The sequence below is a fragment of the Hyaena hyaena genome, unplaced genomic scaffold, assembly GCF_003009895.1.
Source record: "Hyaena hyaena isolate Hyena2069 unplaced genomic scaffold, ASM300989v1 scaffold_38, whole genome shotgun sequence".
Classification (NCBI taxonomy): Eukaryota; Metazoa; Chordata; class Mammalia; order Carnivora; family Hyaenidae; genus Hyaena; species Hyaena hyaena.
In genome coordinates, this window is record NW_024080670.1 from 429001 (window position 1) to 711940 (window position 282940).

At 50.4% G+C, this 282940-nt stretch overlaps 5 protein-coding genes across 13 annotated transcripts in view; 3 read left to right on the top strand and 2 right to left on the bottom strand.

Moving 5' to 3' along the window:
* The window catches only part of DDX31 (DEAD-box helicase 31), a 68811-nt gene extending 63164 nt beyond the window's left edge, over positions 1 to 5647 (top strand). The window contains 1 exon segment of the mRNA XM_039229522.1: positions 4101 to 5647. Coding sequence (XP_039085453.1) covers positions 4101 to 4302 — 202 coding nt within the window. The 3' untranslated portion in view covers positions 4303 to 5647.
* A 3908-nt stretch (positions 5648 to 9555) lies between these two features.
* On the bottom strand, positions 9556 to 16167 carry BARHL1 (BarH like homeobox 1). The gene is made up of 3 exons (XM_039229456.1): positions 15702 to 16167; positions 11496 to 11718; positions 9556 to 9850 (listed from the first exon to the last, which is right to left on the bottom strand). Exons 1-3 carry the CDS (start codon positions 16165 to 16167, stop codon positions 9556 to 9558), a joined length of 984 nt encoding a protein of 327 aa, XP_039085387.1.
* A 10388-nt stretch (positions 16168 to 26555) lies between these two features.
* On the bottom strand, positions 26556 to 159143 carry CFAP77 (cilia and flagella associated protein 77). The gene is made up of 6 exons (XM_039229654.1): positions 158923 to 159143; positions 85220 to 85319; positions 84468 to 84696; positions 56224 to 56329; positions 51919 to 52020; positions 26556 to 27461 (listed from the first exon to the last, which is right to left on the bottom strand). Exons 1-6 carry the CDS (start codon positions 159112 to 159114, stop codon positions 27339 to 27341), a joined length of 852 nt encoding a protein of 283 aa, XP_039085585.1. The 5' UTR covers positions 159115 to 159143; the 3' UTR covers positions 26556 to 27338.
* A 2340-nt stretch (positions 159144 to 161483) lies between these two features.
* TTF1 (transcription termination factor 1) lies at positions 161484 to 185789 on the top strand. Of its 2 annotated transcripts, XM_039229598.1 has the most exons (11): positions 161484 to 161604; positions 164322 to 165355; positions 166828 to 167054; positions 168630 to 168815; positions 170000 to 170078; positions 171798 to 171928; positions 174565 to 174799; positions 176956 to 177045; positions 178336 to 178401; positions 181840 to 181925; positions 183067 to 185789. In XM_039229598.1, exons 2-11 carry the CDS (start codon positions 164340 to 164342, stop codon positions 183246 to 183248), a joined length of 2298 nt encoding a protein of 765 aa, XP_039085529.1. In that variant the 5' UTR covers positions 161484 to 161604; positions 164322 to 164339; the 3' UTR covers positions 183249 to 185789. The 2 variants fall into 2 exon arrangements, with proteins under 2 accessions (XP_039085529.1, XP_039085530.1); XM_039229599.1 differs by lacking the exons at positions 178336 to 178401; positions 181840 to 181925; positions 183067 to 185789 and having other exon boundaries at positions 174565 to 174792; positions 176956 to 177039.
* Positions 185790 to 205753: 19964 nt separating this feature from the next.
* Positions 205754 to 281517, top strand: SETX (senataxin). Of its 8 annotated transcripts, none has more exons than XM_039229702.1 (27): positions 205754 to 205843; positions 206723 to 206838; positions 212395 to 212578; positions 213724 to 213934; positions 216329 to 216438; positions 223411 to 223630; positions 224375 to 224494; positions 226552 to 226723; positions 227088 to 227175; positions 227641 to 231789; positions 242045 to 242144; positions 251962 to 252123; positions 254531 to 254763; positions 256043 to 256210; positions 256751 to 256907; positions 261055 to 261156; positions 261360 to 261475; positions 263006 to 263077; positions 264812 to 264961; positions 266007 to 266114; positions 269320 to 269391; positions 269475 to 269662; positions 271377 to 271469; positions 273150 to 273314; positions 276862 to 276960; positions 278229 to 278316; positions 280432 to 281517. In XM_039229702.1, exons 3-27 carry the CDS (start codon positions 212402 to 212404, stop codon positions 281176 to 281178), a joined length of 8067 nt encoding a protein of 2688 aa, XP_039085633.1. In that variant the 5' UTR covers positions 205754 to 205843; positions 206723 to 206838; positions 212395 to 212401; the 3' UTR covers positions 281179 to 281517. The 8 variants fall into 8 exon arrangements, with proteins under 8 accessions (XP_039085633.1, XP_039085636.1, XP_039085639.1 ...); XM_039229705.1 differs by having other exon boundaries at positions 269478 to 269662; XM_039229703.1 differs by having other exon boundaries at positions 205756 to 205811.
* The last annotated feature ends 1423 nt before the right edge of the window (positions 281518 to 282940 follow it).

Here is a 282940-nt window from a genome sequence, read left to right on the forward strand (position 1 = left end):
CTGGCCCGCAGCAAATGCCCAGTGAGTGTCAGTGGTAGAATTATTATTCCAGGTGGCCAGTGTGAAAGACTGACTTGTTTTATCTTTAAATCCCTTTGCCACCCACGTGAGTGGTATTTGCTCACGTGTTTTGATACATCTGGTAGACCTCTGTAGTGTTGGCCATCGTCATCCTCATCATCTCTTCAAGTATCGCCTACAGAAAGTGTTCTGAGTGTCTGGAAGAGTCACAGGGGTGCATTTCAAGTCCTGGGGAGCAGACTTAGTGTCCAGTGACTATGTTGGACAGCTGTTGGGAAGGAATAGTTAAACCAGAATAAAATCTAGATGGAGTTAAGGTAGTAGCAGGCTACAGGAAAATATGATTGAGGTTTTTTTTTTTTAATGTTTGTTTATTTTGAGAGAAAGAAGAGCACGCATTAGCAGGGGAGAGGCGGGCAGAGGGGGACAGAGAGAATCCTAAGCAACCTCCCCGCTGTCAGCGCAGAGCCCCATCCAAGACTCCATCCCACGAACCGGGAGATCATGACCTGACCTGAAACAAGAGTCGGATGCTTAGCCGACTGAGCCGCCCCGTCACCCCTGCTTGAACATTCTTAAATGCTGGGATGAGGAGGACTCTTCTGAGCGTGATCCTAAAGCTGTAAAACGTAAAAGGAAATATCGATTGGCCTGACAGTACATAAATTAAAGAAGATCAGGTGAACAACTATGTCCTGTAGAAGGATGCCGTGAACACAAGCCTGAGCCGAGGCAGCTTCCTACCTGGGGCAGCCTTCCGTGAATCTGTCAGTAAAGGCAGGAGAAGGTCCTGAGGCCCCTCTTCTGCAGTGGTCACCCAACGGGCATATTGATTTACTAATTAGGCTGTGATTTCACCTTATTGGCAGTGAAAGTGGCATCTGCCCGTCCTGCCAGGTAATCCAGCCTGGTAACCAAGGGGGGTTATTCAGCCTTCACTACAAGGGAGCTCCCTGTGGTTAGATAAACTGATCTGTTGCTTGGTAACTGCGGGATTACTCCAGTGGACTGGGAAGTCCATTCGAGAGGGGTTTGAGTATTTGGAGGGCAAGGAGGGCGAGGAAGTTGGCAAGTCCCTGGGAGAAGCGCAGCTTGGCAGAAGAAGGCACCGAGAGGCCACATGCGCCCGGCGCGGGCCTGGGTTCAGGACGTTCCACCTTCCCATCTGTACTCTGCCGTCTCGGCACCGGGCCCCCGGACAAAGCAACGGCAGACCGCGAGCTGGGTCCCGCTGCTCCCCCAGCGGCAGGGAGACCCCTGCAGGGCCCACCCTGAGGTCCGCGTCCTGGGGAGCGGGTCTGGGTCTGGGAGGTGAAGCCCTGCTTGCCCTCTGGACCACCCGGAGCCTCGGGGCTCGGGTTAGGGTCCTGGGTCGGAAGTACGTTGCCCAGAAGGAGACGGCAAGATAGCCAGGGCGTTTTGAGATCAAAAGCTGAAGGCAGGCAGGACCGCCTCCCAGACGCGCTTCCTACGCGTCCCCCGCCAGGGTGTGGACTCGGAGGTCCTCAGTAAGCCTGCCTCCTCAGTGCCACCCTGTACCCACCAGACGGGACCTGGTGCTGCTCGGGCCCCAGCTGTGTGTGTCTGGGAAGGGGCGGGAGGGAGCCGTGTGGTGCCCCCGCCGGGGCGGTCCCCCGAGCCGTCCCTCCGGCCCCGTCTGCAGGACCGCCCGTCGGTGCACCCGCGGCTGGGGGTGTGCTGCCTCGGCTGTCTGTGCCCGCTCTGTCGCCGAGTAGGGTATCAGTCGCCCCAGCCAGGTTCTGGGTATTTATTGTGCTTTAGCAGTGGCAGGAGCCGTCACGGAAGTGGTGGAGCCGGTGCTGAGGAGGAGGGTATTCTGACTGAAATTTTGCATATTTTGAAACTCGGGTTGTTAGATTTAAAATTATACACATTGTGAGTACCTGGCTTCAAACGGGGAAGAAGCGGCACCTCTTCCTGTCAGAACCTTCTCACTCCGTCTGTCATGTAGCCCGACTAAAAATAAACTACACGCACAAGAATGGCAGCCTTCAGTTTGGAACAAGTTCAGTGCCCACAGCTGCAGGCCTGGCTCCTGCCGCCTGCCAGCCACGCGCCAGCCCCCCAGCCCCCCCCAGGTGGGGCCCACGGGCCACCCCAGGCAGGGCTCGGGGGGTTAGATGATGACCCTGCAGGAGAGGGGCATGCAGCCACAGGTGCCCGGACCTGGGCATCGAGGGCCCCCGGCGGCGGGCCTGCCTCCTGTGTGGCCTTGGCGGAGGCGCTTGGTTGGCGTCTCCAGACCTCAGTTTCCTCATTTTTAACTGATTGACTGAAAGCCACATGCCAGCCATCACTGCGCGTCGTCTTTGATCCCCCCGCACCTATGAGCTTTGTTCAAAGTGTCGTCCCCATTGTTCAGATGAGGAAACTGAGGCTCCAGGCCCGGCACCTCCTTCACCGCCAGCTCTCCTCTTTGTCCCCACTTGCTCCTCCCTCCTCCGCCGTCCAGACTCTGCTCGCTCTGCCCCCTGCGGCATCCCCATGTGACCGCAGAACCCCCCTCCCGTCAGACTGTGGTTCTCTGCCACCCCCGCTCCTGCCAGACCTTCCGAGTTGTGCGGCCCTGGGCCAGCGGCCTGGCGGGAGGAGCGCAGGCGCGAGTGACCTGTGTGCGCATCTCAGCGCCTGCACCTACGAGCTAGACGGTCTTGGGCGAGGTCCTTCACGCTCCTCCAGAACAGTTTCCTTGTCTGTGAGGCGAGGGTGCTGGCCTGCCCCCCTCGTCCCGCGGAGAGCGCCTGAGGTGCCGTGCCGCCCGGCAGGCACCCCCCCGTTCGCCCCGAATCTCGCGAAGTCCTCACCCGCCCCTCCGTGCACGCTTACGATAAACTCTAAGCCTTAAAAGATTTTCAGATCTTGTTTCCCAACAGAGGGTGACCGTGTTTCCCCTTGTGTGTCCTGGTCGAAAGCCACGCTGGGCCTGTCACACGGTTGTCTGAGCCCCGCCACAGCTGTGGGGTAATGCGGGGTAATTGCCTTACACTAGTGACGACGCTGCCACCGGCCTCTGCCACCGACCCTCAGCAGCTCACGAGCACAGCAGCGGTCCTGTTGCTAATTCTTGAGCTTTAAGGGCGTTCCGTTCCATTTTGACCCCAACTTTAGCCCAGCCGATCTCCCGAGTCTTACAAAGAAGATGCAACTCTGCAGAGGGTGATGTGTGCCTTTCCTAAGAACCTAAGGGCCCACTGCTGGCAGTTGGGGGACTTGCCGGCACAGCGGAGTGGGCGTGGCGGCCAGGGCCCTCTTGTTGTTGGGGTTAAAATCCTCTCTTGGGAAACATTTACTCCCGGATATTCATAGTGTGTACTTGAACTTCTACCAGTTTCTCCCTCTGAGCTTCGGATCAAATGGTGAGGCTGCAGTCTCTTGTAAACAGTTGCTGGTATTCAGCGTCGGAGGTTGATTTTGAGCCTTTGACACTTTCCTCGTGGCTTGGGGCAGGGAGCCCCCGCCTCGCTCCGCACCCTGCCTGTGGTCCGCGGAGAGCTGCCCGTCCCGCCTGCCCCCGCAGACCCTGGGTTTGGGGTTTTCAAGGTCAGGAATGTTTACAGGAGGCTCTTCAGTCAGTGAAGAGGAGTCTGGGACCGATACCCCAGCCCAGGCACTGTGTGGCCCCTGTCCGGAGGAGGCTTTGAACTACACGGGGCTTCCTTGCCCGTGGTCGCTGGCCGGCTCTCACCGCTAGAGGCCGTTGAATTTCAAGGCGGGTTTCCCCCCATCCGTTGGCAAACTGCTGCATCACACACTTCATTTGCCATCAGAGTGTGAGTGTGTATCGTTCTTTTTTTTTTCCATGAAAACAACATAGAACAAAGCCTCACTTTTAAAAATGCCATGATATTTTGCCACCGTTATGAAAATCTGTCAGCACCGTATCTAATCTTCTGGTGCATAGAATATCAAAACAAGCACTATTGAAGGGATTGTACTTCTGTTAATACAAAAATGTCAGTTCCACAGTCTCGGAACCAGCTGCCATCAGCCTCTTTCCAAATGGGAAAGAAAAAAAATAATAAAGTTTCTTTTCCCCCTCTGCTGTTACTGTTCTTCAGGCCTGACCTTCATAAGAAGACCCGGAGTAAACACCGCCTTGCTGAAATCTTGCGTTCAGAATACTCAAGTGGGATGGAGGCCGGCGTCGCCAAGGTCAAAAAGCAAAACAAACACGCGGCGCCCGGCAGCCCGCCACGCAGCGCCGTCTGCAGCAGGCGCCCAGCCTCGGCCGTGGGAGAAAAGAAGAAATGCTCTCCGTGAAATGGAAAAACCCAGAAAGACCTACTGGGGGACAGCAAGACTCCCCAAAAGAGTTTTCTGCTTTTTGTTTTTATCTTTGCCTCCACAAGCCTGGGGCTCGGCGCGGATCCCGGAGGCCCGCTTCTTGTCAGGAGAGCATCGTGGGAAAGCCTGGTGCCGCCTTTCCCTGCAGACCAGGCCCAGACCCGGCGAAGCCATGGTGCTTATCCCAGAGGGCGCTTATCCCGGAGGGAGCGGGGGTCAGCGTGGTGTAGACCACCAGCCGTGACTGCACCAGCGCCGCCCACTGCCCCTCCCCTGCGTGGCCTCCAGTAAGAGCCTCAGTAAGAGGCTGGTGGTGTGAGCGGCGGCGGGAGGGCCGCGCTGCTGACCGGGTCCTGCAGGCGTCTCAGAGTTTTACTCCTGTTGCCCTGTCGCCACATTGCTTATCGTGAATCTTATAAAATAGGGTTTTTTAAACTGGGATGCAATTTGTTAAAGAGAAAAAAATCACATTTTCTCGATGTACAAGTGCTTTGTTCAGAGGACTGACAGGTTTTGGTTGTGGGTCGGAAGACCCCGGGTCCCGTCCGCAGGCAGCTCCAAACCCCGCGTCGCACTCCCGCGCCTGGCCGCCTCTTTTATGTCCACGGAAACCTTCCTGTCTCATGGCTGATGGGTTTACTGGCGCCTTTTTTATTTATGCCTTTTTATGCTTTGCCTTTGAAGTCAAAAGGCACCAGTCTCCCGAGCTTTTTCTCCCATCGAATCCCATCTTGCCTTCAAGTCTGGGGTTCCGGGGGCCCTTGTAGCGTGGCCTAGGCCGCAGCCGCCCCTCTCCCACTGTGTTCCCCACCCCCGCCCCCGCCCCAGATTTGAAAGCGGCCCCCGGGGGGGGGCGTACTGATGGCCCACTGTCAGATTGGGACACGGGGATTCCAGAGGCGTCCGAAGGGGAAGGGCTCCAGCTCAGCACGTCTCTGCCGGGACTCTGTTCTCTCCACCTTCTGTTCTTGCCTTCGGAAGTCCTCTTCCAATTCCTGCGATGAGGCCCCGCTTCAAAAACCCCCAGATCCACAGGAGCGGGTCGAGAGTGGTGCAAGATGGGCCGTCTGCGGGGTCCACAGAGGGCTCAGGGTCCTTGCCTCCGACGCCCCCTGGTAGCGGGGCATAGCTCACACCCACACCAGCGCCCCGGGGAGAGGGCGAGTGTGAGCCAGTGAGCGCTAATCCTCTGCGGGAGGGAAGATGTGGCCTTCTCCCCACGGCCCGTCATGTATGAATTCAGAGGGACAGTTGGTGAAATTTCTAACAACAACAATAATAATAAAGCCCTATAGCACTTGTCAAGCTGGCCTCAGGGAAATCTGCCACCTTTCTTTTATTTCCGAGTGTAATGGTTCACATGATTTGGATGAGAAAAGGAGGGATCAAACTTTACAGACAAAACCCAGCTGTGTGAGAAACAGGATTAATGGCCATGATTGGGGAGGATCAAAGAGAAACCCTGCTTCCCTAACCCCCACCCCGCATGCACTCATTCCTCCAGAGGTCGAATCCTGGCCCTGCATTCCTGGGGGAGGTGGGCGGGAACCTTCCTGGCAAAGTGTGTGAGGGACTCAAATTCAGAGATGGAACTTCAGCCTAATTTGCAAACATTTAGGTGAGGGTTTCTTGCCATAGATGCTTCATAGGCCTGTTTCTAAGTGGAATCAATACATTACCCCCAGTTAATAAAGAAACACGGATTTAACAGATTTAGGGTTAATATTATCTAAATTTAAATAACCTTAAAATAAATCTCTTTCTCCTATTATGGCTCTTGCCAGATTATGCGTTTCAAGCATCAATTAGGCAAAGCTTTAGCCTAATTCCACTGTACATATTCTAATTTTGTGTGTATTCTTAACTGTCCCTCATTTTTCTGATTTCCCAAACTTCCCTGTGTTCTCTGTCCCAGCCTGATCCCCGCCTTTAAAGGCCCTGAGAATTTGGACATTTCGTGGAGTGTTGCAGCCTAAAGCTTTGTTTCCCCCACGGGCTTGTCGGGTGCTTGTTTTGCATCCAAAACATCTTCTTGTTTGCAGCTCTCCGTGGCTGCAGTTCTTCAGAGGGGCCTCCGTTCTCACCCACCGAAGGGCACAGAGCCCTTGGCGAGTGATTAAGTCAGCGCTGATGCAGTGCGCACGGCCTCTTCCACTCTTGGAGAAGCTAGGAGCCAACCAGAGCTCAGCAAAGGACATTTTGACAAAGCCCGGTGGATTCCTTTGATCTTTTTTTTTCCCCCCTTTAGTGAAGGGAGGTGAGATTTAGGGAAGAGGGGAGTAAAGGAGAGCCCCTTAATGCAGGTGCATCTCAAGCTGCTAGTGACCTTGCTGGTCAGCACTGCGGCCCTCTACACGAAGTCAGGGAAAGCCATTAGACTCCAAGCATTGCTTCCATGAGACAGGAATTTAACGCTTTTCCACTGGACAAGGGGCCCTGCCCAAAAAGGGCACCTAACGGGTCTTGTTAAATTGTCTGCGTGACCACCTCACCTTATCTCTTAATCTGCTCTGCCCGTGAGAACAATTCAGAGCAAGACCTGCCTGCGTGGGGCACCCTTAGAATCAGCTAGACTCTTCAGAAATGTCCAGAATCCTCGTAACAAGGCTCACAGGGGACTCTCAACTTCTTTTAAACTTTGCCTCCCCCCCCCCCCCCCCGCAACTCTTGGAGCCCGGGTTTACGAGGGACTGGGGCGGGTCGCTGCCTGAGCAGAGAAGACGCCTCCTGGGACCCTGTCTATTGTTCTGCCCGCTGGGGGTCTCACAGTCACTCCCTCTTTGTGTTTGAAAAAAAGAGTTCACCCAGCCCCAGGGTTGGGAACAGAGAAGCCAATTTAGCCTTCTAAACGGATGAAAGCAGAAACCCACCTCACCGCAAAGGTTGTAGTTATTATTACAGATGGGAAGTGCGGGACAATTTAAAATATTGTAATTATAAACTTGTAGGGAAGCCTTGTTCTTCATTAATGTAAGATATGAAGTCGCCTCTGTACAAGGACAATTACATAGCTGAGAATGTGTCTGCGGTTTACACTGCCGCTGTGTAAACGTAAGGGTAGTTGCTCTGCTCTACCTCCTTCACTTTCACAAAATGAAAAGCACACCAGTGCAAGTTGTCCTTTGATAGATTTTTAATATGATTTTAAAGAGTTTTGTTTGGTCTCATTCTTATTCAATGAGATTAATTTAAAGCACTTATCCCCTGGGCTTAAGTCAATCCATGTAGGATTTGGGCTGGGTTTGTTGCATGGGGGGTTTTGTTTGCAGGAGACTATGAGAGAGTCCTTTCCCACTTCATTAACCCTGAGTTGGGGACAGTCTCCCCTCGCCCCCCAGCATAGCCAGAGCTGGGGATTTACCAACCCCCATTCACATGCAAAAGAACTCGAAAGCCAAGAGGCTCCTTGACTTAATTAGCTGCTGTGCATTTTGCAAAATTAGAATAATACCCTCACCATCCCAGGGAAGAAAAGCAGTGGTGTGAGGGTGTTGGGAGGGGTGGGGAGTGGGGAGGGGAGGGGGCAGGAAACAGTAGCAGGGTCCCATGGGGTGGGGGAAGTAGTTTAAACATGCCCCCACCCCTCCCCCAGGAGGCCGCCCTCCTCCCGGAGCAATCCTGCCGCAGAACTGTAGGGGGCTCGGCTTGCCGGGCCCCAAAACTTCCCAGCCCTGGGCCTGTCTTCTCTCCCGAGCCTGAGCTGCAGGTGGTGTGTGGGAGGGGAGCACCTGCGCCCACCTCCCCAGGGAGGGAACGGCCCCAGGAGGTGACCTTGGCCCTTTGAACATGAACTGGAGGCCTCGAGTCTGGCTGCAGCCTTAAACCCCCTCCCCTGAGATCCTGGAGCCGCTGGCTGGGGCTTGGGGCAGACGCTGGGATTTGGCTCCCCTCGGGGTCTCATCTGCGCACTCCCAGGGTAAAGGGGGAAAGACGCAGGGTTACCGCTGTGGCGTCAGGCTCCCAGCGAAGGCTCGTCGGGTCCTGCCGGCTCGCGGCCGGGGCTGCCTGGGCGCCCGCGAGCGTCCGGAGCCCGAGCGCGACCGGGGCGCGGGGCGGAGGGGGCCGATGGGGGAAGCAGCCTCGGAGCCCATCTGTCGGCCCCGCGCCCAGCGGGCCGGTCACCAGCTGCCGGCGCCCTTGTTGCGGCCAGATGAGCCGGCTCAGCGAGGGCACCGCAGCCCGGTCCGCAGCCGAGCGAGCCCAGGCTCCGACCCCCGCTCCGGCCCCCGGGACCGGCTGGGAGCGAGCATAGGAACCAGATGGAGAGGAAGGGGGTGGGGAGGGGGGCACAGGGAGCAGCGGGCTCGCCTCACTGTAGAGACAGGAAGACTGAGGCTGGGGTGGAGTAGGGAGGAGGCCCCTGCCTGTTGGCTCCAACGAGTCCAATCCGGGCCCCTGCCCACCCCCACCACAGCGCCAAGGAAGAGAGGTGGACAAAAAAAAAAAAAAAATGTCCTTGTTGAGGGAGGAAGGAGGCCGGGTCCCAGGAGGGGAGAGTTCATCTTAAGGAGGGGTGGGAAAGAAGGGCTGAGCGCGGACAGGCGCGTGGTCATTTGTAAGAAGTTTATTTCGACATTTAAAAAAGAGAGAGAACCCGAGGGCCTGCCTGCCCCCCGGACGGAGACTGGAGGTGGGGGCTGGGCGTCGGGGTGGTGGGCAAGCCCCCTTGACCCCTTCCTGCCTCGCCTGGGAGGGAAGAGGGCACAGGCCACAGACTCACTGATTCACGGACACGGTCACGGGCTCATGGGTCACGAATAAATAACTTCATATATACTTTGCACACCGTATGTACAGGTCTGCCGCGGGCCTGGGCGCTGGGAGGAGGGCTCCACACTCCCCTCTGCCTGTAGGGGTGCGGGGAGAGGGCTGGGTGTGCAGCTGGAGCATGGGGGGCGGCGGGAGAGAGTGCAGCGTCGGGGTCGCCCCCACCTGCACCCAAGGAGGTGCGGGGGGGCGCCTTGGGGAGCCGGCCAGGGGTGGGGGCCTGTATGTACATCCTGCGAGTGGAAGTGGCTCCCTGATGGCATGGCCAGGACAGAGCACGCCGAGGAGGGTTAGGGAGACTCAGTCCGGGTCCGGGCCCCAGGAGACTTGGCATCTGGCCCTTTGGGGGACTCCAGGGAGGGCCGGCCAGGGGGCCCCGGGGAAGGGGCGTTGAAATCCCGCTCCCTCGGAGCGGCAGGCGGAAGAGGCCCACGCAGAGCCCCAGGGAGGCTGGCGAGCGCTTCACCGAGGCTGCGCGGCGCGGGGCAGGACGCCGGCCAGCGGGGGCAGCGGCGGGGGCGGCTCGCTGGCGCCCTGGAGTCCGTGGATGAGGATGCGGGGCACCAGAGGTCTCTGCAGGGCGGGGGGTGGCGCGCTGGGCCCGCGGTACAGATACAGGGCGGCGCCGGGATCCAGGTTGGAAACTAGACTCTGCGGGTAGAAATAAGGCGACGGGAACATCCGCTGGAGCGCTGAGTAATTGCCTGCCTCCGCCAGTAGCTCCAACCCGACTGCCGTCTGTCGCTTCCATTTAGTCCTAGGGACCAAAATAAACGCGTTCGGCGGGGTTAGGGCTGTGGCGCCCCAAGTCCCCTGCCCCTCACGAGTGCCGGGCCCAGAGCGCCTGCAGGGAAGCCAAGAGGGATCGCACGAATTTGTTTGTTCATCAGTAGCGGAGTGCCAGGCACCATTAAGTGCATGGGCTCCTTCGTCTCGCACCGGCCTTCCATGGCTATTATTCCTATTTTACAGATAAGAAAACTGAGGCGTGGGCCGTTTAAGAGTTGGTCTCCAAAGAGGTAGAGGCCTGGCTGTCTGACCCCAAAGACCAGGTTCTCACCTCACCTCACTCTGCTCCAGGGATGCAGGGGCCCCTTGGAGTTGGGTGTTGGGGCTCCCCCCCCCGCGTTTCTGCCCCAGGGGATGGACTTAGGAAGGTGACCACCGGGAGAGGGTGGGGGGGCAGGAGGCTGGACAGCAGAAGCAGGTCCCCTAGCCTCAGAAAGGGGCGCGTGGCCGCAGAGAGTCGGTGGTGATTCTGTGCAAGCACGCGGCTGGAGTAGGGTGCACACACCTTCTCAGCCACACCCGCTGCCCTCGGCACCCAGCTTCCGAGGCCTGGGAGGAGCCCCGCGCCCACGGTGTGGCCCCGAACTCAGAGACCACCAGCCGAGTGTCCACGGGGGTTTGGGGGAGGCAAGGAAGTCGAGGCCCTGCTGGTTCATTGCCTGAGCTTCAGCCGGGACCCCTGGGTGCACCTGGCTAGTGAGGCTGGGCCAGCCGGCCACGGCCACGGTCGGTCCCACCGAGGCAGGCTTAGCCACACCAACCGCGTTTCCCTCCCTGAATTATTCATCGTCATCATAATTGTGTAATTACTGTAACGGGCCTTAATTATTGATGCCCGGAGCAGTAATCGGTATTTATTATTAATGGGAAGATGTGTTCTGAGGCTTGTTTATGGAAAGCACCACTCCAGCCTCCACTGAGTGTGTGTGAGTGTGTGACTGTGTAAGCTGTGTCAGGGTATGTGCGTCTGTGCGTGTGAGTGTTTTCGTCCTGTGAGTGTACTGTGGAGGGAGGCTAGGAGACACCGGGTTCTAGACCAGTGCCCAACACCGATCTGCCAGTCACCCTGTCCCCAAGGAGCCCGGGCTGGGTCTGTTCCTTCCTTGGGTTTCAGGACTGGAAAGGCTGAGGAGGCCCCAAGAGCGCAGACAGCGCCAGACACACACACGTCAGGGCTGCGCGCTGGTTCCTCCCCTCCCCCAACCCCGTTCTGGACACTGAGGCCACCACCCCTCCCCTGACCTGGCACTCTCACTAGGGGAGCTCCGCAGCCCCAGTACGGGCTCAGGCTGGTCCGGCTGCGGGCATCAAGACGCCGACTGGCGTGGGGACAGGACCTGGAACTCTCTTTTGGCCCATGTGTCTGTCTGTCCTTCCGTCCTGGAGGGGATGACTGGGCGCTGGAGACCAGTCCTGTTCTGGTGCTTTCCCTCACTGTGGACTTGGGGCAAGGCCTTCTCTCCTCCAGGCCTTGGGTTCCTTACTTTCGCACAATAGGGAGAGCTCGGAGGCCCTCCCTCAGCGTCAGGCCCCAGGCTGGTGGGTCCCATGGAGGGGTGGTTAGGAAGGAAGGGAGGGCCCTGTGCGCCCCCCACCCCACAGCCAGGCCTCACCTGCGGTTCTGGTACCAGGTCTTGACCTGCGTGTCGGTGAGGTTGAGCGAAGCGGCCAGCTCCATGCGGTCCTGCACGCTCAGGTATTTCTGCCGCTCGAAGCTCCGCTCCAGCTGCGCCAGCTGATGGTCCGTGAAGGCCGTGCGGGCCTTGCGCGGCTTCTTCAGGCGCACCGGGGGGCTGTCCCGGGAGCTGGAGATCTCGCGGTCGCCCTCCTCCTTCACTGCGGAGACACAGCGGCGCGTCAGCGCCCGGGCCTCGGCCCCCGCCCGCGGGCGCCCTCCCGCCCCAGCCGCGGGCCCGGCCGGTTCGCGTAAACGCGGCTCCCGGCCGCCGCCGTGGCCCCGCCGCGCTCCGGCGGGTGGGCCCGCGCGGTAAAGCCACTGGAAGGCGGGACCTCCGGGGCCCCGAAACCAGGGCGTGCACCCTGGCGGCGGCGGCGGAGGATTGAGACTTCCGGGGACCAGCGACCCAGAGCGAGGGCCCGAGAGCACTCGACCCGCGCGCTCTCCGCCGCGCTCCCTGGAGGGACAAACGGAGTAACCGCGACGGAGCGGAGCGACCGCGTGGCGCTGCCGCGGGGGGGGGGGGGGGGGGGGGGGGGCCCTGGGTTGCAGCGGGTGGGCCGCTTCGGTGCGCGCCCAGGGGTGCGGGCCTGTGGCCCGCATCTGCGCGCCGGTTTTCTGGCCGCATGCGGACCAGGAAGGGGGGAAGCCGGGGGCCCTAATGTGCGGAGGAAAACCCGCGTGGAGAGACAAAAGCCCGATCGCCCCGCAGCGAACCGTTGTCCGAGGAAATAAGTAATCGTCCGCGCGCCTCGCCTGACCCCGCGAGCTGCGAACCCGTGGCCATCGCTTCCCCGTCCCGAAGCTACCTGCGAACTGCGCCGCCGAGGGCTGAGCGCCGGGCGCCGGGGCCGCGAGCGCGACGCGCGGGGGAAGTTCCGCGGTGCGTTCGCCCCTCGCCCCTCGGATGCGCGCAGCGCTGCCAACCGAGTCTCCCGGTCCGTACGACGCCCACCGTCGTGTGTTTCCGCCCCTCGATGACGCCCGGCAGGGGCCCCGCTCCCGAGGCTCAAGAATGGAGCGGACGGGGGCGGTGTCTTTTATCCCCCAAAGCACCTTGGTTCTGGGCGGACGGCACTCGATAGAACAAACTCCGTCATCTCCCTCCCTCCTTCTCTCCCTAAAGTGACACTACCACCCAAAAGACCATGTCCCCCAAACTGGCTGCGCGAGCTGGGGCTTCCCCTCTTTTTCTCATTTTTATTTTATGGTGAGTTTCATTGTGCGTGGCGTTTGCAGTGACAGGGTTCAGCTGAACGCAAGTTGATTTCTCTCTGTAGGAAACAATAATCCGGTTAATTGAGCCACCAGGGAGCGAGACTTTTCAACCGGAAAGGCAGAGGTTCTCAGCCGGGAGGGCCGGGCACCCGGTGCAGGCAGGCAGGCAGGCAGGCAAGCAGGGAGACGGGCTGGCTCCCGAGAAACGCCGCCCGTTGCCTCCCTCTCTCCCTCCCGCCTCCATCAGGCTGCTGCACGGGTCCCTCCCGGCCCACCCACCCCCAGCTGAGGCCACCTTTGTCACGGCCACCTCAGGAGGTGTGTTGGGATGGGCGAAATTTGGGTTCGTCTGTGCCTGAAGGTAAAGTTGAAACAAGTGTGAGGAAACTATTTTTCAAATCTCAAATTCGGTATCATGGAAACTTTACTTTTTGATGGAAATGCCCGGACTGTGAAAATCCCCAACTTCTCAGGGCTGGGGTGGGGGTGGAGAGTTGAATTTGTGATGTCAGGAAGAACGGGTGGATACTCTGCACTTTCCTCTAATCCCTGTTCGGCGCCGCCGGCTGAAGCTTTGGGTCCGCACTCCTTGCAGCTCAGCCTCAGCCTCCAGAGCAGCCTCAGCCCAATGGGGTCCCGAACTCTGATCTGGAGGCCACCTCAGTGTCCCAGAGTTCTGGGCCCACTGACCCAGCCTGCTCGGAGCAAAGCGCTGGCTTGATTTCTCCACGGACATTGGCTCTAGCAGGCGGGACCTGGCGGTAGACCGCCTGACTTCAAAGCCTGGTTTCGGTTCCTCTCCGTGTGATATTTGAGGAGCCTTTGATGCCCAAAACTCAGGATGGAAGTGACCTTTCCTCTGTACCCTCCTTGAAAGAAATTATTCTTAGCGGGGAAGGTAGATGGGTAGTTGAATTGCTTAGATGCCCAACCCTGCCGAATGGCTGGCTGGAGCACTCGGAGTGTGTGTGTGTCTCTCAGCAAGGTTTCCTAACGCGGGCCCCGAAAAACTCGCCTCCACATTTTGGAGAACCGCTCCAGACATTGTCTTAGAGGCGCGTGTTTCCACTTTCGTTTTCACCCTGGAGCTTTGTAAGTGCAAAGACAGCAGTGCCTGGGGGGGGGGGGGAGTGCAGGGTGAGGAAGAACTTCACCCCCCCTCCTCTGCTCCAAACCTATTTAAGTGATATGTGGATAGCCGGCCCTCATCACCTCCCTGATCAGATATCATCAGGGACAGGAGAAGAAAATTGATATTCCAATTATCTTAAACGAAATCTCGCCTCAAAATCCCACCTACGGGCAAAGAAATAAAAGGAGACAACAGCCGAAATATCTTTGACCACCAGCAGCCGCAGGATTCTTGTCCCTTACTCTAACCATAAAGCTGGGGTGTCGCTGAGAATTATAAATAATAAATCCCGATGATATAAATATGTGTTTACGTTGCCTAACCCACCTCCCACCTCCTATCTTTCTCCAAGGCAAGTTTTCTTTGCCTCTCTAAACAGGCCCCAGGGGGAGGGGCAAGGGTCGTTGGGTCACAAGCCTCTGGACCTCCTTTCTGGGTTCTCTAGCTCAGCCAGCCCTCTTTCTAGGCACGGCCGGCCCAGGGAGTCTGAAGGAGACTGGGCAGTTTGTGTGGGGGAGTGGAGGGCGGTGAGATGCAGAGTGGGGCCCCAGATGGGTTTCGGTTTGTAGTCAGGGCTCGTCCAGAAATGAATTCTTAGTTGGGAGGAGGGTGTTAAATGAGCTTCCCTTAAATTCATGAGAAGCCATAGTACAAATAGGGTCCAGCAGGTGCAAGGCTCCCCAGACAATAAAGAGGTTGCCTTTATTCGGGAAGTTTTGTCTCGTGAAAACGTTTCCCGGAATTAATTCTAAGGCCGAAAGAGGGCTGCCAGCCCCTAGTTCTCTGCTGGATGGGGACACCCTGAGGCTCCTTCCCTTCCTCCTGCCTTCTGACCTCTTCCTAGAAAGAATGCTATACCCCTGGCCTCAACAAGGTGGTGGCTGGGGGTGAGACACAAAATTAGGAATTCTTTTTTTTCTTCTTTCCTCCCTTCCTTCCCCCTTTCCTCTTAATCCCCATCTCCACTTCCTGGTCAAGAAGGGATGTCAAAGGAACAAGAGCAAAACGATTCGATTCTCATAAGGTGAAAAGGCGAACGCAGGGGTCCCGATCCCAATATAGGGAAGTGGGGCTGGTCACTCGGGAGGCCCCGGGTCCCATGCACAACCTGATGTTGGTTGCTCGCGTGTGCTCGATGCACTTGAAATCAAATTCAGTGAGAACCATTGGGTGGGCGCAGGGTCCTCCCCTCTCCACCAGACCTCTGAACTGACCGGCCGCCTGGCTGCTGTTTCTACTTTGAAGTGAGCCTTTCTTTCGCGTGATTCCCAGGGCCCACTGGGGCCCGACGGGAGAGAAAGCTTAGTTTGTCTTCCCGCCTGGAAGTTCAGATTAAAGGGGGAAATTCTGACTGTTCTTAAGGCTCTTAAGGAAATATCCTGCTAGGTTTTCACTCTTCTAAAAGGCCGTTCAAGCAGAACCCTCTGGATCTTCCATTGGTTCTGCAATATTTTTTCCCAGAAAACCACTAGCCTGAGAGGAACCTGCTCCTGCCCACCAGTGCTCCTGGAAAAGCGGTCCCAGGTGAAGTTTAGAAAGTTGGTTTTGTGCATTTTGCGGACTCTCTCCTGGGGCACACAGTATCCCTCTTCCGCTTTCTCCACCGGACTCTTTTGCTCAAAGGCATAGCCATGGGACCAGCTTACAGGTTCAAACAAGACCAAAGGTTCAGCCTGGGCCCCAGGGAGCTCCAAGTGAGCATGTACTTGTCCCTGTGTGTTTTTAGAAATATAGCTGTTCTTAGAAATGTAGTCTGCCCCCCCCCCAAGTTTTCTCCTCCCGTTTTCTTACCTTTATACTCAGAGTCCGACGAAGCGTTGCTGCCACTTTTGTCCAGCTTGTCTCTAAAGTCCTCCCCAGCCTTGGCCACAAGACGGCCCCCAGGCTCAGGGGCGGCTGGCTGCCCGCTGCTAGAGTAGGGTGCACAGGCCGCTAGTGGTTTGCAGTCGGCAAGGATGTCCCTGATCAGAAAGGAGGAGGTCACGGTGCGCGACTGGGCTGGGGCCGAGAGCTGCCCGGGCTGCAGGTGAGAGTCCAAACCTGGGCCTGATGCCCCGCCAGGCCGCGGGGTGCCCGTCTCCAGACAGTCCCTTCCCGGTGAGGCTGGTGAAGAGCAGTCGCTGCTGCTCTCCGAACGCGGACTCAGCTCCAGGGGCGAGCGGCAGTCCCCAAGCAAGGGGTCCCCCTTGGGAAGGGCGGGGCTGCCCGCGCGGTGGGAGAGAATGGAGTCGATCCCAAAGCCATTGGAGCCTTCCATAGCCAAGCTGCGACCTTTCCTCCCCAAAAGCTCCCCACCCACCCCCAACCCCAGCCGCCGCTGCCCCTGCCCCTAGCTGCGGGCTGGCATGGGGAAGGCGGGCAGGGAGCCTGCGGGCACCTTGGACGGAGTTCAGGCTTGGGGGAGCCGGGGAGCTCTGGGCCAACCTCCTCTGCGCATTAGATCCAAAAGGGCTCAGCGCGTCCTCCGCGGCATCGCGCCCCTCCCCCCCTTCCTTTAAAAAATGAACTTGTGTCACTTTTACTTTGGGGCTGGGTTTTTTTTTTTGTCTTTTTTTTTTTTTTTTCCCGTTGTGTTGTGTGTGTGTGTTTTTTTTAAAGGGGACTCGCCCACGTGTCCCCGGCGTGATGACGCTGATTGGCTCCGGCCGATTTTGGGGGTGATGTCACGGCTCCGCAAGCCGCTGCCCGATTCCCTTTCAGTTTGATTAAAAGAGACACTGAATTAATTACAGCACAGACCCAACTGTTTACCGGCGATTTCCACACGGTTTGCTTTCATTAGGCCGGTGATGAGGCTTCTAATGAGGGTGATTAGCCGAGGGGGGCACGGGCTGGCGGGGAGGGGTCCGAAGCCGGCTGCCGCTGCCGGTCGGTCAGGATGGGAGGTTTTTAAAGTTTCCCCCAACCCTTTTCTACAGTTATTCAAATTATTCGTCCGTGGGGCTGTCAGAGATCCTTTCTCCACAACCCCCCCCGCCACCGCCCCACATTTTTCTCGTTCCAGCAAAAGAAAGGGACTAAACCCAGCAGAGTGTGTGCGTGTGTGTGTGTGCGCGCCCCAACCTGGTGTGGGCAAGAGATTTTAGTTTAAGACATTGTTTTGGGGCATTTCCGTCGGGCTCTAGATGTTTCCCGCCTAGGACATTTGCAGCCCTCTCTCTGCTCTCTTTGGACCCTGCGGGCTTTGGGAAAGCGTGTCAGCCCCGAAGCGAAGCGGGGCGGGCAGAGCGGTTTCATTGTGGCGCGAGAGGGGAGAACGTAGGAAGATCGTGTCCGGGACATTGAGGACCCCGAGGAATGTGTGTGGCCCCAGGGAGGCAGCGCCTGGACAAAGAAGGCAGGGACTCCTATCCAGCCCAGAGCGTGTGTCCCGGCATGGGCTGTTTTTGTACCTCCAAACAAGGACGTGAAAGAGCTTCCCGGTGCGAGTGTAGACGTCTGCAAATGGCTTCTTTACTCCGCGCGCAGCTGGAGCTTGCCCCGGGATGTATTTTCAAGGCGGCCCTGGAAACACAGGCTTTCCATTGTGAATAACACGCCCCCTCGCCCTCCCCACTGCCCCAGCCTTGGTGCTCAAGTACTGCCCCTTTCAGGGTTTGGCCTCCGGTGTCAGAGCCCAGGGCGGCGGGCAGATCTGAGGGCGCCCCAGGCCTGGGTCGTCTTAGCACGGCCCCAGGGATCGAGACCTGGGTCTGTGGTCGAAGGCGGAGAGAGCCGAGCTGGCGCTTGCAGCCGGCCCCACGGGCCCAAGGCGCCCTTCGCCAGCTCTGCGCCGGGAGCCCAGCCTTCCCAGGCGAGCCTTCGTACCGCCGTGTCCCCTTCCCCAGGGGCCCCCGGAAAACTACCCGGACCCCGCGTCAGAGACCGCAGGGGAACAGTGAGGCCTCTGCATCCTCCCAAACCCGACACTCGGCCTCTGGGAGCCCCGCGCGGCCCTGCGATCAGAAACTTTCTTCTTCCTCCGGTGAGGCTGGCGGTGGCCTCACGCCTGGCTCCCTGCGCTCTCCCCCTGCGCCCGCCGGCAGATTGGAAGCGGCCTCGCCGCCGGCCGGGCTGGGAGCGAAGACAGGCGGCTCCCCAGGGACCGCGGGCCCTGCTCGGCTGCAAGCTGTCGGGGAGGCGGGAGGGCGGGCGCCGAGGGGCCTGGAGCAGACAGGCCCCCGCCCCGGCTCGGCCGCGATGGCAGTGAACGCCTCCCGCCACAGGCCGCCGGCAGGTCGTTCATTTTCGTTGGGCGGATTGAGAAGGGGTTATAAATCACAAGGACCCGGCAGCCCCCAGCTTGGGCCTGGTTCCTGCTCTGGGCGCCTCTGGAGGCTTTGCCACTCTACTCTCCTGCCCCACCCCTGCTCCTTGGGACCCACTGCTACATCTCCGGAGCAACCCCACCCCCACCGGGCACTCAAAGTCTCAACTCCGGACAACAAGATCTCCCATCCTGGGCTTCTTAGAGTCCGTGCTGCTCCCCAAGGCCCCAGTTCGTGGACCGGGCCAGGTCGTGAGAAAAGTCATTGTCTTCTTCTTGCCCACAGGTGGGTCTTGAGCGGCCCCTGCCCCGGGCGGATCTGCCTCTTGTGGAGCACAGACACTTCTGGCCCCCAGGTCTTAGGCTGGGGTTTGCATCCCGGGCCCAGCGAAAACCAAGCCTCCAGTAGCGCTGAGCACTGCGGCGCGGCTGGAGGGGATCGGAGCCGCAGCAGGGTGTGTGGTGTGTGTGGGTAAAAGCCAGCCTTTTACGGTTGAACAGAACAGCATGGACCCCGACTTCCTGCGGCCCTGGCTGGCTTCTCAGCACTTCTTGGAGCCCAGGAATATTTAACAAGTAGTTAGTGTACTATCACGAGTGTTGAATTATCACGGTCTGTTCTAATACAGAACATGGTAGGCAGTTTATTTCATTTGGAATTTTGTTTGAGATTCAACATCTTTCATTCATCTCGTTTTATTCCTATCTGGGTCCACCACCAGGTGCCCCCGCCTTTCTCTTTTCTCCATCCCCTCTCTGGCTCTCACATCTCGAATCTCAATCTCGGGGCCCATCCAGAGCCTGGGAGGCTTGTGTATGGCCCCCTGAGCGCTTGGCTAGCTGGGAGAGTGCCCAGGAATTGGCATTTGACTAAGCATCCAGGGGTTCCTCCCTACCCTTTGAGAAAGGAGTCTGGTTGGTCCCAGGAGGGATATATGGGCTTTGAGGTCCAGCAAAGCTGGGTGTGGACCATAACAAGTGACTTAATCTCTGAGAGTCCCCTTTACATAGCAGGAAGCAGACCTCTCTCCCCCTCCCCAGCCCAGTCCCCTGCTCTGGGCTGTCCTGGCCCTCTCCCCAAGGAGGGAGAGGATATGGGGGAGGAGCCTGGGGGAGGGGACTGGGGGAGGGGCCTGGGGGCCTCAAGGGAAGTAAAGCGAATGAGTGTGACAAGAGCACTTTCTCAACGGGGCTCCCAGGACTACTCAGTCTTCTCAGAGGGCCAGAGCCGCCCACCCCAGTGCCCAGGCTCCTGTTCCAGGCTCTGTTGTCTGGACTCCAAACCCACCTCCCCAGCCTCCCCCTCCCTCTTGGACCCTCTGGCTTCGAATTCCAGCCCCTGCCTCTCCTGGCCTTTGAAGTTGCTTTTCTTTTTCTTTTAATGCTCTCTGTAGACTTCTTTTTTTATCTTAATTTTTAAAAGTTTATTTATATTTGAGAGACAGAGAGAGAGAGAGAGCATGGGTGGGGGAGGAACAGAGAGAGAGGGAGACACAGGATCCGAAGCAGGTTCCAGGCCCTGAGCTGACAGCATGGAGCCCAACGCAGGGCTTCAACCCACGAACTCAGATCGTGACCTGAGGAGAAGTTGGACACTTAACAAACTGAGCCACCCAGGTGCCTCTGAGATTGCTTTAAAAAAGAAAACAAACGAACAAACAAAACCCAAGACACTTCAGCCCCTCCCTGGACCCAGAGCCCTAGAAGGTCCCAACCCACTTTTCCACAGACAGAGATACCCACAGAGAAGGAGCTGTCACTCTTCTCCAGGGGCAGGAAGGCCACCGGCATGGACAAGTCTTCGGAAGACCTGGCCTCCGGCCCCGCCCTTACTCTGAACAGAGCATCTCTCTTGCCTGGACCTCAGCTTTCCTTTTGATACAAAACATCAGAGGTGTTTTTTTTTTCCTAATGTTTTTATTTATTTCTAGGAGAGAGAGAGAGAGAGACAGCGTGAGCAGGGGAGGGTCAGAGAGAGAGGGAGTCACAGACTGAAACAGGCTCCAGGCTCCGAGCTGGCAGTCAGCACAGAGCCCGATGCGGGGCTCGAACCCACGAACCGCGAGATCATGACCTGAGCAAAAGTCGGACGCTTAACCGACGAAGCCACCCAGGCGCCCCACAAAACATCAGAGGTTTGCAGTGAGGGCTGCAGGTGGAAGAGGCCCTTGGATGGGGATGAAACAGCCTGCCTGTAGAATCTGCAACTTCCTTCACCTGGAGCTCTCGGCTTAGGCCTGGCCTTGTGTCAGGAATGGGCCTGGGAGGGGCGCCTGGGTGGCTTAGTCGGTTAAGCGTCCGACTTTCGCTCAGGTCATGATCTCGCAGTTCGTGGGTTCAAGCCCTGCGTCGGGCTCTGTGCTGACTGCCAGCTCGGAGCCTGGAGCCTGTTTCAGTCTGTGTCTCCCTCTCTCTCTGACCCTCCCCTGCTCACGCTGTCTCTCTCTCTCTCTCTCCTAGAAATAAATTAAAAAAAAAAAAAAAGGAATGGGCCTGGGAATGTCTGGGCCTCTGGCTGGACCATGGTTCTTACCATTTCCTTCTTCCCAGCTTCACCTCCCTCTCCACTGAATGCTACCCACCCCCAGCATGGAGGAGGGCTGGTCCTGGCCACACACAGGGGAGATGTGCCCAAAGCTTGTTGAGAATGATCCACAGGTCTTCTCCACTCACAAAGAATTGTGACTTGAATGCCACCCCAGGTTCTGGGTAACTGGGGCTAGGGGCAGCACAGTATGGCCGGGGAGGGTGGTTGACCAGATGGACTGTAGAACTGGCTGGATTGGAAGCAGAATCCTGGCTCTAGGGTCCATGCTGGGACTAAGGTGGGGCAAGTGAGGTGAGTCACAGGTATCTTTACTGAAACCATGGCGATCTTGTCCATCAGTGATTTTAAAGTTTTGATTAAAAAAAGTATTGCATTTGGGGCACCTGGGTTGCTCTGTCGGTTAGGCATCCGACTCTTGATTTCAGCTCAGGTCCTGATCTCAGTTTGTGGGTCTGAGCCCCGCACAGGGCTCTGCACTGACAGCACGGAACCTGCTTGGGATCCTTTCTCCTCTCTCTGCCCCTCCCCTGCTAGCTCACGCGCATTCTCTCAAAACTAAATCAAGGAACTTAAAAAAAAAAAGTTAAAAAATATTGCATTAAAGTATTGTTAGTCTTGATTACTGAATTTGGGGGCGGTCCTGTAAGGTTTTGCCTTAGGCAAGGGCCTTATCTGCCTCTGCATAGTCCCAGACCTGTGCTGTGACCTTGAGCAGACACTTTCTGAGCCATGTTTTTTTTTCAGCCATAAGGTGAGGATGATGTTGGCCACTTTACGTGGTCTTTACGGGGGCTCCACACTGGGCTCTGATCCTGGAGAATAGCGGTTACGTAATTCGGGGTACCACTGACAATGGCCAGAGCCTTTGCCCTGGCAGCTTATCTTGTCTCGCTAGCCCCCACCACAGAGGTCGACTCCCCTCTTCGCCCAGGGCCCTCCCACTAAAACCTGTTTTTAATGTGGAGTGGGCAGGGGATCTGGATGATACAGGCCAGGGCCGGATGCTAAGATCTCTCTGTTCTGCAAACAGATGGGTTGGACAAGGATTTGGACAATTCGCGGGCCTTCAAGGTCGTGCTGTTCTCAACCACTTGTGTCGGTTTAGCTCAAAACCCCATGGAGCTCCTGAAACCAGAAAGAGAACATACTCTCTAGCTTCCTCGCTTCCTCCTCCCCTGCTTCCCAGCTTTGTACCCTCCTCCCTTTTTCTTTCCTCCCTCCCTCCCTCCCTCCCTCCCTTTCTTCCTTCACAGCATGCTCTCTGGCCTGTGCTGGATTCTGGCGATGCCCTGGGAGATGTGACCCAAAGGACCTGCCTCACAAATCCAGTGAGAGCAGAGGTCCCCACCAATCCAAACTCCTCTTCATAGATAATTCCTCATTTTGTGGATTCAAATTTAAATTTTACTGGGGTGTCTGGAGGGCTCAGTTGGTTAAACGACAGACTTCAGCCCAGGTCATGATTTCGAGGTCCGTGGATTTGAGCCCCACGTCGGGCTCTGTGTTGACAACTCAGAGCCTGGAACCTGTTTTGGGTTCTGTGTCTCCCTCTCTCTGTCCCTCCCCCCCACTCTCTCTCTCAAAAATAAACAAACATTAAAAAAATCTTTAAAATTTACCTGCATTCAGTCCTAGGAACCTGTCTAAAAAGCCAACCTAGTTTCCTTCCTTCCTTCCTTCTCTGTCTTTCTTTCTTCCTTTCATGATTTCAAGCATCGAAGCATTTCCCAAGTAAGAAAGAAATGCAGCAAAAAGGCTGTTTGGTCCAAAAAGCCCAAAGCAAGAGAAGGTCGTTATTTGGAAACAGACCTGTGTGGCTTCAGCAAGGCCCACCTGCGCAGCCAATCGGCTTGCTGCCATGAGATGTGCCCCCAAGTCTAAACCAGCCCTAGTTGAGGCACTGGCTGGGAAAGGTGAACCGAAGAGCCAAACCATCCCTGTCTGGACCCCGGGGCCAACCCTGGGGACTGGGTTGAGATCTATGACCTACAAGCATGGCTTCCTCTTCCGACTTCCAGCCACCCCCTGCCAGGCAGAAGCAGGAATCACCACCGGCTCACTGCTCCAGGCCCTGATATAAATCCTGCACAGCAGTCACACTCCAGAATCCCATCTCTTTTCCTCTGGCCAAGAAAGCAATGGTCTGGTTATACATCAGAGAAAGAGACAGAGAGACAGAGAGGGAGAGGACTGAGGAGTGACTGAATGAAGTTTGGGCTCTGGTTTCAAAATCTGGAAGTGGGGGCGCTTGGGTGGCTCAAGTCGGTTGCGCACCCGGCTGTTGATTTCAGCTCAGGTCGGGATCTCATGGTTTGTGGCTTCGAGCCCCATACTGGGCTTGGTGCTGAATGTGGAGCCTGCTTGGGATTCTCTCTCTTTCCCTCTCTCTCTCTGCCCCTCCCCTGCTGGCTCTCTCTCAAAAATAAATAAACTTTAAAAAAGAATCTGGAAGTAGACTGGAGGCCGTGGGGGTTGAGCATGAAAGGAAAGGCAGAGCAACCCCCCAGGAGGTCTGTCCCGGTGCTACTTTGGCTGCTAAGTCACCCTGCGCCCCGCTCCCCCCCAGTCTTCTCGGGAGGACTGGATGCTTTCTCAAGCCCCTCCCTGTTCCGGAGTCCTGTTTCCAGAGTCCCCGCCTCAACCCCCCATTCCTATAGTCACCCCCCTTCCTGCCAAGTGCTCAGTTTTAGGAACACGGCCCCTCCCACCTAGAGGGCGTTGTAAGGCATTTCCAACTGACCAGGGGCGGGTCCGGCTGCTTCCCCGTGGCCGGTGAAGATGGTGCACGTGGGCCTCTTTGTTTGGTTAAGATGGGTTGCTGCCAAGAAACTCAACCAAGAGGTAGAATGCCAACCAGCAGGGAAATGAGCAAAACCAAGGGCACAAGGCCGTAGCTCTGGTGACGGCCATCCTCCCCCGACGTTTACTGGTGGTTGAGGAGGAAGACTTGGGATGGAAAGCTAGGCTCTCCCCGTTTCCACCCATCTCGGAGACGTTTTGGGAGCAGGCTCGGGGACGTGTGGTCACTGGCCTGGGGCTCGCTTATTGACTGGACATGAACTTTCCATCTGTGAAGTCAGGGGAATGGTGGTGGAGGGTGATTCCCAAGCGTCCCAAGACCTTCAGGGACTGGACTCTGGGTCTTGAAGGGCGGATAAAGCAACCCCAGTTGTGCCGGGGAGTGGGGGCGGGGGGGCAGCCAGGGTCCAAGGCAAGTGGGTGCAAGTGTTCAGCGGATGGAACAAGATACCCGAGACAGTGGAAGCAGACCGGAATCTGACCCGAGGCTCCGTGTGGGCACGAATAATTAATGAGGAGGGAAGGGCCGAGCTGGGGGAGGGAAGGGCCGGGAACTTCCTCGGCCTCTGACTCCGGCCTGCCAGCGGGTGGCGCTGTAGGACAGGAGCTGAGGGACCCTCGGCGGTGAGCCGCTTCCAGCCTGGCCCTGGCCTGGGAGCTCCCAGAAGCTGGGATCTCCAGGACAGGATGGGGGGGGGGGGGCGCTCCCAGGGCACCTGTCCCAGCCCCACAGAGTTTCCCAGCACGCGGCCCACCCTGCTGGGGCACGACCTGATCGCATAAGCAAAAGAGACGTCCGGTAGCTTTTTCTGGCCAACTCCATACTTCCTCTTGGCCTCGGGTCCTTGGAAAGAAAAGCGGGCCTGCAGGGTCCACGGCCGGGCACCCCTCTCTCTGCAACAGCCGCACGGCCTTTGGTGGACAGAACCTAACTTCGGGCCCCTCCAGAAATTCTGTGTCCTGATGTGTCCCCTTCCTCTTTCTGGAGCGAGCTTGAGCCAAAAAGTAGGTCCAGTTTGGGGCGCCTGGGTGGCTTAGTCGGTTAAGCGCCCGACTTTCGCTTAGGTCATGATCTCGCGGTTCGTGGGTTCGAGCCCCGCGTAGGGCTCTGTGCTGACTGCCAGCTCGGAGCCTGGAGCCTGTTTCAGAGTCTGTATCTCCCTCTCTCTCTGACCCTCCCCTGCTCACGCTGTCTCTCTCTCTCTTCTAGAAATAAATAAAAAATATTAAAAAAAAAAAGTAGGTCCAGTTCAAAAATACCTTCACCTTCCTGATAACCTGGACACAAAGGCTTTCTGTTCCTTTGAAAAGCACACTCTCATCCCTCATTGCTGATAGGATTCTGGTCACCCCTTTTCAGTGTGCTTTACCAAGAAGAAGATAATTCACATTAATCTATTGCTTAAAAGTGCCAACCCCTGTGTTAGTCATGTTGTACACATTCTTCACTGTAATCGTCACCTAATTCAGCGCAAGAAGATGTCCTGTACTGTGCCAGCGTCCTGTCTCACGGACGAGGCATAGAGAGGTTGAGACATTTGCTAGAGGTCACAGAGGACTTACTTCAGGAGGCTAGGCTTCACGCTCTCGGCCACGCGGAATGGCTACCGGCGCAGTGGCTAGGTCCCTTGGGCTCCCCTGTGCTCCCCACACCGGGCTCGCTGCTCCCTGTGGGGGGTCGGAAGGGCTCAGGGGGGCTCTAGCCAAAATCAGTGGGGATGCTTGTGTCTCTTGGGCTCATTTGGTGGGAGGAGGGCTTCTGGCCCTTGGAGTCGTTGGGGTCTGTCGAGGCCCTGGCTGGGCCAGGTTCCTGAGCAGTGTTAGTGTGTGTGGCCTTTGTATGGAGTTGGGATGCATGGGTGGGGTGGGGAGGACTGATCAGGAAACGCAATCAGACCTGCAATCACCAGACGTGGATGCGTCTCCCTGCCCAGCACTCGGCATGTAGGGGGCGTGAGCCGCAGCAGGCATTCCTGCAGCCCCCCCCCTCCCCCCAGTTATCTCTGGCACTCACCGGAGCCGGGCCCTTGGGATCTTAGGTCCCCGATCCCATGCAACATCCCTACTGGGGGAGGTACAAGGCATCACTGTCTTGTAGGGAATAAAACAAGCCAGTGCGAACTTTACTGGTGGCTGTTTCACGGGAGAGCTTGTGAGTAGGGCGCTTGGTTTTTGAGCTAAGATCTGAATGACAAGAAGGGGTGGGCAGGTGACAGTTGGGGGCCCAAGTGTTCCAGGGACAGGTGGAAGCAGGCGGAAAGCATAAGGCAGGAGCAAAGGCCGTGGCTGTGGGTAGCGAGGAGCAGGCGGGCGGTGGGGGCGGGAGATGAAGCCAGAAGGACGGCCTTGGGCTGCCTCACCTAGGGTGCCGTGGGCCGGGTGGGGAGGGTGGCGTGTCCCTCAAGAGCGTCGGAAGCTGCTGGAATGCAAAGGGGCTGCTCTGTGGAGAAGATGGCTGGGAGGGTAATGGGGAAAAAGGAAGGAACATACCACGGTCCTATGGACACAGGAAGGGGCTCAGGAGGAGGGGATGGGTTGGGAGGTTTCGGAAGTGGCGTTGACAGGTTGGTTGCTGGATTCGAGGTGGAAGAGGAGGGTCAAGAGTAATGACGAGTTTTGCTTTGGCAGGAGGTCGATGGTGGTGTCGCATATGAGAAGGGAAGAACTGAGGGAGAAACCGGTTCGGTGGCCAAAAAAAACAAAAACAAAAAACAAAAAACAAAACAAAAAAAATCAAGTGTTCTGTCTCGGCTGCGTTGACTTGCACGGAATAGCGGATGCTTGAGTGGAGCCATCAAGCGGGCAGTTGAGTAAGTGAGTCTGAAATCCCGGGGGGAGCTCTGGGCTGAAGAGCGGCGTTTGGAAGCTTCAGACGAGAAAAGGGATTTAAAAACTCGATGTGCCCCACTTCATACGGACACTGCAGGCACGTGTCAGAGAAGGCGATCTGCCTGGAGCAGTGTCCGTATCGAGCACCGTCTGAAGAGTCTCAACATTAGTCCTCGCACCCCTCGCCACTGGTTTACTGGTTTCCAAATAAAGGGAAAACAGGAAGAGGACAAATAGCATTTTTAATTGAAAATAGACCGATATATGATTTGCGGGGAGAAGGCAAGGGCGTGCGGAAAGACTGAGGTAAGAAGCGCCCAGGAGTTTGGCTAAAAGATTCCTTGGCTGGTACATCGCTGGCCCAGCTACTCGCCCGGAAGACGGTCTCCTTTGGGCTGGGGTTGCCCTTCCAAGGTCAGCCTTGGCGGAGAAGTCCATGTTGGCCTGAGTGATTGACAGGTGCTGGCGTGGAGGAGGTGGGGGGAGGCCCTGAGTCAGGAGCATGGAGTCTTCCCATTCATGGGCCCCAGAGAGATACTGCTGGCATGGGGAGACATCAGGCATCCCCCAAAGAACAGTTACCCTCATGTTCGGAATATAAAACGAGGGGCTTTTAAAGTATGTTACTGTCATGCTTTCTGCAGGAAATACACAGGTTGTTCTTAACGCTCAGTGGGCGGAGCCTAGGAATCGACCCTTAGCTTGGAGTCTAACACCTGCCCTTGTGATTTGGGTTCATGTAATCAGGTGAGGGCTTGAGAACCGCAGGTGAGTGGGCTCCTGGGCGACGGGGAATCCCTAGTAGAGGGTTGCTGGGGCCAGGGTCGGTGAGTAGTGGCTAACCTGAAAAGTACTGGCTTATCAAAAAGAATCAATCTAAGACCCAAATCCGAGGACCTTGCCAAAGCAGAACCCATGTAAAAATGTGGGGGGGGGGGGCGGGTGAATGGGAGCTGGGGCAAGAAAGGCGAGTCCTCTGGGAGTTTTCTACTGTGTCAAGAAGGAGCTACGGGTGCGTGTAGTTGCCCATCCGCAGGGTCCCCTGGCGCACCGCACGCTCTTCATGGTGGGCTCTGATTGCTCTCTGGCGATCAGCCTCGGTGGGGAAGGTGTCAAGATGGGAGCACACCTGTGGTTAGAAGGGAGCACAGGTCAGCAGGCACAGGTTCCTCCCAGGTGCTCCCCTTCTCTCCTTGCCCGCCCCCTGCTTCCATCTTAGAGCCGTCACACAAATCATCTGTGAGAGGGGAAGACGTGAAGAGTAAGTGCTGGGCTGAGAGCACCCTGGCACTGAGGGGTGACGGGCCGCGGGCAGAAGGCAGCGAGGGCAAAGCTGCTCCGTGCCTAGCACGTTTCTTTCCTTTTTTAAAAAGTTTTTTAAGTTTATTGATTTATTTTGTGAGAGAGCGTGAGCAGGGGAGGGGCCAAGAGAGAGAGACAGAGAGAATCCGGGGCAGGTTCCGTGCTGCCAGCACGGAGCCCAGTGCAGGGCTCGAGCTCACGAACCCTGAGATCATGCTCGGAGCCGAAATCAAGGGTCGGACACTTAACTGACCGAGCCACCCAGGCGCCTCCCAGCATGTTTCCTTCCGTCCGGCTTGTTGCCAGAAAGATGTGTGTGTGATAAACGTAACCTGATGATGACTGGGGTCGCTGTGCTGTGGGACCCAATAGCCCACATCGCCCTTCACCTGCTGATCTTCCACCATGAAAACCCCGAGACGAGCCGCCCTCTCCAGGGGGTAGCTCCGGGCCCAGTCAGTGCTCCTTGCTGGGCATCTGCTCCAAGTCCCTCCTGCCAGGGGCAGCTGCCCCAGGAGGCAATAGTACAGGAACCAGAGTTCAAGAATGCCACCCTTCTGGAGGAGACATGAGACACGGGTCCAATGAGTGTCTCTTCGGTTAAAATGTTATGCGATCAGTATTTCAGTCTGCCCTTCCTTCTCAAGAAACAGTGGTGGGCAAAGCCCCTTCTGTCTCCTGGGTCTGTTATGTCACCCCCAGTAGCAAGAAAAGCGCCCCTAAAATGGCATTTCTCCTTTAGGATAACCTATAGGAGGCCCAGGGTAGAAAGGTTTCGCTTGCTTGTTCATTCATCCGTTCATTCATTCATTTTCTCATGCATTCATGTAACACATATTTATTAAGTAAATAAATACGTGCTCTGTGCCAGGCACTGGGGATACCGCAGGAAACAAGATGGATTTTCTGTCCACTCAGGGAGCTTTTAATCTAGAGGAGGAGCAGACAGCAGCAGTAATTTTGCAGCTGCTTCATTAGAACTCACAGAGTCGGGGGTGTGCGGCGAGCACAGGCAGCATGAGCTCAGCCCTCACGGGAGTCGGGGGTCCCCCCATCCCGGGGAAGGGACGTGAAGGGGAGGCTGGAAGGCGAGCAGGGGTTTCCCAGGCTAAGGGGGCAGCACGCGCGCTGGCCCCCAGGCCCACCGGAGCCCCGGTTCACAAGGGGACGAGGCCGGCAGGCATTCCCTCTGGGTTCGCAGGAGCAGATGAAGGCTCTTAGGGATGTGAAAGCAGGACCCGATCTTGTCAAGAATCCAGGCCCATCGGGCCGCCCTCCGGGGTGCACAGCGAAGCCCAAGTGCTGCCTGCCTTTCGGTGTGGAAAGGCGAGAGAAAGGAAAGACGGGGAGAGGACACACAAGTTCAAGGCAGTAGAGGACAAGGAGGAGCTTCTAAGGAGTCTCTGTGCTCGGGGCCCCGCACGCCGGCCCCCGTCTCAGAACACAGAGGCCCGGGACCTCCCCACCCCCAGGAAAAGTCATGACCTTCACCAGAGCGTGTGGCCCAACTGGTTTCCTGCTGGCAGAGAACCGGGGAATGTCTCTACTAAGACCAGGCGCAGAGCTGACGTGACCTGGTCCCCTGCAGCCTGCACGTGCCTCCTGGCCCTGGGCTCCTCCAGTCCAGGGAGCGTGTGCTCACCATCAGGGTACCTGAGGGCCCCATGGAATCCAAGAGGACTGTGTTCATCATTTTACAGATGAGGGGACTGAGGCCCAGAGCAGCTGGTCCATGGTTGGCTGCCCAGGGAATCGATGTCAGAGGAACTGTTTTAGTCTCCACCCCACCCCACCCCTGGGCACTAAGTTGTGGATTCTTTCTAGAAAACTCTGCTGCAGCCACGGCTCACGTGGCTTCTTTCTCCCACGACTCACTCATGAGGTTGAAAGGGAGTAGGGGTTACAGAAGCTCATTAGAAGCTCCTGAGAGTCAGCTGGTGGTGTGTTTAGTTGTGAGTTCAAGACATAAACCGTGTTCATTCTCGGGTAGGTAGACCCTTAGGAGACTCTGCAGAAAGCCTTGGGCCCTCTCCTCTGGAGGAAAAGATACTCCAAATCCTAATGTACAAAACAGTGTGGGTCGCCACTTCAAGATTTGCAGACCCTTTGCAAGTCCCCTGTCACTTCTGGGAGCCACGGCAGGGGAGGCACTTCTGGGAGCCACGGCAGCCACAGCCTCAGGTTTTGAATTTCTCGGATGTGCATCAGGATCGTCTGGGACTCTCGGAACCCAGGCAGAGCCTGAGCCCAACATCAAAGCTACTGAGTCCTCTAGCACAGGGCCCTTGCTACAGTCACCTGATGCGTCCCTGGGCCCAGGGCTCAATACCTGTGCTCAACTCATTTTGATCACTCAAACCATGATACTGTTCTCAGATTCATCTCCAAGTCCAGAAAAGTCACCAAGTAGTCACGTAAAAGTTGTCAGGAAGAAAGAAGACTCTACACTTTATGGAGGAAGAAAATAGCCAACAAACAAAAGGCTTCCAAGATGTACCGTTGTGTCCCTTCTGGCAAGGGATGGGTTGATTTTTATACTGTGACATGATTTTCTGGACACCCATGCTTTCCAGAAGGCAGCTAAAGGCTCTCAGGGAGGCTGGCACTTTGGGTCTCCAGAGGCCTCCTGGGCACCTTGGCTGATTCACATGCCCAGCCAGCTGGAACTCGGGTGCCCACGGTCTCCTGGAGCATCCAGAGTGGCGATAGTTTCCTCCTTGGTGGCCAGCCACCAATGGCTCTTGACAGCCCACATCTCTGCTATTTCCATGCATCTCCCCACAGCCCTTGAAGTGGGCTGAATGGTGACCCCAAAAGAGATATGCCCACCTCCTAACCATTGGAATCTGTGGATGTGATCTTATTTGTAAAAGAAGGTCTTTGCAGATAGAAGTAGTTTAAGGATCTCAGGATTATTCAGGAAGGCTCTGATTCCAATGACAAGGCTGTGTGAGACAGAAGACACTCTGGAGTGATGTGGCCACAGCTCAGGAGTGCCAGGAGCCACCAGTAGCTTCAAGAGAAAAGGAAGCATTCTTCCCCACGACTTTTGGTGGGAATGCAGCCCTGCTGATATCTTGACTTTGGATTTCTGGCCTCCAGAACTGCCAGAGAATACATTTCTATTGTTTAAATCCCCATGTTGGTGATATTTTGTTATGGCAGCCGCAGGAGATGAATATAACCTCCAAGCCATCCCCTGGGCAGCTCAGTGTGCAGGAATGGCAGATGGTTCTGATGGCAGTGGATGGGTGGTATTGAATATGGTGTTGATGGTGGCTAGTGTTGGGGGTGGGTGGTGTTGATGGTAGGTGGTGTTGATTTGGTGTTGGTGGGTGGTGTTGATGGAGGGTAGTATTGATAGTGGGTAATGCTGATGGTGGGTGGTATTAATGGTAGGTGGTGTTGATTTGGTGTTGATGGTAGGTGGTGGTGACAGTGGGTGATGGTGATGGGGGGTGGTGGTGATGGTGGGTGGTGTTGACAGTGGGTAGTATTGACAATGGGTGGTGCTATGTGGGTGGTGGTGACGGTGGGTGGTGTTGATTTGGTGTTGGTGGTGGCAGGCTCAGCACTCACTCTCATCTTCTGAGGAGAGGGCAGTGGATCCAGCCCCAAGGAGCTACTCAGCTCGGAGATAATCAGGTTAAAACCAGCACACAGACAAAAGAGAACCCTGGGAGAAGAAATTTTCTTTTTTTTGCCGTCTCCTCTTAGAAACTTTGGTGAGAAAGAAACGTTCATTCATCTAAAAACTATGGATTAAGCACCTACTATGTGCCGGGGAGGATGCACACCTCTTATACTTTGGCATTCCAAGTTCCATTTTTCCTTTGGCGTTCTAGAAGGGTATTTCGGGCATAGGAGGCTCAGGCCAGTGACTGATTGTATGCATTCTGGCACACATTATGTTTTCAGCCACACTGGGTGGTGGTGGGGGAGGCAGAAATCATGCCGCGTGAAGTCTCTGATGGATGTCAGAATTCCCATTCCAGCAGGAACCTTGTGGAGTTAAGTTTTCCAAGACGGGGGAGCTCAAGCGAGTGCCCAGCCCCGGAGCCCTGTGAGGCGGGGTCTGCATCCGTCCTGTTCAGGACCCCCAATGCCTGGCATGGGGCCATGTTGAAACAGCTGGAAGGGTGTGCAAACGAGTGAGTGAGCGAATGAAGGCAGTGGGCAGGGTTCACCTGGTCTCAGGTGGTCAGGGATGGCTCCTCAGGCCCGGTGGGCCTTGAAAGTGGCCTCGAGGGGTCAGTATGATGGGAAGGGAGGTGCAGGGGAAGTGGTGTGAGCAGGGGTGGAAGGGCAGTATGCATCCTGGCCTTGGTGTCCAAGGTGAAAACCAAAGGAGATTCGTGGTGGTTGGGTCTGATGGACTCTCCCAAAGGCTAACTGAAGCAAACGCTTGCCCCCAACGTGGGATGTGTCCTTAGAAAGAGAAGGGAAACCGGGTCTCTTCAAATCCCCAAATTCTCCAGCAGAATCCCCGAGTCCACGGAGAGGGGAGGTCCAGCTCTCAGGATGCCAGGAAGCAGGGTGTCCCTCTGCGGAATCCATCCTGCTCCCCAAGAACAGACCCTTGGGCAGTCCCACAGCAGGCTCGCTGTTTGCCAAGCACAGCACATGGATTTCACAGGAGCCCCAGAACATCCGGACCTTGTCCCCATCTTACAGATGGGGAAACGGAGGCCCAGAAAGGTTAAGTCGCTTGCACCAGTCGCACAGATTGAAACCAGAGCTGGGGGAATCCGGCCCTGGTCTTCATTGACAAACTCCACTCCCATTAACAAACACTCATGAAATGAGTCAGGTGAGTCACTGCTGAGAACGTTGTGGCTCCTCTCCCACAGGCACACTCTCCTCTCCTAAAATAGCAGCTCAGCCAGAGATGAAGATCCTCATTACAAGTCAGGCCTCAAGCCGTGTGTGGTCACGACCCCACAGACCCCTGGAGTCGGAGGAGGAAGAGTACAGAGCAAGGAATTCCTTTGGAGATGCTTCTAAATTAAGCCATCTGTGGTCTGCTTCCGCCCGGAGGTAAGAAATCGTAGCGGCTTTGGCAGGAGACAGCTTTGCTGAGTGGGGCTGAGTCACTCTAGGGTCCATGCAGGTAAATAAGAGGCAAGCGCCACAGCCTGCTAGCCGCCCCAGGAGCAGGGAGAGTGGGGGCAGCTCTGCCCTGGCTGGCCAAGGCTCTGGTCCTGTTTGAACGGGCAGCCTCTAGATAGCATTGGCCAAAATAGGGACGGGACACCTCCGCTGTGCTGTACACCTGGGGATATGCCGGTGAGATAGGCCAGGGCACTTGCCCCCATGGACTTTGCAGGACGGCGTGGGAGGCGGCCACTAAAAACACTACACGTGTTTAATGGCAATTTAATAGGACTGTGGGTGCGGAGTTAACTCCAGCTGGGGGCCAGGAAGGCCTTTCTAGAGACGATGAGGGGGCTGAGCAGGGGAAGAGGAAGGGAGAATGTCCCAAAAGGTGGGAGCCAGCCAGCGCCCTGCGATGGGAAGAATTTGGGCAAATCACAGAAAGGAGAGCAAATCAATGTGGCTGGGGGACAAGCTGGGGCAGGAGGGCTGAGCAGCCGTCACAGATCTCAAGAGATTTGCGTTCACCGCTGGTCCTAGGAACCCTGGTCCCCTCCCCAGATGACATTTGTTGACTCCCTGCAACCCGACTGGAATGGAAGATTCCCAGAAACTCAGAGTTGGAAGAGACCCTGGACATCATAGAATCCAACTCCACGGATGAGCCATCCGGGCGCCAAGGTGGGCAAGGCTTCTCAGGTTCTGGGCTCAGCTTGAGCCCGGCCACCAGCCCATCACCTTTTCCTGAGTCTATCCACCCCCCCTCCAGCCCCTGGCCCCACTGGGCCCCAGGGAATCTAAATTCCTGGACTCCATCTCCCACTTCAGTTGAAAGCATCTACACTCTTCTGGTCCACTTTCTTTGAAGCAGCTTTTCATCTGATTCATACCCTTCATTGTACCTCCGCCACTTTGTTAATTCTGCGCAAGACTTCATGCTTCCTTCTTTGAGGCTGGTCCGTCCATTCTTCTCTTCTTAGCATCTAAAGTCACCTGCTAGCTAATTACCTTTCACTCTTTACCGTTTATATAACTAGCATGAGCAATTCCTTTGCCCTCTGAATTGTCTTTGATCTCATCTCAGTTTCAAGTTTTGAGTGTATTTATTTTTGTTCGGTTCTCTTTTCATCTAATTTCTATCAAATTTCCGTTTGGGTTTCTTCTTTGGTCTTTTAGTTATTTATAAATGTGCTTTTTAAATGGCCAGGCAATTATATTAGTTACATTTGTGACTGATTTCTAATTTAATTTCTTTGATGCCAAGGTGATTTGCATGAATCAGACCCCTTTGTATTTGTTCAGTTTTTACTTTTTATGCTTCCTTGCAAAGCGTGATCTATTTTCAACAGAAAACCCCTTAGTGGGATGGCGTGCTGTCATTACAGAGCAGGTGCCCAGTGACCTGGGTTAGGGGACAAGATGTGGCCATTGCCCTTTCGTTTGTCTACTTCATTTGAGTATCCGCTATGTACCAGGCTAGGCACCAGGAAGACTGGAAGAACTTAGGCGGCTTCTGCTATCGTGGACCCAGGAAACAGTAATGAAAATATAATCACACAACTAATTATTCAATTAGAGTTGCGCTAAGTACTAAAAAACTACCAGATTTTTAAAAACAGCATTCTTTTTAAGTAATCTCTACACCCAGCACGAGGCTTGAACCCACAACCCTGAGATCGAGAGTTGCACGTTCCATTCACAGAGCCAGCCAGGCGCCTCAGAAGTACCAGATTTGTAAGAGCTTATAATACAATCAAACTCATACTTCGGGGCCGGGGAAGGCTTCCTGAAGGGATAACATACAAGCAGAGACTCAAAGAATAAGACAGAGATGGGGGTAGGGGTGAGGGGTGAGAGTGGTGTTGCCCTCCCACGGCAATAAAACAATGAGGAAGAAGAAATCAACGGGCCATTCACGGAGGGGAGATCTGAAGGCCAGCAGACACAGGAAACAAGCGCAGACCAATGTTTGTAATCAGGGAATAAAGAAAATGGCATTTCCTGCCCATCCCACTGACGATAACGGTAATAAGCCTGACGTTAGAAGTGGGAACTTTCATAGACCACCCGCAAGGGTGTTAAGTGGTACAACTATTGGAGAGGATTTCGCATTACCTGGAAAGGCTGGGCTTGTGTGCACCCTACAAACCAGAGTCCATGTTTAGAAACTTTCAAAAATGCCCACCAAGAGATGCGTACAGGAACCCTCATTGTAACAGGATAAGAAGTGTTAGAAACAGCTGCACACCCGTCAGTGGGGACTGGATAAGCCAAAGCCAGTCAGTTCACACAGTGGAACCCTCTGCCTCAGTTCACATGAACACCCAGAGTGGCCCCGTCCAACGTGGCCGCCACGAGCTGCATGTGGCTATTGAAATTTGAAGTAACTACAATGAAATGAGATGAAAAATTCAGCCCCTTTGTCATACTAAAGCCCATCCCAAGTGCTCCATAAACCCACGTGGCCAGCGGCCACTGATGGACAACGTGTCCATCATCACAGAAAGTTCTATGGGACAATGCTGCTCTAGAGCGGGGCTGAGTCACCGTAGGGTCCATGCATCAACACGTATAAATCTCGAAAACAGTGTTGCAGGGGAACGAGAGTTTAATGGAACAGAATGGAACATGCGTGTGATGCCATTTATATGAAAGATTTAAAAAATTTTTTTAAACATTTATTTATATTTGAGAGAGAGAGAGAGAGAGAGAGAGAGAATCCCAAGCAGGCTCCATGCTGTCAGCACAGAGCCCGATGCGAGGCTCGAACCCACGAACCAAAAGATCATGACCTGAGCTGAAATCAAGAGCCGGATGCTCAAATGACTGAGCTGCCCAGACGCCCCTCCATGAAAGACTGAAAACCTGCAAAGGGCCCCTGTGTTGTGCAAGCACGTGTATGACGCAGAGTTGGAAGAAAGTAGAGGGGAGTCGTGCCGAGCACTGCCTTCGGGAGGGTCGCAACTGGAGTCAGCGAAGGAGGCTGAGAGGGCGTCTGTTTTATCTGAAAGGAATTACTGCCTTTTCCTCTCTTTAGCGCGAAAAAGCAAGGCGGCCTTTCGAAACTGCGTTTTGGAGAAGTGGCTTGGGGGCGAGGGACCGGAGGCTCGCGGGGGCCCCTCCCTCCACGCACAGTTGGGACAGACTTGTTCTGTGTTACGAGATTTGTCTGCCAGTGATTCGTGCATGGTTCCATCCGAATCGTGAGCTTTGCGACCAGACAAAGTTTCCCAACCGGTGGTTTGTGACTCTGCGGACTTGCCCCGCGTTAGACTTAATCCCGATCGCTGGGCACAGTCATCTCGGTGCCTAAGACGTCGTCCAGGACCCAAGGAGGAAAGACGTGGTCATTCTGCCTCGTGACACCAGCCTTCGCCACGTGCCAAAAAGAGTGAGCAGCGTTTTGCCTTCCATTTTCCCCCGCCTCCTTTCTTTCTGTCTTCTCCCTCCGCGTGAGGCCTCTGCTGCAGGAGAGCATAGGGGGGGCCATGGCATGGGGCTCTTTACGGCATAGAGAGGGGCATTGCTGTCCTTTGTGAGGCCACACCAGGGGCACATGGAGGGCGTTGCTTGTGCTCAGCGCGGCCGGGAAGGACTCACCGCCGTTGGGCAGGCGCGCTGGCTCAGTCCAGGCCCTCGACACGGTCCTGGGCCAGCTGGGCCAGCGGACCCTCCGGTCCCCTCTCATTAGCCACACAATAGTCCCCCAACTGGACGCCACACCTGCCAGGGCCAAGTCCTGGGGCCACGAAGGCAAAAAGCAGAACTTGAGAAAAAAAAATAATAATCAGGGTGCCTGGGGGGTCAATCGGTTGAGTGTCCGACTTCGGCTCAGGTCATGATCTCACAGTTCATGGGTTCCAGCCCCGCGTCGGGCTCTGTGCTGACAGCTCAGAGCCTGGAGCCTCTTTGGATTCTGTGTCTCCCTCTCTCTCTGACCCTCCCCTGCTCACACTGTCTCTCTCTCTCTCAGAAATAAATAAAACATTAAAATAATAATAATAAAATCTGTCGAAGACCTAAAAAAATTTTTAAAAGGCAGCTAGAGAAATCTTAGTTTAGTTTAGGTTAGGGGGGTTGGGTTCTTGTTGTTTTTTGTTTTTTTTAAGTGACAGCCACTCACGAGACTGGGAGAGAGGTTTTGCTTTCAAAGATTGAGGGGCTGTCTCCTCTAATGAGGGGTACTTGAAAATTATGGATCAGTCCCAGGTCAGTAATTTCTGTCAAGCTCAGGGCAGCTGGAGGTCAGAGGCCCGGGTAGAACACACCTCCGAGCAAAACATCACTGGCAAACAGGCTGAGCCCCAAACCCTGATGGAGACGGTGCGTAGCTTAAGTAATTAACGAGGGTGACTCTCTCTCTGGAGACATCTGGTCCCCTGTGTTGTTATTCTGCTACTGGCTCTAATTTCTCCGTGGTCCAAAAATAGAGCAAGGACACGGGGCCTGACCCTCCCTGCTGACACATGCTGTGCTGCGTTTTCAAAGAACATCCAAGCTCAGGCTTAGGAAACAAACTTCCTGCCTCCCCGCATGGCACCTCGAGGAATCGCCATGTCAGGGGAGGGAGGGGCTGGGGGGAAGCGGAATCCAGGTTTTGCTGCACTGACTCTGGGGCTCTTTGAGCCTTCCTGGGGTCGAAGGGAAGACCAGCGTGCGCGCCTTTGAAAAGCAGAATCGACTTGCTATTTCCAGAAGTCATACCTGCGCCTCCAGAGCACGTCCAAGGATTTGCTGAGGCGACTCAACGAGTCAACGGCTGCAACCAAAGTTGGACAATGGATCTTTTTGCTGGACGCCGGTGGATAAGTGACCAGGAATCACCACGGTGGTGGGGTGTTTGGCTGAACTTCCCCAAAACCTCCAGGTCAGCTCCCACGTCTGCCTCTTCAGCTTCTAAGTTTCAGAGGCTTCAGGGAAGTGAGAGTCATAATGGATCATTGAGGGGAACTGCGAACGCACCAGACCCTCCTTCACTCTCTGAGGCCTTTTCCTGGTGGCCAGTTATCGCCCTGCTCCAGCCTCCAAAGACCGCATCTGGGCAACGAACACTCATCTGACTCAAGTGTGCTACTCTTATGTTTCAAGTGGCCTGACCTTTCTTTTTCGAAAGAACTTTATTGAGATATAATTCACTATCATCAGGCTCACCCATTTAAAGTACATAAATCAATGACTTTAGGTATATTCACAGGCTGGTACATTTCCATCGCCCCCGAAAGAAGCCCTCTACCACTGGGGAGACGTCACCCCGCATTTCCCTTCCCCGAACTCCTGGCAGCCGCTTCTCTCTGTCTGTGTGGATTTGCCTGGACACTTCTTAGAAATGGACTCACACGACGAGCCACGGTATTTTATGACCGGCTTCTTTCCCTTCGCATAATGTTTCCAAGGTTCCTCCACACCGTGGCAGGTAGCAGGACGTAATTCTTCTGTTTGGTGGGATGACGTTCTGTTGTGTGGATCTACCACGTTTTGTGGACCCGTTCATTCATCGGGTACGGATGCGTGGGTTGTTTCCACTTTGGGGCCAGGATGAATAACGCCACCGTGAACACGCGTGTACACGTTGTTACGTGGACACGGGTTCTTATCTCTTGGTGAGATGACTGGCCCTGGAATCACTGGGGGGCAGGTGGGGACTCCAGCCTTTTGAAGGACTGTCCCGGGGCTTTCCAAAGGGCTGCACCATCTTTTATTCACACCAGCGACACAGAGGGTACCAATTTCTCTGCATCTTCTCCAACACTTGTTAGTGTCTGTTTCTTTTTTCTTTTCTTTTTTTTTTTAATTGTAGCCACCCTAGTTATGGGAGCCAAGCAGTGTCCCTCTGAGGCCTGATTTACGTTTCCCCGATGGCTCATGATGTTGGGCATCCTTCACGTGCTTATTGCCCATCTGTGTATCTTCTTTGGAAGAATGTCTATACAATCCTTTGCCCATTTCAAATTTGATTATAATGGGGCGCCTGGGTGGCTCGGTCGGTTGAGCGTCTGACTTCGGCTCAGGTCTTGATCTCACGGTCTGTGGGTTCGAGCCCCGCTTCGGGCTCTGTGCTGACAGCTCAGAGCCTGGAGCCTGCTTTGGATTCTGAGCCTCCCTCTCTCTCTGCCCCTCCCCTGCTCACATTCTGTCTGTCTGTCTGTCTCTCTCTCAAAGATAAATTTAAAATTTTTTAAAAATTAAAAAAACTTTTTGACTAGATTAATTATCTTTTTATTACCGAGCTGTAAGGGTTGTATTTATACTCGTAGATACAAGTCCTGTATCAGAGATAGGGTTTGCAAATATTTGTTCCTTTTCTGTGGGTTGTCTTTTCACTGAGTTATCATTTGAACCAACAAAGTTGCCGAGCGTGACAACGTGCTGGTGGTGTCCAATTTATCTGTTTTCCTTTAGTGGGTTAAAGTTGATCTCCTCCTGTATACATTCCCTTCCCTAGTAACGCAGCACAAAAAGAGGAGGGCTTTCGGGATACTCCGCCGCCTGTTCACACGGCCACGTGGAGGCAGGGACGGTGAGCGGGCTTCGTTTCACAGATCACATCCGCTCAGACCGATGGTGGCTGCCCCGTTATACAATATTCCCAGGCTGAAACGCGGCTCGAGTAAAAGTGTGCAGGGATCAGCTGGCAGGGTTCCCCTGGGCACACGCGGGAGAGGGTGCTGCTTAGGGGACTCTCTGGGAGTTGATAGGAGTCCCCCACTGGAGATGAATGAAGATTTGGAAGCCACAGGAGGAGACAGCCAGGTGCTCACCTGCCCTTAACTCTGTCTCCCTTTTCAGGTCCCCGTGGGTCACCCTCACCTGGGTTGGCCAGTGGGTCCGTGAGCGAGGGGAGAGCACAGAGGCAGAAAGGGACGGGTGGGGAGGCCAGGAGGAGGGGCGGCCCCAGTGCAGCATGGACACAGAAACTCAGGGGACCGACCAACACCACCGTGGTCACATCAGGGCAAGGATAAGCTTTCTTTTTTTAGTGGTTCTGCTTTTAAAAACCATTAAATCCTTGTGTAGACTGCCAAGCCAGGGGAGGAAGCCTGCGGGAGATGGCTTTCCACGGGCCCATAAGAGAGGAGCGAGTTCCTCCTGATAAACCCTCAAGTGTGGCCTGAAGATTGTGCCCCGTGGCGAGTCCGGCTCACATCCCCCTTCTGCTTGGCGCATCCGGGCCATGGGAGTCGGCCAGTCTCTGGGAGCCTCGGTGCACACCCCCCCCCCGCCCCCTGTCATCTCGGCTTCTCTTTGAAATGGCTCAGCCCCAGAAGAATGTCACCCTGGAGCCAGATGCCAGGAAAGGAAAGAAGGACCCCTTCCCGTTCCCCGTTTCCACCCCGGAGCCCCCATCCAGCACGTGCGCGCGCGTGCACACACACACACACACACACGCACACCCCAGGATGCAAATGATAACCGCAGAGCCATCACTTGTGAAGCTTGACAGAAAATAATGAGAAACACTAAATCTTTTATAAGGTCAACACTCGCCTTAGCCGAGCAGCTGTCAAACAAGAAAAGAATTTAGCGCTGGAGCCACGAAACTTCCATCGGCTCATTAAGCCCAACAGGGCCCGGCCTGGCGTGGCAGAGGAGACGCGGGGCCTTCCGTTTTGTGTCAGTAATTTGCGGCGGAACAGGCAGGAAGAAACACCAGCGCCAAAGGGGCCTGGGGGGCGGCTGGGGAATCGTTAGCGCGCCAGGAGCGGCCCCAGTTCCTAATTGGAAGCATTGGGCATTATCAACCGAGGATTTGCCTCCGCTCCCTGACAGCTAGTGGGCCCAAAATGATCGCCCACTTGTCAGTGTAAAAGACCATTAAAAACAAGCCATTTTGATTTAATTGGAGGCGGTGCACCGTGGGGCCAGGTGAGGAGGCTCGTCAGCCCCACTCACCCAGGCTGCCGCCTCTCTCCCTCCGTGACGGGGTCTGGAGGGGGGCAGAGGGGGGAGGCGGGGGCGGGTGCCTCCCAGAATCTTCGCCTTTCAAAAAACGGTCAGAGGAAGGAGTGAATGGGAGACAGAACAAGCCTTCACAACCCTTCACAGCCGAGGCGATGCGGGGCCGTTTTCAATGGCACTGTCAACAAACAGTGTGACAGGCAGAGCTGAGGGGGAGGGGGAGGGCCCCCTTTTCTTTTCAGAGCTCAGATGACGGGAGTCTGCCCGGTGCTGTTCTCTGGGGGGGTGGCCGTGGGGCGTCCAGCTGCCAGCGGGAGATGGGACGTTCCGTCGGGTGACTGCTTAGCCCACTATGCACTCAGAAACCTCCAAGGGTACTGTCTGGACCATCATGGCAGACCCATCTTCAAGTTCAAGTAAGAGACAAGGAGGGACTTAGGACAGGAGGCGTGTTGCTGAGACCCTTGGGGAGTCTGTGAGCGGACACGCCCCTCCCCCCGCACCAGCCACTTTGGGGAAGCCACGGGGCTATGCCTGGCCGAAAATTCGACATCATCTCTGTCAGAAGAGGCCACTCGCTATAAATATTAACGCACACTCACAATGGGCTGTCCCACCAGGGTGGGGGCCTCCAAGCACGGGGGGGGCATCCATCTGTGTGTAGCTTTCGAATCAGAGTGTAGACTCCCCGATGCCAGGGACTGTATGTTCTGCATGTTGATGCCTGGTATCATGAACGCCATGGGTACTTGATAAATATTAATTGGCGCTTGCAGATCTCAGAGAGGTCTACAGATTTGTGTACTAATCTCACCCCCGTCCCACAAGCAGTGACCTCATTTGCTGCCTACCCTCGTTTGACAAGAGAGCACCTGCAAGAGCATGAAGTGCCGGAGGGGGGGCGCGTCTTGGGGACAGCAGGGGGGGGGACACACCAGCCGATCCCCCCGTAAACCTCCGCTGTTCATTCTGATGAAGGATCAGGCCGGGAGGAGACACCAGATCCCCAGTGAGCATCAAACTCCAGAGCTCCAAATTTTGCTGCTGATTTTAGACAATGGGGATTCCTTAATTACTTTCTCTGGAAATTTACCTGACAGTGCTTTCTCAGGTAGTGCAAGGTGGTTATCCGGGCGCACATTTCCTTGGTTGACAGAGTCTTTGATTTTGTGCTTGGTTGCAAATTAAGTCCTTTGCTGAGCTGTCCGTACAGTGCCCATCAGTGCCTTATCGCTTATTCATATACAGGCTGTTGAACAATTCCTGTGTTTCTTCCAGGGAAACTGGGACACACTCAGATGTTGGGTGTCCACAGCCCATTGGGTTGGGGTGCTCGTGGTGAGGTCTCATGTCTTTCTCCTTTTCCTTTATTGGAATGATGAGCAGGAAGAATTTTGGGGGGTAACTCTTAAGAGGAAACAGAACCTTTCTGTGGTGGACGAGGCTGACCTTGTCCATTCACAAATAGGAATTAAAGTTAAGTGTCCTCGGCTAGACAGTGGGGATGTTATGCCATATTCTGGACCCTGTTCTGGGGAAATAGCAACAAACAGGAGACTTCAAAGGTCTTCAGGTAACTCGGGGGCACTGTTAGGGGCACCCCATAGACACTGAACAAATCTTGGCTAGATGGCTAGGTGGACACATGGATGGATGGATGAACCGATGGACAGATGGACAGACAGGTGGATGGATGGATGGGTGGATGAATGGATGGACAGACGGATGAATGAAAAGATGGATAGATGGATGGACAAGTGGATGGGTAGATGCATGGATGGATGGATGGACAGGTGGATGGATGGATGGGTGGACATATAGCTGAATGGATGAAGAGATGGATGGATGGATGGATGGATGGATGGATGGATGGACGGATGAACAGACAGATGGACAGATGGGTCAGGAGCCCAAAATAAGGTAACAGAGCCATTAGAACTATATCTGAGATTCTGGCATTCTAAAGATCCTCTCTATCTGCTTCGCCAAGTAGAAAAGGTGACCTATTTTTTTCAATGTTTGTACCTTGTCTCCTTCCAAGTGATTTCCAGGGGCCTAATGAGTTAATTGTGCATGATGTTAAATAAGGTATTCAAGAGTTGCATAAAGCAGAGACTTTCTGAAGAAAATGTAGTCCTACCCTCCATCCCATGGGGTCATTGCCAAGCCCCTGGCTCAGTGCCTGGCACTCAAGACACAGTGGCTGCCACTGCTATTACCATTATTAGCAGTCTACAAAGCCGACTGCGGTGTTTTCCTGAAATTGCCCCCATGCAGGGCACAGTCACATCAATTCTTGCGTTAAAGGACTCAAGTGACACCGATGGACATCTGCAACCCCAGCCTCACTCACAAATACGGAGAAAGGCAGTTCCAGTTGACAAGTGAGGGCAAGCAGGGGGGAAGGCGCCTTCTGCAAGCCAGGGATGGTCCCACCAGAACCCAGCCGTGCTGGCATCCTGATCTCAGACGCGCAGCCATCAGAACTAAGAGAAATAAATGTCTGCTATTTAAGCCAACCAGGCTATGGTATTTTGTTCTAGCAGCCTGAGCAGATTAAGACAGAAGTTCATAATCCTCAGGGCTGTTTAACAGACGACGGTCTGCCTCCCGCAGGCATGCTTCCTTTGGAAGCTCCCAGCAAGCTTCACAGCAAACATATGGAAGTGCACCCACAAGCCCTCATAAACACAGGCTTTAAACATCCCTGTGCAGAGCAGGTGACATTGACCGGGGAAACTTCAGGATCTGCTTCCTGAAAATGCAGGCTTGGAGGCTTCCCCAAACCCACTGGATGGGCTCCTGGGCAGGGCCCTGGAATCTGCATTATAAAGCTCTCCTCAGAGATACCCCAGACACGGCCAGGCTTGAGATCTGCATGTCTACAGGGCAGGATGCCAGAGACCCGTCCAACACAGAGATTGTGCCGTCCATGCCCATCCTCCGGCCAAGCCCATGCCCAGCGCTTAACACGCAGGACTGCACTTGGCCTCTGTCACTACACCCACTTTACAGGTGTGGGAGCAGAGGCCGGCGAGCCCACAGGCTCAGCCCTCCCGCCAAGCCTCCCGCCTTTTCATGAGGCAAGCCGGCGATCAATGGCCTCTTTCTTTTTTGGCCTTGGGGCCAAACTGCAATTTAAAAGATGCTCAGGGGTTTTATCAAGGTCTAACAGCTTTCAGGGCAGTGGGAAGTTTTGTTTATTGCAAGAGCTTAAATCAGCCGGAGCAGGGCTATGGCCACGACCCTCTGGACACCTATAAAACCCGAGTTCCTGACCGCTCTTCACTCTCCTTCCCGGCTCCTGCATTGAGCCCCCAACTGGCCCCTGACCTCAGTTGTTGGTCAGTAGTATTTATTGGCTCTACCAAGGCCTGCGGCTGGGGCAGCCGGCCAGAGGGCCAAGCCCCCACTCTGCGACTTGTTAATGATGGACCTGGGGCGCATGACTTTAGGCCTCCATGCCTCAGTTCCCTCGCCTCTGGGCCACAGAGGGTTATTGGGAGCATCTCCGCGAAATGAGACTGTTCCTCAAGCCGTGGGCATCACTGTTGCTGCCTTTGGGAGCGCTGCCTCCAAGGAACTTCTTGGATGCGCTTCCCTCTGCTCCCCCAGCCGCTGGACTCGGGACACAGTACCCTCCTTCTTTCGCGCGATCTAACACATCATTTCCTGGGACCTATTTGCATCCCTGAAGGACATCAGGACAGTGGGGGGTGGGGTGGGGGACGTGTTTATTTGCTTGTGGCTTTTATTTTTTAAAATATTTTTTAATGTTTTATTTATTTCTGAGAGAGAGGGAGAGACAGCGTGAGCAGGGGAGGGTCAGAGACAGGGGGAGATACGGAATCTGAAGCAGGCTCCAGGCTCTGAGCTGTCGGCACAAAGCCCGACGTGGGGCTCGAACCCACGAACCGTGAGATCATGACCTGAGCCGAAGTCAGACGCCCAACCGACTGAGCCACCCAGGCACCCCTGCTTGCAGCTTTTAGATACAAGGATGCCAGCCTCTTGGTTCATCTTGCCCGCACTTTTGACAGATCTCAGTCTGGATGAACCCTGAGTTTACCCAGGCTAATCACCTAACACTGCTTATTGCTGGAACCTTCTGCTGGCCATGTGCTAGACAGCTTTGGGTCCCATCACGGTGATGGCGTGGGTGCCCGGTGACAGAGGCTGAGGTGTGGGGACACTTGGAAACGAGGTGCTCAGAGATTAGCCCCAACTCCTGCTCAGGCGGGAGGTTCTCTTTAGATCACCTGGAAGAAGAAAGTGGAGACCCCCAAGGTCCCATTAACTCCACAGATTCAAGGTGAGATTCTAGCTATCTCTAGAGGTTAGATGATGTTAGATCATCTATCCATGATGCCAAATCAAGCTGTCTTGTTAATTTTCTGGTTGACTTTTTTTTTTTTGTAATGTTTATTTTCAAGAGACAGAGAGAGACAGAGTGCAAGTGAGGGAGGGGCAGAGAGAGAGGGAGACACAGAATCCGAGGCAGGCTCCAGGCTCCGAGCTCTCAGCACAGAGCCCGACGTGGGGCTCGAACCAACGAACCGCGAGACTGTGACCTGAGCCAAAGTTGGATGCTTAACTGACCGAGCCCCCAGGCGCCCCCTGGTTGACTTTCAACACAAGATTGGAAATGTTTTTGCCCCCATTGGGGAAGAGGAGCTTTCTGTAGTGAACTCAGAGTACCCAGGCACCGGAAGTGTTAAGGGGACAGTCGGGCTGGCAGTCACCACGTTGTAGGACTAGTCCGGTTAGAAGTGCCAGCTCCCGGGGCACCTGGGTGGCTTAGTTGGTTAAGCGTCCGACTTTAGCTTAGGTCATGATCTCGCGGTTCGTGGGTTCGAGCCCCGCGTCGGGCTCTGTGCTGACTGCCGGCTCTGAGCCTGGAGCCTGTTTTGGAGTCTGTGTCTCCCTCTCTCTCTGACCCTCCCCTGCTCACGATGTCTCTCTCTCTCTCCTAGGAAAAAAAAAAAAAAAAAGAAGTGCCAGCTCCCACTTCTCTGGGGCCCCAACATAGAGATGCCTGACGTCTTCCTCTGTGACCCGGGGGTACCCAGACTCATCCTGCTGCTCTGGGAACATTGCTGCTGTCTCCCATGACCCCCAGCCTTCTCCTCCTGTGCCTTGTCCCCTGAGCCTTCAGCTCTGGCTCTCTGTCACCTGCCAGCATTGAGCGGCAATGTCACCTATGAGCAGGTGCCTAAAAATTCTGTCCCTCCAAGGTGCCGGATTATGTAAAACCAATTAAGCCTCCGCTTTCATCTCTCCGGCGAGTCAGCTCTTCTGCATACTGATCTGATTTATAATGGGGGCGTCTGTATTTAGGGAAGAAATGTCAACTGCATCGGGACCTCTGAATCATTCTTCTTATTGCCCTGTTTCCGCGTGTGACACATCCCGTCCCCGCGCCCGGTGCCCTGCGCGGCAACAGGGTTGATTCTTATTCCAAAGCAACCCAGCGACAGGATTCTTAAAATACATCCCTGGTGCAGGGGCCTCGGGGAGGGGCGGCAAATCCCCGAAGCGTCTGCGCTTCCTGGGGCTGCGCTTCCTGGGGCTGGACACACCTGTCCGGGGAATGGCTCATCTTTAGTTAGCCCTTTGGAGCCCTTTGGAGAGGAGGTGGCAGCCTGCTGGACGGGCTTGGAGCCCGCTCCGGGGGTTTAACAGAGAGTTAACTTTCCAGCCGGCTATGATTTGTAAGGGAGCTTAAAGGTGGGAAAGAAAATCCTTTTCTTAGATTCAGCAGCTTTCACTAATCAGCTGCATCTCTGGGTGTCACTGCTTGGCTGACTGCTGATTTTTTTCCTGCCGTCTCCGGTTCTATTAGGGAGCCGGGGGCCCAGGAGACCTGAGGCAAGGTTACTCTTCCACAAAGAGAGGAGTCTGATCCCAGCATTCAGAGCACAAGGGCTTGTAAATCAAACTGTTAGCTTAATAGCTTGGACCATTATTCTAAAGCAGTGGGGCTGAAACCAAAAGCCAAATGAAAATATAGTCAATTTGTTCATACTTTAGTGACTGAATGACTATGTAATGTCAGGGGGTATCGGCACTGTGGAAGAAAGACGGGTCCGTCCGGGAAGAGGCGCAGTGTTCGCTGTGAAGGGTGACCTCGAGATGCTTGGGCAAATCTCCCTCTAAAATGGGTTTGGGATCTCCAATTATGTAATGTGGATTTGGCCGCGGAGAGCCAGACTCGAGGAGCCAGCCGCCTTCACTGCTGGGGGAGGGGGTAGAGCTGGCGTCTGACCTCTGCCCCTGATGGACACCCAGTGTGGAAAGCCAGCCGTGGCCAGCAGCACGGAGCGCTTGTGGGTCCAGGAAGGACCAGGCTGAAGGGCCCAGGCTTGAGCACTGGGGACAAGCGATTGTAGCATCCCCATCCTTCAAGCATGTTTTTGTTTTTTTAAATAGCCTTGTTGGTTTTGTAAATGTCATGTACTCACTGTAAAATTTCAAACAATGCAGAAAAGAGCATCAGAGAAAGTAGAGCTCAGCCTCACCCCACCCCAGAGGTCACCACTGCTGCCGCACGGGGACCCTTCCCTCCGGACACCTGTCATTGAGCACAGACACCTGCACAGACGTGTGGGGGCCTATATCCCAATGATGTCACACAGTGCAGGTTCTTTCCCCCAGGAAGGTGTTAGTAAAGTGTCAATAGGTAGACTACAGTCATTAGTTTCAGTGGCTGATAATATTTCACGGCGTTATAGATCATCTCTGCAATATCCGTATAGGATCTCTCAACCCGTGCCACAGCCACGCCTTCACGGGCGCAGCCAGGCTTTCCCCACTGTCGCTGGTGCCGCCATAAACGCTCGGGCGCTCTCACCCCAGACGCTTATCTTTGGGCCGTCATCTCTGGCAACCTTTGTAAGGAAGGACAAACCGTCTGCTTTTTTTGGCTTAGTATCAGGTGGCCGTCGGGTGCTCAGTTCAGACAGGGTCACTTTTGAGAGCAGAAGGTGGCCCCGTTGACAATGCCACGTCCCGACAGGAGGGCTGCCAGCTGAGGCTGGGGTCTCTCCATCCTTTTAGGCTGCAAACCCCAGACGCGGGCCGCGGGGAGCTGCTCCCGACTGCCCCCATCTAGCTGCCCACCCCGTCTGTCTGTCCACCTCACCCTTGCCAGTCGCCCGCAACCATACAGCAGTATAGCATCAGCACTGAGAACAGGGCCCGGCACCAAGGTGCTTGCCAAGATTTGTGAATGAATGAATGAATGAATGAGTGAGTGAATGAATGATCAGCAGGAGCATCCCCCAGGGCAGATGCCATTTATTGGCACCTTAATAGGGTCCAGATGCCCTGCTACATGTATACGTGTGCTCTCATCCAATCCGGCCAGCCCTCGGACACGGTGACAAGGTAGCAGGCTCGCCATGTGACCCGGGTGTGTCTGACCCTGAGTCCTGTGCACACACGGACACAGCACGTGGGCCCCCCCCCCTCCCCGCTGGCTGCCCCTGGCACGTCGGTAAAGGGCAGGAGCCCACTGCCAAGTGGGCACGGAGGGCGCCGGCCCCAAGCCCAGTGACCCCTCCACTTGGGGGTGGAAGGCGATGAGTTCACACCCCCTCCCCCAAAATGCGAACCTGAGGAAGGGTCTGAGCTGTTTCCCCTGACAGTTCACTCTGGGCTCAGGGGTCTGCCGCCTCCAAGAGCCACCAAGCCCCCTCCCACGCTGCTCTCTGACCAGTGAATCTGGGATCCTGAGCCTTAGGCTGGAAGAGACCCTGAAGGACAGGCTACCCCCTCGGGGCGCCTGGGTGGCTCAGTCGGTTAAGCGTGCTACCTTGGCTCAGATCATGCTCTGGGGTTCATGGGTTCGAGTCCTGCGTTGGGCTCTGTGCTGATGGTGTAGAGCCTGCTTGGGATTCTCTCCCTCTCCCTCTCCCTCCCTCTCTCTCACTCTCTCTCTCCGCCCCTCCCTCACTCACACTTTCTCCTCTCTCTCCAAATAAATGAACGAACTTAAAAAAAGAACAATGCTACCCCTCATTTTAAGATGAGGAAACTGAGGTCCAGAGAGCCTCTGAGCCAGCTGGTGGCACCATATAAATGCCCTGGGCACCCGCCAGCCATGGGCTGACCCTCTCTGGGTCCTGGCCGTCCACGGCAATTGCTGGTGGCCCAGACCAGAGAGGTACGCTGGAGTCCCAGGCAGCCCAGCGGCTGACAACGCCGCCCACTGACAGGTGTTCCTTCTCCTTTCCCTGGTCCCGCGGGGGCTCCCCAGGCCACCTGGTGGGGCGCCGGGGCCGGGGGGGGGGTCTCTGGGTGACCTGCTGACGGGGCCGGCCGCTCCGGGGCAGGAAGCCAGCTTGCTCGGCGTTGACCCGGCCCGGGGAGCGGCCGCGGCGCCCCTGCCTGCTGCTTTTCCATGTGAAAGGTGTTTAATTATTTCTGACAGGGTTCAGCGTCGACATCTGTTCGCGAGCGGGGAGAGTCCATTTAGGTTATCTGTCACTGTGACAGGTTCAACTTTTTTGGAAGTGCTTTTCCCTTTCATAAAGGAGCTGGGGTGGGGGGGGCGGTGGGGGGGGGGCTCGGCACAGCCAGGAGGGACAAAGAGCCTCCTAGGGCCTCTCGCGGGACGCCCGGCGCCCCGGCGCCCCCGCCCTCGCCGCCGGCCCTCCTGAGCCCAGGCCCGGTGGTCGGGGCAGCCAGGGGTGGGGGGTGCCGGGACGCTCAGGTGGGGAAGGGGCTTTCATCAGGTCTCCGCAGGCTTTCTAATTCTGCCATTCTGGGCTGTACCAGTCATCCATCCATCCATCCATCCATTCATTCATCTCCTTCATTCTTTCCATATTTACTGGGCACTCACTGGGTGCAGGGCTCTGGGGATACGGTGAGACTCACAATAGGCACGGCCCTAGGGGGCTCACGTTTTGCTGGGGAAGATGGACAGCTAATTGCCCAATTAACTAATTAATTGCGATGAGGATACATACTGTGAAGGGGAGAGAGGGGCCCTGCCGCACTCAAGAGGCACCTGCTGGTGTGCGGCCAGAGTGAAGGAAGGATTCTCAGGAGGCCAGGGACCCTTTCTAACGGGGCATGTTCCTTCACCCCTCCGTGCCTCAGTTTCCACATCCGTGGAATGGGGACATACTTTCTATGAGATGCTTTTTGTGGGTGGTATTTCCCCAAAGGGGGTAGGTTCTGAGCGTTGCATCCATAAAGGCATCACTCCGGGAGGGGGGGGGGTCTCTGCTGGGCTGTCCAGGGTGCTGCCCAGGGTCGAGCCCTGCTCTGACAGGCCTGCAAAGAAACTTCCGGAACCCCATGAACATTCCCAAAAAGACGGCCAGCACCCTGTGCACGCTGGGGCTCGCATTTTTATTCTTCTTCATTGTTTCCAGGACACAGTGGGCCCAACGGTCCGAGGGACATGGCTTCCAGGTCAGGGGCAGGACAGCCCCAACTCTGTGCCGCCCGGAGGAGTCGGGGAGGGGGGCGCCCTCGCTCTGAAGATGAGGCTCACTAATCCCGAACGTGACTTAGCACGATGCCGGCACTGGGTAAAAGGGTCGCATTACTGGACCCCTCCTGCTGTTCCCGCCCACGGTCCACACAGCCGTCCAGCAGGCCAGTCCCCTCTCTTGAAAATAGAAACTTGTCCGTTCACTTCTGCACTTGTGCTCCCAGCCAGGGCCAGGCGCCGGGGGGTCGCCGCTGTGTGACACCAGCTCCTGACGCGGGAGCATCGCGCAGGGGGGTTGGGGTGGAGGCCCCTTCCTTGCTCCGCTGGGCCAAGACCACCTGAGCCCTCTCTTTGTCCAGGCCTTGGTGGCTACGGGCAGGTTCCAAATCGGAGCCAAGAGGCTGGGGGTTGACGCCGCCGAGTGACGTGGGGGGGAGGGGGGATGGTCTCATGCCTGTGGGGCCCTGGGGCCCCGTCCCTCCCCGGGGCAGCATCCCAGCGCAAATCAGAGAGAAAATCAGAGTGGTCAGAGCAGAGGAGGAAAGACAACAGAAGGAGGGGCCGGGCAGGAGGCTGTGGAGAGAGGGGTCGGGGGGAAACGTGGTTACAGAGGCAGGAAATTGGGGGAGACAGAAAAACCAGAGTGGAGCTGCCCAGGCTCAGCGCCTCCAGCCTCCCAGCGCCTCCGGCTCTGCGCCCGGTCAAGTTTGCGTGCGGGGCGACACGGGCTGATGGGCGGCGGGCGGATGGTCACTGACATGTGCTGACGGAGGCCACTTGCGCAGGACGCAAGAGGCCGCGTCGGGGGGCAGGCAGGCTTCTCCGCAGAAGTCGGCAGCCTGTTCGACTGCATTAGGCTCAGGAAGGCACTGGCCCCTTCATTGTCTAAATTGCAGTTTAACTCGATACCGCGGGTGGGCCGGGCTGGCCGGGAACGCTGCTCTGTCCAGCTGTCTTCCTGGAGCCGCGCGTGTCCCTGTGGCTCCCCGGAAAGGCTCGCGGGGCCCGAGCTGGGCACTCGGAAGCTGCGGTCCCCAAATCTCCTCTGGATCACGCCCCCGGCCCTCACATCGCTCTTCCCCTGCTAAAGTTCTCCGAAGGTGAAGCCCCCTCTGGGTGTGATGGGGCCGTCTGGCCTAATCAACATGAGTTCAGGTCGGAGGCGGAGCATGGCGGGTGCTAGATCATTCTGAGTGCTCCCCTCTCCCCAGGATGCCCCCCTGCAAGGGGTTTAGCGGCAGTGGCGAGGGGCTGTCCTCCCCCCCAGTGCAGAATGTGGCGAGTTGACGACCCCATCGGCGGAGGGGGGTTTGGCCCAGACAGTGTCTACTGTGGCGGACAGACACCCAGGCTCTATGCTCAGCGCAAGGCGGCCGCTCAAGCCCGCGATGGCCACACTCCCTGTGGCCAAGCTCCACTTCAATCAACGTGAAGGACCAGGGAGATGACATGAGACGATGTAACAATAATATGACACTTGCTGTCTGGGCGCCTGGGCGGCTCAGTCAGTTACGTGTCCCACTCTTGATTTCAGCTTGGGTCATGATCTCATGGTTCTCGGGCTCGCGCCCCGAGTCAGGCTCTGTGCTGGCAGTGCGAAACCTGCTTAGGGTTCTCTCTCTCCCTCTCTCTCTGTCCCTCCCCCGCTCACACACACACTCTCTCAAAATAATTAAATAAGCTTAACACATTAAAAGATAGATAGATAGATATATAATAGTTGCGTTATTATACCAACTGGTGGTTAGAAGCCGATAGAATCTCACCGCCTGGAAGACAGGTGAGGACCCAGCAAAGTGAGAGACACCCGCCCTGAGTGTGGGAAGGGGCGGGTGGAGGCGAGACTGACCTTCTGGAAGTGAGGCATATGCCAGAGGGCGTCCAGCTTCATGGGCGGCTTGTACTTCCTCAGCTGACTGCTGTGGGTCTCATACAGCTTCCCCAGGATCACCTACAGGCCACAGAGAGGCGGACGTGGGTGGGTGCCTGGAGGAGGCCGGGCTGTGAGGGTGGGGGCGAGGGCAGAGGGCTGGGCTTCCCGGGGCGGCAGCCCCGAGTCACGGTCCCCGGTTCTGATATCACCGCACCTGCCCTGCTCGGTGGACTGCGGGACTGCGGGGGCCACGACCACGTTGTTCTGGTTTTTGGCTTCGGCCCCAGAGCTGGTGGGGCTGTTTTGTGCGGAGGTCATCTTCCCGTGCCCTGCTGCGGCTTGAGTTTTGGGATCCTCCTGGGACAGGGTCCCCACTAAAAACCTGGAGGGGCCCTATTCACGGGCTCTGTTTCTCTAAAGCGTGTAATAGTGATATGTTTGTGTCCTTTTTCTTTTCTTTCTTTTTAAAAAAAATTTAAAAATGTTTTTATTTTCTTTTTTATTTTATTTTATTTTTTTATATTTTTTAATTTCTTTCTAGGAGAGAGAGAGAGAGAGAGAGAGACAGCGTGAGCAGGGGAGGGTCAGAGAGAGAGGGTCACAGACTCTGAAACAGGCTCCAGGCTCCGAGCTGGCAGTCAGCACAGAGCCCGACGCGGGGCTCGAACCCACAAACCACGAGATCATGACCTAAGCGAAAGTCGGACGCTTAACCAACTAAGCCACCCAGGCGCCCCTGTTTTTATTTATTTTCGAGAGACAGAGCATGAGTTGGCAAGAGAAGAAGACACAGAATCTGAAACAGGCTCCAGGCTCTGAGCTGTCAGGACAGAGCCCGACGCGGGGCTTAAACCCACGAACTGCGAGATCATGACCTGAGCCGAAGTCGGACGCTCTACCGACTGAGACACCCAGGCGCCCCTCTTTTTTTTTTTTTTTTTAATTGAAGTCCAGTTGACAACACAGACATGTGACAGGTGCATACATGGTGTCAGCCATGAGCATAGCTTCCGTCTGGGACCACACAACACTATCACAGTAGCACTGGCCATGTCCCCTGTGCTGTCTCTTTTCTCTGTGACTCACTCGTCTCGTAAGTGGAAGCCAGTGTCTCTCACTCTCCTTAAATAGGCCCTCCAACATGTAGAAATTTCTGGGTCCGCAGAATCCGTACGTGCTCTGGGGGCCACCGGCGCCTGCCTCAGCAGATCCGCAGCTGTGATGTGAGGCCAGCAGACAATAGAAGCAGAGCCGAATGTCGCCGGAGATGCCACCACCCCACCGAACCCCTTTTATGGCGTATTTTGTCAACCATTAGTATTAATTTTATTGGACGTTTCAGTGGATAAGTTAGAAGCCCATCGGATCAGCTGCCTTCTCCGCCTTCTAGAACAGTTTTGAAAGTATCTGCAAACCAAAGCAAGGGAGGCTGTCCAGCCAGGAGTTACCAAGCCAGCCTTCAGGATCGGAGGGACGCAGAATCGGAAGGATGCACTGCACCCTTTGTAAATGGAAATGGGTCAGGGCGCCTGGGGGGGCTCAGTCGGTTAAGTGTCCGACTTCAGCTCAGGTCATCATCTCATGGTTCGTGGGTTTGAGCCCCGCATCGGGCTCTGTGCTGAGAGCTCAGAGCCTGGAACCTGCTTCGGATTCTGTGTCTCCCTCTCTCTCTGCCCTTCCCCTGCTCATGCTCTGTCTCTCTCTCTCAGAAATAAATAAAACATTAAAAAAAGTTTTTAAAAAAATGGGAAAGGGTCTCTCCATGGGAAATGATGCCGGCCAGATAGGGTTAGTTGTAGAATTTGCTGAGTTTAGCTTTGAGGAGTGGGGCCCGAGGTGATTACATGCTACACGGAAGCTGTTGCTGAGAATTTCGTTGGAGGCCACCACCATCAAAAACCCAGGACACCCTAAGGTGATGGAGAGACAGGCTTCCCCTCAGATGGTGGCAACGTGACCTTGCCGGCCAGCCATCTTATCCGCCCACCCCAACACGTGGTCCTTCACCCCCCGCAGCAGCCCCAGGGCTCGTGGGTCTGGGTGTTCACACCCAGCTGTTAGACGACACACGGCCACAGAGATTCTTCGAGCGGGAAGAGGGCCCTGGGTGCCGCAAGTGTTTTCTGAGCGCCTTCTACGCAGCAGGCACAACAAGGCGGGCCCTCATCCAATCGGACCGTGTTTTTGCCCCATGAGGGAAGCGAGACCCTCCAGATAAGTGGTGGCTCACCCCCGGAGCACCCCAGTTCCCGACCAGCGGTTGGGGTGGAGCCGCTCACAGTAGTGGGGCGCTCTGCTGACCAAGGCGGCGCGCCGGCCACAGGTGGTCTCTGGAGTCAGGGATGTGTCCCCGGGAGCCTGGCTTCGCGGCAACTCAGAGTTGCCGCGAAATTGCCGCTAATTAAAACACACGACCAAATTGGCGCCATAAAGCAGTTTGTAATGGCAGCGCTCCCTCTGAAACTGGTCGTTACCGTCGTAAGTCGACTCTTTTCTTGAGCCATTAACGAATAAACTAGTCATGGGCCGCTTTTAAAATGTTATTACGGTGTTCTGCTTCTTAATGAGCTGGCGTCTCTGCTCTGCGGAGGACAAGAAGAGCGGGAGGGGCCCTGGCGGCCTGTCGCGGGCCCGGGGGGACCTGGGCCTGTCCGGAAGGTACCAGAATCCTTGGTAAGACTCTTCCACTCTCCAGTTAGGTTCTAGAACATCTTTGCCCTGTTGCCCATTACTGCCTTTCCCATAAACAGTAAGAGCAGGACCTTGCCATCAAGAAGAGCCGATAGTCGGTTTAGCATCCAACTTCCGCTCAGGTCATGATCTTTTGGTTCATGAGTTCGAGCCCCGCGTCGGGCTCTGTGCTGACAGCTAGCTCAGAGCCTGGAGCCTGCTTCGGATTCCGTGTCTCCCTCTCTCTCTGACCCTCCCCCCTTGTGTTCTGTCTCCCTCTGTCTCTCAAAAATGAATACACATTAAAACAAAATTTAAGGGGTGCATGGGTGGCTTAGTCGGTTAAGTATCTGACTTCAGCTCAGGTCATGATCTTGTGGTTGGTGAGTTAAAGCCCCGCGTCGGGCTCGGAGCCTGGAGCTGCTTCAGATTCTGTCTCCGTCTCTCTCTGCCTCTCCCCCACTCATGAGCTATCTCGCTCTCTCTCTCTCTCAAAAATAAATAAACATTAAAAAAAATTTTTTTAATAAAAAAATAAAAAGAGCTGAGGCTCTGGGGCTGGGGTTGGACACACCCAAGTCCGGGCCTGGCTCTCAATCCCTTGGAACCCAAGTTTCCCCACACAGAGATTCCAGCCCCACGGGCTGCTCAGGAGAGAGAACGCAGGCCCACAGGTGAGCTCAGCCCGGCTGTCTGCCCTGAGCCCGGCCTGGGGACTGCACTGGCCATGTTGCCATTAACACCCAGAGACACTAAGATCGTGTTTCTAATGAAATCTGTGTGGTGCTGCGTGAACGTCAGCCTGGAATGACTGCAGTGCACACCATCAGCAACCGGCCACGTTAGGACATGGTTCTGTCCTCAGCTTCAGTTTCCCTGCACGGGCACCGCCTCCCTGAGGCTCAATTTCCACATCCAGGAAGCAGGAACAACACATACATCGGGGCTTTTGTCAAACTTCAATGAAATGAGGTATGTGATGTACAGGAAGGGTCTAGCATGTGGCCTATTCATTAGTTTAATTTGAAATAAACTATTCCTTTTCTTAAAAAAAATTTATGTATTTATGTAAGTAACCCCTACACCAACGTGGGAATCGAACTCACAACCCTGAGATCAAGAGTCGCACGCTTTTCCCACTGACCCAGCCAGGCGCCCCGGAAGTGTATTCCTAAAGTATAAAATACTGTGTTCTTTATCCGATCCTGCCTTATGAGCCTTTTCTTTACAGGTAGCACAGGGCACACGTCTGTGGTCAGGTCAGATACGTTTGAGACCAGATCTCCGGATGTGCAAAGCCGTGTTGGAGGTTTGCTGGAAGGTTGTTCCCCCCGGCTGGGAGTCAGGAGACCCGGCTCTGCTCCTGCCTCAGAGGCACGCAGGGCCCGGGGCCAGAACCTTCCACTCTCCGGGCTTCAGTAGGGCTTGGGCGTGATCGTCACCCTGTAGCAAAGGGCACCAGGCAGCTTGGCCCCACCCCAACCCCCTCTCGCCCCGCCCCCAACGACAAACGTGCACGAATGTCCGAATGTCCGTCTTGAAGCTTTGCCGGGCCAGCCCCTCCCATCGCTCCCGCCCTGATGGGGACCGCCACTCTGGGGGTGCGTTTACCTTGTGCTTTTTCTCCAGTTTAATGGCTTTCTGGGTGGCCTTCTGTTCCTGCACCCAAAGCTGCTGATACCGGTGCTGCAGCAGGTCAAAGAAAGGGGTAGAAGGCCTGCAGGGGCAAGGCAGACAGGCCTGAGGTTGGGGAAGGCCAGCGGCCTCCTCTGCTTCCTCTCCCCTGAGGGCGCCCCCCCCCCCTTCAGGGCTGCAGGCTGGGAGACGGTGGGGAGGGGCTCTCCCCTTGACCAGACGTTAGGCTCCTTGGAGCCTTTTTTTCAACGAGGCCTTGTCCCTGGGGCCCCTGTCCTTGGTCTGCGGAAGCCAGTCGTCATCAAGAATCTGTGAAGTCCGTCCCCCACCCCATCCCGCTTTCGTGGTAAAATATACATGACATAAAAGTCGCCCAAGTGATCAATCTCACCATTACTGAAAGTGACAGACAGACACCGTGCCAGAATGGCACTGGAAGGTCCAGTCCCTCCACCACACATTCCTTGGGGGAATGAAACCAAAGTGACCCTGAAGGTAATCAAACTTCCAGACAAGCACCGTCAACTGGAAATACAACGCCAGTCACCATGTAATTAAATTTTTTCCAGTAGCAACGTGAAAAAAAAACAAACCAAAAAAGGTGGAACTAGTTTTACGAATATATTTTAGCGGTCTAATTTATTCAAAATATTATCATGTCGGGGCGCCTGGGTGGCTCAGTCGGTTGAGCGTCCGACTTCAGCTCAGGTCACGATCTTTCGGTTCGTGAGTTCGAGCCCTGCTCAGGCTCTGTGCTGACAGCTCAGAGCCTGGAGCCTGCTTCGGATTCTGTGTCTTCCTCTCTCCCTCTCTCTCTCTCGCTCCCACTCTCGCTCTTGCTCTCTCTCCCCTTTCCCCACTCATGCTCGGTCTCTCTCTGTCTCAGAAATTAAAAAACACTAAAAATGTTTTTAAAAAATTAGATCGAATGGAAAGTTGGGCTCCTCGGTGGCAGCGGCCACGATGCATCACCGCCCGTGGCCAGTGCTGCCTCATTGGATGCACAGCTGGCCGTCTACCGGCGATGCTTCTCAGGACGCGCAGGGGATGGGGGAACGTGAGTGGGATGTTCTATAGGACAGGTGAGTCCAGCAGCTCGCGGCTCAGCGAACAGAGGCCACTGAAGGGAGGGGAGGGGGAGGAAGTGACGCGGATCACAGGGAGCTGAGAAACACCCACCAGATGCGGTCTGCGGACGTTGTTCAGATCCTGAACCGAGAAAACCATCAGTGGAAAGGCATGTTTTTTAGGAAACCAGGGCAAAAGTGCACACTGGCTGAGGTTTGGGAGTTATTCTTTCTGTTGGAGGTGCATCTGGATGGAGTGGCATGTTGTTTACAATTTGCTTTAAAAAGGAACCTCCAGGGGCGCCTGGGGGGCTCAGTCTGCTAAGCGTCTGACTCCTGATTTCGGTTCAGGTCGTGATCTCACGGTTTGTGGGTTCGAGCCCCACGTCAGGCTCTGTGTGGATGGTGCGGAGCCAGCTTGGGATTCTCTCTCCCTCTCTCAAAATAAATAAATAAACGTTAAAAATAAAATAAAAAGGAACTTCCACAAAAGATAAAATCCATTACAATAAAATAAAGGGAAAAGGTGAGTATGGGTGGCAGGATGTATTGATAATCATTGAGCCCGTTGATGAGAGTTGATCGTGGGAATGTGTTACACTGCTTGCAATGTTTTCGTGCGTGTTTGAAATTTTTCATAATAAGTAAGAAGAGAAGAAGAAGAAAGAGTGAGTCAAGCTCACTGCTTTCTGCATCGTGACTTTTGACTTCCCTTTTGATCGTGAACAATCCCAGCCCACTCTTCTACCCTCACGTCTGAGCTGATAATTTCCTTGTTTCCCTGGGCCAGAGATTCTCAGATATTTTGGTGCATAAGAATCACCTGGGCCCAGGGGTGCCTAGGTGGGCTCAGTTAGTTAACTGTCGGACTCTTGATTTGGGCTCAGGTCACTGTCTCACAGGGCATGAGTTCAAGCCCCGTGTTGGGCTCTGTGCCTGGCAGAGCCTGGTTGAGATTCTCTGTCTGCCTTTCTCTCTCAAAAATAAATAAATAAACATAAAAAAGAGAACACCTGGGCCCAGTCCCCAGAAGTTCTGAATTAAGAGGTTGGGGGAGGAGCAAGAAATCGCAGGCTTCCCAAATATAGGAAGTAGTTCTGATGAGGGTGCCTTGGGTTGAACGGTGGCCCTCAATGTGATGTATTTCCATCCCAATCCCTGGAAACCGTGACTACGGCTTTATTTGGAAAAAGGGCTTTTGCGGAGGTAGTTAAGGGGCTCGAGATGAGATTAATAACTATGTAAATGCTCATGGCGGCCTCAGGGAAGTCAAACTCAGGGGACCCTCAGCCCACCTCAGGAAACAGTCTGGAGCCCGCTGCGCAGATGACGAGTGCCGTCTAGAGTAAGTCCTGAGAATAGAAATCATGGGTCTTTTACAGCTGAAGGAACCACAGAGCAACGTTCTGGAAATCGTCGTGTGTGCATGGGTCACTGGGGGATCTTGTTACAGGCACATTCTGGTTCAGCGGGTCCAGGGTGACCACAGGTGCTGCGGTCCGGGACCCACACTTCGGGGTTTCAGGCTTAGGCACCCTAAGTCCCAAGAGGTTGTGGACAGCAATCTCTGAGCGGGTGTGCATTGTCATTTTGTCTGCGGGGAGGATCCACGGCTTTTCCCCTCGCACTTCTGAAAATGCAAGCGCCCCCAGAAAGGTTCTGATCTTCCCGCAGACCAGGAGATGCAGAAATGGAAGTAAGGAGAAGAGACACCCCCTTCCCACCCCCAGGATCGTATGTGGCTAAGGGCCCAAGACAGCAAACCTCGAGCCTCTTTGGCTTGGTGTTTGATTCGACTTACACGACAGTCTTAAAAGACCTTGAAATTACGGCCGCCACTGAAACGTTGAGAAATTTTACCTAATAAACCAGCTTTCAAGACCGACTTGGAAATGTGTAGGTTCTGACCGTGTGGCCTGTGCCTGTCAAGCAACGATTGGCTGGAGGGGAGCATCAGTGTCGCTTGGCTACACCCCTCTCCCTTCCCTTTGCTTCTTTACTCACTAGCTCCTCTCCCTGCGGGGCCCCTACGGGTGGATTTGGTGGCCCCGGAGCCAGAGCCGGAGTTGGGCCAGACCCCAAACACCCTCCCCCTCATCTCCATCTGTTCTCCTGTATAGCCTCACTCCCCGGGACTCCCCGGGACTAGACCGAGCCAGGACTCTGTTTGAGCAGAGGTTCAACGGCTCTGAAATGCCACTCGAGCTCAGAGGTCTCTTTACAGAGCGGCCAGCAGTGCGTCTACGAACAGTGGCTCTTTGTTTTCCGGTTCCTTTACCCCTGTGGTGACTTTTATTGCTTAATTATTACACACCCCATGCTTCTGAGCAGCCTAATTTATGGCCATGCTTTCTAATGACACGAGATGCGTAATCTCACAGTATCTACCCCAAGAGGCCATTCACAGCAGAAGAGCGATCTTCCCGGCAGCCCGCGCCGCATACATCACCGAGAGCCTCCCTTCGAGGCCTTCCTGCAGCCCAGGCTGACCAGCTTTGTGTTGTCTTCCTCCGGCCACCGGTTATTACCTGGGAAAGAGGCAGGGAGGGGCTGGGAGCCAGAGACCGGCTGGCAAACCTCACCTCCCCCTCCCCGCCCCCGGCAGCCACAGCCCTGCTGGCTGAGGGAGAGAGGCGGCAGGTTTGACCCGCGTCCGCTCTGGCTCATTAACTTGGATCAAAAGGCAGAGAGGCTTGTCAGGACCCAAATCAGATCACATCACCGTAAGCGCAGATCGGGCCACGGGGTCCCCCCACCCGGCACATGCTCAGCTTCTCCTGTGCCTTCCAGTCCCAGCTGTGGGGTCACCTCCTCAGGGGGCCTTGGGCGACAGCCCATCCTCTGCCGGCCCGCGCCGGGTGCCCTCCCTCGCACCAGCGCTCGGGATCATTGGTTCGCGGGTTTGTGACTTTAGGCCCCTTGAAGTCTCTAAAAAAATTTTTTTATGTTTATTGATTTTTGAGAGATGGAGAAACAGAGCATGAGCAGGGGAGGGGCAGAGAGAGGGGAGACACAGAATCGGAAGCAGCTCCAGGCTCCGAGCTGTCAGCACAGAGCCCGGCGCGGGGCTCGAGCTCATGAACTGTGACGTAGTGACCTGAGCCGAAGTCAGACAGTCCACTGACTGAGCCACACAGGCACTCCGGAAATTGCCTCTCAGTGGAGGAAGAGAGGTCTTTTTAACAAATAACATTGAAACCACCGTAAGTCATGAGCAAAAGCCCACAAAACAACCCTCCACCTAAGTCTCATACCTTCTGCAAGAATTAACTCAAAATGGATCATGGATCTCACTGATAAAACTTTCTGAAGAACACGTAGGAGGAAATGGTCAGGGGCTGGGGCTACACTCAGTGCAGGGTTCTTACACTTGGCATCAAAAGCATGATCCGTAAGAGAAAACAAAACTGATAAATCGGACCCCCTCAAAACGAAGAACTTTGGCTCTGCAGAAGGTCCCCGCAAGAAGATGAAAAGACCATGGGGCGCCTGGGTGGCTCAGTCGGTTGAGCGTCCAACTTCAGCTCAGGTCAAGATCTCACGTTCTCTGGGTTCGAGCCCCGCGTCGGGCTCTGTGCTGACAGCTCGGAGCCTGGAGCTGCTTCGGATTCTATATCTCCCTCTCGCTGCCCCTCCCCCTCTCACTCTCACTCTAATTAAACAAAACAAAACAAAAGAAGAAGAAGAGAAGAGGAAAAGACCAGCCACCAGACCGGGCGGATGTATCTGGCAAAGTGCTCCTCCCCAGAACATGTGGGCAGCTCCCAAACTCAATGTGGAAAGCAAACTGGTTAGAAAGACACCGAGAGGCTTTTCGTCAGAGGATGTACGGACGACCAGTGGGGACCTGAGGAAATAGGCCACGTCCCGGCCATCAGAGAAACACAAATTAAGACCACGATGACGTGACGCACCTACTCGTACAGAAATGAGAAGCACCAAAGGCTGGCAAGGAGGCAGAGACACTCAGCCTCCGCGCCCCCCGCCCCCCGCCCCCCGCCCAACACCACCGGCTGGGAGTGCGGAATGGTCTAGCCACTCCAGAAAATGGGTTGGCAGGTTTTTTTTTTTTAAAAAAAAAAAAAAAAACAAACGTACGCTCACCATGCAGCCCAGTGACTGTTCTCCTGGGCATTTGTTCCAGACAGATGGGAACTCATGTGCACACACAAGCCGGCACACCAACGTTTACAGCAGCTTTGTTACAGCCCCAAACGGAGCACAAGCGAAGTGTCCTCCGAGGGAAGAATGGGAAACTAGGGTCCATCCATACAGGGGGATCTACGCAGTGGTGAGCAGGAACCTGCTAGGGCTGCTCAGTCGGTTGGGCGTCCGACTCTTGATTTCGGTTCAAGTCATGATCTCACGGTTCGCAAATTCGAGCCCCGACTCGGGCTCTGCGCTGGCAGCGAGGAGCCTGCTGGGGATTCTCTCTCTCCCTTTCTCTCTCTGCTTCTCCACCAGCACTGCCTCTCTCTCAAAATAAATAAAATAAACCTTTTTGGGGGGGGGGAAGAACAGCCTATTTGCACACACGACGTGGGTGGATCTCAAGGCCATGATGCCGAGTGAAAAGGGACAATCTCTAGAGGTTACATGCTATGCGATTTTACGCACACAACGTTCTGGAATTTTCCAGGGATTACAGAATGGCAGGAAGGGGAGTCACGATGGCGCAGTACGAGGGAGATCTTTGAGGTGACAGAACTGTGTTTTGATTGTGCTGCCCAGATCTACACATAAAAGTGCAGAGGACTAAACACACACACACACACACACACACACACACACACACGTGCATGTAAAAGTGACGAGGCCAGTGTATTGTACCAATGCCACTCTGTTTGCTATGACATTGCACTGTGCTTACATAAGATTTTATTACTGGGGAAAACTGGGTGAAGAGTATACAAGATCTCTCTGTACCATCTTTACAGCTTCCTGTGGATTTATGGCTATTTCAAAGTACGGTATTTTTTGAAATGGAATCAAGCATGTTAGGGGAAAGACTGAAATAGCTTCCTCCCTTATGAGAAAGTTTTACAAAATTGCTCTCATATAAAGAGGTATAAACAGAGAGTGTGGGGCCCAAAAATGAAGGGTGGAAATGAATATAGGGTTTGTCAGCAATTAATTTTTTAAGTTTGACCTTTTTTGTTGTTGTTTTTTTTAAGTTTATTTATTTATTTTGCGAGAGAGCACAAGCGGGGAAGAGACAGAGAGACAGAGAGAGAGAGAATCCCAAGCAGGTTCTGCACTGTCAGCAAGAGGCCTGATGTGGGCCTTGATCCCACCACCCGTGACCTGAGCCGAAATCAAGAGTTGGACGCTCAACTGACTGAACCCCCCCGGTGCCCCCATAAGTTTGATTTTTCTGTGGTTTGTGGTTTGTGGTGCTCATCAGCTTGCAAATTTGTAATTGGCTCTCATTTCTTGGTCTAATTGGGTTTTAAGTTTTGAGCCTACATTTGTATTCATGATTTTGAATTTTTTTTCCCAAAGAGGGCCCCAAACTTGACTAAGTTCCTAGTTACACGAAACCCGGAGCTCCCCTCTTTTTTAATTGCAAGGGAGTGCTATGTATAACTTTACACTAATAAATGTGAAAACCAACACAGAATGGGTGATTTGTGTAAGACGATATTAAAACTGGGGCGCCTGGGTGGCTCTGTCGATTAAGCGCCAGACTTGAGTTCAGGTCATGATCTCGCGGTTCATGAGTTCGAGCCCCGCGTCGGGCTCTGTGCTGACAGCTCGGAGCCTGGACCTGCTTCGGATTCTGTGTCTCCCTCTCTCTCTGCCCCTCCCCTTCTCCTGCTCTGTCTCTCTCTCAAAAATAAACAAACATTAAAGAAAAAAGTTTAAGATCAAAGTTGGCTGATGTGCCTAAAACATTAAGAGAGCTGTGAGCACTGGGCCTGGGCTTTGTACATACCAGCTCTCACCACTTTGCTATCAACAATATTCCAAGGCTTTCCAGACTTTGCGTAAAAAGTTTCCCAAATCATGGGGCGCCTGGGTGGCTCAGTCGGTTAAGCATCAGACTCTTGGATTCTGCTCAGGTCATGATCTCACCGTGTGTGAGTTCGAGCCCCAAGTTGGGCTTTGCACTGGCAGCACGGAGCCTGCCTGGGATTTTCTCTCTCTCCCCCTCCCCCACTCTACTGCCTCTGTCTCTAAATAAATAAATAAGCTTGCAAATCATTTTATCACCCCAAACAGACAAGGGGGGTGTAGGCACCGTCGATCAGCCTCACTTGTGAGAGCAGAGGAGAGAGTGCCAGGTGAAGTGTCAGCAGGTCAAATCGGGCCATGTGCTAATAACCGGAGCCCCTGTCCTCAGCCCTTCGGCCACCCTGGGGACTTGGGAGTAGGGGGCGGGTCACATGGGGCAACTCCATCCTTGCCCCTTCCCACTGAGCTCCAGCGGGGGTAGAGGGTTGGGGGGGGAACACTTTTCTCCCAGCGAAGCCAGAAGTTTGGATTATTACACTTGATTGGACATCTTAACTGGTGCCCTGAACTGGGCTTTTGTACTGGACGTGGGCAGAAACGCCTAGGCTTTGGGAGACTTCACCGCAGACAGGAGCAGGGAGGAAGCTGACCCCCAGTCCAAACAGAGTGTGGACATCCCCGAGTTCCCTGCGGCTCCCACTCGCTCCCTGTGCTGGGCACATTTACAACAGCGGAGGCGTCTTTAGTAGGAAGTATTATATAGCTGCCAAAAAGGATGAAGTGGCCATCCGTGTAATGACCCAGGAAGATCTCTGAGACCCGTGGGAAGTGTGAAAACACAAGTCGGGGGAGAAAGAGCCAGGCAGGCGCAGGTGTGGACAGGTGGAGAGAAGGCTGGGAGGGAGCCGTGCCCCGGGGCTGGAGGCAGGCACATGTTGGGGGGGCGGGGGCGGGCAGTCCACTTGCTGATTATACGACTCTTTTGCAATGAATACTATAAAAAAACAAGAAAGGAAGGAGGGAGGGAGGGAGGGAATTGCAAGTCTGAGAGGTTAGGTGACCCAACTGGGGCCACACAGCCAGTAATGCAGGTGACGGGTCCAAGACCACCCCCCACCCCTGCCGCCGCCGCCTTGCTCAGCCCTGAGGACATCAGACCAGAGCTCCCCACTGGCAGCCTCCCGGGGGCCGGGGAGCCGGTTGCCCAGAGCCCGGGTGGCTGCGAGGTGGCCTTGGCACTCTCCCGGGGACCCGCCCCTTCCCGGACGCGTGGGAGGGAGCTATTTTCCTTGTTTTCTTCTGCAGCTGTTTTTGCTGCTACCTTAAAGCATGTTCAGCATTTTTTAAAAAGCAAATGTAGTTCTTTATACTACTAATAATAACAAAAAGCATTTTTTCCACCCCAAAATGAATGATTTTTGCCACAGGCTGAGAGCTCCTATGGTCGCAATTACAGCTACCCTATCTGCAGCTTTCTTTTCAGAAGCTGGAGGGGTGCGCGCAGAAGGTCTTAATTATTTATCCTCAGTAAATGAGGTGCGCAAGTGGGAGCGGGGGGACCGACACCCAGAGAGGTCAAATGGCTGACCCAGGGTCACACAGCACGTTCCCCCAGCAAAGCTGGACCCTTTCCCTCTGGCTACAGCCGAGGAAATGCCCATCGATTGACGCAGAGGCCGAAGAGGTCTGCCAGGGGGCCCGGCTGCTCTCAGGCAGGCCCCAGACCTTCCCGGACACTTCCTCTCTCGCCAGGCCCTGTAACAGCACCCCCAGCCTTGGGCCCTCACCCCTCCTCTCTGCACAGAAGCTGAGACTTTCTGAACAATGCACATCTGAGCCCATCTTCCTCATGCCCACTGCCGCCTTCTCATTGCCCTGGGGTGTGGGGCACCATTTCTTCCTTCCTTTCTTTCCTTTTCTTTCTTTCTTTCTTTTTCTTTCTTTCTTTCTTTCTTTCTTTCTTTCTTTCTTTCTTTCTTTCTTTCTTTCTTTCTTTCTTTTTTTTTCTTTCTTTCTTTCTTTCTTTCTTTCTTTCTTTCTTTCTTTCTTTCTTTCTTTCTTTCTTCCTTCCTTCCTTCCTTCCTTCCTTCCTTCCTTCCTTCCTCTCTCTCTCTTTCTTTCTTTCTCTCTCTCTCTCTCCTCTCTCTCTCTCTTTCTTTCTCTTTTTAATGTTTTATTTATTTCTGAGAGAGAGAGAGAGAGAGAGAGGCAGCGTGAGCAGGGGAGGGTCAAAGAGAGGGGGAGACACAGAATCGGAGCAGGCTCCAGGCTCGGAGCTGTCAGCACAGAGCCCGATGCGGGACTCGAACCCACGAACTGTGAGATCATGACCTGAGCCGAAGTCGGCCGCTTAACCGACTGAACCACCCAGGTGCCCCTTAGGGCACCATTTTCAAGGGCTCCGTGCTCTCTCCCGGACCAGCACACCCCAGGATGCACCCCCTCCCCACCCCCCTGTTTCATCATTCCAGCCTCAGCATAAATGAGATGCCACTCCCCCCAGCCCCCACCTCACCCCACCGTCCCTCTGGAGACCTCCCTAAGCTCTGCGGGGCGACTTTGCTGTCCCTGCGGTTCCGAACCAGTGACTGCCTCTCCCGGCAGGCTCTGAGCCCCGTGGGACGGGGGTGGGGGAGGCGCTGGGTTGCTCTCTGCGCACCTCCCGGCCCGGACCCCTGGCTTGTCCTGGGTAAATTGGCCCGAGCCCCCACTCTGTCCTCTGCAAGGACCTCTTCCCCTGCACACAGCTTTCCTCGCCAGCTGCAATGCCCAAGAGAGGGTCTTTAGAAGAAGTCAGCGTTTCCTTGGGGGGAGCCTAGTGGTGGGGGCGGGGCGGGCCTGCCGTCCTGCAGACAGGGCTGTGGACACAGAGGGCAAGCCGCAGGGCCTCCTGGCTCCTCTCTCTCCCTGGCACGCGGGGGCTCAGGAATTAAAGCCCTCATGTCGGGATAATGCTGGATCCTGAAAGGCGCAGCCGTGGTATGGCCTCCAAGAACAGAGGGCTGGATCAGGCTCCCTCGAGATGAGTGAGGGGATTCATTTAGTCTAGTTGGGGGTGGGGAGCGTCCTCTGAGAGCCCACCCAGCCAGGGACGTCTGGGACTCTCAGACCCAATCTCTATGAATCTTTAAAACCATTCATGGGGCACCTGGGTGGCTCAGTCGGTTAAGCGTCTGACTTCGGCTCAGGTCATGATCTCGCGGTTTGTGCGTTTGAGCCCCGTGTCGGGCTCTGTGCTGACAGCTCAGAGCCTGGAGCCTGCTTCAGATTCTGTGTCTCCCCCTCTCTCTCTGCCCCTCCCCCACTCGTACTCTGTCTCTCTCTCTCTCTCACTCACACACACACACACACACACACAAATAAATAAAAAAAATCATTCGGACGTGCTTGTGAAAATCTGTGCTTCCACGCATACTGGAGGGGTCCCCAGAGCACAGAGATTGCGGACAAGGGGTTGGGGGGCTGCTGGGAGGCTCTTCAAAGCCCAGAGAGGAGCGGAGGCGCGGCCATGCACAAACATCTGGCTCCTGGGCTGGGAGGGCAGAAGGCATCAGGCCAGGTCCATCCCAGAGCTGGGGAGCTTGGTCCCACCGAAGTCCTCGTGGGGGCAGGGAAGGGACTGTCCACAGAGGGGTTCCGGGGACCTGGGAGGTCATGGAAATATGCTGTATTTTCATTGGATACCCAGGCATACACATTTTTTTAAAGGAGTCCTTACACCCATGGGGCTCGAACTCACGACCCCAAGATCAAGAGTTAGATGCTGTACCGACTGACCTCCCCCCAGGTGTATAAATTTGTCAAAATTCATCAAATTTGTACATGCGCCATTTCAGTATCTATAAATTACACCCCAATAGAATTGTTTTAAAGGAAAAAAACTAAGACGACAGATGGAGGAGAAAATCGCCAAGGTAGGAGTCATAACAGAGGAAGGTCTTCGTGAAGGTACTGGGGAGCTGGGGAGGGTTTCAGAGCAAGAGGAGAGAGGAAGAGGCGTGATGACAGCCGCACGTTCACAACTGTCGCCGTGGTGGTGGATCTGAGGACCCCAGACCGTCTGGGGGAGGAAGGGCTACACATCCGATGAATGAGTTCTCAGCCCCGCGTTCACTGACCCATGCGTCCGTTCATCCACGTGACCCACCCAGGAGCGTTAATGGGCTCCAGCTAACGGGCAGAGAGGGCAGTCCCTGCTCTGAGATGCAGGGACACGCCAGGCAGCGGAAATGCTGAGAATCGCCACAGTTCCCCCTCTGCCTGCATCTTCAATCCCCCAGCAACCCCACAGACAGGGACTGACATTCCCATTTCAAGAAGGGAAGCCTGAGGCCCCGAGAAGTTCACTGTCTTGGCCAAGCCCACACAGCCAGGGACTATGGCATTTGTGTGGGGAGCCTGCAGCCCAAAGAGCCAGTTGTAGCTCAGAGGAACTTAATTCAGCAAGGGAGAGGGAGGAGGCAATTCCTCCCTGAGCCTTTTATTTTTTTAAGAAAGAGGGTAGGGGAGGGGCAGAGAGTGAGAGAGAGAGAATTCCAAGCAGGCTCCGTGCTGTCAGCTTGGAGCCCAACGCGGGGCTCAAACCCACAAACCGTGAGATGGTGACCCGAGCCAAAATCAAGAATTGGACACACCCCACCCCCCCCCCCCCCCCCAGCCTTCTGATGGATCTTTGAGGATGAGCAGAGGTNCCAAGCAGGCTCCGTGCTGTCAGCTTGGAGCCCAACGCGGGGCTCAAACCCACAAACCGTGAGATGGTGACCCGAGCCAAAATCAAGAATTGGACCCCCCCCCCCCCCCCCCCCCCGCCGAGCCTTCTGATGGATCTTTGAGGATGAGCAGAGGTGGTTGGGGTGGGGAAGTGAAGCAAGGCGACTCTGGGCAGAAGAGTTGGCATGAACAAGGACAGGGAATCAGGTGAGGCTGGCACCGTGCCCCCCAGCCCTGCCCTGGGCATCGGAAAATAACAACTCAGAAACACCTCGGGTTTTAATGAGCACTTAATATACGAGGCCCGCTGTTGAGCACTCCAGCTGCATTCCCACTGATTCCTTGGGACTCGGAAAGCGAGAAAGAGCATTCCCGCTTTCCCATAGGGACAGTGAGGCTCAGGGAAACCAAGCAGCTTGCCCAGATTTGTTCACAGACACGGAGCGGCCAGGTGCCAGGGCTGGGGGCCCCCATCCAGGTTCCTCATCCAGGTTCCCTGGGCTCCAAAGAGTCCGCCTCCTTTACGGTTGGGCCATGCGCTCAGTGACCCCAGCGGGTCCCCGCGATCTAGTCATCCCTGTCCGGTGGCCTTTCCGGGTGGCCTCGCCTCTGGTCCTGATTCGTGCCCCGGCGGTAAAGTTGTGTTTTCCTACCCTTTCCCGCCCCGGAAGGGGTTTCCTCTGCGCGCCGAGGCCGGTGGGTCCTGAGCCTCGGTGGCCCTGTCCCCAGAGCCTCAGGCCTTCCAGCGCGGCCGCGAGGACTCCTGCTGCGTCTGAGCGGTGCCGGTCAGTGACAAATTGTTTGCCCCTAACCCGGCAGGAACCTCTCAGAGAAGCTGTCGCCGCCCTGACGTTTGCGCTACCAACAAAACGTGTCAAAACTAAGCCTAAGAAAGCGGAAAATGGGGAATAAAATGAAACGAAATCAGCTCTGCTCGGGGTAGGTAGGCCTGCAAGAAACTTCAAATTAGTTCAATCCAATCCATCTTCGCTGCTCCACGATTGATACTCCAGACCAGGGGTTGATCTCGGATGAAGGCACCGGGGGACGAGCCAGGGAAGTGGAAATTATCATTTGCAAACATTAGGCTGACACTTTGTGCGCGGGGGGAGCTGAGAGGCTGACAGCCCAGATTTGCCGGCCCGGCTCCTCTCTGCCAAAGAGCGCTCTGTGGATTAGGGGGCCCCTTTCATGGCAACCCATCTTCATCTTCGCGGCTCATTAAAACTTTGTGCAGCCCGAGAACTTGGCGGAAGAGAGAAGCTGTGGGAGCCTTCCGAGGGACTCTTCAGGTACACATTTGTTGAAAGGTGTTCGAGAAGGGAGCCTTGGGTCTGACAAACCGGATTTTAGTACCGGCTCTCCGTTCACAGCGGGCTAAAATAATTGGTCATCAGCGACTACTAATTCGGTTTAGTAGCCAGAGGCAATTTTTTTCTTCCTGGAAAATCAATGACAGCGCGGAGGTCTGTTCAACGTGATTCAGCTCAAAACTGGTCCTTATTTGGCGCTTGATGCTTCCTTCAGTGGAGACAGCTATTTTGTTAAAATAAAATTAAAATCCATCTCTCATGTGCCGGTGTCGGCTGCTCCCAGGGGGTGGGGCGGGCGCTGGCACTGGTCCCCGCACCGCCTGGAGGGCACAGCGAGTAGACAGTGGCCTCCGGGATGGGCAGCGGCCGTGGGCCGTCTGGAAGGTCTGCTTTGGGAGGAGGGAAAAGGCTGGAAGACTGGGCTTCTGTCAGAGGCTCTCAATCAAAACCGAAGCCACCAGGGATGGCACCATCGGAGGAGCCAAGCTGGGGGCTCTTCTGGGCTGGGGGGGGGGGCTTCCTTGCTCCTCTGCACCCAAGGCTTCCTGAATGGGCTCGCGTCTGACAGCCGGGTGGTTTCAGTGACCGTCTAGTGGGCACCTCGCTCGTGCCTACAATTGGATCACTGTTCGAACAAGTGATTCCTGGCTAACTGCCTACACGGTACCAACGCCACAGCTAAATCCCCACCCCCCCTTTTTAAAAATTTTTTTTCAAATGTTTCTTTATTTTGAGAGAGAGAAAAAGAGTGGGGAGGGCAGAGAGAGGAGAGAGAGAATCCCAAGCAGGCTCCAAGCCATCAGCACAGAGCCTGACTCGGGGCTCAATCTCAGGAGCCATGAGATCATGACCGGAGCTGAAATAAAAAGAGTCGTACGCTCAACCGACTGAGCCACCCAGGTGCCCCGTTTTTGCTTTCTTTTTTAAGTTAAAAATTTTATCGAGATGGTTGTAGGTCTACAAGCAGTTGTGCGAAATAAAACGAAGAGATCCATGCACCCCTTACCCAGTTCCCTTCATGGTAACGTCTTACAAAATGGAAGAACAAAATCACACCCAGAATACGGATATGGAGACAGCTGCCTGCCTTATTCAGCTTCCTCACATTCACTCGTACCCTTCTGTGTATTTGGTCCCATGCCGTTTCATCACGTGTCGCGGTTCGTGTCCCCAGCACACAGCCAAGGTAGGAAACTGGGCCATGGCCCCAGATCCCTCCTGTGGTCCTTGACCCCTCCCGCCCACGCCGCACCTCAGGCTGGGGACCGCTCCATGTCATCCTTATGAGAACCGAACCGGAAACCCTCCCCATCTCACTGATAAAGACACCAGTTGACACAGCGCCTGGGAGGCTCCGTCGGTTAAGCGTCCGACTTCGGCTCAGGTCATGATCTCACGGTTCGTGGATTCGAGCAACCGTGTCAGGCTCTGTGCTGACAGCTCAGAGCCTGGAGCCTGTTTCAGATTCTGTGCCTCCCACTATCTCTGACCCTCCCCTGCTCATGCTCTGTCTCTCTGTCTCTCTCAAAAAAAATCCCACATAAACAATTTAAAAAGTTTTTAATGTTTTATTTATCTCTGAGAGAGAGAGAGAGAGAGAGAGAGAGACAGAGAGCGAGCAGGGGAGGGTCAAAGAGAGAGGAAGACACCGAATCCGAAGCAGGCTCCAGGCTCTGAGCTGTCAGCACAGGGCCCGACGCGGGGCCCGAACTCACAAACCGTGAGTTCATGACCTGAGCCAAAGTCAGATGCTCAACTGACTGAGCCCCCCAGGAGCCCCCTAAAAGAGTTTTTTTAATCCCAATGCCCGGCCTTCCTGAATGAGGCATTAGGCCGTCTGGTAACGGGACGCTGGGCCCACATTCCCACGTATCGGCAGCCGGCTGTGCCCTTAGGCCAGGCGTGTGCTCCAGTTTGACACAGACCCCACTGCTCCCTTGGGGGAGGGAGGCTTTGGACAGGCCCAAAGGGGGAAGGCAGAGCCAACCTGTCCCCAGACCCAGGAGGCCAGGCACCGAAACCCAAGGACACTCTTAGGGACCCGTGAACATGTTTTAATTTCTTTTAAAATCAGTATAGCCATAAAATAGTTTTAAAATTATTGGGGCGCCTGGGTGGCTTAGTCGGTTAAGCATCCGACTTTCGCTTAGGTCATGATCTCGCGGTTCGTGGGTTCGGGCCCCACGTCGGGCTCTGTGCTGACNGCCCCCTCGTCCTCTGCCAAGCTGCACCCACGTCTATTTCTAGAGATGGTCCTGACGGCCGCCAAGGGTGCAGGAGCCCCCAAGATCCGCGGAGCTCAGGCTGCCCGCCCTCCCGCTTCACGGTGTCAGGACACGGTCCCCTTGAAATACCAGTCTCCTTAGAACACGTGCCCCGTCGCCCGGGTGGCTTAGTCGGTTAAGCGTCCGACTTTCGCTCGGGTCATGATCTCACGGTTCGTGGGTTCGGGCCCTGCGTCGGGCTCTGTGCTGACTGCCAGCTCAGAGCCTGGAGCCTGTTTCAGAGTCTGTGACTCCCTCTCTCTCTGACCCTCCCCTGCTCACGCTGTCTCTGTCTCTCTCCTAGAAATAAATTTTAAAAAAACATTTAAAATAAAAAAAATAAAATAAAATTATTATAATACATTTTGTGTGTGGAGGAAGGGGCTCATGAAGGCAAGAGTGTCCGGGGCCCCCGAAAGTCCTGCTGCCGGGGAGCCATGGGGGGGGCTGGGTGCTGTTTCACAGACTCCCTTTCAATCCCATTGAGGACAGAGATCCTCAAACTTGCAGGCAAATAAGAATCACCCAGAGAGTTTATTCAAAGCACAGATGCCCGTGGGGCGTCTGGGGGGCTCAGTGGGTTAAGCATCCCGCTCGATCTCAGCTCAGGTCATGATCTCACGGTTTGCGAGTTCGAGCCCCGTGTCGGGGTCTGCCCAGGATTTTCTCTCTCTCCCTCTGTCTCGGCCCCTCCTGTGTGCATGCTCTCTCTCTCTCTGAATAAATAAACAAACTTAAAAAACAACAAAGTACAGATGTCTGGCCCCCCCCCACCAGACATTCTGACCCACCAGGACTGGGGCCCAGGCACCTACGCTGCAACACACATGCAGCTCCCCACCCCCCAGGTGATGCTGGTCCACGCGGTCCCCGGGCGCCTCTGGGCCCATGTAGGGGACCCTCCAACCTGCAGCTGTGCAGGACGGAGGAGCTGGCCGGTAGGTGTGGGCCCCTAGGGCACCCGGGTGCCCGCCTCCCTCCTCACCCCCACAGCCGGCTCGTTCTAATTGTCCCCCCTTGGCCCGAGGGCCTGTCTTTTCTAACTAGCCGGGAGGAAGGGTGGTAATTGAGGCGCAGCTCGCTCTCTCTGGCAGGACTCTTAGAGCTAATTAGAGAAGAGGACCTCTGGGCTGGTGGTTATTTTTTAATTGTTTGTGGATCCAACATAAAAGCTAATGACAGAGGAGGGAGGCTTAGTTAGTACACTCTTGGCTTCTAAATTTGTCTAAGAGGTCATTTGCAATTTGTTAACATTTTTCACAAGGGTGAAGTCAATTAGCAGTTCCCCCACACAGGCGCCCAGAGGCGGCGGCGGCTGCGGGATGGGCAGAGGAGCCAGGACAGGCTTGCTGGAAGCTTCTGTCAACCTCGGGGGCCTGCACCCGAGACTTGGGGGCTCCCCCCATGCACCTGCACCTGCACAGAGGGGCTGTGGCTTAAGCCCCTCTGCGGGGAAAAGGCTCGGCGAAGCCGAAGGACGTGACCGCGGATGACATGCCTTCTAGACCACTCAGGCGTCTGCCGTGCAGGGGTCCTCGGCATCTGGGGACAAAGTGAGTAGCAGATGGGGCATCTGTGCCCCGTGGGGGTGGGGGGCACGGAGAGAGCGCCGGTATCTGGCGTAGGCTGAGGAGGTCCCCCTGTAGCCCAGCAGCTCTGCCAGTGGACGTGACCCTGAAGAATCTCGCACACGGGAAGCGAGGAGCCACTGCATGTCCGGCAATGGCGGACGGACACACCCACCCAGCGGAGCAGGGCGACGTTTGCAAAGGTGTGGAGTGAAAAAAGCAAGTCGCCACGCAACGTGATTTATGTGGTTTGAAGCTACACGAACCCACGTGCGTTGCTGATGGACGTCTAACGCTGTAGCACAGACTGGGAAACCGGATGGGAAGCATGCGTATTCCAAACTCAGGATGGCCCTCTGGGAACGGAGGGAAGGGTGTGGGGGGGAGGGAGGGGGGAGAAGGGGCTTTAGGCTGTATTTGTTCTAGTTTATTATTTATTAAAATTTTTTAAATGTTTATTTTTGAGAGAGAAAGAGAGCGCGAGAAGGGGAGGGGCAGAGAGAGGGAGGGAGACACAGAATCCGAAGCAGCTCCAGGCTCCGAGCTGTCAGCACAGAGCCCGACGCGGGGCTTGAACCCACGAACTGCAAGATCATGACCTGAGCTGAAGTCGGACGCTTAACCAACTGAGCCACCCAGGTGCCCCGAGTTCTATTTTATTTCTTTAATGATAATTTTTTTTAAAAAAAGCCTCAGGTGCAAATACGGCCAAGTGGTTAAATCTGCTCCATCTGAGTGGCAGATCCACGGAGTTGATATGAAGCGTCTGAACTTTCCTGTGTTTCTGGAGAGTTATCTAAGGAACACAGAAAGGAGTGGTAAAATATTTGCTCCTCCAGGGAGCACTGATACCTCTCATCTTTTGGCCGATTAAGGGGCCAGACTTCGGCTCAGCTCATGATCTCACGGTTTGTGAGTTCGAGCCCCATGTCGGGCTCTGCCCTGAGAGCATGGGTCCTGCTTGGGAACTCTCTCTCTCCCTCCGTCTCTGTCCCTCCCCTCCCTGGCACTCTCTCTCTCTCTCTCTCAAAATAACAAACTTTAAAAAAGAGTAATAAAGATAGTTTCCTCAAAACCCCATGGTGACTAAAATGCAGGGCTCTCTGATTCTGTGGTAAGACACCTTGATGATGATATGTCCTCATTCTGAGCCCCAGAACCCACGAATGTGACCTCATTTGGAAAAGGAGCCTTTGCAGATGGAACTAGCTTTGGGATCTTGAGGTCCGCTCACCCTGGATTATTTGGGTGACACGGGCCATTCCGCTGTGTCCAGAGACACAGGCACTGAGCGGAGCCTGGAGGGTGCAGCCACAAGCCCAGATGCGCCCAGGGCCGCCAGAAGCTGACAGGGGCTAGAGCCTAGAACCGTCGGAGGTAATGGGGCCCCGTGATGCCTCGAGCTCAGATTTCTGGGCTCCACGTAAGGAGAGAAGACATTTCTGTGTTTTCAGCCACGAGGTTTGTGTTGAGCTGTTACAGAAGCCTCAGGACGCTGAGAGCCAAGGCTCCGTCTCGACAAGCCCACGCCCGGGAAAGAGCTGCTCACCTCACGGGATGGCTGTTTCCAAGTTGGGGATGGGTCACCATCAAGCCAACTAGTCTCTCTCATGCAGTAAGGCAACATGCACTTATTGAGCACCTACTGTGTCCCAGGCCTGTGCGAGGCGCTGAGGATACCACAGTGAGCAAGGCCAGGCAGCGCCCCAAGTCCCCCCGGGCCCTCTGCCCTGCCTGCCCAGAAACATCAGGCACCACATCCATCGCTGTGGCTGTGTGTTAGCTTGTGTCCCGCTTCCTCTCTGTTTCCGAAACACGGGCTGGCTCTGCGTGAACACGCTGTACGGGACAGAAGCAGCAGACAGGACCTGTGAGGTCAAACCCCGCTTTCCGGCCACAGGATCACAGACAAGGGTCTCCGGCCTCAGTTTCCCCAAGTGTAGAAAGCAGGTGGCCACGAATGGGTGATTGTGAAGGTCACGTAAACGGCTGTGCACAGAGCGCCTGTCCCCTTGCCTGGCCCGGAGGGGCTAAGGAAACGGAAGCCGGTATTATTATCACTCGAATCTAATGCAGGCGCCTGGCTTTCTGGCTTGAATGCCCGCCTCCATCTCGCCTCCAGAGGGAAAGGGACTGAGTTGGCCCCTGGATGCAACGTATTCAGGGACATTCTTACTCTGAATTCTTTTTTTTTTTTTTTTTAATTTTTAATGTTTTATTTATTTTTGAGAGAGAGAGCAAACAGGGGAGGAGCAGAGAGAAAGAGAGAGAGACACAGAATCTGAAACAGGCTCCAGCCTCCAAGCTGTCAGCACAGAGCCCGATGTGGGGGCTCGAACCCATGAACCTTGAGATCATGACCTGAACCAAAGTCGGACGCCTAACCAACTGAGCCACCCAGGCACCCCCCGACTCTGAATTCTTCTTCTTGGGGTCTTGCACAGCGACGAGTTGGGCTTGAAGCCTGGCTCTCCCCGCCGCAGCAAGGACCAGCTCCTCCGTGCCCCAGGTCGCAGGGGCCACCGTGTCACAGAGGGGCAGAGCCAGCCGCAGCCCAGCAAAGCCCTCCGACTGCATCCCGACTGGGGCCGCGGAGCCGGGCGCCGGGCCCACCCTCACGCTTTGCCCAGAGATGCAGGCAGGCGCCGCCCAGCTCTGGAAAAATCAAAAGCGGGAGCCGTGAGCCGGGGAGGCCCCCAGGGGGAGGCCTGCGGCCTCGTTAGCGCTGACCCTGGCACCGAGCTGCTCCTGATGGATGGGGTTCGGGAGGGCCAGGCCCCGGGGGAGCACAGCCCTATCCATTATGGGCCCATCAGCGCCTCCCTAAGCCCTCCCTGCTCCGAATGCCGAGAGCCTCGGGCCGGGAATAAATCTCTGTCTGGGCCGCAGGAGAGGCGAGAGGGGAAAGAAAGGCAAAGCATGAAAAATGTCTCATTCCTGGATCTGGCAACAAAGCCGCCTTGGAGGGGGGAGTGAGCGGGAGTTTGGGGCGGTGGGAGAGGTTATGGCAGGGGTGCCGGAGAGGAGCGGGGAGACGATGGGCGCCCCCCACCTCCTCCCAGCCACGTCTCCCTGCCTGGACCGGTTTTAACAAAAGGCCTGCAGGTCAGGTCCATGAAGCAGGCTGCCCCTGACCCGGGCGGGGGAGGGGAACCGTTGTGGGACATAGTTTGGGGTGTCCCAGGCTGCGGCCTGGCAGCGATTTGGGGTGCCAGCCAACACCTCTGCCCAAGTCTGAGGGTCCTGGAGTAAACCGCCTGGGCCCAAATCCCTGCGGATCCAATTCCACCTGTGACATCTTGCGAAAGGACAGAACCTCCCCCGGCCTCAGTGTCCTCGAGGGCAGACGGAGGCGCTGGGCTGCGGGGAGGCACCGAGTTACTCTGTAGGAGGCCGTGTCCCCCGTAAGTGCCCCTCGGTTTCCGCTGTCAGTCGCTGTAGCTCCTGGTCGTGGCCGCCATCCCGCTGCCTGGGACTCGCTGGGACTCGGGGGCATCGGGGACGCGACTCAGGATGAGAAATGATCTCCTCACCCGGGGTCGGGCTGGGTCTCCTGGAATCGCGCAGGCCGTGGGTGGGAGATGTTGCTCAGATCCTGGCTCTGTCACCAACTGGCCCCGCGGCCTGGGGCAAGCGACTCTCCGAGCCTCAGTCTCCTCATCTATAAGATGGGGTACCAGTCCCTACTTGATAGAGTTGTTAGGATTTAGTGCGATGACGCACCGGTCAGGACTTAGCGAGGGCTCTGCGATGTCAGCCACCAGCCTGCTCTCCCAACACACCCCGGGCTCTGTTTTACTCTCTCAAGTCTTTGAGGAAAAAGCCCCTCCACTGTCCTCGTTTCTCATCACGTTTGTACAGCGCGGTTTCTGTCCCTCATCCCACCCACCATCCTGCTATCTCCGGACACTTTGCTATCTGTGGACGTTCCTTGAATGCACGATGCCTCCTATTTTTTAACTTGATGCTCCAAGTGGGACCTGAGCCTCGGAACAGAGCAGGAAGGTAAACTCCTTTGTTCTGGACTTGCTACTTCTATTATTTAAAAAAATTTTTTTTAATGTTTTATTTGTTTTTGAGAAAGAGAGAGACAGCGTGAGCAGGGGAGGGTCAGAGAAAGAGGGAGACACCGAATCCAAAGACAGGCTCCAGGCTCTGAGCTGTCAGCACAGAGCCCCACGCAGGGCTCGAACCCACGAACTGTGAGATCGTGACCTGAGCCGAAGTCGGACGCTTAACCGACGGAGCCCCCCAGGCGCCCTACTTGCTACTTCTATTAATGAGGCCACGGGACACACTCGCTCTTTGGGACAGTACGACCACGATACTGATTCGTAACGTCAGCCACCAGGAAACACAGCAGAGTCTGTCAAACGACGCAGGACCCTGGCTTCACCATCGTCTCTCTGGTCTCAAATGGACTGTGAGTTTACTTTCAATTACTCGGTCTCAAAGCCTTCAAAGACCCTGAACCATATTTCTCCTCACCAAGTACTTACTGAGTGCCTACTCTGTCCCTGGCTTTGATGATGTAGCAGTGCACAACACTGACACTGTCCCTGGCCTCCAGGAGCCCAGCGTCCGGGAAAGCTACCGTCAGCGTTGGGAGCAGGTCGGCCCAGAGCCCCTTTGCCGGCTGGATGTGCAGTTCAGGCTAGGGGTGAGGCGGGGAGGGTCTTTGCGAGACCCACACGCTCCCCCTTGTGGTCAGTCCCACTGCCTTCAGCTGGGTTTCAGGCCACCCATAAAACAGGAGCTGGTCTCCCCGTTCAGAAACTGTCTTGCATCCTGGGACAGTCGTCTGGGAAGGGGCTTATTATTATTTTATAGGAGTTTGGGTGGGCGGCTCGGATTTTGGCCGTCAGCTCCAGGAGAAAAAAAATAACCTGGAGTGATTGACGGGCCCATTGTAAATTTGTAAAATAAATCAGCTTGGCAGAAAGATTCAAAAAACCTGCCAGGCGGCAAACATTTTTTAACAGCCTGTAAAATTTCCTCCATCCTTCACATTTGTCACTGTCAGGCTGAAGATGTATCTGATAGCTGGGCCAGCAGCCGCGGACACACGGTGGGCTGGTCGCACTTCCTGCCTTTCTTGCGTTTCTCATTTCCCTGTGGTCTAAACGTGTTCGGCACCAGGGTGGGGGTGGGTCTAGATGCGCCTAATTGGTGGATGAGCCGTCCCACCGAAGTTGCACGTTGCTGCCGGCTTCCCTTTCGGATTCCAGGGCGACCACTTGTTCGTGCGTTCATTTGGCGAGGATTCACCAAGGGCCTCTGCAGCAAGGGCACTGTGGTCAGCACCGAGGATACGGAGGGGAGCACAGCAGGCTTGGAGCATCCAGGGCAGGGAAGCTTCTAGATGCCCCATCATGGAGTCTGTCTATCAGGAAGTGGGGAGCCACTAAACGGGAAGGGGAAGGGAGGGGCGCATGGAAAGGAAAGCTCAGTGTGTCTCAGATCAGGTTTAAGGCTTTAGGAAAAACCCAGACGGGATGGCCGTACACTCTCTCCGTATAGTGTATACATACATTCTGTCTCAGGCCCTCTGGTGTGGAGAAATTCCCTGTATTGCCTCCATCCTCGTGTTTGTGAGGCAAGCAGATCACGGCCACGGTCACCAGTGCAAGGGCAGCACAGCCAGGGACAAATAACTGCACCTCTCTGACCCTCTGTCTCTTCTTTTGCGAGACGGGCACGTAGGAATTCCAAGAGGGCCACTCACTGAGCTGTTCAGAGTGATTTAAGGACAAGATGCATCCGAGGAGGCTCAGGATGCCTGACACGTAATTATACCAACGAAGCGTCGTTGCCATTAGTAGCTCAGAGCAGGGGCTACCTTTCATCGGGCGCATGTCACACACAGCATGTGGGGGGCTGTTTGCTTATTGGCTGAGTGATGGATCCCCCCGCTAGCCTCCTTGCCTTGTGTGTGGCATGAGGCTCCCGGGCAGGACAGTGGTAGAGCCCTGGGCACCCGGAATCTTCCAGGAGCGCCAGCTGCTGCCGGGCTCCTGCGGCTCCTCCCCTCCCGCCAATCCCTGACTCATCACAATCAATGGTGTTGGACCAATTAGGAGCAGTAACAATTAAGATGTGCCAGGGGCATGGGAACATTGCAAATGCTTATTAAAATGCATCAATAATTGCTTCTTTAATAGTTACATTTCTGGCCTCCAGACATATCTGTTTATGGACCTTGGGTCGCTGCGTGCTTGGAGATCCGCGTTTTAGCCCTGCACGCGGGTGTAAGAATTTAAAATCCTTCCCCGACTCGGAGTCTGAGATTTGACGGTGCAACGGCAAGGCGATCAGGCCCAGGGTCTCTCCGGCTGCCTGATCCTAGAGGGGTGGTCCTCAAAGCTGGCCAGCCAGATGGGGAACGAACCCAGCTTCGGCACCTTGCAGCCGTAAGCGGGGCCCGACGGCCCCTTTCCTGGTCTGCGAAGCAAATGACAGACGGAGGCACAATACCTGCCTCACAGGACTGGTATTAGCAGCAGCGATTACATGCACACAACGCCTGCCACGTAAACTCAGCTCAGAACAGCTTCTCTGAGTGGTGGCCCCGACCTTTGTCAGAGGACAGAGAGAGGCTGACCAGCTGACACCAGCAGCTGCCATCTCAGGGGCCACCGGGACCAGACAGACAGCAAACACGGGAGAAGCCAGGCTGGGCGGGGAAGAGGTAATGGGATCTGTCCTGAAGGGGGCGCTGCCTCTCAGCTCCAGCCCCTGGTGCCTGAGTGCCCACCCAGGGTGCCGGGGCTTCTGATCTTTTATTTATTGAAAGAGAGAGTGAGTGGAGGAGGGGCAGAGAGAGGGGGAGACAGAATCCCAGGCAGGCTCCGGGCTGTCAGCGCAGAGCCCGACGCGGGGCTCTATCTCCCGAACTGTGAGATCGTGACCCGAATCGAAATCCGGAGTCAGGAGCTTAACTGACTGAGCCACCCAGGCGCCCCCGGGCTTCTGACTTTTTAGGAGAAGCGGGAAATCCAGGTTTTTAAAATATGAAATCCCTGGCTTTGTGAATATGGCAACTTACGAGGTGCCTGGGTTTAAAAACATATTTTTTAAATTTTTTAAATGTGTATTTATTTTTTAGAGACAGAGCACAAGCATAGGAAGGGCAGAGAGAGAGAGGAAGACACAGAATCCGAAGCAGGCTCCAGGCTCTGAGCTGTCAGCACAGAGCCCAACGTGGGGCTTCAGCCCACAAACCGCGAGATCATGACTTGAGCCGAAGTCGGATGCCCAACCGACTGAGCCCCCCAGGCGCCCCCAGAGTTTTATCTGGTGATAAAAGTGAGCGCACTTGTGAGCGTCCCCAGCTTAGAGTGAGTTTTCCACGTACTCAGTCTGAGATGGGACTTTATTATTATTCTTCAACATATGTGTAGTTGCGAGTACAAATGACACTCATTTGTTTGTCTACTTATTTGTTGGGCCAAATCGGCCCCAACAACTCCTCGGGTAGTCGTGTGTAATCAGATTTGTTTTGTGTGTGTGTGTATGTGTTTTTAACATGCTTTTAAAGTAAAGAAATAAATGCAATTGAGGCTTGTAAAAGGTGATCATTAGAAAATGGGCCTCGGCCCCATAACTTCAAAGTAATAGCCCCATTACGGAGTGGGGCGACCGAGATTTAACTGCTCCTCCTCCTGAGGCTGGGGGGGTGAGGGGCTCTGCACTCTTGTTGGGCATCTCAGTAAAAGCCTTTCCAGCAGCCATTTAACCTCCATTTACGAAGAAATAAAGCAAAATTGATGCTGATTTGGGCCCGCTGTGGGGGATATTTTTGTTCCGTAAAAGCCCTTTTGCTTGCAATTTGCCGGGCCACCCTGACACATGAGAAAGGGCTGCTGTTGATAAAGATAAAGCTTTATGGCCCCGATATTTGCTGCTAACAGCAACCTAATGCAGCATTTTCATTTTTGTGCAATTAATGTTAACGTCTGCTACGAAAATTGTCATTAAATACCATTTTAAAATCCATTCAATTTGCATATGCAAAGCCCATTTACCATCACAGAGGATATAGCCCGTGCTTCATCACGTCCTTACCCTCAAATTGTAGCCACTCGGTTTTATAGCAATTTAAGATTTTATATTGAAAGCCAGATGATAATGGACGTCCTTTCTGAGCCCAGCTGACTTAAGCTTTTCCATTGTACATGGAAGAAGGCAGCCCCGGGGCTGGAAACTGTGGCTGTTTGCACGGTACCTCAGTCCCAAGGAGACGAGTGTATGAGAATGAGCACTGGACGGCGAGTCCGCCCACCTGGCTCTAGATCTGGCTCTTGTCTGGTCCCAAGTTGCTGCGTGACCTTGGGCAAGTCTCTTCACCTCTCTGCATGGCTGCTTCCTTTTATTTATTCTATTTATTATTTTTATGAAGTAGGCTCTATACCCAGCATAGGGCTCGAGCTTAGGACCCCGAGGTCCAGAGTCCCATGCTCCGCCGACTGAACCAGCCAGATGCCCCTGCTTTCTTCTTTCCAATAATGGCTTTGATCCAGGTGACGGCTAATGCCCTGTGTCTTCTAGAATTTTATTTTTAAATATAAGCACACGGGGTTGAGAACCCAGCTTAGGGAGGTCGGTCAAGTTCTCCCTGCCTGAACCAGGGAAGTAACCCCACCCGCCTCCCGCACTGGCTTTTGGGGGAAAAGGAAGGGAAACTGACAGAGACCAAACGTAACCTGGGAGTCCCCTGCTGGCGGAGTTACCGCTCTGAGAGCCTACTGACGGGTCGGGAAATAGAAGCCCTGGAGGAAAACACGGGGACCTGCTGGAACAAGGTCCCCAGGCAGCCCGCGCTAGCCCAGCGATCTAGCGCACCGTGTCCCCCTGTCCCTCTGCACTCCGGGCAGCCTGCGGAAACCTTGCCTTTGAGGGACTGACTTTAGGGCATCATTTCAAAGGTGGAGGAAGGGCGGCGTGCCGAGGATTTGTTAATCCGGTCCAGAAGTGGCTTTCCAATGTGCCTCTAGTGTCGCCGTCCACGTTTTGAGGGCTGGCGAGTGGAAATGCATCTCAGGTGAGAGAGAGGTTGCGCCGTTGAGGCCACGGGACGTTGGGAGAGCTTTACCGCAGAGATGACGTGGAGCTGGATTCTGGAGAACGAGCAGGTTTCGGCGCCTGGCGGGAACAGGCAGGGGAAGGCGACCCCGACAATGGCAGTTCCCACTGAGGAAAACACGATGGCACTTCCTCGAAACACGAAGCTTGGAGTCTCAGCAGCGCCACTCGTGGGTGGACCCAGAAGAACCGAATGCAGGGACTCCCACAGAGCCGTGCGCACCCACGTTCACAGCTCTGTTCACCATAGCCTAAAGGTGGACACAAGCCAAATGCCCATCGACGGACACACGGAGAAACGAAATGTGGCGTATCCACACAATGGGACGGTCTTCAGCCTTGAAAAGGAAGGGAATTCGGACACGCGCTACGCTAAGTGGAACGGGCCGGAAATGAAAGAGCAAATTCTGCACGATTCCAGTTAGATGTGGTGTCCACGGTAGTCAATCGTAGACACAGAACACGGAGCAGTGGGTGCGGAGAGCCGAGGGACGGGAGGAATAGAGACCACGTAATGGGGACTGAGTTTCAGTCCGGAATGAAGAAAGGTCTGCAGATGCAGGGTGGTGTTGGCTGCAGAGCAGCGTGAATGTCCTTAATGCCACTGAGCTGCACGTTTAAAAATAGCAAATCTTGGGGCGCCTGGTGGATCAGTCGGTTAAGCAACTGACTCTTGACTTCGGCTCAGGTCATGAGCTCATGGTTTGTGAGGTCAAGCCCCGCGTGAGGCGCCTCCCTGGAAGCCTGGATCCTGCTTGGGCTTCTCTCTCTCTCTCACTTCTCCCCTTACCCCCCACCACTCAGACTCATGCTCGCTCTCTCTCAAAATAAATAAATAAAAACTTACAAAAAATAGTAAATCTTACCACAATGGAAAATAATTAGAGGGGCGCCTGGGTGGCTTAGTCGGTTAAGCGTCCGACTTTCGCTTAGGTCATGATCTCGCGGTTCGTGGGTTCGAGCCCCGCGTCAGGCTCTGTGCTGACAGCCAGCTCGGAGCCTGGAGCCTATTTCAGAGTCTGTGTCTCCCTCTCTCTCTGACCCTCCCCTGCTCACGCTGTCTCTCTCTCTCTCTCTCCCAGAAATAAATAAAAATATTTAAAAAAAAAGAAAATTATTAGAAAAAATAGGGGCGCCTGGGTGGCTTAGTCGGTTAAGCGTCCAACTTTCGCTTAGGTCATGATCTCGCAGTTCGTGGGTTCGAGCCCCGCGTCGGGCTCTGTGCTGACAGCTCGGAGCCTGGAGCCTGTTTCAGTCTGTGACTCCCTCTCTCTCTGACCCTCCCCTGCTCACACTGTCTCTCTCTCTCTCTCCTAGAAATAAATAAAAAAACATTTAAAAAAAGAAAATAATTAGAAAAAATAAAAAATAAAGAAGGAACCATCACCAATCATGATAATAATAACAACCGCGATAATAAAGTAAGGTGGGAGCGCCAGAGGAAGACGCATATCCAGGTACAGTGGGTGGGGGATGGGAAAGAGGTCGGGGACAGACTGTCAGTGACACTGCCACACGGATGGACCAAGATATTGGCTTCTCTGTCACGGGCATCTGGGTGGGGCTTCGTGGCCGCAGGCCACTTGTTACTAGCTGTGGGTACTTATTTATTTGCATAGTGCAAGGTATAAACACCAGTGATTTTTTGTGCTGTGACACAGCGTGGGTTAGGAAGCCCTGCTATATCGAACATCAGTGGTTTTCGCTGCAGAGAGACGGAGAGAGAGGGGGAGACACAGAATTGGAAGCAGGCTCCAGGCTCTGAGCTGTCAGCACAGAGCCCGATGCGGGGCTCGAACTCATGGACTGCGAGATCATGACCTGAGCTGAAGTCAGATGCTTAACTGACTGAGCCCCCCAGGCACCCCATTACTTTTTTTTAATGTTTACTTATTTATTTTGGGAGAGAGAGAGATTGAGAGAGAGACTCCCAAGCAGGCGCCTGTGTCTGCATGGAGCCTGATGCCAGGCTCCAACCCATGATGGCGAGATTATGACTTAACCTGCTGAGCCACCCGGTCGCCCCTGCATCCTACTTTTAGAGAATGTCCTGCATCCTAGAGTCGGGGCATGGGTCACGTGTCTGCTGCTGAGCCGATCACTGCAACTCAGGTCTGTGAGCTACAGTGATTGGCCAGGCCTGGGGCGCCACCCCCTGCCTGGAGTCCCAAGTCACGTCGCCCACTGTTCCCCACTTTGGTCACCACTGAGCGCCCTCCGGCCCCACGGTGAGGGACAGAGCCTTGTGTGCCGGCCACTTACCGTGACATGACCCCAAACGTCATGTTTGGAGGGAGAGAGGGCACCTCCTTCTTGATGCGTCGGTCATCCTGGTCACTGATGCGAATGTCGTTGAGCTGGCGGTAGAGGAGGTTCTCCCGGGCGGTTACCAGGCCGGCTTTCACTGCCCCACGGTTCATGGCGATGTAGTCCCGGGTCAGCTCGTGGGGGCACGTGGGCTGCTGCTTAAACACGTTCCAGTGTCCGATGGCTGAGGGCAGGGGGGACGGAGCCAGGGCACAGCGGTCAGTAGGCGAAGTAAAGCAATCACCTGACCGAGAACAAACTGGGGCACCCTCGCCTCCGTTACCCCAGAGCCTGCTGTGTGACGGCCCTGCGTGGCCTGCTGGGAAGGGAGCAGTCGGGGTTCCCAGAGATCCCGGGGGGGGCACCCAAGTAGAGCCAGGTTCACCTGGCCTTTACCTCCTCAGGGCCATCAGAAGGTTGGTCCTGAGCCCCTTCTGTGCTCGGAGCTCAAACAGGACAGGGCACAGTCTCTTGTCTGGGGTCAAGGGTCCACACTGGCTGGGGCCCACGCTGTTGCCCTAGCACCTTAGACCTGGACCCTGCACGGGCCTCCCCATCTCGGCCAAGCCCAGACTGTGGCTTCCACCAGAATCACGCTGTGGGGCAGACCCCGCGACTCTTCGGCTCTTTCCCAGCCACCAAGTGGCCGACCTAGGTTGAGAGTTCCCGCCCCTCCCCGCTGGGGGCTCCAAGGCACGCGTGCTCACCTTCAGGGACCCCTCCATCCAGCCCCCGGATGTAGAGTCCGTAATTGAAATCAATCCCAGGCAGACTGCAACTTCTTTCCCGGGGCTTCCCAAGTTCCGCCTGCGTGGGGCAAGACAGACAGCCAAGGTGAGGGGAGCGGGATCTCAGACCAACCGCATCCTGCCAAGTTCAGCAACAGGAATCGACGGGACGCTGCAGGCCCTGGGCGTGACCTTCAGGGCTCCCAGGGTGTGGGTGGTAGAGCCCTCCCCGAGTGAGCGCAGGGGGCGCTGGGCATCGAGACATGACTGGAAAAGCTTGCCTGGTGTGCTCGTGATAAGGGACAGTGAGCGGGGTCAGGAGGACCCCCGAGGCCCTGAAAGCGGCGGTGAACGTGTGCGATGGGAGGGGCGCGCAGCAGGCCCTGCCCTGAGCGGCGGCATTTGGGGTCTAGCCTGGCCGGCGCTGGAAGCGAGTCGCCCCAGCGGATGCACTGGGAGGCCTGGTTCGCAGAGATTCCCCCGGAGGCCCCGGTTCAAGGAGGGGCCATCTTCCCTACCTGACTCCACTCCTACCAAAGAGGGCTTGCCTCACTGTCAGGGTCGCCCGTGAGGGTGTCGATGCTCCTTGAATCCTCACCGGCCGTGGGGGATGGTAACAAGGCCCCCCATCACCTTCCCGGTGGCTGGACAGAAGGGGGTCATAGGGACAGAACTGCTGGGTCACCAACCACGTGACTCCCCCTTTCTGTTCTCGTGATCCACGGCCCTAACGCATGGGCTGGGTTTCACAGGCCTCCAGCCGGGGGTCTTAATCATTAGGTTACACGGCCTCTCTCGGGGCGCCTGGGGGCTCAGTTGGTTACGCGTCTGCCTGTGGCTCAGGTCAGCATCTCATGGTCTCACGGTTTGTGAGTTCGAGCCCTGCATCAGGATCTCTGCTGTCGGCACAGAGCCCGCTTCGGATCCTCTGTCCCCCTCCCTCTGCCCCTCCCCTGCTGGGGCTCCCCTCTCTCTCTCTCTCTCTGTCAAAAATAAATAAGCTTAAAAAACAAAAAAAAGATTACACAGCCTCTCTTTCAAGTAGCAGCGGCCTGAGGTCAGAGGTCCTGTCCTGTACGGTGCTTCCGTGAGGCCGTGCTGAGTTCTGTGTGCAAAGTTCTGACTGTGCTGAGTTCTGACTGGGTGCTGAGTTCTGACCATGTGCTAAGTTCTGACTTGTTCCAGATACGATATTCAGTTCTTCCTGTGCTCCTCTCATGCAGAACCCATCACTATCCCCATTTCTCAGATGAGGAAGCTGAGGCAAACAGTGAGGTCAAACAGTTTGCACAAGGCCATAGAGTAGAAGTGGCCGATTTGGGACTCGAACCCGAGCTGTCTGCCTCCAGCCCACACTCAGATCCACCGGTTCAACAAACACTAACGAGTCAGTCTGTCCAGATTATAAATTCCTACGTGGCTGGAACCATGGCTTTTATTGCCTTCCTTTTCCTGGTGGCTTATAGCAGATGCTCAATAAATGCCTGAGTTTAAAAACCTCTTCCTCTGGGAAGCCCTCCCAGGTTGCCTTCAGTCCAGACAACTTCCTTTGTTAAACGGCCCCTCAGGGCCCTGAGCTCTACCCACAGGGCACTTACAAACGTATGCAGTAGTACCTCAGTAGCACCGATGGGCCTTGACAATATGACGCTCAGGGAAGGAGTCCATCACACCGGACCACACACTGCATGGTTCCACTTACACGAAAGGTCTCAAATAGCAAATCCACAGAGAGGAAAAGTAGAGTAATGTTGCTTACGGCTGGGAGGCGTGATGGCTATGAGGTGTCCTAACGTGGATGGTGGTGACGACTGCACAAGTGAATGTGCTGAAAGCCATTGCGCTGTACGCGTTATCTGGGCAAGTCGTATGGTACGTGAATCATGTCTCAGTAAAGCCATTAGAAATTACACAGCCGCGTAATTAAGTCGTTAATTGCACCACGATCAGTTCGATGTCGGTCTCCTCTGATGGACTGTCTCTCCGTCTTTATTTATTTTAAGGTTAACTTTTTTAGTCTTTTTTTTAAAACAGACCTTAAATTTTAAAGCAATTTTATGTTCACAGCAAAACTGAGTAGAAGGTGCCGAGATTGCCCCTCTGCGCCCCATGGACCCCCTCATTCCCACCTCTTTTTTACCCTGCGCCCAGCATGGCTGAGAGGCTAGGAAATAGGGGCTGAATGAACGAGGGAAGGAAGGAAGGAAATGTCTCCATGGAGACTCTTATCAGTTCTCATCTATGCATGGTTCTCCCTCTTTTTCCCTCTCAAATCCCAGGGCCCCCGCTTCCCCCGAGAGGGATGGAGTTCTGAGTCCCAGGCAAGTGCACGGGGGCCTCTGTCGGGTGGTTTGTTTTGAATTCCTTCCGCAAGACTCACTCTGAGCTGCAGACAAAGCTCTGGCTTCTCATTTGTTTATGAAAATGATGTGGCCTCTCTGGTGACTGCAGGGGAAGTTAATTAAAATGTGACTTCTCCAGGAGAGGCCTCCGTCTCCCTCAGGGCAAGTGCAGGTGGGCAGACTTCCAGCTGGCAAAGGAAAGACAGACAGACTCCAGAGTTGGCTGTGACTTGGGGGTGGGGGGTGGGGGAGCGGAGAAGCACGCAGGTGCCTCGGTCTCTGCGCTTTTTACCAAGCTGCCTGGGAATCAATAATCGCCAAAGTACTTGGAAGCCTTAGGCTGCAAGAGTTCTTTCCCTCCACAAATATCTTGTATGTGCTCTGCACCAAGCCCTGTGTTGGGGGTTCTAAGGTGAACAAAGCAGAGACATAGCCTTTGCCCTTATGATGTTCATTGTTTTGGAAAAGGGATACTTGAACAAGTAACAGTAGTCAAGTGCACCAGGGAGTTAGACTGGGGGGGGGGGGGCACAGATTGCCTCAAGCTGTAAAAAATTTGAGTCCATAGACTGAGAGAAGATTTTTGCAATGCAAATATCTGACAAAGGACTTTTACCCATCATATATAAAGAGCTGCTACAAATCAATAAGAAAAAAAAAAAGGCAGACAATCCTATAGAAGGATGAGCAAGAGACCTGAACTGGCACTTCATTAAGGGGATGTCCAAGTGGCCAGGATCCATATTTCAAGTTGCTTAACCTCTGAGAAATGCAAAATAAAAACTCAGTGCTCGCGGTGAGAATGCGGAACAGCCAGAACCCAGATATTCTCGGTGGGAGGTACAAACTGGTACAGCCACTGTGGAAAACCATTAAGCACTACCTATTAAAGCTAAGCATATGCCTGCCTGATAACCCCACAATTCCCTCCTGCACACCCAACAGAAGTGAGCGCCCATGTCCAACAAAGATGCATCTGAGAACGCTCACAGCATCTGAGTTCGTAGCAGCCACAGGTGCCAGAAACAATCCGGTGTATAGAAAAGTTGTGACGTAATCATTCCGTAGAATGCTCCGTAGCGGGTGTTCTCAATCCGGCAATCAGGGGAAATTCTGCACCCCCAGAGAACACCTGGCCGTGTCGGGGACATTATGAGTTGTCACAACGTGCTGGGTGGGGACCAGGGATGCTCATCCTTCAACGCACAATACAGTCCTGACCTCCAACAACAGAGGATTTCCCGGCCCCAAATGCCAACCGCACCGGGGCTGGGAAATGCCACCCGGCAGCAACCAGAATGAACAAGCAGCCACAAACAGCCATACAGGGGTTCCTATACGAAGCGCGGGGTGAAAGAAGCCAGATGCGCAAGGCACATGCAGACCAAGCTCAAACGCCAGCGGAACATCGGGGGTGCGGGTGCCCTTGGGGCAGGCGTAGTGGCTGAGGCTGCACAGGGGGCTTTGGGGGATCTGGTCCTGCTGTTCTTGACCTTCATGCCGAGCAATGCTGCCTGCTGTCCTTCAGAACCCAGTCATCTGTGATGTGACCGCGGCCACAGGTTGAGAGAGCGATGCGCTCTCGACGGCCACAGGGGACCACCTCCACACAAGCACCACGCAAACCCCGGCAAAGGATAAACAGCAGCAGCAACACAAAAGCAATTTGTTAGGTCCCCACGGGTTCTCTGCTATGCGCTTTTGCAACGGCAGGGTCCCATCCGGAATTCCCTGAGCGTTGGTTTTGTCATTTGCTCTGACTGTTCCAGACTGGAGTGTCTCCCAGAAGGAGGTCGAGCTCCCCAAGAATTCGGCCGAGAAGGGGGTTCGGCCTTTCCAGCCCACAGCTGGACTTGTTTCCCTCTCGGGCAGGTCACACGGTGTCCAAGAAGGCCCCTCGTAGGGCACCAAAGGGTCCCGGGCCCTTCTCAGCTGCGGCCCCAGAACACCCCCAGAGCTGTGTGCCCCCTGACCTTTTCCCGGGTTCCACCCCCTTCCCCAAACCCTCCTGCGCTTAAAAGTCCACACTCAGGAGTTGAGTCCTTCAGGCCCAGGGGCCGGGTGCTCTGGGGTCCCCGTGATGCCCAGAGGAGCGGCGGACTCACCCCCAACCAGCTCAGCTGGCCAGTGAGACAAGCTCAGGGGCCCAGCTTGGTGCCAACACACCGACCAGAGCGACACCTGTAACCACGGAGGCCGCGCACCAGGCTCCTTTACCTCCATCACTTCTATCTAGTGCTTAGAAGAATCCTACAAAGCAGTTACTACCATCCCAGTTTTCAGGTGCGCAAACGGAGGCCCAGGCAGCTTTACGGCCTTGTTTGCTCAGAGCCTCACGGCTAATGAATGGCCCGGGCAGGATCGGAACCCATATTTGACTCCACATGGCCTTCGCTGCCTCTTAACCACTCACTTGGCATTTAGCGTAAACCACCCGGCACTATTCTCGTGCACCAATCTTAGCTCTGCGGGTGAGATGCGGTTCTTGCAGAGTGGCCGTGGGCTCTGCACTGCCCTCCACACATGGAGAGCCAAGGTAGCCTCACGCCCAGGGGGCCCCAGGGAGGGTCGCTGTTTTCATGTATAACTTGGGGTTCTGGGAAGAGCTCCCACTTCAGAAAACACCGTAGGCCTGATGTGACCTGGACACAGGACAGCGACGTCGTGACCAGGTCAGGGCGCAGGAGAAGAAAGAAAGGTACCGACCTTGGACTGGCATTTTGGAGAGAGCTGACCGGAAGGGTTCTCCGAGGGGCTTCCAAAAGAGCACAGAGCCAGAGGTAGAAGGGCCTGGCCTCCTTTCCCAGCTCGTCCAGAGAGGCCTTCTAGAAGCCTACAGAGAAAAGCCTCTAGCAGGTGTCTGGGCACCTCAGGGGAGCTGTGCGAAGCCAGCTAAGCATTGACATATGGGTGCTCAGAGCTCCTGACCCTGAACTTCTAGATGCAGGCAAGCAAGTTGTGACAGACATCTGAGATCAGCTGCCATTGCAATGCAAGGTGATTTGAGGTCTCAGCATTGGTCGCCTGCTTCGCCATGGCCACCCCTCTGATATCCAAGAAACAGATGACATCAGCCACAAATCTCAGCTTCGATTGGCCACTCAGCTCCCCAAGCCACCTGTTCCCACCTCTAGTCCAGAACAGTACAGAGGCAACAGTTCTCAGGCTGGCACGTGCCAAGGTCCTGGGGCAGATGGCACGGCCAGGCTGTTGGGCCATGTGAAGGCTGGCAGCACCCTCCCCACACAGGGGTCTCTTGAAACCACCACAGTCTCTTTGCTGCAGAAGGAAGACAGTTAAGCTTCACTGAGCACCTCCTCCAAGGCTCATGTTCTGTGATCTCACTCAGCAAACCTGAGTTCTGAGTTCTGAGAACTTACTCTGTCCTAAGAGCTTCTGTGCTTCTCCCTGAACTCTGCCAATCCTACTGTGAGGGACCCCACAGCAGACCTCCCCCCAAACCCGGGCAGCTCTCTGAGTCAGGTCACATTATCGCCAGTGGATGGGTGGGGAAACTGAGGCTCAGGAAGAGAAGGGACCCATGGAGCCCTTCCAGCCTGCACACGCAAACCCCCTCCTGCATTTCCCATGTCTGATGGCGGAATTCTAAGGCGTCCCCTGCAAACCCTCAGGGCCTTTTCAGAGGCCCTTAGCTTTGCACGGCAGGGAAGTGGGACGCATGGGCCACTATTCAAACATGGCCCGGTAGCCGGGACCCCTCGTGGTCGAGATGCCCGAATCAAGAGGCGACGGCACACGGGAGAAGGATCCCGGCTCTGCGTCAGATCAGCCCGCCCTCCTCGGCACCGTTCAAACTGTGCCTTTTCCCGAGTTTCCTCTATCACAGGGTGGCTTGGCTGGAATACAGCTCTGGGTGACAGCTGTCCCCATCAGCAGACAGCTTCATTAAACCTCATTAAGATGTCATCCCTCGCTGCCTTATTTCCCGTCTCTCAGCTCTAATTAAAACCAGCTCTCTCCCTGTCCCAGGGGCCCTGGGATTCTCTGGGCTCCTTCTGCACCGCCGCTCCATCCGCCACTCACATGAAGGACCAGGCTCTGGACCCCACACTGGAGCAGGCCGGGTAGGCAGCCCCCTGCCCAGAAGCTCCCTCAGAGCAGCCAGTCACCCATGTGAGGGCCACTAGGGCTTTCTAGAGGCAAAGGTGACGTCCCCCCACCCTGCAGCCTGCTACCTCGCTCTGAAGTCACCTGAGACGCGAGAAGGATGCCCCCCCCCCCCCCGGAAGCCTCGCCAAAGCCACTCCTCATGGACCAGCTTGCAATTCAAGTCTGGGAATTTCCCACCCAATATACATTCGGAAATTCCTAAGTAGCCCCCGTTTCCCACCCAAGAGGCAAAAATGGGTGGAATCAGTTGCCTTTTTTTCCTGGATAGCCCAGATGGGATCCAACTCAGGGGGCGTTTCTAATATGGGTTTTCAGTCTGGGAGCTCAGTGCCTGGGTTCTGGACTTACTTAGCCTTAGACACTCGCTCCAGCAGGAGGAATCCCCCATAATCACGCCCGCCTCCTGGCGGCCACCCAGAACGGAGTTCGTTGACCCTCCAGCCCAGCGTCGGAACTAAATAAATGATTGCCCGACAGTTGAAGAGTCTCCACTCACTTTCCTGCACCCCATTAAAGTGTGGCTCCGTGAACTCCCACCGTTATGGCCTGGTAGTTATTAAATAAATATCTGCACACGGCCAGACCCATTCATCCGCACGCACGCACCTACCACTGTGCCGTGGAGGGGTAGTTCATTATTGTAAAACAACTTAAGACCCTCGAATGAAAAGCACAATATAAATGCAAATCGTGGTCCTGATTAGCATAGAGGATATTTATTTATTTCCATAATGAGAACCTCAGATAAACAATCATGTGAAATAAGGTACATTATGCATCAAAGGACTCCAGCACCGGCTTAGAAGCCCGGGTCTTTGAACCGTGTGCATTGTGTGAGTGGCAGGTGAACACGAATAATGATCCTAAAAAAAAGGCACACATGGGAAGACCACATCCATACATGATCAAAGGCATATAAAATAATGTCAAGTGAAAAAAAAAACAAATAAACCAAACCTCAGCAGGATTCAGAATCGTACATATACTATGGTCACGGCCACGTAAGGAAACTTCATTGAAAAAAACACTGGAAGGGAATATGTCACCAGTTGCATGAGGGCGTGTGGTTGGAGACAGGGAGGGGGGTGGACATTTTACTGTTACGATTTCAAAAGTCAACAGGCAGAGTTAAAGTGTGAGTGTCTATTTCCCACGTACCCGCCAAGGGTCAAAGTCAAGGTTCTTCTTCCGTATCATTACAATCCGCAAGGGTGATGGAGGGGATGGAGCTGCTGCCCCCAGGGCAGAGGGAGGCATGGAGTGGAGCATGAGGGTGGGGAGAGACGGCTTGTTAATGTCACATGGAAATGAGTCCCAGCTCTGCCACTGCCCGTGTGACCTTGGGCAAGTCACTTAACGTGTCTGGTCCCTGCTTCCTCGCCTGTAAGATCTCCCAGGGCTGTATATAGAGTGTCTAGTGGCATCGGCCCAGGGTGTGGCCTTGGCTACGGCTGTGGTTATAGGCAGCATTACGGGAGCAGCTCTCTGGGTCAGGCCAAGGGGCGTCCCAGGCAGTGGGCACCTGCCCACCACCCCTCCCCCACCCCTCAGCCCCTGCCTGGTTCTCGAGGCCCAGGCTGCCTTGTGCTTTGCCACTGGCCCGGTTCCTCCATCTCCCTGGGGCGGCCCCGGGCTCCCTTCATGCTGCCAGGCCCGTTACTGCAACTGATGTATGGCCCTTGCCGTTGAGGCGGTCACGGTGACAGGGCCCCTGCACTCCCTCCCCTCCCCCCCACCCCCCCGACAGCTTGAAGCCAGGTCCTTCATTTGCATTTACATGATCTCGCTGTGCAGCTTATGAGATCGAGAGATTTATTTGCTACTTAGCTTGATGTTTGATTACCCTCGGAGAAGGCGGTGAGCAGCCAAGTGCACGGGCGCGTCGCTCCGAGCCAGCGGCCTCTGGGGGCCGGTAACTCAACAGCAGGTTTAGGCGGATGAGGGGGGAACGCACAGCGTTTTGAAAAAGGCAAAAGTGAGAGGCTGGAAGGAGAAAACATCATGATTTGGATTTTTTTTTTTTTAATGAAAGCAACAGAAGCCGGCTGAGGTGTCATCGAATTACGAATGGCCCCAAGCAACTCTGAGGTAGCTCACTGTCCTGAGGAAACAACTCCCAGAAACTTCTCCTCCTGGGTGAAACCAGAGGCTCCTAAAATTGATGGTTCCGCCACCCCCTCCCCCTCCCCTGCCCCCCCCAAAGGTGAGGAGGGGTGAGGATCGCCTCCTGCTTACGGGTGTATTAACAGCTCAGATAGGAGCGGCTGGATCAACACCTGCTCTGTCAATTTCACCCAAGCTCCTCACCTGTAAAACGGGGCAAGAAATCCCACCTCTTAGGTCCGAAGCAGAGGTGAGTGAGCGGGGTGACCTCAGACCATGGTGGACACGGAGCTGGCCCCCAATAAACTGGCCGTTTCCTGAAGAAGCGCGGAATAAAGCGAAAGGCTCCCATAGAGAGAAGTCCCTCAGCGCCGCGCTTTGCCGTCAAGGGTCACGTACGTGTTGCGTGGGTTGTGCGCTGTGGGGCTGGATTCTAGCTCCCTGGCTGGCCCGGTCCGGATGTCCCCACTAGGGGGGACACAAGGAAGGCAAGACTGTTTTCACAGTAGTCTGAGCCGGGCACAGTGAGTGGCGGAGACCTGCTGCCGCCAGCCTGTGCCCTGTGGCATTCCAGATCCAAACAGCAGTCATCTGGAACATTCCTGAGACGTTATAATGTGGTGCTTATCAGAACCTGATCCTGGGGCTGAACCTCCTGGGTCGGAATTCCAGCTTCTCAACTCTGTGTGATTTTGAGCAAGTTGCTTAATTAAGCTCTGAGCCTATAAAATAGATGTAAGGAGAGGACCCAGTTCATAGGGTTGTTGGAATATTGGATAATGCACAGCAAATTCTTAGCAGAGGACCTGGAAGTTTCTTTTCTCTTTTTTCTTTTTATTTATTTTGAGAGAGAGAGTGAGAGCGCATACAAACAGGGGAGGGCCAGAGAGAGAGGGAGACAGAGAATCCCAAGCAGGCTCTGCACTGACAGCACAGAGCCCAATGCGGGGCTCGAACCCATGAACCGTGAGATCATGACCTGAGACGAAACCAAGAGTCGGATGCTTAACCGACTGAGCCACCCAGGTGCCCTGGGCCTGGAAGGTTCTTAATAAAAAGTAGGCATACTAGCTAGTGGTCTTCATTAGCCTATGCACGAATCCTCAGCAACTCTGTCTCCATTTGTGTAAACAGAGAACCGGCCGTAAAATTAATTCTGTCCATTTGATGGTTCCTCACAAAGTTTCACATAGAATTACCCTATGACCCAGCAATTCCACTCCTAGGTTTATGCCCAAAGAAACTGAAGACAGATGTTCAGACTAATATATGCACACATGTGTTCACGACAGCATTATTTACAATAGCCAAAAGGTGGAAAGCAGCTAAGCGTCCATCGACTGGCACATGGATAATAAAATGTGGTAGATCCCACAGTAAAATATTAGGCGGCCATAAAAAGGAAGGAAGTCCTCATACATGCTACCATGTGCACAAAACTTCTAAGGGAAAGAAGCCAGGCACAAGGCCACACACTGTGATTCTATCTCTATGAAATGTCCGGAATCGGCAAATCCGCAGAGAAAGCAAGCAGATTAGTCATTGCGAAGGAGTGGGGCAGACAAGGATGGCAGGGGCCGCTTCATGGGTACAGGGCTTCCTTTAGGGGTGGTGAATGGGTCCCGGAACTAGACGGAGGGGCAGCTACACAAGACTGAGGATGTCCTAAATGCCCAAGAATCGTACACTTACTAATGGTTAATGGTTAATTTTATGTGGATTTTGCTTCAACAAAAATTAATACATCTGCCGGAAGGATATACCATGCCTCCCATCCGAGCAATTTAGGAAATTCTCTTCTCTCTTTGGAATGAGAAAGGAAAGGGATGCAAATAAAGTGGCAACTGTGCCATCAGTTTCCCGTTGGAAAACATGGCTCGGCCCTAAGGAGGCGAGACTGTGAGGTGTGGGTGGGTGGGGCCTCGGCTGGGGCCGGAGTATGTAAGCCCTGTGTCATCTGGATCTCCTTGCTCTGATGGTCTGTGTGGTGGAAGCTGGTGAAGGCATGTCTGTTAGAGTTAGATCTTCATGAAATAGTTGCTCCAAAGCCGGCCAGAGGACCAGAGGACCAGAGGACCCATGACACTTGATGGATTCCATTTCACATCATGTCCCTCCTTCACTTCGAGAGGCCTCACTTTTGGAGGTGGGCGTGGGTGAGGAAGAGGAGCACTGGACTGTGAGCCTGGAGACCTGGGAGCTGGCGCCCGACCACCTTGCCTGCTCCCCATGGCCCCAGCCTCGTCTGCCCCGGGGGGACCCTGCAGATGGGTGATTTTCCCAGGCCCTCATTGTGAGCCAGCCAGGCGGCCACTATGACCTGAGTTTTATTTAGGGAGGTCTCCACCTCAGACTTCTTCTGGAGAGTGGGTTCTACGGCTTTCAGAAAAAAACGGAATCCCTCAGTGAGGCCATCTCGGAGGTCCTCACCCATGCACCTGGTGTAGACAGATGGGAATCTGAGTCCAGACTCTGACCCTTCTCACTCTGACTTTGGGCAGGTAATTTGACCTCTTTGAGTCTGTTTCTCATCATTCATGGCACAGGGATAACCTTCCCCACCACGGGTGGAGGGACCCGACTGAGACGAGCTCATGGAGACCAGGAGCCAAGGGGGCACCTGGTGCCCAGGAGGCGCGCACCGGCTTGGGGCGGCTCTTTCCTCGCCGTCCCCAGGCCTCTGCCGCATTAGTAAAGGCAAGAAACACCTCTGCACTGGTTTTGATGTGGCGTCCAAGGCGCAAAGGAGCAAGTTTCCAGACCGCTGAGGACAGAGAAACAGACCAGGGCCCCCTCCCCCACCCAGGGGGAGCCACCGGCATGAGGGGTAAATGACACATCTTTCCGGTGAGTTGGTCACTTCAGCTGCCGAGGGTTGAAGCCAGCAGACCACAGAACCCCAGCGGGATCTGCCTCAGGACACAGGCTCCCCACCAAAAAAAAAAAAAAAAAAAAAAAGTGAGTAAGAGAAAAGAAAGAGAGAAAAAGCAAAAGCAGAGAATGATCTATGTACTTTTCAAAACTTAAAACAGAAATCAAAGGAAAACTGAACTGTTTTAAGTTTTGACAGCTGCAGGGATCATTCTGTTTGGTTACTCTATTTATGTTTTCATTTTCTTTATAGATTCATTGAAAATCGCATCATGTATTAGGGAAGAAAAATGTTCAGTATTTCCCGCCCCCCCCCCCATAAACCCTTGTTCCTTCCTGAGAACAGATGAAAACGCCAGCTCCGCTGACTTCTGGTTTGATGTATATTTCATAATATCTCATTGATTGTAAGTTTTATTTCCATGTCAATAAAAAAAAACCGCATTGTAATAAATGAGAAGGAATTTAACACAAAATGGCAGCTGACCTGTTAGCAGAGCAGATAGCAGGGACGGAGGAAGAGGCTCTAAAGTGAAGCCTGTTAATAAGGATGGGTATTGATTTCAGCGCGAAGCTGGGTGGCTGAGGGACAGGGCCCCACAGCTCCCCCTCCCTCGCTGCAGCTGTGGGCTTCTTTTCTGGTGGGTTCTGGGTTGTGGTTTGTACAAGGTGACACAAGCGATGCTTCTCTCCTTCCGCACAGGCAGCGGCGGCCACTTGGCGGGGCGCACGGGGTCCTGGGCTCCGAACTTCAGGCCACACAGAGATGGGTGATGATCTGGTTTCGGGGCAAGGAGCATAGGGAGTGAGTTCAGAGGTTTGGGCTGATCAAGGAAAAAGATGTGACTTCAAGAGGCATTCATGCACGGGTTCCATTGACTGGGTGCCTCTGGGACAGGGGTGTTCTAGAAGGAAGTCCTTCACGGTGTGAGGCTGTCCAGAGACTTGTGGGTGAGGGGCCACCATCTAGAAGGGGAAGAGGGCAGAGGGGCTCCAGGGCAGGGGCATCGGGGAAGCGCAGGGGGGCTCAGGTGACGACCTTCAGAGCAGGGGCTCTGCAGGCTCTGACGGGCACAGGGGCTTGGAGTCTTCTGACCATAAAGCTCTATCTCATCAACAGCTAGCGGATGCTGGTGTCACTTTGAGAGCTGCGCAAAGCAGCCAGCCCCTAAGTGGCTAAAAATCTGCTTGTTTGGGCTATTTTTAAAAAACAAATTTTTTTCACGTTTATTCATTTTCTTTGAGAGACAGTCAGAGCACGAGCAGGGGAGGAAGAGAGAGAGGGAGACACAGAATCTGAAGCAGGCTTCTGAGCTGTCAGCACAGAGCCCGACGTGGGGCTCGAACCCACAAACCATGAGATCATGACCTGAGCCAAAGTCGGAGGCTTAACCGACTGAGCCCCCCAGGCACCCCGGCTTGGGCTATGTTTAAAACAACTGGATATGTAAACTATTGGTGCCGAAGGGCTTTTGAGCTAACGGGTCTTAGCCTGCTGCGAAGAAATGGGCATCCCGGGGGTCCATACCCACATCCTTGGCTCATCTGTGGAACCAGGGGCCCCAAGTGAAATGGGGGGCTTGGCTGTCGGGGCTGGTCTCCTATCACATCCTCTCCTTCAGTCTCCCTCCGCTTCTCGCCTTTGGCCTTCTTTCAGCAACCTGAACTTGCCAGGCTCCTTCCGTGTACAGGCTGTTCATCGCCTCTCCCTCATCCAGTCCTGGGCCCCCCTCATGTCTAGGCTGAAATGTCACTGCCTTGGGAAAGCCCCCGACTCTGCAGCCCCGCTTAGAAGCCTGAGTGACAGGGCCTCATGTACTTTCCTCCTGGGGCCCCTCTCACTATAACCGACTGATGGTTTGGGTGGTGGCTTGGGCCACATCTCACTCAGCTGAGCATCAGCTGCAAGAGCACGGGGCAGGTCTGTCCCAATCGCTGCCATGTCCCCGGAGCCCAGCCCACAGTAGGTCTTCAACATGCACTTTGGGAAGGCTCATGTGACTGAGTGCCAGTCACACGGGGTGACTGGTGCGGGTGGCTGATGTTCTGGAAGCTCGTAGAAACAGCACTCCTCCCGGGCCTGGCCTGTCTGCGGCTGGTCTTCTAGAAAGGAGTATGGAGTCTGTTCCCAGATCTCTAGGAATCCAGAGATCGCCAGCCCCGTCCCCCAGTGGGCCCCACAGGAAGGCTGCAGTTTCAGGACTCAGTGGGAACCCCAGAACTGAGCGGTTTGCTGCCTTGTGGCTGTAATAGGCAGGCAGGAACCAGGAGGTGTGGGGGGCTGTGGGCTAAGAGAGAGGGTCAGTCCAGGAGGGCAGCCCTGAGGAGGTTCCCTACCCCCCTTCTGGCTTCAGTGGTCCCACCTGTAAAGTGAGAGAGCTGATCTCTAGGGCTCCCTCTGCTGCTGCTGCTCTCTCTCTCTCTCTCTCTCTCTCTCTCTCTCTCTGGAGCACGTCTGGATCTGCATCACCCAGATCCACATTGCCCAGTACTTTCTGTTCAGGAAGGCAGAGCAGCCCAGCGGGAAAGCCTCCGCGCCAGCCTGATCTGGGTCCAGTGTCGACCCTCCTACTCGTTGGCGCGTGGCGTGTGTGACGAGAGTGTGTGCAGGGCCCCTCACGTAGTGAGCTCGTGGAACAGGGACGAGTGGCCTTACTGAGAGACCTCACGTCCACCTGCCACACGGGCTCATGCCACCTGCTGTCCGCACTCAACCAGCGTGACCGTCGCCAAGCCAGCAGGGCCACCCTGGGATGGAACCCCACCCGTGGCCTCTCCGGCACACACGGCAGCCACTTTGAGAACCACGCCTGGTTTGTGGGAAGTCCTCTGGACGCCGAGCTGTACCAGGGGCAATGGGTGGAAAGCAAGTGAGGACGGTGGTCACGAAGACCTTGGACCAGCAACACGGAGCCCAGGCTTGCACGGTCTTCCCCGTGGCCCCCAGCCCGCCACGTCTGCATGTCTGCATCTACTGAACACTGCGGCTCCCCCCCCCCCCCCCCCCCCCCCCCCCCGCTGAGTCCGTGCTTGGGAGGAGGGAGCCAGCGATGGGAAAAGAGCTCTGAGCTCTCCTGAAGGCGTTCAGTGCAAAAGATGGCTGATCGATAGTAACTGAGGAAGAGGGGCTGTGCTATAAATGATTTAATGGTGGGCTTCTCACATGCAATGGGGCCGCATAACTCAGGTAAAGATCTCAAATGTGTGGCATAATTGCTACATGTGAAATCTGTTTGTACTCAGCTTTTAGTCTTGGAAATTATCAAGCTCTGTGCTGCTCCTGCAATTAATCATTAAAGAATTAAGAGTGAGGATACTCATTATTGTAAAAGACTCCAGCGATGGTCTTGATCCAACTTATAAAATAGACAGATTTGGTGCAGCTGAATAATTTTCCTCTCCTCTGCACAGAATCAGGAATGCTAGTCATACGCGATGGTGGGAGTGAATGCTTACAAACTCATAGAGACCAGCCTATAATTACCAAAATAGAAAAAGAACAGCATTTTGTAATGAATGACAAGCTGCTGAGCGGAAATCTAATTTGGTCTAATTAAGCAGCCTTTTGTGAGGATTTGTCTTCAGATGAAAAGAGGGAGCCGAGGAGATCTAAATGCAAATGAACTCCCTCATTTTGGTTTTAAAGGGCCAGGCTGAGACGGCGTCTGGGCGCCAGAACCTTCTTCTCCTTAACAGTTTCTTCTCTCCTCGCCTGCCCCCCACCTCCAGGCCCGGGGGCGCCCCACCTGCCTTCGAGGAGCCTCCCGCGTTTTCGTCCCTTGTGTCTCAGATCTTTTCAAACAGGACACAGTCAGGTCGACAGAGCTGTCAGGGAGCTTTGGCAGATTCAGGAGCAAATTCTATTTTGCCCAAAGTAATAAACGCCAATGGGAGCTTTGCTTTTTAGAGGAACCCACCGCTGTCCTCTGAGGGTGCGCCTTCTGAAGTCCGGAGGGTTGAATAAATGCGCACCCTGTGCCGTCTGCAGTGGCGGAGCGACTGGGGGAGGCGCCCCTGGGTCACCCACATCACGGCCTCGCTCGGCTCTCTGGCTCACAGAGGAGACGGTGTGTACCTTGCTCCTCAGCCTCACGCTGTCGCTTCAGGAACGAGCAGAGGCCAACTTCTTGGCTGCCATTTGGGGGGTCGGGGAGGTTCCCAAGCCCATCTTCAGGAACTCACTAGAAGGACCTATAGATCTCAGGACAGTCAGTCTTCTCGTGGTCATGGTTTACGCACACAGACCAATGTCAGCAGATGCGGGGCGGGGGGCGCCTGGGTGGCTCAGTCGGTTAAGCGTCCGGCTCTTGGTTTCCACTCAGGTCATGATTTCTCGGTTTGTGAGTTCGAGCCCTGAGGTGGATTCTGTGCCGACAGCGAGGAGCCTGCGTGGGATTCTCTCTGTCTCTCTCTCTGTCTCTCTGTCTCTCTCTCTGTCTCTCTCTGTGTCTCTCTCTCTGACTCTCTGCCCCTCCCCTGCTTGCTCTCTACCACTCTCTCTCAAAAATAAATAAGTAAACACTTGAAACAAATACACAAATAAAGTCAGCGGATGGGGCAGGGGCCAGGATCTTCCCTCCGTCTGGAGTTACATGGTTGTGGCTGCTTCTCCCAGCTTTGACGCGTGATAATTCCCACAGAGGATGGCCTGCCAGGGAAGCTCGCCCGAGCCTTGGCGTCCAGAGTTTCACTGGGAGCTGGTCACATGGATGGGCTGATCGCCTCAGTCTTCAGACCCTCGGGAGCTCAAACTGACACTGTGTGGCCCGAGGGCCCCCAACATACGTCACACGGTTGGCGTGGACGAACTGGCTGGGCCCAACCCCCGCTAAAACACCCATTCTCATCAGGCACGACATTCCGAGGGCCGAGAGGTTAGCGGTCTACCTCCCAGGAGCTGGGCCAAGGCTGGTCCTTTCTCTGGAACATGGAGTTAACCCTTTCACTGCCCTGCAGCGATACCTTCCTCCCAGCCACCCCGAGGGCAAGTGGCAGAGTGGTGACGTCTGACAAGTTGAGTAGGCGAGTGGGAAAAACAAAACGCATTCCCTCACCCCGACCCCACCACCTCCCATCTTCGCTTTCCAGTTTGTTCTCAGAGGAATTGGCGAACGTTCGGGGGTTTTCATTTTTCCAACGGGAACAAACTGAATGGGTCAGGGGGCAGGGGCAGATTCCAGCAGCAGGTCCCCCTCAGCGGCCCCTCCTGTGCAACCACCGATCCAGCCTGAGAACACTGCCCCCCAGACTGCCCATCTGAGTCACTCACTTCTCTGCACCCCCAGGTGCCTGTCCTGGCATTCAGGATGCCCGAGGGAGGGAGCCAGAGGGACCCAAGCAGAACGCGGGGCAACGGGAGACACAGAGTGACCTGCTGGGAGAAACGGAAAGGGGGGCAGGAACTGGCTGCTAGTCTTGAGTACTGTTCTCAGCTGACTGTTTCTGGCCCCCAAGTTCATGTGTTGAAACCTAATCCCCAAGCTGATGGCTTTTGCGGGTGGGGGGACTTGGGGGGCTGATTAGGTCATGAGGGTGGAGTCCTCCTGAATGTTCGGGATTAGTGCCCTTATAAGAAAAGGCCAGAGGGGCACCTGGGCCGCTCAGTCAGTTAAGCATCTGCCTCTTGATCTTGGATCAGGTCATGATGTCACAGTTTGTGAAATCGAGTCCCACGTCAAGCTCTGTGCTGACAGCATGAAGCCTGCTTGGGATTCTCTCTCTCTCTCTCTCTCTCTCTCTCAAAATAAATAAATGTAAATAAGTAAGTAAATAAGTAAATAAATGGGAGCTAATTTGCTCTCTTCCTGCCATATGTGGCCACAAAGAAAAGCCAGCCATCTGTAAGCCAGGAAGACAGCACCCACCAAGAGCCCAGCCGCGCTGGCAGTCATATCTGTGAGTTAGATGCTTGTTGTTTAAGCCCCACCATCACCGTCACCACCATCTGTGACAATTTGTGACAGCAGCCCGAGCCGGCTAAGACAAGTACAAACAGCTACTGTGGGCTGAGCAAGTACTATGTGCCCAATGCCTTGGTCAGGGCTAAGTGCTTGACATTCACTGACCCCTGACCCTTTCTGACCTGACCTCTCATTTAAAACTGTACCCCAGACTATATTATGCTAAGTGAAATAGGTCAGTCAGGGAAAGACAGATACCATATGTTTTCACTCATAATGTGGATCTTGAGAAACTTAACAGAAGACCATGGGGGAGGGGAAGGGGGGAAAAGTTACAGAGAGGGAGGGAGGAAAACTATAAGAGTCTCTCAAATAATGAGAACAAACTAAAGGTCGATGGGGGGGGCGGGGGAGAGGGGAAAGTGGGTGATGGGCATTGAGGAGGGCACTTGTTGGGATGAGCACTGGGGGCTGTATGGAAAACAATTTGACAATAAATTATATTAAAAATAAATGAATGAATGAGTGTGTGAATAAAACTGTACCCCAGCCTCTCCACATCTCTACCCCTGCTTTCTGTCTCTCCACAGTGATTATCAACCATGTAGTTTACTGGTGAATTTTGGTCACCATCTTTCTCTTCTCCCTGCCATGTGAGCTTCACAGGTCAGGGATCAGGGATCGTATTGTTACTGTGCCCTGCTCTGCCTAGAATAGTTTTGGGCACATAGTAGGTGCTCAACTCTGTCGAAGGATGGATGGATGCATGGATGGATGGATAGATGGATGAATTCTCACTGTATCCTATGAAGCAGGTCAGCTTTATCCCAGTGTTACAGATTAGTGCTCAGAGGTGACATGCATGCCCAGGGCCCCCCAGAAAATCCCCAGAGGCAGGGCTGGGAGGCCAGGGGTGCTTGACTCTGGCCTCTCTCTGGCTGGTACGTCTACCACAGCCTCCTCACTCTCCTGGAGCAGAGAGACCGCAATCAGCTGGTTCTGAGGTACGTGCCAAGGGACTACTACTCATGGCTCCAGCTGCTCTGGAGTAGGTCAATGTCACAGCATAGACAAGTCGGGAAGCCCTCTCTGTAGCTCTGACCCATCTCCTCTCTATCAGTGTCCGGGGACTGCTGCAACAAATTGCCACAAACTTGGTGGCTTAAAATAACCAATGTTTTATTTCAGCCAGTTCTGGGAGCCAGAAGTCGGAGCTCATGGTGTCGGTATGGTTGTTTCTGTCTGGGGGCCCTCAGGGAGAACACGTGCCGTGCCCCCTCCCAGCTGCCGGTGGGCTCCGGAGACCCTTGGGGTTCCCCGGCTCGCAGATGTATTACTCCAGTCTCTGCCCCCATTTTACTTGGCCTCTCCCTGCATATGTGTCTCTGCTTCGCTGTCTCCCTCCCCTTTCCCTCACAAGGACGCTAGTCAGGGCAATTGGGGCTCATCCAAAATCCAGTAAGGTCTCATCTTATGATCCTTAATTTGACGACATCTGCAAAGATCCTATTTCCAAAGAAGTTCCCATTCGCGGTACTGGGGGTTAGGACCTGGACATATCCTTTTGGGGGAAGTATTCAATCCCCCACACCCTCCAACAACATGACACTCTCACATCCAGCCATCCACTCTGACAAGCACGGAGAGGGGGGCACACCTATCAATGCACAGCCCTGATCAAACAGATGGCATGAGACCCACCTCGGTGCCAAGCACCGCATCAAGACAAGCCAGACTCCATCTTCTGGGACTGACATCACATGTGTGTGCCCCTTATTACAGCTCATGGGGAGATAGGAGCTCAAAGAGACAGATAAGCACGGTTCTGGGGGCCCAGAAGCCGAAAGAAGCTGACCACCCCCCCTCCCGGGAAGGTGCGAGATCACGTGGGGAAGGTTTCCCAGAGCATGTGTGTGGGATGTGATGTAGGAGCGAGGGGTGGGGTGGATTTTTCTGGTGGTAACACGTGAAGGGCATTCCTGGAAATGTGTGGCCACAGGAACCAAGTGGATCCAGGACATGCAGAATCCTGTGGCACGTAGGAGACCGGCTTTTGCATCATAAGTGTATCAGGCTTTGGGGGCGCTGAGGAGGGAGCGGGCTTGTCTGCCCACCAGGCTCAGAGTGGTTCTCCTGGAAGATACATTTCGCAGGGACACGGAATGCTAACCAGAGGGACATAGGTGGCATTTCACAGCAGGTGCCCGGAAGGTAGAAAAGCATGAGCAGGAAACACGGGCGGCAAAAGATGATCCACTAACCAGGAGAAAGATGAACACTGGGGCCAGACTGTGCCAGGCTCCCGTCTGCAGTGGTTGACGGGGTCATGGAATGATCAGCACATGGCAGTTTAAGAAAGTCAGACTGGTAGTACAGCAGAGGCTGTGAGGCAGGGGGAGCGGGAGGCGGGGATCCCCAGGAGTCTAGCTTGGCCCTCCAGGTAGGAGGGGACAAGAGTCTGAATTGAGAGGAGGGGGCGCCTGGGGGGCTCAGTCTGTTGAGCATCCGACTCTTGATTTTGGCTCAGGTCGTGATCCCAGGGTTGTGGGATCGAGCCCTGAGTTGGGCTCCATACGCAGAGTCTTCTTAAGATTCTCTCTCTCTCTCTCTCTCTCTCCCCCTTTCCCCCGCTCCCCTGCTCACCCGCTTTCTCTCTCTCTTTCTGAAATAAAAAAATTGAAAAAAGTTTCTCTGAATTGAGAGGGGCGTGGTCAGATGCTCTTGACTCAATGTCAATGCAAGACATGGAGCTGTTTGGTCTCCAGCACGTCTGAATGTGATTCGGTGCAGAGAAAGCTGCGGGCCAATTTCACGTGGCCTCTTGATTCTTCCTGCCCCTAAACTATCCCCTCTCTCAGTCAGACTCCCCTGGACTTATCCCTTGACTGGAGCAGTCAAGACTAGGGAAGTTCAGAGAGGGTCGACTGCTCAGCCCCAAGGCACACCTCCTCTCACCCCAGAGTCATCCCATCAGTGAGACTAGAACTCGTGTGGGTCCTGTGACTTTAAACACTGCAGAGCAGGCTTAGATTTGGGGCCCAGTGGTGAACGTGTCCTTAAAAAACAAGAATTAAGTATTCGCTCTTGCCCAGATTTTTCTACTTCCCATGATGCACGATGACCAGACTGGGCTCTTCCAGATACCTGGGGATTCTGTCCTTTTCAGAATGTCAGAAGGGTCTCATTTTATTACTAGAGAGAGAGCACGAGGTAGAGGAGAGGCAAAAGGAGAGAGAGATCCTCAAGCAGGCTCCATGCTCAGCACAGAGCCCAACATGGGGCTCGATCTCATGACCGTGGGATCATGACCTGAGCCAAAATCAAGAGCCGGATGCTTAACTGACTGAGCCACCCAGGCGTCCCAGAAAAGTCTCCTTTTAAAGGGTAGGGAACAAATTGCCAAAGGGAGTCCCAAACTTTTGCATGAAAGCTTCAAATGCCACCCTTGCCCCTCAAAGATGGGAGGCTCGGTTCGTGCTGCCAGCTTTTACATGCAGGAAAAGTCTTTTTGTACTGAAGCACCATCCCCTTCCCATCAATAAAATAGTTAAAAGTTTTCATCTTAAATGATGTGCTTCCTCAATGTAAAACAAACCTCAGCAGGACGGAACATCTTTACTATTCTACACCCCACAATTCCCCTAAGAAATCAAATATAATCCTCTTTAAGAAGCTTTAAATAATTTTGAGCTTTCTTATTGACTTATTAAAAAGCAGCTTAAAACACGCCTTCAATGCAATCCTTTTACAAGGGTCAGGGATATAAAGTTTGAAGAAATATAATTAGTAGATTGGTTGGAAAGGCATAAGCAGTCAGATCCAAGTTTGACTACTTCAGAGAAATACCCCCCATCCAACCTGCCCCGGGATGGGGTGGGCGCCATTTCTCCTGCCTGCACGCCTACCCGTGACGAATTTCCCAATTCCCGGATGGTTCTCTGCCAGGAAGAATCCGCTACCACAACTCTGCTCACGCTTCCCCTGCAGTCCATCCCCGGCAGCAGCATCTGTGACTTTGCCTCTGGTCCTAATGACTGAACTTCTCAGAAACCCCTTTGTTTTTTGTTTTGTTTTGTATTGTTTTTTAATGTTTTATTTATTTCTAGGAGAGAGAGAGAGACAGCGTGAGCAGGGGAGGGTCAGAGAGAGAGGGAGACACAGACTCAGAAACAGGCTCCAGGCTCCGAGCTGGCAGTCAGCACAGAGCCCGACGCGGGGCTCGAACCCACGAACCGCGAGATCATGACCTGAGCGAAAGTCGGACGTTTAACCGACTAAGCCACCCAGGCGCCCCGAAACCCCTTTGTTAAGAGCTTCAAAGGGCTTAGAACACTCCCACGGTGGCCTTGGATCCCTGGCATCCTTGAGCGATATGGACCGGCAGTGCCCGGACGTGCTGTGAAGCACCATTTCCTTCTCATCGTGCTGGAGCCATGCTCCTTCTTGGGATGAATGGAGCCAGAGTCATGGTTCAGTAATTTTCATGTCTGAGTGACTGAATGAATGGGTGAGTGAATGAATGGCCAAAGCTTTCCTAAGTGTAAGAGTGTCCAACAGAAAGCCATACAGACAGGGACCAGGAAAAGCAGACTTCTCCAGAGGAAGGCATCCATTGGACCACATGTATTCCCTCTTTAAATAAAAAAGAGGGGGTCCTGGGGGGCTCAATGGGTTGAGCTTCCGATTTTGGCTCAGGTCATGATCTCATGGTTCATGGGTTCGACCCCCCATGCGGGGTCTCTGCTATCATCAAGGATTCCACTTCGGATCCTCTGTCCCTCTCTCTTCTCTCTGCCTCTCCCTCTCTGTACATTGGAAGTTCAATGTACAGGCTTTGGAGCCACGACTGCCTGCCTGGGGAAATCCAAGCTCTGTTACTCCCCAGCTGAGCCACCCTGAGCACGTCACTGACTCCTTCTTTGCCTCAGTGTCCCGAGTTATAAAAAGGGACGCAAGCAGGAACTTCCTCTGAGAGCAGTCCTGAGAATCGGAAACACTCATCAAGGCTTAGAGAGAACCGACAAAGTGGCTGGTGTTGTGGGTTCGAACCACGAAAACACTGGCAACCTCACAGGGCTCAGCCCAATCAATGCCTTGCCCAGCGCCTGCATGCACCAAACTCTCAGCGGTGGGTGGAGGTGGGGAAGCCAGTGTGGTTACACTCACGTCCACATCTGTCTACACCGTGAACACGCTTGCTGTCACCCGCGGGCCAGCACATCGCTACCCTGCTGGCAGCCCGGGGTTTCCATTCTCCTGCAAGGAGCCTTGCAAACAACTTCCAAAAGAGCCAGCCTGCCTCCTCACAGAAACCTCCCTGGGGGCCCTCACTCAACGCACAGCCGACAGACAATATCTACGGTCAGGTGTGTGCCCGGCATGGTGCTCAGTGGAGGGGATACTGAAATATGAGGCCCAGCTCTCAGCCCCCAAATGTGTCATTTCCTGAGGTATAGAAAGAAGGAAACAGGTGAGCGTGGGGCAGAGACATGGGAGGCACGATCTGTTTGAGTACGGTGCAGCACTGCCAGATTTAGCAAATACAGTTAATTGGAATTTCAAATAAATAACAGATAATTTTTTAGTAGAAACGCTGGGGAGTCCAATATCAAGGTACCAGCAGTTCGGGGTCGGGTGAGGACCCTCTTCTGGTTGCTTATGGCCGACTCCTCACTGTGTCCTTCCATGACAGTGAGAGGGTGAGGGAGCTCTCTGCTGTCCCTTTAATAAGGGCACAGATCCGGACAGTGGGGGCTCCTCTTTCATGAAGAATCACCTCCCCAAACCCCCTTATTATACCATCACCTTGAGGATTAAGCGTCTCATCATACAAATTTGGGGGGATGAAAACAATCAGTCCACGGTAACATATCTTTCAGGTGAAAATCAAGCTCCCCTTAAAACAGGATGACCTGGGGCTGGCCGGGCCCCCCAGCACCAAGCTTCCTGACTGGGTTTACGGCACAATGTTGAAATATCCCAGAGAAGAAGAAATGCAGGATTTGGAGAAGGAGCTTTAGACATCTGTGCAGGAACTGAGGGCATGGTCATTGACTTGGTGTGGTCATGGGGTCCGTAGAAAGTGATCGAAAGGAGAGCGCGGACCTCATTTTGGGTGCCCGAGGGCATGGTAGACAGATGGGGTGCTCCAGGGTGACACCCATAGTTTCCACTCTGGGACTCTACCACCTGCCACAGAGTTCCAGGGAGCTGGGCTTGGGGCCACCTCCTTCAGATCATTGTCTGGGACACCTCCAGCTTCTTTACCTCATTCCACATCATTTCCTGCTGGGTTTGGGGTCACAGACGCCAGAGTGGCAAGTTTCAAGGGCCACGGCTTTCCTAACAAATCATTGGGCCTCCTGGAGCCCCTGAATCTTGCATGCAAGGCTGATTCCCATCGGGCGCTGGGACACAGCGATCAGGGCCCACGGGATTTGGAGGGGCCTACAAAAATATTTTAACTTCTTTCCCAAGCAGAACAAAAAAATAAACATACCCATCTATAAATTCTTCTTTTTTTAAGGGTTCAAGAAGGCGAAAGTGCCCAGAGCTGGATGCTTGGCCCACATTTCTTTTCTCGGGGAGGAACGAACATCTGGATTTCAGGGCACTGCTGCCTCCTGGGTAGCAGGACGCGGTCCAGCCAGAAGAACACAGAAGGTGGCAGGAAACTGACTCCACCCCTGCTCTCCTCCCACCACCACGGCAGGTGCCGAGGGAGGCTCAGCGTTCAGGCTCCACAATCATGTGGACCCGGGTTCTAATCCCACCTCTACTGCGTACCATTGTGGGGCCCGGAACAGGAGGCGTCCACACAGCACCTCAGCACCCTCAGCTGTAAGACGGTGATGACAAGACACGTCACCTCCAAGGGCTGTTGTCATGACCAGGAAGGCACTGCCTGTAAAGCACTCGGTATGAGGCTTGGTACTTCAACGGTGCTTGCCACACGGTGGCTGTTGTGATTAACGCACATTGAGATGTCTTGGAAATGCCGACTTTGGGGGAAAAAAACGGTGGGGCAACTGGTGGAATCTGAATAAGATCCGTCGATTGACACTGACAGACTCGTCAATGTCAAGTTCCAAGGAGTTGTCTGAGATGCTGCCACTGGGGAAAACTGGGCGGAGGGTGTTAGGGGCCTCTCTGGACTGTTTTTGCAACTTCTTAGGAGTTTATAATCATTTCAAAATTAAAAAAAGAAAAGATGCAGCCAACGAAATACCTTCATAAAAGAAGAACGCTGACGCCACTGAAGGGTGAATGGACTTTGCGAACATCTCTTATTTTTCTGGGAGACTTGGATGAGCCCATGTGTCCCCTCACGTCCTCCCCCGCCCCTGTTTAGCCGCTGTGGTATTTTCCTTCATTATGCCAGTGCCTCAGAAGTAAACCTCTCTAATTTTCGACACCACAGCTATTTATTTAAATGCTAACTCGCATTATGAAGTGATAATCCACACGCGCAGGAGATAATTTATGAAGCATTTAAATTAAGAGGAGAGCTAATTGGGAGCGTGTGTCTTATAAGCCTTGCTAACACCAGAAAACTACAAATTAGGGGGGAAATGGAAGATATTTTTGCCTTGCTTTTATCTTCTTTTGGAAAGCACTTGGAGGGAAAAATCTCCCTGTGATGTGCGCACTGGGCGTCCACCCCTCTGTAGGCAGTCTCTGTCTAGCAGTCCCCCAGCTGCTTACAAAGACCCCCCTCCGTCCAGTCAAGCAGGGGCCCCCCACATCACCCCTTGTTCCGAGAAGGGAGAATTTTTTTTTGTCAGAAACTGTCTCAGGGGCGCCTGGGTGGCTCAGTCAGTTAAGTGTCTGACTTCGGCTCAGGTCATGATCTCACAGTTTGTGAGTTCAAGCCCCACATCAGGCTCTGTGCCGATAGCTCAGAGCCTGGAGCCTGCTTCAGATTCGGTGTCTCCCTCTCTCTCTCTGCCCCTCCCTCGCTTGTGCTCTGTCTCTCTCTCAAAAATAAATAAACATTAAAACATTAAAAAAAAAGAAGAAGAAGAAGAAACCATCTCAGCTCCATTATACAGACACAAGTGGCAAAGACTGCTACCTTTTAGGTATTAATGCCTGATTGGGGAAAGAGAGGACATTTGGAGGAGGAGAAAATCAAAATGAATGATACATTTTATAATTATTTGAGGGGAGCCTGGGTGGCTCAGTCAGTTAAGCATCCGACTTCAGTTCAGGTCAAGATCTCATGGTTTGTGGGTTTGAGCCCTGCATCGGCCTCAGTGCTAACAGCTCAGAGCCTGGAGCCTGCTTCGGATTCTGTATCTCCCCCCTCTCTGCCCCTCCCCTGCTCATGCTTTGTCTCTAATTTTCTCTCAAAAAAAAAAAATATATATATATAATGATTTGAGTTATACCGTTTTGAAAAGGGCTGCCGGGGTTCTTGTACACAGGCGGAGAGTTAAACCGGAACACTCAGGTGCTGTGTATATGTGTGCATGCATGTGCGTGCCTGTGTGTCTGCGTGTGTCTGTATGTATATCTGTGTCTGTGTGTGTGTGCGCATGCATGTGTGTGCCTGTGCGTGCCTGTGTCTGCATATGTATGTGCATCCAGTGCATGCCTATGTGTGTGCATGTGTGCGTCTGTGTGTGTGTGTGTGTGCATGCATTTGCGTGCCTGTGTGTGTGTGAACGTGTGTGCCCATACACATGTTCATAAATGTGCATGTGTTCATTTGCTTACTCTTTCAAAAGATTTAAGTGAGCACCTACTATGTGAAAGGCACTAGGGACAGAGCAATGAGCCAAAGAGACATCACGGTGTCCAGCCATGTGACCCTCACATCCCAAGCAGAAGGGCAGATATTACAGGGTGAAGCACTTCATTACCCCCGTGGTAAGCGTTACAGGCTGTTACTGGGACATATAGCAGGGGGCGGGGGGTGTGGCCTGGTCTGGAGCCATCAAGGTCCTTCCTGACGGGGTGACACTGAATTCAGGCCTGAGGGTGAGCAGGAATAGCTGGGGGATGAGCTAGGCAAGCGACAAGAGCTGGCAGGAAGGGCGTGCAGCCTTGTGTCCATGCCCTTGGGAGCCACAGCCTGGGACCTCCAGGGCTTAGAGGCTCTGGTCTGTGGTTCTATTTTAATGTTTATTTATTTTGAGAGAGAGAGACAGAGACAGAGCGAGAGGGAGAATCCCATGCAGGCTTCGAGCTGTCAGCGCAGAGCCTGGCCTGGGGCTGGATCCCACGAGCCGTGAGATCATGACCTGAGCCGAAACCAAGCGCTGGAAGTTCAACCGACTGAGCCACCCACGCGCCCCTGTGGTTTTGAGGCCATAAGGAGCCTTTGAAGGCTTTCCAACAGGAAAGGAAGGGTGTTCTCATCATCTCTGCATTTGCCGTGTGACCCTTTCCCAGAACGCTTAGCCCACAGAGGCTTTAAAAGCACGTTCCCCCATGGGGCGCCTGGGGGGCTCAGTCGGTTAAGCGTCTGACTTCGGCTCAGGTCATGATCTCATGGTTCACGGATTTGAGCCCCGCATCGGGCTCTGTGCTGCCAGCTCAGAGCCTGGAGCCTGTTTCAGATTCTGTGACTCCCTCTCTCTCTGACCCTCCCCTGCTCGCGCTGTCTCTCTCTCTCTCAGAAATAAATAAAAAAAAAAAAAAAAAAAAAAAAAAAAAAAAAAAAAAAAAAAAAAAAAAAAAAAAAAAAAAGCACGTTCCCCCTCCTCACAACTGTTAGGACGGCTACTGTCAGAGAGGACGAGGAAGAGGAGGAAAAAGGAAATAACACACGCTGGCGAGGACGTGGAGAAAGTGCACCCGTGTGCAGCGCGGGTGCGGGCGGGAGGCGGTGCAGCCACTGTGGAAAACAGTATGGCGGCTCCCCCCCCAAATTAAGCATAGAGCTAACTATCCTATGAGGGCGCAGCGGTTCCACTTCTGGGTGTTTACCCAGAAGAACGGAAGGCAGGGTCTTGAAGAGAGATGTGCACACCCCTGCTCATGGCAGCTAAGTGTGGAAACAACCCAGGTGTCCATCAGTGGGTGGATGGATAGGCGAAACGTGGTAAGTCCACACAACGGAACGTCATCATTCAGCCTTCAGCATATGTGCCGCCGAAGCGAGCACCGTCATTCAGCCTTTAAAAGGAAGGAGATCCCGGGCGCCTGGGTGGCTCAGTCGGGTTACACGCCTGACTCTTGATCTCGGCTCCGGTCGTGACCTCGTGGTCCGTGGGTCCGAGCCCCTCGCAGGGCTCTGCACTGACAGCGAGGAGCCTGTTTGGGATTCCGTCTCTCCCTCTCTCTGTCCCTCCCCTACTCGTGCACATGTGCTCTCTCTCTCTCATCAAAAGAAAAATGTTAATTTTGACTATGATTATGAAAACATAAATCTTACGTTAGGTGAATTTTACAACAATTTTAAAAGAAAAAAAAGGGTTCCTGGCCTCGAGACACCTGGCTGTGACAAATGTCCTTGGAGGAGCTGGGGGAGGGGCCGGGGGATGGCCTCTCCCAGCCACGTCCACTGGGCAGGGCCCTGGCTACGGAGGAGACAGATCAGACAGGCGTCCAGAAGGAGGCTCTGAAGACCCACGGGACCTAATGTTCTTCTCGAAGGGAAACAGCTCATCAGGCCTCTGTCGGCCAGCGGTCCCCACGTCAACCCAAACAGTCTCTCTTTCCCAGGGACCTGAGACGCAGGAAATGGCTCATACAGTCAGGAGGGCCAATTTACCATTCGCCATCTCGGCATCCGGCCGTGCCGAATGTTCCCGACCCCTTGCCCACAAGTTCCGGGGACCGTATTCCCGCTGACACTTGGTTCACGGGTGTGCCCGGCTTCATGCCACGGACACAGGGCCCTGCGGCCTGCGGTCAACTTGAGTTCGTGTAATTCAAATGTTGTCTAAAGGGCCAGCTGGGGCGGGTCCCGTTGTGACGGTAAGATGGACATTCTCAGCCCCACCTGCGTCTGAGAATCGTCCAGGAGTTAAAAAAAAAAAAAGATGGCTAATGTCTGGGTCCCGCCCTAGATATTCTGCCATCAAGAATCCTTTGTAACCGGGGCGCCTGGGGGGCTCAGTCGGTTAAGTGTCGGACTTCGGCTCAGCTCATGATCTCACAGTCTGTGGGTTCGAGCCCCGCATCGGGCTCTGTGCTAACAATTCAGAGACTGCAGGCTGTTTCGGATTCCATGTCTCCCTCTCTCTCTGCCCTCCCCTGCTCACTCGCTCTCTCTCAAAATAAATTGACATTTAAAAAAAAAGGAATGCCATATTAAAATTTTTTTGGCTGGAGTAACACACAAGAAGGGCCCACAGAGGACCCCCCCCCACCCCAGCCGCCTCCCGCCAGGAACCGGCGACTTCTCTCTGCCCCTGGGGAGCCCACCTGCTTTCTGCGGCTTGGCTTGTGGCTGGGGTTTGTGAACAAGGCGGAAGCAGCTAGCTCCCACGGGGCGCTGGGAGGCCAGCTGTGTGACAATTACTAATTGCTACCTCTCTGGGCCTTTCTTCTCTCCCACAAAATCAAGGAGCGGAGATGTTCAAGAAATAGATATTAGGGGGGCGCCTGGGTGGCTTAGTCGGTTAAGAGTCCGACTTTAACTTAGGTCATGAACTAACGGTTCATGGGTTAGAGCCCCGCGTAGGGCTCTGTGCTGACTGCCAGCTCAGAGCCTGGAGCCTGTTTCAGTCTGTGACTCCCTCTCTCTCTGACCCTCCCCTGCTCACGCGGTCTCTCTCTCTCCTAGAAATAAATAAAAATATTAAAAAAAAAAAGAAATAGGTATTAGATGCCCACTGCATGCAAGGAACCCCAGGGTTCTCTCTGGGTTTCCTGATTTCTCCTCCTTACCATTGGCGGAGAAAACTGGAAAGGACCCTTGGGGCTTTTAAAAAAATGCTTTCGGCGTTCTCAAGGACGCAGGCCCTAGAGCGTAGATGGGGGGACATCACAGGGGCTCCACCACTCGGGCGAGACTGGGCCACAAAGGCCCGCGCTGGGCCCACGCGGGAAGCCTGCCTCTTTAACAAAGCGTCGCCCGCACACACCAGTAATTGCCTTGTTATGGCCATCCATGTCATCGCTCATCGGCCAGTCCCAGGATGGGCCCGGGGGAGCAGTTCTGCCTTTGCTAAACCGATAACCCCCCATGACAACCCCCTGCCGCCTCCCTGCTGAGGTCCCGGCAGAATAAATCCTCCCTGGCTGTTTGCTGAATGATCATGAACACATGATTAAAGCCCTAGACTTATCGTTTCAAGGAATCCAGCTGCCCCCGCCGCCAGGGCCTGCCCCCGTGGCTGCCGGGGACAGGGAGCAGGGACTTGGCAGTGGTTGGGAGCCGGAGGGAAGGCTGCCGGGGCACAAGGAACCTGTTAGCCAGACTGCAGGGTGGCCACGGGGACCGAACACGGCGTCTCTAACTCAGTGCCCCTCCAGCTTGTGGGTTTTGTCTTACCCAGAAACAACGGGCCCTGTGCCCACACCCATGCCCACGTGTGCTATCCGCACGCATCCTCCCCGCATACATCACTCAAGCCCACGTGGCCTGTTCATCCTGAGAGATGCTGATGGTCTGATCTCAACAGAGATCAGAATGTGCGCTGGGTTATCATTACTACTGGGTTTTTTTTGTTGTTGTTTTGTTTTGTTTTTTAGAGAGGGGAGGGGAGGAACAGAGGGAGAGAGAAGCTTAAGCAGGCTCCGCCTCCAGCGCGGGACCCGACGTGGGGCTCGATCTCACAACCGTGAGATACGATCTGAGCTGAAATCAAAAGTCAGGCACTTAACCGATTGAGCCACCCAGGCACCTCCACTGCTGTTTTTAAGACCAGCCTTCTTTCAGCACTTACCACACACCAGGTGCAGGGCTGAGGCCTTTATGTCAAAGAACATTCATATATTTCCTAAGTTCGTCTTTAAATTGAGGTGAAGATCACATACTATAAAACTGACCATTTTTTTAAAAGTTTATTTATTTATTTTGAGAGGAGGGGGCAGAGTCAGAGGAAGAGAGAGGATCCCAAGCAGGCCGCACTGTGTCAGTGCAGAGCCCGACACAGACCTCCATCTCATGAACCGTGAGATCATGACTTGAGTGGAAATCGAGAGTCGGATGCTTCACTGAGCCACCCAAGAGGCCTCAAAATGACCTTTTTAAAATGTACAATTCAGTGGGATTTAGTGTTTGCAGCGGTATATAGCCCCTACCTCTATTTAGTGCCAGAACTTTTCAGCACCTCTAAAGAAAATCGCTACCATTCCGCCATCGCTCCCCATTCTCCCATCCCCCCAGCCACTGGCAACCTTGAATCTACTTTCTGTCCCTATGGATCTACCTATTCTGGAATCTCCTATAAATGCAATCACACGCTATGTGGCCTTTCGTGTCTGGCTTTGCCTGCTCAGTGTGACATTATCAAGGTTCATCCACATTGCAGCGGTGTCAATACCCCATTTTTTATGGCTGCATAATACTCCCTTGTCTGGATGGACCACATTTGGTCTATCCATTCATTCGGTGATGGCTGTTTGTACATTTCCGAGGCGGGTGCTATGATCATTTCCATTCTCATAGAAGGAAGGAGGTCAAGTCACTCCCCCAAGGCCCCATAGCTCATAAAGTGGAGGAATGCAGATGCGGCCAGGTAGTCTGACCACCGAGCTGCCCAGGAGCTAGGAGAAGGGCTGAAGCTAGAGTGATGGCAGAACACAGGATGTGGTGACTTTTCTGCAGCACCCTATGTGGAACATCCAGAAAAGCTCTTCAATTTACTTTAAGGGATTCGTCAGTGAGCCCCATTTATGAAGCCCTACAACGTACGATACTCTGTCCTGAATGATATTGTGAGACCAGGATAATCGGGAGCAGTTTCTTGAAGGTCTTCAATAAGCACACGTGTGCATGCACATACACACACTCCATCCATCCATCCAACCAACCATCCATTCATCCATCCATCCACCCACTCACCCATCCAACCAATCAACCATCCATCCATCCATCCATCCGTCTGTTGTCCATCCATCCATCCAACCAACTATCCATCCATCCACCCACTCACCCATCCAACCAACCAACCATCCATCCATCCAGGCTGGATTAGATGCAAGGGGACAAATTAGATAATTCCCAGATTGCAAACTGAACTGCCACCAAGGATGTAAGTCACAGTGTATCCAGGCTTTCTTTTCATGTAACCCCAAGGGAAATTTTCTTCCATGATCCGGTCTGGTTATCAAATCTATGAATGTCTGCACCCCTGGCTGAGCTTAGGGGCAAGAGCGCGACCTCCGAAGGGTTCAATCATCTCATCTCCTTGTGCATGCCTCTGCGATTTTTCCCCAGTGCTGGCCACCTACTTGAGAGCGCAGCTGCGAGATATAACAAAAGACATAATGGGGAGAAGTCTGTCTACATCTGTGCTGCCTAGGACGACAGCCACTAGCCACAAGTGCTATCTAGAGTGTAAAATAATCAAAACTTTCGTCTTCAGCCACACTAGCCAGATCTCGAGGGCTCCATATTCTCCACGCGGGTGGGCAGAGAGCAGAGACAGAATGCCTCCGTCACCACAGAACATTCTGTTGCATGGCACTGGTCTGCGCGGTGGCGATTCCCCGAGCAATTGTCTCTGTTTCACTCTGTCCTATGTAGACCCGACCCGTGAAGGGAAATAAACATCTCGTGCTGGGTAAGGATGGTTGTTAGGATTAGCACTTTGCCTCCGTGGGTAGGACGATGGGGACGGATGGGGCAGAGGAGAAGCCTGAGGTGGAGGAAGGAAGGTGGCATCAGCTGAGCCCTCCCCGCCCCCCACGCCCCACCCCCTGGAGGGGTACATGGAGATGGAGAGACCCGGTGGTAAGGAAGACCTCAGAGTCCCCGACCATGTTGAGCGGCACTAAGCGGCCCCTCTGTGCGACGCAGGCCCTCCTCGCACCCTGCTCCAGGATAACTGTCTTTATGCTCTGATTTAAGGCCCGGCAGGATTTTCATTGCCGCGTCCTGGATCTCACACGCGCAGCGAGGCTGCTCTGAGTCAGGAGGAAACTCACACCCCACGCTTCTCGGCTGCTCTGAGCTACGGAGAAAATGGGACCATAAAACATGACATGGGAGGCCCCGGGCCTTTGCAAAGGAGCGATGCGGACCATCAGACTCCTAACTGGGCCGCAGAGAGTCGAGCCTGCCGACCCGAGATGCCAGATTCATTAAGTCGCTTCGCGCAGGCTGGTTTAGGGAAGGGGACAGGGAGGCGTTTTAGGAGCCGGAGTTATCCGAGGCGGAATCCACGGAAAGATGGGCACGCCGCGTTATGCTCCTGTCCTGAGTTCACGTTTTCCTTCCCGTCCTCTCTGCTTCCCCGGGAGCAAGCAGGCGCAGTTTGTTTTCGACTGCCGGAGGAGGCTTGAAATATTACAAAGGTGGCGTGTGGAACGCTCCCCGCGGCCCTGCCCTGGTGGCACGCGTGCAGACATAAAAAGCAAATACCATCAGTAACGCGTCGCCAGAACCCAGCAACAAGCAGAGGGTTTGTCTCCCTGCCGGGGCTGTAGCAGCGATGTATTTCTCCCTGCACTAAGCACCATCTTTCCCAAGGCCGCATTACGATGATTTATAAACCCCATTTCTGGGGGAAACGAATAGATCAAAGCGAGGAGGAAGAAAGGAGACACGAGCAGCTGGAGGAAGATATTGAAGCATGAAAGAAAAACACAAATGAAGAACGAGGCGGTGACACAATCGAGCCATTCCCCGCTGCACTTTTATCAGAGGAAAATAATAGCAAAATCTCGATTTTAATCCTTTTTTTTTTTACGTTTGTAAGATGCAGCCTCCTGTCAGATGACGGGGCTCTGGGGCATCTGTGGGCATGCGTGGGAACGGGCTCGCAGGGGCCGGAGGGGGGGCTCTGCCAGGGGGGTGCCCGAGCCTCAGCGGCCCCTCGCCCTCCTCCCGCTCCAAGGGCTCGGTTGGCTCTGGGGCACACATGGCAGATCGCCCTCAGTTGCTATCGCCGTGGGGCCACCCAGGGGTGTGGGACGGTCAAGGCACCACCCTTTTAAATTCTCTGGGCGCCTTAGACATCTCTGCCATCATCCTCCACTTGGCTGTTGCCCAACTGAACGGTGTCTTTGATCTGCTCTTGCTCCATGAAGCCCAGAGGAGGAAGAAAGACCCGAGGCCCGGTGAGCCAGGCAGGGTCGGCGTGAAGGGTCCCCCTCCGGAAGTCTCTATTAGACGTCCCCTCTGTGTCCCAGCCCATCTGCACGAATGGAGAGGCTTGGAGCTGGCGGAGGATGGGACACGGGTGGGAACAGACAGACAGAGGACAGAGGGAAGGAGACACACCAGGGCGGTAGTCTGGCCAGGCTGCCTGGAGGAGGCGCCCTTCGAAATGGGTCTTGAAGGGGACCCCTGGGGGGGCTCAGCCGGTCAAGCCTCTGCCTTCGGCTCAGGTCATGATCTCACAGTTCGTAGTTTGAGCCCCGCATCGGGCTCTCTGCTGTCAGCTCGGAATCTCCCCAGTCACCAGCTTGGAGCTGCCTTCACCAACCCCTGCCCAGCTGTTTATCACAAGAAATGCTATTTTTTAGTTACTCGTATATTGTCTGTTTCCTCCCATTAGAACATAAGCATAAGAGGGAGCGCCCAGCTGGCTCAGTCGGTGGAGTGAGACTCTTGATCTCGGGGTTGTGAGTTCAAGCCCCACATCGGGTCTAGAGATGACTTAAAAATAAAATCGTTAAGGGGGCGCCTGGGGGGCTCAGCCAACTGAGCCTCCAACTTCAGCTCAGGTCACAATCTCCCAGTTCGCAGGTTCAAGCTCCGCATCAGGCTTGCTGGCATCGGGGGGAGCCCACTTTGGAACCTCAGTCCCTCTGCCCCCCTCTTTCTGCCCCTGCCCTGCTTGCACGCCCTCAAAAATAAATAAGATCTTTAAAAATAAATAAATAAAATTTAAAAAGCAAAACAAAACCATAATCATGAGAAGGGCACCTTATCTACCGGTCTCATCCACCGCTGTTTCCGCAGAGCCTAGGACAGTGCCTGGCACATAGTAAGCGCTTCAGAAAAACGCAGTGAATGAAAGAGGAAGGCCAGCCGCAGCACCCACCTGTGGTGATCCCAGCGGGCATGCCTCATTATCCCCATTTTACAGACGGGAAAGCCAAGAGCGGTTAGGTTACTTGCCCGAGGCCACACAGCTCGCAGGTGCTGAGGCAGGATGGGGGCGGGGGGAACACAGACCCGAAAGTTAGGGCTGCTTTTTCCTTGATGGTGTATCCGGTTAGGGGCTGAGTGGAGAGAGATTTCAGGGGGGTTCTTCTGTGTCTTACTGTGAGAGCCCCATGCACGGCCTAGTACCGTGGGCTCTGCTGCTGTGACATCGCTGGAGCAAGGTCCCATCGATCCCTAATGAGGCCCGAGACCAGGCCCGACAGAATCTGCAATCACAACAAAGGGCCACCTGCGCCCGCGCGACGGATCGCTGAGCTTTGCCACAGACCAGAGGTATTCCTGCAGGCTAATTTATTGGCTTCTCTTTTAAAGGCCAACCCAATAAAACAAAATCTATGTGGGACTGTAACCAGGGGATAATTTGTATGAGGTGTCATGTCATTCTGTGTCCTCGGTCCAAGTGGCCCTGGGAAGCCCTAAGTGACCAAGCACCTCTGGCTTACAGGGACTTTGAAAGAAGGGCCTTGGCGTGTGGCTTAGGTGGGAAGAGCTGGCCCAAGTCAGGCTTAGCTGAGGTCACCAGACTGCCCACGGTCCCTGGAGTGCCTGGCGGGTCAACCCTGAGGGCTGGACCACCCAACAGCTGGCCCGCCTCTTCCGCTCAGTGATGAGGATGCTGTTGGCCTCTGGCTATGCTTATGAGTATATCTGCTCTCTTAAAAGCCAATGTGCCAGTCTCATCATTAAGAGTGCTTCTCAGAGCGCCTGGGGGGCTCAGTCGATTAAGCATCCGACTTTGGCTCAGGTCATGATCTCACGGCTCGTGATTTCAAGCCTCGCGTTGGGCTGTGTGCTGACAGCTCAGAGCCTGGAGCCTGCTTCAGATTCTGTGTCTCCCTCTCTCTGCCCCTCCCCTGCTCGCGCTCTCTCTCTCTCTCAAAAATAAATAAACATTAAAAAAAATTTTTTTAAGGAGTGCTTTTTGAGTTCCAGAAAAATTTCCACTTCTAGAAAACGATTCACCACGCAGCATAAAAGAGTATTGTATCAAACTATCCCTCAGCTGGTAAGAAAAGTGACTTGTGGTCTGCTTCTCCGGGACATCCCTTGCCCTGGGCGTGTGTGGGGACACTGATGCCATCATCAGGTAGAAACCCCAGTAAAATCCGAACACTTCAGATGGGAAAAGAGGTTTAATTCCATTTTAGTCATGGGGCTTAGACAAACCAAAGTTTCACCCTCGAAGTTGAAAGAAACGAACTTCCTTGCACTGGATGTTTAATATTTTGGAAAGCACTCAGGTTCCTGGGATGATTTCCAGTGTTTTCCACCTGATCTGATTCTTAAATATGGGAGGAACAAGCCTCCTGAAAATTGGAGGCGATAATGGAAATATTGATAAACTCCTTCCCATAAAGAAGCTACTAGATGCTACAGGAATAACCAGGAAATGGGCAAAAAATAATAAGAATGCTTTTCTCTGCTTAGCCAAGAAATACAATGGCAGAGTTTATTGCTTACAAAACACAGCTGCCTTTCCTCAAATTGGATAGAAAAAAATGAACCCCGATAAATTATGATGCCCCTAAATTCCAAAGAATGTACATCAATTATTGGGGGTGCCACCATCATCCTGTTGGGCAGCCCTACTTATTAGGACCATAATTTATTATTATTAGGGTTTGGTGCAAATACACAGGCTGATAAAATTCAAATCTATTAAAACAAATGTCCTCCTTGCTCTGACTCAGTAAGAGACAACATTCCGAAAGGAAATATTATAAACGAGAAAAGCAAATGGTTCTTATGTACTCAGAAGTGAGAGACTGAAAAATAACCAAAGGGGAAGTCATCCACTGTAGCCAGGCTTTCCGAATCTTGCCCCAGAATCCAGGAATTGCTACAAAAGTGGACAGCTGGAAAGAGGCCTGTCATCTAGTGCTCCTGGCCCAGATTAAAGCTCTTTTCATGAAAATGTTTCTGTTATTTTATTTATTTAAAAAAAATTTTTTTTAATGTTTTATTTATTTCTAGGAGAGAGAGAGAGAGAGACAGCGTGAGCAGGGGAGGGTCAGAGAGAGAGGGAGTCACAGACTCTGAAATAGGCTCCAGGCTCTGAGCTGGCAGTCAGCACAGAGCCCGACGCGGGGCCCGAACCCACGAACCGCGAGATCATGACCTAAGCGAAAGTCGGACGCTTAACCGACTAAGCCACCCAGGCGCCCCTATTTTTAAAAAATGTTTTTAAGTTTATTTTGAGGGGGAGAGAGCGTGCGCATGAGTGGGGGAGGGGCAGAGAGAGCGGGGAGAGAGAATCCCAAGCAGGCTCCATCCACGTCAGCGTGGAACCTGATACGGGGCTCGAACTCACGAACCATGAGATCATGACCTGAGCCAAAACCAAGAGTTGGACACTTAACCGACTAAGTCACTCAGGCGCTCCCAAAATGTTTTTCTTATTTTAAAAAGTGAATCTTTCAGCTTCAATTTTAACCAACATGAGATACATGTTCGTCTCTAAGAGATACATATCACACTGGCTTTTTAAAAATAGATGAATGTTACCTGGGGGAAGGATTTTAGGAACCGCCGGGTTTCTCCTTCCCCCTTACAGAGAAGGAAGCTGAGACTCCCTGAGGGCACGCAGGACAGGGTCCAGGCTAATTGTCATGCCGGCCGTCCAGATTCCTCCAGCCTGACAGCCACCACAGTTGGCAAAAGAAAAGCCAAGTGGGGGGACACCTAGGGGCTCAGTCGGTTAAGCGTCCGACTTTGGCTCAGGTCATGATCTCACGGTTCGTAGGTTCGAGGCCTGCATCGGCCTCTGTGCTGACAGCTCAGTGCCTGAAGCCTGCTTCCAATTATGTGTCTCCCTCTCCCCTACCCCCCCCCAATAAAATAAAACCATTTTTTTAAAAAACAGATTGTTTTTATGAACAGACTTGATTTCCCCTTAGGCTCCCAAAGAGGCAATGTCTCTGCTCTCATCAAGGCATAAACTGCAGAAAACGGTCTCTCTGCCATGGTCCCTCCCCTGCACGCTTACACCAAGCTAGAGGAGGGGACACAGCCACAGCCACCAGCCCTGCAGACAGCCAGGGGCCCTAACTGGCTTGCACTGGGGTAATGATAGGAACCGACTCATTTGGGGCAGATTCTTTGACTTTGGAAGAGACTCTGTGTAGGGAACAGAGCAGAGGGTGCAGGGGCAGGTAGGAAGCAGGTGGGAGGCGATGGCAGTTGGCCTGTGGAGCAAACAGCGGTGGCCTAGAACTTGGGGGGAGCAGTAAGGGTGGGGAGAGGGTTAATGGGTTAATTACAGAATGAGGTTGCTCTGTGGATACCCGGGAGCTGCCTGGGCACACTCGCTAATTTAAATGACTCCTAAACACACACACACACACACACACACACACACACACACACACGGAAGTACAAGGCATACAAATTCATATCTCCACCCAACCATGAATCACCAAACATCACAGGACTCTAGGCCCCTCGTGTGTTAAAGCCACCAGCCCTGAAGGACCATAATTTGTGCCCAGACCCACTGTCCAAACCAAAGTCACCACCTCTCTGCAGACGTGCTCCCATTCTGGAATCTTCTATTTTGGTTAGTGGCACCTCCGTGGACCGGTTGTCCAAGGCCAAAACTTGATATCAATTCTCAGCTTCTTTTCCTGCCTCCCCTACACTCAGTCAGGTACCCCCCCAACAACTCTCCAGTCCATTCCTTTTGCTGTTTCCCCACTGCTGTTGATTAGCCGAAGCCCTACCTTCACTTCTCGCCTGGCACAGTGCCAGGCGCCTCCCCTGGGTCCCCCTGCCTCCGGGGCCGACCCCCTCCAATCCATCATCACTTGTGAGCCAACTGGTCTCACCAAAAGCCAGGTCCATGCATTCCATTTCCGCCGTTTAAAACCTTTAAAAGCATCCCATGGCCCCTTAGCTCAGAAGCAGGATCTGGGGAGGATGCCTTTAAGCAAGCGGCCTGTGTGGCCAGACGGTCAGAATTCAAATCTCTGCTCTGCTGCTCACATGCTATGTGGGCCTTCCTGGCCATATGAATGCGTCATGCCTCTGCTTCCTCATTTGTAGAAGGGATACTATGAAGACCCATCTCACAGAAGCTTGGCACCTGGCATGCAGGATTTAAGGGGTGCTGATGGTAGTCGCTGTGTTACTAGTCACAGTCCAGGCCCATCCATGTCCAGCCTCTGCCACATCCTGGGGTCATCTCCTGCTCGGCCAGCTTCCCCCCTCCTTCACCGAACCCCGTCTGCCCCAGCGATGTTGTTGTACCTGCTGTTCTCACACATGGCGTCCTTCCCGTCTCCCTGCTTCCCCATCTGCTATTTTCTTTACCTAGAATATGCTGCCCCTCTCATTTGCCTCCCAAACTTTGAATCATCCTCCCAAACTCAGGAGGCAAAGTTAAAAACACTGACAACATCCCGTGTTGGTGAGAATGTAGGGTGACCGGAGCCCCCATACACAACTCGGGAGAATGCAAAATGGTGGGGCCACTTTGGAAAACAATATGGCGGGACCTTATTCAGCAAGCATGCATTACATAACCCGGAAATCCCACTCCTACATGTTTACCCAAAAGAAATGAAAATACCTGCCCAGACAAAAATGTACATGGGGACATTTGCAGCCTTTTTTTTTTTATAGTAGGCCCAAACTGGCGGCAACCCAGCTGGTGGATGGATCAACAGACTGTGGTCCAACTGTTCAATGGAAAAGTACTTGGTAATAAGAAACAATGAGGTACCAGGGCTCCTGGGTGGCTCAGTCGGTTGAGTGTCCGACTTTGGCTCAGGTCATGATCTCGTGGTTTATGAGTTCGAGCCCCGCATCGGGCTCTGTGCTGACGGCTGAGAGCCTGCAGCCTGCTTCGGGTTCTGTGTCTCCCTCTCTCTTCTGTCCCTCCCCCACTCACACTTTCTCTTCTCTCTCTCTCAAAAATAAATAAACGTTTAAAAAAATTTTAAGGGGCACCTGGGTGGCTCAGTCAGTTGAGTGTCCAACTTCAGCTCCAGCCATGATCTCAGGGTTCTTGACTTCAAGCCCCACATCAGGCTCACTGAGGTCAGCACAGAGCCCGCTTCAGATCCTCCGTCCCTCTCTCTCTGCCCCTCCCCTGCTTGTGCTCTCTCAAAAAATGAATAAAACATTTTTTAAAAAATTTTTTTAAAATGAAAGAAACAATGAGTTATTATCACACCTTACAACGTGGATGCTTCTTGGATGTGTTACATTAATAAAAGAAGTCAAACGTACAAGACTGTGAACTGTATGGTTCCACTTATACGAAATTCTAGGAAGGCAAACTGCAGTGACAGAAAGTAATCAGTGGTCGCCGGGGGCCAGGACCGGAAAAGGACATCAAATGCAAAGGGGCTCAAGGAAGTTTTTTAGGGCAAGGAAACTGCTCGTTACGTGGTAACCGGAAGTTACGTGATCGTGCGCAATTACCCTAACTCACCAAACCTCGTGCGTCAAATAGGTGAATCTGATAGTCTGAAAATCATATCTTAAAAAACAGTAAAAGGAGGTAAAAAAAAAAAAAAAATCCAGCCCCAACCTCCAGACTGGCCCCGTCTGTACAGCCTTCTTGGACGCCTTCCCCTCCAGCGGTCCGTTCTCATCACGTCCACCGTTTGACTATGCCCACAGTCTTGGCAGGTGGACAGACGGCTCTGTCTCTCCATTAGCCCAGGGGCAGGGCCTGGGCTCCTTCCTTCATCCTGCTCCCCTGCCTCCTAATCAGGACACTTCTCTCGTGGAGCACGGAGTGTGTTCAAGAACTCTGCCAAGGGCTGATTTCCACGTCCTGACGTGAGCCTCACCGCAACCCCAGGAGGTGGGTATCAACTAGCCGGTTTTACCAAAAACAAACACACACACACACACACAAAATAGAGGCTCAGAGAGGTTGAATAGATACCTGCCAACATCAGACAGCTCAGAGTGGTGGGTCGGGGCTTCAAAGCCAGGTCCGTTTGTTGGTGTGAGTCAAGGCTGAGCCTTAAATGCTACATTAGACTGCCAGACGCGGCGCTTGATGGAGAGAAAGCCCTGAGAAACGACGTGCTGCACGGACTCTGACTGAACACAGGGGCCAGGCCGATCCTCCCTTGCTCTGTCTTCCTAGGGTCGTGCCACCGAAGTTCTGCGACGTACATACAATATCCACGTGTGTGCCCGCACGCGCGTGTTCTTGATCTACTAAAACACGAGCGTTTCCTCTCTCCTCTCTTTTGAATTAAACAACAAAGCTAAATTAGTCCCCCGCCCAGGGGACCAGCACTACCTTGCAAACAGCTAGCACCTCCAGGTTGCCATCTAATTAAGCCACACTCCCAAACAAAGCACGTAACAGTGTCACCGCATTAACAATGGCTACCTCCCCTGGCAGCCGCTAACCGCGCAGGACAGTAGCTCACGGTAAAACAAATAATCCTGCCGCCGTGTGAACTGCGCTAAGTAGGTCTTTCCCTTCAGCAGATACCCTTTGAACGCTGGGTGGTTTTATTAAGAAACATTCAAGGGCTGCGTTCAGAATGAAAGTAGCAGGTTGACTCTTTAATCAGGCCAATTTTCTGGCGCGTTCCACCTTCTGGCATTCTAGAAATCCACTCGCAGTGTACGCATCGGGCTGGGCGTTAGAGGTCCCCGTGTGCACTGTCAGCAGCCTCGTACATTTAAAAGGATGCGAGTTGGAACACACGCGGGGAGGGCAGGCCTGCGGCACCTGCTTTTCTAGGGGACAGAGAGCAGAGGCCACGTGCTCTGGGCAGCAGAGGGAGCATCGGTCCAAGCAGAGAGTGGAGACGAAGCCCCTTTGTGGCTTTGCCCCGTGAACTGCTTTTTCCCTTCTCTGGGGCCTACTTTCAATTATTTGCTAGGCTTGAAACGAAACCAGAACGAGAATAACATGGCTTTTTTTTTTTCTTGGGAGGGGGTCCCCTGAAATAGAAAATGATCCGTTAATTTGACCTAGTTCCCTCTCTGCATCCCTAGGAAGAGTCAGGTGCTGCTAACTGACAGATGGAGGTGTGCCTCCCCCTCCACATCCGGCGTCAGGCTCCACTCATTACTGAGTTGCTTCTAAGGGGGGAAAACATGAGTCGCAGAATCCCAGCAGAGCATGGATTCTGGGAGATTTGAGTTTGAACTCCAGCCTTTCCACTATACAGAGTCTGAGACTTCGGGGCGGGGTAGGGGGGGCTAGTCATCTAAACTGCTCAAGCCTCAGTTTTCCCTTCTGTAAGATGGGAGAATGGATTCCTCTCTCATGAGGCTGCCGGGAGGTTGAGCTTGTATGGGCCAATGTCAATGCGTGCCTTTCCACGCAGGGCAGCGCTCTCAGGGAACCACAACGTGGCCTTCGTGGTGCAGTTCTGTGTCTGGCTGTGAACCATGCTCACGTGGCCATGGCTGATGCAGGCGGAGCATCCCCGAGGCAAGTCTAGGAAGTGAGCCAATGGTGACAAGATGAGTTCAGGGCCAGCTCTCTCTTAACAGGGTTTTCTGACCTGGTCTCCGCCTTATCCTTCAACCCTTCAGTGCCAGAGGCATCATAGAAAGTAATGAACAAAAGAGGGGGAGGGGCTTATTAATTCTGAAATCAAGGTTAGCACCTCCCTCCCACACCCCAGACGTGCTGGTAAGGAATTACCGCCTCTGACATATCTTCTTGTGCTCACCCCGTCTCTGGCACGTCACCCCACAAAGGCAGGGCATCGGGGGGAAGGAGAATCAGCATCCAGTTCAACCTCCTTCAGACATCAGCATGACCGCACGGCCTGGTGCTTGTCGGCATGGCCCCGCCTACGTGGGAATCACCAAAACGCAGATTCCTTGGCCCCCTCTTGAGTTACACTTTCCAGATATGGGGCCCCGGGGGCCACATTTAAAATTTTTTTTTAATGTTTATTCATTTTTGAGAGAGAAAGTGCAAGCAGGGGAGGGGCAGAGAGAGAGGGAGACACAGAATCCAAAGCCGGCTCCAGGCTCCGAGCTCTCAGTCCAGAACCGGATGCAGGGCTTGAACCCACGAACCATGAGATCATGACCCAAGCTGAAGTCAGATGCTTAACCAACTGAGCCACCCAGGCACCCCCAGGGTGCTACATTTTTTACAGGCTCCCGGGTTGTTAAGGGAAGTGGCAGAAGCGGTGACATGTCTGTCCCCGTCTCCCTAGGGCTGATGTCTCTGTGGCAAAGATGGGCAGTAAGGACCGCCCATGCCCGGCGGACTCGAAGGTCCAGGACTGAGAGCAGCAGCCACAGGGTCTAGGTCAGAGCTGACTCTACTTCCCGATCTGCTAAGGAGGCTCTTCCCAACCTTTTCCCATCGTGAACCATCAGATAGGTCAAGTTCATGTGTGCTCACAGTGCCCAGAAGGAAAGTCCCCCACCATCACTTACAGGATAATTAAGTCCTTCGTACCCGACACAACAGCGTAAGAGCCAACGGCGTCTGCTTCTCACTACAGGCTGTAATCAGACGGTGAAGAGCAGTGCCCAAGCCCCTCTACCCGCCCCCCCCCCCCATACACAAAAAGCAGTCAATGGAGAGAGAGGCTAGAGAAATGTTCATTTATTTGTTGTTTAGAAGTCACTAGTGGGGTGCCCGGGTGGCTCAATCGGTTAAGCATCGACTCTGGGTTTCAGTTCAGGTCATGATCTCGAGGTTTGTGGGGTCAAGCCCCACATTGGGCTCTGCACTGATGGAGTGGAAGCTGCTTGGGATTCTCTCTCTGCCCCTCCCCTGCTCATACGCTCACTCATGCTCTCTCTCTCTCAAAATTAATTTAAAAACATTAAAAAAAAATAGTCAGTAGTAACCTGCCCCCGTGTTCCCGGAAGCACTATTCACAACGGCCGAAAGCTGGAAGCAGCCAAGTGTCCATCGATCAACGCGAGTCTAGACACAATGTGGTATTTACACACAATAAAGATTAAAACCCAGAAAAAGGGAGGAGATTCCGACACGTGCTGCGACATGGATGAGCCTGGCGGACACCATGCTGAAATAGGCCGGGTGCAGAAGGACCGATTCCGTACAATTCCACTGATACGAGGTCCCTAGAGTCGTCAGATTCATGGAGACAGAAAGGAGAGTGGTGGGTGCCTGGGGCTGGGACAGCGGGGGGTCGGGAGTGGCAGACGAACACATTCCAGAGATAGACAGCAGCAACGGTCACACAACGCCGTGAATGTATTTAACATGCCGAAAAATGGCTAAGATGGCAAATCTTAACGTGTATTCCCCCACGATTCTGAAACATTGAAAAGAAGGACAAAAATGCAGTAACTCGCAGATGCCAGTATTTTACCAAGAGCAATACATGATTGGCAACACATCTCACAAAGGGTCCAAACACTGCTGCGTCCCAGGAGACCACAGCCAGGGCCCCACAGACCTGCCTGCGGGTCTCGGATCGCCTTCCTGCCTTGCCTTGGCTGGCTCTCTCCACCTGACCGCAGGCACCTCCCGACACGGCGGCCACACTCGGGGAGGCCACTCCGCGGCTTGGACGTGTTGTGTGTACTGCTTCGTTTCTTCTCTCCCAGTCCTCTTTCCTGGCACATATCCAGCCCATAATTAGGCAGATTCTCAAAGGAGAGCGAATACTTCCTGCCCAAATGACAAGCTGTGGATTATGCAGATATCTTTCCAGATGTGGCATTTGTCTCCCTGGCAATTCTGCAGGTGGCTCTCGGTTTACTTTGCTGGAAAGCTCCATCTGAGCGCCTTATCCTCACAAATACCTTCTTCCGTTGATTCTGCTTATGCTCAGGGCTTTCATTTTCAAGCTGATTTCCCTCAGAGCTGCAAGGCCCCCTCTCCACGTAGGAAATGGGAAGAGATGTCTTCAGAACGCAGTGAGGGACCCAGGGGAGCCCTGAGCCCTGGTGGCTGCTCGAGCCCTCATCGTGGGAGGGTCCAGGCGCCAGAAGGGCCAGAGGGCCACTGTCATCTATCCAGGGCCCAGAGCAGAGCTGAACCTCAGAAAATGGCTGTTGAGTGAACGCAGCGGTTTCTTGAATCAAATGGGAAAACGGCCCAGAACTGCCGCTGATTTCGCGCAGCGTGGAAAGCACAGAAGTCACGCTTTGCAAACCCAAACAAGTGATTTTCAAGTTCCAGCATCTACCACTCAAGGGTGTGTCCAGGAGCTCCGTGCCTGTAACTTGGACTCCTCTATTTTCAGGGTAACACTCTGATTTTCAGAGTCTTATACCAACCTAAGTGATGACTGACATTTGATAATGTAACAGTCTAAAATGAGCCTTGTGGCCTCGTGAAACTTACAAGATAGTCTGTTTTGTGTAAAATAGACCCAGGCCTATTTTAAATGGAAAGATTAAAAAAAAATGTTTTTCTACGTTTATTTATTTTTAAAGGAGAGAGTGACAGAGGATGAGTGGGGGAAGGGCAGAAAGAGAGAGAGGGAGGGAGACACAGAATCAGAAGCAGGCTCCCCGCTCTGAGCTGTCAGCACAGAGCCTGACACGGGGCTCGAACTCAACAATCTGTGAAATCATGACCTGAGCAGAAGTCAGACGCCCAACCGACTAAGCCATTCAGGCGCCCCGAAAGATTTTTTTTAAAGTAGGCTTATGCCCAGTGCAGAGCCCCCATGCAGGGCTTGAACTCACAACCCTGAGATGAAGACTTGAGTTGAGATTAAGAGTCGGGCGCTTAACCAACGGAGTCACCTAGGAACCCTTGGAAGGGTTTCTTTTTAAAGAACAGGAATGTCCATCAACAAATGAATAGATAAGTCAACTGCACTATCCTTACAATGGAACAATATTCGGCCACAAAAAGGAAAGAAGTACTGATCTATACAATGATGCGGATGAACCTTGAAAACATTATGCTAAGCAAACCAAGCCAGATACCAAAAGTCACATGTTATATGATTCCTTTTATGTGAAACCCACAGACTAGGCAGATTCATAGACAGAAAGTGATGATGGCAGGGAGAAGGGAACGGAGACTGATTCCTTGACCAGTTGAGGGTGGGTATTCCTGGGGCGATGAAAACGTTTGGAAACCAGAGAAAAAACGGAGGCTGCACAACCACATGAAAACTCTAATGCAACTGACTCGTACACTTTAAATGGTTCCCATCATGGGATGTGGATTTCACCTCAATGGAAAGACAACAAAATCAAGCACCAAAAGAGACCTCTAAAATAAGGTCTCTGAGAATGGCTACGATGTGGGAGCACAAACTACACCACGGATGTGTTTTTCCTCGTTTGGTTGGGTTTTGCCACTTACAATCCCCCTGAGATGCAGACCCCATCCTGTCCAGGTGAGGATGGTTTTGTAATCCATCTCCTCTAAATCCTTGTTCCGCATCTGGTTCCCCCACTGGTTTGCGAGCTCCCGGAGCGAGAGGGGCTCTTTCTGTCTTATTCTCTGTGTTCCTTTAGTACCAAAGTCGGCTTCCTGGCACACAGTAAATACCAAATAAGTGTGCGCTGAATAAGTGGATGACACCAGCAACTGAGCTTGACCTGGTCTGGGTGAAAGGTGTTGGGGACTCTGGGAACATACAAACGGCTCACCTGGGACCTCGTCAAAATGGGAGCTCCTGATGCGGTAGGTGTGGGGTGAGGGCTGACATTCTGCGCTTCCGGCCAGCACCCAGGGATGTGAAGGCTGCTTGTCCAGCAGCCACACAGGGTGGCCCCCCAGCCCTGCCACTGAAGAATAACCTCAGGTTCCCGTGTCAAAATCTCAGGTTGTTTGTCTCCCCAGATCTCACTGCTCACTCTGCCTCCCCCGGCACAGAGGAGCCTAAGCGCTTCCTGGTTACCCTGAGGAGGAGGATTAAAGCCATCGGCAACTTCTTGCCGCGATTCCAACGTAGGCTGACATATCAAGGAAAACACACCCACCGCGAGTCGGAACACTCGATGTGTTCAATGTTTTCTTAAGGGGGGGAGGGGAGAGACTATGACCCCCCCCCCCAAGAAACAAGCTGTTCTTCTGCCTTTGTGTTTCCAAGCATGTAAACTCGGTTTGAATCACAGCTAATAAACAGGTCATCTTGTACTTCCAAAATAAAAACACACCGTATTTCAGCGGAATAGCAACCGTACATTAAAAAGCTGTCAACTTCACTACAATTTCCCTGAACCTTGCACTGCGGAAAGATACCTTGTCACTCAGAGTAGAGTGCAGTTTTACTGAAATATCTCCTTGTCTGCGTAAATAATGAGTAGGCTTGCATGAGAATATCTGGCCCCCAGCCTCCTTTCTCGCTGACTCCCAAAGAAACATATGCAAATGGCAGATTTATGGGGTGAGTGTCTCCACACTTCACTCTGAAGACGAAAGGGGACGGTCCCATCAACCCTGGCTGGTGTTGTGTCCTGGAGACGCAGGGGTGGGTAAGAGAGGGGTGGTGGCAATGAATATGGTGGTCTTTGCAAGCTTCAAATCAAGGAGGCTGGACTGTCACTCAGCAGCTATTTTGGGAACACACACAGGTTTAGTCAGAAAGCGCCACATATGGGAGATTTTTGCTCAAGTAGAATGGCCCAGGCCCTGGAAGGGGTTTATGTAAAATAGGGCAGCCCACACAGCCCGCAGGGTTCAAGACCCAGGTTCAAGAACCACTCTACTGCGTGCCACTGGTGGGAGCTTAAAGTCCCTTCACCTCGCTGAGCCTCGGGCTCCTTGACTATCAAATGACAACGGTAATAATGCCGGCCTCACGGGGATAGAAGCAGATGATGAATGCAAAGGTATTTTGTAAACCCTCAAGTATTATCTATTTGCTAATCATTATTGTCAATAGCTCATCAATGAAAACTGAGGCATGGGCTTTGGCGTCAGCCCAACTGAGGTTCAGGTCTTGACTTCATAATCAGTGTGACTCCAGGCAAGTTTCTATACCTCCCTGAGCCTCCGTTTCCTCATCTGTAAAATGAGAGTGACGATAGTACTGACTCTTGAGGCGTTATTGTGAGGATTTAATGAGAGGATTCTTTTTAAAACCAGTGCCTGGCTCATAGGAAGGACTCAGTAAACGTGGGCTCTTGTTCTTATTGCTGCTGCTGCTGCTAATGGTGATGGTGATGGTGATGAGGGTGGGGGTGATGGTGGTGATGGTGGTGATGACGATGACAGTGATGATGGTGATGGTGATGATGGTGGTGATGGTGGTGTTGGTGGTGATGACGATGATGGTGACGACGGTGATGGTGATGATGGTGATGGTGGTGATGGTGATGATGGTGGTGATGGTGGTGTTGGTGGTGATGACGGTGACGACGGTGATGGTGATGATGGTGGTGATGGTGGTGATGACGGTGACGACGGTGACGACGGTGATGGTGGTGATGATGACAATGATGGTGACGATGGTGATGACGATGATGGTGACGATGGTGATGGTGATGATGGTGATGGTGGTGATGATGATGATGGCGATGAGGGTGGTGGTGATGAGGGTGATGATGAGGAAGAGGACGCTGATCTTGCTGCTGCTGCTGCTGCTGCTACTGATAGTAAGATTCCCCATTCCTCCCAGGGTGGTGAACACAGGATCAAGGGACCAGAAAGAGGCTGGCTCTGGACGTGTAGAGTGAGGCAGATTAGCCAGAAGAAGAGTTGGGACTGGAGCCTTGGCTGCTGTCTCTGAGGATGAGTGGGGGAGACGGAAGCAGACCACAAAGGGCTGAATCTCTTAGCCCGAATTTGGAGGTGGGCGGTAGGAGGAAGATGCAGCCTGGGCCTACTTCACCGTGGGGAGCCAAAGCCAGCGATTTAAGCAGGTGAAGGGACAGGGAACCCCGATCCCACACGCCCCACCACAGAAGCCCCTTGTTGGTTGACCAATTTCCACCTGCACCCTCCAGGTCTTTGGGAGACCTAGGGCTCCCAATGCCATGTTGCACTTCCTCCTGAGACTTTAAGATTTGTGACTGTATCTCCCCTCCCCTGCAAAATAAAGGGGGAACTCAGGGATCTTCTTATCCCAGAGAGTCTGCTGTGTGGTGGCAATTACCTTCTCCTAAATATACACATCAGAGACTCAGTTGAAGCCAGGGGAGTGCAGGGTCACTTTGTACCAGCTCACTGGAGCCAAATTTTAAATACTCAGGTATTTTGCAAGCTATTGTTAAACCAAGCCATTATTAAAAATCAAATTATAATAAACTTATAATTAAGTAAGTTCTGTTAAAAAAAAAAAAAAGGCAATATGGGGCACCTGGGTGGCTCAGTCGGTTAAGCGTCTGACTCTTGATTTCAGCTCAGGTCATGGTTTCTCAGTTTGTGGGATCGAGCCCCACATTGGGCTCTGCACTGACAGTGTGAAGCCTGCTTGGGATTCTCTCTCCCTCCCTCTGCCCCTCCCCTGCTCACGTGCACGTGTGTGCTCTCTCTCAAAATAAATATTAAAAAAATACTTTTTAAAGGCAACAAATACTCAAAACTCAAAATTTCCTAATTATTTGACTACATTTTACTATTACCTACATTCTACCAGTTTATTTACATCTATTTCATCTGTATGGTGAAAATACTGTATACTTGTTTCCTACACTCAGAGTGATTGTTCTAAAATATCAATGTGTAGGGGAGCCTGGGTGGCTCAGTCGGTTGAGCATCCAACTCTTGATTTCGGCTCAGGTCATGATCCCAGGGATGTGGGGTCAAGCCCCACGTTGGGCTCACTTAAGATTCTCTCTCTCCCTCTGCCCCCCCACTTGCATCCTCTCTCTCTCTCTCTCTCTCTCTAAGATAAAAAATAAAATAAAATGCCAATGTGATCATGTCCCTCTCAATGGCTTTGCACTGCCGTCAAACAAAGCCCAGCCCCCTACCATGGCATCCTAGACCCCTTCCTCCAGACCCTTCTACTGTCATGTCCTGCCTTGAATTTGAACCAACTAATTCTGACCATCTTTCTGTTCCTGGAGTTTACCAATGGTCTTTCTCCTTCAGGACTCAGGATTTGCTCTTGTCTACACTCCAGATGCAAGAAATACACAGCCCAACATGGAGCTCTATGAAAAACGCATTAATCCTGTAGAAACAGAGGGAGGGAGTCTTCAGAAAGCACGTTCAGCTCTTGGGGAGACAGTGATCAGAGGCTTCATGACAGCAGGACTTTTCATCTTTTTATATATTTGGTTTTGTGAATGAGTATCACATGCGTATGACTCCAAGTTCAAAAGATACAGAAGGTAGGAAATGAAGAGTAAGTCTTCCTCTTGTTCCTGTGTCTCAAGAGTCCCCCCAAGAGGCAACCTCTATTATACTTTTTATTATCCTCATAACAGGAAGTTTTAAATTGTGATGGGAGAAAACCGTGTAGGATTATCTGTCCCCTATAGATAATTGTTACTACTTTCATTTTTCAGAGTTCCCTTCCTTTCGTGGACAAGGATAATTTTTGCAAAACTGTAACCACACCAGAGGTAATATTTTACATTCTGCTCCCCACCCCCACTTATCATTATGTCATGAGCATTTTCCCCATTGCTCGAAGTCTCCATAAATATCGCTTTTAATGGCGGCAGCATTCAAATCTACAGCTTTAAATACAGAATGGTGGAATGGTAGTGAGCAAAGGCTTTTAAAGAGTTGTATTTTCTGACTGTTCTTCTTATAAAAGTCACTCGGTATGCATCTTCATGCCATGCAAAAGGGGTGGGAACAAATTCCTTCTTGAAGTGAGGGCGAAAAATGCTCGTTTAATTGACTGGGATCAAATGAATGACTCAGCTTGACTTGGTCCAGTCCCACTATGGCAGGTTAAATGGTGGCACCCAAAAAGACACATGCCCAGAACCTTCAAGTGTGACCTTATTTGGAAAATGGATCCTTGCGGATGTAATTCAGGTAAGGATCTTGAAATGAGATCTTCCTGGGTTAACCAGTGGGCCCTAAATCCAATGAAAAGTGTCCCTATAAGAAGGAATAGGGGTACCTGGGTGGCTCATTTGGTTAAGCATCTGACTCTTGATTTCAGCTCGGGTCACCATCTCACGAGAATTGGGCTCAGCGCTGACATCATGGAGCCTGCTTAAGATTCTGTCTCCCTCTCTCTCTGCCCCATCCTCTGCTCACTTTCTCTCTCTCTTAAAATAGATAAAAATAAACTAAAAAAAAATAGGAATAGCAGAAGGCAGACACACAGGAGAGGACCATGTGACCACAGAGGCAGCGACGGGAGCAACTCAGCCTAAGAAACGCCTGGAGCCCCAGAGCCTGAAAGACACAAGGAAGGATTCTCAAAGATTCTCAGGGTGACACCTTGATTTCAGACTCATGCTCTCTGAACTACCGGGGAATGTATTTCCATGGTTTCAAGCCATCCAGTTTTTGATGGTTTGTTATGGCGGCCGAGGCAAAGGAATATACCTGCCAAGTCCATAACCAGACTCTCCTCTCTTCATTCCCTGGGTTCTCCCGGGAAATGAACATCTGCTGCTCAGGGACGGTGACACTAAGCCCCACAGCACAAGTACCCCGTTGTGCAAACACCCTCTGGCAAGAATAACTTAGACTCACTAGCATAAAATCCCACTTAGCAGATCGACAACAAGTTGCATCCTCTCTCTCTCTCTGTCTCTCGCCCTCCCTCCTTCACTCCATCTCTCCCTTCCTTCCTTCCTCTCTCTCTCTTTCTTTCTTCCCCTAATCTGGTTGGACAGTGGGTGCCGATGAAGTCATTAGCTGAAATCGTCAAGCGTTTAAGGGGCTGAAATGAACATGGATCCCCGTGGGGTGCCCTCCTAGTTTTGAAGGGTCAGGTCATACTGGGCTCCGTTAAATAACATATGAATTGAATTCATGCCATCTTGGCGGAGCCAAACACTGATGGGATCAACGTTAAGTCTGAGCACAACGGACTTGTCCCACCAAACACCACTCGGTATCAGGGACACTTCTTCAACTCAACGGGCCACCTGCCCTGGTGGCGGGGGGGGCGGGGGGGCGGGGTGTTGGGGGAGGAGGGGGCAAGGCTTTCATAAGCAAACTGGCCTCTGGGATTTGAGGGCAGAGACTCTAAAAAGGGATTCGGATTCCTTTCATTTTTATTTTGTTCAAAGTGAACACAGGCAAACCCCTCTTCCTAGAATATTGTTCTTATTGACAACTGGAGATAAAAATCTCCCGTCCCCAAAGATATGCTTGCTGACAGCTCATGGCGTGCGGAGCGGTGACAAATAAGGAAGGGTCTTGTGGCAAATTTTGAAGATGTCTGTCTCTCGGAGCCCCCAATTGGAAGTCACAGCATTAAGTAAATAAATAAAATAAGTGGGCAATCTTGCGGTGACGTTTTCATTAGCCCGGCTCTCTTTCTGTCTCATTAGCCATCACGGGGGGAGGAACGGTTGTTTTAATTAGCCGGGTGGAGGAGTCCCACTTGCATTCCTTCCCCCCCACCCCCCGCCGCCATTCTGTTCGCTGGATTACCCTGTCAGCTTATAAATACAATACAAGTCATTACAGCCCACAAAACCACCCCAGAAGGCGACAGAAGAAAGGGGACCCACCCGAGTCCATGTTAAGTGTCTTTGAACAATGCTCTGCTTCTAAGCGTTCAAGTATAATTTAAGCGTAATATTGGGCTCTATCAAACAGCTAATTACCCTGTCACCGAGAAGCCCTTTCTAGTTTGGGACTGGCCGTGTGTTCCCTCTTTCTTCCTTTTGTCCTCCGCGCTGCCCAGGCGGAGCGCGCATCTGACCGAACGGCCATGCTCAGTGGGACCACAGCTCTGAAGTCCCCGTTGGGATTTCCTTGCTAAATGCTCAAATCGAAAGGCAGGCCAGAAGCGATCTCCCAAGCCCCCAGCCAGTCCCTAGGTGCACTCCCACTGCTCCTAGGCACCTGGGGTCTTGAAAACACACACGTTACTGGTACCAGTTGTGTTTTCAAGGAGGGGCACCTGGCTGGCTCAGTCGGTAGAGCGTGCAACTCTTGATCTCGGTGCTGTAAGTTCGAGCCCCATGTTGGGTGTAGAGGTCACTTAAAAACAAAAAAGCCTGGGGGCGCCTGGGTAGCTTAGTCGGTTGAGCGTCCGACTTTCGCTTAGGTCATGATCTCGCGGTTTGTGGGTTCGAGCCCCGCGTCGGGCTCTGTGCTGACTGCCAGCTAAGAGCCTGGAGCCTATTTTCAGAGTCTGTGTCTCCCTCTCTCTCTGACCTTCCCTTGCTCACGCTGTCTCTCTCTCTCTCTCTCTCTTAGAAATAAAAAAAAAAAAGTCTGTAATCATGTTTCAATGATACCGAGTTCTGTGCATCGACATTTTGCTTCTCCTGGAAGTGGAATTGCAGGGTCAGAACCTTCACCCACCTGCGCCCACAGCCATCTGTTCCTTCATGGAGAACACCCTGTCCTTAACTCTTAAAATGAAAGAGTCTCAAGACTGAATTTAGACACTCATAGACATCCATAGACACGCCAGGGTTACTATTTACTAGGAAACAGTCTCCCAGGTGCTCATTAAGCCATTTATTTATTCACGCATTTGACACCACAGGCACTGGGGATAAAGAGATGGTTCCTGCCCACAAGAAACCCACAAGCACAGACACTTTAATACGTATGCTGAGAGTGACGACAGAAAGATGTAAGGATATTGCAGAGGTGAAGAGGTAGGGACAGCTCAGAGCAGGGACGGGGTCAGGAAAGGCTTCCAGGGGACGGTACTCAGAACCAAGTTTTAAACAATGAGTGAGGAAGGGCCATGTGAGAACACGAGGGAGTGTCCGCAGAGAAGCAGGAGCCGAGGCCGGGAAACAGTCTGCCCACAGGCAGGTGCCTACTCACGCTAATGGTTGATGCCATCCCGGGATGTCCTTCCTCACAGATGGACGCACAAAGCAAAGTAGCACATGCCATGAGAACACCTCCCAGGGAGTGATGTGTGATGAAAGTCCCTAGAGCTTTCCAAGTGTCGGCAAACGGGGGCTCCCCACACAGACCGTAAGGGCCCTTATCAGTGCGTTTGCCACGTATTAGGTCCTTAACCGTCCCCTAAGCTTCGCACTTAGCTCTTTACATACGTTTATCTCATTTAATCTTTGTGGCAACCCTATGAGGTAAGTACTATGCTCACCCCTTTTTCACAGACAGGGGACTGAGGATGGAGAAGGTAAGGCCAGTTCCCTGAGGATATGCAGAGAAAGAGCGGCAGAAGGAGGGTCAAGGGCAGATCAGTCCAAGTCTGAAGCTCGTGGCATAGGCGGGACTGGCTCCCAGGAAGATGCGGGAGCTGACAGCGCTTCTCAATGTGGGTTCGGAGCCGTCCACCCTGTCACCTCCCTCAGACTCTCTGTGCACCTGTTGCTCAGGGATCCCACTCAGTCTGTCCCTGCAAACACCTTTTCTTCCTTACATCAACTTCCTTCCCTCAGGCAAACTCAGACTCCCCAGTATTATGTCCTCCCTGATTATTTTTTTAAGATTAAAAGCATTTTTTTAATGTTTATTTATTTGTGAGAGAGAGAGACAGAGCGCAAGTGGGGGAAGGGCAGAGAGAGAGGGAGGGAGAAAATCCCAAGCAGGTTCCACACTGTCAGTGCAGAACCCGACCTGGGGCTCCATCTCACAACAGTGAGATCATGACCTGAGCCGAAATCAAGAGTTGGACGCTTAACTGACTGAGCCATCCAGAGGCCCTGGTTCTTGTCGGCTCTTGTTCTTCTCTTTTCATTAATTGTACACATATTTTCTTCTACATCTTGAGCACAGTTATAATTACCACTGTGAATTCTTGATTGTCCATTCCAAAAAGCAGTAATCTATGAGGTCTGTCTCAATTAAATGTCTTTTCAATTGAAGATGAATCATGCTTTCCTATTCCTTTCTGTGCCAAGTATTTTGAAATATATTCTCGACATTGTGACTCTGAATGAGGTTGTATTCTTCCCAGGAAATTTCTCTTCCATTTTGTTTTGTTTGCAAGTGGTTAACTTGATTGACCTCAAACAGAAAACTCTGTTGTCTGGGATGGGCAGCAGCTCAAATCCAAGTTTACCTATTTTAGCCTTCATTGAACTTTTTAGAGTCTGACCCACTTCTATGTGGTCTGGGGATCATCCAGAGACTTAGGCAGAGTTACATACTGAATTTGGACTTCTCTCCTCTGGTGCTCTCTTTTTCTGGATGCTTCCCTCACTTCCCGGTGACTGTGGTTTCCTCACACCATGTCCTCTGGCTCTTCAACCACAAGTTAGACAGCACTACAAGCTTCTATCCAAATTCTAGACAGCTTGTGCAGCACTGAGTGCAGCCTGGCATTTCACTAAAAGTCATTCTCCAAATGAGAGAACCATTTCCTGCTTTTCTCTTCTTCCATGTGATGACATCTTCATCTGCCTTAGACACCCACCTGTGTTTGTTCCCTTTCCAGGGACTTCAGGTCGGTGGTTTTTTCTTTTTTGTTTTTGCTTTTTTGTTTTTAAATCTTATCCAGAGCTTTTGATGTTACCTCTGGGAGGGCTGGTCTGAGAAGAGATTACACAGCCATCACCAGAGGAGGAAGAAATTTTCTGCTACCGGATAATGAAATGGCTTTCCTATCCTACCTCCTTCTCCAGATGACTCAAAGAAGAGGAGGGATTCTGTTGAGATTTTCCGGCACCTTAGCAGTCTGGTAGGAGGAATTGGGACAGAAGCGTTTTTCTTCAGATCACAACAAAGAAGTGATTTTCTAGTTTGTAGGGTAGCTCTGGTCATTGGGGAAAAAATGGAAATATTCTTTGTTATGGTTCACATATAGGTAGATGCTAAGGTAGTTTCTAAAACTTTTTTTAAAGATAAACATAACTATCCTTAGGCTATGACTTGGAATGCTCCTCAATACATATCATGAGATATAAGGCCTGCAAAATCTTAGAAAGGAGAAATGAGGAGATTGGGCTCAAGATGGTGAACTGAGCACATACGTCTACCTTACCACCCTCCCAAAGTACCATGAAAGGACAAAGAAAATAATGTTTTTAATGTTTCTTTATTCTGTGAGAGAGAGAATGGTGAGCAGGGGAAGGGCAGAGAGAGGGGGAGAGAGCATCCCAAGGGGGTTGTCAGTGCACCTGGCGCGGGGCTCCTGAGCCAAAATCAAGAGTTGGGACACTCAACCGACTTGAGCCATCAAGGCACCCCAAGAAAGTATTTTTCAAAAGGAAAAAAGTCCAATCTGGTGTAGGAAAACAAGAAAGAACTCCATCAATGACCCAGAGATTTTGAGAAATTTCCAAGTGATCCAGATGGGACAGGATCAGACATACGGAAAAGCAAAACCAGAGGAAGCCACAGCCAGAACCACGCATTGGAGATGACTGCTATGGAACTGGGGAGTGTTCGGGAGAATGCCAAGTCCAGGTCACACACCTGGAAGCTAGGAGTGGCTCTGGGGCAACAGGCAGGGACAGACAGGCTGCTTTTGGAGCAACCCGGTTGGCTCAGCCTCTCTCCTTCCTGCATTATGTCATAACCCCCCTAACGGGTCTCTCCGTGTCCGCCCTGGGCGTTCCACGCTATTCTCTGATCTGTAGGCAGAAGGTCTTTCCAATACCAATCTGACCATGTTCCCCCGCTGTCAATCCTAACCCCTGGTGGCAGGCCTTCACTGGCTTCCATTACGCCTGGGCTGCAGGCCAACTCCTCAACTGGCTTCCACTTAGGGCCTGCATGATCCCTGCCTCACACCCTTCTCTCTCCTCCCCACATCCCAGCCACACTGGGATACTCTCTCTACCACAGGCTCTTTGCACATGCTCTTCTAAGTGGCTGGAATGTACTTGTCCTGATCCTTCCTCCCATCCCAACACCCATCCCACGCACACACATTCGTCCCCTGGTTAATTCAAATCTCCGCTCAGTCTTCATTTTATCCAAGTAGACTTCCCGGACGCCCACCCACCTGAAGCCTCCCTTTAGAGCACCATAAGCTCCTCCTCCTTGGCTGTCACCACACTCGAAATTTCACATTTATCCACGATGTTCTGATTAACGTGTATCTGCCTGATTAGACTGTAAGGTTCCACAGAGTAATGATCATGTCAGATCTGGTTCATCAATCTCTCTCTAATGTCTACCTCAGTGCCACGCATGTATATTAGAAATTCAGTAAACACTAAGCTATTTGTTGACTAAAACAAAGATGGATGAGTGAGTGGATGGACGGATGGGTGAGTGGTTGGATGGATGGATAGCTCCGGGGAAGGTAAAAAGAAGCGCATTGTGGAGTCTGCCCTCCAGGAGAACTCTATAGGCGGTTAGTGCCCCAAATTAGTTATGCTTAAATACAAGGCAACGGTACCATAGACGGCGCAAGACCATATGTGACAATTTATCCTATGAGCGATCCACACCACATGCCCTATCCACAGCCTCATCAAGATGGCGGCCTTGAGCTCAACATGAAGGATGCCACTCTACCAATTGGCTCATTATCCTTACCACAACTCACAGACCAAGGACCAGGACCCAGTTCCAAAGCAGTCACATGTCAAAGTCCTAACCCCCCAGAACCTCAAAATGTGACCTGATTTGGCCACAGCGTCATCGCCAAGGTAGTTCATGAAGATGAGGTTATAATGGAGTAGAGTGGGCCCCCGAATGCAACATGACTGGTGTCCTTACAAAAAGGGGCAAATGTGGACATAGACACATATGCAGGGAGAATGCCGTGTGAAGATGGAGACAGCCATCCACAAGGCAGAGAGACAGGCTCGGGGTGGATCCTTCTCTCCCAGCCCGCCTGGCTCTCCCACTGGCAGTCTCCAGTGAGAGGGTGAGAGACAATGACTCTGGGATTTGAGTCGCCCACGTTGTGGTCATTTGTTGTTGCAGCCCCAGCCAACTAAAGCACAGGGCAAAATCAGCAGACCCGAGGACGGCCAGGGAAGTCACAAGGCAGCAGGTGGAAGCGGGCAGGTCAGCACAGGAGCTGCTGGTGGCCAAGGAGGGCGACAAAGCAGTGGAGGCTGCTACAGAAAGAGCGGAGCATTCACATTGGGAAGGACACAGCGAACAGGCTGGGAGGGGAATCTTCTCTCAGGAAAGGAAAACATCTTACGCCCATGCAGAAGCAGCAGGGCTGCCCAGACCTGGCCCAGACTGGTCCACGTGTGGCTTCAGACGTACTCTCCCCAGCCTGGCAATAACTCGACCATAACTCGACCGCAGGCTTTTTGCATTGATAAATTCATTACGTTATTAGGCAGCGTCTTCTTTATATTTAGATTAATAACCACATAATGATCACCTTGGCTGATTTAGATGGTGTCATTTGAAGAAATTATGGTTTAGATCCATCTTCCCTTTCCCCTTTCCCTCGGCCCTCCCTGAGTTATTCCTGAGGAAGAAACCAATTAATAGAAGCTTGACTATTGTAACGCGGCCCCCGCTGTACAATGTAGCAATGCCTAATGGAGTTTTAATTTCCCCATGGTGAGTCAATATTTGCTCTAAGAAAGAAAAATGTCACCATAAACCACTGCCCCAAATGAATTTGGTAGCGCAGAGGGTGAGAGAGTCTTCTTTTTTAGGTAAACAATGATGGAAAGTGGATCCGGGGGTGGGGGTCGGGAGGGGAGGGCGGATCTCACTGCTCACAAATAGGGTTGCCTGTGGTTTTTGCTGTTCCTTCAGACGATGGCACTCATTAAATATTTTGCTTTGCAAATGTAGGTAACTGTCAGAGACTCACCCACAGTTTAAAGGGCCTGAAACAGGCATTATAATATAGAAGAGGAACAATTTATTCCAGCCTATTAATAACTTGTGGGGAGCAGCGAGGGGAGAAGACTATTAGGCGCCCCTCTTTGAAGACATTAATGGGGCGTTTCTCGTGTCCCCCCGCAACTAGGGCTGTGTGTGGAAACCAAATCCCACTTTTTAAAAAATGGATTCGCCTCTTCGAGGATCGGGTGAGGAAATAAAGTTCCGCGATCCTCCCTCTCATAATAAGTCTGTCCAAAAATGATGTTGCTCATTCCGTTGAAAGATAGTTTCATTTCCCTACTCAAAATTGGTATGAAAAATTTGCCTTGCCAAATGAACATTGTATACTGAACTTGTCAAATCCTTTCTCCTGACACAAATAAAAGATAACATTGGGTGGCAGCGTGTAAAACAGCCCTGACAAGATAGCAGAGGGAAGACAAAGAAATATACATATTTTGATTCTCTCTGTTTTAGAAGCTGGGGTTGGAGGGGGAGCCGGGCAGGCGGGATGACTGGCCAGCTTGTGAATGCTTCAGGTAACGATCGAACAAGTCACTTTCATGTAGGTTTTCAATGGTATAATGACCCTGTTTCCAATTAGCCAAAACATGACAAAATTTCAACTTTTATGGCGGCAAAAGCTGCCAGGGAGAAGACCGCCTGAGTGACAACGCTCTTCATTCGAAAGTTTACGGGTGCACCGTGGGGCTGTAATTACCGGCTCTAACACAGTGGGAAATTATTCCTAGCGTGTTTAAAAATAAATAAGGTAAATGATCACCCTTTCATTAGATCTGTACTCATACCATATAAGTGACTTTTTTTTTCCCTATTAAAATTGTTGATTGAAGGCCGTTAGCTGTTTATCAGCTCAAAATTACATTTCTGCTCTCTCGGGCGGCTGCCGCTAAGAATCACGCTCGGCGCCTAGTTAGGAACAAGAAAAGACTCCTAAAACTGCAATTTCAGGGGGAAAAAAAAAAACACAAGCAAGAAACCCAGATTGTACCTCTGAGTCCCCAAAGGCATCAGGCTTCTTTGTTCTGCTAAGAATAATTAACCTCAATCTCAGCTCCGGGTCCCTGGATTGATTATCATAGTCATTTAAATACTGTAATCTCATTTTCAGCATTGGGGGGCGGGGGGAGAGAGGGGGGAGCGAGGCTGGAGAGAGAAAGGGAGCGAGGCTGGGAGGGAAGGAGAAAACAGAATAAATTATCTGACAAAGGGAAGCGGGCCTTTCTGCTCACAGAGCCTATTTCGGATCCTTCCACTTGATTGGAAGAGTTGATGAAGTTTAAATGAAGCAGAATTAGAACCTTAGGCCGCTGAGTATTGACGCCCGCTCTGCGAGAATGTGCAATTCAATGGCCCCGGCTTCGGTGGGAAACAAGAGAGAGACCTAAATGGTGTAATCTTCAATCGCATCGAACATCCACACTGACAAGGCAAGGTAATGAGTTAGGCCAGATCAGGCCTGTTGGTTAAAGAAATTAATCCCTCCCGCCGCCCTGAAGGGCTTTGAAGCCTATTGTGTGGGCCCCTGTCCCAGTCTATCTAAATGCTAACTAACTGGGAGGGTGAGCCGGACTGTGCTTTTCATTGCTGCTGCTAATCTGATAACAATTTGCTCTCCCTGATTAGGGAGGCGGGGAGGGGGCTGGGGGAGGGGGGTGATGAGTGGGAGCGGAGGAGGGGCACCTTCCCTTTGAAAGAGGGGAGGCCATCCCGATGGCCGTGGTGTCCCTGGCCAGCAGGCAGACGCGCCCGATTAGAACCACCTGAACTCCAGACTTGTGTGGGACATCAGCTGGCCACATGCCTTTTCTCTTTAGGTCCTGTCTCTCCTTGAAACCTCTACTTCACCCAAAGTGCAGGCTCCTTATGTCCCAATCAGGCGCCGCATCCCTCCCTCACGCCCCGCGGTCTTCGCATCAGGCTCACCCCAGACTTTCCCTCCAAACACACCCAATCTCGAGGTATCCCATCTCTCCCCTCATCTGGCTGTTTCTATGGCTAAAAATGACTTTCCTTCCTCCCGGCCCCCCGCTGAGCAAGGCCCGGTCCGCAGGGCCCTCCAGGCCGGCGACCCCCTCTCCTCTTGGGAACCAACCCCATTTAAGGGTCTCGGGTCTCGTGCGCCTTACTGGGTTCAGTCTGGTGCAGGCACTTGCCGGCGTGGGTGCAGGTGCTCAGCGGGACGCTGCTCCTGGCGGACAGAAAGCAGGCCCGAGGATGGTGTGGACCCTCCAGGTCAATGCAGACTTGATGATGACCGTGAACGGGATTCTTCTGTCCATCGGGACAAAGGCGCGTCCAGGGTAACAGGCAGCGTGGCACCACAGGGGAGGACAGTGACAAGCCGTGGACTCCCACGGGGGTAGCGGGGCAAGGCCCTGCTCTGTCTGTGTGACCTCGGGCGTGTTCCTGAGTCTGAGCTCAAAAGTTCAATGCTTGCAGAGCCAAGCATGTCAGAGACTGGCACTCGGCAGGTACTCAACAGACTGCAGCACTGAGGGCCGCCAAGTTCTTCTGATTTGTGCAATGGTTAGGATCACAGGCTGTGGAGACACAGCCCTGGCTCAAAGCCCAGCTCCCCCTCGAATCGACTGGACAACTTTGGGCAACTCGTGTTACCTCTTGAAGCCTCAGTTTCCCCATCTGTAAAATGGGACGGCGGCAATCCCATCTCCTAGGACTGCTGGAAAGATTTCAAGGAGCTGGTGGCTGAGAAGGGCCACACGGTGCCTGGCACTGGGTGGGCTCTGCGGAGGGCGGCTGCTGTCAGCTGGCACAGCGGAGGTGGCAGCTGGCCCAAAGGGGCTGCACCTGGAAGCTTCCTGAGACCCCAGACGCCGGGCCTCAGCCTCCTCACGCTCCCGGGAGAAGTCGGGCCCGCGAGCACCCTGCCAGGCGATTCAGGGACGATCCGCAGAAGGAAGCAAGCAGCCGCCTAAGAAAAGACACAGCCTTCAGAAACGCCAGGCAGGCACGTTCCTTTTAGAAGGGAAGTTTTTGAAAGACTTGCTCAAACCTCCGAATTTATGCCCACTGGGCGCCTACAGAGAGAGCAAAGTCTTCAGTGACAGTTTATGAAGGTTCTGGAGGCAGCCGTGAAGCCCGGCTCTTGCCCCTGGGGGACCCTCGGTATCACTCCAGCAGGTTTCCTCAAAGGCCTTGCTGGAAACTCGGCATGTGACAGACTGGGGGGGCTTGTTTAACTTGCAAAAGGCAAACAAATCGCAGTCGCTAACCCTCGCTGCCGCCGCCGCCACGCGGCCGCACGTGAGGCCTGGGAAGGGCCGTGACGATGCCTCCGTTCCAGCGGCTTCCACGGCGGAGGGCGCCCACGGCCTCCCCCAGGAAAACCACAGCGTCCCCGGCGGGGTCACCCCCACCCCGTGTCTGGCCTGTGTCCCCATCAGCGCTGGCCCTGCTCTTGAGTTTTGGGCCCGCCTCTCAGCGCAGAGAGCTGTTCTCTGTCGCGTTTATTTCCACTCACTTTGGCCACTGCGGTTCTCACGGCCAACGGAGGTCCTGCCCGATCCGGCCTCCCTCCCTGCCCAGCCTCCCTTCAGTACTCGCCTCCCCGATGCCTCACCGCAGCCTCCGAAGTTGCAAGTGCCTCCTTGCCACGGGGGCGCAAAACTGTCGCCCAGAACAGCCGGTGTACCGGCTGAGCACTGAAACACGGGACACACACACGCACCAGCGGCCCCCAGTTCCTCTTAGCTGACCGACTCCACCCCTCAGAAGGTCGGGCTCAACTGTCCCGTCGTCAGTGGAACTTCCCGGGCCCCCTGGCTGACACCTGTTAGCACCCTGGCCTCCCGTGCAGTAGGAGGTAAGGGGCGGCTGCCTCACTGTCTGTCTTCGGCAGGGGCCTGGCCAGCTGCCATCCACCTGTCCTGTCCACCGACGTGCCCCCAAGGCCGGACTGGCACCTAACGGCCCCTCCATAAACATTTTGCAGATGGTCGAATGAGCAAATGGAAGGTAGGCGGAGGGTAGTTGTCAGGAAAGCCACTCGGGTGTGTGGGACCTGAGGACCAGGTTCCCCAAGGCTTCAGAGTCACCAAGAGCACGCAGGAGACCGTGGCTTGGTGGCTATGGTCCTGGGGCCCAGTGTGCCTGGTCCGGGGGAAGTGTGCAATGCTGAGATAATGAAGGAATGCGCGAACAAATGACATGTAACCTGGCAAGGACCTGTCGACGCTTGGATCTGGTCATCGGTGCATTCCCGCCCCCCCACCATGGGCCCCTCCAACATGCCATCCTTCTTCCTAGAATGCTAGCTCTCCCCCAGAGCTGATTTACCCTGAAGCTAAGGAAGCTTCCTTGCACGTGGCCCCTTCCAAGGCCTTGGACTTAATTTCCAACGTTATTTATCTGTTTTTTTTTTAATGTTTATGTATTTGTTTTTGAGAGAGAGAGGCAATCCCAAGAAGGCGTCACTGCTGACAGCACAGAGCCCGACGTGGGGCTCGAACTCACGAACTACGAGATCATGACCTGAGCCAAAGTTGGACACTTAACCGACTGAGCCACCCAGGCGCCCCTATCTGTTTATTTTTATTTTTATTTTGAGAGAGAGAGTGTGTGTGCGCGCGCGCACATGAGTGGGGGAGGGGCAGAGAGAGAGGGAGACAGAGAACCCCAAGCAGGCTCCCTACTGTCAGCACAGAGCTCGAAGTGGGGCTCCAACTCTTGAGCCATGAGATCATGACCGGAGCCAAAGACAGATGCTTAACTGACTGAGCCCCCCAGGCACCCCTTATCTGCCTCTTAAAGAGGGATCCCAAAACCGCTTAGGCTGTAGGCCATACAAACCTTGGATCCACCTCTGAGCCCCCGCCCCCACTCCAGCTCCCAATCCTTGTGTTAGGATTTGGCTCAAGCCATGTGGCCTTCAAGACACTCCCCCCAGCCAGGTGCTGCCCTCAGCCCTGAACAAGGGTCGCGTCCAGATGGCTGTCACTTGCTCCCGTCCCTCTCCGCTGTTGGTTTTTTATGGCTGTTTCCGCTCACTAGATTAGAAGCTCTCTGAGGGCAAAGCCCATATCCAAGTCAGTTCGCCCCCGTGTCCCGGGTGCCCGGCTCTGGGCCTGGGGCGCCGCAGGTCCTCAAAAGTGTCTCTGAATTCGAGCAGCGTGTGAATGATGCATGTCCTGCTTCCGCCCTGACAGTGTTCACAGGATCGAACAGCTGTTCGTTCTTAACGAAGACACTTTGTCCATTTCAGACTCTCCCGTCCCCTCCCATCGCCCGCTGGCATCCGACCTGTGTCGCGGCCCCTGGCCAGGTGCGTGAGCTCTGACGGCTGCCCTGGCGCTCCCACACGGCTCCTGCCTTCCATTGAAATACGGCCCGTCTGGCCCCCCCACCTCTCCTTTGCCTTTAGTGACTCTTCCTATCGGCTGTAGCGTGTAGCGTGTAGCTCTCCCCTGAGCCGGACCAACTTCTTGGAAACGAATCCTTAAACCGCTTGTGTTTCCACCAGTGCCTTGCACACTTGCAGGGACTTACTAACTTTTTGCTCAGTGACTGATGGGCCTGTTAACAGTCTCAGATGCATACTAGAAAATAAACAAACGAGCAAACAAACAAATAAGCAAGCCAACGGCTCTGTTTTGAAAGGCCTGCTGGGGGGCAGACGGGCGATATGAAGGGAGTGGTACATCTGGGGACGTTAAGGCGGCACTTTAATGTGGCAACACAGACAAACTGCTGCCCAGTAACATTGCCCGAGGAAGCTGCCAGCCAATTTTCTAATCCCCTCCACTGAAACACTATAGCCTAAAGATTCCCTTTCTCAGGGCGCCTAGTGGGCTCAGTCGGTCAGGTTCGCAACTCTTGAGCTTCAGGTTGTGAGTTCGAGCCCCACATTGGGTGTAGAGATTACTTAACAATAAAATCTTAAAAAAAAAAAAAGGGGGGGGTTACCTAAGTGACTCAGTTGGTTAAATGTCTGACTTCAGCTCAGGTCATGATCTCATGGTTCGTGGGTTCAAGCCCCATGTCCGGCTCTGTGCTGACAGCTCAGAGCCTGGAGCCTGTCTTGGGATTCTGTATCTCCCTCTCTCTCTGACCCTCCTCTGCCCACACTCCGTCTCTACCTCTCGAAAATAAGCATTAAAATTTTTTTTTAATAAATAAATAATCAAAAAAAAAAAGATCGCCTCTCTCAACATCTCGTTGGGGCCCCACTGCTGGTGGTGGCGGTGGGGGAATGCTGTGACACCCCAGCTCACTAGGCCTGTTCCTCTGGTACCGGGATGCAGCTTAGACATAACGATCGGCCATCTAGCCAAGCCGTAGCCTCTCCCTAACACTGGACCCTGGAACGAAAGCCTTTCTCGATCTCTACTTTCATCCCCCTGGACAAACACAAAAGATTTGGATCCACATGAAGAAATTTCTCTTGTATGCTTGTGGGCTCACTGGTCTCCCAAATACGTATTGTTTGGTTCATACAAAAGATCAAAAATCTTTCTTTGGGGCTCATGACGTGTTTTCCACAATGCTTTTGGCCGGCCTCGCTCCACCCCACCCTGTATGCTACGCGTGTTGACCTTTCTGCTCATTGACCAGCGTTGAGTCCATTTCTTGACTGACCACTGAAGTGCCTGTGAACTATTGGGTGGGAAAATACAGCTGATTTCTTTATAAAGCACATTTATATGCTTCCCTAGAATGCTGAACTCAGGACCACGATGAGAGCACAAGTGCTATGCTGGGGCTCCGGCCACCGCGAGCTTAATTTCTGGCGTACGAGATCAATTCCGTTTAAAATCCTACATGACTTCTGGGGTGCCCAGGTGGCTCAGTCGGTTAAGCGTCCGACTATTGATTTCAGCTCAGGTCATGATCTCACATGGTTTGTGGATCGAGCCCCAAGTTGGGCTCTGTGCTGAGAACGCGGAGCCTGCTTGGTATTCTCTCTCCCTCTCTTTCTCTGTCCCTCCCCTGCTCATGCTCACTCTTTGTCTCAAAATAAATAAATAAATATTTTTTTTAAAATCCCACCATGAGTTCATGCTGAGAAAAACCAAACCGGGGGCACCTGGGTGGCTCAGTTTGTGAAGCATCAGACTTCAGCTCAGATTATGATATCGTAGCTCGTGAGTTCAAGCCCCGCATCAGGCTCTATGCTGACCGTTCATAACCTGTTCCAGATTCTGTCTCCCTCGCTCTCTGCCCCTCCCCAACTTACACTCTCTCTCAAAAATAAACAAACAATAAAAAAATTTAAAAAAAGAAAAACCGAACTAAACCCTTGGAAGGTGATGTAGCAGGGAAACAAAGCTTGCCTGGCAATCCACGATGACTCCTAGGCGGGCCCCCACGCTAATTAATTTATCTCATGAACTACTGAGCTACACTGTATGGAGTCTCTGGAAATGCTTTTTATTGTTTTAAACTACAACGTGGGTGAGGCTGGAGACAGACAAGCCCCAGACAAAAGCCAGCAAACTTTTGGAAACTGTCACTAAGAGAAAGGACATCGATTCAAAGCGAGGAGGACCTGAAATTGCCATAAAATGTGGTGGGAGGGGAAACAAAGGCAAAGAATGGAGAGAGGAGCAATTACAACGGAACACTCTCGTTTCTTTGCATTCTGGTCACGTGTCACGAGCCCCTGACCATGGGCCCCCAGCCCAGCTGTGATAACCAAGAATGTGCCCAGACATGACGAGCTGCTCCTTGGGGAGCCAAAGCACCTCCTTCAGTTGCGAAGCACTGGTCTGATTCTAGAATGTCATCATGCCTTCCGTAAGACAGTGTCTCATTTAAATCAGCCTACTTGTCAAGTAGGTAGGAGCATCCATATTCTACAGATGAGGAAACTGAGGCTCAGAAACTAAGTCACTCGCCCAAGGACCTTCCCTAGAAACCGAACTGTTTCCCACCCATCAGCCCCAGGGCACGCAGCTGCAAGAAACTTGAGATGAGGTGGGGGAGGGCATTTTTCTTTTATTGAAGTATAGTTGACATACAGTATTAATTTTTTTAAATGATTATTTATTTTTGAGACAGAGAGACACACAGCGTGAGCAGGGGAGGGTCAGAGAGAAAGGGAGACACAGAATCCGAAGCAGGCTCCGGGCTCTGAGCTGTCAGCACAGAGCCCGACGTGGGGCTCAAACCCATGAACCGTGAGATCATGACCTGAGCCGAAGTTGGACGCTTAACCGACTGAGCCACCCAGGCGCCCCTGACATACAATATTATATTGGTTTCAGGCATACAACACAGTAATTTGACAGTTATGCACAGTACCAAATTCTCACCACAGCAGGTTGTGAGAATTCTCTACCCTCTGCGGGTTCCACTGGTTTTCCACAAGAGCGCTAAGCAAGAACAGAACAGCCCGTGGGTGTATTTGTCTCTCATTACGAATTTATTTTACGACTTCAGATTTACAACACGTTCTTAAGGGCGACTGATGAGAACAGGAAGGTTATTTGGAGGAGCATCAATATTTGGAATCAGAATAATGGAAAAGTAATGAAAGGGCGCATGCTCTGGGCCCCGGCACACCTATGTGATCTCACTGAATTCTCACGACTCCGCCAGGGCCAAGTGCCAACTACTATTACCCATTTTACAGACAGGAGACTGAAGCTCAAAGGCAAGGATGCTCACAGGTACTACAGTGAGAAAGTGGCTGAGACACAACTCCCTCCTCGGATCTCTCTGGATCCAAAGCCTTCAGTCTGCTCCGCTCTTCAGGCTTCCTGTCCAGGCGGTGGCTACAGTTTTACGGCTACCTGCCTATTACTACATCTGTGCGTCATCTGTGCGTGCGTGTGGTTGTATGAAAACAATAGCTGTAGCCTGGAATTGTTGCAACAGTCCTCACGGATTCAGGAGCTTGAAAGGAGAGTCAAGGAGCAATTTCATCAAGAGTTGAATTGTTCCCAATGACAACAAATGCTCTCATTTTTTTTTTTGTTTTTTGCTTTTTACAAATACAAAGTCGGACAAGAAACACACACCATTTACAACATACGCTAAAATCAACCAAACTGCAGGGTGATTATGACTCTGTTGTGCATTTGCTGGGTTTTGCCCGACCAGCTCTGAAGCGGGAGCAGTGGCCCAGCTGATGGGTCTGAGGTTGAGCGGAGCCCGGCTCCCAGGGGCCGCGGTAGAGTGCTGTGTATACCGTCCTACACAAACGGATTTGCCCAGCTGGCGAGTCCAGAAGGATCTGTGCTTGGTTATGATCCTACCTGTCTGTGACACATCAACCATGGTTCCAGAGCAAGCACAGAACTGATACCCCCCAAACTCGTCAATTCAGTAGCTAGTAAGTGGCCTCCAGTGTCAGCATTTCATATAGAACACATTTCCCTGAGTTTCTTCAATTTTTAATTACTTTTTAAGCAGTTAAAGATGTATTTCTTTTTTGTAAGTTTATTCATTTATGATTTTTGAGAGAGAGAGAGAGTGCACAAGTGGGAGGGGCAGAGAGAGAGGGAGACACAGAATCCGAAGCAGGCTCCAGGCTCTGAGCTGTCAGCACAGAGCCCGACGTGGGGCTTGAACCCACAAACCGTGAGATTGTGACCTGAGCCGAAGTCAGACACCCAACCGACTGAGCCACCCAGCTGCCCCAAAGGTACATTTTCTTAAGAAGAGTGTGACCCAGACCTTTTATGGGGACTTCCACCCTTTGGGAGGCCACTGAACAGCTTGAAAACCATTGTAACAGAAAACAGGGATTTGAAATTGTGTCCACCAGCTGTAAATCAAGAACACGTTGTCTTTCAGACAAAAGAGCAGCAGCCTTAATTACACAATGAACACTTCAGCCTGGAAGATTCTGGAAGGTACCAGAAGCAACTGCTGACTTGTTCACCCTGGACTCAGAATTCTTCCTGGGGGAATGGCCTTCCCACTGCGCCATGGTGTTCTGAGGTCCACGTAACCAGAAGGTAGCTGAGTCCAAACTGGAGGAATCCCAATTCCGAGGATCTATCTGCATTAATGTGTCAGAACCAAAGCTCTCCTTTCCCAGGGGGACAGAGGAAGGTGGGTTCCTCCATCCGGGCAGCTGGCCCAGGCAGTGGAAAAGCCTAAGAAGGAGGGACTTGGCTTTCTGAAAAGGCCACGGGTTTGAGCAGAGAGACTGGTTCACTACTTCAGCTCCTGTTCACCAGTGTGAGTAGGCCCTGGGAAGGAGGAAGCTTTAAAAAGAAGAAAGAAGTATAAAGGACCAAGAGAGAGAGAAACCAATAGCTTACCCTAGAGAAATGAACACTACCTACTGGCCAGCTGAGAGGGGCCATTAGGATGGGCAGCTCGTTTTTCATACTCCCTCCCACACACACAATGTTTAATTTTCCTCTTACATCCTAATTGAATGTAAAAGGATTTGAGCGATCAGAGGTATATTCTCTTCAACCGATAAAGCCGAATGCAACATTCAGGTTTTACTCAAAAGTTATAAAAATACTGACCCACCCTGGGATAGTTGTACACAGGTGTGTTTGTCTGCCTGCCTTCTCTACACTTGTCTCTATGCATTTATGCTCGCCAGCATCAATATTTATTAGAGATGTTAAGCCATTAGTGGGCATGGTGAGGTTGCCTAATTTTGTAGAGCATCCAATTTGAACACACTGGCTCTAAATGAATGCTTCCTCATGATGGTAATGATGATGATGCCGGCAGCACTGCCTGGCTTCCTAAACCAGAACTCTACCTGGGGTGGAAACCTTTGAACACTTAGGATCTGAAGAAGGTGAAATCATTTGGCCCCAGAGGGCTGAATTTCTCCTAGTCTGCCCCTGATCAGAATCTGAGCTTCACTTGAAACTTACACTTCACTTGAAACTTACAAGGAGCGATGCCATGACTTTGTTTATCCTATGAGGCAAGTGAGTGCCTGTGTGTGTGTGCGCGCGCGCCCAGCAATGTCCTGAGAGCTTGCTTTCAGGCAGGTGCTGTGGTAAGCAATATATACATACACCTCCATCTCCGTAGCTAAATAGTTAACTCTTCTTGGGGCTAGTGGGCAAGGCAAGGGCAGAGTTCTGAACTTCTTTCTATGCCCCCTCAAGGCAGCTTAGGATGGTGCTGGTCATGTAGTAAACATTCAATAAACACTTCCTGGCTGGCAATAAATCCCGAGAAATTGGCCGAGCTCACATGGGAAGGAATGTTGAGGAAAATGACATTAGAATCAGGTTCGTTGGTAAACATTTGTTGACTGCCTGGTGTAGAGATGTAACCAATCTGGGTTGCTGTCAATTAATTCTATAATGTGGCCAAAAGGGCACGGGGCTGGAAGTCCAGAGATATGAATCTCACCCCACTTCTGTGACCAGGTCAGAGGGCACCTTGGATGAGTCTCTTTCTCTCTCTGGGCCTTAACATCCTCAAACCAAAAAAAAAAAAAAAAAATTGGACTAGATTTCTGTAAGCCTCCCTCCAGCCCCAAATGATGTGATTTTATGACTCTATTTTACAAATGCATGCACTTCTTATTTGTGACATAAACCCCCCAGAAAAACAAAGTCAGTAATAAATTATGAAAAAATCGGATGCCATGATCATTTGCACTTTCTAAGGGTGCTCGACTCAATAAATTCCACCCCTGTACATTGCCTGCCTCTCCAGGGCGACAGAAGATTCAAGGCTGTCAGTGGAGCAAACCCAGCAGTCTCTCCCTATAATTGTATTGACAGGATATCAGCTGAGTTCCAATGGCAGCCAGGGTGCACCCTGACAGATTCTGTGAAGGAGCCTTGAAGGCTATTGTAGCAGGATTCTATGTTGAGTCACAGAATTCTGGGGGAAATGGGAATCAAGCAGAAAGAAGCTTGGTTCTTTCTCTATTTAATTTTATTCTTGCTGGAGAGTCACATTTGAAGGAAAACTGGCTAGCTGAGCGTCACTTTATACAATAGAGCAGAAGCCCTCTCTAATGGAAAATATTTACCTCTTTTTGTGGCCATGGAAAACACCCAGCTTATTCAATCAGTCCCACTAATAACCAGTGGGCTTGATTTTAAATGAGGCAAGTAGTTGTTGAGCATTTGTGGGTAAAATACCTGCTTGGATGTCTGCGTTTTTTCACTTTTCACTTGGTTACTGTGGCATCTTGCAGACATGTTCTTGAATAACTGATGCGCATACGTCCTGGTAAATTCCACGGGTGTGAAAAAGCAGTGTTGGGTTTGTTAGGCAGTGTGTCTGCATTTTAAATTAAACAAATCCTGAACCCATTCACTGGAGGAAACAATTTGGGCAACAATCCCCCCCCAATATGGTGGAATGAACGACTATTTGTATGGTGGTATATTTTTCAATAGAGATGCAACCTTCAGGTTCTGACTTAGACGAGACCCAAATATACTTCCATTGCACTCATCCTCCTAAAAACACTCTTGGGAGAGGGCGTTCCCACCTCTGTCACACATAAGAAGGCGCCCTCTCACGCGGGGGCCTGGACACGTGAGTCTGTGACTCCAGCATGCCACAGAGAAGAAATCCACAAGTTGAGCCCCAACATGGCAATATATTTAAAAAAAATAGCTTTTCGCCTCCACCACCTTGAATATTTTCAGCTTCCTTAGCTTTAAAGCCAAAATCCCAAAGTGTTTTCATCATTTAGATTCCATTTAGAGGCGCCTGGGTGGCTCAGTTGGTCAAGTGTCTGACTTCGGCTCAGGTCATGATCATGTGGTTCCAGAGTTCGAGCCCCGCGTCGGGCTCTGTGCTGACAGCTCAGAGCCTGGAGCCTGTTTCAGATTCTGTGTCTCCCTCTCTCTCTGCCCCTCCCATACTCCTACTCTCTGTCTCTCTCAAAAATAAATAAATCTTTAAAATAAATAAGTAAATTTTGTTTAAATATAAGAAGCTGTTTGGAGTGGTAAAATAACGCTGGGCTGGGAGCCAGGGGACATAGCTTCTAAGCCAGGCTGTGCCAGACCCTTGGGCAAAGAGCTCATACACATGGCCCCAGTGTGCCCATTTGTAAGAAGGGCCCCGGAAAAGGTAACGGTCAAGGTTCCTCATTGCCCTCAAAGTCTCTGCGACTTTTACTCAGGTTTTGGTCGAAAATCTTGGAGCAGTGGTAAATATTGAAATGTTGACCTAATCTTAACTGATACAGAAAGTAGCTTGTAGCCCATGGAGAACAGGAGGGAGGAAAGTAAGAAGGAAAGGCTAGCTGTCCCCGACCCCAGAAGAGCCGGGCACGATCACGGGAGGGTGCCTGGAAGTGACTCCCTGCTGCTGAGGCTCAGTTGCACGGGCCGGGCCAGGCCAGTCCTGCCCTTCCTCTCCTGCCGTGAAGACAGAACACCCGGCCCTGGGTCAGTCATCTCCTGCACATTTTCCAACCCTGAGGTTCAGGTTCAGGAAGGAATCAGCGATTGGATTCATTCTGGAAGCTGTTCAGCTAGTGCCATCCAGAGGCCAAAATATTGTCCTTCTTGATATACAGGGTGAGTAGAAGGAAAAGAAGGAGGGCAGATTTTTACCCATCTTTGAATATTATATTTATGGTATACATACGTATGATATGCATACATGCATGTGTGTATATGTGCATACATATACACATAAATGTACATGTAATACATGTGATTATATACATACGCATATACCTATAGGTATGTATGTACATATATGTGCGTATGTGCATTTACAGTTGGCCTTTGGACAAGGCAGAGGGTTAGGGGTGCTGACTCCTGAACAGTTGAAGCTCAACTATAGCTTTTCTTAAAGTAAGCTCCACACCCAACGTGGGGCTTGAAAGCATGACCCCGAGATCAAGAGTGGCATGCTCTACCAACTGGGCCAGCCACATGGGACCACTACAATGTCTGCCTCCCCCAAAACCTAATGACTAACAGCCTACTGTTGGACAGGAGCTTTATAGCCCTCCGTCGATCAACACATATTCTTCTCCATGTTATATATATGATACACTGTATTCTTACAATAAAGTAAGCTAGAGAAAGGAGAAAAAGAAAAAACCCATTTACAGATCTGCACTGTATTTATTTTTTAAAGTCTGCATATAACTGGGCCAGCATGAGATCAAATTTGCATCATTCAAAGGTCAGCTGTATATAGCTCGGGGTGGGCATCACACACTACTACTTCAACGTGGAGAACACTAATAACTCCAAAATGCCGTTTATTTTATATGTAAGTAGAATGGGGTTGGCCCACCACTACCTGCCTGGGTGAAAGCAGTGATCTAACACCAAAGCAGCTGATCAGAGCCGGAGGACTCGATTCCCCCCTTGATCCCAGAATGGTGAGCCCCGTGTGTCCACTGAGAGTGGCTTGTCTCACCTAGAAGTAAGTTAAGGACCTTGTTCCACTTTGGGGGTGCTAAGAAAGGGAGCACATTAAATGGAAAGGTGCCAGTGTGATAAACAAGCTTTCTACCCCCCCACCCCGAGGGTGGGGGGTGGCCCAGGGGCATAGTCTGGGGAACACAAGAGAGGGGTCAGTGTTTTCATAGGAGGCAATGAACTCAGCTAATTGTAGCACTGCCGGCGTTAGGACTGCCCAGGTTCCCTGCACCAAAAAGCAGAAAACAACAGCAGAAACCTCCGCGCTCTAATGAGCTCCTGGCGTTCAGATACATTGTTACTGAATCCATGGTTACACCTGCGCCCGACGCTTCCGGCACCCGGCAACTAGGTGCATTTTTGAAAGCACACTGCCCCCCAGTGGCGCGAGATAAACTTGCTCCCTGACCAGCTCCCGGCCGTGCCGAACCTCAACTTGACTTCTGTGGCCCTGAGAAGGCGTGGGGAAGCCCCCCAGCGCTGGGTGAGCACCGTCCCCAACTCCGAAGGGAGGGAGCGTGCGATAAAAGGGGAGGCGACCTAGTTAGACACCGAGTCCCCCAGGGCAGATTTTCGCGCTCTTTTCCCCTCCGGTTGTAATTCTGGGTGCGAGTATGACTGGGTGAAGAGTAACTTGTCGAGTGATCCTTGCAGGACGTACACAGCACGCTCGCCGCACAGGAGCAGCGCAGGCGTGCAGCCTGGCAGGTGGCGAGTAAGGACACAGTCTGGGGGCGTGTTCCCTGTGGGTCGCCCTGGGGGCTCACCGGCAGGCCCCCGGGTGAACAGCAGGAGCCAACATTGTGGGCTCGCTGGGGGTCAGGGGCTGTGCCGGGGGTCCCGCTCCCCTACTGAACCTTCCCAATCGCTCCCTTAAATGAGCGCTATTATCATCCCACTTTGAGGATGAGGAAACTGAGGCGCAGAGAGCCGACGCGACCTGCCCGGGACCGCACAGGGGTCCAGGCGTCGGAGCAGAGCGACGGCTCCCATCCCTGCGCTGGGGCTCCAGCCGCGGGGCCAGGGCTGGGCGGCGGGGACGCGGGCAGCGTGCGCGCCCGGGAGGGCGAGCGCGGACGGGGGGCGGCGGCGGCGGCTCACCTTGACGATGAGCGGGTTCTGAAACATGGAGTCCCGCACGACCCCCAGCCTCGCGTTCTCCATGCCCGGCCGGATGTCGGCCACGGTCAGGGGCCGCCGCGGGGGCGGGCAGATCTGGCTGACCGTGCGGCGCACCGGCGGCTTCTTCTTCCGTCGCGCGGGGTCCTGGCGGGCGCTCTGGGCCTCTGGCATCCTGAGGTCGCGGGGCGCCGACCCGCCTGCTGGGTCCTGCGCGCTTCCCTGAGGGCGGGCGGGCGCGGACTTCCGAGGGGCCGGACGCTAGCCCCGGCCGCACCACCCCGCCCCGGGGTGGCTCCCGGACGCCCGGTCCTCTCTGGAGAGGGACGCACCAAGCTCGCGCCGGCCGCCCCTCGCAAGGGGCGCTACAGGCCTCCATACGCCCATCTGGACCCTCAGAGAGACTTTTGGGCACTGCACTGCGGATTGCGCAAGGAGAGAAGATCGAGACCACCCCTTGGAGCAGAATGGAACGGCCTCTCTCCATGGCGACCGGACGCCAACGCCCCCGAACTGCCCGGCTTGGTTTTCTTTCAGGAAACTATTGGTGGCCACCAAAGTGGACCCGCTTAGAGTTTTCTTAAATAAAAAGGAGACTAACTCAAGAATCGCCACTACGTTGTGTTCAAAGGGCGGTGAACTTGACTTCCAAGGTGAAGATACCTCCCTCCACCCTCCCCAGTCCATTCATAGCTGGTTCCCATTCTCCTCCCTTTTACACACACGCACGCACACACACACACACACACACACACACACACACACACAGGCATAGAGCGCTAAATTTTTCGCGATGAAATAGAGATCTGCATTCCAGGCGTGATGTTACTGCTAATCCAGTTGGATGATATTGAATGAATCACCCCCTTGGGTCCTGTTTTTTCTCCTGTGAAATGGGTGGGAGAGGAAAGTCTAGAGTTCAATGAGATCAGTCGTGTCCAGCTTTGTGCATCAGAATGGAGGGAAGCTGAGAAATACAGATTCACTGAATCAGAGTGCCTGGAAATGGGATCTGGGAATCTGCATTAAAAAAAACAAAATCTCCTTCCTTCCTCTTGGACTTTTTTTAAATTTTGAAAAAAGAGCTTCTCAGTTTCAACTGAAAAGTTGAAAAGAGAGTACAGTGAAAACTCACATAGATTTCATCTAGATTCACCACACACAGACACACATTGCTGAATCATTTGGAAAATAACTGTTGTATCGTATTTGACCCTAAACACTTCAACATGTATCTGCTGCCAAAGAATGAGAACATTTTCATACATCACTACAATGTCATTATCATGTCCATGGATCTTAATATGATACAATAGTAGCACCTGTAGCCCTTGATGTCTATACCAAGTTGGGAATCAGCAGACTTGCACTTCAAGGCCTTACACACACCAACCGTGGGTAACACCAACCCTGCGTTTTCAGGGCAGACCAGGCAGACTTCCAACTGCCTGGGGCAGCCATTGGGTGGTGGTGTGTGTGTGTGTGTGTGTGTGTGTGTGTGTGTGTGTGTGTGTGGTGTGTGATGTGATGTGTACTCATGATTTCTCCAGGCTGCTTCGCTTCCAAACTTTCACAGAAATACAGGCTGTGCACTTTTAATCAAAACTGCTTGGCCGCTCAACAGCCAGGAAGTCACCTGGCAGGTGCACGGAGGGGCAGGATAGCACAGTCGTGCAGAGAACACAGGCTTGAATCCTGCTTGGGCCACAGAAGCCCCTTTGGACAAGTTACCACTTTTTTCATCCAGAGGGTGAGGCTGATAACACCTAATAAAGATAATCCTACAATGTCCACACAATGTTGTTATAGGATTCAGTGAAGAACTAGTTGCCAATATGGTTATGTTTACTGTTCAATAAGTCTAGACGTTTGCGTGCTGTATATACTGGACTCGAGTCAAAAGCTTTACTTTGAATCATAGGTCAAGTTTCATCAGGACGCAGTTGAAAGGGGAGGATTGGAATACATCTGCAAGGCTGCTCATAGCTTCGTCTAAGCTTAACCCAGCAGCCCCGGCCCACCTCTGACCTCCGCCGCCGCCACTCTGCCCTGCGTTCAGTCCGCCCCAGCCGCCCCGGCCACCTTCCAGTTCCCCCGGCGCGGGCGCGGGGCGTCTGCCCGCGCGTCCAGCCGGGGACCGTCTCCCGTTCAGATTCACGCTCGCCTCTTTAGTCTGCAGCCGAGCTCAGTTGTTACTCCGCAGAGAGCCTCCCCTTCCATCTAAAGGAGCCCTCGCTGTCCCCGTCACTCTCCGGCACAGTCCCCTGTTTTCTCTTTCTTGCAGAACAACCTGAAATTATCCGGGCTGATTTTTTGACATGTCCTCCTCAGGTGTGGGAACCCACCACCTAGTCCACTCCTGGACTAGAACCGAACTCCGCCCAAACTTGACCAAGTGGAACGCACGCGCGAGCCGAGAAGCCAGTCCGGACTTCCGTCCCCTCCCTCAGCTTTCACTCCATCTCCTCCCTCGCCCCCAGCCCCCCCCGCCCCCGCAACCTAGGAACGAAACCCTCAGTCAACTGCGCCTGCGCCAAGTCCCTGCGGCTGACGGTTGCCATGGCAGAGTGACGCCGAGGCGGGACAGGAAGTGACGCAAGACTACTTCCGCTTCCGCACCCGCAGCGCTTCCGGATGGGAAGAAAGGTGGCGGCACTGTGAGAGGTAGGCTGGAAGCGCTTTTCGGCTCTTCCGGGGTCTTTTTCACGCGCCTGTAGAGGTCGAGCGGCGGGTGGTGGTGTCTTCGCCTCGCTGAGGCAGCTTTAGGCCGGAGTCTCCGCGGGCGGGGTGGTGCCGGCTTGCGCCGCGGCCGCCCCAGGCCTGGCCCCGGGAGCCGAGCGCGAGTGGGTCTTGGGCCGGAGACCATGGAGCGTCGGACGCGAGGCCGGTGCCTCCCTCCTCAGCCCCGGAGCGCCCGCCGCAGAGCAGGGAGAGCAGGGTGTCTGTCGCACCCCCACAAAGCGACGGAAGAGCCCGGGACCAGGCTTGAGCACGTCCCGGCGGGGCGGGAAGCGGTGCGTTCCGAATCGGTGCGCAGAACAGACGCTTGTCCGGATGCGTCGAGCGCCGTGGAACCTTTGGGAGCAGACGGTCAGGAGTCCAGCCCTGGGGACGCCGAGAGTGTCACAGCGGCGCGAAGTACGGGAGGGCAGCTGCAGAGCGGGAGAGGAGGCCCGGTCAAGCTCTTAGAGGGGCCTTCTTGAGGAGGTGACTTTCAGACTTAGCCCAGTTCACGCGGAGAAAGGTAACTCGTAGGAAGGAGCATCAACAGCAGAAGTTGCTTTGAGAAAGTCCTTGAGAATGAAAAAGAACGTGTGTATTCCAGGAACGGAAAGCAGGGTGTCCCAAACCCAGAGAGAAATGATAGGTGGAGAATTAGACATGGACCAGGCTAGACCCTGAAGGGCCCGCTAGGTGTGTAAGGATTTGGGACTTGATCTTAGGGATCACAGGGGAACCAAAAAGCCTTGTTGGGGAGCATCTATGTAGTTGATATGTTGTGCTGAGTTCCAGGGACCAGAGGGAGAAGCTTAAGAGGTGTTTAAGACAAAGAAAGTGAAGAACATTGGGAGAGAGGAAGGAAAAAGAATATTTAAAGAAATGATCTGCTCCTCTGCTCATTGTTATTAAGAAGTCCCGTTGGGGCGCCTGGGTGGCTTAGTCGGTTAAGCGTCCGACTTTCGCTTAGGTCATGATCTCGCGGTTCGTGGGTTCGAGCCCCGCGTCGGGCTCTGTGCTGACTGCCAGCTCAGAGCCTGGAGCCTGTTTCAGAGTCTGTGACTCCCTCTCTCTCTGACCCTCCCCTGCTCACGCTGTCTCTCTCTCTCTCTCTCTCTCTCTCTCCTAGAAATAAATAAAAATATTAAAAAAAAAAAAAAGTCCTGAAAGATGGGCCAGGAAAGCGTCTATTGAATGTGGTGGTTTGGAGGCCCTGGGCACTCCTACTGGATCAGTCTCAGAGCAGGAGAGGGGGTGGAAGCTACTTAGAAGTGGTTCCAGAAGTGGATAGAAGGTGAGGAAATGGAGAGCATTTTCTGTCTGAAGTCGTGCTGTGAAGGGGAGGAAGGAGAATAGCCAATGGGACTTCGAGGTTAGAGGACCGTGTTTCTTGTGTGTGGGTGGGGGGGGGGAGTGTTTGTTTTAAGTTAGGAGAGGTTGAAGATTGTTGGGGTGTCGCCAGAAGGTAGCCATTGAGATCTAGGAGAAGGGTAGGGTCCCTAACTTCTCGTGGGTGGTGAAGACACTGAGAATTGTGTGGCTGGAGGAGGGAAGATGTGAAGGAACACATGGGTTTATACCCATAAGCCAGATTCCCCAGCATCTCCCCTTCAATAGAGGCAGTTAAGGGCTTTCATTAAGGTCTTTCTCCCTGTTGTCACCCAGAGATGTATGCATGGAAACTTTTTTTTCTTAAACTTTTTTAGCAGAGGAGACTCACGTTAAATAACAAATTAAATAATTGTTTGGTCTTGAAACTACATTTGGGCCGAGTGCTATCAAAGCTAAGTACAGTTTGCTATGAAAGTATATTTGGAATGCACCGAAACTAGGGGGTTAGGGAATGCTCTCTTTTTCCCCTCTTCCTCCTCCTTTGTAAGTATTTATACATGTCCATCCTTGAGTCATTTGTTTTTAAGCACAAATGAAAGCAAAGTACCTTTGTTCTGCTTCTTGCCTTTTACGTGAAAAGGCAAACATTCAAATCAGTGTAAATAAAGATACCACAAACACCCCCCCCTCGTCATTACCCCAATTAAGAAATAAAAGATGACAGATAAAAGAGAAACTGGCTCTGTTCTTGTCCCTAATCTCTGAATTTGCCAATTAGAATTTGCCGATCGCTACTATGTATCCATTCAGGAAAGATACATAATATTGTTTTGTAGGTTTTGAACTTAACAGACATAGTATCATACTGTATGTCTCTTTTTAACTATTTAAAGCTTTTTTGAAGTGATATTCAAACCAAATTCTGAAGGATGAAAGGAGGCAGGGAGGGTGAGCAAGCATTCCAGAAAGCGGGTACCGTATGCTGTAAGCCCATGAGCTAAGGAAAGGATTATGGAATGTTTGAGGAGCCCGAAAAAGACGTGTGGCTGGAGCATGGGGGTAAAAGATGAGGGTGGAGGGGAACACAGGCTTGTCACACTGGGCATTTTTGTTCTCTGTTAACTAATCTTCACTATATCCTAAAGGCAGTGGGACCAGACCGTAAATTAGAGCGAGCCTCCTGTGTGTTTCGGATAATCTAAAATTTACAGTCATGATTCCAGCCTTGTCATCTGTCGTATCATTTCCTTTTTCTGTGATTTTTAGTTTATTTTATTTTCTCCTAAGGCCAATTTTCACACGCTTTGCAAAAATAAACGATTGTTGTCAAGTTTCCCTACAGGAACAGAATGGAAGGAGGATCGAACAGACTGGAAATTCACACCCCAGTGTTTGACAAGAAGAAGAAAAAATACTCTGTATGTAAGGAAGGACATCTCAGGAGGTCCCCTGAAGGCTTTGGAGACTCCCCTCTGACAAGCAAACAGCGTCGCGCAGCCAAGAGCAAAAAGAGAAAGGCTTTCCAGCATTTTCCTTCTTCCCCTTTGCAAAACTCAGAAACTTGTGACGAGGCTGAAAAGGCCACGTCTGTACCCAAAAAGCATAAAAAGAGAAGGCAGAGGGCTTTGGGGGTCGATGAGGAAACAGGCGTGGCGTACGTGCTGGTGGATAAAGAAAACATCGAGAACACGCCAAAGAACTTCAGGAGGGACGTCGATGTGGTGTATGTGGACACAAACAAGGGACAAGAGCTGGAAGCAGACGAACCGCAGTCAGTTCCTAAGTCGCATGGAAATGAATCCAAAGAACCGCCTCGTAAAGTTAGGGAGAAAAAGAGTAGAAAACATCGGAAGACAATGGCACTCGGTGACGGTGTGCAGGGAAGCCCGTGTGCCAGCCTTGCTCTGCCCGAGGCGGAAGCACACGAGCCAGAAGCCCCGCTCTGTGTGCACCCAGAGGGCAAAATCGCACAGCTGCTGACATCCGCTGATAAAAAAAAGTCTAAGAAGAAAAAGAGGAAGAGAAGAATTTCAGATAACCAGGGACTCGAGACATCGCCCGGGCCGGAGGGTGTGGAGAAGGGTGTGGAGAACGCGCACTCTGAAGGATCTGGAGGGTTCGGTGAGGTCGGGACTGCAGAGGGCAGGCAGGACGCCAGCAGCGTAAAGAAAAGGTCTAAGAAAAGGAAGCGAAGGTCTTCTGTTGAAAGCCCTGTGACTCCTGGTGGTGAGTTTTCAGTGCCCGCCGCCAGCTTGGAGGACACGCGCTTTGATGCCCTGGAAGATAGTGGCACCTCAGTTGAAGAAAGTGTGAAACCCAGGCCACAGGAGGAGAAAACCCAGGCCTGGTTGGAAGAGGTGCAGAGGTAACCGGGGAATGTGGTGTCTTTCAATGTGTGTGTCCTCTGTGTGACCTCTGTGAGTCCTGCCGGTGACCTCCTTCTCCAGCGCCTTCGTAGTAAATGGCAGAAATGATGAAGAGGTAGACCGTCAGATGTACAGAATAGTGCGTACGTGTAACCCAGTAACGTGGCCGGAAGCTTCTTCGTGTGTAAAGTAAGGCAGCTAGATTTTCGCTAGGAGCTCTTCCAGCCCTAAAATTCTAGAAATAAGTTTACAAAGGCATTTTAAGAACTCCAGATGACCCTCGTCTATATGCATCTAGATAGACAGAAGGATTACATAACTTAAAATTTTTACAGAGCAGGAAAATCTTTGAATTAGGGTTCTCCTTAATAAAAGAAACGTGGATGTCATCATTTATGTAATTATCATGTAGTATACCATCTGATGTAATAAATACAGCGATTTCTTTTTAAAGACATGAAGAACTTTTTTTTTTTAATGTTTATTTTTGAGAGAGGGAGAGACAGAGTGTGAGGGGGGGAGCTGGAGAGAGAGGAAGACCTAGAATCCGAAGCAGGCTCCAGGCTCTGAGCTGTCAGCACAGAGCCCATTGCGGGGCTCAGACTTGTGAACCGCGAGATAGTGACCTGAGCCGAAGTTGGACACTTACTGGACCGAGCCGCCCAGGCGCACCTAATACAGCAGTTTTTTAAAACGGTTTTATCTCAGTTCCTAGGACTTGGGATAGAACTTTCTTTTTAACTCAGTGATTTTTTTTTTTACATTTGTTAGGTTGTCCTGACCTAAAATAGTTTCACAAAGAAGTTCACTAGGAGAGGGAGCCACTTCAGGTGGTATCGATATTAGTGGCCCTATCACATGCTCTCATCTGGGTTATTTTCAGAACAGCCTTGTTCAAGGACTGTGGTTTTGAACTTGTACTGGGCTGTGGGCCTTCTGAAAGTTGCTGACCCTTTGCTTAAATACCTATCATTTTTTTTAAGTTTATTTATTTTGAAAAAGAGCGACCACATGAATGGAGGAGGGGCGGGGGTGGGGGAGAGACAGAATCCCTAGCAGGCTCCACGCTGTCATCATCAAATTTATCATCAAATTTAAATCACTGGAAGGGTTGGGGAGAGGTGTTGAGTATCCCTTGGGGTAGACAGAGGGCATAGCCATCTTCTTCTTTGGGAAGTTGGTATCTAAAACAAACCAAAAAAAAAAAAAAAAAGTTGAGAAATAGTGATAAAAGAAATAACGAACGCCTGCTGGAAATTAGGCTTCGGGCAGCACGTTTACCTTCTAGGCAGCCTAAAATCACATCAGAGAGTCCAGACGTCACAGACTGAATCAGCTCCCACATCCGTCCTTGCTTTTAACACCGGCCTAGTCTGAAGTGAGGGTCATTTTAAGCATTTGAAAGCCACGATGGTGGGGGGAGGGGGGGCAAGCGATATGCTAATGTGAGTCCGTCTGATTTTCCCCACAGGCTAGAACCTGCAAATGAAGAAGAAGGCAATCTGGAATTGGCTAAAGATTCCGAAACAAGGTGTTTATCTGAAGATTCGAGAGACGGGGGTGACTCGGATGTGGATTTGGACTCTGCCGTGAAGCAGCTCCAGGAGTTCATCCCCGACATCAAGGAAAGGGCCGCCACCACCATCAAGCGGATGTACCGGGACGACTTGGACCGGTTCAAGGAATTTAAAGCCCAGGGTGAGCTGGTGGGACTTGAATCGTTTGTTGAGCTTTGCTGTATAAGGAGCCCCTGACTCTGTTCTGGAAAACGACGCCGTTTTCTAGATTCACCAGGAGCACCTTCTGGCTGCCTTCAGCTTCGCCTCCTTCCAGAATTGTCTGAGCCATGAGCTTAGCGAAACGAAGGGCCCTGGGTCTCCTCTGCCCAACTTCCGGTGGGCAGGCGGGGAGGGACCGTGGCAGGTTGGGGCTGGGGGAGCCCGCGGGCCAGCTAGGTCCCGGAAGACGAGGAGGAGGTGAAGGGGCTGGACGCCTGGGGAGGACCCAAGAGTAAAAGACCATGAGGACGGTGGCTGTTGTCAGCTTCGATGAGGCGTAGCTTCCTTCCCCGCGACCCTGAGTTGAGGGGAAGCCGAGCGTCACACAGGACCCGGCGTGGTCTCCTTCTTGATTTCACTGTGTTACCAGAACTTCCCGGGACAGTTACGGAATTGAAGAGGAGGCCACGAAGGGAAGGCTGTGTGCATCAGAGAAGCAATACTCACTGGGCTGTGAGGGGCCTAGTAGACTGGTCGCCGCGAGAAGTAAAAAGCGGAGCCTTAGCCTCACGGACTTAATCCTGTCGAAGAGATTAGTTTTTTAAAAAGTAGACAAATTAACGAAGAAAACTATGTTTCCAGCAGTATCTGTAGAACGCTCCCATTCCTTTTGTGTATTTTGTGTCGAGATTTTTAGGAGTATGTATTTTATAAAAGACATTCTTGAAGTAAGTCTAAGGAGAGAAAGCTGTACTATATACAAGGCCGTCAGTATATAATAAAACGTAACTGCCTTGAGTTACAAAGAGGAATAGAATGTACAGTTCGATGTTGACTTTGCTGCCCCCCCCACATATGTGCTCAGAGAATGTATGTGAATATTTGTGTGGGCCAGTTCATCGCACTGCCTTGCAGGGGGCAGGGGTGGTGTGGAGTAGAAGGGGGACTTCTTAAAAAATATTTTTATTAAATATCAACTTTTTTTTTAAATGTTTATTCATTTTCGAGAAGTAGAGAGAGAGTGTGAGCGGAGAAGGTGCAGAGAGGAGGGAGACACAGAACCCGAAGCAGGCGCCAGGCTCCATGCTGACAGCCTGGCAGCAGCGAGCCTGATGTGAGGCTCGAACCCACTAGCTAGGAGATCATGATCTGAGCTGAAGTAGGACGCTCAACCGACCGAACCACCGAGGCGCCCCGGGGGGTGGGGGGAGACCTTTTAAATGTTTACCTCCATACTGCTTGAACTTTTAATGAAGACATGTACCTTTTTAATATAAAAAATGACTATTTTCCAAAGAGATTGATGAACTGGGAAAGGTCACTCTGGACGGGGATGACCAGGATGGACTTTGGGAGAAGAGTGGCTAAAATTGCAGGGAAGCCGACGGCTGCAGCGGGGGATGGGGGAGCCAATGTCAAGTGCACAGCTGGGGCTGCTTCCGGCAACGGGGGAGTTGGTGGGCTGCCGTATTCTAACTGCTGATGACCGAGCGGTGGGTTTGCTTTTTCCTTCGTCATTGAAAACACATACTTTCTCTCCCCACCCAAATCCCAGGTGTCGCGATTAGATTTGGCAAGTTTTCCGTAAAGGAAAATAAGCAGTTAGAGAAAAATGTGCAAGAATTTCTAGCCCTGACCGGAATTGAGAATGCGGACAAGCTGCTATACACGGACAGATACCCAGAGGAGAAATCCGTGATCACCGACCTAAAAAGAAAATACGCCTTTAGATTGCACATTGGTAAGCGTCCAGCTGTTTACCTCCTGACCTTCCCGAGCCTTCCCACCTTAGACGGAAGAGGCGCGGTAGGCGTTAGCCCAGTTCCTGCCCCACCCCTGCTGCTGCCGTTCTGTATTTTCATCGCCGGCCTGTCCTTTTGGGGGTTTGGAACGTGCGTTCATGTCCCCCAAGCATAGTGCTTTTCCAGATTATAGAAGGTGACCTGATGTATTTATAGCTTTCCTGCTGGGCAAGATGTATGGTGCTGGCGGCCGCCCCCGTGCTTTAATAGGTGCTGTGCTGCACAGAGCTCACCCCTAGGTGCACCAGGGTCTCCTGACTTTCCCGAGTACAGCCTCGCGTGTGCTTTGTCGCCAGGACCCTCTTCTAGCGGGGGTTTTTGGAAACTGACACAAAGTCATGAAGCAACAGGGTTGGACGGAAAAAAAGTCCATAAATTCATTAATTATTTTTTTATCATTAATGTCTACGTATTTTTGAGACAGAGCGTGAGCCGGGGAGGGGCAGAGAGATAGGGAGACACAGGATCGGAAGCAGGCTCCAGGCTCCGAGCTGTCAGCACAGAACCCGACGCGGGGCTCGAACTCACAGACCGTGAGATCATGACCTGAGCCGAGGTCGGATACTTAACCCAACTGAGCCGCCCAGGTGCCCTCCACCCCCAAAAATCCATGAATTGAAAGAGGATGACTTCTCAGGCATTCTCTGGCGTGGGCGGGGGCAGCAGGGTAGCGAGCCCCCGTTGAGGGGGTTTTTGGTCCTCAGAGTGAGGAAACAAAGCCCGCTCGTTAAGAAAGGCCTCCCGTTAATCGTCTGAAGAACTGTTGGCATGTGTCCTGCCCTGTGCCAGGATGTGTTAGCATCCTTTCCTCTTAATTGAGAACTTGTTGAGATTACTCCAGTTTATAAAGAACTTTTCCCTTGAACGCGGCACACCGGAGGCTGGAGGAGCCGCGACGTCCTAAGCTTGTCGCTTTCAAAGCTCTGCAAGGAAGCTGGTGATGCCGTGTACCTGCTCTTCGGGCCGCCTCTCTGCGGGATGTGTGAAATCCCAGCCTTAACATGGGGTCCGGATCAGAGGGCAGGGGGAGGGGCTGTGCTGGTTTTTCCTTTTACAATTGTGACTCCAGTTCTGGCCCGGCCCTGTGTGCCCCTCTGACTGCCTGCCTCTCTTCTGACTTTAGGGAAGGGCATTGCCCGGCCCTGGAAACTTGTTTACTATCGAGCAAAGAAGATGTTTGACGTCAACAATTACAAAGGCAGGTAAGAAGCAGCCTTAACAGCTCGAGACACAGCATTTCTCTGGTGCTTGCTGACAGTATAGCTCAGAACGAGAGATCATATATGTGGTATTATATATAATTCACAGCAGATCAGAGGTAAAAAAAAAAAAAAAAAATGAGGATTTTGTGTGAAGCCAGACTGTATCTGCTGTCAAGTATATGTCTTCAAAGCCCATTTCAGTTCCTGTCTGTTTAGTAAATGTTTGTGGTCTTTCCTCATTTATTTATTTATTTATTTATTTATTTATTTATTTGAGAGAGAGAGAGAGGAGAGAAGGAGGAACAGAGAGGGAGGGAGACACAGAATCCGAAGCAGGCTCCAGGCTCTAGGCTCTGAGCTCTCAACACAGAATCCAACATGAGGCTCGAACCCACTAACCATGAGATCATGACCTGAGCCCAAGTCAGACGCTTAACTGACTGAGCCCCCCAGGTACCCCAGTCTTCCCCTTTCTAAATCCCTGGCTTTTTCTCTATACTTTGTTCAGCACTCAGCGCACCGCTCCCCTCTTCATGTGACTCACGAAGGTTCCTTTGTTCTCTGCTAGTGTATAAGCCGCCTGTGTCCCCAAACGTTCCTCCTCAGTGCGACGTTCCCGTCAGCACTCGGGCCGGTCCTGGGGGTTTTCAGTGAGCGTGTGAGGGTGGGGCAGACGCTGACAGGAGGTCCCGTGAGAGCCTTTGGGCAGCGACAGTGCACAGGGCTTCCTGTGCGGTAGGCACGCTCTCCTCTGTCCCCGTGTGAAATGCCCGAGTGTATTTTGTTCCCGGCACTCCAGATACGCCCGGCGTGGAGCAGCTGCGGGTAAGGGCTCTGCCCGGGACAGAGGGATGCGCAGGAAGGCGTTAGGCTCTGAGGGCCCCGGGTGACAACCAGCGGCTCGTCGACTTGACCTCACTCCGGGAGGCACATTTAGTAAATCTGGCAGCATCGTTTGGGTCCAGGTGGCCGCACGACTTGAAACCAAGATCTACGTATTATCTGAACCCCAAACCCTGACATGACCTTGGTTTCTTTTTAAAAAATTCTGACAGAAAGAAGTAAACCCTAAGCAGAGGAAAAGGTTGCCCGCAGACTAAAATCCGTCCTCCCCTTTCCCCAAGCCCCGGGGCTCGACGTCGGAGGACAGAACTTGAAGGATATTCACTAAAGAGGACATTTTCAGCAGGACGTGAAAGAAAGCTTTTAGTAAATGAACACTGGCAGCCGCGGTGACAGTTTTCTGTCTGTGACATCAGCGTGGGAATGAAAGTTTTAGCCTAACACAAAGTCTGTAGTTCAATAAGAAAGTTCATACAGTCGTTTGTACCACAATTTGTGTGGTAACGATTTGCTCTTAGAATTTTTTTTCTTTTCTTTTTTTTCTTTCTTAAAAATCTATGTATTTATTTTGAGAGGGGGAGAGAGAGAGGGTGTGCACTTGCACGCAAACGGGAAAGGGAGAGAGACAGAATCCTGAAAATACAGTTTGGTGGGATACCTGGGTGGGTCAGTCTATTAAGTGTTGGACATCAGCTCAGGTCAGGATCTCACAGTTGGTGAGTTCGAGCCCCACATCAGGCTCCCTGCTCTCAGTGCAGAGCCTGCTTCGAATCCTCTGTCTCTAAGAAGAAATAAACATCTAAAAAAAAGAAAGAATATACAGTTTTTAATCTCGTGCTAAATTCAGAATTGAAACACGTTCTTCCCCCCTCTCAGGTACAGCAAAGGAGATACGGAGAAGTTAAAGATCTACCAATCCCTGCACGGGAACGACTGGAAGAAGATTGGCGATTTGGTGGCTCGAAGTAGCCTCTCCGTTGCGCTCAAGTTCTCCCAGATCAGCAGCCGTAAGTCAGCAGTCGCTGCTGCCCTGCCCCGCGAGCAGATGTGCCCCCGCAGCCCCAGTGCGGGCCTCCTCACAGGCCTGTCCCATGAGGTTCACTGCTGAAGCCGTTCCCCCGTACCGAGTCATTTCATTTCCTCACGTGCGGTGTGAAACCATGCAGCCTTTATTCACACGACTGATTTTTAAAAAAAGTTTTTTAATGTTTTTTTTGGTTTGTGTGTGTGTGTGTGTGTGTGTGTGTGTGTGTGTGTGTTTGAGAGAGAGAGCATGAGAAAAGAGCATGGGAGGGGCAGAGAGAGGAGACACATAACCCAAAGCAGGTTCCAGGCTCCAGGCTGTCAGCACAGAGCCCAACGCGGGGCTCAAACTCAGAAATCTTGAGATCATGACCTGAGCCAAAGTCGGATGCTTAACCCAGGCGCCCCTCACCCGACTGATTCCGCCACACCTGGGTTCGACTGATTCCGCCACACCTGGGTTCGGTAGCTTCCAGCACGATTCTACCCACCGGCCTGGCCGAGACCCCCGGAGGCTGGGGCGTGGGAGAGCCGGGGCAGAGGAGGGCCCCTCCCCCAGAGGGCAGGGGAGGTGGCTGGGAGGCAGGGGTGTGGTTCAGTCAGCCTGTTGGGTAGGGACTTTTCCAAAACCTCCTGTCTCTTTTTCTTCTATTTCATCAAAACTTTCTTGGTTATATTCTTTTTGCTTTGTTTTGTTTTTTGAAATTTTTTTTAAAAATGTGTATTCATATTTGAGAGACAGAGAGTAATCAGGGGAGGAGCAGAGAGAGAGGGAGACACAGAATCTGAAACAGGCTCCAGGCTCTGAGCTACTGTCAGCACAGAGCCCGACGTGGGGCTCGAACCCACAAACTGCGAGATCATGACCTGAGCCAAAGTCGGGCGCTTTGCCGACTGAGCCACCCAGGTGCCCCCTATTCTTTACATTACAAAATCCCCACTTGCTCTAAGGAGGCAGCCCTCAGGCAGTGTCGTGGTGAGCACCAGGGGCTGGTACCTGTGGCCCTGGGGTGGCTGGGAGCCATGGCTTCTGTCCCCCCACATCCAGCCGTGGAGCCATGCAGAGCCTCGGTGTGGCCAGCTCTCCTGGGTTTGGGAGTGCATGAAGTCTAGGTAGCTCTTCTTTTCCTTGAACTGTCTTGATTTTTTAAAAAATTTTTTAGTGTTTTTATTTATTTTTGAGAGACAGAGTGCGTGGGTGAGGGTACAGAGAGGGAGACACAGAATCTGAAACAGGCTTCAGGCTCCGAGCTGTCAGCACAGAGCCCGATGCAGGGCTGGAACTCAACGAACCACGAGATCGTGACCTGAACCGAAGCCGGAGGCTTCACTGACTGAGCCACCCAGGCGCCCCAGAACTATGTTGGTTCTTAAATATTCATCCAAATTGTTGAGAAAAAGGTAACATCACTCTGTGGGCCAAACCAAAGAGCTTTGTAGGCGGGTGATTTGAGGCCTCTTCCTTAGCCTGACCAAGACCGTCTAGACGAGGCAGGTGAACCGCAGATGGTTTGGTGCCCTGCGCAGATGATGGCTTCAGGTCCGGGTGCCTTTACCACCGCGTCCTGTGGGACCGCTGGGGCTCAGTTTCCTGCTGGGAGCCCGTGGGGAAAGTTACAGAGGCAGCATAGGAGCCATTCACTGGTTTGGTTCCCATTCAGTGTTTGAGAGCCTCAGTTTCACACGGGAGCTGCTATTCTCAGAAGCAAGAATCAAAACCACACGTTGCTTTAAGAAAAGACTGTTCTATTCTGACATTACACAGACTCTGTGGAGACACCAGGCTGGCTCGGTCAACTTAGCATCAACTTGATTGTGGCCCAGGTCATGATCCCAAGGTCGTGGGGCTGAAGGCCGCTTGGGATTCTCCCTCTTTCTGTCTCTCTCTCTCACTCGTGCACTCTCTTTCTCGAAAGTAAAAAATAATAATTAAGATTTCGGGGGGCGCCTGGGTGGCTCAGTCGGTTGAGCGTCCGACTTCGGCTCAGGTCATGATCTCACGGTTCGTGGGTTCGAGCCCCACGTTGGGCTCTGTGCTGACAGCTCAGAGCCTGGAGCCTGTCTTTGGATCCTGTGTTTCCCTCTGTCTCTGACCCTCCCATGCTCATGCTGTCTCTCTCTTTCAAAAATAAATAAAACATTAAAAAAAAATTTTTTTTAATAGAAAAAGAATCTTGGCCACTGTAGTGGTTTCACGTTAATTTGCACGTAGCTGTGCTTGATAGTGTTACATTCGTGTAATTGAGATGTTGCCTACTGTCTTGTGAAAAGTCTTGATGTATCTTTTTTTTTTTAAGGGCTTTATTTTTTAGAGCGCTTTGGGTTCACAGTAAAATCAGAAGGTACACAGATTTCCCGTATGTCCCCTACCCCCACACACCCACAGCCTCGCCCATTATCAGCGGCCCCCACCAGAGTGGTGCCCTGGTTACAGGCCGTGAACCCACACCCACACGTCCTAATCCCCCAGTGGATATCAGGGCTCACCCTTGGTGGCGTATCTGCTGTGGGTCTGGACAGACGTGTGATGACACCTATCCATCATCACCAGTTTGTGTGTAATGTCGTGTATGAAGATAAGCAGATGAGCAACCGTGAGGCCATCCTTTTGTGTCTGTAGCAAGAAACCACGGTCCATGGAGTAAGACGGAAACCCAGAAACTAATCAAGGCTGTCGAAGAAGTGATTCTAAAGAAAATGTCTCCCCACGAGATAAAAGAGGTGGATTCTAAACTCCAGGAGAACCCAGAAGGCTGCCTGGCTGTTGTCAGGGAAAATCTGTACAAGGGCATATCTTGGGTCGAAGTAGAAGCCAAAGTAGAAACCAGAAATTGGATGCAGTGTAAAAGTAAGTGGTAAGTTTTAAGGCTTCTTAAATGAATTTCAACAAGATATCCCCCTCCCTCCCTCTCTGCCTCCTGCTCGCTCGTGCGCTCGCTCTCTCTCTCTCTCTCTCTCTCTCTCGTACTCACAGCCACACGCCACACACATCAGTGGAGTGGGTAGGTGGATGAGGACAGTGAGAAGACCACGTAACCAGTGCAGAAAGCCTTCCGCGTCAAGAACGAGCATCCCCACTCTGCTGTTCCGGCCACTTCAGTATCAGGATCTGATCTACGTTAGCACTTAACTAACCTTGATGTACAGCGATGAGCAGGAAAGGGCGAAGCGAGTCTAGTTCAGCGGCTCCTCTGCCCTCACGAAAGCGAGGACTTCAGACACACTCGTCACATGGGAGCATTCCCGGCCCTGACCTCGCTGCCCCTTCCTTGCCTGATGTGGCTCTTCCGAGCCCTGGAGGGGACTCTGAGCTGGGCGTCCAGCTGCTCCGGGACCTCTTGGAGCGGTGGCCTGCAGCTCATGGCCCACGTGCCTCACATGCGCAGTCGGCCTCTGTGTCAGCTCAAAGCGAGACCAGCAGGCGTATTTTATACTAAAAGCAGACTCCTTGGTTAAGCCATTCGTTGTTATGTCGTAGGATTCTCTTTATTTTCCTAGACGACTACACTCAGGGACCTCCGAAGAACACGTTTCGAAGGAGCCAGAGCCCTTACGGGCCCTGTGTTTTAGAGTAAAACAAGGAGTGTCTCATAAGCCTGGGTTGGAGGATGATCGATCAGGGTTTAAAAAGGCGGGCGCCGCAGACCGGCTGTGCTTCAGCGTCAGGGTAATTAGGGTAACGCGCAAGATTGCTCCTGTAGGAGAAAAGCAGGAAATTCGAAACCGCAACATAGATTTCCTCCCTATAATGCTGACGTGACCTCAGATGATGCATGTCAGAGGAACGCGGCTGCTGCGAGTAAGAGCAACAGTGTCACTCGCCTGGGGGTCGTGTGTCCCCCTCATCCACAAGGGAGCAGCTAGCGGTCTGCCGCATTGTGACAAATCTTGCTATTTGAGATGAGTACTGAAAAAACATTTTTAGCTGGATTGTTGCTCCCTCTGGTTTTTTTTAAATGTTTATTTTTGAGGGGCGCCTGGGTGGCTCGGTCGGTGAAGCATCTGACTTCGGCTCAGGTCATGATCTCATAGTTTGTGAGTTCGAGCCCCGCATCGGGCTCTGTGCTGACAGCTCGGAGCCTGGAGCCTGCTTACGATTCTGTGTCTCCCCCTCTCTCTGCCCCTCCCATGCTTATGCTCTGTCTCTCAATAATAAATGTTTTTTAAAAATGTTTATTTTTGAGAGAGAGAGAGAATCCCAAGCAGGCCCCACAGCGTCAGTGCAGGACATGAACCGTGAGCTCGTGACCTGAGCCGGAATTGAATCAAACGCCCTAGGTTGCCCCTCTCTTTAGGCGCTCCGGGCACGCTTCCCTTCAGCCATTAGCTTTGGGCCTTAGAGGAGCCACCGCATCATTTACTAAACTTTCTTGGTGTTCTTACAGCTGGTGACGGTAACACCAGCAATGTCCCCCAGTTTTATAAACAATCAAAACTGAATTGAGTTTGCAGTCTCCGTTAGCACCTGCTGATGGGCTCAGATTCTCTTCTCCTGTTTGTAGCTTATGCTAGGGAAATTTCAGAGCACACACAAATTTAGAACTCTCGTATCCCTCATCCAATTTCAATAACCACCAACTTCCTGCCATTTTCTGTATCGTTTCCCACTTCAAAAAAAAAAAAGGCATATTTGCGAAGGTGGAAAACGTTAGCAGCAATGAGCTACACAGCTCACAAGGTGGGTCTCCATCAGGCTGATGTAGTGGAGAAAAGTGCAGGAAATTGCAGTGGAAACTTTAGCCCAGGACGTGCAGTATATTCTTCCTTTTTTTTTTTTTTTAATATATTTTTTATTTTATTTTTGAGAGAGAGACAGAGTGCAACTGGGGAGGGGCAGAGAAAGAGAGAGACACACACAGAATCCGAAGCAGCCTCCAGGTTCTGAGCTGTCAGCACAGAGCCCAATGCAGGGCTTGAACCCACGAATCATGAGATCATGACGTGAGCCGAAGTCGGATGCTTAACCGACTGAGCCACCCAGGCGCCCCTATTCTTCCTTCTTTTAACGCAGGACGGAAATTCTAACGAAGAGAATGACGAATGGTCGGGAGGTGTACCGTGGAGTGAACGCCCTGCAGGCCAAAATCAACCTTATCGAAAGGTACAGGAATAGGAAGTGACGCTATCCTAACTGTTTTTCTCTCTGACCAGAGAGCAGTCGTGCAGCAGCAGAAGTCTGCAGCGAGATTGCTAGGTCTTTCCGCACCTCCTACGTGTATGACCTTGGGAGCTTTCCCTGCCCTTCCAGGGCTTGGCTTGTGATGGTGATAGTTCCTGCCCCGTGGTGTTATTGGGAGGAGAAGTGACGTAATGCACGTTAAGCGAACGATGCATTCGATAAAAGGGGATGTTCTGGTCTTTGAAAGGTTTCGTGTGGCCAGAAATTATTTGTGTCTGTCAGAAAGCGGAGGTAACTGGTTCAGGCCGCCCTCCAGCTCGCCTCAGTGGGTGAGCGTGTTGCCTGGTCTTGGTCTTGGTCTTTGGTCTTTTGGCTCCTGGACCACGCAGACTCCGCCCTGCCCCGGCCTGGTTTACAGACCCTTCGAGGCTAGCGGGCTCTGCTCATGTCGAACGGGTAACAGCGAAGAGCGGAAGAGACCTCAGATTCGGGGCGCCCCACGCGGCCGCATCCTTCCCGCTCTGTGCCCCGAGCCCTGCATGCCGCTCTCCGTGCCAGCCTGGCCGGTGGCGCCTTCGCCTCTCTTCTCCTACCAGAGGCAGCGCCTGGACCAGCAGACCCAAGGAGGCCATCTCGTAGGCAGGCCTGGCCACTCCGTTGTGAAACCTTGACCCAGTTGCTCGGGCCCTCAGCCCCCTTCGTCCTCCGTAGAGCAGAGGTGATCCCTCCCACCGGCCTCAGCACGATGTGACGGTCTTCACACAGTCCTGTCACGTGGGAGCACACGCGTGCCCTTACCCGTGCGTCCACACTGCGGTTTGCCGTGAGAGATGCGAGGGGCCCAGGAGGAGGAGAGATGGCTTTTCCTGTCAGTCTCCAGCTCACTAAATGGCCTCGGGCTAACCTCAGGCTAGCGTGCCACCCTCGCGGGCCTGCGCACGAACAGGGACCAACAAGCTAGTCCCCTCGAGCTTTTTTTTTCTGCCTTTTTTTCCTTTTGCTGTTTGCCTATTTTTGAGAGAGAGAGAGAGAGAGCATGAGCAGGGGAGGGGCGGAGAGAGAGGGAGACACAGAATCTGCAGCAGGCTCCAGGCTCCGAGCTGTCAGCACAGAGCCCGACACGGGGTCGAACCCACCAACTGCGAGATCATGACCTGAGCCGAGGTCGGACGCTTAACTGACTCAGCCCACCCAGGCGCCCCCGAGTTGTCGTGTTTGGGAGTCCGTGCTAATATGTGCTTGACAACCTAATGTTTATTTTTTTTCTCCCAGATTGTATGAAATAAATGTGGAAGATGCCAATGAAATAGACTGGGAAGATCTTGCTAGTACCATCGGGTAAGACCATTTCTTTCATCTTAAGCTAATTGAAAGGGTAGAGATGACGTCATTAGCACCCATTCAGGAGGTGTGATTGTACCACGCTCACGGGGATCGGGAACCTCCACGCTGGGTGCCGCGGGCCAGCTACGCCCTCCCTCCCCGCCCCTCCCCGCCACCCCCCGCCGAAGACACGAGAGAGTGGTGAATGAAACGTGTGCAGAGCCTCTTACGAGCCTCTAACAAGTTAAACGATTCAATGGACATCCCACAAACCCTTTGCCCCAAATCCTGCATTCTTAACCGTTTGCCCTGTCACCCATCCACCCTTTCCTGTTCCCGCTCCTTTTTGCAAGGGAATGAAGTAGTTCCTTTAAGCACTTGAGGGTTGGTGGTGGGCAGTGTGGCCTCCAAGAGAACTTCATCCTGCGTCATCATGGCGCACTTCTCACACCCAGGTAATTCGACGCTGATACGGTACCATGCCCTAAAACCGGTCATGCTCAGTTCCTCCCACTAATAACAGGCCGGCAACGGCCTTCATAGCATTTCCCCCCGATTTACGATCTGGTCCAGACTCGCAGGGTGCATTTCACCATTTCATCTCCTTAGTGTCTTTCCATCAGTAAAGCTCTTCTGCCCTTGGCTTTGAGGACGTTACCAGCGGGGGCGAGGATGGGCTGGTGGTTTGTAGAAGGCCCCACAGTTAGAGGTCCTCTGGCGTGCCCCGGGCCCTTGCGGCCAGGCGCTGTGTTGGAGGCGGGAGCATGTCGTAGGCGATGCTGCGTCTTCATCTTCACGTCACATCCTGAAGAGCAGGGTGCTCGTCTTGATGCTTTGGCTCTGGCGGCCTTTGCCAGGTTTCCCCACCATAGAAAAGTACCGGTTTATCTCTTGGGGATACAAAGGGGCTGCAGGAGGTATTTTGAGACCGTGTGAAGGGCCTGTTCCTCTTTACGCTGACCTCAGTAGTTTCGGTGGGTGTTATTTGCATCTTTCACCTGCGGGGTGAGGTTTAACTTTCCTATGTTTATCTTTATTTTTAAATATTTGTATTTATTTTAGAGAGAGTGCACATGAGAGGGGGGGTGGAGGGAGACACAGAATCAGAAGCAGGTTCCAGGCTCTAAGCTGTCAGCACAGAGCCCGACGTGGGGCTCGAACCCACGAACCGTGAAATCATGACCTGAGCCAAAGTTGGACGCTTCACCGACTGAGCCTCTCAGGCATCCCCCAGACTTTCCTGTGTTCGTAAGCTGCCTCCATTTGCCTTTGCTTTGAGCTTTTATTACCTATCAACCGTACATTTTGAGTCCCTTTGTGCTACTGAAGGCAGAGGCCACCATTCCGATATCTGAATTTACTGCTTGCACAGTGGGGGAGCCAGTCTGCAGAGCACAGTCCCTGTAAGTAGAGCAGATGGTTACAAGTTGGGGTCCAGGAATAGGTCTCTCCGAAGTAGGGGCGTTCGGGGTTGTGTGGCCTTTAGTTTCAGAAGGGTGGGCGGTGGGGGCGGAGCTGCCGCCTGGCGGATTCTCAGAAGCGTGACGCTGTTCTTGATCCACGAGGAAGGGTTGAAACCGGTTCTGGCACCTACGTGTCCCTCGGGATTGTCGATAGAGGACAAGGAAGCATCAGGTTGGGTATTTTAACTTGGAGAATGGGAGCGTGTCCTGACAGACGCCGCCAGGGGTCACAGACACCCTCGTGGTGTTCCCCAGCCCTCCCTCTCCCAGTGCACCTGGGGCTGGGCCACCCACTGTCCCTGAGAGAGGCGGGCGTCAGGTGCTCTGACGGAGGGGACCTGGCTCCGGACCCGCCGGCCACCCTTCTGAGAAGCACTCACGGCCGCAAAACACCCCGGTTTCTGAAAAATTTGACTTTGCCTATAAATTTTTGTGTATTGTATGATGTCACCTCAGGTCACGATTTTCTCACATTAAAATGGGCGTTGAGTGGTTTTAAGTAAAATTATGTGTTTAAGAAACGAATCGTTCTAGTTAAGGTGAATAAACGTCAAAGCCGTAAAATAGAAACTGTGGCATCAAGCCAGATGCCGTTTGAAATAGTACGTACGTTCTCCAGGCTTTAGCAGTTAAAACCATTTATTCTTCTTAAAAGAAGCAATCTAGAAGTTCAGTCTCTCCAGAGTCTTAAAGCCTCCTTTGTGAACTATTGAGGCAGGATGGAAAGAAAGTGTGTCCCCTGTTGAGAGCTAATGTCTACTTCATTTGAAAACACCCAGATCCGTTACTGTGACTTTTCCGAGCCCGAGGCTGGGTCCGCGGAATGTCCTGCGGGCGCCCAGCACTGTAGGGGGAGGGCGGCGTGGGGCCTTAGAATGTGGGCTTCGCGGTCAGACTGCCCTGGCCTTGGGTCCTGGTCCTCATTTGTTAGCTGTCCTTGGAAATGCTGTTCCTTAACTTGTTCTGAGCCTCGGTTTTCTCATCCACAAAATGGTTTAATAGGACCGTAGGGAGGACCAGGGTGGTGGTGCCTGGGGGGCTTGGGGAGCCCAGTGCTTAGCGACACTAATTCAGCTACTAGATTAGCTTCTGACTGAAACAAATAAGTCTGGCTGTTCTTGTCTAAGAAAAAGTGTCCAGGAAGTAAAGTTAATGATTTTCACTTCATTATTTTTTTAAAATTTATTTATTTTGAGAGAGAGAACGAGAGCGTGCAGGTGCTGGATGGGGAGCCTGCTTAAGATTCTCTCAGGGCACCTGGGGGCCTCAGTCGGTTAAGCGTCTGACTTCAGCTTAGGTCATGATCTCATGGTTTGTGGGTTCGAGCCCCACGTCAGGCTCCGTGCTGACAGCTCAGAGTCTGGAGCCTGTTTTCCGATTCTGTGACTCCCTCTCTCTCTGACCCTCCCCTGCTCACGCTGTCTCTACCTCTCTCTCAAAAATAAATAAAACATTAAAAAAAAAAAAACACTGTGGGGTTCGGAGTCAGACCACCTGGTTGAAGTCCCAGCTCTATCCCCTTAGTAGCTGTAAGATCTTGGGCAACTTCCTGTGCCTCAGTTTCCCCATTTCCAGAATGAGGCACAGACCACTCCTCATAGAGTGGCCGGGCAGATGGTTTGTTGGTAGATGGGAAGCTCTTTGCGCGGGGCCCAGTACGAGGTGAGCGTCAGCACATGTTAGCTGGTGTTATGCTTTGTGTTTCCTGACTAGTGACTGAAATTCTTGTCATTTAAACAACATCCATCCTGTGCTATCAACTTTCTTCCTTTTGTGTGTGTTTTTTGTGTGTTCTCTTCAACCAGATGAACGACACCTTCTCATATATGTCGTGTTTTTATCACACGTTTATAGACATGATGGTTTCGTGTTCAGGATTAAGAACGTTACTTATGTCTGCAGATTCTACTGACTCTGTACTTTGTACATAGAAGGGAAGTGACCAGTTTTTAAACTGATGCTTTTTTTTTTTGTCTTTTCCTTTCTAAAGTGATGTGCCGCCATCCTACGTGCAAAGCAAATTTTATAAGCTGAAAGCTACCTGTGTTCCCTTTTGGCAGAAGAAGACTTTTCCAGGTCAGTATTCCCAGTACTGTGTTCGAATTGTTAAGAACCCAGCAGATGGTAGCACGTGCTGATCATGTGACCCCGGGCACGTGACTTAACTTCTGGGAGCCTCAGTTTATTCGTTTGTCAAATGGTAAAAATTATCAAATCCTAACCCCCACCTGATAGCACTTTCAAAAGTACTAAATGATGGGATGCCTGGGGGTTCAGTCGGTGAAGCGTCCGACTTCAGCTCGGGTCATGATCTCGCAGTTTGTGGGTCCGAGCTCCATGTCGGGCTCTGTGCTGACAGCTAGCTCAGAGCCTGGAGCCTGCTTCAGATTGTGGGTCTCCTTCTCTCTGCCCTTCCCCCACTTGTGCTCAGTCTGTTTCTCTCTCTCAAAAATAAACAAATGTAAAAAAACATTTTTTTAACAAAAGTATGAAATGAGATAATAGATGAATTGTGGTCACCAGGGTGCTCAGAGCTTAGCAAACACTCAATAGCCGTGAGCGCTTCTGGGTCCCCATCACGTGCTCCCACGCACACGTGACACGTACTTGTGTGTGCATATCACATGGCGTGTGCACACACAGTTCCAGAAAAAACACAAGGTGCTGAGTTCCTTCCGTGCGGCCATTCGTGAGTGGTTTAGGTGTGAACTCGGGCCATCAGAGTCCTGTGGGGACTTGGTAAAAACACATACCAGGGCCTCATCCCACACACACTGAATCCCAACCTCCGGGCTGGGTCTGGAGGCTAGATTTTTCTCGAACAAGCTTACAGTGGTCTACCTCGAGTGGTCTGCCCAGCACCCACGTTCTGGAGCCACGGGTTCGGGTGATGCCGCGCCGTGGAGTGTATAGTGAATAACTTCTTGCGGTCAGCAGACACTGCGGCCTGGTTTCGAATCCTGGCTTCATTCACCCCTACAAACCCCGTGAACATTGGCCAAGATCCATAATGTCTTCATGCCTTGGCTTCCTCACTTGAAGAATGGGCTGACGGTAGTGCCCACCTTGTAGGATTTTGAGGGGGCCGGTTTGGCGAATCTCAGTAAACCGGTTAGGACAGGACCATGAGCGCTACCTGCATCCGTGCCCCCTCCCCTTTGACCTTGGCCGGGAGGCTGTGTACACAGAATTTCAAAATTCAATTTCTTTTCTTTAGAGATCATAGACTACCTTTACGAGACCAGTCTGCCTCTGCTTAAGGAAAAGTTAGAGAAGAAGATGGAGAAGAAAGGTGCTGAAATCCAGACTCCCGCGACGCCCAGGCCCGTCTTCCTGCTCAGAGACATCTTCTACTGTGACGACAACAGTGAGGGGGAAGATGGGGAGGGGCAGAGTTAAGGGGAAAGACTCTCCAGCTTTGGCTGCGTTTCCTTGCATGGGGCAGAGAAGCTATTTTCAGGATTGATGGTTAGTAGAGAAGGGGTCACGGCCACAGGAAGGGGAAGGGAAAGACAATGATACCTTGTGTGCTGGAACGTTCGAAAGCGATTCGCACGTCCATGCTCTAGCGCGTCGGAGCGTGCAAAGAAAGAGGCGCGTAGGAGTTGATATAATTCTTCTGCACCGTTGAAAATCATCACAACGAACGGTTCTTATAAAACAGTCTCCCGAGTTCCTCTCATGGCAGCAGAGGGTGGAGGTCCGTCCCGTGAGCGTTTCCTGGTGTGGATTTCAACGTATGCACGCTCCGCAAAACGGGGGACGCGACCAGGTTCAGTTCACGTGCCTACCGGTTTGCTTTCTGTCTTCCCATGGTGGTTCTGTGTTCTCAGCGTACGCGAGTGTTAGGTGAGCACTAACGGGGGTGTGGATCCGCTGGCCTCCCAGACTGGCTTCGCTTTGCACGCGCCTGCCTTCGTCAGCGGGCTTCCTCTCCCTGAGTGAGTCAAGTGCTCCAGGGTGCGTATCTGCTCACAAGATGTGTTCTCAGAGCCACTGAATTCACCTGGTGTCTGATTGGAAAAAAACAAGAACAGAAACCCAGCAGACTTTTCCACCGCTTCCAGAAGATCTGACTCTGTTAGGTTTACGGAGAGATGCTGTGTGCGTCTAAGGCACAGCTCACGCCTCACGGGAGTTCAAGGATGCTTTAAGTGTTGGGCTGTTCCGTCCGCCAGGAAAGCAAAACCACTCTAGGCAGTTCAAACAGAGAAGGATTCAACCTAGGGACTTAGGTCAGCACGTCGTTAAACAGGATCGAAGGAGCGAACGGGGGGAAGGCGGGATTCCCGAGCAGCGGGTAACTGCGGAGAGGCGGCTGCAGCCCCGCGGGCCCCCAGCGGGCCCCGTCCCCGTCCCGCTCCTGCAGCTCCGGGTTGTCTCTTGCCGCTGCCCCAGCGGGACCCTTGTCTCCTGGGAACAGGGCGGCTGCTGCCTGGCTCCGGCCTGCTGGCCTCTCCCGAGTGCCCCCCCACCCCGCCCCCAGGGCAGCCCCTCTCCCGACCCTGCCTCCAGGCTTCCAGCCACGCCCATGCCAGGGAGGACATAGGAAAGCGTGGGTGAACAGCGTCCGTGTGGTGACATCGTCTGTGCCGAGCCGGAACCGCACTGTCTCCAGAGCGTCCCCTCCCATGTCCTCTATGTGACGTCACAAGTGTGCTGTCGGTTAATTCATCCACAAAGCTAGACGTTTCCCACCACCGCCGGACTTGGAGAAGGAAGAATACAGGGACTAGCGTGGGAGTCCAGTCACCAGCATATCCCCAGCACCTTTCCCAGCGTGGTGCATAAGGGACACTCGTAAATGTGCAGCAAACGCATGACTAGTCCCCTTGAGCAACCCATTGTCACAGCATTGTCCCTGTGTCCCCTCCTGCCCGGCAGACATGCCCATCTCCACGCTGACGGGAATACACGGTCCTTCCAGAGAACAGGTGGAAAGACCTCAGAGCCTTAAGAATGTATGTGATGTAAGATGCAGCCATTTCACTTCTAGAAATCAGAGGACTGGTGCCTCGCAATGGCATCTTTGTAATTTGAAAAACAAAAAAATGTAAATGTTCCTTGATGGGAACTTGTTACTGCATATTCCTAGAATGGGATAGTATCCAGTAATTTGAAATGAACATGATCGATTGGGTTACCGTAAAAAGAGGTAAAGAGAATTAAAACATTTCAGAAGAGTATATATTTTCAGTTTTGTAAAAGTGAAAAAAAAAATTGTGTGTACATGGATGCATTAAAACATGGGAGAAATCAAACCCCAAGTTTTGTGAGCAGTTTTCTTGGGACAGTGGGACTGTGGATTTACAGGTTGGAACTCTCAATTTGCAAGTGCTAGAAAGTGGACCGGGTAAATCTACGGATTCCGGGAGCCCTCAAGCCCGAAAGAAAGGCCAGAGGCGACCATTCGACTCAAGAACTGGTCTGGCCACTCGGAGTCCCCAGAGATGGGGTTTCCTACGGAGTCTCTGCTCTCCCCCCACCAGCGCCTACTTCTCTTCGGTGCACACACGGCGGCCCCTTCACCTCCCACCCGTGCCCGCAGACGTGATCCTCATCCAGAGAAAGGAAAACAGACCTCTTCCTATTGCTCTTAAGTCCTAGGCTTTGTTCCTGGTGCCTGAGTTAGAGCTTGGGCCCGACTCTTGACACATTGCCGGAACCGAGGAGGTAGGATGGTATTCAGTGCAAGCTCCCCTCTGGAGCTAGGGTTTAGCCGTGTGTGCCCTGAGTGGCTGAGAGGTAGGTATCCCAGTGCAAAGAATCAGTGTCCTGTGAGCAAAGAGGGAAAACAGACTCCGAGGAAGCAGCCCACTACTGTGTGTTCACGGTGACTAATTGCCTGGGCTATGGGTTTTACAATAACCTTTGGTACTTTTTGTACAATTTCTATTTAAAAAAAATTTTTAACATTTTTTATTGTTGAGAGACAGAGAAAGACAGAGCATGAGCAGGGGAGGGGCAGAGAGAAAGGGGGATGCAGAATTGGAAGCAGGCTCCAGGCTCCAAGCTGTCAGCACAGAGCCTGATGTGGGGCTTGAACCCACAAACCACGAGATTGTGACCTGAGCCGAAGACGGACGCTTAACTGACTGAGCCACCCAGGTGCCCCTAGAAGTTCTATTTTTCACTTTTTCTCTCCATTACCTCCATGCCTGTCACCTCAAAAATATAGGAAACCATACAATGTTAACCTTTGCCAAACACTGCTATTAACATACTCGAGTCCAGGAATTTAAATCTATGTTTGTTTATTATTCAGACAGAAACAGAGCATGAGCAGGGGAGGGACAGAGAGAGAGGGAGACACACAATCCAAAGCAGGCTCCGAGCTGTAAGCACAGTGCCTGATGCAGGGCTCGAACCCACAGACCGTGAGATCATGACCTGAGCCAAAATCAGATGCTTCACCAACTGAGCCCCCCAGGCGCCCCTCCACGAGTCCATAAATAGGGAAGAAGAAGAAGGGCGGGGTGGACTGTACATGTCACGTGCAGGTCCAGGAGAAGAGGAGACTGTGAGGGGAGCCGGGAGTCTGATTCGGGGTGTGCCCACTTTGCAGAGGGCCCTGGTTGATGGCACAAGAACAACAGGCAGAAGACGCGCGAGGGCCCGTCTGGCCGCCCCCTGGAAGTGAGGGCCGAAGTCTGGAAACAGCCCCAATTTAGAGGCAGAAAAGAGCAAGAGAGGAAACCGTGTAGGGCCTGTACTTGGAAGGACGTGGAGGACGGAGAGTAGACCCAGAGCGAGGGCAACCCCCCGCCCCCCCCAGGTCCCATGGGAAACAAGAGCAGCGAACAAGTACGATGCTTTGGAGCACTCTTGGCCTGTGCGGTGCTGGAGTGCCCACCCCGGTCCTGGGCACCTGCGCTTCTCTATAAGCACGTTTTTTGGCAGTTTATCCCCCCACGTAGATGCTGTTCCCAACAGAGAGGGGGGAAGGTGAGCGGCCTAGACACACCCGGGTGCCGATTGTCTTCAACATGTGCCGGCCGCACCCGCACGCAGCGAGTCAGGCACCGCTGGGAGCTCACGATGCGGAGGGAACAGTGCAGACTCGGACGTGTGTTCTCACCGGCTGCACAACCTAGCGCTTGCCGAGCACCATTTCCAGCCCACTTCCTGAAATACAGGCCGCAGTGCTAATTCTCTGAGCACAGCCAGCAAGGCACCTAGTCAGCTGGCTCCTGGATCACGCAAGCCGTCGGAGTCCCTGGTCCCGGCCCCTCTCTTCCGAACACCCTCCACTCTCCATCCTCTCCCGCGGTGGCCCTTCCCTGTCCAGGACCCCCCACCTCCGTGAGCCCTGCCATCTGCCTCCTCCCTGCACCTAAGAGCCGAATATTTCTAGAAAACCACACAGTTGGGCTGGTTGGTTTCACGTCAACCTCACACAGACACGGCATCACCAGCGGATCTGACTTTGAGTCTGTTACGTTTCCTCTTCCCCACGTCAGCTGTTACACCTTGCACCCTCCACACCCCCTCTTCCGCCCTTTTCATGACTCACTGAGCCAGTTGAAGGCGGCAGACGTCAGCCCCCTCCTCCCTGCACCAACCAAGCAGGCCAGCCTACCCCCGTCCGCACTGACTTCCTCCTGCCAGAAGCCGCACCCCGCGCCTGAGCCCTGCCGTCTGCCCCTTCCGCTGTCTCAGATTTTGATGGTTTGCTCATCCCTCTCCCAAATTGTCAGTCCCTCCTGTTCAGGATTGTCATCGCCACAGACATGCTCCCCTACCACCCATCTTTATATACCGGGCGCCCGGGGGCTCAGTCGGTTAAGCGTCCGACTTCGGCTCAGGTCATGATCTCGCGGTTCACGAGTTCGAGCCCCGCGTCGGGCTCTGTGCTGCCAGCTCCGAGCCTGGAGCCTCCTTCCGGTTCTGTGTCTCCCTCTCTCTCTGCCCCTCCCCTGTTCACGCGCTCTCTCGCTCGCTCGCTCGCTCGCTCGCTCTCTCAAAAATAAATTTTAAAAAGTTAAATATATATGTAATATGTATGTATGTATACAAGCATGGAGTCAGCACTTTCTGCTGTGTTCCGCCCACTGTACCCCACGTCTAAATGTCCGTGTTTCTCAGGGCTGTTGTGGGCTCTCTTCACGTTCTCAGTGCCTTGAAATAACATCTACGTGCTTATGGTCCCCAGCTGTGTGGTTACGGGTCAGATTCTCCCCCAGACTCTAGGCTAAAAAACACACCTGGCTGGGGCACCTCGCCGCCTGGGTGGGCAGAGCGTGCGACTCTTGGTCTCGGGGCTTGGGGTCGTGAGTTTGAGCCCCATGTTGGGAGTAGAGATTACTTAATCAATAAAGGTTTTTTAAAAAGGAAAAAGGAAAAAAAGAAAAAGAAAATCCCACCTCTGCCCACTTGTGATCTCCGTTCAGGTGCCTCATCTCTCAAGTTTGGCGTGTTAACAATTTTTTAGTCGCCCACACGCACCCCAAAGTGTGTCACCCGCCCCAGGCTGACTCATTTCTGCCACTGGTATCGCTGCTCACGGAGTTCAAATCAGACACCCAGGAACCATCCCCGCTTGGTGCTGCCATACATCCGCATCCAGTGCATCGGCCGAGCCCACCAGCTCTGCCTCCACTCAGTCTGGAGTCTGTCTACCTCCACCGCCATCTACCACCATCTCAGACCTCATCCTCTCCCAGCTACACTCGCCTCCCTTCCTCTCCCGCCACGGGCCCTCCGCCAGTCCCTCCCACAGCTGCAGCTTGGCTCCATCACACGCCCTGTTCATAACCCTTGCTGTGATTTCCCACCACACTGTGGGTAACGGTCAAATTAGGTTGCAGTGTCTGCAAAGGTGTGGGTCTCAAGGCTAAGATCAAGATGTCCTCGGGACTCCATTCCTTTCAGGAGGCTCTAGGAGAAGCCACTTCCCGTTTGTTTGGCTTCATTGGAACAATTCAGTTCCTTGTGGTTACAGAGCTGGTTTCTTGCTGGATGGATGTAAACTCTGTCATTCCCAGCTCCTAGAGGCTACTGCGTGCCTTGGCTTGTGAGTCCCTTGCTCTGTCCTCGGAGCCAGCAAAGAGGCCGAATCTTCACGTAGATTGGGCCCACTGGATGATCTCTCTTTTTTAAGACGGTCTGATTAGCAGCCTTAATTGCATCTGCAAACCTTAAGTCCCTTTTGTCGTGTAATTTGATACAGTCACAGACTCTGGGGATTCGGAGGTGGCCATCTCTGGGGGGCCATTGTTCTGCCTGCTACATCACCATTTATAGCAGCATTAAGAAGTATTGCCTTCCTGGGGCGCCTGGGTGGCTCAGGCGGTTAAGTGCCCAACTTCAGCTCAGGTCATGATCTCACAGTTTACGAGTTCAGGCCCCGCGTCAGGCTCTGTGCTGACAGCTCAGAGGCTGGAGCCTGATTCAGATGCTGTTATCTATCTCCCTGTCTCTCTGCCCCTCCCCTACTTGCCCTCTAATCTCTCTCTCAGAAATAAACAGTAAAAAGAAATTGTTTTAAGTACTACTCTCCTAGGAATGAGTCTAATAAAACATGTGCAATCCTCTGTGCAAAAGAACTATACCATTGGGGAAAAAGAAATTAAACGCTGTTGAATCTCCTTGAGATAGAATTTGAAGCTTTCTGTGTGTTAGAACTCTGCCTGGTTTTAGATCAACCCCAGAATAAAGAAGAGCCACGTTTTATATGCACGCAGTTGCTCTGCTGCGTTACTAAATTTCAACAGCTTACAAGAGGAAATGTTAAGTGCAGAAATTCCGTTCTTTTAGAATCCAGATGAATTTCTGCAAACTATCTTGCAGTATTATAAACCCGCCATGAAATCCACAATGTTTTGATTCATTACTTACATCACAACTTTCAGAGTGTAAATTATCACAAGAGTGGTACATGATTCCAACAAGGGCATGATTTTCTTGTATCAGAGACCACCGTATTGGATTCGTGAAATGCTGTGACCTGGGAAAGGTAGTCCCTTCTTTGGGATTGTGCTCCCAGAAGTCCTTGTGATCCAGCATGCCGTACCGTGGGCTGGTTATGGCAACTGAACACATGAGGTCGTTTTCTTGAGTTGGGCAGCACTGTACGCTTTAAACAGAGGCCGGGCCGTTGGCATCTTTTCACATTTCCCATTTGCCTAACTAAAATTGCCACGTGTCAGAGCCATGCTCCTGGCATTGCCGCAGCGTGATATGCCAGGCCACTTGAATCTGACGACTGCTGAAAGTAGCTATGACCACACAGCATCTTTCTTACACGAAGGAGCTGTGCATCATTTGCAATTACTGAAGTCACGCCTTCATGTAAGGCGTAAATTCCAGGTGCTTAGTGCTTCCGATGTTACCGTTCCGCGGTAAGAGGGGGCAGGAGAAAAAAAAAAATAGATTGATAGAAACTGATCATTAAGTGAATTTCACTGTGGCTTATGTTTATGCGAGAAATCGTTTGAATGCCAGCGGGGGCTGCGATCTGGAAAACAATTCAGGGAGGCTATTTTGTTACATGTTTTGTAGCAGATAATTCGCAACCCTTACTCGAGTGGGCCAGGACTTCCTTAACAGTATCACGGGCTGATAGGCTTAAGCAGAAGCAAATCCTGTTCCCATGGTTGGGAAGGCTGCAGTTCCCGGATGAAGGTGCCCGCGGGGTTGGTTGGTTTCTGGCAAGCCCTCTCCTTGACTGGCAGATGGCACCTTCTCGCTGTGTCCTCTGTGGACCTTGTTCTGTGTGCCCTCCTGGCGTCTCTTCCTCTTCTTAATGTTTATTTTAGAGAGACAGAACGAGAGCAGGGGAGGGGCAGAAAGAGAGGGAGACACAGAATCTGAAGCAGGCTGCAGGCTCCAGGCTCGAGCTGTTAGCAGAGACCCGGATGCCGGGTCTGAACTCACCAACCGGGAGATCATGACCTGAAGTCGGACACTTAACCGGCTGAGCCACCCAGGCGCAACCATCTTCCTCTTATAAAAGCACCAGTCCAATTATTCTAGGGACCCACACTTATGATCTCTTTTAACCTTATTTATCTCCTCAAATGCTCTGTCTCCAAACGGTCCACATTGGAGATTAGACATCAACATATGAATCTGGGAAGGTGAGGGACACAATTCAGTCTGTAATAACTACTAACGAATATCTTTAATACTTACAGTTGTTTCAAACAGAGTATTTTGTTAAAGACATTTTGCTCTTGCCTTAATTTTTACTACGCTTTGTATAAGTGATTAACCCAGCCTGGGTTCCTATAAAAGGGACCAGCTAACATGTACATAATATATGTTAATAAACCACAGCAATAATATACCAAACTTTTAAAATTGGTCATTTTCTACTTAAAATATTATTTATCTTAAGATTTAGGACTTTTTTTCTTAAATGAAGGGTTAAGTCCAGTAAAGGTCTTGATTATTTCTTTGTAACAGGAAATGGAGTTTACAACTGAAATAACATTTCAGGTAAACAAAACATTGGTGAATGCTGATATTTGATTGTTTTAAGTTACCTTATATAGTTTCTTTAAATAATACTTTCTTTAAAAAGGTATAATGCCTTAAGATTAGAATTTTCTTCATTAAGCAAAACAAACATGTCTATTATTGACAGAAATAAAAGGAAAAATATATGGGGAGATATAGTGGGACACATGGGTGGCTCAGTGGGTTGAGCATCTGACTTCGCCTCGGGTCATGATCTCACGGTTCAAGAGTTTGAGCCCTGCATCAGGTGATCTGCTGTCAGCACAACACCCGCTTTGGATCCTCTGGCCCCCTCTCTCTCTACCCCTCCCCTGCTTGCACTCTCTTTCTCTCTCAAATAAATAAACTTTAAAAAAAAAAAATGGGGAGATACAGTATAATTATGGATCGGAAGACCGGATTGTAAAGAATTCTTCCCCAAATTATCTATAGACTCTATACAATAAAGTAAAAATAGCAATAGAATTTGCCATGAAATTAATACATTAATTATAAAACTTCTATGGAAAAGCAAAGGGTAGCCAATATAGTCTTGGAATAAGACAAGGTGGGAATATTTGCTAGCAAGTTTCAAGATTTATTATACGATGTAGCACCGATGCAAAGACAGACCATTGAAACAAACAAAGATGCTTTATCTACAACAACAGCACATGGAATTGTGGGCAATAACATTTCCATCGCTGGCCCCCCTCGTTTAGCTGACTGATAAATATTTGGTGAATAAATGGACTGATGTATGCAGAGGTGAGCTTACCATGAACCTGCTAAACGCCTGAGCTCCAGGGGCCATTGTCTGCAAGGGAAGTTTCTCACTAAATATTTTTAGATGACTGCATTAGGAGGTAAAACATTCTTAGAAGCATTTCAAAGGCATGATGTTTTAACTTAAGTGGATTTAAATTTCTATAATTTCTAGGCCGGGTGGCATTGGAAGGGTGGTGGACATTTTGGAAATGTGTTTTAAGGGGAATTTCACATAGAAATACAATTAATGTGAATTTGAAAAGATGCTTCAGAAGGTTTCAGTAACAGGACTGAGAATTTTAAGTGCCTGCATTGGAGATGTCTGAAGGGTGTTATTTCTGGGTCTTTTTGTGCTTTCTCTGGTTTTTCTATATACAGAATCCCATCAACTGTGTTTAGAGATAGTTTTACTTCTTCCTGTTCATGTTAGTTGCCCTTGACTCCTTTTTCTTGCCTACTTGCTCTGGCTAGAATTTCCAGCAATGTTCAAATAGCAGTGGTGAAAGCAGCCAATATGCTCTTTCTTTATCATGTCGAGGAAGTTCCCTTCTATTTCTGGTTTCCTGGGTGTTTTTATCGTGAAAGGAGGTTGGGTTTTGTGAAAGATGTTCTTTTCTGCATCGATTGAGATGATCATGTGTTTTTCCCCTCTGTTCTATCAACGTGGGGGGTATTGTGTTGACTGACTTTTTCCTGTGTTGAACAGCCTTGCATTCCCAAGATCAATCCCATTTGGTCATGGTGTGTAACATTTTTCATATGCTGCTGAGTCTGGTGTGCTAGTATTCTGTCGAGGATTTTACATCTATCGTCATAAAGGATATTGGCCCAAAGTCTTATTTTCTCGTGATGTCTTTGTCTGGCTCTGATACCAGGGTAATGCTGACCTCATAGAATGACCTCATGTTCTTTTCTCTGTTCGTTTTTGAAGACTTTAATACGGGTGTTAATTCTTCTTGTAATGTTTGGTAGAATTCACCAGGAAAGCCATCTGCTCCTGAAGTTTTCTTTCTTGGGAGGTTTTTAATTACTGGTTCAATCCCTTTGATGTTGTTGTGTTGCAGGTGGGCGGAAGAGATGCTGGTCCCTGTCGCGCTGAGTTGAGGAACGAATTGCTCAGACAGTGGAGAGTGAGCAAAGCGATAGAGTGTATTGAGCAAAAGTACAAAGCTCTTAAGGGCGAGAGGGGTCCCGACCGGGTTGCCTCCAAGGGGTTTTGTCCCTGACTTTTTATTGGGGCTTTATCAGGAACTGGGTAATTAGTTTGTGAGATTCCATCCATGGCGCCTAACACAGGCAGGTCTGGAATGTGTTTATCCCGTTTTTTGCCTCCAAACCCTCTGCCGCTGCTGCCTCCCACTCTCAGCTGAGGTCAGCCTCCCCAAGAGTCCTTTATCTCTCCCTGCCTACTGTTAACCCCTTCCCTACTCATTCCTCCCCCTGGAAGGACCCCTAACTGCCATTAGGGAACAAGGACAATGACAGTTCTGGCTTCTCAAGCTAAAGACGGACGGTGGGGTGCAGCAGTCAGAGTCTACCCACGGGTCAGTTGAGTGGTCACTGCATGGCTCCACAGGAAGGCTGGCACAGACATCGGCAGACACAGAGAGAAAAACACCAATGATTATGCTGACCAACAAGATGGCGTCTGTAAGATACTGACTGCCCCCAGTTTCCAGGCCACTGTCCCTTTTTCTCGTGTTCACCTATTGGACATGTGCTATAATGTCGTTGAAATTGAGCTAAAGAAATAATATGTTCAACTCGAGTGTTTTATCACAGGACCCAATAAAAAGCCACTTGTCAGGGGCGCCTGGGTGCCTCAGACAGTTGAGCGCCTGACTCTTGGTTTCAGCTCAGGTCATGATCTCACAGTTTGTGAGTTTGAGCCCCGTATCAGGCTCTGTGGTGACAGCACGGAGCCTGCTTGGGGTTCTCTGTCTCCCTTTCTCTCTGCCTCTCTCTCTCTTTCTCTATGCCCCTCCCCTGTTCTTTCTCTCTTTCTCTCTCTCTCAAATAAATAATGAAATAAAGGTACCTCCATATAACGGTTTGTATGGACTGAAACCCTGGATCTGTGGGGTATTTCTACCCTGATTAATGCTATGGGAAGGGTCGAAGTCCATGGGAGATGAGTCTTCTGGGACAGTTGCCTTAAATGTTTTTTTAAGATATCATTTACTTTTTCTGCTTTACCAGTGGATTGAAGTCTCCAAGAGCAGTCAAAGCAATAATCTATCCTCAGGGCCTTTGATACCCCTTGGGTAAGAGTAGCTTTGAAAGAGGGACCATTAATCACTTCGCAGATTTTTAGGTAAGCTGAACCTGGGCATTATTTTATAAAGCAGAGCTTTTGTTAGTCCTGTGCTTTTTTTCCATTTTGCGGGGGGAAGCCTCTACCCAATTAGCAAAAGTATCAGCCCATGCCAACAGATGTTGGAACCCTCTGACCTTGGCATCTGAGTGCACTCTAATTGCCCGTCTTCCCCTGGAGAGCTTCCAGTTCTTTGACTGCCTGGGAGAGCAAGTTAGTGGTTGAGAGGCATGTTTCTAAGACAGACTTCATAGGCCAAAACTACTTGTTGAACTGTCCTTGACAGATTTTTCCTGGTAAATATCTCTTGGGCCGTTTGTTCAGTTTTCTCTCTCCCCAAATGAAAGGCCTGATGCAGTAATTTATTCTCCATCTGGGCTAATACATCTCTTCCCAACAAGGGAGCAGGACTTTCAGGCATGGTTAAGAAAGAATGGGTGAACATTACATTCTTCGAAACACAGCAGAGGGGTTCTGAAAAGTGTGTGGTTAGGAGCTTCCCCAGGGCACCCTTTGCTGTAACCTTGTGAGTAGTGAGGCGACCAGGATTGGAAAGGAGGACAGATCAAGTGGCCCCTGTACCCAGGAGGAAACTAATTTCAGTCCCCTCTATCTCCCCCAAAGCTCCCACGGGGAGCAGTGATGATCTTCTGTGTGACAGGGGGCAGAGAGATGGAGCCCTAGGTCCCATCAGTCTTGATGGGTCCCTTGAGGAGGAGACAGACCTCTAGACGTTTGTGCACTTTCCAATGGTCCCCTTTACATATGGGGCAGGGGCTCGATGGGTTTGAGGAGCACGCTCTCCTAAAATGCCCTCTTTGGCCACACTTAAAACAAGGACCAGGAGCCCCTTGGGTCAGCTGGCGTGCTTTGCCCTTCCACGGCTGTCGCCAACAACCAGTCTTTACGGGACCTCTCCTTTCCTTTTCATGGGTCTCCGGCTCATTTCTATTAAAGAAGACCAGGGGGCGCCTGGGGGGCTCAGTCGGTTGAGCATCTGACTTCGGCTCAGGTCATGATCTCACAGTTGGTGGGTTGGAGCCTCTCATCAGGCTCTGTGCTGACAGCTCAGAGCCTGGAGGCTGCTTCAGATTCTGTGTCTTCATCTCTCTCTGCCTCTCCCCTGCTCATGCTCTGTCTCTCTCTGTCTCTCAAAAATAAATAAACATAAAGAAGAAGGAGGAGAAGGAGAAGGAGAAGAAGACCCAATTAGCTGCCTTGTCTTCAAAAAGGTGTCCAGTGTAGTCTGGCCTCATAGCCAATTTTTGTAACTTTCTCCTAATACCCAGAGCTGACTGAGTCATAAACTTATCTTTTAATATCAATATCTTATAAAACTTATCTTTTAATATCAATTCCCTCCTCCTGGGTGTCAGGGGAAAGAGAGGTATGTTGTATTAAAGCCTTTCTTAATCTCTTCAAAAAGGTGGAAGGAGGCTCCAAAGAGGCGACCCTGTATTACGTGAGCTAACTCAGAATAACTTCAGGGCTTAGCCCTAGTCCACCTCAGGCCTTCCAGAATCTATGCCTAGAAACATTTCTGTCTCCAGACTCCCAGGGATCAGTCAGAGCCCCATTTGATGTCCTCCAGGGGAGCAGGCTCCTTTCCTGTTGGGTAACCCGTTTCCCCTGTTTGTCCTTCTCCACCGTCCATCGACGGTTCATTGCCGAGGATTCAGTGGCCTGTAGGCAGGCTTGTTTCTCCGTGAGTTCGAGCCCCGTGTCGGGCTCTGTGCTGACAGCTCAGAGCCTGGAGCCTGCTTCGGATTCTGTGTCTCCCTCTCCCTCTGCCCCTCCCCTGTTTGCTCTCTCTCTCTCTCTCTTACTTTCTCTCTCAAAAATAAATAAACATTAAAAAAAAGTTTTTAATCTTGCAAGGAAAACAGAACGTGGACTTTTGTGGGGCCAAATTCACCATGAGGCATTTCAGTCAACGGACACATTGAATTTGCCTCCCTTTTCAGGGATGAGGAGGACCTGAGGCTTGAACAAGTGGCCTTTCCTGAGAAGAGGCCTCAGAGGGCGAGTCTGCAGCCTTGGCAGGGCCTGGAGGTTGGCTTCTGACAGGTCTTAAGGAAGTCTGTCTGGTCCCTTAAAACAAAGAAGACCTGCACGCCAGCAACTTCTGACTGTTTACCTTCTCTTCTACGGTTCAGATCTAACTGGAAGATAGAACCGTACTGAGTACTTCCCTCCATCCTCCAGGAGATGCTGAGGCCAAGCCAGGAAACAGAAACAACAATAAACAAAAAAACTTCACGCACTTCTTTTTGAGCATTTATAGATCAAATCTTCCCCAATTTTTCCTTCCCCAATTTTTCGGAACACATTCCAGAGGACTTTCCCATTTCGAGATCCCAGGAGGAGTCAAGAGCCTCCACACCTGTTATATTCGAGAGGTGACTATGAAGGCATCCCTACACATCAGCTCTCTCCATTTTGGATCAAGGTATCCCTTGATTCGCCTTTCCCAAAGTGAGAGAACTTTGGGGGAAGGGGTGGGCGCTCGGGGGGCAGCCATTCTGACCCACTGCTTTAGCCCCCACACAACACTTCCTTCTCCTCTCTGGATTCTTCTTCTTCTTTTTTAATTATTTTAATGTTTTATTTCTGAGAGAGAGAGGCAGCATGAGCAGGGGAGGGTCAGAGAGAGAGGGAGACACAGAATCTGAAACAGGCTCCAGGCTCTGAGCTGTCAGCACAGAACCCGATGCGGGGCCCAAACCCACGAACCGCGAGATCATGACCTGAGCCGAAGTTGGATGCTTAATTGACCGAGTCCCCCAGGCTGCTGTCTCTGGATTCTTCTAAATCCCTTAAATCTGAGGAGTTCCACGAGATTGGAGATTCAAGGTTTGTTATTGATAAAGGTCATGGATGCAAGCAAACAACTGGGATGATTATGGGGGCGTGTGCTGCATATGGAGGAGACTTCCCCTGGGTGGGACCCTCCAGGGCCGGTCTCCATCCTTTTACATGTTGCGGGTGCCCACTGGGAATCATAGGGCAGGTTCAGAGTGCTGGATTCCCAGTCCTTCTGTGCGCGCGCCCCCCCCCCCCCCCCCCCCCCCGCCGGATGAACTTTTCATGTAGCCGAGAAAGTCCCTCACAACCCCATTCTTTGGAGCCGCCTTGGTTGGGCCCTCATGACTGGGTCGTACTAATTTTCTTGCACCCCCAACCCATGGAATCTAGTCCATAAGGTTAATTATTTCCTCGCCTCACCCCCAAGCATCCTTTCTTCCTGTATGCCTGATGTCCTATCAGCAGATGGGGCCCGACCGAAGGGTGTAATCCTTGAGATCTGGCAGCACTACAGCTCCTGACCTTTTGTTGTTGAAACAAAAAGCTTCAAGAATGCATCCTGTTAAGGTTCCTGCTGCCCTGTTGCCCAAAGAAGGCACTGATGGTAGATCTGTGTTCCCATCCTTCATGTTCCAAACCTGGGGATAGAAAGGGGTGACTCTACCAGTATTGTCTGCTGATATTTGAAGCCTAGAGTCCTGGCCACAGTTCAGCCTGAGTTGTATCTGACAACAAAATGTAGATCTCACCAAACAACAGAAAAGCATGAAAGATCTCTCTCTCTCTGATCTAGACTATTATGACAGACAGTCTTAAAGGGAAGGTCCTGGTGGCTACCCAGACGGCATTCCCTCCCTAAGTGACTATCAGCAGGACCGCCTCCGAAACTGCTGCGCCCCTGAGATCGCCAGGTATTTGGAGAAAGTTGCAGGGAAGGAAGAGGGATTCCAGATCCTGAAATGAGTTCTAATTGCTGGAGCATACTGATCATCAGGGGATGGAAAAGCTTTTTTTTTTTTTTTTTTTAAATTTTTTAACATTTATTTTTTGAGAGGCAGAACTGGAGCAGCGGAGGGGGAGAGAGAGAGGGAGACACAGAATCCGAAGCAGCCTCCAGGCTCCGAGCTACTTGTCAGCACAGAGTCCGACGCGGGGCTTGAGCTCACGAACTGCAAGACCATGACCTGAGCTGAAGTCGGACACTCAACCGACTGAGCCCCCCAGGTGCCCCTGGAAGTGTTTCAAAAGCCATTTAAGAAGGACAGGCAAAGGAAGAGTAAGGGAAGAGGAGAAAGTGGACTTGGTCAGGCTTCGGTCAACGTTCCAAGGGGGACTGACCAAACCTCTACCCAGAAGCCTGTCACCTGAGACTTAAGACCTGTGGCCATACTCTTCGCTTTTAACTGGCCGACAGGTGCTGGGTTTTGAGAGTCTTGGTAAGGCGATCCTCCATTCAGAAAAGGAAAGGAAAGGAAAGACTCCGCTGTTTACCCTCCAAAGAGCCAATCTTGGGTTTAGCACCAAAATGTTACAGGTGGGTGGGAGAGACGCTGGCCCCTGTCTCACTGAGTTGAGGGATGAATCTCACAGATGGTGGAGAGTGAACAAGGTGAGAGAGTGTATTGAGCAAAAGTACAAAAAGCTCTCAGGGTAAGAGGCGTCCCGACTGGGTTGTGCCAAAGATTTTTGTCTCTGACTTTATATTGGGACCTTATCAGGGACTGGATAGTTTGTGAGATTCCATCCATGGTACCTAACACAGGCAGGGATGGAATGCATTTATCCTCCCCCACCCCCCAAAAAACCTTCCCACCTGAGTCTGCATTCAGCCCCCCTAAGGTCCCTCATCTGTCCCTGCCTTCCGTTAACCCTTTCCCGACTCAATAGGTCTTTCAGACTTTCTATTTCTTCTTGAGTCAATTTCAATAGTTTGTGGGGTTTTAGGAATTTGTTCACTGCATCTGGGTTATCTAACATGCTGGCCTTACAGTTTTATTAGTATTCTCCTAAACTTTTCTGATTTCTCTAATTAATGTCCACACTTTCATTTCTGATTTTAGCGATTTGGGTCTTACCCCCTTTTTTGTCAGCCTAGCTAAATGTTTGCCAATTTAGTTAACCTTTTCAAAGAACTAAATTTTGCCTTGTTAATTGTCTCTTGTTTTTCATTTCCCCCCAGTCTTATCTTTATTATTTCCTTCCTTTGATAACCTTGGGTTCTCTTTGCTATTCTTTTTCTGGATTTTCAAAGTGTGGAGTGATTTGAGTTTTTTTTTAAACGATGTTGTCTACGGCTATAATCTTCCCTCTGAGCACTGAAAGCCAATAAATCAATAACTGGTACCAAAGATGACGGTCTTTTCCAAATAGGGTGCTGGGAAACCTGGAATGATGGAATCTAAACCTTTGTCGCATACATTTACAACAAAAGTCAGTTAACATTTTAAGACTTCTAGAAGGAAATGTACAACCAAATCTTTATAAGTTCTTAGGACGCAAAAAGCACTAACCAGTAAAGAAGCCACTGGTAAATTGGACTTCATCAAAATTTAAAACTTAGACTCTTCTGAGGATACTTTTGAAAATAACAAAGCCATAAGTTGTAAGAAAATTATTGCAGCAAATAAATATAACAAAGTCCTGGCAGCCAGAGTATGTAAAGAAGTCTTACAACTTACTAAAGACAAATAATCCAATTAAAAATGGCCTAGGGGACTACTGGTTTCCAGTTCCACATTTAAGGAGCTTAGAAGCCACCCCTCCATCCTAACAAGAAGCGGAACTGGCTGAAAAATCAACAACTCTTCTGGAATCTGTGAAGGAGAAGAGGACGTAAGCAACACATTGCCTCAAAGATTAAAAGAGAGCCCGGCAAAGGGAGTAACAGTTTACATGAGCAGAGACCACAAATGGAAACAGCCACAGGACCCAGTGCTGAGTAAGAAAACCCACACTGTAACTGAGTAATTGCTGGAGCCTTAGCGTGGACATCTCTGAGAGTTAAAAACTCTGGGGCCATTGATTCTTAGGGGAGGGCCCACAGTTTCATGAGATTTACCTCCAGGAGCTTGACCAGGTTTCCACAGGAAATATCAGAGGGGGGGGGGAAAACCTTGCTCCTCCAGCGGGGAGAAGGGAAAGGGAGCCATTTTGAAATACCCTAGAACATTCTGATCACACAACAGTTAGACCTGCCCTCAGGAGAAACTGGCTAACCGGAGCCTAATCTTCCCGGGTATTACCAGAACCTGAATGACCTGGGGGCAGGAGAATACCCAAATCCAGTGAGCTCCAGTTACCTGGGGGAAGGGAAATGCCCAATACCAGCCATTTCTGGCCATCCTCTTCTAAAGGGAAAAAAAAAAAAAAAAAAAACACTTTTAGAGTTAACAGTCCTGTGGTAAAATGACTAACATGTTGACTGAGATCTAACCATACGACCATAAAACACTTCCCCTGACCTCCCCCGACACCTCGCCATGACATACTCAACAAAATCCCATGTACAACCCTTGCTTTTACACGGTACATCATTTCTCACTGTCATGAAAAAAATCAAGGCATACCAGAAGGTAAAAACACAATTTGAAGAGACAGACCAGGCATAAGCACTAGACATGGCCAGGATTTTGGACTTAACAGACTGAGAATTTAGAACCACTATGATTGAAGTGCTAAGGGCTCTAAAGGATAAAGTAGATAGCGTGCAAGAGCAGATGGGCAGTGAAAGTACAGAGATGGAAATTCTACAAAAGAACTAAAAAGGCCTAGAAATTTAAAAACGCTGTACCAGAAATGAAGAATGCCTTTGATGGGCTTAGTTGTAGGCTGCACACGGCTGAGAAATGAATCTGAGCTTGAGGATATAGCAATAAACACTATCAAAACTGAAAAGCAAAGAGAACAAAGATTGAAAAACAAACAGTATCCAGGGACTGTGGTACCACCACCAAAGGTGTAAGGTATGCATAATGGGGCTGCTGGAAGAAGAAAGAAGAAATATTTGAAATAATGATGGAGAATTTCCCCCCAAATTAATGTCAGATACCAAATCACAGATCCGGGAAGCTCAGAGAACACCAAGAATATAAATGCCAAAAAACCACAACTAGGCATATCATTTTCAAACTACAGGAAATCTAAGATAAATAAGAATTTTGAAAGAAGCCAGAGGAAAGACGTATGTAGCTTTGTCCCACTCAGTGATGAGAAACTCCAAGCTTTCCCAGTCAGGTCAGGTACAAGGCAAGGATGCCGCGCCACGCCCCCCCCCCCCCCCCCCCCCCCCCCCCGCCGGCCTTTTAAATGTTTTATTTGTTTTTGAGGGAGAGGGGGGAGGGACGGAGGATCTAAAGTGGGTTCCTGCACTGACAGCAGTGAGCTCATGTGGGGCTCGAATTCACAAACTGCAAGAGCATGACCTGAGTTGAAGTCACACACTCAACCGACTGAGCCACTCAGGATCCCCAAGGATGTCCCTTCTTACCATTGTTTTCAACATCATTCTGGAAGTCCTTGTTAATGCATTATGGCAAGGAAAGGAAATAAAAGGTAAACAGACTGGGAAGGAAGGAATAAAACCATCTTTATTCACATGTGACTTTATCATCTATGTAGAAAATCCAAAGGAATTGACAAAAAAACTGGAACCAATAAGAGATCATAGCAGGGTTGTAGGATTTATACGAAACTCAACGGCTTTCCTATATACCAGTAATGAACAAGTGGAATTTGAAATTAAAAACACAGTAGCATTTACATTAGCATCCCCCAAAGTGAAATGCTTTGGTATGACTCTAACAAAATATGTACAAGATCTATATGAGGAAAACTACAACACTCTGATGAAAGGTATCAAAGAAGTAAATAGATGGTTAGTTCATGTTCATGGATAGAAACACTCAATATTGTCAAGATGTTGGTTCTTTCCAACTTGACCTATAGACTCAATGCAGCTCTGGTCAAACTCCCAGCATGTTATTTGTGGCTATTGACAAACTGATTCTAAAATTTATATGGAGAGGCAAAAGATACAGAATAGCCAACTCAGTATTGAAGAATAACAAAGTCAGAAGACTGAGGCTACCCAACTTCAAGACTTAAAGCTACAGTAACTAAATAATTAAGATGTAAAGCTATGCTAATTAAGCCACAGTAATTAAGATAGTGTCATCATGGTCAAAGATAGAAAAGTAGATCTCTGGAACACACAGAGGGCTGAGGAATAGAGCCCCACAAATGATCTGACCATGAACTGATCTTTGACAAAGTATCAAAAGCAGTACAGTGAAGCAAAGATTGTCTCTTCAGCAAGGGGTGCTGAACAATTGGACATCCACATATAAGTACATATATATATATATAGAGAGAGAGAGAGCGCTTACATCCTTCCCCAAAATTAACTCAAAATGGATCATATGGGGCGCCTGGGTGGCTTAGTCAGTTAAACGTCCGACTTTCGCTTGGGTCATGATCTCGCGGTTCGTGGGTTCGAGCCCCGCGCCGGGCTCTGTGCTGACTGCCAGCTCAGAGCCTGGAGCCTATTTCGGAGTCTGTATCTCCCTCTCTCTCTCTGACCCTCCCCTGTTCACGCTGTCTCTCTCTCTCTCCTAGAAATAAATAAAATTATTAAAAAAATGGATCATAGATCTAAATGTAAAATGCAAAACTATCAAACTCCTAGAAGATAACATGTTAGAGAAAAACTAGATGACCTTGGGTATGGTGATGACCTTTTCAGATACAGCGCCAAGGACATGATCATGAAAGAAATAATTGATAAGCTGGGGACTTCATTAAAATTAGAGCCTCTGCTCTGTGAACGACAATGTCAAGAGAGTGAGAAGCCACAGACTTGGGAAACTATTTGCAAAAGACACAGCTGATAAAGAAGACACAGCTGATAAGGAAGACACAGCTGATAAGGAAGACACAGCTGATAAAGAACTGTTATCCAAAACTCTTAAAATTCAACAATAAGAAAACAAACAGCTCCTCAAAAGCATTAAAAAACAAACAAATGAAAACAAACAGCCTGATGAAAAATAGGCAAAAGACTTGAATAGACACCTTGCCAAGGAAGACAATACAGGTCGCAAATTCGTATATGAAAAAATGTCCCATGTGTCATCAAAGAAATGAAAATTAAAACAACCATGAGGTACTATTACACAGCTATGAGACTAGCCGAAATCTGGGACACTGACACCACCAAATACTGGCGAGGCTGTGGAGTAACAAGAACTCTCAATGCTGCTGGGAATGCAAAATTGTGCCACCGCTTTGGAAGCCAGTTTGGTGTTTTCTCACAAAACTAAACATACTCTTAGCACAAGATCCAGTAATTGTGTGCTTGATATTTATCCAAAGGAGCTGAAAACCTCTGTCCATAAGAAAATTTACACACAGATGTTTACAGCTGTTTTGTTCATAGAAAGATCAGCAGTTGCCAGGGGGTGAGACTGGGGAGGGATGAAAAGGCAGAACACAGAGGGGTTTTAGAGCAGTGAAAGCCCTCTACTATATTATGATGGATACTTATGTATACATTTGTCCAAACCAGATAGACTATATGACACCAAGAGTGAACCCCAACGTAAACTATGGACTCTGAGTAGTGATGATGAATCAGTGTAGGTTAGTCAGTTGTAATAAATGAACTTCTCTGGTGAGAGATGCCGATAATGGGGAAGGCTGTGCCTATGTGGGGGCCAGTGAGTATACTGGAAATTTTTGTACTTTCAGTTTTGCCGTGAACTTAAAACTGCTCTAAAAAGATTAACTCTTTTTTTAAAAAAAGCAAAAAATGGTCAAAGGACTTATTCAGATAAGTCACAGAGGAGATCTACTAATTCCCAATAATAACACTTGTTTTTTTTGATAGAGCGCATGCACGCACAATAGCAGGGAGGGGGCAAAGGGAGAGAGAAAATATTTTCTTAAAGCTTATTTATTTATTTATTTATTTATTTATTGAGACGGAGAGACAGGGAAACAGAATCCCAAGCAGGCTCCATGCTGTCAGTGCAGAGCTTGACTTTCCCCGAACTCTTTCTCCCACCCCCCCAACCCCTTTTTCCCCACCCTTTTCCCACCCTACCTACTACCCTCCCCACTCCGTTCAGGATCCCAGGTGGTCTTCTGTCTCTTAACAGGGTGGAGAGGAGTTTGGCACTTTTACACTCTTTCAGGGGCGCCTGGGGGGCTCAATCGGTTAAAGTGTCTGACTTCAGCTCAGGTCACAATCTCAAGGTTTGTGGGTTTGTGGGTTCGAGCCCCGCGTCTGGCTCTGTGCTGACAGCTCAGAGCCTACAGCATGCTTAGGATTTTATCTTTCTCTCTGCCCCTCCCCAGCTTGTGCTTGGTGTCTCTCTCTCTCTCTCAAAAATAAGGAAACATTTAAAAAATTTTAAATAAAAAAACTCTTTCATACGAAAGTAAGCTTTGGTAAAAACCTAAGTAATACATTCTGCAAGGATCTACGTAAAAGTGGTGATGTCAGGGAAATACGAAAGCCAGGTGATTTTTATCATTTTGTGCATTTCTCAAAATGATTTTTTCCCCAATAGCCATCCAGGTTCTCATTTCAAACAAGTATTGGATAAACACACTCCTTTAATGAGGACGCGCATAGCGAGCAGGGCCTGAAACCGCTTTGTAACCTTCGCGTGCCTACTGCACTGTGCTTCGCGTGCCTACTGCCAGACTCTCTTCACGCTACAGAAGCTTCGAGAAGCCAGGTGGGCAACGGTTGTTGGCAGCGCGCGCTTGCGCGCGCGGGGCTATGACAGGCCCCGCCCCCTTGCTGGAAGTTTCCTCGCCCCGCCCCCCGCTCAGTCTTCAGTTACAGGGGCTCGAGACGAGGCTCCAGTCGCAGCTCCGGCATCGGTGGTGCTGGTCTGTCCCTGTCCCTCTTCCGCGTTTCCGCCTCGGCCCGCACAGTCGAGGCAGGGGCGGCTTCTCGTCCTCAAGGTCAGTGGTAGATGGTGAAAACCGGGTAGGCTCTGCGATGGTGTTTGCTGTTACGGGACTTCGTGAACCCCCTTTCCGTAATACGAGATGTATATGACCCCCCCCCCAGTAGGTGTTAATTACGTATTATACTTTGGGAATTTAAAGGAAACGTAAAAGGAAAAAATCCTCAATCCGTAACACACCGAGCTGAGACACCCGAGTCATTAAAAAGAGAAGAAAAGGGAATGGCCGTTAAAGGGTGCAGGGTAGGCACCCAAATCGCCCTGGGGGTAGGCGCATCGGGGGGGGGCGGGGGGGGAAGCCAACCCTGACCGGAAAGCAGTCCTGGACAGGGCCGAGTTCAAGCGTTCCTCGGCCAACCCCCCGCCCTCCGTAGGGAGCCCCTGATTGGCCGGGCCGGGCATCCCGGAAGTGACGTCAGCTCTCGGCGTCTGGGCCGTCCGGCGGAGCCGCGGTGCATCTCTTCCCCTGCTCCGCCCCTCCGCGCACCAAAACAAGAAAGCGGCCGGGGCGGGGCCTGCGTTGGGCTGACGCCGCGCGCGGGGGAGGGGCGGGGCCTTCGCGCGCCGCGCCGCCGGGTTGGGTGGCCGGGTGGGAACGGCGGCGCTCGGGTGCCTGCCCGCACATCCGCCCTCGGCCGACTGTTGTGCCGAGGCATGGAGGTGGGCTAGCGGCCGAAGCGAGGCCGAGCGGGGTGAGGAGAGCGCGGCGGGCTCCAGGTCGCGGGCCCGGCGGGCGTGAGCGCTCGCGCGCGGCCGGTGCGCGCGAGGCCGCGTGGAGTAACAGTCGCGGCGCGTGAGGCCCGGGCGGCGGGTGGGGGAGGGGCGGCGCGAGGGGGGCCGCTTGCCTCAGGGGGGCAGCGGCGAGGTGGGGGGCGAGAGCAGCCCGCCCCCTGGTGCCTCCTGCACCCCGGGGTCCAGGGCGTCTGGACCCCCGCACCGTCCCCTACCGTCGTCTCCGCGGTGTCGTGCGAGCTGCTTTTGGTCTGGGCACTGCGTAGTTCCTTTGGGGGGGGTGAGTCGGGGACTCTCCGGAGAATGCCCCGTCCTGCTGCCCCAGGGCCCTTCTCCCCCCCCCCCCCCCCCCCCACGGCTCCGGAGCACTGACTGCCCGCGGGCGTCTTTGGCCGCCTCCCCGCCACCCGGGGCTGCTGGGGGCCCGAGAAGCGCTCGGCGCGCAGGGAACCAGGCGCGGAGCTTGTAGGGGAAGCACCCCCCGGTTAGGAGCAAAGAGCCCGTGGCTTGGAGTGGCCGACACGAGTTACGGACCCAGGGCTGAATCTACCCGCCCTTGCTGATTTGAGGGCTGTTTGTCGAAGTGCCCAGCCATTCCGTGCGCGGGGACAGTGTCCTGTGGGGTCAGGAGCGCAGCTGCACCGCTTCTGCAGACTTGGGTGCCCCCGGGCAGGCTGGCGGAACTCAGCCTGAGCCGTCTGTCCGATTGGTACCAGCTGGCCCGGCTTCATAGAGTGGGCGTGAATGAAACCCAGATGAAGTGTCAGAACCACTTCATCAGTTTTGTTCCCTTTGTTCCCCCCCCCCCCCCCCCCCCCCCCCGCCCCGTCCTGTTTCAGAAATGTTCTTTTGGGCCCGGAGGCTGGGTATACATGAGTGCACATCCTCACCCATTCACAAATAAGCCTAGGAATCTCGACCGAGAGGATCACTTCTCTGTAGGCCGTTAGCCCAGGTAATTATTTCGTAAACAAACATTTAAGACGGTTTTCCATCCCTGAGTATGTGTCAAGCACTGGAGTAAAAATATACAAAGCGGATCCTTGCCCCAACAGACTCAGAACTGGGGACGATGGAGCAAGTGTGTGGTAGAGGTGGGAGACAGAAAGTACGCAGCTCGGGTAAGTGCACTGCTAGGTATGCACAGTCCGCAGAGGGTATGAGTAAAGTCAGAGGAAGGGTCAGATAAGCCCCCAGATGCCATACCAGGGATGGATGGATTGCACACGGCTGGTTCTCAGATTTTATCAGAACCACTGGTGAAATTCTTTTAAAAAATTGAGTTGTATTTATCTCTTCTTTTGCTAAGTTCCTTTGGTGAGTGTGATTTGTGTTTAGGGTTGAGAGCCAGGCAGAGAGAAGGAAGGGTGGGTGTTCAGTGCAGGTGAAGGAGCGTCTATAAAGGCAGGAAATGCCAAGCACCACGAAGCAGTTTAGGAAGAGCGAGCGAGCAAGGGAGGGAGGACCGCGAGCCAGATAACGGAGGGCCTTCCCCGGTGAGGTGCACAAATTTGAATTTTATCTCCAAACTGTGGGAATTCAAAGCTCAGCGTTTGCTTTGCCCTCCAGCAGTCTGCTGGAGGAAGAATTGGTGGTGGATGAAATAAGAGCCAGAAACATTACTTCCGTAATTACGTTCTGTAACTCAGACAAATGCAGACAGTATATTATACTAAGGTGATGGCAGTGTTGCTGCGAATATAGATACAGTTAAGGAGATAGACTGTGGAATTCATTAAGATGAGGCCAAGGGAGAAGACCTAGGGTAATTACCAGGTTACTGATTTGAAAACAGAAGGGATGTTAATGTCACGAGTAGAGAGCATATAGGGCGAATGATGGATTTGAGGGAAGGATTTTTTTCTGTTTTTATCCCTCAGATGCCCGTCAGGTGAGTAGAGATTGACTCGGTGCAGCTGGGTATTCAATAGATATGAGACTGTAGGCCTGGCTAGAATTTTTATCGTTCAGTGAGTGCCTGAATTATAGATATAGCTAAGTGTTGCATTGAGGGCTTTACATCTGTTCTTCCGTTGTAAGTAGTAATGGAAGAGGTGGTTTGAATTAGGTCACCCAGAGAGAGGAAATGGAATGGAGAGTCCTAAAGCAAGCCTTTGGAAACTGCTGTTTGAAGCGGGGAAAAGGAAGAAGCGAGAAGAATCTCGGCGAAGGAGGTTGGGTAGAGGAAGTGAAAGGAGAATGGTGTGTTGCCTTAGCTAAAGAATGCATGGTCAGTATTTTCATACGTTTTAGAGGAGGCATGAAAAGAATCTGTTGGATTTGGTGATAACAGATGATTAGGGACCCTGGGAAAACATGCAGTGAAATGTTAAGGGTAGAAGCCAAATTGCCAGGGAGCTAATAAGCATTTGAATCCAGATTACTCTTTCAAGAAGGTTAGCTAGGAAAGTGATTGCTGTTTGAAGTGTCTGGCCAGCTAATTATACTGAGAAAAGATGTCCCCAGGGCAGGTTTTAGGAAAGTGGCTCTGTACCCCCGGAGAAGCATCCTGTATTACTGAGGAGTCAGCTCTGTTGCTGATGCCCTGAGTGTGGCTCTTAACATCTGGTCTGCAGCTTGAGGATTCCTTGGACACCACCGTCTGTGGCCGGGTCCTGGTCCCAAGCAGTTCAAATCGGATACAGTGAACAAAGCTACCTTCCAGAAGGATGAGTTGTGCAGAAACTTCAAGGATTTATGGTCGCCTACCAACACTTTTTTTCTTAAAAGAAAAATTATTTTATATACGCCATTTAGATGATCAGGCCAATGGTAATTTTAGATTTGGGGATGTAACCACCCATTTATGGCCTTTGGAGAGGAATCGTGGAAACGGATTCTGTTGTTGACCTGCCCTGTAGCACTGTTTTCTGTATTCAAGACTCCATGGTACCCATATCTTACTTGGCAAGCAAGAAAAGTTAGTTCTGCTTTCTGGGATATGGGAGTAGGCTAGCTCTCTGACTGAATGAAATACAAAAGACTCCTTAATGTTCTTAGTAGAAAGTTTCTTTTTTGTTTTTTTTTCCAAACTGCTGATTGCATTTTTACCAAAGTGTTCAATTGAGTGCAAAAATCCTGCTTGAGACAACTGATGTTTGAGAATTCTCCAGAGAGTTTCACTTTCTATTCTTAGATCTTCTCTAAGTTCCCTCCCCACATTGAATTAGATCACCGGAAAAAACAGTTTCTGAAGACTTTTAACTTCTAAGATTATGATATGGGCTTTTTAGACTTAAGAAACTGCTTTGAATAACATAATTTTATATTCTGCAAACATAATGTGTTCTGTTCCTGGGTACTCTTTTTTTTGTTTGCAGCCCCCTTGCGTGGGGTGGGTATTAGTAAAATCTAACTGAATTAGAATTAGTGTTAGGAAAGGGCAGGATTCTCCAGCTGAACCAGATACTTTCTTATTTTTCAAATGAGGTCTGTGTTAACTCCCCCCCCCCCCCTCTGCTTTTCAGAAAGCTCCCAATCTAGGATTTAGTGAGCCTTTCTTCCAAATGAGTTTCACTATCTCCTTTTGAATGTTCTTTTCTGTATGTTTTCTAAATGTCCATATCTAGATGTCTTTTTCAGCTTTAATGTTGAAAGCCACCCTGAGTTCTTTTTAGAAGGGTGAACAAAGTTTACAATTAATAGTTAATCTTAGAAATTCACAAGACAAATGCATGTATTTGATTTTACTTATGCATTTATATATAATTAATCGTAGATGTAAGAAGACAATAAGGAATTTTTTTTGAAGATCAGCTTATTTTAGCAGTAGGCCAAAAAAGCCTCAGCAGTGAAAGAAAATTTCCGTCAAGATGTCATTGATTTCCCTTTAGCAGATGTTTTGTGCTCTTGAATTTTAGGATGACAATGCATTTGAAAACATCACACTGCTGTGTTTCTGTACCCAAGTATTCAGTGATTTGGGTCATTTTTCTCAATCTTTTGTTGTTCCTCTCCCTCCCTGAAAGGAAACTTTATAGACCTTTCTTTCCTGTGCATTTCCCCTGAATTTTAAACCACCAATACACTGTATATCTCCTGGGCATATCTGTGCCTTACACATTAAAAAAAAAAAAAAAAAGTAGGACCTTTTTGTGTCCTAGTAACCAGTTTTCATCTTCTTGAGGATGATTTCGCCCCTGATGAGAATGTGTGGGTTAGGTCCATCCAGTTATGAGACGGGCTCAGTTTTTAGTGTACAGCGTACAGTTGGGGTTGTAATTTTTTCCCCATGAGGCTGATATTTTACATTCGTTGGATAGTTCGTTTAAGGTCAAGTTTCTGAAGATCAGGCTCATTAGATATTTTCCTGGCCCAGTTTCCAGTAATGATATTTTTTTTTAAATTGTCTTTAACATTTATTTTTTTGAGAGACAGAGATAGAGCATGAGCAGGGGAGGGGCAGAGAGAGAGGGGGACACAGAATCCGAAGAAGCGAGCTCCAGGCTCTGAGCTGGCAGCACACAGCCCGACATGGGGCTCGAACCCACAAACCGTGAGATCATGACCTGAGCCAAAGTCGGTGCTTAGACTGAGCCACCCAGGCGCCCCTCCAATAATGATCATTTTCATATGAAACGAGACTTGCTTCATCCCTCCTGGCTGTGGTTTTCTTCCTCCCTTTGCAGACTGGCTGACAGCTGTTTAGATCTTTTTCACTTTGGGTTTGTCTGTTTTTCTCTCATGCGTTGTGGGTTTTGGAGTAACATGCTGTACAGCCTGCGCAGAAGGAAGTTCCTTCCTCAGAACCTTATGTGGGGAGTTGTGATGTTAACCTTGATCACTTGGTTAAATGTGTGTTTGCCAGCGGTTAAGTGTGTGTTTGCCAGCTGTTTCCACTGTAACGTTACAGTATTTCCCTTTCCACACACTCTCCTTGAGTGGTGAGTCACCCAGAGTCCAGCCCACACTCACTGATGGGGTGGAATTAAGCTCCCCCTCTGGGAACCCAGAGTATCTATACCTGTTGTTTGGAATTCTTCTGCTAGTCAGTTTCATCCCCTACCTTTGTTTATTCTTTTGGTCTTTTTCATTGGTCTTTTTCATCAGTACGAACCTTGTGTGAAGGCTATAATCCACTATTGGAGTGGGGGTTTTTTGTTTTTGTTCTTTGATCGAATTGTTTCAGCTTTGGCCATCCAGAGCTTTTTCGGGTTGGGCTCTGGGTTCCTTTGACATGCCCACGGACTTTAGCATTTTGAGGACTTTTTGGTAGGACTAGGCTCTCCATGTAGATTTGTTTAGCCATCACGCACTGCTTCCTAATTGTGAGTTTTGTGTTTACCTTTATACCCATTTGGTATGGGATAAAAATATAGCATCTTTATTACACCTCATTAGAGTTGGAGATCTCTTTGGATTTTGGCTTCCATCCTATTTGCTAATCCACTAACTGCTATTAGTAGTTCTGATAAACCTCTGCCTCATTAGCATAACTTTGTTCAACGCTCTAGCACGTGGTTCTTGGGATTTTTCTCGTTTCCTGGTACCTTTCTGTTACTTTGCTCTTTTTGGGACTGCTAGGACGTGGAAAATGACTTTATCTTAACCCTTTTTACATGAGTTTGGATGGTGGAGGCTCTGGTATTATTACACAGACCAAAAGTTGGAGACCTCAGAAATTGTACTTAGTAGCAGTAGGTTGTTACCATTTGTAGCTATTACAATAGTTTACAGCGTGTTGATGAGCAGTGTGTTCCGGGCAGCAGTTCATGCATACATATTATGTGCAGATTCATGTGCCTGTTCTTTCTTTCTTTCTTTCTTTCTTTCTTTCTTTCTTTCTTTCTTTTTTTTATTAACGTTTTACTTATTTCTAGGAGAGAGAGAGAGAGAGAGCGAGCGTGAGCAGGGGAGGGTCAGAGAGAGAGGGAGACACAGAATCTGAAGCAAGCTTCAGGCTCCCAGCTGTCAGCACAGAGCCTGACCCGGGCTGGAACCCACCAGCCGTGAGATCATGACCTCACGGTCCGAAGTTGGACACTTAACCAACTGAGCCACCCAGGCACCCCTCACGTGCCTATGCTTTCCAAACCAGGGAAGGTTCTCCGGTATGGGTTAATACTTAACGGCATTTTATGTTCCCACGGATTTCTCAAAAACATGGCTTCCAGGAACGTGAAAGGTTCCCTTAACCTTTGACTTGGCTCCAGTATATCACTAGAACCCTCTGAAAGCTATGCTTTGAAAGCACTGATAAGTCTTAGTCTCTATGATTTAACAGCGATACCACATCATTTGGAGTTTCCTCTTTAGTACAGCTGTGTGTTGCATGATTGTTTTTTCACTAGCAAAGTTCTTTCGTTTCATTGTATTTTTTATATGCCAGAGGTAAAGTTTTTAAGAGTAGGCTCAGATTTGAGTCCATAATTGAGAAGTTGACCAGCAGACCATTCTTTTTTTTCCAGCAGAACATTCTTGATGTGGTGGAGGCACATTTTAAGTTGAAGATGAGGGTCACCCAGAAAGTCTCTTTTCTTTAGTCTTTAGGTGCCTTCTTTTCCACGTGCAGGTGCAGAATGAGCACATGCTGTTGGTGTACGCCAGGTGGTATTTCCACCGTTGACTTCCTGAAGCGCTATGCGTCCAGGACCCGCGCCAGTGAATGTCAGACAGCTGACGAAGACCTCTGTTACTGCCTAGAGTGTGTGGCCGAGTACCACAAAGCCCGGGACGAGCTGCCATTCTTGCATCAGGTAACTCATATCGGATGGGCTGGGCTGTAGTATTCAGAGCTCGGTAACTAGGCAGAGACGAAGCCTGAACGCGTCCAGGAAACAGGATTGACTGATGAAGTTGAGTTAAAACCTAAAGCAGAATTCTGTGATCCCTAGCGTTCAGTCATTGTGGTAGAAAGCAATTTTGTGAAATGATGGATGGGCTTTTTTTCCACTTTGTTTTTTTTATGTCGGTGTATTTGACAGCGTTACATTGTTTTTTATGTCCCTGTATTTGACAGTGTTATATTCGTGGGTCTGAATGGCTTGGGTGATTTTTTTTCATTGGTGGTTCTTTTTTTTCTCTCTTTATTGGTTCATGGGTAAATGGTATAAACTTTTTAAAAAATTTTTAAAAATGTTTTATTTATTTGAGAGAGAGAGCCAGAGCATGAGCTGGGGAGAGGCAGAGAGAGAGGGAGACACAGAATTGGAACTAGGCTCCAGGTTCTGAGCTATCAGCACAGAGCCCGAAGCGGGGCTCGAACCCATGAACTGCAACGAGATCATGACGTGAGCCGAAGTTGGACGCTTAACCGACTGAGCTGCCCAGGTGCTCCTCATTCCCTTTTCAATAGTTCATAAGGGATATTGAGATATTTATAGCAAAACTTTTTGGAAGCAGTTTTTATACATCTCATGTATGTACTCACATATCATAAAAGTGGCCATGTCTAGTGACTGTTTTCTTCAAGTAAATCTTTTTTTTTTTTTTTTTTTTTTTTTTTTTTTTTTTTTTTTTTTTTTTTTTTTTTTTTTTTTTTTTTTTTTTTTTTTATTTATTTCTAGGAGAGAGAGAGACCCAGCATGAGCAGGGGAGGGTCAGAGAGAGAGGGAGACACAGACTCTGAAATAGGCTCCAGGCTCTGAGCTGGCAGTCAGCACAGAGCCCAACACAGGGCTCGAACCCACGAACCGCGAGATCATGACCTAAGCGAAAGTCGGACGCTTAACCGACTAAGCCACCCAGGCGCCCCTCTTCAAGTAAATCTAATGTGATAGTTTACTTCTTTAAATTTCTGAATTGTTATACTTAAGGGAAGGCTTTCTGAAAAGATCATGACATCCAGTATTTTCCGATAATAAGATATAAAGCTTGCTTATCCATTTTTCTTTTTTTGTAGGTTTTGTGGGAATTAGAAACTTTACGTCTCATAAATCATTTTGAAAAATCCATGAAGGCAGAAATTGGAGATGATGATGAATTGTACATAGTAGACAACAATGGAGAGGCACAACTATTTGACTTCCCCGGCCAAGACTTTGAAAATAAGCTTCGAGTTCCTCTTCTTGAAATCCTGAAGTATCCATATCTGCTTTTACATGAACGTGTCAGTGAGTATCGTGGGTTTTCTACAAGTTTAATCGGTCTTGTTTTAAGAATTGAAAGAACTTGGTTTTATCTGTACTGAAAATCTGTTAAACAGATAACCAAAATACTTCATCTTTTTTTCCCCAACATCTTGTTAATAGAAGTTTCCATACACGGAGAAAAGTGAACGATAAGGTGAACCCTGCGTAGATTCTGCAGTTGCTGACATCTTACTGTATTTCCTTTATCACATGCTCCTCATCTAGCCATTCAGTTCATTTCCATCCTTACAATTTGTCTATAGCAGAGTTCCTCAGCATGGACACCATGGACGTTTTGGGCTGGATACTTCTCTATCGTGGGGGCTGTGCTGTCCCTTGTGAGACGTTCAGCAGCCTCCCTGGCCTCTACCTACTAGATGCCAGTAGCCTTCTGCTCCCCCTGCTCCCCTTGTTGAGACAACCAGACGGTCTCCACATGGTGCCGTGTGTCCCTGGAGTGTGGAGAGGGCAGGGCTGGGGGGAGGCAAAATCGTCTCTGGCTGAGAACTGCTGGTCTGTAGTAATTCTTGTAAATTACTGTGGCCTTGAGTATTACGCCTGCCTAGAATCGGGCCATCTCATTTGCAGTTCCTAATATGAATCTCATAAAAGTGAAGGCATTATCATGATCCGTCCAATCTAACCAAATAACAGTACCTTTTTTTCCCTTTTCCAAATAACAGTACCTTTAAGCTATCTAGCATCTAGTTCGTATTCAAATTTTCCCAGTACTTACAAAATATGGTTTTGGCTGGTTTGCTTAAGAATCCAATCAGGGACCACATATTGCATTGGCTCGTATTTTGTACATTTCTTTGAATACAAAGCAGTCTACTTATACATACACGCAGATCTTTTTTTTCTTTTTTGCCATAGCCTTGACTTACTGAGACCATATAGTTATGCTGTAGAATAATGCACCTTCTGGATTTTTCAAATTGCTTCCTTGTGATGCTATTTACCTTCTTTATTCTCTGAATTTTCAGTAAACTGAAAAGTAGATCTAAATATTCGGTCAGATAAATCAGTTCTTTCTAAGTAAATTATAAAGGGGCACCTGGGTGGCTCAGTTGGTTAAGCACCCGACTTTGGCTCAGGTTATGATCTTGCAGTTTGTGGGTTTGAACCCCTCATCGGGCTCTGTCTGACAGCTCAGAGCCTGGAGCCTGCTTCAGATTCTGTGTCTCCCCTTCTCTCTGCCCCTGCCCTGCTTCTGCTATGTCTCTCTCTATTTCTCAATAATTAATAAATGTTGGGGGGAAAAGTTAAAAAAATTTTAAATAAATTATAAATAATTTGTTTTTAAAATGCTAACAAGTCGGTTTTCAAACATTTATTAATGAATAGTATATCCAAGAAAAACACATAAATGATGACGAAATAAACACACCTGTGTAGCCAGCACCCAGATCAAGAAACAAAATATCAGTACCCAAAACCTTCCTTCCTGCTTTTCCAGTTATTAACACTATTCCACAAAGCCATCTGCTATCACTAACAACAGTTCTTTCAAGTTTGACAAAGTAAAGGTGCTTCATTAGGTGTAGACTAAATGTATGAGCCTATTCAGGACACTTCTTTTTATTCAGATTTTTATTTTTTAGAGAGAGTGAGCGAGTGCACAAACAGTGGAGAAGGGGCAGAGGGGGAGAGAGAGAGAGAGACTGAGACTCTCAGGCAAGTTTATGGGGCTCGATCCCAGGACTCTGGGATCATGACTTGAACCAAAGTCAAGAGTCAGACACTCAGCTGACTGAGCCACTCAGGCATCCTGATTCATGACACTTCTGAAAGAGCCGTGGAGATTTCTATAAAGCAATAGGAATTAGAACAGTGAAGCAGGGATAGGCTTGTGGAAGAGTATAGACACCAGAAATAAACCAGGCTTATTTGGGGAACTTAGTGTTGGATGACGGTAGCATTTCAAAGCAGTGGAGAAAGTGAATTAATTTAATAAATGAGAGTAGGACAAAATAGCCATTTGAGGGAAAAGCTCACTTTATCATGCTAGTACCAGATAAAGTCCCTGTGGATCAAAATGTCAAATGCTAATGGCACTGGACTTAAAATCATACTTCTGAGAAGATACCCTGTGGATATATTTATGCCAATTATGCCAAGTGTAAGAAAAAAGTATATACACACCAGTAAAGTCACAATAGTTCGTAGGAGCACACTGTGATCAGTCACACGAGATTAGTCTTTCAGATGATGAATAAATGTTGTTCTTGAACTTAACGTTATCAGCATTTTTATTCCTCATTTGAAAAAAAAGGAAAGGAACAAGGTTTTTATTTACTTACAGAACAACCAAAGACTCTTGATAAGCTGATAGGGTTTACGTCTTCCATTTACTGTCTTCTTTTTTCTATTTAGACGAATTATGTGTCGAAGCACTTTGTCGGATGGAACAAGCTAATTGCTCCTTTCAGGTTTTCGACAAACATCCAGGCATTTATTTGTTTCTGGTCCATCCCAACGAAATGGTGAGTATGAGGGGTAGGTACTAAAAGGATGTATTTTACTTTTCCATGTAGAGGTGGCTGGAATAGAGGGTCTCGCTGTGTATTTGGTCTGGAATAGCAAACTGTTAAAAGTGTATAATCACACTGCTCAAAAGGTGAGTGTTTCTTACCAAGCAGAGATACCGAGTAATAAATGGTGGGAACTCCTAGGTCTGGGTGCTTCTGGGTAGCTGGGGCTACAGTTTGGGCTGAGCAATAGCAGCTGCAGGCGTACTCCAGGGAAGGCAGAGAGCCAGTCCAGGCCGGGGCACAAAGTCGACTCTCCCCTGCCTGTGAGAGAAAACCGACCGCATGGCCAGGTGCTCTCTCGGACCGGCCTTCTAGAGCTGCATAGCTACAGAGGAAGCAGGCCCAGCGGGGCACCCCGGACCCCGGCCGAGTGCTCAGAGGCTTCACCATGGAGACTGCAGGACCCTTCCCTGATGTGACCGGTGGTTGGCAGCCCGAGTCGCTGATGCTAGACTGACACTGAATGAGGGACATGAGAGAGTGAAGAATTGAGGAGGTAGCATAAGAAATATATACAGTTGGTTGAATACTGTGGTCAAGTTTATTATTCAAAAACAGCTAAGTTTGAAGAAAGTGAATATATCGATAATAGCTTGGACTAGGTAGTAACAACGTGCTGGGGTTGGCGGGCACGGGCACGAAAGATGTGAGAGCGTGCCTGCTAGCCTTTGTCTTGTTAAGGGCAGAGCTAGGTAGTGAATTATTTTAGAAGGTAAAAAAAAAAATGCTTTAGAAGAAATATAGAAAAATCGTTCATACAAAGAAACAGGTTTAAGGATATCAGTGTTTAATGTAAGTGGGCTGAATTTGTCAGTGAAAAGACAAAGATTAGATTGGATTACAAAAAAAATGAAATCCACGTAGTTTTGTTTCTAAGAGAAACACCTAAAACATCGGGTGCAAAAAAGACGTAAGAGAGATTGAAAAAGAACTAATAGGCAAATACTGACCTAATCAAAGCTGGCGGAGCTATTGGTTTTTTTGGTTTAAGGTTTATTTATTTATTTATTATTTTAATTTACGTCCAAGTTAGTTAGCATGTAGTGCAACAAGGATTTCAGAAGTAGATTCCAGTGATTCACCTCCTATGTATAACACTCAGTGCTCATCCCAACAAGTGTCCTCCTCAGTGACCCTCACCCATTTAGCCCAGCCCCGCTCCCCTAACCCCTCCAACAACCCTGTTTGTTCTCCATATTTAAGAATCCCTTATGTTTTGACCCCCTCCCTGTTTTTATATTGTTTTTGCTTCCCTTCCCTTATGTTAACCTGTTTTATATCTTAAATTCCATATATGAGTGAAGCCCTATGATATTTGTCTTCCTCTAATTCTGCTTAGCATAACACCCTCTAGTTTCCATCCATGTAGTTGCAAATGAAGTTCAAAGGAAATGCCAGCAGTCTTGAAAACAGATAAAATAATTTTGAGAAAAATGTAACTTACTAGAATTGACTATGATAATTGTTAACTAAATTGAACCATTGATAAATATTTCTACAACAAAAATACCAGGCTCAGATGGTTTTATAGGGAGTTCTACCACACTTCATAGAAACAGATTATCCTGATTTTATGTCTGTCCTTCCAGAAAAAGAATACTCTTAAATTTATTCTATAAAGCCAGTATTCTAACAGAAACTAGACACCTACCACATTACAGGTAAATTATAGTTATTAACATAGATGCAAAAATCCTAAACAAAATATTAGAAAGTCCATAAATGTAATTTCACCTTAATAACAAAAAACCCATGTGGTTGAATAGATGCAGAAAACCATTTGATAAAATTCAGCACCCATTCAGATTAAACATTCTTAGCAAATTAGGAATGAAAGGACCTGATGCGCAATATGTGTAAAAAGCCTAAAAGAAACATTACCCAAATTGACCTTTAGTGAAGCATTCCCTTTAAAATCAGAAATAGAGGTGCTCACTCTTACTTCTATAGAGTGTTAGATTGGGGTTCCGTTAAATGCAGTAAAAAAGATTAGAAAATCAAAGTAGAGGTATTAGAATTTGAAGGGAAGAGGTGAAATGCCACTATCTGCAGCAAAATCATTTACATGAAACCCTGAAGAATCTACAGGTTTTGAGAAATAGGTGTTTATCAAGGTGACTAGATAAGAGATGTGTTTGTAAAAGTGATATTTCTGTACACAGGCAGCCAAAAATTAATACAGGCAAGTTTCCATTTATTACAGATTCAGAAAGTGTTAAATACCCAGGCATAAATCTAACAAAGATATAAAAGTTCTACAGGAAAATCATAAAAATTAACATATGAAAGAGTCTAAGTAAAGAAAGATCGTATGTTCATGGATAAGAAGGCTTAGTAACAGAAAGATGTCAGTTCCAAATTGATCTGTAGATTCAGAATGTTTTTAAATAAATTCCAACAGGGTTTTTAATATAACATGTTAAGGTGGTTGTAAAAAATGTATATATACAAAGGGGGCGCCTGGCTGGCTCAGTCATGTGACTCTTGATCTTGGAGTCATGAATTTGAGTGCCCCAGGGGTGTAGAGATTACTTAAATAAATTAATAAATGAATAAATAATGAGTGTGGATATTACTTAATAAAATAAATAAAAAAATGACAAAGATAAAAAATGTATATGGAAGAGGAAGGATCCCAAATTGCCAGGACATTATATATATACATATATAATTTAGATCTTAGGGTAAGGAAAGATTTCTTTTTTTTTTAATGTTTGTTTATTTCTGAGAGAGTGTGAGTGGGGTAGGGGATGAGAGACAGGGAGACACAGAATCGAAGCAGGCTCCAGGCTCTGAGCTGTCAGCACAGAGCCCAATATAGGGCCCCAGCCCACGAGCTGCAAGATCGTGACCTGAGTCGAAGTCACAATCCCAACCGACTCAGCCACCCAGGTGCCCCGGAAAGATTTCTTTAAAAGGAAGCATTCATTCTAAAAGGAAGGTTGATAGATACAACTGTATCAAAATTGAAAACTTGTGTTTTTAAAAATGCATCTTAAAGAGAAGAGACAAGTTAAAAATTGGGAGAAGCTGTAAACGATAACAAAACTCCAAGAGAAAAAAGGAAGACCTGAATAGGCATTTCCCAGAAGAGGAAGTGCCTGTGGTTAATAGCCATGGGAAGGACAGTTTGACATCCATGACAAGGGACATGGTAGAACCACAGTGAGATCGTGGGTTGTGCCCGTGTAGTAGTTGGAGGCTGCAGGGGTTAGGATACGGCTCTGGAACTTGGAGGACCACGTCCTTGCTGGTGGAGTGGTAACTCGGAGCAGTCAACTTGGCAGACTCATTTGGCCTCCTCTAAATTTCAACATTCATCTATCTATGGTCCAGCAGTTTCATTCCAGAGTGTATGCGTAAGATACTCTCGGACATTTGTAACAGGAGGCGTACATAAGAAATTTCAGAGCACACTTCTCAGAATTAACAGAAACCTGCAAACAGCCAGGATGGCTGTTGGTGACGGGAGTCCGTGAGTCAACTGAATGTCTTCACGTGCTGGAATATTCTGTAGTTGTCTAAACAGACTGTCAACTTGAAACAAAATAGATGAATCCTGGTAATAGGCTGTTAAGTGACATAGTCTCCAGAGATTACATATAGGAGGAAACCCTTTTTATAAAGTTATAAATAAAAGAATATTTTTTAGGAATACAGGTAGATGCAGTAACTGTGTAAAAGCAAGCAGGGGGATGAAGATGGGATTCAGGTCAGCTCAGGTTGGAGGGGGCAAGAAGATGAGGGATGCATGTTATGTTGAAGGGGCCGTAGTTTTGTATTGGATGGTGAGTTTGTGGATGGATGTTGGATTAGTTGCATTAAAAATAAAGACTAAAACTTGAAAGTGGGCCGTGCATGGACCCACTATGCATGATGGAAGTGTGTCAAGAATGAAAGGTTATACGTAGCCTTGATTCTGAGGTCTTGGACCGTAACCCTCATCCAAACTAAATGTCAGCGCGAGACCGATTCTGGTGGTCGGATGTCCCTGTAAACTGAAAACTGTTACTCCTCTGAAACAGCTACAGCAGATAAAATATAACAGGGTTTATACGCTTATCCATGAAGGCACAGTTACAATGGACAGGGAACTGGAAGCTACAGTCCCCCAGAGAGTTAGCCAAAGTTAGTCCGACCTAAGAGTGTGGGTTTCACAGATGTATGTTAAGGCATAAGAATAGGGAATTAGAATAGAGGCTCTACCTTAAAACAGACCTTTGATGGGCCACACTGTCAGAAGGGTAGCAGAGAGTAATTCACAGCTGAAGGGACAAGACAGAAATGTGTCTGTCTCTGAAACCCAGGTGGGGGAAAAGGGCTTTCACAAAAATTTGTAACCCAAGCCCTCTGATTCTAAGAGAGCTTCCTATTTGCCAGCTTGCTTGATAATGTGCAGGAACCATTGCAAATCCTTTCCAGAGGGACAGTCATCAGCTGAGTCCTTGCCAGATGCCCACAGGTATATCCCAACTGAGTTGGCAAAATTAAAACAAAACCACTCTGTGAGTGGAGATAGAAATAAGCAAATGTACCCAGAGAACTCCTTTATTAGAATGATCAGATACACAGTATATAAAGTGCTTCAATAGAACGGGGACCTGAAAACCCTATTTTTAAGGATGCAAAATAGGTAGCAATGAAACACATAAAATTAAAAACTTGGATTGAATGGCTACTTAGGTGTGGCTGAAGAGAGACTTCATGAATTTGGAAGACAACCAAGTTACTTATAATGCAGACACAGGGCTGGAGAGGGAAACGATTAGAAGCCGGGTAACTGTGGAAAATACTTCTGGCTCTTAAAGGCAGAGAAGTCTTAGGGCGCCTAGGGGGCTCAGTCGGTTAAGCGTCCGACTTCGGCTCAGGTCATGATCTCGCGGTTCCTGAATTCGAGCCCACGGCGGGCTCTGTGCTGACAACTCGGAGCCTGGAGCCTGCTTCTGGTTCTGTGTCTCCCTCTCTCTCTGCCCCTCCCTGCTCTTGCTCTGTCTCTCTCTCTCAAAAATAAACATTAAAAAAAATAAAGACGGAGCGGTCCGGAGGGAGCCAAAGACTACCTCCCACAGAGATGCAGTCCGCTTCTCCATTGCCAGAGTAGAGCCTCAAAGACCGTGAAAGAGGATCTTCCGTGTGCTAGAGAGCTGTAGCTGTCGATCTAGAAGCAAGTGCCCAAGTACCATTTGAGAGAGAAAGTGAAGTGACCTTTCAGACAGCTGAGGTACTCTTGCACCAACAGTCTTTATTCAGTGAAAATTAAGGTCAGCCATTTGATACTGTTCTGGCAGTCGTGCTAAGTAAACTACTGCTTTTTTGGATAAAGGCTTATCACGATGGCAAATATTCAGGTTTACTGTATTTCAGGTGCAGTATTGTGTCATTTCCAGCTGTTAATTCATTTAAACCCTACAACAGCCCTGTGGGGTAGGTAATGTCTGCATTTTATAGATGAGGAAATTGAGTCCGACTTGGCCACAGCCATCAAGACTAGTGCGTGGTGACCAGGTTGTGCCTGGAGGCAGCCTGGCTCCATGGTCCCTGGGCTTTGTTTAGCTTTTTGCTTTGTTCCCCCTTAATATGGACTATTTCCTCAGCCTTTGTCCTTTATGACATTTCTGAAGAGTACCGTCAGCCCTGCACCCCCCACCCCCCACACGCCTGCTGGCCCTTTTTAAAATCAGACTGCTCCTTATTTGGGGTTTGATGTTTCCTCATTGTTAGGTTCAGGCTACACGCTCCCAGTTGGAGGACTGCATAGAAGTAATGCTCTGTCCTCCTCAGTGTCACCCACACAGGTGCACTGTGTCCCTTGCTCTACGTGGTTATGTTCATTTTGATCAGCTAGTCGAGGTGGTGCCCCATTTCCTCACCGTCTGATTTCTCTTTCGTAGATATCGGGAGACCACAGAAGTGCCCTGCTTCTCACCAGAATTTTCTCCTAAATAGAGCGTTAACTGATGCTTTTGCCCGAGTCACTTTTTTCTAAGATTTGCAATATAATTTTCCAACCCCAGCACTCTACACATGATGCCGGGCAGTCCTGGATGTTGATTCCACTATAATAATCAGGAGCCTTTTTCTTTTCTCCCATTTATTTACCTGTTATCAGTATGGACTCACACATTCCTTTGTTTTTTTCCCCAAAGTTTAAAATTCATGGAGCCAGCCCATTCCTGTGTCCTTTAGCCCCGTTTCTCAAACTTTTGGCCATCTGCAGTAAAAAATGGTTTTCGCTGAGTACCCACACATGTCAGCTGAACGTTTCCCAGAATCCTTCTGCCATGCAAGATGCACTGTGGTCTTTTTCTGTCCTGTTTTATTTAGTTAAGGTTGATTGCGATTACTAGATTTAATTCATGGCCCACAAGAATTTTTAAAGTCACTTCTCTCTGCTATATTGCCATTTAGAGGTGACTTTTGATTTCTTTTGAGGCTTCACTTTTTTTTCCCCCCTAACTTTCTTTTCTGGAGAATTGCAAACATACAAAAGTCGAATGGTGTCATGAACCCCCTTCTGTCCATCACTGAGCTTTCTCAGTTATCGATACGTGGTCAGTACTGTGTTGCTTTCTGGGTTACTTAAAGCGGATCTTAGACGTCAGAGCATCTTATCCGTAAAATACTTAAATATGTCTCTAGAAGATAAGGGTTTTTAAAAAATGAAACAATGCTGTCACCGCACCCAAAGTAATAATTTCTTAGTGTCATATTTCTAATCAGCATTTAAATGGATGGAAGTGATGATGATCTATCCCCTAAATGCTTTTTTAGGGTTAGTTCCAATCAGAATCAAATAGGGTCTGACCATTGCATGATGAGTATCTGGTGTCTTTTCAAATAGACAATCCTGTTTTCTCACTTAGGTTCTTGCTTCACACGGACAGTTACTCACCAAATGAAGTAACAAACATGTTATGCCTTTAGGTTCGACGTTGGGCTATCCTGACCGCAAGGAATTTGGGAAAAGTGGACAGAGATGACTATTATGACTTGCAGGAAGTTTTAACTTGCCTTTTTAAAGTCATCGAGCTGGGACTTTTGGAAGATCCGGACATTTATACTTCCTCTGTCCTCGAGAAGGGTAAACTGATCCTTCTACCTGCCCACATGTACGATACCACCAACTACAAGAACTACTGGTTGGGTGAGTATTGTTCCTGCACAGACACAACTAGTCTTTCTCTACAATTTTCAGTGAGTATTTTTGCAAAGGAAGCTCTTTCTTGGTGAGTCGATGAAGGATTTCATAGCTCCCAATTCTTGTTCTGTCATTATATTGACTTAGCCATTACACCTCTTGTTTTGACGCTTTATTCTAGAAACCGTCTTTGTAAGAGGTACATGTTCGAGTGTGGCAAATCAATCTTTTATTTAAAGCAATACTAGATACAACAAAATGTTAGTATAGCAGTGGACTTGACTAGGATTTGATATGAGAGGTGTCCCTGTCTGTAGACTATTTCCTGGTGAAAGAGATGCTAGCTTTGGTTTTCAGCAGGTTCTACACCGACTCAAAATAGGTTTACCCTGCTGCACGGATTCTAAGTCCTACAGCCACTGTCCTGCTTGGCAGTGATGAGTACTCAAACCATGGTCATCTTCAAAATGGTAGGCATCCTGGATTTGAGGAAATACGAATTGTGTGGTAATCCTCTTCGAAACTGTTTTCTAACCAAGTCTGCACCATTTCCCTTTTTCTGTCACGTCGGTCTAAAGTCCTGTTACATGGGAGCAGTTGTGTATGAATATCTCAGGTTTAAATGTTGGAGGAACTGGATCCTGGTTTGCTTCGTTTTACTGCCTTGTTACTCTTTTGCCAGCTAAGCCTGAGAAGGCATCAGAACAGTGTTCTGTCATCAAGTCAGGAAAACTGTAAATGATCTTACAGGTATTTGCATGTTGCTGACCATTCTTGAAGAGCAGGCCATGGACTCCCTGTTGCTGGGCTCAGACAAACAGAATGATTTCATGCAGTCCATACTTCACACCATGGAGAGGCAAGCAGACGGTAATGATCTTTATGTGCTATGTGCTTTTGAATGCTGTGATGAGCCCTTTGAAAATACTAGTGTCACTGCAAGAATTTGGGTGGATGGCGTGGAAAAAACAAGGATGGACATTTTTTCTGGTTCAGTCATCAGTTTAGATTTTTAAATTGGAAGTGACCTTTAGAGTTTAATTTCAACACTTTCCCTTCATAAAGGATGAGACTGAAGCCCAGGGGGGTTAACTTACTTTTTCATGTTGAAATGCCCCGCTAGTGGTAGAATCAAGACTGGCAGGTACATTTCCGGGGATGTGGTAGTTAAAACTGTCCTTCTGGCGTCCTTTTTCCTGGTTCTTGGTTTTCTAGGGTTCCACTGTGTAACATGGTGACTGCTAGCCAGATGTTGCTGTGTGCATTTAGGTTAATTAGAGTTAAAGACAGAATTCAGTTTTCCAGTCCCATGAACTGTGCTTCCAGTGCCCAGTAGCCACATGTACCTGGTGGTTAGTACTGAACACCGTAAGTAAAGAACATGTCCGTCATCACAGAAAGTACTCTTGGGACAGTGCTCTTCAGAGTTTAGAAAACAGTGTGTAAAACTCTTAGTAATGTTTATTATTAGACCCTAACTTTCTTTTGCTTGTGGTTGTATTAGGCTGATGAGGGAGGATCGGTAATGAATGTTTCTCCTCTTGATGAAGGAATGAATAATGATGAAGGATGCCACATCCTACGCATAACGAATATAATTTCCCCCCACACTTGCTTGCCTTTAGGCGACTCCACTGTGGATATAAACTCAATTGTGCAAGATTCCAAAAGAGCTATATAATTGTTACTCGTTTTTTGATTGCATCGGTTTTCTTGCTAGATTATTCTCAAAGTTATAACTAATTCGTTTACCAGCATTTACTACGTTAATAGTTCATTTCTTTGTGCCTTGCCCATGCAATTCTGCCTTCTCTGTTAATCCAGCTCCCCTGACCTTCAAAATGTGAGTCATGTGATCTAAGAAACCTTTCGAAATGGGCTTCACCTAATTGATGACTTTGTTCCTTGAGAGCTTACTAGGCAAAAGATACTGTGTCAGCTGCAGGAAAGGATAAGAAAGTATATGAGAAGGTCTACACAAACGCTTATGATAAAACAAAAAAAAAGAGAAAAGTAGAGTTTAAGAGCCCTGAGGAAAATAACGCAGAAAGTTCTAGGGTGGCCAGAGAATATCTGTAACTGAATGAGCACCGTGTCAGAACAGTGCTGTAGGAGATCACATGACCAGGGAGTAGGAGCATTGGAGCTGGGCTGGAAGGATGCGTAGGAGTTTGCTAGGTGGTGCTAGCAGTGAAGGCATTCTGCTTCTCACCTGGGGAGAAGCCAGCTATCTGTTTTTGCTATAGGTCAGGTCTGATTATGGGAGTGTGGACAACAAAGCTGGAAAGAAACAACAGAGTAGGATCTTATAAGCGCAAGACGGAGGACTATGAATCTTCTGGGAAGACATTAAGGAGCAATTGAAGGCCTTTGAGTCGGGCAGTATTTAGCCACTGCATATCTGATAGGAGGGGAAAAACTGGAGGGAAGAACTTCTGAGTGATGGGAATTCCTGCCAGTTGGATGAAAAGTAGAGAACAAAGCCATGTTGAGATACGGGTGGATGATGAAGGGTGTGTATCTACTTAGCCATTAGCTAAGGGATTCAGACCTTTACAGCAGCCAGATGGCATACAAAACACAGTTCATGCTAACCCACAATTTCCCGTACGACGGGCTTTGTTTGGTAGGAAGGATGGTTTCAGGTGTGCACACAGGATGAGAATGGTGAGTTTACCTAGACTGTCTCAGTTTGCTTCTCTTTAAAAACTTGCTTAGTGGCGTATAGTATTGCTTAAAATGCAAAAGGAACTTTAAATTTACCAGGTTTTTAAAACCGGTGTGTTTGGCGGCACTTTGTGTTCAATGACTTGCTGCTTTGCTTTCAGTTTTGTGGCTGCCCAGATAAAGCATGCCTAATCCTCAACATATTTTCACATTTTTTTCTAATTGTTTCGTAATGCAGCAGTTATTCCGTTGCATTTCAGATGATAGCGTGGATCCTTTCTGGCCAGCATTACACTGTTTCATGGTGATTCTGGATCGCCTTGGATCAAAGGTCTGGGGTCAACGCATTGATCCTATTGAGGCATTTCAGACCATAATCAACAATATGAGCTACAATAGAGAGATCCAGAATATACGGAACAGCTCTGTAAGGTTAGTTGAGTTCATGTGTCAGGATTTTAATGTTCATTTATTTTTGAGAGAGAGGGAGATAGCGTGAGTGGGGAAGGGGCAGAGAGGGAGACCAAGACACAGAACCTGAAGCAGGCTCTAGGCTCCGAACTGTCAGTGCAGAGCCCGACGTGGGACTCAAACCCACGAACTTTGAGATCGTGACCTGAGCTGAAGTTGGACACTTAACCGACTGAGCCACCCGGGTGCTCCCAGTGTGTCAGAATTTTAAAATAATCTCCGTGAGGAAGTCTATTGTAACCGACTTAACAATAGGTTTTTTCCTTTTTTTTTTTTTTTTAATCTTCTTCATTTCAATAATTTCAATTTATTCTTACTATTTAAGGACCAAGTTAGACCCGGAGTCATATTCGGATAATATGGTGTCCTGCAGCCAGATTGTATACAATTATAATCCTGAAAAGACCAAAAAGGTATAAAACATTTTGAGAATTCAGATACCGTCTTGCCTCTGTAGAGACGATGTTGTACCTCATTGGTTGACTTGCTGACTTTATGATACGTAGCTGTTCTGAATCAGCTGCCATGTAAGGGGTTTCTGATTGAATAGCAGATGTATCGTGTGCTATGACAAATGGACTCTTCAGGGTGCACCCTTTGGATGATTAAGGGCAGTTAGGAAGGGTGGAGAGGCTGTGGGGCTGTGGGATGGGGGGATATAAGTGACACAACTAGAATCAAAACCAGCTGAGACCGTGGTATGTGGAGGAGTACTCATGTACCCTTGACCTATGTTTTCCATCTCTTTGGGGTATGTGTAGGTACATGTCAACCAAAGTAGGAAAACTAAGCAGTGTATTTTCTCGTTTACAACTGTGTGTTAAACCCACCATGAATGGTGCTTGCCTATCTGAATGTCCGTTTTTCTTTCCATTTAGGATTCTGGGTGGAGATCAGCCATTTGCCCAGATTACTGTCCTAACATGTATGAGGAGATGGAAACATTAGCCAGCGTGCTTCAGTCAGATATTGGTCAAGACATGCGTGTTCACAACAGCACGTTTCTGTGGTTCATCCCTTTTGTTCAGTCCCTCATGGATCTTAAGGATTTGGGTGTGGCTTATATAGTAGAGGTTATTCACCATCTGCACTCTGAAGTCAAAGATGTCCTCAACCAAACAGATGCTGTGTGCGACAAAGTTACTGAGTTTTTTCTTCTAATTTTGGTGTCCGTGATTGAGCTGCACAGAAATAAAAAATGTTTGCACTTGCTGTGGGTTAGCTCCCAGCAGTGGGTGGAGGCTGTTGTAAAATGCGCCAAGCTTCCTACCACTGCATTTGCACGGAGTTCCGAGAAGTCGTCTGGAAATTGTTCCAAAGGAACAGCAATGATATCATCTCTGTCGTTACATTCGATGCCATCTAACTCTGTCCAGCTGGCTTGTGTGCAGCTCATTAGAAGTCTCCTTAAAGAAGGTTATCAGCTTGGGCAGCAAACTCTGTGCAAGCGATTCTGGGATAAGCTCAACTTATTTCTGCGTGGAAATTTGTCTCTAGGTTGGCAATTGACTACTCAGGAAACCCATGAGTTACAAACTTGTTTAAAGCAAATTATTAGGAACATAAAATTAAAAGTACCTCCATGTAGCACTTTTGTGGATCTGGCCCCTGTTTGTAAAACCCCTCCTGCGTCTTATAATAAAGAAGAAAGTAAGCAGATAGGGAAGAAGTCTAAAAAAGACCTGCTCTGTCTGGAAAGCTCCAGCCCAACATTTTCTAAAGAACCAATGAAAGCAGAGGCATATCAAATGCAAGAGAATATATCAATCAAAGCAAGTAACACTATAGGAGAGGATAATAAGCAAAATTATGTAAAAGATTTGAAATTGGAAGACCATCTCTCAGCTGAGTCATGCATAAAGCAGGGTAGTAAAAGCCTTTTCACTGACAGAGCTCAAGACCCAGTTAAAACAAGTAAAGGGAAGCATAAGTCTGTGAAAGAGAATCGTACTTCCAGAAATGGTCCCGAAAGGGGAGGTGACAGAGTGGTGATAGTGTCAGCACACTCGTTGACTGATTCTGGCATTGACTCTCTAGCAAAGGCGTCCACATCAACTGAGGATTTCTCTTTCAAGGATGATATTTTTGGCAAAACCTTGAGAGCAAAAACTAAGCCACAGAAAGCCGAAATCTGCGCTAAGTTATCACATGTGATAAAGAAGCAACACAGGAAAAGTACTTCGGTCAATGATGCTGTCAATTTAGAGGAAAACCTAACTGTGGCTACCATTGACAGTTTCTTTTCAAAGAAAGATTCAGGAGGTCAGAAAGGGGAGGGCTTCATAAACCATCTCTCTCTAGACCCTAATGACATTCCCGATGATAAAAATGGGGAACGAAAATCTCAAAACAGTTTATTGCTGAAAAAGAAACAATTAAAGAGTGAAGAGTTTGATATCTTCTCTTCCCGTGAAAATAGCCGTCAAATACAGGAACGTCAGGCCGATGATAAAGATTTGGTCTCATTGACGGAAATGACTGATCCTTGTGTGAAGAAAACCTTGCCCTTCAAAAATCCCATGACTGTTCTTGAATCAAGAGGTAAGGAAGTTAGCAAGAGTACCACCAGTCAGGTGTCTTCTCACTTGAGAGACCAGCCTCCCAGCCTAAGTCCACAGTCCGAAGCCTTGACGGACTCCCAGGTCGACCGCGACCTCCACGACTTATCTTTAATAGCTCAAGCCAGTGTTATTAAGTTTCCATCAGATTCAGCCCAAAACTCGTCCCAGCTACAAAGGAAAGTAAAAGGTAAAAGATGTTTCACAGTTAACCCAAATAATGCTGGCGAAGCCTGCCAGGGCCAGGTGATTATTATTTCAGATTCCGAAGATGATGATGGCGATGAAGGAGTTTTGGGTTTTGAGAAACACATCAAACAAGACAAAAGAAGCATCAAGAAGGAGTACCCGGAGGAGTGTGTTTCAGTAGCTGGTGCAAATGTGGAAAAGAATCTAATAAAGGAAGAAGAGACAAAGTCCCTGTGGGAGTTTGAGGAATCGGATTCTCAGTTTTTTGAGTTTGAAAGTCCACATGACGTGTTTTCAGTTTGGCACGATCAGGAACCAGACAAGAATTCAGTTCAAGAGGATGAAAAAAATTCACATTTGACTCACATAAACGATGTCACAAATGACTGGGGTTATGATACAGATTATGTATCTGAAGAGGTTATTAAGAAAGTAGCAGAGGGCATTGAAAAACACACAGAAGCACAGAGTAGTAGTTCTGTTGGGGAATTTTGCGAAACTGAAGTAAAAAAACCTAAGAGAAAACGATATGAAAAACCTGTAGCTGAAGATCCTCTGAGGCCTTCACCTTCTGAGAGAAACGAGGACCAGTCTGATATTCTTAATGAGAGAGGTCTGACTGAAAATGATCTTAAAAGTACAGAGCTAAGGTCTAGTCCCAGTTCGAATATTCAGAGAGACTCTCCGATTTCACGAAAGAAATCTCCAAAGCTTCGTACTTACTCCAAACCCATCAGGAGAGTCCCGCATTCTAAAACTTCTAAGAAAACACATTCAGAAACCAAAAAAGGGCAGAATAAAAGTTCAAATTACATAAGTTGTAGGACAACTCCTGCTATAGTCCCACCAAAGATACTTCGCCAGTACCCTGAACCAACTTCAGCTGTTGAGAAACTGGGTCTGAAAAAGGCTCCTCGTAGGGCGTTTCAGTTATCTCAGCGATCTCAAGGGTATGTAGCTCAGTTACGCGACCATGGCAAAACTGTTGGAGTGGTTGATACTAGAAAAAAGACTAAATTAATTTCTCCTCAGACTCTCTCCGTCAAAAATAATAAGAAGCTGTTGACAAGCCAAGATCTTCAGTCACGAAGGCAGGTGAAACACAAATCGAAACAGAACAGGCAAGGATCTCTGGGTTCTGAAAGTACAGGTACCAGAAGAGCAGGTCGGCATTCGGCACAGAATCTTGACACGCTTGTCCCAGAATCTGATAGCTCAGATCGTAGTTCTAAAGGAGGCGCTGAGGTGCGTGCCAGCAATACTGGGAAACGATCAGTAAAGCGTGTGTCTTCCGAACCAGAACCCGTGAAAACCAAATGTGTTTCTCAGGTGGCTGATGATCCTTGCCTTTTGACCCAGAGTGCTTCTGTTGTGTTAAACGGAAGAATACCAACAGATGAAGTCATTGCCTCTACGTCAGCTGACCCTTTAGGCGGAGGTGACCTAGCAGGACATCATGTAGAGTTGACCACTTTGAAAGAGAGAAAGCTTGAATCCAACAGTGACTCGGAGGATGAGAATCTATTTCTAACACAGCGTGACCCTGAAGATATGGATTTATGTTCACAAATGGCGAACGGTAGTGAGAAGCTTATTGAGATAGGTCAGGGGAAAGATACAGCTCCGAAGGAAGAATCTTGGAGTGGCACAAAGTGTAAGTACAAGGAATGTGTTGAAACCCCACAAAACCAGGGTGAATACTGCTCGAAACACTGTGAAGCTAAAGCAGAGGATGAAGATGTGTTTCGTAAACCGGGCTTGCCCCTCTACGCGTCTAAGAGACCTTCCACTACTAAGGTGTTTAGCTCGAGAAGTACTTCACGAATTGCTAATCTTTCCAAGTCTTTGGAAAGTACCTCTGCACTGCCGCCGTCCCTAAAACGTAAGTCCAACGGGGTGCCGTCTGCTTCGAAAGCTCCACAGCCAACCTCTCCGTTGTCTCCAAAGCCAGTGGGTGAACTGAAGAGTTTGTCCAATGTTCTTCGTCCTCAGACTCCAAATAATTCCAACAGGCAAGGTTACAAATTTCTGTTTGGCGAAAGCAAATCTTTTTCGGCTTCCTCTGCAGTAAACATTGTCCTGTCCTCGCAGTCCATCTCTGACACCTTTGTTAAAGAGGTCTTAAAGTGGAAGTACGAAATGTTTGTGAACTTCGATCAGTGCGGGCCCCCCACAAGCCTTTGTCAGTCCATCTCAAGACCGGTGCCTGTCAGATTTCAAGACTGTGGAGATTACTTTAATGTTTTTTTCCCTTTGGTGGTATTGAATACTTTTGAAACGGTAAGTATGTTTTGATTGTATACCTCCCCAAGCTTTGAAGTTGCTGCGCTTTTTTTATTTCCGTAGTAGAGTACAATTAAAATAACTGATCTCACTTTGATTTAGATGTAGCTCTTAGATTATAATGTTGAATGGCTCTTTGTGCCAGACGCTGTTCTAAATGCTGATGATACAGAGGGAAGCACTTTCTTAATCTCTGCCCTTCTGGAGCTTACAGACACCAATCGGAGTGCTAATGAGCCAAGTCCAAAGGTAGCCTGGGAGTAAGTGTTTTTTCATACAGAGATAAGGGAAGCCTTCTCAGAGGAGATAGTCTCTGTTCTGCCTTTATTTTTAAAGTTCTATATACCTTTACTGAAGTTTTACTGAGATGGCACAGGGTGAATTAGATTGGACAGCACGAAGCAGTAGATCCCGTTTTTCTTGTTCTGTACATGTCTTCCGGGTTTCTTCCTCATCCTGGAGCTGCTCTCTGCCTTTAGCTGCCTGCTCTGCCTCACTCAGCGCAGCCCGTTCTGGTTCTTCCGTCTTCCTCACTCCCCCCAACTAGGATTGCCCAATAAAATACGAGATTCCTGTTCGATTTAGACCTCAGAAAAATGGCTACTAATTCTTTAGTGGGAGCATCCCAACTGCATTTTGAAAGATGCTTTTGGTCTTTTCAAAGCAGGTTAGGGGGTTGCTAATTAGAGTTTTACTCTTTCAAGTTACGTTAAAAAAAAAAAAAAACGGAGAGTGTATTAAGAATCTTAAAAACAAAACCAAGAACATGGAGGTAAACATTTGTGTATTCCTTCACCTGCAGCATATTTGGGTGCCTGATAATGTCCCAAGTTCTATTACAGGCCTGGGGCGGGGGGTGTAAAGTGGTGAATGTGGCAGATAGGGCGTCTCCTCTGCAGTCTGGATGTGATCGTTTCACAGCAGGAGAAGGGCGCTAGTGAGCAATCTAGCACAAAGGGTAGATGGGCACTTTAGGCGGAAAGGTCAGCCAGCCTTGGTGAGCAGTGGTATTGACACTGAGACCAGATTGAATAGAAGGAACCCGCCGTGGGGGGGGTGTGCCAGGCAGAGTGAGGGAGGACACGGAGGTGAGACCCAGCTTACTGTGTTGGAGGAAAAGGAAAAGGGTTGCACAGAGGGGCAAGTCCGCTGCATAAGATCATCGAGAAAATTGTTAGTGTTTGTTATAAAGCTTGAATCCGCATATCCTTAGAATGTACTTTTCTATCAACTTATGCCTCCGATTTTAGCCATTGTTTTAAGACTCATTTTACTAGTATTTCAGAAGCATTAGAAGCAACTAATCGACCAAGGATCTTTAATATTTCCCCATAACAGGGGCGCCTGGGTGGCTTAGTCGGTTAAGTGTCTGACTTTCGCTTAGGTCATGATCTCGCAGTTCGTTGGTTCGAGCCCCGCGTCGGGCTCTGTGCTGACTGCCAGCTCAGAGCCTGGAGCCTGTTTCAGAGTCTGTCACTCCCTCTCTCTCTGACCCTCCCCTGCTCACGCTGTCTCTCTCTTCTCTCTCTCTCTCTCTCTCTCCTAGAAATAAAATATTTTAAAAAATTTAAAAAAATATTTCCCCATAACAGCAAAGTGAAATATTGAGTTAGTATTAGAATTATTTTCTTCACGGGGCGCCCGGGTGGCTTAGTCGGTTAAGCGTCTGGCTTCAGCTCAGGTCATAATTTCATGGTTCGTGGGTTCAAGCCCCGTATCAGGCTCTGTGCTTACAGCTCAGAGCCTGGAGCCTGTTTCAGATTCTGTGTCTTCCTCTCTCTCTGACCCTCCCCTGCTCATGCTGTCTGTCTGTCTCAATAAATAGATAGATAGATAGATAAATTTCTTCCCATAGAAGAATTTTTTTTAGCTAGGTGAACAGTGTATGCAGTTAAATAAGCTGGGAAAATAAGTTTTATCATTTTGAAGCTTTTTTTTTCTTTAATCTTCATTCTTGCTGGAAAGCACTAATTCACTTAGAAGCCATTCACAGCCTTTAAATTTAGTACAGACATATTTTTTATCTTTTTATGAGTAAAGAGGTAATTATATATTCTTTCATAAGGTTTCTTCTTTTCAGAACATTTTTATATTCCTAGCCTTTTCAAAACAGAATGGGCACACGTTCTTTTATGCATGCACAAAGTTTAAAATGGTCAAACACTTAAGTCCATTATAAAAAATGCCAAGCACACCTCACCCCTTGAGTAACTGTTTTTTGTTCTTAATGGATCCTTTTGATAATTTGCTTCCATATTTCTAAATAACATGCCATTCTTGTGACTTAATTTTTCAGTTTTAGGCATCTTTTGCTACGGAAAGTACCCTTTCTTCCAGCCCTTCATTTACACACACCTTTCCTGTCCCCTCAGTCCTCACTATAGAGTTGTCTTATAAATTTTAGGTCAGTATTTGTTGTTTTGACTTCATAAAAGGTTCGCACAGCTAGGTCATGTAGTATGCTGTAACTACTTTTCCTTTCCTTCATGATTCTTGTTTTTTTCTGGAATTATTATTTCATTTTCTTTATGCCTACTATCAAATAGCTTCAGACTCTTATGGATGTTTAAATCTCTCATGATCAGAGACATGTCATGGTCTATAAGTTTCATATTCTTGGTTCATGATGGTTATTGTGGAGTTACCATCCTTATCCCAGGACTTGCATTTCCTTCTTTCCTGCGTTGGATCTCTGTCTCCTGTGCCCTTCATTGTCTTTCTTAGACAACATTGGACAAACGTTGTCATTTACTCTCTAATTTGAGCAAGTCACAGCCTTTCATCATCCTGAGGAAAGGACGTGTGGATGATAAAGTTTTGAAAACTTGCAAGTCTTAAAATTCTGTTATTTTTTTTCATTTAACTTTTTTCTATTTTATTCTCTTTCTACTTTATTGGAGGCCTTCTCACCTTCCAAGTCTATTGAAAAAAATTTTAGTGTATTTTTAGTTTCATGGAACTCTCATTCTCTGAGTATTCCATTTTATAGGGTCCTATTTTTTTGTTTTCGTGGGCATGGCTTTTTTTTTTTTAACTGTCTAAAGTAGTTAGTTAAAAGTTCTCCTCTCTGCATAGCCCCTGTTTCCCCAGGGTTTGTGTGTGTGTGTGTGTGTGTGTGTATTTTATTTTTTAATTAAAGAAAACTTATTTATTTTGACAGAGAGAGTGAGTTGGGGAGGGACAGAGAGAGAGGGAGAGAGCGAGAAACCCAAGCAGACTCTGGGCTGTTAGCACAGAGCCTGATGCGGGGCTCCAACTGAAGAAACATAAGATTGTGACCTGAGCTGAAACCAAGAGTCAGACTCTCAACTGACTGAGCCACCCACCCACCCCTTGCCTTATCAATTTAGTGTATGTAGACCTTTTATAAAAGTTCTTTTCTTCATATATCTGTTGATTTTTGGTGTGATACTCCCATTTAAGAACTGGACACTGAAAAGCAGATAGCAGTATTCATAGCAGCTAAAAAGGGAAAATGACCTGGATATCCATCAGCTAATGGATAAGCAAAATGTGTTCTTTCCATTTGGTGAAATACTCAGCTGTAAAAAGGAATGAGCCATTTTGTGCTACTTTCACATGATCGTTGCTGAACCTTGAAAAAACTATTGTATATAATGATATATGATATTATATAATATATAAGATATTATGCCAACACCTGAAACTAATATATGTCAGGTATACTTCAATTAAAAATAAAAAAAGAGGGGCACCTGGACGGCTCAGTTGGTTGAGCATCCAACTCTTGATTTTGGCTCAGGTCATGATCTCGTGGTTCATGGGATCGAGCCCCATGTCGGGCTCTGCACTGTGAGTGTGGAGCCTGCTTGGGATTTTCTTTCCCTCTCTCTGCCCCTCCCTGCGCCTGCTTCCCTGTCTCCCTCCCTCCGTCCTCCCCCTCAAAATAAATAAGCTTTTAAAAAGTAAAGAAAAATGCAAAAGAAAATATATAGTAAGGAAATGAAGTCGGGTATAGAGGGCCACATATTATGTGATTCCATTTATGTGAAATGTCCAGAATAGGTAAATGCATAGAGACAGAAAGTGGATTCTTGGTTACCAGGGGACGGTTGGAGGGGGAAATAGAGACTGAATAGGTATAGCATTTGTTTTCAGATGATGCAAATGTTTTGGGATTAAATCATGGTGGTAAGTTCGGGGCGCCTGGGTGGCTTAGTCGGTTAAGCGTCTGACTTTCGCTTAGGTCATGATCTCGCGGTTCGTGGGTTCGAGCCCCGGGTCGGGCTCTGTGCTGACTGCCAACTCAGAGCCTAGAGCCTGTTTCAGAGTCTGTATCTCCCTCTCTCTCTGACCCTCCCCTGCTCATGCTGTCTCTCTCTCTCTCTCTCTCTCTTTCCTAGAAATAAATAAAAAACATTAAAAAAATCGTGGTAAGTTCTACAACATAGTGAATATACTAAAAAACCACTGAACGGGTACACTTTACAATAGTGAATTTTATATTGTTCGAAATACATCTCACTTTATCCCTATAAAAGATGGATAAATTATTGACTGGCTATAAGAGGTTTTAGGAAAACCTGAAACTCAAATATTTTGCTAAAGTGGCCCTTTTTATTATTGCACTGTGGAAGTCCATGTGATCTGAAGGACACCGTAACATGGTGAAACGCAACATTAGTTTCATTCTTTATGTTAAGATTATGTGCTCAGGCGTAGTTATAAGTCCATATTTTGTTGGCTGTGAGATTAGAAAGAAGCTCTAAATGGGGCTCCTGGGTGCTTCATTCGGTTGAGCATCTGTCTAACTCTTGGTTTCAGCTCTGGTTACGATCTCACTGGGTCTGTGGGTTTGAACCTCGTGTCGGGCTCCATGCTGACCATGTGGAGCCTGCTTGGGATTCTCATTCTCTCTCTCTCCCTCTCCCTCTCTCTCTCTCCTTCTCCCTCTCCCTCTTTCTCTGTCCCTCCCCCGTTAACTTGCATCTGCTCTCTCTCTAAAACAAACTTAAAAAAAAATTTTTTTTAAAAAGCTTTAAGTGAAAGGGTAGGCTAGTTAACCGTTGGTGTTTTGGCATTTTGTTGTGAAGCCCCATCCCCACTTTTATGTCAGTGTCTTTCGTTTTTTTGTTTTTTTTTTTGTTTATTTCTCTTAGTGAGATCAGATTTCCCAAAGAAGAGTCTTCACATAGTTTGCCTGGACAGTGTAGGCCTAGCTGGGAGCTGACTGTGGGATGGGGGTAGCGGGTGGGGACAGAAGGAAGGGTTCCAGCATTCAGCATACAAACATTTGGTGAATTTCCCTCTTTGCCAGTATTCCCAGTGTGCCTGATGTCCCAAGGCTGAAGCCTGTCTTACCCCCTCCAGAGACTGAACCTGTGTAGTATTTTTCGGGTAGCAGGGAGGGGCAGTCTCCCTTCAGCACCTTCTAGAGATGTCTATCAGATTGCTTATCGATTGCAGCTCAGCCCTTTGGACTTGCTGGGTTAGCGGCCATGAATCCAGCTGCTTTCCAGCCTCCAGCATTTTGGTACATTTGTCTTTTCCATTTGTCCCAATGAACTCATCCTGTTTTTAAAACATTTCTTTGGTGATTTGGTGGAGGTTCAAGAGGACTGGAAGGAAATCTCTCAGTTTTATTTGAAATTTCATCTTTCTTTTCTTTTTTTTTTGTTTAAACTGTACAGTATACACAACATTGTTTTAGCATTTCTGGTTTATACAGGCCAGCAGTTATTAGTGGTATTATTAAGGTTTCTTGATTACCTTCTGATTTTTATACTAATGAGCCACAGGCTGTGGCATCAAACATGGCCCTAGACCAAGGCTGATCAGCCTCGTCCTGATGTAATTTGACTTCATACTGTTTGTCAGATGCTCAGCTCTTTTTACAAAAATCTGGTTGCTATCCTAGCATATAAAGCATGAGTAGTTACTGTGTCTTCTGTGGGTGAAATGTAATGACATTATGTAAATTACACCTTCATGCAAAAGACCAATGAGAGCAAATTCAGCTTTTAGAAATATGAGTCTTTTATATACTGATGTGCCTGGTAGAAAACCTCTGCCTTTTAATCCTTGCATTTAACACATAAAAGTATTAGGTAAATGTGTGCTATTTTGCCAGGGCCCTGGTTTTTGGTCCGTTACGGCAAATGCTCTTTTACCTTAGGATTTATACTTGCTCTTTGCCTGCAGCCCTCCGCTGTCACCAGGCTCATTGCAGGCCACGTGGACAGGGAGCAGCTAGGACGTAAGGGCTCTTCTTAGGGGCTAGCTCTGATGATTGGGCCCTAAGTCCCCCGTAGGGAGATTGCTTCGTTTCTTTAGCTCATCTCAGTCCTGCAAGGAAGCAAAACAGGCTGATGGGATGAGTGGCATTGGGAGGCTGCTCTTGAGAGCTGGCTGAGAGCTAGAGGGAGCACTGTGTGCAGGGCGGAGGACTGTCAGGGCGTGATCCTCTGAGATAGGAACTAACTGAGCACGTCTGAGCAGAAGAGACCAGGCTGGGGTGGCTGCGGTGACAGCTGGGGCAGAGGGAAATGTGGTCAGTGTGGAGGAATAAGCAAGAGCCAGACAAGGTATAGCCCTGTATGCTGCAGGTTGAGACTTCAGTCTCATAGCACTGGCAGGTTTTTATTTGGTTGGTGTTAGTCTGAGGAGGAGTAACGTGCAGTAGATTACTCTTTTTTTTTTTTTTTTTTAACATATTGTTGGTTGCTCGGTGGAGAATAATCTAGAAAGGCAAGCATAGACGCAGTAGACCTATGGGGCTATTACCACAGCCTGGGAGAAAGCCGGTGGTGGTTTGATTAGGGCGGTGGCTCTGGAAGTAAAGAGAAGTGAATCCATTGGGGGTACGTTTAGTGATAGTACCCATAAGATGTACTGATGGATGTGGGCATCAAGGGGAAGGAAGGAGGATGCAGAGGCTTTGGATTTAAGCATCTGGTTAGGTTGCGATACTGTTTCCTGGACATCATATGAGTTTGGGCCCATGGTTCTCCCTTCTGGAAGCGACACTGCAGAAGCCACAGGGGTGTCATTGAATGTGTCAAGTGAAGGTGTGTTGTGAGAAAGCCGTGGAGCAGTAGGACATGATTTGGGTCTCGGGGTGCGAAGGAAACGAGAGACCGGACTGGAAGAACTGCCACAGATGGGAAGTCGGGTGGATGTTTTTAGTTTGCCCTTCTTCCTTGCTCTCGTCGCCCTGGGCTGGAGCGCTGCCCTCGCTGCCCTGATGTTCCCTTGTGGCGCAGGTCGGGAAGAGTTGTCGCTAACTTGGGCCAGCTTCCTGCTTTTGTGCGTGTGCCCGCGGGAGGCATGGCGAACAGTGGGACTCCTTGAATTTCTCCGTTCTTGAGAGCGCCTGTCCCTGGGGCTGGTTTATTATAACCAAGGTGTCAGAATTTGAAAAATAAGTTCTGGGGTAGATTTACAGATTATAATGCTAAACCGCTCATTCCCTGAGGTACTTACCCCCCACCCCCGCCCTTCCGCATCACCCCATCTGTTAGCAGAGGCACCAAAGCTGGAGTGGTGCTGGGATCCTGTGCCAGGTCCCCTGGGCGCACCTTTCCAGATGGTGTGACTCGTATCCGTGGGGGGTACAAATTCAGGAGAGGAAATGAGTCTCCCTGGAGTGCAGTCTCTATCATAGAAAAGTAGCTGAAAAATATAGAGAAGATAAAGTGAAATTTGCAGACCAGACAGAAGATTTTAATCACAAGCATATTAAGTATCATCAGAGAGAATAGGAGAGAACAGGAAAGAAACGTGAAGCAGGAGGGAGAAACCATAACCGCAAACAAAAGACAGTGGGGACAAGAGAGAGAGTTTGAAAGAAAGAACTCAGTAAGTGGTATGAGTAGTAAATATCTACAACTTGAATCAGGAAAGGGTAGAAGTAGGAAATAGGAAGAAGCACAAGATTGGGTATAAATAGTAGTATCCATTGTAATAAGGATCTCAGGAGGGAAAAAATGAACTGAGTTAATAAAACTGAAAATTTCTCAGAAATAGGGAAGGATTTAATTAAGGGTTTGGGTCAAGAGGGTTCTTAACGTACCAGAAGAGTATAAAAAGGCAAAGCTACGCCTTAACAGAGCAGGACCTTTGGAATGTGTTAAAGGGGCAAGTTCCAGTAATAATAATTATTGTCTGCCAGAGGTATATGTAAAAAGAGCCAGAAAAGTTTGATTTAAGAGTGGAAAAAGATAACAGAAACAGGAACCAAAGAAAAGCAGAATTGCTATATACATATTTAGCAGCACAAGCTGGGGAGATAAGGTAAAGGGGTGGGGGGAGAGAGAGACAGAGAGAGAATCTTAAGCAGGCTCCAGGCTCAGCACGGAGCTGGACACAGGGCTTGATCCCATAACCCTGGGATCAAGACCTGAGCCGAAAACAAGAGTCAGAGGCTTAACTGACTGAACTACTTGAGTGGGTGCCCCCAGAATTGTAGTTTTACAATCAAACAAAATGTGATAGGACGAGAGTTCGAAAACACAAGGACAGTGGATGCTCATAAAAGGAACAGCAACCCAGGAGCGTGTGATTGACCATGAACGTGCACGGCCGCAGTAGTGTAATCTCAGAAGACACACAGCAGCACTTGACGGGGTAGCGGTTGTAGGCGATGGTGGCTACTGCGGCTAGGATCCCAGAAAGCAGCTCGGGAAGGTGGGAAACCAGTGAGGAGCTGGAGGAGACCAGAGTTTGTTTGTTTGTTGTTTTTTGCGCTAGTTTTGTAGCATTCAGATTGATGGGATTATCTCCAAACGGTTTAAATATTTTGCTCCATATCCTTCTTGTTTGCATGGTTTCTGAGAAGTTGGATGTCATTCTTCCCTTTTCTCCTCTGTAGGTAAGGCGTCTTTTCCCATTGACTCCTTTCATGATTTTTTCCCTTTTTTCGCTATTCGAGATTCCTGATATACGAGTATGATATGCCTGGGTATAGTTCTGGGGATTTATTCTGCTTGCTCTTCTTGGACTTCCTGGATCTGTGATTTGGTATCAGACGTTAATTTGGGGAGACCCAGCCGCGATCGCTTGCGGTCTCGCTGCTGGTCCGTCCTCTCCTGCTCGCCCCGTTTGTGCATAGAAAGTATAGGCCTGCATTGAGTCCCTGTAACCCGTGGGTTCTTTGCCCCTCGTCTTGTTCCCCTCGGCCTTCAGCGTTGGTAGGTTCTGTTGCTGGATCCTGGAGCCCAGCGATTTCTTCCTCAGCCGTGTCCAGGCTCCCACTGAGCCATCCAGAGGCATCCTTCGTTCCATCAGTGTTTCTGATCTCTCGGTTCTTTTTGATTCTTAGAATTTACATGATCTATTGTTGCATGCTCCCCTTTTCCCAGTAAACTCTTAGCAGAGTAATTATAGGGTTTTTTGTTTTTTTTTTAAATTCCTGGTCTGGTAGTTCCAACACTTCTGCCGTATCTGCCTCTGGCGCTCACTCAGTCTCTTCAGACTGTTTGTGGCCAGTGAGTATGCCGTGTACTTTTGGTTGTAGGGTGGACATGATGTGCTGCGTGAGGGGAGCCGCCAACAGTAAGTGGGCGCTTGAGTAGTGCGGTGGAAAGTTCTGGAGGAGGGAGGTCTTCCTGTAACCCTAGGAGAACCTCTCAGGCTTTTAGTGAGCTTTCGCCTCCGTTCTGTGAAGCGCGCATGCTGCTCGGTTCCGTCCGCTCCCTCAGGCTGGGCAGGGCGGCCGGGATGGGCCGCGGTTTGGTTGTTCCTCTTCCCTCAAATGTTTCTGAGTGGTTCAACTCTGGTAATGAAAGAGTTTCTCTAAGATCGAGCCTTTTCAAGCTCAGAATGTTCTACTATATTTCGAAGTGGTTTCTTTCCTCCTCCCTATGCTGCGAGCAGGAGGGATTCTCTCTGGTACGCACCGTGAGTGCCTGGAAGCGCGGGGGGCCCCTTAGGACTGGGCGCCCCTCGAGTCATTGTCACTGAGTTGTGCACGCTGAGCCCCGAGCAGCCTGTCGGCTCCAGGTCAGGGTTTCCTCTCCTGGCATTGAGGTTGGTGCCCCCACCATTTGTGATGATGGTGAAGGGCTATTGAGTTTTCAGCTTGCTTTTCCTCGTTAGGGTGAAGCGGTGACTTCCGAGTTCTTATGTGTCGATCTAGAAACCAGAAGTCACACGTTAATGTTTCATGTTTCTGTCACTTGGGATTTTAGGTTCCAGATTTCCCTGTTGCTTGTTGTTTGGGGAAATTGGGCTGTTTAGCCTTGACTTTCCAGAATGTCTTTGCTTTCTTAATGTGCTTTTTTGCCATGTGTAGGTGGCGCAGGAGTGGATGAGCTCTCCGAACAAAGACAAGTTCTATCAGCTGCACTTACGAAAATTTCCTGCTGATTATAAAAAATACTGGGAGTTTGTGGGTAAGTTCTTTCTTCTGCAACTTGGAATGTATAATAATTGGAGCTTTCTATTTAAGGAAACCTTATTGTCATTTGAATTTTCTGGGGACATAGGTTTTCTAAGTTGAGTTTGTAACTTCTTACACAGAAGTTTATGTTTAAAGGCTTTATTAATGAGCGTAACTGCTGGGACAGTGCATGGTTTTAACCATTCTGTAATTAGGATTGCACAGGCCAGCATGCGAGCTGGACATGGAAGAGAGGGTGAGCGAAGGGGGCTTGACGGGGGTGGAGGGGGGGTGTCGCGGAACAGATGTGTGTACAGACTCGGAGCACATCTTCCCGCTGTCTGCTCATTTCATGTAGGTCTGGAACACATATCACATTTATGTGTTGTTATAAGCCAACCAAGCACTCAGAACTCTTTCTTAAAAAGTGTAAGTTGTCGGGGCGCCTGGGTGGCTTAGTCGGTTAAGCGTCCGACTTTCGCTCAGGTCATGATCTCGCGGTTCGTGGGTTCGAGCCCCGCGTCGGGCTTTGTGCTGACTGCCAGCTCAGAGCCTGGAGCCTGTTTCAGAGTCTGTGACTCCCTCTCTCTCTGACCCTCCCCTGCTTACGTTGTCTCTCTCTCTCTCTCTCTCTTAGAAATAAATAAAAAACATTAAAAAAAATTAAAAAAAAAAAAGTGTAAGTTGTCTTTCTGCCTCCATCCCTCATCCCTCGTCCATCCTACTCCATAGATTCACGTAAGATAAAAAGCATGTGTTAGGTATATTTGGGGGGAGAGGTACCTCTGTGTTCCTTGTAGGACACTGAAGTACTATTAGCCAGCAGAACAAGAAACACCACCGGCCCCCATCACTCAGACCCCCGTGAAACTACTGGTACACAGCTTCCTGCCAGACCGTTTGCTCACCTGTGTGACTTGTGTATGTGTGTATGAAGTAGGGTCATTCTACCTGTTTCAAGACATTTTTCATTCATTCAGCAGATATTTATTGACTTTATAGCACCTCATAGGATAGGATTTTAGATGCTATGTGTGTAGCTGTGAAGAAACCCTGAGATTCCTGCCTTCGTGGAGCTTGCTTCTGATGTCATTTTATTTAATACGTTGTAACTCTTTTCAGAGTTGTTAAATACCAGGGTGTTTCATGTTTGTAGTTACTCCGATGTAAGTGTGCCCCACACACCCGTGCAGCCAGTCACTTCTGGTTGGACACGCGCGTTGTTTGTAGTTGCTCAGTGTCGCAAGCACTCAGGGTGAGACTCTTTGCCAGGTCAGCACAGTTGCACATGTTAAGACTTGGCCTCTGCCTAGAAAGGAGTAGCATTTTGACTTCTACCATGGAGATGGAAAGGTGGGCATCTCCCTCATTTTGCCAGTTTAAGCATTTTCCCCCCAGTTTTATGTATGAAAAATGTATCTCATTTGAAGTCATAGGGTTTGTTCCCAAATCTTTTCTGATCATTTGCATTGTCTGAGGGGGCGCATGGCCCCCTTGTCCTGGTTGCTATCAGGGATGTGGTTTTCTTCTTAATTTGCAGGCCTTCTTATGACTTGCTCTTTTCAGTTTTTTTATTTGTGGTTCAATTTCACATGCAGTTTTTGAGGCATAGATAACTTCTACATGTATTCAGAACTATCCTATTTATTTATAAATGGTTCTGACTTTGGTCTTAGAAACTGGATAGGGGCGCCTGGGTGGCTCAGTCGGTTGAGCGTCCAACTTCAGTTCAGGTCATGACCTCACACTTCCTGGGTTCGAGCCCCGCGTCGGCCTCTGTGCTGACAGCTAGCTCAGAGAGCCTGGAGCCTACTTCAGATTCTGTGTCTCCCTCTCTCTCTGACTCTCCCCTGCTCGCTCTCTCTCTCTCTCTCTCTCTCTCAGAAATAAATTAAAAAGAAAAAAAGAAACTGGATAAATACTCCCATATTTTCCTATAGTTTTATGTTTTTAATATTTAAATTGCAAATTTATCTGGCATTTATTTTGATTGTGTGATAGAGCCACGTAGTATCTGCTCTTAATCTGGCTTCTTTAACGTGTCTGTAAAATTCATCAGTTTTATGTGTGCCTTCACTATTTTTCGTCATTATGGTAGTATTTCGTTATGTGAATATGTCATGATTTTACTGTGGGTGTTTTGGTGGTTTTTTGTTTTTTGTTTTTTTTTTTTTTTTTGATTTTACTGTGAGACATTCTTTTCAGTAGTTTTGGCCTGTGTCTCAGGTCCCCACGATCATCCCCAGGTTCAGTGATTCACTAGAGTGACTCTCAGGGATTAACATACACTCGTGCCCAAGGCTGTGACCCTTATGGTGAGAGCACGCAGAGTCAGCAGCGGGGGAGCCCCTGGGAAGAGTGTGGACGGCACCACAATCAGGCCTCTGACAGTCCTTGCCCAGTAGGGCCACACAGGGCGTCCTTAACTTTCCCAGTAATGAATCGTCACAGCATGTGGCATGTGAAATGGCACCGACTAGGGAGACTGGTTTGTTTCTTTTTTAATTAAAAAAAATGTTTTTATTGTTTATTTTGGAGAGAGAGGGAGAGTGCAAGTTGGGGAGGGCCCGGGCGGGGGGCGGGCAGAGGATCCAAAGCAGGCTCTGCACTGACAGCACAGAACCCGATGTGGACTCAAACTCTTTTTTTTCTTTAAAAAAAATTTTTTTTAACATTTTATTTATTTCTGAGAGAGACAGCGTGAGCAGGGGAGGGTCAGAGAGAGAGGGAAACACCGAATCCGAAACAGCCTCCAGGCTCTGAGCTGGGTGTCAGCACAGAGCATGACGCGGGGCTCGAACTCATGAACCGTGAGATCATGACCTGAGCCGAAGTCAGATGCTTAACCGACGGAGCCACCCGGGCACCCCATTTTTTTCTTTTTTAAATTTTTGTTTATTTTAGAGTGAGACAAAGTGCAAGTGGCGGAGGGGCAGAGAGAGAGAGGGAGACACAGAATCTGAAGCAGGCTCCAGGCTCTGAGCTGTCAGCACAGAGCCCCACACGGGGCTTGAACCCATAAACCGTGAGATCAGAACCTGAGCCAAAGTCAGGCAGTTAACGGACTAAGGCACCCAGGTGCGCCCCCCTAGTAGGGAAGACTCCGTGCCCCAGACACCCTCTGCCTAAACTACATTCCTGACTTCCAGAAGGAAAGCAGATACTTGGCATAAATCATACTCTTTCTGCACACAGTTTAGGCACAGTGAGCCATTCTCGTCAGCACATGATAATCCCCATATCCAGGGTCACAGGTGCCCAGGGCCGCCTTGGTAAGCAGACCTTTCTAAGGAGGGCAGCCTCAGGCATGCCACGTTAACCCTCCCGCAGCATTTTGTCAGCAGTGTCGCTGTGATGTACCTGTCCGGGTTTTTGTGAGGGGTTTCTTCTGAGTCCTATATCCAGAAGTGGGTTGTGGAGTCTTGGGTCCGTGTGTGTTCAGGTTGCCCAGGCGGCACCCAGCCTGCGGTACGGCACGGTGCCCCACCAGTGTGTGGGGGCCTGGCCCTCGCCACTACATTTGTGCTGATGGCCATTTAGTGTTGGGCGTTCTGCCGTGTTTCGATCGATGGCCTCTTGTGGTTTAATTTAGTCCTCTGCTTGTTATCAGTGAGCTTGGCACCTTTTTATATATTTAGTAGCTGCTTCAGTGATCTGTTTTGGGAAGATGCCTATTCAAGGTTCCTGTTAATTTTCTGTTATCTTTTTCTTATTGACTTTTACGAGTTCTTACATGATTTGGATACATGCCATTCTCTCAATTTGGCTTGTATTTTGACTCTCACCAATGTCTTTAAGAGCCTCATTTTATTTTTATTAAGAGTTTCTTTTATGTATGTATGGATGTGTGTAATATCTACACCCAACATGGGGCTCGAACTTACGACCCCAAGATCAAGAGTCGCATGCTCCCTGAACAAGCCAATCAGGCACCCCTAGAATTTTTTATCTTTAACCTGGCAAATGCATCTATTTTTTTTTTTTTTTTTTTTTTTGATGGTTAGTGTTTTGTGCCTCATTTAAGAAACCTATCCCGGCTCTAGGGCATCAGTACATTCTCTTACCATCTAGAAAAGGTGTCACAAATCGACCGCACATCCTGTTTGTGTACTGCTCTAGAGTAAGGCTTTTACAACTTTGAATTAAAGATGGTGAGAATACAACAGACACTCTATATGGCTCGCAGAGAAAAAGTTTGCGACCCATTTTCTAGATGGTTCGCTGTTTTATCAGCCTGGAATTTATTTTCATGCATGAACGAGAATGTAAGGGTCATAATTTCTTTCTTTTTTTTCCCCCCAAATGGACACTATGGTTGTCCTGGTGTCGTTTATTGGAAAAGACCATCCTCAAGCTCTCCAGTGCTGGGTTTGCCATAAATCTAGTGTCCATTTAATCTTTGATTTTTTTTTTTTTTCTGGATTCATTTCTTCTCTGTTGGACCATCTTCCTACCCTACTGCCCATATCACTTTGCCTAATTACTCTGTCCAGCTTTATAATAATTTTTTTTTAAGTTTGTTTATTTTGAGAGACAGAGCCTGTGCAAGCATGGGAGGGGCAGAGACAGTGGGTGGGAGAGAATCCCAGGCAGGCTCTGCTGTGAGCGCACAGCCCAACGTGGGGCTCGATCTCATGAACTGTGGGATTGTGACCTGAGCGAAGGAGTCAAACACTTAGCTGACTGAGCCCCCCAGGCGCCCCGGTAATGATCCTGTGATCCCCAGGGAACAAGTCCTCCTACTTTGTTTGGCCTTAGGAGTGCTTGAGCTCTTCTTGTCCCTTTGCGTTCCCATGTAAACTCTTCGGCTTATTTTCAGTAACGTATTTGTAGTTTACCGTGGAGAGGTTTTGTAGACTGTGTTTGCTTTGATTTTTGCCGGAGGAGGTGGGTCATTTGTAATTAAATTCAGTGGTTATCTCTAAAAGATACAGACCTAAAAATTTATAATAAAATAACATTTTATTGCTAAAATATTAACAGTGATTCTTCAATGTGAGGTAGGTAGTCACTATTCACATTTCCATTTTCCTCACAGAAGAGTTTTTTTCAGCCCGCTTGAAATAAGATCCAAATTAGGTTCACACTTTGACACTAGTTGAAATGTCTTTTTTGGGGCGCCCGGGTGGCTTAGTCGGTTAAGCGTCCGACTTTCGCTCAGGTCATGATCTCGCGGTTCGTGGGTTCGAGCTCTGCGTCGGGCTCTGTGCTGACTGCCAGCTCAGAGCCTGGAGCCTGTTTCAGAGTCTGTGACTCCCTCTCTCTCTGACCCTCCCCTGCTCACGCTGTCTCTCTCTCTCTCCTAGAAATAAATAAAACATTAAAAAAAATTTTTTTTAAATGTCTTTTTTAACTATAATTTTCTCCTCCTGTTTTTTTCCACTTCGTAATTTATTTGTTGAAGAAGTGACGTTGTTGACCCTGTAGAATTCCTGTCTGCACTTGGTACCGTGTGCCCCCGGTGTTGGTTGGCATGTTTGTCTGCGTGCCCTGTATCTACAGACACGATCAGATTCAAGTTTGATGTATTATTTTTGGCAAAACTGTTTCATGGCTGGTGGCATGTTCCTTTTCCAGGAGGTGCGTGACTCTCTAATTTCTTTCTGTAATATTTACAGCTGTTGATGCTGACTGCCAAGATTAATTTATTAAAGGTACAAAGTGCTGATATTTTTATTTGGTCATTTTTTCATTTATTAGCTGGAATAGTTTTTTTTTAATTATTTTTTTTTAATGTTTATTTATTTTTGAGAGAGAGCACGTGAGCAGGGGAGGGGCAGAGAGAAAGGGAGACAACAGAATCCGAAACAGGCTCCAGACTCTGAGCTGGCTGTCAGCACAGAGCCCGATGCAGGGCTTGAACCCATGAACTATGAGATCATGACCTGAGCCGAAGTCGGACACTCAACCGACTGAGCCACCCTAGTGCCCTAGAATAGTTCTGTAAAGAGAAATTTTCCTATGTGTTTGGTTACTCTGTGGTATATACTTCATAAAGAAAGGTAGAAATGTTCTTGATTCTTGACCAGTTTTCAAAATAATGAGTTAATTCACTGCAAGCACTGGCATTGACCAATGTGCTTTTTAAAAAATTTCATAAATGCACGAACAAGTGCATACTTGTATTCCTATCCCTTGTAGTTCAAGCCCTTTAGCCAGGACCCTGCAAGTCTTTGAGAGTTGACCTGCTATCTGATAGGACCAGTATCATCTCTGTTCTTTTATCCCGTATCTGAACTTGCAGTTGCCTAAGTAGCCTTAGCATCTTTGTAGAAGAAAATAGTGTTTCAAGACTAATTTAATATGAGGAGCATCTGGCTGACGCTTGATTTCAGCTCAGGTCATGATCTCGTGGTCATTGAGATCGAGCTCCGCATTGTCGGGCGTCGGGCTCTGCACTGGCGTGCGGGGCCTGCTTAAGATTCCTGCGCCCCCTGTCCCTCCGCGTCCCCCCTCCCCCGCTGGTGCATGCACACACACCCGCTCTCTAGCTGTCAAAGAAAAGAATAATATAATACGATGTAATGATACACCGTACATATGAACAAGTAACATGTAACCATAAGAAAAGGTTGAAAAAAAGATTGGAGAAAATTCAACTAAAAGAAGACTTGTTTAGCTCTGTTAATATCAAACTAGACTGTAAGACAAAAACATTATACAAAAAGGGAATCTTTCATAATAAGCTTAGTTCAACCAAAGATATGACAATTCACAATATACATATATCTGAAAAAATATATAAGAAAAAATGATAGGAGTTTATATTTTTACACATATTCAAGAGTTTGAACCATTAAATCAAAGGTGAATTTTATTTGTATTTCCCTGATGAGGAGGGATGCTGAGCATCGTTTCATGTGTCTGTTGGCCATCTGGATGTCCTCTTTGGAGAAGTGTCTGTTCATGTCTTCTGCCCATTTCTTCACTGGGTTGTTTGTTTTTCGGGCGTGTAGTTTGGTGAGTTCCTTATAGATTCTGGATATTAACCCTTTATCTGATATGTCATTTGCAACTATCTTTTCCCATTCCGTTGGTTGCCTATTAACTTTCTGGGTTGTTTCCTTGGCTGTGCAGAAGCTTTTAATCTTGATGAGGTCCCAACAGTTTATTTTTGCTCTCGATTCCCTTGCTTTTGGGGATGTGTCAAGTAAGTTGCTGCGGTGGAGGTCAAGGAGGTTGTTTCCTGCTTTCTCCTCTAGGGTGTTGATAGTTTCCTGTCTCACATTCAGGTCCTTTATCCATTTTGAGTTGATTTTTGTGCATGGTGTGAGAAAATGATCTAGTTTCATTCTTCTGCATGTTGCTGTCCAGTTCTCCCAACACCATCTGTTAAAAAGGCTGTCTTTTTTCCATTGGATATTCTTTCCTGCTTTGTCAAAGATCAGTTGGCTGTATACTTTTGGAACCACACTGAGATACCACCTCACGCCAGTCAGAGTGGCTAAAATGAGCAAATCAGAGAAGTCTAGATGCTGGCGAGGATGTGGAGAAACGGGCACCCTCCTACACTGTTGGTGGGAATGTAAACTGGTACAGCCCCTCTGGAAAACAGTGTGGAGGTTCCTCAGGAAACTAACAATAGAACTCCCTTATGACCCAGCAATAGCACTGCTAGGAATTTACCCAAGGGATACAGAAATGCTGAGGCATAGGAGCACATGTACCCCAATGTTCATAGCAGCACTCTCCACAATAGCTAAAACATGGAAAGAGCCTAAGTGTCCATCAACAGATGAATGGATCAAGAAGATGTGGTTTATCTATACCATGGAATACTACATGGCAATGAGAAACAATGAAATCTGGCCATGTGTAGCAACATGGATGGACCTTGAGGGTGTTATGCTGAGCGAAATAAGTCAGGCAGAGAAGGACAAATACCATATGTTTGCACGTATAGGAGGATTAGGAGGAACTTGACGGAGGAACAAGGGGGAGAAGAAGGGCGGAAATGGTGGGGGAAAGGGAGAGAGGCAAACCATGAGAGACTCTTGAATGCTGACAAAAACTGAGGACTGATGGATGTGGGGGGGAGGGGGGGATGGGCATGGAGGAGGGCACTTTGGGGATGAGCACTGAGTGTTATGTAGAAACTAATTTGACAATAAACTATTTGTAAAAAAAAAAAAAAAAAAAGGTGAATTTTAAAAAAACACACAACATGAAAAGAAACACAATCTAAGTAAATGAACCTAATTATATATTGTTTATTACCTTTTGTCTTGGTTGAATACTTCTACTTTTTTCCTCCATTTTAAAATTTCTTTTCATTTTTTCTTCTTGTTAATTTAGAAATTATACCTCAATTTATACTTCTTTTGCTGTTTTAGAACAGGTGGGCTAAAACTGACAACATGCACCCTTGATTTCTCAGAGTCTGTAGTTTTAATAGATATTTTAAGTGTCTCCACTGATAAGGCAAAACCTTTAAACGACTAATGTATCCCCATGCCACATTGTATGCTCTTGTTATGTATTTTTGTGTTTTTTTTTTTTTAGTTTACTCTGAGAGTGCAGGCGGGGGAGGGGTAGAGAGGGAGACAAACGCAAGCAGGCTCCGCGCCGTCAGCACAGAACCCCGTACAGTGCTCAGACCCCAGGACCCTGAGATCATGGCCCGAGCCGAAGTCTAGAGCGGACACTTAACCAGCTGAGCCACCCAGGCGCCCCTTAATTGTGTTTTAAACTGCATGAAATTCAGTCTGTAACCCCCAGGACGGTCCTTTTTTGTCCCTCGATTCTACCAGTTTGTATGCTGCTTCTCTCCCTGTGCTCTGTCTCTGGTGTGTGTCCGTATCTTGGGAAAGTTACTTATAAACATAATTTGAGGCCAAGGACGATACCGACTTCTTCCAGAGAGGATTTCCCTTTGCTGCTTCCAGGCTTCTGGGGGCACCTACACTGGGGGGTCATCTTAATGCAGTTCAAGGGATTGGGATTTTCTGGGGCCCCCCAGGTGTTTGGAAGCCGGGCCGCAGCCCGTGTCAAGGTGGGTTTGGTTCTACTTCATCCTTGGGTGTGGTCCTGAGTCCCTCATGGTCCCAACCTGAAGCGCGTGAGGCTACCAGGGTCCCCGTTCTCTGGACTCCGGTTTTTGTCTTTTTAGTCCAGCAAGGCCGTTCCAGGTACCGCTTGGCCTCTTGCTGCCCCTCCAGGCAGTTCAGATGTTTCTAGAGGAAATACTGGGCTGACTGCGGTGGATCTCAGCACAGTAATTCTTCACTGTGGTATTTCGTCCCTGATGCTTTCAAACAGGTATTTCTTACCTGTCACGGTTTAAAATCTTGTTTTGATTTAGTGCTTCCGTCTACCTGCCCAGTGCCTCATATTTTAGTTCAGTATATTGTTGCTGGACCTGGCGGTTGGTACTGAACTTCTTTATCCTAGGGCTTGCTCTGTGTTCCCAGCCCTGGAAGTTTACAGCAGTCCTTTCCCCCTTGTTTGAAATGCCAACAATAGGCTCAAAATTCTTACATGTTCTTGGACCGGTTTTTAGAGTTTCTCCTAGGATTTTGAAAATGAACAAAAGTGAAAATTTCTTGGTTAAAAACTAAAACTACAAGGAAAGGAAATCTGTTAACTACTTTTGAATATTACAGTTTTACTTATTTTGGCTTTTTAGCAGTTGTTAAGAAACACTTTATAACACTGTATAATCAGTATTTGAGCACGCAGACTGGCTCACTCCTCTCATTTTGAAGCACGGTACACAGCTTGCTGGTGCTGTACGCTTGCTGGGACTTAGTGCAAGGGCTTCATATCCTCTAAGTTAATCTTATTTAAAATAATTCTGTTAGAATAAATGCCGACTTCTTCTTGTTTTATAGTTCATCTTGAGGAATGTGAACTAACTAAACAGCTGCATCCAAAGGAAAATGATTTGGTGTTTTTGGTTCTTGAAAATGGAGAGGACACAGAGGGAAATCGCATGCCGGATTTCAACGAATATTACTGCGGTTATGTTCATAAATTTCGCCGCACTTCAGTCAGTAAGTAAATAATGAGACAGTACAGAGAAGTCCATCAGCTATAAGCTCATCTTTTTTTTTTTTTTAATTTTTTAAAATTAAAAAAATTTATTTCTGAGAGAGAGACAGAGAGAGACAGTGTGAGCAAGGGAGGGTCAGAGAGAGAGGGAGACACAGAATCTGAAGCAGCCTCCAGGCTCTGAGCTGTCAGCACAGAGCCCAATGCGGGGCTTGAACCGACAAACCGCAAGATCATGACCTGAGCCGAAGTTGGTTGCTTAACCAACTGAGCCACCCAGGAACCCCTATAAGCTCATCTTTTAATTCCCCTCTGAGACGTACTTTACTGGCTACGTGTTTGTTACACACATACCAGACATGTATTTGCTGGGTTGATTACTTGCCATTCAGAGTCATTTTTTAGTTTTTCTAGATTCATCTGCAAAAGGCACAGCATTTAACTGCTCTAGACTTACGATTTAAAAGCTGTCTTTTGGGGACACCTGGGGGGCTCAGTCAGTTAAGCGTCCGGCTTCAGCTCAGGTCATGATCTCACGGTTCGTGGGTTTGAGCCCCACGTGGGGCTCTGTGCTGACAGCTCAGAGCCTGGAGCCTCCTTCGGATTCTGTCCCTTTCCTGCTCATGCTGTCTCTCTCAAAAAAAACAAAACAAAAAAAAAGAAAACATAAAAAAAAAAAAAGCTTTCTTTTGTAATGTCCTCTTTTTCCAGTACCTTCGTTCATATCATTGCAATTATTATTAAACTGTGCAGACCATCTGTCTTTTATATCTTAAATCACATTCCAGCCTTGGTTTTTTGGCTAATTATCAATGAGAAGACCAAACATGTAAGTCGCTGTCAGGCACCTTGAAGGGTTTGCTGTTTCCATCACTCTCATCCCTTGTGTAGTAGGGGCTTTTCTCGTGGGAGGAGCAGAGCAGAAGGAATGTTAGGTTGATAGAACAAGGACCTACTGTGTGCCGGGCGCCAGGCCTTGTCCCTCCTGCCCACATTCATCATCTCCCCAAGGCCTTGCAGAGCAGTCAGAATTCTGTATTCCCGCTGTCGGGATGTGAGGGCTTGGGGATGTAGTGTGACTTCTCTAAGGTCATTCTCACCGTTAAGTGGTGGGCCCGGGAGAGGAACCTCCGACTGTTGGACCACAGGGTCGTCCACGTTCTTTGTCACCTGGCAAGTGGCCTTTTTAACATTGCTGCTTTCTTAGTCTCACTTAATGTGAAGAGAACATGATTTCTTTCCTTCACTCACTTTTTCCATCAAGTCTTAAAAACCGCTCAGCGTTCGGCGTGCCACACTTTTATCATCGCTGGGGCCCTGCACACTCCTTCCTGCTGAAGGCATCGAGGGGAGCAGCGGCAGGGGACGTGGCTTAATCTGAGCTTTTCACTCTCACAAGTGGTGACATTAGCTAAATTTATATTCCTAAAATAGTCTCCTTCAGACTCCTCAAGCGTCCCAACTATCTGACATCTCCGTGTGCAAACCTGTTAGACAAAAGACCAAAAAGAAACACTAGATTTTCTGCTTGACCTCTCCACTCCTCTGTTTTTCCATCTCCGTGAGTGAGATGCTCTTTTTTTTTAGTTGCTCAGGCCCGAAACCTCAGTCATCCTGGACCCTTTCGTTCTCTCACACCCTCCATGTAGCCCATCAGCAAATATTCTTCCTTTGCAGGTGTCTAAAAGCCACGCCCCACCTCTGCTGCCACATTCTGGGCCACGCCACCGTTAGCTTTTACCTAGGTTACTGCGGTGGCCCCGGGGGCGGCCCCGTGCTTCTGTGCTTTTTGCGGGGCGCTTTATCCCTCATTCTGCAGGGAGAGGGATTCTTCTCGTGTGAGCCCGAGCACCTTGCCCAGCGTCACAGAGCCTCACTCAGGGTGGGTCCAGAGCCAGTGTTGTGGCCTGCGGAGCCATCTAGAACGGAGCCCCATTTTACTCTCTGACTCTTGTGGTCCGGGTCCCCCTGCCTCTCCTTCCAGCCATGTGAGGCTTCTCCCCGTTCCTGAGATACTCCAGGCCCAGCTCTGCTTCTCCGGCCTCACGGGTGCCGATTCATTGCCAGCAGCTCCCTTTCCCCATGTAAGGCTGTGGCGTACTCCTTCATTTCAAGTGGCTGCCCAGACACCATCTTACCAGGAAGCCTTCCCAACTCTCCTGTCTACAGCGACACCTGCCTGACGTGTTTGTGTGGTTATCTGTGTCCCTCTTATAGAAAATAAGCCTCTTGAGGACAGGATCACTGTCTGGTTCTCAGGAGGCGGTCAGTAGGCTTGTGAGTGAGCGACTTAAATAATCCATCCTATGAAACACATGAGTTATAAAGCACATTATTCTGAAGAACTTTGTAGCTGCACAGCATCAGTCACTGGTCACTGAAATTGCTTTTTCTCTTTCTTGATAATAGTGCGTAATGGGAAATCTGAGTGTTCCCTTTCCATCCAGACTCAAGATAATTTGATGCTCAATTTAAACGAACTTGTGAAATGCACTGTCATCAGTTCTCTGGTAACTACACAAAGGAAGTTGAAAGCCATGTCTTTGCTGAGTGGACGGAACCAACTGGCCAGAGTTGTTCTGAATCCAAACCCCATGGACTTCTGTACAAAAGATTTACTAACTACAACGTCCGAGAGAATCGTGAGTGATGATTTAATAAAAACGGAAAGTCAGAAAATTGCATGTCAGAATGTCAGAGTGTCGTGTTTTTATCCGCTGTGCATATTCCTGTTGTTGTGACAAAGACGTACCACTGTGCATGCACAGTGACATTGTTTTGGACTTAATTTTCTTTAATGTGGCAAAGTATGCACTACGTTACTCAGCTTACCTCAGAAAAAAGGCATAGTACAGTAAAGAATCGAAGTTGTGCTCAAAGACCAGCATTCAGCTGCTGGGTGATTATGGTTCAGAAGTAGGACTAAGTTAATAGAGTTTACGCGGCACATGAAAGATGGATGGAGAATTGACGCGTGTGGTTGCAGGTATGCAGGTGGCGTGGCCACTTTGCGAGAACATGTATTTTCTCCCTGTAAGCGCTGTGTGCTGGTTCCAGGAAGTCACCATGGAGGAGGGCCCGGGGAAGGCAGAGTGCTAGGGCCGCCGCCGTGTGCTAGGCCCTGCCTGTGCAGCGTCGTGCGCCCACCCTGCCCTCCAGGGGACCCCCGATGTCCTGCGTGGCTCCAGTGGAGGCTCCGAGAGCTTAGGGGGCTGGAGACCTAGCTTTTGGGCAAAACTGGCGTTGAGACTTAGATCTGACCCATGATCTGTGCTCTTTCATTATAGCGCTGGAGTTAGGAAAGAAAGTCTTGGAATGTTTTTTTACTGTGTAAGGAAAGAATTAACTAAAATGGGAAGAACCAAAGAATAAATAGGGGGAAGTGTAGAATGATTTTTCGAGATCATCTTTGTACGATTCACAAACAGAAGTACTGCTGCAGTACTTGTAGGTGGATGGAAGCCTGTAGACACTCCTGAGTAACTTTCTTTATAGTAGTCAAAGTGGTTTTTTGTTCTTTTTTTTAAATTTTTAAATTATTATTATTTTCATTTTTTAAAATGTTTATTTCTGAGAGAGAGAGAACGTGCGAGCAGGCGAGGGGTAGAGCGAGGGGGAGACACAGAATCTGAAGCAGGCTGCAGGCTGTGAGCTGTCAGCACAGGGCCCGATGTGGGGCTCGAACTCACGAACTGTGAGATCATGTCCTGGGCTAAAGTCGGATGCTTAACCGACTGAGCCACCCAGGCGCCCTGGAAGTGGTTCTTTAGATTAACGGTGACTTTGGAGTCTTGCCCAATCATAACCAAAGCTTCTGTCTGATAAAGATTACAAGACATTCAAATGAAGGTTTTCCATTATCTTCCTCTCCCGTGCCACTCCACGAAGAGCAACTCATTCTCTCTCCTGTCCTTTGCACAGATTGCCTACCTGAAAGATTTCAATGAAGACCAGAAGAAAGCGATAGAAACTGCATATGCCATGGTCAAACACTCCCCATCAGTTGCCAAGGTCTGTTTGATTCATGGACCACCTGGAACAGGAAAATCAAAAACTATCGTTGGCCTTCTGTACCGCCTGCTGACAGAGGTAGAGTGCGTGAGGGTGCTGGTGCCGTTAGCCGACCGTGTCGTTGCCCTTATTTAACTGACACGTGCCAACAGCTGCACTCGTGGTGTAGCTCTTCAGTACTGCACGGAACTTCACCAGAGAAGGAGGTTAGCAGGAGGAGAGGAAGTTACAAGTAACTCTTCGTTATCTCAGATTGGTGTCCTCTGTGACACTAACCAGAAGGGCCGGGATGGTGGCCTTCTGGCTTCACTGTGGGTCACGTCTAATGCAGAGGAACTGTGTGGAATGTATTCCCGGGCTATGTTTTGGTTGGATTGAGTACAGAGTAGCCTAAGTGGCTAGTGCGGGGAGGCTCAGAGAAGCTATGACAAAATGTTACACTTAGTTGTAATTTTAATGTCCAGGTAAGATGTAAGTGCTATTATGTGTTTTCAAGTATTTAAAAAAGGGGAACGTTGGAATGTACGTGGAAGTAGAGAAAACTGGAAAAATCTGTAACAGAGCTCGTCATATTTCTTGCTGTGTGTCTGTTCTGTGTGTGTGTGTGTCAAACTGTAGAGCCAGAGGAGGGGGCACTCAGATGAGAACTCCAACGCCAAAATCAAACAGAACCGTGTCCTCGTGTGTGCGCCTTCCAACGCGGCTGTTGACGAACTTATGAAAAAAATCATCCTTGAATTTAAAGAGAAGTGTAAAGACAAGAAGAACCCTATGGGTATGATACTTCTCTGGGCTTCTAATCTCTTTTCCCTTTAGTTTTTATTGTTTTGCACGGACAGCTTTGAATGCCAGCCAGTTGTGGTAATAACTTCTGCTTGGGGCTGTGGACCGTATGTTCTCATTGATTCATTGGGCAGATTTTACTGAGCATTTACTTTGTACCAAGGCGCTGTGCTAAGTGCTGAGGTTTCAGCAGGGAGGCTTTCCGGGAGGCAGTAATGAGGAAGCGGATCAGTGGGCAGTTAGGGCACAGAGCCATACATTCTGGAAGAGCAGTAAAACACAGATACTTGCTGACATGTTAGAGCGGCCCTTGGTTTAGTCACAGGAGAGTTAGAGAAGACTTCTGGGGGACATGCCATCTGAGATGAAACCGACAGAGCCATCGGGAGTTAGCCGTGGGAACGGATTGGGGTGAGGGGGTGCGGGGAGCTCTAGAAGTTACACCAGAGGCGAGAAAGCCTCACACGCAGTCTAGCTAGACCATAGTTCGCTGCACGCAGGCGCGCTTTGGGTGTTTGGTTACTGTACTGTTTCCAGTGCCATCTAGGCAGTGAGGAAAGTGCTGCTTCATGAAACCTGATTCACTGGGGAGGTGTGAGCGCTGTATGGGGTTTTGATGTCCAGCGTCCTTCATAGGATAGATAGGTCAAGGTCAGGAGTTTATAAAAGCGCTGGTCTGAGCGTAGGAACACTGTGAAGCAAACATGTTGGGTTCAAGGAGTTGCGCATCTTCAGTGTTGTAGGTGGTGCCAGATTCTTCTCGGAAGTGGGTGTGGCGGTGGACGCGGCCGGGAGCAGCTCCCACACACGTGCAGTGCCGTGGTTGTAACACGCCTCCGCCTTCCCTGACTGGCCGCGTGAGGGCGGCACTTGGGCGTGCGGGGACAGGGCGACAGGGCCGGGCCCAGCCAGCCAGGCTGCAGTTTGAGCTTGCTTAGAGCATGAAGGCTTCTGGACGCAGGGGAGAGCTGTGTTCTTTCACGTGGCCTTCGTTTTCCGCTCTTGTCACTCCTTCCAGCCACCCTGAGCGTCCTGAAAGCAAGGCCTTGGACACCTTTGCCGTCAAGTGTGATGCTGGTTTCTGGGGTGTAGCATTCACCTTTAACGGGACGAGGTTTCCCTTTTCATTACTTTCTCTGGTGAAGGACTGTTGAAGTTTATTGCATGTGTTTTTCTTGTTGCATCTCTTCAAATGACAACGAAGCCGTGTTCTTTAATCTGTTACTGTGGTAAATTACAATGTTTTTCTTTCTTTTTTTTTTTTTTTAAATGTTTTTTTAATTTATTTCTAGGAGAGAGAGAGAGACAGCGTGAGCAGGGGAGGGTCAGAGAGAGAGGGAGTCACAGACTGAAACAGGCTCCAGGCTCTGAGCTGGCAGTCAGCACAGAGCCCGACGCGGGGCTCGAACCCACGAACCGCGAGATCATGACCTGAGCGAAAGTCGGACGCTTAACCGACTAAGCCACCCAGGCGCCCCAATTACAATGTTTTTCTAATGTTAAAATATCTTTGGTTCCTAGAATAAGGCCAACTTGGTCAGGTATTCTTATTTTTTAACGTGTTGCTAGATTGCTAATGTTTTATTTAGGATTGTAAAATTAGCACTCTTCAGTGAGGCTGGCCTGCGATTTTCTTTGTCATATCTTTGGCTGGTTTTAGTTACACTGACCTTAAAAGGAATTAGGGAGAATTTTTGTTTATTCTTTGGAATGTTTTATATATGAAAGAGATTATTCCTTGAAGATTGATTTGTTTATAGGGTTTGTTTATTGTCTTTTTTTTTTTTTTTTGACAGATGGGTAAGTTTCTGTATGTTGTCTGAACGCCCTTAACTGTTATGTATCTATTCAGGGTTTATATATATATATATATATTTTTTTAATGTTTTTTACTTTTGAGAGAGAGAAAGTCAGCGCAGAGGGGCAGAAAGAGAGGGAGACACAGAATCTGAAGCAGGCTCTAGGCTCCGAGCTGTCAGCACAGAGCTTGATGTGGAGCTTGAACTCACGAACTAAGAGATCATGACCTGAGCCGAAGTTGGATGCTTAACCGACTGAGCCACCCAGGCAACCCAGGGTTTCTATATTTTTACTGAATTTGGCTAATACATGTTTTTCAAGAAAAATTAACATCTCCTTTTAGGTTTTTGAAAACATCTTGGCATAAAGTTGCTTATTTGTAGTTGAATTTTAAAGATCCCAACTGTATTTTGATTGGGTCACCTTTGTCATTCCCTGTTTTATGTATTTAGTCTCTCAGTTCACACATGGCATGGGCGGGCCTGTGGTTGGAAAGTCCCGGGAGAGAATTTAGTTTTTCCCAGCTAAGCCCATTCACTTTTTTTCTTCCTCCCACCTCATCTGGGCCCTTTTCCTTTCTAGTGACTTTAAAATCCAAGCCTCCGTGGTAAAATTTCTGCATCTTCACTGGAATGGTAGTTTTGCCAATGTAGACATTTGGCAAACTCTCTGTAGAACTAAAGATTTTTAAGTCTCTGTATTCTATTGAATGTAAAGTAAAAAACAAATTCCAAGCACCCATACTATGCCAGCCCCAGTGTATCCTGTTCCCTTGGGGAAGCCACAGCAGCTCAGGGTCTTCGAGCTCTGATGTTTAGCTTTCTCTTTGTTTCTGGCCCCTAGGAATTTCTCTTCCACCTCTGTGAGCTCACCCTATACTTTAAAGGATGTGTTACAATTTATGGAGCATTTCTAGGTATTTATCGAGGGTGAATTTCCAGGTAATTTCATCTACCTTTCTCATGGAAACACAAGAAAGTTGGCAGTTTTGGAAACCTTCAAGTAAATGTTAGCCAGAGTAGAGGCTTCACGTATAGAACACTGAGCTGAACTGGGAACAAAAGTATGTTGTAGAGACCAGTTTAATGAGTCATTCATTCATTACCTGTCCTCAACCTGCAGGCCGCTGTTGGAGCCAGTGGCCAAAACAAAACCGTGTTCACTGGCAGGAGATTAACAATAAACAAATAAGTGTGTGATGTATCAGATTCAGATAAGTGCTGATAAACTCTGCATGATCGCTGTAACTTAGCCCAATGATGGAGTGGGTGATGTTTAGATTAAATAATATATAAACTGTGGTAATGTAAATTAAAAGTGTGGGTAATAACAAGCCATTTAAGTGATGTTTATAGCTTTTGGAAGTACCTGCTCCAGAGTTGCCAGCACCTTGTGTCCCTTCGATTCTGGAGTTAGCAGTGTGATGGGGGTAGAGAGTTCCAGAAACGTTCTGCAGAGAAAGATTTGATTATAAGTATGATTCTGTCTTGGAAGGTCAAATATGTGTTAATATCTGAAAGTCTTTATACATCTGAAATATCCTGTGGTTAAGAAATCTATCTTATTTGGGGCACCTGGGTGGCTCAGTCGGTTAAGCGTCCAACTTCAGCTCAGGTCATGATGTTGTGGTTCGCGGGTTCCAGCCCCACATTGGGCATCCAGCCTGCTTTGGATTCTGTGTCTCCCTCTATCTCTGCCCCTCCCCCACTCATGCTCTGTCTCTCAAAAATGAATAAACGTTAAAAAGAAAATTAAAAAAAAAAATCTATCTTATTTTAACTCACCTTTGCCCAAATGTATTTTATTGTGAAAGGTACAGAACATAGTTTGAGAAGCGCTAGTATAATTGAATCTCAACTTTGTAATGTACTGTTTATGCAACCTCTGGAGCTTTTATTAGGTAGAAATGGTAACTACTTGCCTTATAGAGTGGTTGTGAAGCATATTTAATGTATATGAATCCGCTGCTGTTCTTTCAGGTGTCTAGATTGATAATTAATCTTAGCTCCCTTCTCTGATTGTTAGTATACTTGCTTAGAAATGGATATTATGGGACCTCCTGGGGGGCTCAGTCCATAAAGTGTCCGGCTCTCGGTTTCAGCTCAGGCCATGATCTCATGGGTTTGTGAGTTCGAGTCCCGAATCGGGCTCTGTGCTGACAGTGCAGAGCCTGTTTGGGATTCTCTCTCTTCTCCCTGTGCCTCTGCCCCTTGCATGCTCATGCTGTCTCTGTCTCTCTCTAGATAAATAAATAAACTTAAACAAAAAGAAATAGATATTATGTGCAGAAAGTGGCAATGTCCTTATTATTCTCTAAGTATGATTTTTTTTATCAACAGGAAACTGTGGAGATATAAATTTAGTACGTCTGGGTCCAGAAAAGTCTATTAATAATGAGGTCCTAAGATTTAGTTTGGACAGCCAAGTTAACCACAGAATGAGTAAGTACTAATTGAGGCACATACTGTTATTTCTATTTCCCTTTATACGATAGGTGATGTCTTGGGCATTGAAGGTAATTTGGAGACACTTGAAGTAGAGTAGATTTGAGAACTAGTTTTTCTTCTCATTGTGTGTGCATGTGTGTGCATGTATGTGTCAGAGTTAGCTTCTCATTCTCTTTTCTTTTTGTTTTGTTTTTAAGAAAAAGACTTACCTTCTCATGTTCAGGAGATGCATAGAAGAAAAGAATTTCTAGATCATCAACTAGATGAACTTTCCCGCCAGCGTGCTTTATGCCGAGGTGGAAAGGAAACACAGGTATCGCAAATTTCTTTATTACTGGTTTTCTAACAGCTGACAGCTATGTAAGTAGTGATGAGTATTTGATACCATTCTTTTATTGTGGAATAGCATAATTGATGTGTGAAGATGTATACAAGAGCGGTATGCCTTATATCAGGGATTAACAAATTTTTTCTAAAAAGTAAAAGCAGTAAATAATTTAGACTTTGCAGGCCATATGGTCTCTGTGTCGACTGCTCAACTCTGCTGTTATCGTACAAACGTAGTGATGGATACATATACAAGTGGATGTGGCTATATTCCAATAAAACTTTATTTACAAAAACAGATGGTGAGTTGAATTTGGCCCGCAGGCTGTAGTTTGCTGTTGCCTTCCAAATATTAGAGTTGTAGTGAATTTATTAGGTGTCTTTCAGTGGCAAGTTAAAGGAGTCCAAATTAGACAAAAATGGGAATTCACTAACTCACGTGCCTAGGAACTCTGGGCACTCCCAGCGCAAGGCTGGGTCCAGAGGCTCGGGTGATGTCCTTTCCCCACCTTCCCCTCGATTTGTTTTTCTGTGCGTCAGACATTTCTTACCTTGGAGAAGATAAGTGCCAGCGTCTCTGGGCATCACTGTCCCAGCTTAGAAAACCTGTAGGAAGAGAAGGGACCGCTTTCCGCTCCCCGAGCATCGGTGCCACGGAAGGCGTCTGGTCAGTCCCTGGATGTGCAGGCAGCTCTGCTCTGCTCCCTGTTTTTAAATAAAAGGCCTGGGGGCCGTAGTTCACCAGGCCTGCATTGTGTGCCCATCACTGGAGCTAGAGGAACGACTGGGATGGGATTGAGAACCTGTTTGAACCACTCGGAGGTCAGGGGAGGGAAGAGCCCCAGGAGTCACACTGCTCAGCACACAGACCTAGCGCCCAGGGGACACACCGAACGGAATGGAATCTTGTGCCTTGTGACGGATTTGTCAGCTTAACACCGCAGTGGAGTTCGGGGCCAGACCACAGAGAAAGTGATGCAGAGACTTTGACCTCGCACAGGCCCTGGAGGAAGTACACGTCGCTCCTCAAGGGGCCACACAAGGAGTCAAGGCAGAGTGCAGGCAGAAAGGCAGGACCTGGGGGGCATGCCTTTTTTCGGGCCCGTGGGTGGGGGACCTTTGAGGGTCCTGGGCTAAGGCTGGATCCATCCACTCAGGCCAGAAGAGCAGGGAGAAGCGCGAGGGGGTGCGTAAGTGCACAGGCGCTGGTGACCAGGGCCGCCGGGGACATCCTGTCGGAGCCACCACCTTCCATCACCCGGGCTGCTCCTCTCCTCCCTGGGGCCTGCGCTCCTATGAGGACCCACATCAGGGGAAGGGCTTTGCGGGCTGTGGGGACAGAGCGGCCGTGAGGCCCCAGTCCCGTGGCGCAGCTCGGGGGCCAGGATTCTGCTGGTAAAGAGAGAACAGCCGGGGTGAACGGGTTACAGTGTCCTCTGCAACATAAGGCAGCCGACCGTAGAGCATTTTAAAACACTCGGTTTAATTGTAATGGTTGCACTCTAATTTTTTCCAGAGGCAAGAATTAGATGAAAAAATTGCAAAAGTTTCAAAAGAGAGGCAGGAACTAGCTTCTAAAATTAAAGAGGTAAGTGGTTCACCTGTTGCATTTTCCAGGATTTTCCTTCTTTCTTTGTGTTATCATGAATTATTTCCCACAGCCGATGGACTTTTCTCAGTTGCATTTAAAACTTGGTTGATTGTGAAAACTTTTTTAAAATACGAAAGTAGAGAAAATGGCGCAATTACATGTACGTTTGCCTTTTTATTCCTTTCCCCTAATAATTCTTATTGTCACCTGAGACTTCTAAGAAAGGTGATGATAAATTGTCTTCTCCTTTTCTATGTCTGGGTAGGTATTGAAAAACCTCATTAGGTGCTCTTCTCCCGCCACCGCAGAGCTGCTTATGATAATTATCATCAGATGAATAGTTAGCAAAAGTAGATGTGAAGTGTTTTCCTTATTAAAAAAGAAAATTTGTGGCCACCCAGGGATGCCAGAAAAGAAAAAAAAGGAAGAGAAAGGGAAGTCTTCTGTCTGGATTCAAGTAGAGTGACGGTGGCTGGGGTTTGGCATAAGGTAGTACAAGCACGTGCTTTGCAGTTGGCTGAAAGCATAAACTTGTCATATTTGTTTTTGATCATAAGGATCCTTTTATAACGTGTAGCTTTTTCCCCAGTGTTCTTTGGTTATAAAAATACCAGGGAGCGCCTGGCTGGCTCCGTTGGTAGAACACATGACTGACTCTTCATCTCGAGGCCATGAGTTCGAGCCCCACGCTGGGCGTAGGGATGACTTAAAAATAAAATCTCTTTAAAATCAACAACCTTTAGATTGATCAAAGCCAGGATGAGCCAGACCTGTGTCCCCCTCCCCAGATTCCAGCCCTAAAAACCAGCGGGGGTCAGAGCAGGTCACGGCAGCTGGTGACGTCATTAGTGTTTTTTAGGCTGAGATTTTTCTCTTGAATGTATTACCAGTCTCCCCTCCAAGGCTCAACAAATAAACTTTTTTGTGTGGGTTTTGCTGCTCCCCACTGGGTTCTGTGGGCCACTGAATTAATTGCACCTGGCAGTGTTCCTCAGCAGGCAGCTGAGAGGTGTGTGAAGGGGACAGTGCCTTCACGTGCGCCCCGAGGGCCACGGCTGCCACCCTCTGAGGTTCACACACGTTCCTTGGGAGTCCAAGTCCACAGCTGAGCAAATCACACGTACAGGGATGAGCGCCTTTATACGGACGGCACCAGGCTCAGCAGATCAGTGCTAAGAACCCTGGTTTATTAGCTGGGACACTAAACGGTATGTGCTGTGAGGTGTCATTCCCAGTCCAGCTCCATCGCGCTGTGTGACAGGTGGACTGAGGTGGTTGTCGTCATTGCGCAAGCAGAGTGCTCTGCATTTTCACAGGCGTCCCTGTGGGCACAGGCCTTTGAGAAAGAAGGAACAGCACCACACGTACTTAACTGACAGGGAAATGTGTGTTCTAGCTGAGCTCTGACCCCAGTTTAACTCCGACAATTGCCTCACAGCTCTCTCCGCGCATTCTGATACCTGCCCACGTACATCTGCTGTAAGAGTTATAATCTGCTTTGACCAAATCAAGCCTGAATAAATTTTTCCTGATGTGCTTGTTTCGTGTTCTGAGTGTTCTCTATGGTGGTTTCTGATTACCTGCTATTTCCTAGATCGGAGGTTCCCCCTCAAGCGTCACTAAATGTTTTTGTCACACGCTCGATGGTAGGTGTTTTACAGTAAACGTAGGCCTGCCGAGATCGGGGGTTCTTACAGCTGTTCACGGACTAACTTTGATCTGTTGCCGTAGGTTCAAGGACGCCCACAGAAAACACAGAGCATCATCATCTTAGAGTCCCATGTCATCTGCTGCACGCTGAGCACGAGCGGTGGTTTATTGCTCGAGTCTGCTTTTCGTGGGCAAGGGGGTGTCCCCTTCAGTTGTGTCATTGTCGATGAGGTCAGTGGGCGGTCGGCTGAACGACTGGGCAGCTTGTGCTGGCGTCGTGGGCTGAGCCGGGGGTTGGGGCGAGGCGCGCTGATGCGGAGACCAGGAGGAAACGGCCGTGGCGTGCCTGGTCTTCACCTGCTGTCGCGTGTGTGCGCGGTCCCTTGTGATGAGATGTGCTGCTGATGGCCCCCCACGGCTGAAGTGGTGTTTCCAGAATTGGGATTCGAGTCTGAGGGATGGCTGACTGGTCCCAGCAGATCCTTCCCAAGGAGTATCTTGGTTCTGCTTGGAATAGCTCCGGTTCCCTTTTGAAGCAGTTTTAATATAACTTTGGCCTGCTCTGAGCCACAGTATTTTCAGTTAACACCCTTTACTTGTAGTTCATTCATGGAGCAAACATTTGTTGGGTACGTACTGTTTGCCAGAAGCCAGAAGCCAGAAGCCAGAAGACATGGAAAGTGAGCTGCAGAGGATCAATCTGAGATCCGAGATCCAGCTTCACCAAAGTGAAAGGACGGGAACCGGGGAGGTGATCACATGCTTGAAGAAGGTGTCACCAAAGAGAAGCTTGAGTCGTGCAGATGACGAGGCCTCTGAGGAGCAAAGGAAGAGGGGGGTGGCAGGGAGAGGGGGACATACCTCAGGCGCGTGCCCAGCGAGAACAAAGAACACAGCACTGGGGCGTCACACTGCCCCCTGGCTCACGGCTGGGTCCCCGGTGGCCGTGGCACCCGAGCACTGCCACCTCGCAAGTGTGTGCAATGGTTTTCCTACTTGATTGTTCAAAGTATGTCTGCTGTTACGGTTTTATTTTCTAAACACAAAAATATTCTTTGTTTTCTCAGTTTATGGTATTTTTTAAATTTTAATAAAAAAAAATGGTGCTCGTCACAAGCGTACACTCAGAAATCCCGATTTTTGATACTCGGTGCAGAAGGAGAAAGTGTATGCTTTTCTGAATGTTGACCTTGTGTGAACTTGATAAACTGTACGGGAATAAAGAAACAGCAGAGATGAGTAAGAATCCCTTTTCCTTCTGTGCTTTCGTACCCAGGCTGGGCAGTCCTGTGAGGTTGAGACCCTTACTCCACTCATCCATCGTTGCAACAAGCTGGTCCTGGTCGGAGACCCTAAACAGCTTCCTCCCACGGTCATTTCCATGGTGAGTTTAACGCCCATACTGCTCTAAAGGGGGGGGCTTTTTATTTTTTGTGTTTGGAGGGAGTCTTTCTTGGGTCATCATCTCTTATTTGGAGGGAAAAGTAGGGAATGGCTACGAAGAGAGAACCCTGTTTGAATTTTAATAGGAAAAGTCTGTGAAAATGTCTTTGTTCCTAATTGTGCTTCTGTACATGTGTGACCCATGTAGAGGGAGCGTCAGAGACCAGAAAGACCCGTGTTCCGTGTGCATCAGGCTTTCTCTGTGGGAAAGGCGGTGTGCAGCTGTCTTTTTTTTTTTCTTAAATTTTTTAAATCTTTATTTTATTTTTGAGAGAGAGAGAGAAAGAGCAATTGGGGGAGGAACAGAGAGAGGGAGAGACACAGAATCGGAAGCAGGCTCCAGGCTCTGAGCTGTCAGCACAGAGCCCAACGCGGGGCTCGAACCCACGGACCACGAGATCGTGACCTGAGCCTAAGTCGGACGCTAAACCGACAGAGCCACCCGGGCACCCAGGTGTGTAGCTGTCTCAAGGGCTGTATCTGATCCGTTTTAGTAACATAAACACCAAAACTATAACACCAGAAAAATTTTAAAAGGAGAGTTTCCCAACCTCCTGATTTATATTTAAATAGTATGCAAATTTGAGTAAAACATTACAAAGAGTACTTTAAATGTACTTTTAGAGTACATTTCCAGTTTTAGAATTCTGTGTCTTGTGCAAAAAAAAAAAAAAAAAATGTGTCTCTCCCATCCTCTGAAAGTGCAGTGTCAGGAAGAGAGAAAAGGGGCTTTGAACCCTGTTTGTGGGAAGGACCAGCGCCTCGGCTGCGGCCCACTGTCTGCACTGTTCCCTCACCAAAGAGGGCTCCTAGAAGGGGCCACCAGGGTTGGCGTTCAGTAAATGTCTTGGATAATCTGAAGAGGTGTAGACCATGGCTTTGAATTTAATAGTATTTGTGTTTTTCACTAATACATTGTTTGATTATTTGTACATTATATCTATACATTAATAGATTATTTGTACCAGTCTAGAGTCCCGGCTGCATAAACAACCCCAGGGAACGGATCCTTTCCAGGCGCGTGTGTGTGTGTGCAGCTGTGGGGGGAAAGCGTGTGCTTTTCATTGTCATTACTGTGTTTTGACTCTGGCGTCATTCAGAATGCTAGTGCACCCTGTTCACACCTGTCTGAGTGAACCACCTGTGTCTGTAGGGTAGCGTTGCCGGGGATCTTGTTCGTGGAGAATAATGAAGAGCCAACCCTGTGTTGCATTTCTTTTATTTTAAAGTTTGTTTATTTTGAGAGCGAGAGAGAGCACAAGTGGGGGAGAGGGAGAGAAAGAATTCCAAGCAGGCTCTGCACTGTCAGCACAGAGCCCGATGGCGAGGCGGCCTGGTGGGGCTCGAAGTCAAGAACCATGAGATCATGACCTGAGCTGAAGTCAGGAGTTCGTTGCTTAACTGACTGAGCTCCCCAGGCGCCCTGTTGTATTTCATTTCCTTTGAATAACACGTTATTTTACAAAGTTAACTGACTTAAATTCTTGATGAGCCCCAATTTTTATTGGTGATTGATAAAAGCAACAGAAATGAGAAAAATCTGTTTGGGCTTTTCATTGTTGTTGCCACAGTAACGCGGCCTTCTTGAGAACAATTTAGAAAATAATCACAAAGTTAATTTTCTTTTTTTTTTTTTTTAAATATTTTTATTTCTAGGAGAGAGAGAGAGACAGCGTGAGCAGGGGAGGGTCAGAGAGAGAGGGAGACACAGACTCTGAAACAGGCTCCAGGCTCTGAGCTGGCAGTCAGCACAGAGCCCGACGCGGGGCTCGAACCCACGAACCGCGAGATCGTGACCCAAGCGAAAGTCGGACGCTTAACCGACTAAGCCACCCAGGCGCCCCACAAAGTTAATTTTCTTAACGTGCCTCTCGATCCACCTATATTTAAGGAGAATTGTTGTGAACAGTTAAGTAGTTCAATAGATTTTGTGGCATATTTGTGTGTGTATTTATTCACCTCTTTCCATCAGTGTTTTATTGAGTGCCCACCTAACTCAGGCACTGTTTTAGGTGCTGGTGTTAAGGCAGTGGAGAAAACGGGCAAAAATCCCTGCTTGCATTACGGAGCTTGCATCTAGGGGGTGACAGTAAATAAGTCGCTAAAATACGGTATGTCAGGTGGCTGTATAGTTTGTGTGTGATTGTGTGTACGTAGGGTTTGCTGTAAAGGGGGCAGAAGTGTTCTGTGCCAAATTGCCTTTTTTCCAGTCCATAAAGACATCAGGATTATCCTTCCGTGTCAGAACACAGAAGTGCACATCATTCTGTAGGATAGACTCCATTTGTTTTTTTGCAAGTATGGAAGTGTTATGTTTTTCTTTTTCCCCAGAGAAGATTGATAGTGAGGTTTTGGCCAGCTTGCGAAGACAGAAACTTCTGGGGATGTAGATAAAATTATTGAATGTCTGCTAATATTAAGTTACATAAACCTATTTAAAATCATGTACAGAAATAGTCTCTGATATAGGAAGTAATGCTTTTTCCCCTCACTCTCATAGTTTGTGAACTTTGCACACACCTCTTCAGTGTCCTGTCTTCAGCATCACGTGTGAAGTTCCCATCTTCACTATCCAGTGCATTCTGCAGCGTACATTTGCATCTAGGGTAGTTAAGACACAGTACTTATCTGTGTGATGTTGACGTTGAAGAGTGAATCCCAGGGTTCAACTGTGATAACATTAAGACCGTTCCCTTCATTTGTCTTTTAGGTCACTGATTTTTCAGGTTGTAACCCTGTAATGGGTTTATGAAATCAACTTAGTAATTACTGTCAGTTGTCTGTCTTCTCCTCCGGAACATCGGTTCTGTGGTGCGTGATCTAATCCACCTTAACAGTCTCAGCACTGCGACTGTAGTAACTAGGTGTATATTGGACAGACGGATGGACGGATGGATGGAGAAGTTGGTCTTTAAAAGGCTTGTTACAGTGACAGTCAATATTTCCATTTATGGGAGAGTACCCTAGAAATAATTGGTAAAATCTGTGTTACAGTTCTATTCCTTATTGGTCCTTCCTTTCTGGTGACCTCTGTTTACATCAAAATAGCTTCTGTTTGTGGCCATTTACAAGATCATGTCTTTTTCACAAGCAGTATGTGGGTTTTCTAAATAAACTTTTATAGCCAAGCTCCATGGCTTTTCCAGGGCTGGAATCAGAAACGTCCTTTCTCTGAATCTTTGCTTGTTGGTAATCTTACACCACCGAAACCTTGCCATGTACGTATCAGAGCTCAGTCAATGTTTTTATGATAGTGGGGAAAGTATAAAAGAATTTTTGGAAACGGTTCCCTACCTTCCAGAAGGCACAGGAATATGGCTACGACCAGTCAATGATGGCTCGTTTCTACAAGCTGCTGGAAGACAACGTTGAGCAAAACGTGATTGGCAGGCTGCCTGTCTTACAGCTCACTGTGCAGTACAGGATGCACCCAGACATATGTCTCTTCCCCTCTAATTATGTTTATAACAAAAGCTTGAAAACAAACAGGTGAGTTCCATTCATTCCTTTTTTTTTTTTTTTTTTTTTTTAACTTCGGGTGGGGGGCAGGGGCAGAGAGGGGGCAGGGAGAGAGAGAGAGAGAGAATGAGAATTCCAAGCAGGCTCCACCTACAAGGGTCTCGAACTCACAAACAGTGAGATGATGACCTGAGCCAAAATCAAGAGTCGAACACTTAACTAAGCCGCACAGGCTGCCTTCCATTTATTCCTTAGCTTATTGTATTTGTAGGGTGAGCTGCTTAGGAAGAGTAGCTTTTTTACTGTGTTCTTAAGTCTTGTCATAAAAAGCGTAAAACAAAGCTTTAGTGATTTTTTCTAATTAGAAAAGCCGTATTGATTTTAGCAAATGTAGGTAAAACAGAAGGGGGAAAGAGGGCCCTTACTTATGCTACCCAGAAATAATCATGCATCACATCTTGGTATATCTATTTCCAGTCTTTATGTTATGCATATATTTTTTTACTTTTTCACTTTAAAATTATTTTTTAATATTTGAGAGAGCGCACAGAGAGAGGGAGAGAGAGAATCCCAAGCAAACAGCACTCTGAGCGAGTGGAGCATGGGGTTCAGTCCCATGAACCGTGAGATCACAACTGAGCCAAAATCAAGAGCCAGATGCTTAACCAACTGAGCTACGCAGGTGCCCCCCGCCCCCCTTTTCAAATTTCTGGAAAAAAAAAAATCACACTATACTGTACATAGTACCAATCTTTGACTTATGATGGAGTTATGTCTCAATAAGCATATCATAAGTCAAAAATGCATTTATATACCTAACCTGCCCTACCAAACATCCCAGCTTAGCCCAGACTGCTTACATGTGCTCAGAACACCTTCATTATGGGGCGCCTGGGTGGCTCAGTCAGTTAAGCGTCCAACTTCAGCTCACGTCATGATCTCACAGTCTGTGGGTAGGAGCCCTGCATCGGGCTCTGTGCTGACAGCCAGCTCGGAGCCTGGAGCCTGTTTCAGATTCTGTGTCTCCGTCTCTCTCTAACCCTCCCCTGCTCACGCTGTCTGTCTCTCTCTCTCTCTCTCTCTCTCTCCTCTCTCTCTCTCCCTCTCTCCCTCTCTCTCTCTCTCTCTCTCAGAAATAAATAAAACATTAAAAAATAAATAAAAAGAACACTTACATTACCCTACAGCTGGGCAGAGTCATGTAACACAAAGCCTATTTTATGATAAAGCGTTGGATATCTCGTGTAATGTACTGATTACAGTACCAAAAGTGACAGGTGGAGTAGCTGTCAGCATAGGGGAGGTCACCCTCGTGGTCACGGAGCTGCCTGGGGGCCGTGGCTCGCTGCCCCCCAGCATCTCCTCAGCATTCAGCAGGTTGTTGGCCCAGGATGGGATCCCAGCTTAACAATTCCAAGTACGATTTGCACTGAAATGTATTGCTTTTGCACCGTGGCAAAGTTAAAAAATTGTAAGTTGAGCCATCGTAAGTCGGAGACCGTCTGTGTTCTGTGGCTTGCTCTTTTCACTCCCTGTCCCGTGAGTGCTGTTCAGTCGTGACTGTCTGCAAGCGAGCGGGCCGCTCTCCCTCGCCGACAATAGAACTAAAATCTGTGTTTTAACCTTCGACTAAAACACGTTCTGAGAAGATATCTTATCCCTGGCTTCCTCCCTGACAAATAGTAATAATAATGAAAATTTTTTCTTAAAACGTGTATTCTGAATGGTGGCTGCTTTTTCGTAGACTGACTGAAACCAATCGGTGTTCATCAGACTGGCCGTTTCAACCTTACCTCGTGTTTGATGTCGGAGATGGCTCAGAGAGACGGGATAATGAGTATGTTCTCCTCACTTGAATCCCCAGTGGTGGTCCCAGAGTTGTTATATTATTTACATTGAAAACGTTTTCCGTGTATCTCTGCCTAGTGTCAGGGCACAGCCATTCCTATGTAGCTAGGCCACTAGCTTCTCCTTTCTATTATAAATTGTTAATGTCTTTTTCTGTACATTTCACCCCTGTAATTCTTCTTAAGTCTGTAGTGGTGATCGTAATCCCTGCCGTGGTAAGCACTTGAGTAAGATGCTAAGGTCACAGCTGAGAGAACGACACCTGTGGCCCCAGTGTATGGCTGTTGTGATTGACGACGAGGGGCAGACATAACTGGGTGGTCACCAAGGTGATTCATGATTCCAGTTGCATTAATCGGTGTGAGGAAATAGAGATCCCGTGGATTCAGGTGGAAGATCCGTCCCGTTTGAGATTGTGCTTAAGGGACACGCTCCAGGTGGCCTGTGAGTGACAGAAAGGTTTGGTGACGGGTAAGCACTGAAAACTTCAAAGGAGTCAGGACTTGTTGTGAGGAGATAGAGGGTAACAGTCTGGGGGCTGCGTTTGTCAGCACAGGTCCTGTCAAGAAGTTGGGAGAACTAGAAATGCCCCCCCCCCCCGCCCCCGTGTTACCAAGAGTGACGTCCTCAGGAAGAATTAGCTAGTAAGCTACTGAGGAGTGGGGAGGGGACGTTCAGCGAAGAAGTTAGGGATCCAGAGAAGCAGTTGGCCATAAGCGTCGTGGGGGTGAAGGTCACAGAGGAGTGTTGGCCTGAGAAGTGACCAAGGACGAGGACTTCAGAGACGGATGAGGAGGCAGGCTGACCGGGTTCTCTGTAGAGTGAGTCTAGAAGTTCAGAACATGGGGATCAAAGGCCCTTAAAGTGAGACCTTCAGGCAGCACCATGTGCAGTGCAGTTGCTCCTGGAACAGGAGTGAAGGGGTGCATGTAGTTTGGGAGGTGAGCTGGGAGCGCAGGGGGAGGCCAGTTCGGACGGGAGCCTGCTCCCGGACTCCCCTGTCGTTCACCTGTGCGGCCGTGTCCTGTTCAGTCCGTGTGGACTGCGGCCCCTGGCTGTGTGTGCAAGCTCCGCGCAGCCAGTGCTGGGGAGCGAAAGAAGACGAGCCGTCTAAAGTCCTGGTCTCGGTGTGTGCACAACTGCCAGTTTTTAATTTTTTTTTAGTTTATTTTGAGAGAGACCGTGGGGGAGGGCCAGAGAGGGGGCACATCCCAAGCAGTCTCCGTGCTGTCAGTGCAGAGCTCAGTTCGGGACCTGTCCCATGACCCTGGGATCGTGACCGGAGCCAAAACCAAGAGTCAGGCACCCTAGACAGTAAATTCTTAGTGTTAGCTCTTTCCTTTTCCTGTCATCGTCACTGTCGATACTTCCGTTCTTACTGTTGCTGTCCCTGTTTTGACAGATGAAGAGATTGGTGAGTAAGCTTCAGGTGACTTCACACTCTTCCTCCTCACCACTTCCTGCTTCGCTGGGTGGTGGTATTTCTCCAGGCGTACCATGTTAATGGTCACTGTAACAGCCTCTTTGAGCCACTGATGACTGAGCAAAGGTCAAAGCTACGTGCCTGCCCTTCACTGTAGCAGAAAACAAAGTGGGACTGAAGCTGGCAGTTGGACTGCTATTAGTTTTGATGTGTTTTGTTTTGTTTTGTTTTTTTCATCTTATTTAGCTCATATATAAATGTTCAAGAAATAAAACTGGTAATGGAAATAATTAAACTTATTAAAGACAAAAGAAGGGATGTTACTTTCCGGAACATTGGCATAATAACCCATTACAAGGCCCAGAAGACGATGATTCAGAAGGATTTGGACAAAGAGTTTGATAGAAAAGGGTGAGGCATCTATATTTTTACAGATATTTCCAGGTGTTCGGTTGAATTAAAAAGAAGAAAGAGGGGATAAAAGGAAACCTACTTCTAGGGAATGGTCTCAGGCCGTGGTTAGGATAGCAGGAGACTCACGGGCTTGGGAACGCTCACACTCCCAGCTGTAGACACAGTACCTCCTGCCGTTGGGAATGTCCTCACCACCACAACTGACCGTGGGACCGACTGAGAAACCCTCCAGGCCTTTTCCTTTAGTTCCATGACCTGTTAACCTGAATTGTAACTCTAGTAAGATTCATGAAGTAACACTTGAACTTGGGAAAAAGTATTTAACCCTTTTCATGCCTTTATGTACAGGGTGAAGATCGTGTTTTTGTCTCCTTCTTACCTCAACAATAAAATTAAAGAGTAATTATTGGAAAGCCATTAACTCAAAAAATTTCTTAACCTAGAAACACATGAGCTTACCAAAATTGGCTCTAGAAAAAATAGAAAATTTGAACAGAACTGTAAAAAGAGATGGAGTTAGTGATCAAACAGTTTCCAACAAAGAAAAACCCAGGACCAGGCTTCACTGGTGAATTCTACCAGACATTAAGATAAGAATTAACACCAGTCCTTCTCAGGCTCTTCCAAAAAAAAAAAAAAAAAAAAAAATAGAAGAGGAGGAAAGACTTTCTAACTCATTTTATGAGGCCAATATTATCGTTAATACCAGAGCCACGGAAAACATCACAAGAAGAGAGAAACTACAGGCCAGTATCCCTTATGAATATGGATGTAAAAATCCTCAACAAAATAATGGGAACTGAATTCAGCCGCATATTAAAAGGATTATACACCAGGACCATAGTGGGATTATCTCAGGAATGCAAGGTTGGTTCAACATACAAAAATCAATCTATGTGACCTACCATACTAATAGAATAAAGGGAGGAAACCCACATGATCATCTGAAGAGATGTAGAAAGAGCATTTGATTAAATCCAACACCCTTTCATGATAAAAACACTCAACAGACTAGGAATAGAAAGGAACTTCCTCAGACTAATCAGAGGCTTCCGTGATGTCACACTTATGGTCAGACTGAGTGCCACGTCCCTGCGATCAGGAACTGTTAGAGGTCCTAAGCAGGGCAGTTGAGCAAGAAAAAGAAATTAAAGGCATTCTTTACTTGGTAAGAGAAGTAAAACTATCCCTTTTCATAGTTGGCAGGACCTACTATGTAGAAAACCCTAAAAAATCCACATAAGCTCTGCATTCTAACAGACGAGTTCAGCCAAATTGTAGCTGCAAGATCAGCATATGCGTGTGTATACAGTAGCAACGGGCCATCTGACAAGGAAATGTAAAAAATAATTCTGTTTATAATGGACTCAAAACGAACAGAATATTTAGGAATAAAAAGTGTAAAACGTGTACATTTAAGAAGTACAAAATGTTGAAAGCAGTTAACTCGTAAGTAAGTGGAAAGACATTCTGTGTCCATGGATCAGAAGACTTCGTGTTGTGAAGGGGGGACTTCACCCAGAGGGATCGCCAAATTCCCCCTCAATTCTGCTATCTCTGCCAGAATTCCAGCTGCCCGTTGTACAGAAGCGGACATGCTGAACCTAAAATTCACAAGGAAATGCAAGGCACCCCAAATATATTGAAAAAGAACAGTTAGAGGGCTCATGCTTTCCTATTTCAAAACGTACTACAGAGCTAGTTATCAGAACTGGTACTGTCTTAAGGATAGACCTATAAACCAGTAGAATAGAACTGGGTGTTCGGAAATAAACCCGTGCATTTATGGCCAGTTGGTTTTCAATGGGGGGGCGGGGGGGGGCGGGGGCAGTCCATTCAGTGGGGAAATAAAATGTTGCTGGGTCAGCTAGCTCTCCACATACAAGAGAATGTATTTTGACTCTTGTCTCACATCCTATAATGAACTCAAAGTGGATTAGAGCACTAAATCTAAGAGATAAAATTATAAAACTTGAAACAAAGGTAATGTATCTTTCTGACCTCAGAATAAACAGTTTTCCAGTGTGATACCCAGGCACAAGTTACCAAAGAAAGAATAGATAAATTGGACTTTGTGTGTCAAAGTACACTACCACAAAAGGGAAAAGCCAGCCCACAGTGGGAGAAAATATGGATGGTTCCTGACTTACCATGGTTTGACTTAGAATTTTTCAGCTTTCTGACGGTGTGAAAGCAACACACGTTCAGTAGAAGCTGTACTTTAGGTTTTGGATTTGGGTTTTTTCCCGGGGAGCAGTGTGCAGTATGATCCTGTCTCCCCCGGTCAGCCCTGCAGTCACGAGGGCTAACGATGGCACAGCCGTTCTGTACCTGTCTCGGTGCAGCAGTCAATAAATTACATAAGACGCTCAGCACTGTATTATGACGTGGGCTTTGCCCAACTGTAGGCGAATGTGAGTGTTCTTAGCCTGTGTGAGGTTGGCTAGGCTACGCTACAATGTTCGGTCAGTTAAGTGTAACAAATGCATTTTCAAACTCAGATATCTGAGGGTTTTGTTGGTGGGTTTTACTGGGATGTGACTCCATCCTAAGTCAAGGGAAATCTGCACCTGCATATCCCGTATCTGATGAGTCTCCTATCTGGAGTATAGAAAGAACTCGGTAATAAAAAGTTAATCTGATTTTTTAATGGGCAAAGGCTTTGAATGGCATTTCTTAAAAGAAGATTGTGAACAAATGGTCAGCAAGCACGTGAAAGATGTCGCACATCGCTTGTCACTAGGGAAATGCACATCCAAGGCACAGTGAGATACCCTTTCACCCACCTAAGTGACTATAATAATAATAGTAACAAACAGACAATAACAGAGTTTGAGCAAGCACGTTGAGACATTGGAGCTGGCGCGAGTGTAAAATGGTAGATCACTGTGGAAAAACAGTCTGGCAAGTCCTCAAAAAGTTAAGCGTAGAATTACCATATGACCAAGCAGCTTCCCTCCTAAGCCTGTACCTGAAAGAACTGAGAAGATGTTAGCATGAACTCTGGTACCGAACATTCACAGTACCATTACTTGTAGAGGGCAAAAAAGGGCAAAACAACCAAACGTCCTCCGCCGTGAATGGATCGATCGTGGTATATCCGTACAAATTCTCAGCCCTAAAGGATGAGGTCCTGGTACAGGCGACAGCAGGGCAGAGCCCTGGAAACGTTCTAAGTGAACGAAGCCGAGCGCGAAAGGCCACATATTTGATGATTCTGTTGGTATGAAGTTACCAGACAGAGAGTAGGTTGGTGTTGCCAGGCCTGGCGAGAGGGAGGAATTGGGAGTAGCCGGGCGCTCACAGGCACAAGTGACGGAAGTGTGGTTGTGGAAGTAGATGGTGGTGGTGGTCGAACAACACAGTGGGTTGCAAAAACCACGGAATGCTGTGAGTTCTATGCTCCGTGAATCATACTTCAGTAAAAAAAAAAAAAAACCAAAAAAACGGTGAAAAAAGCTTTTGAAAAACACTGCAGTGTAAGTGTGTAGATTTAATAATGAGCTTCCTTTTTCCAACGAGCCTGTTTCTCTTTTGTAAACAGGCCAGCGGAAGTAGATACCGTGGACGCATTCCAGGGCCGCCAGAAAGATTGTGTTATTGTCACGTGTGTCAGAGCGAATGCCATGCAAGGCTCAATTGGGTGAGTAACTGTCCTTATTGCCTTTTTACTTGTCTGTGATCTCGAGCCAGGTCCGTTTGCGATCACTGTTGGAGAACACCGTCATTTGCGTTCTTTGCCTTTATAGAAACGCGTGTAACATCATGGTTTCCCTTTTTCAGTCGTGAGGTCGATCTGCCGTCAGGTCTGCTTCTCTTCGTACCTCGTGTGTTAACCTGTGTCCCAGTGGCAGTCTGTTCTTCACCTCCGAAGAGTGGCCTAGATCTTGGATTGGGGTGGCGGGGGTGGGGGTTGGTTTGCAGGGGGCCTGTTCCTCTCCAGGATGGGTCATGGAGTGGTTTTTCATCTTCGCTGCATTTCATGCTTTGGCCAAGTTTGTTAGCCTTAACTCCTGTCGGTTTACTCACTAAAGGTGCCAAGGACGGTGTAAAGGTTCACAGAAAACTCCCCTGGGTCTCGGAGGCCTGGGAGGCCTATGTCATTATTTTTTCCTTCTCTTGGGGAGCAGATGAATTTCCAGATTATAAATACGTTTACTTGTTCTGAAAGAAAACAGTAACGTAAATAATGGTAATGTAAGTTCTCCCTGCCCTGTTCGGAGAGAGTCTCCGCATACGCACGGAGGCCTCTCTGGACCATCCTGCGAGTGGTCTGCGCGCTCCCAGCTACTGGAAGGTTCACCTTGTTCTCACAGCAGCTCTGTCCCTGCTGAGCCCCTGCATCTGTTGCTACATTTGTCTGAGATTCATGTGTTTCTGCACTGGCTCTACAGCATTTCAAAGATTTCAGATATATTTAAATTAAGAATAACTGGTCTAGGGACACCTGGGTGGCTCAGTCTGAAGCATCCGACGCTACATCCCAGTTCAGGTCTCGATCACAGTCAGGGTCCTGAGCTCCAGCCCCGTGTTGGGCTCCGCGCTGGGTGTGAAGCTTACTAAAGAAAAGGTTTTTTTAAGTTTTAAAAATAATAACGGATCTAGTATCATATTTTCAGGATGTTTCTAAGGCTTAAGAATGACACTGCGAAAATTGCCAGTATCTCCTCCGAGTTAGGAGATTAATGCATCGCTTGGGAGGGAGAGCTCCAGATATTTTGTTGATTGTTTTTGACAGGAGTCCCTTCTTTGCCAGGGCCCCCGAGTCGGGGGAAAAGGAGAAAACCGTGTAACATTAAAAGGGGAGAAGGAGGCCCAAGAAAAGCTGTTTGGAGGAGTGCCTGTGGCTCACCTGCACTTATATGCTAAGTCATTCTGCAGAGAGAAGTAACTTTTTTTTTTATCACTTAGATTTCTGGCAAGTTTGCAAAGATTGAATGTCACCATCACGCGAGCCAAGTACAGCCTCTTCATCCTGGGACATTTAAGGACCTTGATGGTAGGTGCATTCTCAGGACCAGGGGACTCCGGAGTCTGCCCTTCACCACTGATGCTGGCTCAAGGCTTCGTTTTTATTTTCCATCAAAATGGGAGTGACTGCAGGGCTGCAGAGTAATGAGCCCCTTCCCTTCCCCCTGGCGGTTCTGTGCTTGAGCAGCTTCCACCTGGGTGCTGACCACTCCCCCGGCCCCAGTCCAAGGCCCACGTAACCACGGCCTGCTCTCTAGATGACCTTTTAAAACAAAAAAGTAAAACAAAAATCTCACATCCTAGGACCTTTGAGGTCGTAAATTCATACATAAAGTGCTTGGGTAGTCACCTGGCTCATCTGGCTCTTCCCAGCCCAGCTTAAGGCCGCCTCTTTCCCGCATATCCCTGGTTCTGTGTTTCCACAGTGGGGGCCCTGGCAGAGCCCCTCGAGGAGAGGTGGCAGTTTTGCGTCTGTCCGTAGTAGAGCACGGCCTCATTCAGTGATGTCACGGCCCGGGAAAGCAGGTGCTGCCCATCTCCTTAGGGGTAATAACTTCGGAGTTTTCTGATTTCTGTGTCTCACACAGCCGTCGGCTATCTTAGGAGAAAAGCCAACTCATGAGATTTTTGTTCACTGTTTTCTCCCTGCTTTCCGGTTTAGTACCACCAGAGGGCATTCCAACACAGTCCTGTCCACACACGTCTGCCCTGCGTCTGTGGCCTTCCACTTTTTCTTGCTTGGGTGCCCCGGGGAAAGAATTTTTAAAAACTGCATACCACCTGTGTTTAAGCCGATACTAAAAACTTGTTAGAAGTTTAAGCACTGCTGAAGATTTTGTTTCTCACGTATTGTAAGTATTGGCGTTGTACATATAAGTTATAGGCTTTCCGGCCAGAGCCGGGAGTTCTTCTTCTAAGTGGTTTATTGACTAAAAGTCCAGGGGTTGTGGTTGCCGAGCCCTGAATTCCTCTAGGATTAGGTACTTGTAAAATGCTACCTGGCCAGTAGGCACCCCAAATTGAGAAATGGTAAAATGTGAACACTGTGTGCATTTCAGAGTCAGTTACATAAAACACGATTCCTGTTTTACAGATGAGGAAACAGGCTCAGGGAGGTGCAGTTGACCAAGGTCACGCAGCAAGTGAATATTGCTGCCCCTCCCCCGCCGTTATGACGGGGACGGGAACCCCTGTGAGGACAGCTGTGGTCCTGGCCTCCCCCTCCCTCTCGCCTCCCCCCTCCCCCTGCCCTCTCCCCTCCTCCTCTTCTCTGCTTACTCCTCCTCCTCCTGTTCCTCCTCTTTCCTTCAGGCCTTTTTGTATTTTTTCCTCCCATGCTCACTCCTCTTTCTGAGGAAGCCCGAGTTCTGATGGTTGTGAAGCAGTTTATTGCCGAGCAAAGTCTAGGGAAGACAGGAGAGACGCGTGCCAGTGTTTTGCCTCCTTAGGTGTGTGCATCCCATAACGTAAGCTCCTCCAGGAAGGAGACGGCAGGAAGTCTGAGGAGTAGTTGTCTCAGCGGATGAAGATGGTTTGGCTCTTTGGAGACTGGGAGGCCTTTGAGAATTCAGTGGCAGCTGTGGGCCTCGGTCTAGCGTGGTCACATGCGCCCAGACGTTAGGGCTTTCTGAAACCACGCCTTCCCGCTGCAGCGTGTTAGGGTTCCGAGAGGCAGGCGAGACTCTGGGTCAACAGTGTCCAAGGGAACTTGCTGGGATGACAGCTGTCCGTGCCCACACCGTCCGTCCGGCACGCTCACTACGAGGCACGTGTGGCCACCGAGCCCTTGAGACGCGGCTGCTGCAGCCGAGGAAATAACATTGTTTACTTACTTTAATTAATTGAAGTGTAAGTGACTCCTTGTGGCCGCTGGCAGCTGGTGGCAGCCTGCGTAGCAGCCGGTGACCACACGGCACGAGTCACGCAGTAGAAGGGGGGACGTTTCGTACAGGTGGTGACCAGTGCCCTTTTCTGCTAACGTGGCTTCTTTCTGCATCTGCACTTACCTTTCCTTGAATGGATTCTGGAGAATCTGTTCATGAAGCGTGTAGGTTGTTACTCAGAAATGAAAGCAGAAACCTCCTGCTTCCCAAGCACATGAGCGCTTTTGGGGCGTAATTGTCTCTCCCTTCTCTGTTTGAAGGAAAACCAGCACTGGAACCAGCTGATTCAGGACGCGCAGAAGCGGGGCGCCATTATCAAGACGTGCGACAAAAACTACAGGCATGACGCAGCCAAGATTCTGAAACTCAAGCCCGTGCTGCAGAGGAGCCTGACGCAGCCTCCCACCGGGGCCCCGGAGATGGCCTGGCCCCAGGGCGGCCTGCCCGGCAGCAAGCCAGACGGTGAGTTTGCCAGGACGTCGTCCCCTTCTTCCCTGTATCACGTGCCCTCTGACAGCAAGGAGTCCGCCGGCACCGTTACCGCAAAGGACCCGGAAAGACCTCCTATTCAGGACCGGCTTCGGGACCCACGACTGCTCAGGAGGCTGGGCCTAGACCCTGAAGCCAAAGGGACATGCCCGTGGGATCCACAGCCCCTGAGCCCCCAGCACCCCGGAGCCACCCCTCCCCTGGGAGAGCCAGGCTTCCCCTCGAGTCACCAGGACCTGGGCGGGGCCCAGCCACCCGCTGCCAGAGGGGCCGCGCTGGGCACCCACAAACCTCCCGTGCAGCGGGAGCCTCCGGCTGCCGGCACGGAAGCGTCTGCGAGTAAAAGGACCTATGACTGGGAAGGAGGCGTCAGCCACAGGAGGGAGACCAGGGCTTTCAGTGAAGGGGACCAGGAGCTGCAGAGCCCTGAGAGGCGTCACGTGAGGAGGCACTCTGGCTGGGACCACAGGAGACTGGAGGGAGACGACGGTGGTTCCAAGAAAAGAAGGTTCTTATAGGAAAGCCAAGTGGCAGACGGTCAGCCCCAGCACCGTCGCAGACTGGAGGTGACCCGCTGATGGGACCGTCAAGCTCAGATTATCTTTCCCCTTAAGGGAGTCTGTGTGCTGTTGGCCAACATGGAGAACGCATCCTAAGCCCCGAGCCTCCTGGTCATCTTCGATCTATTTTGTCAACCACCAGAGCTTTCGAGGCCATTTGTGCGTCCCTTATATCGTCCTTGAAGACCTAAAATGTCGGTCTCTTGTTCTGTAGATAAGGGGTCAGCCTGGAGTAGATGTTGTAAAAATTGCAGTGTACATTTGTATAGCGAATAACAAAAACCTTTTAAAATGTAATCTAGTAGACCGTTTTTCTTTCCCCTGCTTAAAATGTTAATCCTTTTCAACAGAAGAAACTTTATATTTAAAAAAAAAGGGGGGGGGGTGAGAGGAGGAGGGGGCGGGCCCTTTCACACACTGTCCTGGCAGGACAGACGTCTCCAGCAGCCTGGCGCATGTGCGACAGGCTGACTGAAGGCCGGTGGGTCACATGTCTCTAGTTCTATTTAAAAAAAACCAGTGGAGTCTCCTGGGGAACCTTCGGGAAGCAGAGCCATGTTAGGTGAAGCTCTCCTGATGTTGGGCATTTTTAGGTGAGCACAGGATGTTCCGTTTCTCCGCAGAGTCCGTCTACCTATTTCAGTGGGCATGTGGCTTTCCAGCTAAAATCCTGGTGCCCCTTAAAATAGAAGACTATGAAATGAGAGAAAAATTGTTAAGATACCATTCAGATGCCCCCCAGCGTATGGTGAGCCTCCTGAAGCCGGCAGGTTGCAAGTCCAGTGGCCCCCAGGTGCTGGGTCAGTGCAGGGGGGCCCCTGGAAGAGCCCCCCAGGAGGCCTGGGTGTGAAGGCTGGCCGGGTGCGCGGTGGGGAGAGCGGAGGTGCGTGTGAAACAGCGTCCCCCCCCCCCCCCCCACCAAGGGTCCTGGTCACTGGCCAGGCTGGTGAGGGCCGCGGGCAGGGAAGGAGCGCCCTCCAACAGGAGACGGTAGAGTGGAGTGCGGACGGCGTCCTGCCGTCTCTGGCGCCGCTGCCGTACCTGTCGCGGTCCCCGGCTGCTGCAGGGCCATCTGAGGAGAGGGCATGGCGCCCTTGAGGGGCGTGGCGTGGCCATCCGACAGTTAAGCGAAGCGCACAAGGGAGGGGCTGTCAGACCCAGTGGTTCGCAGCGACCGCTAGGCCCCCCAGCCCGTTAGCCACTTTGGGGGGGAGAACGGACCCCTGAAGACGCCTTTACCAATGCTGCCGTCTGCTTTTTAGCGAAGGGGGCCTTGTGTCAGAACTTCTACTGAAGCCGGTTATTTAAAGCTTTGAAACTACATTGGAGTGCCGGAAGTCTTAAACCTTCCACTTCCGTGACCCCACGTCCCGCCCAGCGGGGTCGGGACGTCTGCTGGCGTTGGGCAACACCCCTGGCGCGGGGCACGCGCTCTGTCCCGTCTGTGGGCAGAACACTCGTCCTTGGCCAGGCGGTGTAAGAACGGGCAGGGTGTGGGGTGCGGGGCGAGCCCCCCCCTTTCGGGGTCAGAGGCTCTGGAAGCTTCCTGCACACGCCTTTGGCACGAAACCTCCATGTTAGTTTGAGGTGACTTTGCTCGTATCTCGGGAAGACGGCTCATGGAGCAGGTGCTTGGTGGTGAGAACTCGGGAGGCTCCTAGGAGGCCTCCCCCGCTGGGGCTCCCCCTGCTGGTGCGGCACCACGGCAACTAGGAGAGAG

What these genes read in the sequence shown, in the direction of transcription:
- BARHL1 (XM_039229456.1), bottom strand. Translation starts at nt 16,167, where the DNA reads ATGGAAGGCTCCAATGGCTTTGGGATCGACTCCATTCTCTCCCACCGC. An exon ending in GTCGGACTCTGAGTATAAAG is followed by an intron (nt 11,719 to 15,701) that starts GTAAGAAAACGG and finishes GTGTCTCCGCAG; the next exon opens with TGAAGGAGGAGGGCGACCGC. An exon ending in ACCTGGTACCAGAACCGCAG is followed by an intron (nt 9,851 to 11,495) that starts GTGAGGCCTGGC and finishes TTTGGTCCCTAG; the next exon opens with GACTAAATGGAAGCGACAGA.
- CFAP77 (XM_039229654.1), bottom strand. Translation starts at nt 159,114, where the DNA reads ATGCCAGAGGCCCAGAGCGCCCGCCAGGACCCCGCGCGACGGAAGAAG. An exon ending in AACTGGAGAAAAAGCACAAG is followed by an intron (nt 52,021 to 56,223) that starts GTAAACGCACCC and finishes TGTGGCCTGTAG; the next exon opens with GTGATCCTGGGGAAGCTGTA. An exon ending in ATATGCCTCACTTCCAGAAG is followed by an intron (nt 27,462 to 51,918) that starts GTCAGTCTCGCC and finishes TTCTAACCACAG; the next exon opens with GTGTGCTCCCATCTTGACAC.
- TTF1 (XM_039229598.1), top strand. Translation starts at nt 164,340, where the DNA reads ATGGAAGGAGGATCGAACAGACTGGAAATTCACACCCCAGTGTTTGAC. An exon ending in GTCAACAATTACAAAGGCAG is followed by an intron (nt 170,079 to 171,797) that starts GTAAGAAGCAGC and finishes CCCCCCTCTCAG; the next exon opens with GTACAGCAAAGGAGATACGG. An exon ending in GCAGAAGAAGACTTTTCCAG is followed by an intron (nt 181,926 to 183,066) that starts GTCAGTATTCCC and finishes TCTTTTCTTTAG; the next exon opens with AGATCATAGACTACCTTTAC.
- SETX (XM_039229702.1), top strand. Translation starts at nt 212,402, where the DNA reads ATGAGCACATGCTGTTGGTGTACGCCAGGTGGTATTTCCACCGTTGAC. An exon ending in TGGTCCATCCCAACGAAATG is followed by an intron (nt 216,439 to 223,410) that starts GTGAGTATGAGG and finishes TTATGCCTTTAG; the next exon opens with GTTCGACGTTGGGCTATCCT. An exon ending in CACCACCGAAACCTTGCCAT is followed by an intron (nt 269,392 to 269,474) that starts GTACGTATCAGA and finishes CCTACCTTCCAG; the next exon opens with AAGGCACAGGAATATGGCTA.